The sequence below is a fragment of the Marmota flaviventris genome, chromosome 3, assembly GCF_047511675.1.
Source record: "Marmota flaviventris isolate mMarFla1 chromosome 3, mMarFla1.hap1, whole genome shotgun sequence".
Lineage (NCBI taxonomy): Eukaryota > Metazoa > Chordata > Mammalia > Rodentia > Sciuridae > Marmota > Marmota flaviventris.
The window spans coordinates 78,467,469-78,714,667 of NC_092500.1; the positions used below are offsets into that span (position 1 = coordinate 78,467,469).

The 247,199-nt window shown below is 37.7% G+C and overlaps 1 protein-coding gene and 1 pseudogene across 4 annotated transcripts; one reads left to right on the forward strand and one right to left on the reverse strand.

Annotated features, from left to right (window-relative positions):
* Nucleotides 1-29,370: 29,370 nt before the first annotated feature.
* Nucleotides 29,371-228,869, reverse strand: Fgd4 (FYVE, RhoGEF and PH domain containing 4). Of its 4 annotated transcripts, none has more exons than XM_071609985.1 (17): nt 228,432-228,859; nt 104,115-104,264; nt 91,961-92,144; nt 85,940-86,444; nt 71,047-71,136; nt 68,797-68,942; nt 68,197-68,353; nt 62,121-62,259; nt 59,450-59,508; nt 58,972-59,118; nt 51,439-51,611; nt 47,494-47,524; nt 47,190-47,282; nt 46,739-46,864; nt 39,798-39,938; nt 35,835-35,975; nt 29,371-34,819 (listed from the first exon to the last, which is right to left on the reverse strand). In XM_071609985.1, the coding sequence occupies exons 1-17, from the start codon at nt 228,706-228,708 to the stop codon at nt 34,562-34,564; spliced, it is 2,817 nt and encodes a 938-aa protein (XP_071466086.1). In that variant the 5' UTR covers nt 228,709-228,859; the 3' UTR covers nt 29,371-34,561. The 4 variants fall into 4 exon arrangements, with proteins under 4 accessions (XP_071466086.1, XP_071466087.1, XP_027789950.1 ...); XM_071609986.1 differs by lacking the exon at nt 228,432-228,859 and adding an exon at nt 165,506-165,657; XM_027934149.3 differs by lacking the exon at nt 228,432-228,859 and adding an exon at nt 124,932-125,104.
* On the forward strand, nt 88,310-88,480 carry LOC114091670 (small ribosomal subunit protein uS14-like; annotated as a pseudogene).
* Nucleotides 228,870-247,199: the final 18,330 nt, after the last annotated feature.

The following is a 247,199-nucleotide window of genomic DNA, read 5'->3' on the forward strand; positions in this document are numbered from 1 at the left end:
TTTTAAACTGATCCATCTTTTTACAATTATGTTATACCTTTGTCTGAGACCCAGGAGAATCTATGCTCTGAAGTCAACCCAAAGCTCCTAGAAGCAGCATCCCTGAACTTTTCCCAGAGACTCTGCCTTCTCTCACCCAGGCCATCAGCAACTCAGACTGCCCGAGGCTTACCTCTTTCCTGCTTACTTAACCTACAGTTTCCCTAAAAGACAATTTCCTGCCCTTCCTTGCACCCACCTTGCCATGGATGAATTTCACCTCTCACTCTCCAGCTGTCATTCATTATAAAACATTAGCATGTTGACAGCTCAGTTACCTTTAGATCAGACCTAAATAAATGTATGTCCTCAAGCTAGGAGCTTCTCTGAAAACCCTTTTTAGATTTTCATTTTCACCTCAAAGAAAGGGTGGGAATTAGTTAAACAGTAATAACAAAGGGCATAAAAGGGAAGGGGAAAAAATCACCTCAACTCTGCTAGCGCCTTGTCAAATCCCTTGCTCTGGAGTTAACTACCACTAAGGATTTCATAGGTATGCTTTCAGAAATTTCCATGCATGTGTAAGGTACAGTCATATTTTTAATGATTTTTATTTTTTGATACAGGAGATTGAACCTAAGGGTGTTTTTACCATTGAACTACATCCCCAGTCCTTTTTTTCTTTCTTTTTTTGAGACAGGGTCTTGCTAAGTTGCTTTGGGTCTCACTAAATCTCTGAAGCTGTCCTTAAATTTGTGATCCTCTCACTTCAGGTGCCAGGACTACAAGTGTGCACCACTGCACCCCGCTTTACAGTTTTTTAAATATGCACACTTACTATCCTGTATGCATCTTTCCAAATCAAGGAATCATTATCTCAATCTCTATTAATATCTGTAAATGTATGTGTGTATATGTATATATGTGGAACACAATTTGTTTATGATTTGTTTTTAAATTGCATTGATTCCTCAAAAGTATGGCATACTGGCACACTGATAGAGCTTGAAAATTATTGTTGGAGTGAGTACTAATAAGCATTCCTTACCTAACATAACCCACACATGGTGGGAGGTGTGTGGCCTTGGACAGTCTACTTGCACTATCTGAGCTTCAATTTTTCCATCTGAAAATGGGACTAACATTACTTACCACAGTGGGTGGTGACAGAATTTGATGAGATGATAGATGTGTAAGGGTAAAAGAAATTGAAGTTAAAGTGTAAAAGTTAAAGGGTAAAAGACCGGGCATTTTAAGTTTCTAAGCTGCAAGGCCTGAGTTAAAATGTAAAGGACCAGGCATTGTAAACCTGCTTCTAAACTGCAAAGCCTGGGTTAAATTCCTGAGGCAGTTAAGACAATGCCCTACTGGCTATTTAGTTGATTTATAGCATTCAAGACCCTGTGCAGCTTGTCACGTAGGCATTGCAGGGCCTGGACCAATCAGTTTGAATGTAACCCCCTCCTTAGGAATGACCTATCACTCCAGCCTGACCTGTTCCCGACAATGTATGTACTAATCAAGTCTAAGAATTGTTGTTTGACTTTCCCGCGGTGTATGATGATTTGTTAAAGGAGACTGTGATGTATGTAAAATCCCCGCCCTCCCAAAAAAGGTGTACTTAAGCATTGCACAACCCCTGCTCTGGGCTCTGGGCTGTTCTCCCTTCTTGAGTGGGCACGGAGCCCTAGCATGCTAGATCAATAAATCCCCTTCTGCTAGTTGCATGAGTGGTCACTTGGTGGTCTCTTTCTCCGACGCTTTGCCGGACCCTTACAGATGTAGGGCTATTGACATGATGAAAATGGCTTTAGAGGAGGCAGTGTAGTATATTCTTTAAAGCATAGGTTTTACAGTGAACAGAACTGTGCTGGAATCCAGGTCTATAATATTTACCAGTTCTAACCTGGGATGAGGGATATAAGTTCTCTGAGCCTCAGTTTCCCCATCTATAAGAAATTCACATTAAAAAGGTGGTTGTGAGTTTTAAAACAAAATAATTCATAGAAAGGGATAAACAGGGTATGAACAGGACATTTATAGTAGTCCTCAGTAATAGTCTCTATTCTTATCAAGTGTATGCCTGGAAACGAGATAAATTCGAGCTTAAAACCTATCGCTGCCACTCCCTAGTTATATGTCCCTGAGGAGTTCTCTTAATATTTCTGAACCTTAGCTTCCTTATCCTAACTTATAGGACCATGAGAATGAAGTAGATGCTTAGTACGGTCCCAAAATCATGGAAGACACCTGGTCCCACCACAGCGTGTAGGTCTTCGATGGAAACACACATAGGTCAGTTCCCTTGGTCTTTCCAACTCTTCATTGGACAGATATGGTGCATTCAGACTTTGGTACATATTAAAGATAGGTTTGAAAGTATGAACCCTTGTGCCCTTTTGTCATTATTATATTTTTAAACATATTTTTTTAGTTGTAGATGGACACAATACCTTTATTTTATTTGTTTATTTGTTTTTATGTAGTGCTGGGGATCAAACCAGGCACCTCACGCATGCTAGGCAAGTGCTCTACCACTGAGCCACAACCCTGGCCCATTATTATATCTTTTAGAGTCTTTTCTGTAGACTCAGTCTTATCCAACTGTTCACAAGGAGTGCAATGAAACTTGATGAATAGCAATAAAAACATATTCCAATCAGAATATTAATTATTTAAACAAAAAATCTATAGAGGATTTATTTCTTCAGGGCATATATTTTCTCAGCAAATTAATTTTTAAGTTATCAAATAATAACAAATAATAGTTCTATCTCCCCTTTCAAGTTTAATAGGAACTCTTCATAATGACACAGGGTGGGGAGTGGCTATTGGAGATTCCAAATCATGGCCCAGATGAAGGTCAAAGCACAGGAAATATCCTAAGATATCAAACTAGAGAGAAAGAGAGAGAGAGAGAGAGAGAGAGAGAGAGAGAGGGAGGGAGAGAGGACTCTAAAAGAGAAATATTTAGCAATTGTGGTGCAAGGCCATTTAAGGACAATGATTCTTAAATGCTGTAGGTCTCAGATCAGGTTCCCAGTGCATGGGGATTCAGGCTATTCTTGTTTCTCCTTGAGTTCCCAGATTTCATACGAAAGATAAAGAGTCACTTTGTTCAAGGGACCCGATTGCCAAAGATCCACAGACTGAGAATCTCAGGAAATTACCTCTGGCCCATAAAGCTTCCTAGATAGATGCTATCATCTTTCCATTTAGACCAAAGGAAAGTAGGGCATTGAATGGTGACTGAAGAAAGGAGGAGAGGGTCGCAAAAAAGGTCACAGCTGATAATTTTAGCTCTGCTTTACCCACGATTGAGGAAAGGGGAAGGGATTAGGTGGCCAGAGGTGTAGCAGTTCTGGAGCAAGGCTTCTCAACGGCACTAGAGACATTGTGGGCTGAGTAATTATGTTGTGGGAAGGGCCTGTCCTGTGCATCACAGATTTTAAGCAGCATCTCTGGCCTTTACCACGTACATGCCAAATGTCCGTGGGGAAAAAGAAGAGCAGGTTAAGAACCACTGCTCTGGAGTATGAGGAGGCAAATAATAGGATTACACTCTGGCCACCCCACCATTTCCTTTCTCCTTTATAAACATTTTGCTATTTCCAAAAGGCTTTTTATAGTTCCCTTAATTCCTTTCTCTTTTTCAGCCAGATAGTTATCTTTTTTCTTTCTAGTAACCCCACAACAGACTTACCTGGGAAACATTCATTGAAGCCCTGGGGCAGCTTGGTGGCCAGTGGGAGGGTGTGACATCACAGGTGGAGGAGGGGTGAGCCGACTACAGCATTGGGGTCTCAGCTGGACAGAGTTGTAGGGGTCCGGAATGCAACATTGAGAACTAATTGTCTTCTTTCAACTTTGATTATCACCATCGTTCAGGAAACTTGGGATAAACAGGCGGAAGAAGAAGGGGATGAATTTGAATCATTTGGGAGAAAATTATATATCCTTGCCTATGTGCCAACATGCAGCCCCCAGGCACATCAGGACTGCAGCAGATCATGGAATAGATCTGTATATTTTCAAAACACTTTTCTTAAGATTCTTTAGTTGCTTCCTTCTGCCCATTCCTTGCAGTCGAATCACCTGCTAGAGGGTTTTTTTTTTTTTAATGACACCTAACTTCAATCACAGATGCAAATGTCAATAATAAGTTAAAGATGTTCCTTGAAGCTTTACATAGCATAAGATGTGAAGTAAGCAGATTCCTAAATAAATTGTGGTGGAATAAAAATTAAGTAACTTATATAAAGTTCCTAGAATAGGGTTTAGCACATAGTCTGCCCTCAAATTTTGGCCATTACTCTGAAAACCTGTTTTTGAAGATGGGGAAATGCCGAGGACACAATGTTAAATGAAACCTGCTGGATCTTGGACTCCAAATAGTGGATCTCTATTTTATCAAGAGAGATCTATATTTTGGGGATTTTAGTTCAAGATTGAACTATGACGGTCTATCCCTTGGATTCAGATTTCATGATTTCTGAGGTGGACAAACTTGAAGGAATTTGCTTTGATGCTTTTAAGGGAAGAAAGAAAGAGGAAAATTACAGAGGAAGAAGAAACTGGGAGGAACAGAGAGAAAGTACTTTGTTGATAGAGCTGGATAAAGGTAGGCTGGCAGGCAAGCGGCCCACATCGCCATCGCATGAAACATGCTAAAATACCAGTGAACACCAAGTCATCGATGACACTGTAGAGATACAGAGAAAGTTATATTTACCAGAACTCTCCAGTGGAGTGTGGTTAGTCACTTGATATAGTTTGAGACCCCCAGGGGGCACTCTTGAGCAATAATATATGATCCCTTTCTAGTGAAACTGGGTTCATCTGATTCTTTTTATTTTGTGAATGCTAAGTAATATAACTGTCTCCCAAAAAATGAAGATCCCAGAATACAGAAATTTGCCAACTGTCTCCAAGAAGTCTTATTTCCTTGCTCTTTTTTCTCTGTTCTAAATAAATGTTGAGGAAGCATTTAAATAGTATTCATCTTAAAGGTCACCAAATTATTACTTTATCATGTCTCATCTGGTCCTAATTCCAGGCAGGCCTCAGGGCCCACTTGAGAGACTCATAAACAGTCTGTTGGCAGAAGTTGGCAGACTGTTATGCTTTGATTGTTATGTTGTCCAGGGAACCTGTTGAACACGAAGACTCAAGCATCACGCGGTCTAGTTGGGGCTCAGGTGACAAAAAGAAACACAAGGGGTGAAGCTAGTGATTCATTCTTCTGTGTGGAGTCCTGATTGCTGCTAGTGGGTTGGTATGGTTTTCTTATACAGATGAGGCAGAAATTAGCAGTTCCTTGATAGTGACATGTTTCTCTTACACTTTAAATACATTTTGGGGATTGGGGAAAAACAGAAAAGAAAAATTAAAAACAAACACCCAGGCCCACTGTGTTTTATTTTTAAATTAATGAACTTTGGTATTTACACTAACTGTTTGAGGCAGAGGTAGAGAAGCTTCTCCTAAGCTCGACTTTGAGCTGTAATTACACAAAACTGTGGGTTTTATTGTTTTGGGTTCTGAATCCCGAAATGTATAACTTGTCCTGTTGCACTTTTTTGGTGAAAACCACAAAAGCTCAGATCCTCTGTGGTCCTTTTGTTGTTGTTTATTTGTTTTCTTTTCTTTCTTTTTTTTTTTTGGTGCTGGGGATAGAACCTATGGCCTTGTACATGCTAAGCACATGCCCACTGAAATACACTTCCAGCCCCATAGAATTGATTTTTGTTTTAACAAATGAAAATACATTAATCCATATTACTCACATAGTCCATTAGTCCCTCTATGAGAAGTCACGTGCTTGAAGGAGCTCTGGAACTTGGAAAGGTCGAAAATTTACTCAGCTTGTAATTTTTTTATTCTTTTTTTTTTTTTAATATTTATTTTTAAGTTTCCGGCGGACACAACATCTTTGTTTGTATGTGGTACTGAGGATCGAACCTGGGCCGCATGCATGCCAGGCGAACGCGCTACCGCTTGAGCCACATCCCCAGCCCCAATTATTTTTTATTCTTATGCAATTTTCCTTTTCAATAAACTATAAGTTTCACTTGGATCCCTTAAATAAGTCAATCATTGCTACATATTCAGAGAAACACTTTAAGTCATTGGTCCTAGCTTTTAAAAATCTGTTTGGATCAATGTGTAATTTCTTAACATTCTAGATATTGATTTGTTCTTATTCCTACTGTAAAATCTCTGGTTTAAATAGGATGTTTTTCCTATTTTTATTTCATTTATGTGAATTTTATATTAGATTAAATCACAATTGGTGAGTGTGAGGTCAGAAGTTTTACTTGTAACTACTGACATTTACACATTTTGTGACAGTGTGCTGGTATCTATTTATGACTCAAATACCTTAAAATATCCTGGGTTCTTTGTTAACAAAGAGCATATCTTCTGATTAAAGAAAAGACAAAATAAGATGATAGAGTTATTTGGGTGCTCACAGAAAAAAAAATCTGTCAGTACCAAATATTCAAAGTAATCCTAGATGTAATGTTTCGATACAATAAGCACAGAGTAATTTAATTCAATTATTTGCCTTCTTGTTGATCCAATATGAAGCATTCAATATTTAAATGCCAAATAAATGAATGAATATTCTACTTAAACATGTTGAATAAATGCATTTTAAAACTATATCTTGAAGCCAGGTGCAGTGGTGTACACCTGTAATCCCAGTTATTTGGGAGGCTGAGGCAGAAGGATCCTAAATCTGAGGCTAGCCTGGGCCACTTAGCCAGAACCTGTCTCCAAATAGCTCAGTGGTACAGCACCCTGGGTTCAATTCCCAGTACTGCAAAACAAAACAACAATAACCAAAACTGTTTCTTGAGATTATTATTTTTCCTGTGACAATTTATAATTGTTTTGAAAACTCTTTTATTAGAGCATTATAGTTATACATAATAGTTGGGTTCATTTTGACAAAATCATGCATGATTGGGATTTGACTTACTCTGTCCCTAGTGCCCCCTACTTCATTCTCCTCCTCCCCCTATTTTCCTTCTTCTACTCTACTGCTATTCCTTTCACTTGTTTATGTATTTATTTTTGATTGGTCTCTTATACATATACATAAAGGTGGAATTCACTGTGGTATATTTACATAAAATTTTGTTAAATTCATTGAGAATTTTTTCCCTTGTTCTTTCTTCCTCCCTCCCATTCCATTTTTTTTAAAGAGAGAGAGAGAGAGAATTTTAATATTTATTTTTTAGTTTTCGGCGGACACAACATCTTTGTTTGTATGTGGTGCTGAAAATCGAACCTGGGCCACACACATGCCAGGTGAGCGCGGTACCGCTTGAGCCACATCCCCAGCTCCCCCCCATGCCATTCTTCTACTCCACTGATCTTCCCTATTTCTTTATGACATGCAATCCCCTATCCCTTTTCCCTTATTTTGCTCTAGATTCTGCAAATGAGACAAAATATTTGACCCTTGATTTTCTTTAAAAAAACTTTAAAATATCTACTCTTTTTTTGTGATCTTCTCAAAGCTTTATTTTTTAAAATTGCTTTTATGACAGCGAAATGCATCACAATTCTTATAACACATATAGAACACAATTTTTCAAATCTCTGTATGTAAAGTCGACCCTTGATTTTCTGAGTCTGACTTATTTCACTCAGCATGATGTTCTCCTGTTTCATCTATTTACTGGCAAATGCCATAATTTCATTTGTAATTGCTTTTTCAAGGTATTTTTAAAAATCGTTTCTCACCTGATTGCTGCTTATTCCTCCTAACTATAACTTTATGTAGTTTTTCTTTGAGAAACAACTTTGATTTGTATAGAAATGAAAAACAGGAAAATTGCAATATGTAGGCTCAGGAAAATTAAAAACTAGGTTAAACTCCATCAAAACACTTCTCCTTTTAAACAAACCTTATGTTTTAGAGCACCATTAGGTTCACAGTAAAAGTAGGCAGGAAGTACAGAGTTCCCATATACTCCCTGCGTTCACATGGGCACAGCTTCCCTGTCAACATCCTGCAGCAGAGTGCTGTATTTGTTACGACTAACAAACCTACCTTGACACATCCTCACCCAAGTCCATTGTTTGCATCAGGGTTCACTCTTTTTTTTTTTTTTTTTTTTTTAAATGGTACAGGGATTGAACCCAGATGTACTATATCATCAAGCCACATTCTCAGTCCTATCTAAGTTTTTTTTTTTTTTTTTTTTTTTGAGACAGGGTCTCACTAAACTGCCAAGGCTTTCCTCAAACTTGGGATCCTCCTGCCTCAACCTCCTGAGTCACTGGGAGGTTGCACCACCACATCCCAATTCAGGGTTTGCTCTGGGTTTTGACTAAGGTAAATTTTCATGCATCCATTAATATCAAGTCATACAGAATAATTTTACTGTCAGGAAAATCCTCTCTTGCTCTGCCTATTCGTTCCCTTTCCTCCCTAACCCCTGGCAATCACTGATCTTTTTAATGTCTATGTAGTTTTCCTCTTCCAGAATGTTACATAAATTAGTTAGAATTATACAGTACATAGTCTCTTCCGTAGGTTCTCTCACTTGGTCATATATGCCCCTAATAATCCCCCATTTCTTTTGTGTTTTGGTAGCTTATGTCTTTTTATTGTTTATTATTTTTGTTTTTTGATGCTAAGGACTAAACCAAGGGCCTTGCACACACTAAGCGCAGACTCTACCTCCAAATTATACTCCTAGCCCTTGCTAATGTCTTTTTAGTGATTAATACTTCATTGTCTGCATGTAACTGTTTATCCATTCACCCCCTGATGAACATCTTGGTAGCTTCCAAGTGTTAGCAATTGTGAATAAAGGCACTATTAAAAAACCATTGGAAGGGTTTTGTGTGGATATAGTTGCAAATTCATTTGGGTAAATACCAAAAAGCATGATTAATGAATTACAGGGTAAGAGTATATTTAGTTTTTTAAGAAACTGCCAATCTCTCTCCAAAGTAGTTGTACCATTTTGCATTCCCACCAGCCATGAATGACATATCTTGTTGCTCTACATCCTTGCCAGCATTTGGTGTTGTCAGTGTTTGTGTGGGACTCTCTCTTGTCCAGCAAGGAGGTCCACAGAACAAGGTAGAATAGAGTGTGGCTGCGGAGTCACAAATCAAGACCTCTGGAGACCAAGCTGGAAGCAGGTCTGATTTTATTGCGCAGTTACCACGTATATATACTCAGGTGGCAGCTAGGCAGCCATTAATATAATTTCTTCCCAACTGTCCTTGCAGCAATGGAGGAGTGGGCTGCAGAGCAAGTGCTGGGACTGCAACACACAGTTTGTGGCTCACATGCCTAGCACTAGGGGAGTGGTTTGCCACTCAGGAGCCCTTAATATATGCCACGAATGCAGAACTCCATGCACTTGTCTCCACAAGTGTTCTCAGGTTGACCATGTTAATAGGGCTGTGGTGTATCTCATGTCAATTTTACATTTCCCCCAAATACTTTATATTTTATTTATTTTTATGCAGTGCCAGGTATCAAACCGAAGGATGCATGCATGGTAGGCAAGTTCTAACACAGAGCTACATTCCCAGACCTTCCTCAAAAACACTTTGAATGATTTTTCTGAAATATAATCAGACTTACAGAATAGTTACAAGTCTATTATAAGATCTCTACCCATATCATTTATTAATATCTTTACCACATTATCTTTATATTTTTAATGACTCTATTATTATCTTTCATCTCTGAACTATTGAGAATGAGTTGCAGACACAATTCCTCTTTGTTCTTTTTTTTTTGAATTTTTAAATATTTATTTATTTTTTTAGTTTTCGGTGGACACAGCATCTTTATTTTATTTTTATGTGGTGCTGAGGATCGAACCCAGCGCCCTGCGCATGCTAGGCGAGCACGCTACCGCTTGAGCCACATCCCCAGCCCTCCTCTTTGTTCTTAAATAATTTAGTGTGTATTTTCAAGAACAAAGATATTCTTTTGTACAACCTCAGTGCAATTATCAAACAGGAAAATTGAAGATGCAATATTATTACTAAAGATTTTAGAGTGTTTTATTTATGCCATTGTGTGTGTGCGTGTGTGTGTGTGAAACCCTAAGATGATACAAAAATCAAAACCTCACAAAAAAGTTTATTCAAAAAAGCATCATATTTTTTTAGCAAATAATTTTTCTTTATTCATGGTTCTTCCTCCTACACAATTGTTAAGCCTATATTCTGTGCATGCCTGTTTTTTACACCCCAAGAATGCACACATGCATACATGCTCACACACTCAGATATTGAAAAAAAACACAAGATTACCTATGTTTCTCCCATTTAAAAATATACTATGATTCTACATGGAAACGATATCTTTAAATTAATTTTTTCACAGCATAGTGTTCTGAAACCCAATATTATTGTATTAAAAAGGAGAATTTCCTTTCTCAGACCAAGCAAACCTGGTTTTCTGTTTTTACTTAATGCAGGGCAAAACAACACATGAATCACTTCCTCCACAAGAAGGTGCCTGCAGACTAGGCACTCATTATCTAGACCCTGGGCCAGGGCCATTCTGCCAGCCCCATTTCCTCAGGAAATGTATTTTTCTGTACTTCTGGATTCTTCTTAAAGAGTGACCAGCTGCCTCTTATTTCCTTCATAGTCCAGGTGCTGTGGTCAGGGTGGTGATAGTGAATTTAAACTTTTTTTTTTTTAAAGCAAGAATCTACTGTGCCAAATTGACTAAGATATATATATATATATATATATATATATATATATATATACACACACACACACACACATACATATATATGTGTGTGTGTGTGTATATATATATATATATATATATATATATATATATATATATATATATATATATATACATATATATATTTGTTGTTGTTCCAGTACTGAACATTAAACCCAGGGCCTCACACATGCTAGGCACACACTAGGTAAATGCTATACCACTGAGCTACATCCTATCCCTTTTTATTTTATTTAGAGACAGGGTTACATTAAATTGCCCAGGTTGACTTCAAACTTGGTGTTCTTCTGCCTCTGCCTCTCCAGTAGCTGGGAATGCAGATATGCACACTGTGCCAGGTTCACCATTATATTTTGAAGTACTTTAAATTTTTAATCAGGAATCTAGCTTTGTTATTAACAAAAAAATTTTAGCTTTATCAAATGTTGAAAATTTCCTTTCCTCTCAGTCTCCTATCCCAAGGTACCTACCTTAACCATTTAAAACTTAGGAATAAAAGTTCAGATCATTTTTCTTTATATAAACTTTCATATTCAATAAGTACTTATGGAGTACCTAAATGTACTAGGGCTTAGGGTTTCCCAATCAAAATGAATAAAATATTCTTGGAACTTATGTTCTAGTATTAGACAAACAATAAAAAATAAACATAAAAATTGCTCAATTATTTTGTTCGTTGCAAGATGCTAAGTGCCATCCAAAGAATAAATCAGGTTAAGAGAGAATGGAGTATAATATTGGTAATGGAGGCAGTTGAATTTAAATATATCATAGGGCTAGAGGTGTACCTCAGTGATAGAGCACTTGCCTAGCATTGTGCAGACCCTGAGTTTGATCTCCAACACCTCTCCCGGCCTGCCTCAAAAGACTACCATGTGTCTAGGTCAGCCTTTTAAGAAAGTGAGATTTGAGCAAAGATTTTTTTTTTTTAAAAAGACAAAAAATGCATAATGTTTTTATTTTGAAAAGTCCTATCCCAAATCTTCATGAACAGTATGATTCTGATATTGTGGAAAACAAAACAAAAAAAACCCCAAACCCACAAATATACATATATATCCATTCATTTTCTATTACTTTTGCAAAAATTATTATAAACTTGATTATTTAAAACAATAAAACTACTATCTCCCAGTTCTCAAGCTCAGAAGTTTAAAGTCAGTCTCAGTGGGCTAATATCAAGGTGATGACAGAGCTGAATTCCTTCTAGAGGCTCAAGGGGAAAATCCATTTATTTGCCTTTTCTAGCTTCTTGGATCTGCCTACATTCTTTGGCTTATGGCCCCATAATCCATTTTCTTTTTATCTTTATGACTACCATCATCATTATTTTTTTTTTAATTTTTTATTGTTGGTTGTTCAAAACATTACAAATTTCTTGACATATCATATTCCACACTTTGATTCAAGTGGGTTATGAACTCCCACCTTCACCCCATACAGATTGCAGAATCACACCAGTTACACATCCACTGATTTACATATTGCCATACTAGTGTCTGTTGTGCTCCGCTGCCTTTCCCATCCTCCACCATCCCCCCTCCCCTCCTCTCCCCTCCCCTCCCCTCCTCTCTCTCTACCCCCTCCACTGTATAACCCTGAGGGTCTCCTTCCATTTCCATGCAATTTCCCTTCTCTCTCCCCTTCCCTCCCACCTCTCATCCCTGTTAAATGTTAATCTTCTTCTCATGCTCTTCGTCCCTACTCTGTTCTTAGTTACTCTCCTTATATCAAAGAAGACATTTGGCATTTGTTTTTTAGGGATTGGCTAGCTTCACTTAGCATAATCTGCTCTAATGCCATCCATTTCCCTGCAAATTCTATGATTTTGTCATTTTTTAATGCAGAGTAATACTCCATTGTGTATAAATGCCACATTTTTTTTTTATCCATTCGTCTATTGAAGGGCATCTAGGTTGGTTCCACGAGCAAAGATTTTTTTTAAGTTGGCAAATTGTTAATCATACAGATATCTGGGTAAGGACCACTACAGGAAGAGGGAATAGCCAGTGTATGTTATTAAGATTGGACAGTAGCTGGCTTGTTAGGGAAAAGCAAGGAGACCTATGGTAGAGTGGTAGGGAGACTTATAGGAACACCAAGGGTTTTTTTTTGTTGTTGTTGTTGTTTTTCAATACAGGGATTGAAACCAGGGCTACATACATGCTAGGCAAGCACTAAGCTACATCCCCAGACCCTTATTATTGAACCCAGAAGTGCTTTACTCCTGAGCTATATCCCCGCTTCTTTTAATTTTAAAGTTTGAGACAGATTCTCATTAAGTTAATGCAATTGACCTTGAACTTGCCATTCTCCTATCTCAACCTTCCTAGTCCTTGGAGCCCAGCCCCTGGAGCCCAGCCCCCAGACCTTTTTTAAATTTTTTTATTTTGAGACAGGGTCTCACTAAGTTGCTTTGAACTTGCTTTGACACTCAGACTCTCCAGTAGGTGGGATGACAGGGGCCACCACGATGCCAAGCCTAAGGACTTTTTATTCTGAATGAAATGGGGAACATCTAGAAGGATCTGACTTGTGCTTCAATAGATGCCTTTGGCTTCATCTTTGAGAATTTGAGGGGAGCATGCTCTGATTGAGAATGGGGTGGGTGCTATGGTTTGAGTGTTCCTGCTAAAACTCATTTTGAAATTTGCTATTATAACAGTATTGAGACAGGACCTTTTATTTTCTCACAATATTTATTGGCGCATTATAGTTGAACACAATGATGCGACTTGTTACATGTTCATGCACATACTATAAACAATATAATTTGGCCACTTTCATTCCCCAGCAATTTACCCCTCCCTTTCTACCTCCCACTTCTTGGTCCCTTTCCTCTAACGTTCTCCTTTGATTTTTAGGAGCTCCACCTCCCCCAACTTTTTCTTTTTCTCTCTCTATCTTCTGCATATGAGGGGAAACATACAACACTTGACCTTCTGAGTTTGTCTTATTTCACTTAACATGATAGTCTCTAGTTCTATCCATATTCCTGCAAATGCCATAATTTCATTTTTCTTTATGGCTGAATAAAATTCCTTTGTATATATGTACCACATTTTCTTTATTCATTCATCCATTGATGAACCTCTAGGCTAGTACCATAGTTTGGCTTTGTGAATTGTGCTGCCATAAACATGGGTATGCATGTATCACTATAGTATGATGACTTTAATTCTTCAGGCTAAATACCAAGGAGTGGGATAACTGAGTCAAATGATGGTTTCATGTCTAGTCTTTAGAGGAAACTCCATACTGATTTCCAGAGTGGTTGTACTAATTTACAATCCCACCACCAGTGTAAAAGTGTTCTTTTTTCTCCACATCTTCTCCAGCATTTATTATTCTTTATATTCTTGATGACTGATATTCTAACTGGCGTGAGATGAAGTCTCAGTGTAGTTTTGATTTGCATTTCCCTAACTGCTAATAATGTTTAACATTTTTTTCATGTATTTGTTGGCCATTTGTATTTAATATTTTGAAAATTATCCGTTTTTATTTGCTCATTATATATATATTTATAGATGGACAAAATACCTTTTATTTTTATGTGGTGCCAGAGATTGAACCCAGTGTTTCACGTAAGCGCTCTACCACTGAGCCACAGCCCTGGCCCCTCATTTGCCCATTTATTAATTGGGTATAAATTTTCTTGAGCTCTTTACATATTCTAGATATTAATCCTCTGCCATAAGAGTAGATAGCTAAGATTTTCTCCCATTCTGTGGGTTCTCTGTTCATGTTCCTAATTGTTTCCTTTGTCATGTAGAAGCTTTTAAATTTGATGTCATCCCACTTAACTCTTGGCATTATTTCCTGAGTTTTAATGATCCTATTGAGAAAGTTGTTGTCCTGTGCCTAAACACTGGAGTGTTGATCTTATTTTTTCTTCTAAGAGTTGCATAGTTTCTGGTCTAATTCCAAGGGGTTTTACCTATTTTAAGTTGATTTTTGTGCAGGGTGAGATATAAGGGTCTAGTTTCATTCTTCTACATATGGATAACCAGTTTTCTCAGCACCATTTGTTAAAATGGATGTCTTTTCTCCAATGTATGTTTTTGGCACTTTTGTCAAGGATCAGATGACTGTTGTGTATGTATAGGTTTGTCTCTGTGTCTTCTATTGCTACCATTGTACCATTGGTCTGTGTCTGTTTTTATGCCAGTACTATGCAGTTTTTGTTACTATAGCTCTGTAGTATAATTTAAAGTCAGATATTGTGATTCCTCCTGCATTGCTTTTTTGGCTTAGAATTGTTTTGGCTATTCTGTGTCTTTTATTCTTCCAAATGAATCTTAGGACTACTTTTTCTAGTTTTGTAAGGAATGTCATTGGTATTTTGATGGGGGAGTGCATTGAATCTGTATATTGCTTTTGATAGTATGATCATTTTAACAATATTAATTCTGCCTATCAATGCACATAGGAGGTCTTTCCATATTCTGAGATTCTTTAATTTCTTTCTTCAATGTTCTATAGTTTTCAATGCAGAGGTCTTTCACTTCCTTAGTCAGATTTATTCCTAGGTATTTTATTGTATTTTGAGGCTACTGTGAATGGAATTCAAGATGGTGGGTTAGAGGAAGGCTGCATTATCAATCACTCTGTGACTCGAGATTCAAGTGGAAGGACTACTGCTTCTATGCAAGGTGGATGAAAAAGGGATTTCACTAAAACTCAATATTGGACCGTCAGAGTATCTTACAGACTCAGAAATTGGGGTACAAATTAAACAAAGCAGAAAGATAACATTGGCGCCAACCTGGTTGTGGAAGCAGCAGCAGCGGTAGCAGTGCTGGTTTAGCACAGAGGGAGGGAGAACACAGAAATACAACAGATACATTTAGTATAGAAAAAACCTGAGATCAGAAAAGCAGGCTGCCCTTAGCTGATCCAGAGGCTCCACTGTGCACTGGTGCTTAAAAAGTGCCCCGTGTTTCCCAACTGGCTGAGGGGAACTGAGGCAGGAGCCATCTTGAGACAGCCATGCTGCAGCTGCTGCTGTGGAGCCAGATCATCAGATCAAACACTGCTACTCTGTCTTGGCAAGAACCTACAGTGTGGCCTAGGGTGTACCTAGCAGAACAGGAGTGAAACAGACCCAGAGGATATTTTACCCAGGGGGACTCAAGTCAGAAAAGTAAAGGGGAGCCCAACTTGCTTCTCCTTTGAGCGTGAGTGTTCACATAACCAGCTGAAGCAGGTCGGGAATCTGACCAGGCAGGTCTGAACACACTCAGGGACTAAACCTGAGAAGACAGCAGAAGGGATGAAGGATTGGTGTCCCTGCCCCAGGAGTAGAATTCTTGAGAGGCTGCTGAGATCCAGACTCCCATCAGAGATGAGCAACTCCCGGGCCCTAAGGGTGTATTGATCTAATCTCTCTAGAGAAGACACCACCCAGCAAAACCCCTGAGGCCTAAATAGACCTATGCCCCAGCTGTCTGAACTGCCCTCATAAAATGCTGCAGTAGCCCCACCACTATGCATAGATCTGGTCTGTGCAGACTAAACTCCAATTGACTACACTTCCCATCCTACCTCATACTGGTGAGAAGTTGAGAATTATTTGAACCAGTTACAGTCTTAGACCACTCTTACTGGCAGTTTGGTGAGCAATATGAAAAGAGGAAGGGGTTAACAACCCCCAGCCCTTGCTCTCACTCTCAGTACATAGCTCAAGAAGAAATGGAAAGAAAGACCCTTGGTCATGGACAGTGATCATCTATATTTGTTGAATATTTTGACCATCTCAGTGGAAATGATTCCTCATTTTTCATTAAGAATCTTTATTCAGAGACTGGGGTCAAGATGGCAGAGTGGAGTTTACTTTCTAAAGTGCTCTGTGGCACAGGACCAGGAAAGAGGACAAACAGCTTCTCTTTGAGGTCAGTTAAAAAGAAATCCTATTGGGATTTAATACTGGACTCTCAGAACAGCCTAGGGACACAGAAGTTTTGATAGAATAAAATTATTAAAAATAAGAGAGCGAGCTGGGGATGTGGCTCAGCGGTAGAGCACTCACTTTGCACATATGTGGCCCTGGGTTCGATCCTCAGCACCACATAAAAATAAATAAAATAAAGGTATTGTGTCCAACTACAACTAGAAAAAAAAAGTAAAAAAAAAAATAATAATAATAGGAAAAAACCCTAAGTCTGGCACCATTGGTGCCAATGCAGATCTGCCACAAGCAGGTCAGAGAGAGAGTCTAAGAGAGCCTGAATTTCAGGTGGCACTGACTCTGTCTTTTGAGGACTAGGGTTTTTGATTAGTATTAACTTGGTTTTGTTTAAATTGTTTTTCTGTTTGTTTTATATTTTCTCATGTCTATTTTCCTTGATATTCTTCCTCTCTTTTCATTTGCTAATAGTCAAATTTTATTGTTCTCTCTTTCACTCTTCCTTTAACTCTTTACTCTCTCTCACCCTCCCTCTCAATTATTACATCCTACATATCCTCTGCATTCTTCTTCTTCACTTTTTTTGACATACCAAACACTTTTGTAAACATAATATCTCCACTGTTGGCAATTTACTACCATACCATTTCTGTTTATAGTGCCAATTAACATTGTAGATGCCAACATAGGAAATAAGTATTTAGTTTAATGCTAATATTGATTGCATTGATTGTTATTATCTGTCTCCCTCTAAAATGTGAGGTACTATAAATCTTCAGGAACAGTATAAATTTAGATTCTTACTGCCACCTCAGGTCCTCATAAATAAGTAGAAATAAAAACATGAAAAAAGCAAGAGAACAAACCATCCTAAACAAATCAAAATACCTTAATAAGAGAATCCAATGATATCATAGCAGAGGAAACATCAGAGAAGGAATTTAAAGTTCATAGTTGAACTGATCTGTGAGGAAAAAGATGTTCTGAGAAGTGAAATCAGAAAGAAAATATGAGAAGTGAAAGATCACTTCAATAAGGAGATAGGACTCCTGAAGAAGAATCAATTGGAAATGAAGGAATCAATAAACCAAATTAAAAACTCAATGAAAAGCATCACCAGCAGACTAGACCACTTGGAAAGAGTTTCAGGCAATGAAGACAAAATATATAACCTGGAAAATAAAGTTGACCTTGGAGAAAAGATGTTAACAGAACATGAACAGAACTTCTAAGAAATATGGGATAACATGAAAAGAACAAACTTAAGATTTATCAGAATAGATGAAGGTTTGGAGATACAAACCAAAATAATACACAATCTTTTCAATAAAATAATATCATAAAAATTCCCAATCCCTAAGAATGAAAAAGAAAATTAAACACAGGAGGCTTACAGGACTCCAAATATATAAAATTACAACAGACCTACACCAGGGCATATCATTATGAAAATGCCCAACATATAGACTAAGGATAAAAATTTAAAGGCTACTAGAGAAAATTGACAGGTCACATTTAGAGGGAAACCAATCTGGATGTCTGCTGATTGAACCAACCCAACCCCTAAAAGCAAGTGTACACACACACACACACACACACACACACACACACACACCAATCCCTGAAAGAAAATGGATGCCAACCAATAATACTATAGCTAACAAAATTAAGCTTCAGAATTGATAATGAAATAAAAATCTTCAATAATAAGTAAAAGTTAAAGGAATTCACAACTAGAAAACCTGCACTACAAAACATACTCAATAAAATATTTCATGAAGAAGAAATAAAATATAAAGTTGAAAACCAGCAAAGGGAGGAACTATACTAGAAAAATAGTTAATCAAAGGAAAAACTGATTCAAATTAAAAATCAGAAATAAATCAAAATAATAGGGAATAAAAAATATTTCTCAATAATAACATTGAACATAAATGGCCTAAACCATCAATCAAAAGACACTGACTATCAGATTAGTTTAAAAAACAAGACCCAACAATGTGCTCTCTCCAAGAGATTCACCACATAAGTAAAGACATCCACAGACTGAAGGTAAAAAGATGGGGAAAATCAAATCATTCACATGGATCTTGTAAATGACTAGGAGTTTCTATCTTCATATCAGATAAAGTGGACTTCAAACCAGAGTTAATCAGAAGGGATGAAGAAGGTCATTTCATACTGCTTAAGGAAATTATAAATATTCATGTTCCCAAAAAATGTGGCACCTATGTACATCAAATAAACCCTTCTCAATTTCAAGAATAAACAGACCACAACATAATAATACTGGATGACTTTAACATGCCTTTCTCATTACTGGATAGATGTGTCCAAACAAAACTTAACAAAGAAGCTATAAAACTAAGAAATATAATTAATAACATAGACTGAACAGACATATATAGGATATTCATCAAAAATGAATGAATACGGGCTGGGGTTGTGGCTCAGTGGTAGAGCATTCACCTAGCATGTGCGAGGCCCTGGGTTCGATCCTCAGCACCACATAAAAATAAACAAACAAAAATAAAGGTATTGTGTACAACTAAAAAATAAATATTAAAAAAATGAATGAATATGCTTTCCTCTCAGCAGCACATGGATAATTTTCTAAAATACACCACTTCTTAGGCTACAAAGCAACACTTAGAAAATTCATAAAAATAGAGGTAAGGCCAAGTGCAGTGGTACATGTCTGTAATCCTAGTAGCTGGGGAGGTTGAGGCAGGAGATCATGAGCTCAAAGCCAGCCTCAGCAACTTAGCAAGGCCCTAAGCAATTCAGTTAGACCTGTCTCTAAATAAAATATTAAAAAGAGCTGAGGATGTGGCTCAGTGGTTGCAGTGGTTGAGTGCCCATGAGTACAATACTTGGAACCAAAAAATAAAAAAAAAAAGAAGAAATAATACACTGCATTCTATCAGATCATAATTGAATATTAGAAATCAATGATATAATAAAAAAATAGAAATAAAAAATAGAAACTAACACCTCAAGATTAAATAATTTGCTACTGAATGAACAATAGATAGTAGAAGAAATTAGGGATGGAATTTAAAAAAATACTATGAGGTCAGGCACAGCGGTGCATGCCTGTAATCCCAGCTTTGGAGGCTGAGGCAGGAGGATTGTGAGTTCAAAGCTAGCCCTCAGCGAAAGCAAGGCCCTAAGCAATTCTGTGAGACCCTGTCTCTAAGTAAAATACATAATAGAGCTGGGGATGTGGCTCAGTGGTCTCCTGAATTCAATAACTGGTACTGCCCCCCTCCCCAAAAAAAATACTTTGAGGTAAATGAGAATAATGACCCAACATATCAAAATCTCTGGGACACTATGAAGGTGGTTCTAATAGGAAAGTTTATAGCACTGAGATAATTCATTAAAAGAACAGAAAGTCACCAAATAACTAAGCTAACATTACATCTCAAGTCTTTGGAAAAAGATTATCCAATCAAAACTAAAAGCAGCAGAATGTAGAAAATATGTAAAATCAGAGCCAAAACCAATGGAATTGAAAAAAATTCAAAAATCAACAAAACAAAAATTTCATCTTTTGAAAAAAATAAAACTGATAGACTTTTAGCAATGCTAACCGAGAGAAAAAGGGAAAAAAGTCAAATTTCCAAAATTTGTGATGAAAAAGGAAATATCACCATGAACACCAGTGAAATACAGAGGATAATCAGAAACTATTTTGAAAATTTTTACTTCAACAAAATAGAAAGTCTTGAAGATATCAACAAATTTCTACAGAAATATGACCTACCCAAATTGAACCAGGGGGACACAGAAAATTTAAAAAGATAAATTTCAAGCAATGAAATTAAAGATGACATGAAAAGCCCACCAACAAAGACAAGCCTAGGGTTCTATCAGACCTTCAAAGAAGAACTAGCACCAATCCTCCTCAAACTATTCCATGAAATAGAAAAGGAAGGAACCCTTCAAATTTGTTCTATGAAGCTAGAGTATCACCCAATTCCAAAACTATACAAAGACACATCAACAAAAGAAAACTTCAGGCCAATATCCCTGATGAACACAGATGTAAATATTTTTAATAAAATGCCAGCAAATCACATACAAAAACACATAATAAGATAATGCACCATGATCAAGTGAGTTTTATTCCAGGGATGCAAAGTTGTTTCAATATATGGAAATCAATAAATGTAATTCACCACATCAATAAAGGCAAGAATCACATGAGTATCTCAATAGATGCAGAAAAAGCATTTGACAAAATACAGCATCCATTTATGTTCAAAACACAGGAAAAACTAGGGAATAGTAGGAACATACCTCAACATTGTAAAATCTATCTATGCTAAACCCAAGGCCAACAGCATTCTAAATGCAGAAAAACTGAAAGAATTTCCTCTAAAAACTAGAACAAGACAGGGATATTCTCTTGTACTACCTTCTATTCAACATAATCCATAAAATTCTAGCCAGAGTAATTAGGCCAAAAAAAAAAAAAAAAAGAAATTAAAGGAGATATGAATAGGAAAATAAGAGCTCAAACTATCCCTATTTGCTGATGACATAATTTTATATGTAGAAGACCCAAAAATCTCCATCAGAAAACTTCTAGAGCTCATAAACAAATTCATCAAAGTAACAGGATATAAAATTAACACCCATAAATTAGTTGCATTCCTATATACCAATGGTGAATCAACCAGAAGGAAATTAGGAAAACTATCTTATTCACAATAGCCTTAAAAATCAAACAAACAAACAAACAATAAAACCTTGGAAATCAATCTAACAAAAGAGGTTAAACATCTCTATAATGAAAAGTACAGAACACTGATGAAAGAAATTAAAGAAGACCTTAGAAAGAAAATCTTAGGAAAAAACCTCTTATTCTTGGATAGGCAGAATTAATAATGTCAAAATGGTCATACTACCAAAAGTGTTATACAGATTTAATGCAATTTCTATTAAGGTTCTGATGACATTCTTTATAGAAATAGAAAAGGCAGTCATGAAATTCATTTGGAAAAATAAGAGGCCCAGAAGAGCCAAAGCAATCCTTAGCAAGAAAATATAAGCAAGAGGCATCACAATACCAGAACCTTAAATTATACTACAGAGCTATAGTAACAAAAATAGCATGGTATCGGCATCAAAACAGACATGAAGACCACTGGAACAGAATAGAGACACAGAGACAAATCCACATAAGCACAGTTACCTCATACTAGACAAAGGCACCACAAACATGCATTGGAGGAAAAATAACCTCTTCAACAAATGGTGCTGGGAAAACTGGAAATCCATATGTAACAGAATAAAATTGAACTCAACCTGTACAAAAGTCAACTCAAAGTGGATGGAAGACATTAGACCAGAAACAGTACATCCACTAGAATAAAAGATAGGCTAACACTCCATCGTGTCAGCTTAGGAACTGACTTCCTCAATAAGATCCCTAAAGTTCAATATGTATAATCAAGAATAAATAAATCAGATGGTATCAAACTAAAAAACATCTTCACAGCAAAAATAAAAATCAAGAGCACAAAGAGAGAGCCTACAGAGTGGGAAAAAAATTTTTGCCAGCTGCACCTCACATAGAGCATTAATCTCAGGAAATATAAAGAACTCAAAAAACTTAATGCCAAAACAGACAAACAAATATCACAATTAATAAATGAGCAAAAAAACTGAACAGACACTTCACAGAAAAAGAAATACAATCGCTCAATAAATGTATGAAAAAATGTTCAACATCTCTAGCAATAAAAGAAATGCAAATTAAAACTACACTGAGATTTTATTTTAACTCCAGTCAGAATGACAATTATCAAGAACACAAGTAACAATAAATGTTGATGAAGATGTTGTAAAAAGGGTACACTCATATATTCTTGGTAAGACTGCAAACTGATACAACCACTCTGATAAGCAGTATGGAGATTACTCAAAAAAACTTAGAATGGAACCACCATTTGACCCAGTTATCCCACTCCTTGGACTTAAAAATGGCATACTGTGACACAGCCACATCAATGTTTATAGAAACTCCACTCTTAATAGCTAAGTTATGGAACAAACTTATGCACCACATAACAGATAAATGATAAAGAAAATATTCTATACACAATAGAATATTAGTTAGCTATCAAAAAAGAATGACTTTATGACATTGCAAGAAAATGGATAGATGTATCTCTCTGATACATGGATGCTAACATACAATGAGAGGGGAGGGGAGGAGTAGAAGTTTAGTAGATTAAACAAAGGGGAATGAAGGGAAGGGAGAGGAGAAAAGAATAGGAAAGACAGTGGAATGATTCTGACCTAACTTTTCTATGTACATATATGAATATACCACAATGAATCTCTATATTATGCACAATCACAAGACTGGGATTCTATTTGGAATAAGATGTAGTCCATGTTTGTATAAATAAGTCAAATTAAATATATGAAAAAAGCAGAGCCTGTGTATATTAAAATGGAACACAAAATTAAAATTAAAAAAAAACTTTTTTCTTTTTTGTTTTGTGGTTTTTATTTTTGTGGGTTTTTTTGCTGTGATGATTTGTTCATGAACATATATACATATACATATTTCATTCTTTCTCATTTTTAAAGCAAAGTTATTTTTCCTTGCCTTGTCTAACGGTTTCATTGCTGGTATAATTTTTCCAAGGGCTTCTTGTATGGAGCCATCAAGTGGCTTGGTATTGTGGCATTTTGTATCCTCCCCTTCTGCTTGTAGCAGATTGTTTATGGTGTTTATGTAAAAACCACTATGGTCGTTATTTAAATTAAACAAAAGGGGGAATTGTTAAGAGTCTGTAAACAAGTCAGGATGGCGCCTGGCATTTTGCCAGGGAGAGTGGTTTGTGAGGTGGCACCAGCGAGCCATTAAGTGTGGAGATTTCTTATTGGTTGACTGTTGTATCTAGTTTATGTTAATTAAGATAAGCTGTGTGGAATGTATAAATACCTCTGTTGTCCTACAATAAACAGCTCCCACTCCTGCTGTATCAATGTACACACACACACACACACACACACAAATTGTGCCCTAAAAAAAGCCCACACTAATTGTGGAAGAGAAATCCATTCCAACAGATGCATAAAACCCAACACAGGAAGATAAGAAATGTGAAAGAACAAGTTAACATAGCACCTCCTCAAGGTCATAATTCACCAGCAAATGATGCCAAAAATATTGAAGTGGATGAAATATCAGATAAGGAATTCAAAAGACTCATTATAAAAATTGTCACTGAATTCCAAGAGAACACAGAAAAACAACTGAATTAATTAACAAAGTCAGTACTGAAAATGAATGAGAAATTTAACAAGGAAATAGAAAAATTGAAAAAGAATCAAACAGAAATCTCAGAAATGAAAGACACAATAAATCAAATAAATTGTTCAGGTGAAAGTCACTCTAATAGAGTAGACCATGCTGAAGACGGAATCTCAGAGCTGGAAGAGAAAGTGGCCTTGAACATTCACACAGTATTTAAATAAAGAGAGAGAAGAAAAAGAAAGAAAAGAAAAAGGAACTGTGATCAAAATATACAAGAATTCTGTGATACCATGAAGATGCAAAGTTTAAGAATCATTGTAATTGGTGAACGCTTGAGATGTGGGCTAATAAAATGGAAAAACTTTTTATTGTAATAATAACAGAAAAATTTCCAAACCTTCAGAATGAGATGGACAATCAAATACAGGATGCATTCAGAACCCCAAATAGACAAGATTAAAAAACAGTCTCTCCACAACACATTATAATTAAAATGCCTAGGATAGAATTTTTAAAGCCTCAAGGTACATCAGGTTACATCAGGTCACTTTTAGAGGCAAGCCAATCAGAATAACTTCTGATTTCTTAGCACAAACTCTACAAGCCAGGAGGGTTTAGAACAATGTGTTCCAATCCCTGAAAGAAAATAACTGTTAATCAAGACAGTTATATCCAGCAAAGGTATCATTCAAAATCAAGATGAAATAAACATTCTAAGAAGCCAGACATGGTGGCACACACCTGTAATTCCAGCAGCTTGGGAGGCCGAGGCAGGAGGATCATAAGTTGAAAGTCAGCCTCAGGAACTTAGCAAGACCCTGTCTTAAAATAAAAAAAATAAAAACAAAAAAGGCTCTGGTAGTGGCTCAGTGGTTAAGTGCCCTCCCACAAAAAAAAGAAAGAAAGAAAGAAAAACAAACAAACACCACCTTAAAAGATAAGCAGAAACTAAAAGAATCCATGACTACTAAACTGGTACTATAGAACCTACTCAAAGAAATACTGCATATGGGGCTGGAGTTGTGTCTCAGTGTTAGAGGGCTTGCCTAGCATGTGTGAGGCATCAATTTTAATCCTCAGCACCATATAAAAATAAATAAATAAAATAAAGGTATTGTGTCCATCTATAAGTAAAAAAAAATTAAAAGAAAGAAATACTGCATATGATAGAAATAAAAACAAACCTTGGCACTCACAAATGAACAAATCTCATTTGAAGAGTAGCTAAGCAAATGAGAAACAGGACCAAATTAAATGTGATAAATAAATCAAAGTGGCACGAATTAATAAACCTCTCTCCATAATAATATCAAATGTAAATGGTCTCAACTTTCCAATTAAAAGACATAGCCTGGTAGAATAAATTAAAACAAGACCCAATTTTATGTTGTTTGTAATAGATACACCTTAGAGGCTAAGGCTGCCATAGGCTAAAAGTAAAAGGATAGGGGCTGGGATTGTGGCTCGGTAGTAGAGCGCTCACCTCACATGTGCAAGACCCTGGGTTCGATCCTCAGCACCACATAAAAATAAATAAATAAAATAAAGGTATTGTTTAAAAAAAAAAAAGTGAAAGGATAGATATTAATATGGAGCTTGAAAACAAGCAGGACTGGCTATTCTCATATCCAGCAAAGCAGATTTTCACACCAAAATTAATCAGAAGAGATTAATTTCATATTCATAAAGGGAACAGTTCAACAAGAAGATATAATGATAGTAAATATTTATGCCCCAAATATGGTTGCAATTAAGTACATTAAAAAATAATGCTACTCAAATTAAAAGCCTTAGATAGATTCCAATACAATAATCCTGGGTTATTTCAACATACCTGATAGGTCTTCCAGATATAAACTTGGTAAAAACTCTTTGGTCCTGAAAAATATTATAAATCAAGTGGACCTACATACATCTAAGGAATATTTCATCCAATGACAGCTAAATACAGTTTCTTCTTAGTGGCTCATAGAATCTATTCCAAAATGGACCACATTTTAGGCCACAAAGCAACTCCTAGCATATACAAAAAAATTGATATAATTCCTTGCTTTTTATCAGATCTTAATGAAATTAGAAATCAACGTAACAAAACCCTACAGAAATTATATAAGCACATAGAGATTGAACAATAGCCCCCCTTTAAAATTATTTTTTTGTACCAGGGATTTAACTCAGGGGCACTTGACCACTGACTCACATCCCCAATGAGACCCTGTATTTTATTTAGATACAGGGTCTCATTGAGTTGCTTAGCACCTCGCTTTTGCTGAGGCTAGCTTTGAACCTGTGATCCTCCTGCCTCAGCCTCCTGAGCCACTGGGATTACAGGTGTGCACCATTGCCCCTGGCTGAACAATTACTCTTTTGAACAATGAATGGGTGATAGGAGAAATCAAATATTCTTAGACTCAAATGAGAATAGTGATACAACATACCAGAACCTCTGGGACACTATGGAGGCAAGTTTATAGCTATGAATGCCTACATAAGAAAATCAGAAAGGGGGCTGGGGCTGTAGCTCAGTGGTAGAGCATTTGCCTAGCATGTGTGAGGCCCTGGGTTTGATCCTCAGCAACACATAAAAATAAATAAAAAAAATAAAGGTCTATCTACAACTAAGAAAATATTTTAAAAAAAGAAAATCAGAAAGATCCCAAATAAATAACCTAAACATGATTCCCAAGGTCTTTGAAAAAGAACAAAGCAAGTCCAAAACTAGTAGAAAAAAAGGAAATAATTGGGGCTGGGGTTCCGTTGTAGTGCACTTGCCTGTCATGTGTGAGGCACTGGGTTCGATTCTCAGCACCGCATATAAATAAACAAAGTAAAGGTCTATCGACAACTAAAAAAATTTTTTTTAAATCTTAAAAAAAGTATATAGTTAAGATCAGAGCCAAGATCAATGAATTTGAGAATAAAAAAATAAAAGAATTAATGAAACCAAGAGTTGGTTCTTTAAAAAGATAATCAAAATTTATAAGCCCTTAGCCAAACTAACCAAAAGAAAAAGGGAGAAAAACAAAATTAATAAAATTTAAGATGAAGAAAAAGAAATTACCATCGACATCTCAGAACTTCAGCAGATCATTAGAGATTATTTTAAACTTATATTCCAATAAATTGGGCAATCTAGAAGAAATGGATATATTTTTAGACAAATACTATCTGCCAAAACTGAATCAAGAGGACACAGAAAACCTAAGCAGACCAATAACTTATAATGAGATACAAGCAGTAATAAAAAGCTTTCCTAGTGTGGCTCAGAGGTAGTGCATTCGCATAGTATGTGTGAGGCACTGGGTTCGATCCTCAGCACTACATTTATTTATAAATAAAGGTATTGTGCCCACCTACAACTAAAAATATTTAAAAAATAAAAAATAAAAAGCTTTCCAACAAAGAAAAAAACCAGGACCAGATGGATTCTCACCTGAATCCTACCAAACCTTTAAAGAAGAACTAATCAAATTATTCCATGAAATAGAAAGGGATGGAACACTTCCAAATTCATTCTATGAGACTATTATGACGTTCACACCAAAAACAAAAAAAAAGACACACAGAAGAAAGAAAACTACAAACCAATATCCCTGATGAACTTAGATGCAAAAATACTTAACATTAGCAAATCATGTTCAACAACATATTAAGAAGATTGTACACCATGACCAAGTTGGTTTTATTCCAGAGATGCAAGGATGGTTTAATATAAGCAAATCAATAAATGCAATTCATCATATTAACAGAATTAAGGACAAAAAATCACTTAGTAATCTTAATAGATGCAAAGAAGGTATTCATCAAAATTCAGCACCTGTTCATTATAAAAAAAAAAAAAATCAAAGAAATTAAGGAAAGACGGAACTTACCAGAACATCGTAAAGGCTGTATATGAAAAACCCAAAGCCAACCTCATAGTAAATGGGGAAAACCCAAAAACATTTCCTTTAAAATTTGGGATAAGACAAGGATGTTCACTCTCACCACTCCTATTTAATATAGTGCTAGAAATTCTAGCCAGAGTTATTAGGCAAGAGAAGGAAACAAAAATGATACAAATAGGAAAGGAAGAAGTCAAATCATCACTGTTTGCAGAGGATATGTTCCTATATTTAGAAGATCCAAAAAACTCCACCAGAAGACTGCTGGAGCTAATAAACAAATTTGATAAAGTAGCAGGTTACAAAATTAACACAAAAATCAATAGCTTTCCTGTATACCAACTACAAATCCACTGAGAAAGAAATCAAGAAAGAGGTGGGACCTTTAAGAGATGATTAGGGTGCTGGGGATGTTCAGCAGTAGAAGTAGTGCCTAGCATGCATGAGGCCTCGAGTTCAATCTCAAACACCAAATGCAAAGAAAAGAGATGGTTAGATCACAAGAGCTCCACCATTGGGCAGGGTTGGTGCTTTTATAAAAGGATGCATTCAGCCCTCTCTTGCCCTTATGCCTTTTGTATCGAAGACCAGCTAAATCACAGTCTGAGAACTGAGAAGACTTCCAGGTGATTCCTATATACTTCAGTTTGAGAAGCCTGAAATTGTGTGCTTTCCACATTTCTACCTGGAATACTGTGGACCCAAAGAAGCCATATTGATGATCCAAGGGCAACGTTAAGAAACCCTTTAGGCTGATGCCAATTGTTTTTAAGTGTCAATCAATAAATAGTCAATTCTCTGTGGTCAAAAAAAAAAAGCTAATAACCTTCTAAAAAGGATCTCTGGAAACACTTATGAAATCATAAAGAAAGTCTCTTAGGATTCCTTTTGCTTTAAATACAAAGCCAGAAAAGTAACTGGGGGGTGTAGCTCAGTACTAATGTGAAGTGTGTCAAGAAATAATATTTGTGTAGTGCTTTATAGTCAAATGGTAATTTTTTTTTTGTCTCTTGTAATGATCATAGGAGTTTATTACTGGGATTCAAGGACATATGACCAATAGCAGCAATAAGATTTAAATAGTGGGCTGGGGTTGTGGCTCAGAGGTTGAGAACTTGTCTAGCATGCATGAGGCATTGGATAAAAAAATAATCCTTAGCACCACATAAAAATGAAATAAAGGTATTACAAAAAGATTTAAATATTTCCTTTGCCTTTTATTTATTTGCATGCTTATTTCACTAATATTAAGACAACAGAATGTAGGCAAATACCATAACGTGTGGGGTGGTAAAGTATTACTTTCCAGGTGCAAAGCAGCACTGTTTATCAGTTCCTGGAGACAGACTTGGAGTGATTACAGGGAGAAACCACAGACTATACTTGGGAAATGTTGGCTGAATCACACGTTTTATTCTTGAAAGACTTTCATAGGTTGTTTTGTGGGGTTGTGGTGAGGGCATCTGTACCCTATCGGAGTTACTTTTTTTCCCCCAAGTAGAAAACTAAAATCATTGTGAACTGAATATATATGATTCTAGCTGAAATAACACCATAAGGCTTTAGAACTGATTTAAGGATGTGTTTATTTTACAAGATACAAATGTTTAATATTTAATAGGAATTAAAGTGCTTAATTTTACAGTATTTTCAATTATCTGCCTTTATGACCAAATATACATATGTTACACAATATATACACTTTGCAAATATTTTACATTCATATAGCTAGAAAAGAAAAATTGTATACACTTTTTCACATTAGAGTCAATGGTAAAATTCTGATAACAGATCTTTTCAATCTTTGTCACCAAATCAAAAGAAAAACCCAGATAATATTTTCAAATATCAGTCAACTGACACTCACAAGATGAAATGCTAGTCTGGCTTTTAAAAAGTTTTATATACACACGTGATTGTTTTGCTAATGAAGACTCCCCCAGTGATACATTCCAATATCCATATACTATGTAATATTTAATGCAATTGTTACCCTAATGGTCCCCACAGATTATTGTTTTTTCCCAAACCTATATTTCATTCTATATGTTTAGTATTCACTTATTAAAATATACTAAGAGGTTTTTTTGATTTAATTTTTCACTAAATCTACCACAATGAATTTTAGGAAAAGGGATGACCCTCATATAATCCTCAGTGACTCCAACAAGTAAACTGTCTCGTTGAAGTCATGTGCTATTTCAGCTCAAAACAGAAAAGACTGCATTCTCACAGGTGCTCAGTCCAGAAAGTAAAAGATTATAAATTAATTTAGAGGGATGTTTTGCCTTAGCAAAAGTATAAAAAATATTCTAAGAGAATGAAACTATTTTTAAAAAACCTAAAGGAAAACAATAACAAGAAGATACCATAGTCTATAATTTAGAGGCCAAGGTCAAAGCCTGGGTGCAATGAATCACATCAGCATGCAAAAACATAGATTTGTAATTTATGGTTTATATTCCTTCTGCAGCTTAAGTATTTTTCTCTTAACACACTTTGCTCTGATCTGGAGACTATCTACCTGTGTTCATTCTTATTTTTTTCAATTTCTCATCTTATTCATCTCTACCAAATCTGTAAAGAAAGCAAAGTTACCTTCCCATGACTCAACATGATTCAGGGGCATGTATGAGGATGAATTATATATTCAAAATCCATGTAAACAACTTGTTAAAATATTTCAACTATTAAAATTTCTTTCCTATGGAAAGAGAATTGAAAATCAATAAGTTTTACATATGTACATACAATAGAAATTCACAAAAAGGATTTTTTAAGAAGACCTAGTGGTCTTTCTACTTAATCATATTCTCTAAATCTAGAGAAGCTATAGTAGACAGTAGTATGAAAATAAAAAGTAGCTTGAATCTAATAAAACTGGGTAAGAATGAAGAAGTAACATGATCCACTATAGATGTCAACACAGTCCTAAGAAGAGGAACTGGCTAGCCACATAGTCCTTATATTAATACATTCTTGTAGATTAAAAAATTTACTAATGAAAACATTGATATTCTTGCCTTTGAAATTTTAGCTTATAAATACCATGTGCTTCATCTTAGACCCACTAACATGAACATTATGTGATGCAGGAAATTTTAATTCTCCTCTAATAGAGCACTATAGCAAGGATACTTACCAAAAAAAGACCTTTGTTCCTTAAAATGTACTTATGTATTTGCTCCTGTTGGTGTCTATTCCTCAGAATATATCCATTGCCGAAAGATCCGTTTAGAGAGATATCACAGACAGTATGCTTAAGAATAACTTAAGGCTTTGGATACAAATGAACAAGATCTAATGTTTGAAGGCAGGGAACCCACCTTGTCTCCACAGAGATAAGAAAAAGTAAAATAGAATCATGAACTTCCACATGGATTTTTGAGAAAAGGTTTTTAGAAGGCATCAATGAATCTATAACAACCCTGCAGTACCATGAAGTTTACAGATTTCTTTATATATTTATGACAGAACAAGTGCTCTTTAAAAAAAATACATAGGGTGCATTTAAAAGATGAATTTCTATAAAAAGTTTGGTAATTAAAAAAAATTGGAGTGGGTTGCCCAGTAAAGATAACCTGAATATTGAATTAATGGAAAACAAAATATAGCTTAATAATATAATACATATATGTGCTTTACTTGTTTCACTCTCCACACTCTTTGAAAAAGTAAAAATGATTTTGATAGTATTTGAATCCAAGGAATGATGCCCACCCCTTCCCCACCATTTACCTCCTCAGTACTCAGCAATTACAATTATACTATATAGGAAGTCAGTCTTCTATATGCTTGTGACTAGGGGTCTTCATACTAAACTTTCAATATAAAACCATATCTGGAGAGTTTATTGCTTGCATATAAGCTGGCATTACAGATGCCATTATTATGAAAGTGGCTGGAACTTTTCATTATTGAGCTCCACTTAAAACCTTGATAAAAGTCTCACACTTATCAAATGATAGACTTTCAACAAAAGCAAAATTTAAGTTTTTTAAAAGCTGGAATGTTTTCTAATGAATATAGTTTTATCAAAGAAGTATTTTTAACTTTAGAAGAAGGGCACTTAACAAGATGACTTTGGAAAGCACCAAATTGGACAATGACCATTAAAACCCATATGGAATGTTGATTTTAATAGGAAAGTTTCTTTTCAATTCAGTTTGTCATGACTGCTCACACCAATTGCTCTTTAACAACCTCCTCGAGGTCTCTTAGTTGAATAGCTAAGAGTATTTTACCTTTCTCCAAGTAAATGTGTGATTCTTTAAAGAGACACAAATGAGTGAGGCTGCTACCCTGCATCTCTTCGTGCTTGACTGACTGAAGATTGTGGGATGAAAAGTGAAGATGATGGCTAGGTAACCAGAAATTTTCTTCTAGTTCTGATATTTCTCAGAAGAAAAAAAAGTAAAGAGAATGACTACTAAGAGCACGTTAATAATACTCTTTGTGAGTATTCTTTCCATAACCTAAGTTAGACAACATTGAATGTGTTCATGTTACTTATATTCTAAAAGGACTTACTAGTAGGAAAAAAATTGAGTCGTCTGGCTGCTCAAATAATTTTCAAAAATAATCTGACTCATAAGTTGTCTAGTTGCCATATATATATATATCCAATGATCTATTCACATTTACAAGTCATCCTGCTCTGATAATCATTCTATACTTTTATTGCTTCTCTTTTCTTGAGATTAAGAAACCAAAGTATTATCTATAGCTGTCATTTTCTCAATAACCATCCTGGACCCGTTTTTCTTTCTTTCTTACACACATACCACAGCTGGCAGCTAGGAAAGAGAAGCAATGTACATTTTCTTTCAGTTTGGCCCTGATTTAATAGGGTACAAGAAGCTATCTTTTTCTCTTTGTGGCTCTAAGTATTTGGTTTAATGTTAATGATCATGGCTGGTATTCCTTTCATGGAGGAAAGGAACCTAATTATGTCAGCCATAATTGGTTCATTTACTCCTTTGGAGTGGTGGGGAAAAAAAATCTTAAGACATATTTCTTAAAGCAAAAGGGTCTGAAATAAATAGCAGTTTCAAACTGAGTAAATGTAGATATTTACTCATTGTCTTCATTTAAGATGCAGTCCTTACAGACTGAGGATAGTAAATTTCTAGCAGATTGGTGTATAAAAAGTGATAATGCTTGAGTTATGATAGTGTAAAAGGAAATGAAAAACTGAGGTTGAGAAAAGGATTAAATAAGCAACTCCATGTGAGATTTTAATCACCAGTAAAATAGAAAAGAAGAGCAGCAGACTTCATGAAAAAGAATTGCAATCTATTAAAATTCCACAGAGGATAAAAGGGGGAAAATTTCTCCTTTAATCATTTGTACCTCCTGAAAACCTGCCATTAAAATATTGCTTTTTGAATGTTGTCCTCCCGACCCCCTGCTCATCTCTGGGGAGGTGGTTGTGCATAAACTTCCTTTACTATCTTTCAACCCCTGCCTTCAAACATAGGCTATAGTGTGTGAATTTTGTTTCACATCTGACCAAGGAATAGGCCCACATAGTTATCTTAAGTGTTCATCAGATATAGTCCTTATTCAACCATGCATAACAGTCACATGGAAAAAGGAAACAATGACAATAAATGTAGTTTCCACATGTCCCAGGTTCTCTGTAAGGTCAGGTGTCTTCTATAGTTCAAGTTTTGGTGAAGATTTTTGCACACGCTGATGTTATACTACAACAGTTATATTTTTGTAAAAGGTAAATTAACCCGTATGACTTTGACCACCCCAGTGACCAAAATGCACTTTAATTTCAGAATAATCAAGACTGAAACATTAACTAAACACTCATCTTATATTTAAATAGGTATTAATAGCACCTTCTAAGAGAGGCACTGTTTTAAATAGGCACAGAACAAAAACAAACAAAACAAAACAAAACAAAACTCTAAAAATACTGTTGGAATTCACTAATTTGCCCCATGCCACTTAATGCTTTTTCTTATAAAAATATCAACACCCTTAGATGCCAATCAGTTAAACATAAATCACCAAAAACATTTAAGTTTAGAACACTGCTCAATTCCAAGATAAAACATGCTTTTTATTTTAAAAATAAATTAGAGATGAATGTGAACCTAAAGCTGAAGAGAAAAGCATGTATAGTATATATATTTATATTTAATACTATATACAGATAATTGCTATATACTTTAGATATTCTGAAGAGTATTTCTACAAAAACAGGTATTATCTTTTAAGTCAAAAGGTTGAACACCAATAATTTGTCCTTTTTCTTTTGTTTTAAAAGAACATATATCATTTATGCAGCTTGAGATTTATAAACTAAATAAGTTAATATTAATAGCTAAACTGTCCCTGTATTTATCACCATGGATCTATTTTGGCAACACGGAGGTATATCTTTTAAACTGTTACAGATCCTACATGTGAAAGAGAAGACATTGAGGGATTTCTTAAATGAAAGTGGCCCATTCTAACCTGGTAGTGATACAATCAATTGACACCATTTTCTTCAAGACAAAAAGCACATATTCTAGTTCATAAAAACTCCATTTTTCACATTATTTCAAAACTTTACCGGGAGAATGGCTCTGCACATTAATTTTACTAAGAGTACACAAATGGGAAAACAATCCCCAACAGGTGGCATTGATGAGCCTATAGTTTTCAACGTAAAGTGCTAAGAGGTGAGGAAGGAGAGCTGGGGATATCTGGAGCTGAACGTCTTGCTTGAGACCACACGCTGCAGCTGATCCGAGAGTTCAACATTCTGATTTTTTCTTAGGTTCAGGATGATCGTCCAAAGTGGCTAGGTGCTCATTTGGACCATCTGGTGTCTCACCTGTGACAGCTAAAAGAATGATTTTCAGCCACTTTTGTTTCAGTTCCTCACTGTCTGCAGCAAAGCTGTGCACAGACTTGGACTGAGTCAGTTTGAAACTGTGCGGCAGGTCTGCACTCCTTGGCATTTCATCCACGACATAGCCCAGGAGTGGAATGGTAGCTTGGGCTCTGACATCCTGCGCAAAGAACATTGCATGAGGGAGAGAGCTGTTAGTCTGTTGTGTGTGTGGCCCTTGCTCCTACAAAACCTCTCTTGCTACTATTGCCCAACCCAGATTCACTCCAAGTGCTCCATGGGTAGAGGGGGTGGTTCCAATGCCTGGACATGAGGCCGATGGAGTTGGCTGAGTGAATGCATGAATGAGAGCACCCACTGATGCTATTACCTCCTTTCTGAGGGAGCTCATTCAGCACTCTACTTAGTGGTACTAGGGATTTAACCCAGGGGTGCTTTACCACTGAGCTACATCCCCAGCCCTTTTTATTTTGAGGTAGGGTCTCTTTACATTGCTGAGGGCCTTGCTAAGTTACCGAGGCAGGCCTCAAATTTGTGATCCTCCATTCTCAGCCTCACAAGTCACTAGGATTATAGGTGTAAGCTACCAAGCCCAGCTCAACTTTTCTTAATGTTTCCTATCATTAAAAAGGTGTGCTCTCCCTTTTTACTTTTTCCTCTGCTTCCCTTTCTCCTCCTCATGTTCTTTCCTAACTCAATTCACCTTTTCTCAAACCCACTGAATAGGAAATGAGCAAAGAAAGGGGATAAATGATTCACAGGGTGAAGAAAACAGCAACTATAAAATTTATCATCTTAAACAACAAACTTAAGTTATTCATTCTTTTTCTTTTTGGTAATGGGGATTGAACTCAGGGGCACTCAAACACTGAGCCACATCCCCAGTCTGTTTTTGTATTTTATTTAGAGACAGAGTCTCAGTGAGTTGTTTAGGGCCTTGCCAAGTTGCTGAGGCTGGCTTTGAACTTGCGATCCTCCTGCCTCAGCCTCCTGGGCCACTGCAATTACAGATGTGCACCACCACATCCCACCTATTTTTCTATTTTAATGAGACACAATGACAGCCTGAGCTCTTTCGTTCTAGGGAGGAGCAATGGCAGGATTGAGTTCACTGTCCACATGTCTCCCTCTGTCCCTGGGGGCATCTTGTCTTCAAGCAGATGTGGTTTAGTTACCTGGGGGGCACCGTACATGTACAGCACAAGAGGGTCTTGCTTGGGGATCACACACCAAGCTTTCTGCCAAGGTTTTGTTTTCTCCATGTACTGAAGAAAGCTGCACACCACACTGTTTCCAGATACTTCTGCAGATTCAATCTAGAGCAATTATGATGGGCAGAAAGAATAAACAAAATAAAACCGAAGTGGTTCAACTTAGGGAAAATACTCAAAGAATATGTATTCATATAAAATGTCTTCTAGAATGGTCCAAAAAAGATTAGTTTGCAATTACATTTGAAACTCTGTCACTAACATGGAAAAATACTTAGGTCAACTCTAACTCTTACTAGAAATCTCTTTATTTATCTATCTATTTATTTTTACATGAGCTCTTATTATTATTATTATTATTACTATTAGCATTACAATTTTTATTTTTAATCTTTATTTCCATTACAATTCTTAATACACCTATATACCACAATTTATCATATCTCTGTATACAAAATGACACAGCCACATCAATGTTTATAGCAGCACAATTCACAATAGCTAAACTGTGGAGCCAACCTAGATGTCCTTCAATGGATGAATGGATTAAAAAATGTGGCATTTATACACAATGGAATATTACTCAGCCCTAAAAAATAATAAAACCATGGCATTTGCAGGGAATGGATGGCATTAGAGTAGAACTCAAATTTAAATAAACATGTATTGACTGCTTTTTAAAGGCAGTTTTCTCTGCTTGATACATGTATTTAATTTAATCATCATATCAACATTGAGAAGTTAGTACTTTCATTATCTCTGAAGCTCAGCTTTTTTTTTTTTTTTTTTTTTAACCAGGGATTGAACTCAGGGGCACTCAACTACCAAGCACATCCACATCCCTTTTTTGTATTTTATTTAGAGACAAGGTTTCACTGAGTTGCTTAGGGCCTCACCATTGCTGAGACTGGCTTTGAACTCTCAATCCTCCTGTCTCAGCCTCCTAAGCCTCTGGGATTATAGGTGTGAGCCACAGTGCCCAGCTAGAAGTTCAGCATTTTTAAATAGTTTCCCCAAGAGCACACATTTAGGAATTTATGTGCTAGAATTTTAGCCCAGTACGAATCCAAACCATGAACTTTGAGCCACAATACTCCAACAATGCATAAATGCAATAGCAAAAAGGTAAAAACTGATCAATTGTCCTAGTACCTGAGATAATTTAAAATATTTCATTGTGACAAATTTTTGAAAAGTCGTTTTATAGTTTTCTGCTTTGCTTTTAATATATTAATTACTGTCAAAAAAGGAAATAAAACCATTTACCTAAATTTTTATTTTACACTTTTATTTCATTATTATTATTATTATTATTATTATTATTATTATTATATCGGGAATTGAACTCAGGGATACTCAACCACTGAGCCACATCCCCAGCTCTATTTTGTATTTTATTTAGAGACAGGGTCTCACTGAGTTGCTGAGCACCTCAGTTTTGCTGAGGCTGGTTTAAACTCATGATCCCCTTGCCTCAGCCTCCCAAGCTGCTGGGATTACAGGTGTTTGCCATTGAGCCTGGCTTCTATTTTTATTTCTGAAACGGTATGGTGCTACTCAGTTTTGTCACGGAATGTGAATGTGAGAGATAAGAGAATGCATACATACACTTAAATGTATACCAGAGAATAACTTTGTGTAGTGGTTAACAAACTCTGGCCAAAGGGCCAGAGAGAAAATATTTCATTCTTTCCAAGCCAAGAGGCCATACCAAGTAACATAGATACTTATATGAAGAAAATAAACTTTCACAAATTTTCATTGACAAAATTTAAAATATTTGGTATGTACTTAAATTTTTTTTTTTAAATGTGCGTCTATTAATCAGAATGGAATTCTTCTGGGGAAGATAACATTTTTTTCCCCCAAAGTGCTGATTTGTTACCAGGTGATACACATTTCTGTGTAAGAGTAAACATTAAGAAACTTTCATAGCAATTTGACTTTGTGATGATACCTAAGTGCATGCTTGTGTATTTTTGTTGATCTGTGATGGTTTGGTTATAACTGATGCTTCATCACAGATACATCACAGATAGTTTCTTCTTAAACACAGATAGTTTCACAAGAAACTATCTGTATTGGCAAATGAAAACCTGCAAGTTAACTCCACCTGCTTTTGTATGGCCTACAAGATAACAGTAGTTTTTACAGATGAATATTTACAATCAACTTGATGATAAGAACACTAACTTTAGACTCCAATTAAATGAAATGTCATCTTCCCCCAGAGAATTATATTTTTCTTATTTGCAGACCCATATTACAAAACCTACATATGTAATTTATAATATTTTTGAATTTTTAAATCCAAACAATGGCTCAGCAGTGAAGAGGATAAGCTTGCAAATATAATAAATCAAATACATTGAATTTTGTCAACATAATTTGTGGAAACTTATTTCTTTTTGTTTTAAAAACACTGATTTAATATTCTTGGTTTGGCCTTTTGGTCTGCAAAGAATAAAATATTTTCTCTGACCCTTTTATAGAGAAGTTGACCACTGTTCCACAGCACACAACAGTCTAGCTGGGACAGTGTTAAGTCTCAGATGCATACATATTAAGTGCATGCATGCTTATCTCCTACTTATGGACTGCACATTGTATTTAGTTAAATGAATTAACCAAATAAGTAAATGATTTTCCCTCAGTATAAGGCTTTCTAGAAAACTAGCTACTGATTTTTATTTCACAGAGACACCCTGAAACTCATCATTTAACACATGATCTGACTCATTATACTGTACCAATTTCATGAGCTGCTATTAAGTCTTGGGGCTCAAGCTGTGTTCCTGGGGGTAAATGAAGAGTATCCTCCTCTCATTCTTGCCCAAGAAAGCAACATCTTGGTCTGCCATACAAGTAACACCTACATCCCATTGGGATTCAGAATTATATTTAGAATTTCAGCATATAGGCCTATATTTTAACTTCAAACAGAGAACTTGGAGTTTAAGATCCTTTTTCAGTTAACAGAAATGACCTTTGTATATTTACCTCAATAAGCTCAATTAGCAGTTAATCAGTTATTCTTTAGAAAAATTTTTGTTAGTACCAGGGATTGAACCCAGGGTTGCTTAACAACTGAGCCACATCCTAGCCTTAAAAAACAAACAAACAAAAAAACCCCCTCTTTTTAAAAAATGTTTTTAAATTATATATATATATATATATATATATATATATATATGTGTGTGTGTGTGTGTTGTGTGTGTACACACACATACATAATATATAATTTTATTTATATATAATATATATATATATATATATATATATATATATATATATATATATATATATATATGTTTTATTTTGCTAAGTCCTTAGGGCCTTAAGTTGCTGAGGTTAGTCTGCAACTTGCAATCCTCCTGCCTCAGCCTCCTGAGCCATAAGGATTATAAGTGTGTACTGCCACTTTAAAAATTCTTGTTAAACCAAATCTCTAATTTTTGGATACATAGAATTTTGATCCTATTTCCAGGCTTCCCTGAACTTCCTGCCACAAAGGCCTTATTACATAAAGGCTTATATTATCTTTGACTGTGAACCCATTTCAGATATGTAAGTTCTATTGAACTGGCTATTAAATGACTGTAATGAACTGGCTATTTATTTTAATACAATAAGTTGAAACGCTTTCCTATAAAGAAAAGATTCTATAATTTGAATGTTAGAAGACATGCAAACTAATACTCTAATATTTGATTATAGCTACTATGTGCATGTTGGTTAACACAGCCCCTCTATCTGTCCAACCAAGTAAGTTCCTAAAAGTCAGCAAAAAGTTATCTTGGTTATTGTGACTCCAATTATTAAATACTAAGAGGAACAAAGTATATTACTTGTATTCCTCGTGGTTAAGAGAATTCTATGTTCCTGGCAGAAACACCTAAAAGATGTCCAACATTTAATATTTCATACCTCTAGAATTCCTTTCCTTTTCTTTTCTTCACTGTCTGTGAATCCACTTATTATTTGATAACAATCTTTACAGACTTTGCTCAGTTTCCCACCATCATACTCAAGTTGAGCTTTGTAGTCAGAACACTTCCAGCAGACCACCTTAAATTTTGAAAAAAGGATAATGAAGAGTGAATAGTCGTCTTTAGAAGACAAGAAGGTTTAATCAATAATCAATTATACATAATAATAAATGAGAAAAAAAATCAAACACACAGGGAGGATTTTTGTTAAACAACATCCACATAAACATATGAAGTAAATATCAAGGTGTTGTAATCTGTGATGGGCTCTGCTTATCCTTTTCTTCTTGACTTCCTGGAATAGGAGATCCGATCCCTGAAGGCTTGGTCCAGACCTTTATTTTTATACTTCTGGATAATTCATCCATCTCCTTAAAACTCATGATGTTCCCTACCCTGGGCTCTCTTCATATGGGGACTCCTCCCCTTTCAACCTGTTCTTATAAATCCTATCACAAGAAATGGCCCAGCCACCCAACCAGTCATAAAATAGTAGGAAACATAGGAATCGTTCCCACCATCCTCCTACCTCACTCCATAAATTCACCATTTTAAGTTCTGCCGATTTTACCTCCTAAACATTTCTTCAGTCTTGTCTTTCATATAATCACTCAAGTCTAAACTATCAGCATACTAGTTTGGACTACTTTTATAGCCTCTTGACTAGTCCTCAAAGAATTCTTACTGGCTTTCAGGCCTCTACTCTTAAACCTCCAGGCTATAGATTATGCTAAGTGAAGCTAGCCAATCCCTAAAAAACAAATGCCAAATGTCTTCTTTGATATAAGGAGAGTAACTAAGAACAGAGTAGGGAGGAAGAGCAGGAGAGGAAGATTAACATTAAACAGGGATGAGAGGTGGGAGGGAAAGGGAGAGAGAAGGGAAATTGCATGGAAATGGAAGGAGACCCTCAGGGTTATACAAAATTACATACAAGAGGAAGTGAGGGGAAAGGGAAAAATAATACAAGGGGGAGAAATGAATGACAGTAGAGGGGGCAGAGAGAGAAGAGGGGAGGGGAGGGGAGGGGAGGGGGGATAGTAGAGGATAGGAAAGGCAGCAGAACACAACAGACACTAGTATGGCAATATGTAAATCAATGGATGTGTAACTGATGTGATTCTGCAATCTGTATACGGGGTAAAAATGGGAGTTCATAACCCACTTGAATCAAAGTGTGAAATATGATATATCAAGAACTATGTAATGTTTTGAACAACCAACAATAAAAATTAAAAACAAAACAAAACAAAAAAACCCTCCAGGCTATTTTCCAATCAGCCAGATGCTTTCTTAAATATGCTAACCTGATGTGATCCTCTTCTTTTTAAAACTCTCCAGTGTCTCCTTTGCTCATTGTTAAAGAACAAATTGTGAAGCATGGACTATAAAGTCTTGTGTAACTGGCCCTCTTCCTCCCCTGGCTCTGACTTCTTTTAGCCCCCAAAGTACATGTTCCCTTGCTCTCTCATCTCTGCTTCAGTGAGTTAATTTTGCTAACTCAAATTTCACTTCCTCAAGAAAGATTTCAGGGGTCAGGGTTGTGGCTCAGTGGTACAGCGCTTCCCTAGGATGTGTGAGGCAGTGGGTTCAATTCTCAGCACTGCACATATATAAATAAAATAAAGGTCTGTCAACAACTAAAAACAATTAAAAAAAAAAAAAAAAAAGGAAGAAGAAAGGTTCCAACTTCCAGAATAGAACCTGAGTCCTGTCACTGTGCCACGAAGTTTCCTGTATTTTTTGATTACAGTTTTTAATTACTTACTTGTAAGATTGTTTGTCTCCTTTACTAGGCTATAAACTCCAGGAGAGATTATTCTTGAATAGTTTGTTCACCAGGCATACAATAAACATTACAGAATGTCAGTGAATGAATGACTATAATGCAAACAAATGCATGTTACTTTTTATTTTTATTTTTTATTTTTTTTGCATGTTACTTTTTAGTGAATGGTATTCAAATTTCTAATTACTATAGGATAATTGTTTAAAACTTTTCTAGTTTAAGAAATTACTTTTTTATTATTATTATGGAGGTACATCCCCTCACCAATGTATAGTGAACTGTATCTAAGAAACATATAAATATCAGTCAAAAATTTTTTTCCTGCGCTGGGGACCAAACCCAGGGCTGTCTATGTACCAGGCAAAGGCTCTATCACTGAGCCACATCCCCAACCCCTAGTCAAAATTTTAAACTAGGTTCATAGCATTCAAAATTCATGATAAAAATGGTCAGGGATTGGGTATAGCTTAGTGGCAGAGTGTGTACTTAGCATTGACAAAGATCTGGGTTCAATACCCACCCCTTTAAAAAAAAAATCCTGCCATTTTCTTATAATGAAATTACTTTAGGGGGATTTAGAATTAGACTTGTCTGTATCTGCTAACTCAAATCAACTGTTTTATTTATTTTCAAATCATATAGTATTTTTTTAAATTTTTATTTATTTTTTAGTTGTACACAATGCCTTTATTTTGTTTGTTTATTTTTATGTGGTGTTGAGGATTGAACGCAGGGGCTCGCGCATGCCAGGCGAGCACTCTACAGCTGAGCCACAACCCCAGCCTCATATAGTATTTTGATATTCTACCAGCACACATTATTGTTTGTTGACCAAAGGCAAGCATGTCAATGCCAGAAATGATTTTTGATAAACTCAATGATAGATTTAAAAAGTCTTACTCTAAGATGTTTGTTATTTGTTTAGTTTTGATTACAAAACTAAAAACTGAGTCTTAGAAAAAGAGAAAGAATAAATCCGCAATAAAATGAGAATAAGCTAAAAGAAATATCAACATAAATTGTTGCAGGTAAGCACACAACAAATAAATCATGATGCTGCAATGCTTACAATGAAGTTTACCCATTCTTCTTAACAGAAAGGATCTAGTCTTCAGCTTGGTTCCCCCCCAATCCCCCAAATTGCTGCTACCTCTTTGTAGCTTCATTTCACGCTTTCTCTTCACTCTTTCCAATGACACTCAGCTCAATGGCTGATCAAACTATGTTCAAATTTTATTTATAAGTAGCATCATTACTTTTCTATATAACATTGTAATTATTAATTCATATCATAAACATATTATTAATTAACTTAAACTTTCATAAATAACCAAAAAATACAAAACATGCCAGAAAATGTGTAAGTTTTATAAGTTTATGTAATAATTGAGATATATATATATAGAAAGACTGTGTAAAAAGTCATAATATGAAATATGTAGCCATGATTAAACATATTTTTGACTCTTGATTTTTATCAATATGGCAGAATAGATACATATGAAGAATCCTTTTGCCCTCATACAACTGGCTTCTAGACACAACAAATGTAACTTTAAAACTTGACTTGACTTTAGAGAGAATTCTCCAAGGTATAAAGACTAAAACCCAATGAATAAACAAAAGAAAAGAAAAACAGTGAGCTGAAAGTATAATGATTAATAAACTGTGCAAACTCAAAGTTTATATTTGGAAAAAGTCCTAGGGCCTGAAGGAATGGGGAAGTGAAACCGAGACTCAGTCATTTATACTAAACTTATGAAAGGAGGATCATGAAATATCGACCAAACATGAGCTCACAATCAGACTAGCAAAGTATTTCAGAAAATAAACCATCATGAACCAGAATTAGTAGAAACAACCACCAACAGACTTTGACCACTCAAAATTCTTCAGATATTGGCATTACCAGTCAGAAATCCTGAAGTTATATGAGAAGGGTTTGAAAAAAAATAAAGTGGCAAACAACACAAAAACTATAGAAATGAACAGGCAGATTTAGAAGGAAAAAAACAAACAAACAAACAAAAAAAACTTCCAGAAATAAAAAATAAATGCAGGGCTGGGGATGTGGCTCAAGCGGTAGCGCGCTCGCCTGGCATGCGTGCGGCCCGGGTTCGATCCTCAGCACCACATACAAACAAAGATGTTGTGTCCGCCGAAAACTAAAAAATAAATATTAAAATTCTCTCTCTCTCTCTCTTAAAAAAATAAATGCAAACAAATTAATAAAATAGCAGATAGCTACAACTAAGGAGAATGTCCAAACTAATAGAATTAACAAAATACAGATATGCTACAAAGAGAGGCATGGAGATAGAGACCTGGAGGGTAGAATGGGAAGGTCATGTAACACAAAGACCATATTGTATAACGTTTGAATCTTCCTTATAGAGGAGTTGAGGAAATTATAAGAAATAACATATACACAATAGTTCCAACAATTCTTGGCACCAGTACACCATAAATGGTAGCTACTGTTTTTATCATTACTGCTACTCTCCTCTACAAACTTGCTTCACTTTTCTATATATTTTTATGTCATTTAATGACATTACCATTTATTTACCTAATCTTAATGTGGGGAGTCACTCTTGATTACTCATTTTGCCCAACTTAGAACCATCTCCCTTTCAAACTTGGTCAAATCAAAGCATGGCATGTCTGACTTTCAATGACCTCATCTTTACCTACATTTCTAGTCCCAGCTAGCAACAACCAGTCCCTGTCTTACAGTGTTTAATATCAAGCCAGCCTATATGCCCCGATATATCAATTGTATCCTCAGTTCAAACATGCTGCCCCACTAATTCTCTGGAAGCTGCTCTCCCTTAGGATGCCATGCCACCAAGGGAAACATCTGGGTCTCTGGCAATAGGTCTGGTTGACCACTCTCATCTCAGAGACATGAAGAATTAACTCCATCATACCTCAGTTTCCAGAAGGCCTGGTCTCTCCAGTTGTTTTCCTAGACTCTTCCCATACACACTGCTTTGTATATGATGTAGTCCCCCATCTTCTTTCCACCCCTTTTCATGGCCTTCACTCATGAATTCTCAAGTAGAGGCTGCCAGTTTCTCTCACCTCCCCTTGTGCCATCTCTGAAAACCTCAGGGCTGAAAGCTGGGGTTTGTAGCCTTTGGTTTTCTCCTTGCCCTCAAAACCCCCTGGCTTTAGCCTTTTCCCCTACTGAGCTATTGTCTCCTCATCATCTGCCTCACCACCATTCACTCAGGATTTTATAGTAAAATGGATCTTAGTTCACCAGGGTATCACAATGCCTGGTGACTTCAACATCCACATGACTAACCCACTGAACTGACTTCTTAGGTCCCTATTGCCTGTGCCATTCTTATGAGGTCTGTCTCATGGCTACCCATGAGACTGTATCACCACCAGGGACTGAACCACATTTGACACGACAAGTTCAAACATGACTTGCTTGCTGGCAGCGGTCCACTAAGATGCAGCTTTGAAATTACAGAACCCCTTCTGTCTATTGACCCCACCACTTTCTCAGCAGCCCTCTGCTCTCCCTCTGAGCTTTCCTACCTTCTTTGTTATTAGCTTAGACTCTCCTTATTCATTATGAACTATCTGATGAAGACACCCCTCTCTCTCCTTGTTTTTCTCACTATATTGACTCTGGATAAACTCTGCCATTTGCCTTCTCTGGCCTGAGCTGAATTTTGTTAGAGAAATCATTGCCATTAAGCTGATGACTATCCCTTTAATCTTATGACCACAGACTACTAATGAGCATCTAGTCCGCCTGTGTTTCTCTGGCAGGCTTACCTTTTTCTGCCCAAGGCAAACCGTTTTATACTTAGTCTTCTCTCTTGAATCTTCCCATCTCCCCCTTCCTTCCTCCTTCACTCTCAACTTACAACTACCTCATTCTTCAGTGAAAATACAACATTGAACCTAAACTCCCTCATTTCACACCACAAAGCCATAAACAACAGCAACCTGTCCCCATTTGTACCCATCTTTCCTTCTGTTATAATGTTCCCCTCTGCCCATCAAAAGCCAGAACTTTTACCTGAAGGGTGAGTTCCACTTCTTCTTGTCTTCTCAAAGACACCAAGTCCTCTGGGCATTCTCTCTTACCACCTCTCACGCCACACTGCCCCTTACTCATCATGTTCCAGCCACGTGGCTTTTGGCAATCTTGTGACTAGAGCAACCTCTTTCCTACTGCAGGTCTTTGGCTCAGACTCAACGTCTGCAATACTCCTCCTGTCTCCTCCTTGGGATTAGCTCTTTCTCCCTCTTTAGGTATCAGCTAAGTACCAACCCTTCAGGTAGGTCTTCTTTTTTCTAAATAAAATTGGTTCCAAATCTTCCATTACTCCTACCTTCTCTTTTAACTTCTTGACCATTTTCTAATTCTGTTGACAGTAATTCGAAACTCTTGTCTTTCTCCATTACAATGTAAGCTCTGTGAAGCTGGGATCATTTTGTTTACCAGTTTGGTTTTTTTTTTGCTACTGGGGATTGAACTCGGGGCACTCAACCACTGAGCCATATACCAGCCCTATTTTGTATTTTCTTTTCTTTTCTTTGGTGCTGGGAATTGAACTCAGGGGCACTCAACCACTGAGCCACCTCCCCAGCCCATTTTGGATTTTATTTAAAGACAGGGTCTCACTGAGTTGTTCACCGCCTCACTATTGTTGAGGCTGGCTTTGAATTTGCAATCCTCCTGCCTTATCCTCCCCAAGCCATTGGGATTACAGGTATGTGCCACTGTGCCTGGCTCCTATTTTGTATTTTCTTTAGAGACAGGGTCTCACTGAGTTGCTTAGGGCCTCACTGAGTTGCTCAAGCTGGTTTTGAACTCACGATCCTCCTGCCTCAGACTTCCAAGTTGCTGGAATTATAGGTGGGCACCACCACACCCAGCTTTGTTTCCCATTTTTTTCCTCCAGGGTTCATCACAAAACTGAGTGCTTTGCACAAAATTGGCACCAAAATAGGCTTATTAAGTGATTTTTTTAAACGATCTTTTTAAAAAATATTTTCCCAGATGATAATCTAACCACTTACACCATTACTAGTGACCTTAATGAACCAGAAACCTCACTTACGTGTCCACATGCTCGACAATGGTGCCTTCTCCTTGTCAGTGCATTGAAAGGTTCCTTGCATTTCATACACATTGTCACTTCATTGTCTCGGATCCATCTCGGGGCTCTTTTCCCTAGCTCAGCAGTCTTAAAAAAAAGTAAGAAAAAAAGAGAGATATAATATTAATAGAAAAATTGTAATTTCCCTTTTTATTAAAAAAAAAAAAAACTATTTTAACAATTGTATAAACCATGTTCTGAAACTCAAGACCCAAGAAAAGAAATCAAAGATTCAAAGAAGTTTAAAGAGTGTCACTCACTACTGTATCCATCAAGAATGAATGAGATTCCGTCTGAATAGCCAATTTTGGCATTGTGAAGGGAAAGGGTCAGATCACAAAATGATTAGATAGATCTTCTGCAACTTTAAAGAGATAAAAGAGTTTAAAACTAAGAACTTAATTCAACTTACAGAAACCTCAGAGTGAATGTCATTATCCTTTGCAATCGCATTTCTGAAGGTTTCATGCCTTTGATGAAAGGCATCAATGGTCTCTTGAAGGGCCTAAAATATAAATGAAATTCAAAGCACACATTAAAGTATCACATGACAATCATGAATACACTTTATCAAACAAATATCCATAATAGGAATCATCTTAAAATTAAATAAACTTGTTCTGATGATTATATATTTAAATAACAGAATGATGTGCACAAATTAATGTATGCCTAGGTTGCCATAAAACAAAAATGAAAATAGAAATCAGGCTTACCTTGATCCATTCTTCTTTGTCTTGCTCAGAACTAAAACAAAACAAAATTAAAGTGAATGTGGAGAACATTAACTAATTACACCTGGTGAATAAAACTGCTTTCATGTTGTTCTAACTTCCTGGAAAATTCAAGAATGTCCTGAAAGGCATTACAATAATTACACAATGTTTGGCAACTGAGCAAATAAATTCTTCTGAGATACAGTATCAGACTACCTATTAATTTTGGTGACCATATATTTTGTTGGGGGCGGTTAGGTTAAGCTGCCATGCCATATTGCCCTGACATTGAGTGAAATACCCTCAGCTAGTGGTGTTTATCAAGTGGCCCTATACATCTAACATACTGGACAAAGCAGCTAATCCTCCAATCTCCTAAAATACATGAAGGCCCATCTCAGTAAAAAGATTGCAATTATCCTTGCATCTAAAATTCATTACAGATAAACCAAAACAGATCAGCATTTTCAATGCCTGCAGGAAGGAGGTTTCACAGATTAATGGCGCCAGGGCTTTATAATTCTCTTTATGGAAAAAAATTTCCTCCACTGTAGTCAAGTCCCTGTCATCCCGTTGAGTCAAGTTTTACTTCCTCTCCCCTATAAGAAGCTTATGTAGCTGACTGACTATTGTCACATTAAGTTTGAAAAAACCCTTTCGGGAACTCTGAATGATCTTTAAATTTTGAAGAATATCAAAGAGTGCCTGTTCATTTACCATATTTGGTAGGCTAGAGCCAAGTGTGAGTTCCAACCTAATGTCACCTACCTCATTCCAACAGGTATCCAATATGATTGAGATAACTGGAGGTTTGTTCCTGTGACACCATCCATCTATCCATTATTTATTATCTTTTTTTTTTTTTTGTACATGTGATATTGGGGATCGAGCCCAGGACCGTGCACATGTGAGGCAATCACTTCACCACTGAACTATATTCCCATTTCTTTGTGAGAGAGGATTCTCACTAGATTGCTGAGGTTGACCTTAAACCTGCCAATTCTCCTGTCTCAGTCTCCCGAGTCACTGAGATTACAGGTGTGCACCACCATGCACCATACATGGCTCCAATATTTATTACTGAGTATCATAATGTGCAGGAATGTTGGTAGAATCTGTAAAATGGAAGATTCTGCTTATTGCCCACCTAGAGGCTTAAATCTGTTTCTCAAAAGCAAAAATATAAGCAACTACCTATTGCTTTGCCCTGTCACCACAGCTCTCCTACTCTGGAAGCATAGTTATTAGCTACTTTTAGTCTTCTAAATGCAGACAAAGACACTTAATAAGAATTTAATGTCTTTTTTTCTTACTTTTTTACTCTTGGCCAAGTTTTTCTACTCCTTCAATTAATTTACTTATTACAATATTTTAAATTTCACTTCCAATAGAAAAGTATTGCACAAAAATTAGATAAAACATAATACTTGGGGTGGGGGTGTAGCTAAGTGGCAGATTACTTGCCTAAAGTGTGTAAAACCTTGGAGTGGATCCCTGGGCCCTGCCTCAAACAAAACAGAACCCCCACCGCCACAAAACCCCAGAATACTTTTTATCTTTTTAAATGTGGAAGAGGAAGCATAAATGCAAGGGGTCAGTCCTGCAGTTGACTCATACCTAAGCAAGAAAAGGGGAACTCTTTTTTTTCCCAGCTGGCTTCAGAAGCAAATTCTCTTTAAATGTTTTCAAATATATACCTAATTTTTTGATTTTTATTTTTGTAGTATAGGGGATTGAATCCAGGACCACTCTATCACTGAACCATATTCCCAGTCTTTTTCAGCTTTTATCTTGAGACAGAGTCTTGAGAAGTTGCCTAGACCAGTCTCAAATTTGCAATCCTCCTGCCTCAGCCTCCCAAGAGTTGCTAGTATTACAGGCGTGTGCCACCATGCCTGGCTTACACACCCAATTTTTAAAACTTTTTCTTTCTTTCTTTCTTTCTTTTTTTTTTTTTTGTGTGTGTGGTGCTGGGAATTTAACCCTCAGCCTCATGTAAATGTGTAGAGCTACGGATACTGAGCCACATCCGTAGCTCTACACATTTACATGCAATTTTTAATTGTACATAAATCCCTCTGATTCTCTTTTGAACCCTAATGTTTGTCTCTATTCTTGAGAGCCATTATAGATCAGATGGAAAGTAACCATTTAATCCAGATTTTTTATATTACCACATTATCACAAATATAACTAGGAGAATAAGAAATTCTTAATGAAGAATAACCATGTTTTTGATACTAATTGGAATATTATAAAGTGATGATTGACTGTGCTTAAGAAAATTTCTCCCATCCTAAAAAGCAAATAGCCCAACTTGCTAATGGAGAGCTAATGTCTCCTTGTAGGCATCCAGAAACCTTAGAAAATCTTTGCATTCTCTCCTCTGATGTAACACCTCTTGGGTTTGTAGATTTGGAAGTATGCTGCAATTTTTTTTTTTTTGCAGTCTTTTTTATTTTCTATTTTTTAAAATATGCATCACCTTAATTCTTCTGCAATTAAGACTTCTATGATGATCATAGAATTGACTAGTGCTCCCTATTGCCAGGGCCAATAACTCAGACACTGAGTGAGGCCTCACATCAAAAGCCTACAACATAGCATCATACATTTTCCCATGAGTTTGGGTGGCTGAGGCCCAAATCCTACCATGAGGCAGGATAACCATGACCCTCAAAAGCCAAGCCCTCTACCTTTTAAATTCACTTGAAATGCTACCTGTTAATCTTCACAGTATCCCCCGATTGCTCCCCTAATAATGGGGTTTTCAATACAAATTCTTTGTGGGAAATCAAAGAATTGGCTGTTCCTTCAAACTTTCCCAGTTTGCTACACCTTCCACAGTGGTAATCTCACCAATTCACGAGTTCAAAGCCAGCTTCAACAAAAGTGAGGCTTTAAGCAACTTAGTGAGACCCTGTCTCTAAATAAACTACAAAACAGGGCTGGGATTGTGGTTCAGTGGTCGAGTGCCCCTGAGTTAAATCCCCAGTACCAAAATAAATAAATAAATAAATAAATATTTTTTGTTGAAAGCTTGAATATTAAACTCCTAGACAGTGACTATATGTAAACCAGGGTGAATTCACCTAGGCAACCGGAACCACATGCTGTGTACAGAGGAACAGAAGGGCTCTCTGACTCTACATGGATTATCGGGCACCAACACAGTTAGAACTAGGATTGGTACTTTACACTCAGATCTGTGATCTTATGGAGTGTCCACATTTTCACCTTGCTAGGCCTTTGTAGACTAAATGGAAAACTGTCTTCTAAAGCAGATTTATTTCACATCCTGACAGCACCTTGTCTTTCAGAGGTTCATTCATAAGATAGTCAGCTATGATCTGCTGTGGTTTTCCTAGGAAAAGTTAGTTCAGAACTCCAACCTTTTCTCTCCTACTCAATAAGGTGCATAATTAGAGCCATATTCTCAAAGTTCTGATTGCCAAAGGACTCCTTTCATGTGTCTTACAACTGACTGTGGCAGGGATCATTACTTTGATTACCCTGTCAAACATTTCTTTCCATCAAAGTGCTCCTAGGTTCCAAGAATACAGAGCCCCTAAAGGACTCAGCAGTTTAGTATGGAATAGTCATCAAACAAATATTTGAGAAGCAAGAGGAGGAATAGAAGGCTGATTAGGGGAGAGCAATTTCTTCCAAGTATCAAGACTCTGACAACATGTAGCAAACTCATCTTCCTAATACCTTGTTATTCTGAAGAGATAATCAACTGAGTGAATGCTTACTGACCTAGGCACCATGGGGAGAGGAAGTCATGATGTCTGTCCTTCAAGGGCTCCCAGGTCTCTATTTACATCCAGTCAGATTCCCAGGGGTCTGTAGCATTCACTTGGGAAAAAACCCTCAGCACTACTCTTGAGCTATAATTTACTCTGATGTTTGGGATAAGCATTGGGACAGCAATGATTCTCTTACCTGGCCTGTAGTTCCAGTGTTCTCTCTTTTCCAGACACCTGGAATGTGTATGGATATTCTTCATTATGAGTCTCTACAATTTTCATTCCATCGATGCCAACCCTAGTCCGAACTGTGAATTTTGAGCCTACCAAGCTGAATCTGGGCACGCAGTACAGTAACATGTTGTTGAACTGCAAGAAACAGAATGTATATCAATACACAATAAATAGAGAAAATAAGGAAAACTGACCAATATTAAAAGTAGACCTGGACAGAAATTCCTTGGAATTCCAGGGAATATGGTACTTCCTACTTGAGGAAAATTTACCCCTACATTAAGATTTTTATGCTTACATTTTTTAAAAAAAATCATACAATTTTTGAAATAGTTTCCTTTCATGATTCAAATATTTTACTAATATGTAAGTAAATCAATCACCTTTTTATACCGCTGCTTTAAGAAAATTAGTTCAATAAGTTTGATAAAAATTTATTCAGGACCTTTGATATACTAAGAATTGAAGTTGTTATGTTTTTTTTTTTTTTTTTGTTACCATTTATTTATTTTTGGTACCAGGGATTGAAGCAATGGATGCTTAACCACTTGGACATGTCCCCAATCCTTATTTATTTATTTTGAGACAGGCCTCACTAAGTTGCTGAGGCTGGCTTTGAAATTGCAATCCTCCTGCCTCAGCCTCCCAAATTGCAGAGATTATAAATGTGCACCACTGTGCCTGGCTTTTTTTTTTGTAAATGGTATTGAGGATCTCCAGGGTCTCATGCCAGACAAGCACTCTATCACTGAGCTATATCCCCAATCCTTAACTGAAATTCTTTTTTTTTTACTTTATTTTATTTTTTGAAGTTCTCAACTTTGGAAGTTAAATTCCTGGCCAGGTGCAATAGTACACACTGTAATCCCAGTTACTCAGGAAGCTGAGGCAGGAGGATCAGTGGTTGAGTACCCCTGGGTTCAGTCCCTGGTACTATTAAAAAAAAAAAAAAGAAAGAAAGAAAGAAAAGAAAGAGAGAAAGAAAGAAAGAAAAGAGCTGGGAGAAGAGGTACACACCTGTAACCCCTGCTACTTAGGAGGCTGAGGCAGGAGAATTGCAATTTTGAGGCCAACCTTGCAAGTTAGCAAGACCCTGTCTCAAAATAAAAACTAAAAAGGACTGGGGGAATATAGCTTAGTGGCAAAATGCCCCTGGGTTCAATCCCCAGTATCAGAAAAAAATTTTAAAAAAGAGAGAAAAAAAATCCTGATCACCAGCACAGACCTATGAATCCTTGAATCTTCAAAATTTATCACGTAAATTTACAGAAAACCCATCAGTTAGTATCAAGAGGTTTTTAAAGGTATGACCTTATTCTTGTCTTGATAAGGTGTACTTAAAAGAAAAAAAGAAAAGAAAGGTTTTTATTTTGAAACTGAATCAAAATTATTATGTACATTGCCTCATTTCTGGTCAACAATTAACAGTCCTTGCTAGGACCATGAACAATATAAGACTGACATAACAGAATCTGATTTTTTAATGACTTTGTGAAAGCATTTATTTCACTTTTTTGGTGAGAGGGATACAGAGGATTGAACCCAGGGGTGCTTTACCACTGAGCTAAATTTCAAGCCTTTTTTATTTTGAGACAGGTTCTCACTAAGTTGTTCAGGCTGGCCTTGAATTTGTGATTCTCCTGCCTCAGCCTCCCCAGTTGCTGGGCATGTGCCATCATGCCCAGCTATTTCACTTTTGAATATGTTAAAACATACAGAGAAATAAAACTCTATAAATATTTGGGTTAATTTGTGGGCAGATTTCTAAGAACAGGTCCATACTTCTTACTTCATATTTGTTATTTAAATTGTTTCAAGGGTTACATATATTTTTCTTAGGCAAGAGTTACTAGGAACAAAAAATGATCTTTCGCTTTTCCAACAGCATTTGCCCTAAATTCTAACTTTTTTTTTTTTTTCACATGCTTCATCAAGATTTCTTAATTTGTTCTTTTTCAGATTTTCTCTAAAATTTTACTATAAGCCCTGACTTTACTGCTTAGGAGGTGTGTGAACCCTCATGCTTCGGGGTCGTCATCTGCAAGTCACTGGTTGCTAAAAAGATTAAATGAGGAAACCAAATGGTAAGTATTTAGCACGGTACTTTGCACATACAAGTTACTTAAATTAAACAAGTTGTCGTAGGATTTGATTCTTGAGCTTTCCTCCCAAGCCCTCTGCTTGGCTCCATACTATGTTCTAAGAGGAGACACATCAATGGATATTTAAATCATCAACATGTTTATGCGACACAGTCCATTGTGCTCATTCTGAAAGTATATTTCTCACCAGTTGTTTTTCGTTCATCATTTTGTAACTTCCTATAACCACCGTCATCATAAATTTCAGTTCCACACAGGGGAACATAGTATTAAAAGAGCACTAAATGCATTTGACATATATTCCAGTATCATCTATTTATATTTCTAGTAGAGGACCTAAGCCTTTATCATTAACAGCTCACTAAGTTCTGAGTGTGGCCCTGACAGCCTCATTGTAGTAGATAGAATTTGGAGATTTGAAAAATCTCCCAATGTTCTCATTGCCAATTCTGTATTGTAGCTTGACTAAGCCCATACCTTACTAATTTTCTGGGGAAGGGGTGGCATTGAGGATTGAATCCAGGGTGCTCTACCACTGAGCTATATCCCCAGCCCTTTTTGAGACGGGGCCTCTCTAAATTGCTGAGGCTGGACTGGAATTTGCAGTCCTCCTGCCTCAGCCTCCCAAATTCATGGGACTGCAGGCATGCACAACCACATCTGGCCTGTTTGCTAACTTTTTGAGTTGACATTTCTTTCCCTTTCCCTTCCAACCCCCTAAGGAGGAGATTTGGTTAAGACTATATGTTGGAGGGGCTGCAGAGCCACCACCACAAGGACAGCTCACACTTAACCAAATTGTTTCTGAAAATGGAGTGACAAATGTAGTATTATAGCATAAAAGAGTCAAGTTACCTGATACTTGTGTTCAGGTTCGCTTTATAGTCTTGTTGGTTTATAGACGCATAAATACATGAATATGGAGGATCTTAGCATTTGCCTTTGGTAGTTATTCTCATAAGATGACAGACAGATGTAAATATGTTTCTCTTTCCTTTTCATGCTTTCAGGACTGCCTTCCTGAAACTCTTCCTTGGTAGGACTTCACAGTATAAATTGTAAATAACTACATATTATCCTTAAAGAACTCTGATCACAATCTAATGCTGGTTAATAAATACCTTCTGTATTCACAGAGATGAAAGTGGGAGCTTTTATAGGATATAAAATATTGCCTCACAAAGATTAGGTGCCATATCTGTGAAAAACAAGGTAGCTGGTCCTACTCCCTCTCTGAACCTTGCTCCTGTGGCAAAAGCCCTGTCACCACTACTAAGAGAATCTCTTGTCTCTGGGTTTCCCCTCATACTGAAAGAAGAAGTTGCAGCAGCCATAGCACCAACAATGACTTTTTCTTTCACTGTAGGAGATTCACTTTCTTCTTTCTTCCTATCCATAGTTCAGAAGTGGTAATCAGCAAAGCACTGAGTGATGAGGCCATCTGTAGAAGTCCTAGGTTGTGACAAGACCTAGAAGCAAGTTCTCAATCTTATCTTTTAAAAAAAAGGGGCGCGGGGTTGGGGGCGGAGTGGGCGTGGTGGCTCACGCCTATAATTCCAGTGGCTCAGGTGGCTGAGGCAGGAGGATGGTGAGTTCAAAGCTAGCCTCAGCAAAAGCAAGGTGCTAATTAACTCAGTGAGACCCTGTCTCTAAATTAAACACAAAATAGCGCTGGGGATGTGGCTCAGTAGTTGAGTGCCCCCGAGTTTAATCTCCAGTGCCAAAAATGGGTGGGGTGATCTCTGCAGCTTGATCTCTAGTGTGCAAGTGTTTCTAACCTCTTACAATATGTTCACTGAAATAATCCAATTTCATTGAAGTTTGTTTTAGAAGGTAATAGAAGAGTGTTGGAGGAAATTTACAGTGACTGATCTGTATATTTAAAGTTTAAATAAGGAAAAAAAAATTACCTAGCAAGCTCTAACAAGGAATAGAACAACTACAAAAGGCCAAGAATAAAAACTCTTGGGTCATTTTGTGGAATAATTTAGTGATTTTTATTTTAAAACCTTCAGATCCCAGATAAGTTGATTTGATTGTGTGTTGTATACTTTTTTTTTATTGGTTCTTTTTAGTTATACATGACAGAAGAATTCATTTTTATATAATTGTACAAGCATGGAATATATCTTATTCTACTTAGGACCCCATTTTTGTGGATATACATGATGGTTCAATTCACTATGGTGTATCATGTAAGTACACAGAAAAATTATTTCTGATTCCTTGCACTGTCTTTCCTTTTCTTATCCCCCTCCCCGCTTCCCTTCATGCACTTTTTTCCTAATCTACTGAGTATCTGTTCTTCCCCAGCCCCCTTGTTGAGGATTAGCTTCCACATATCAGTAGTGATCTAGTTAACAGAGTAACCTACATCAACATAAAGAAGTGAAAATGTAGTGTGGAAGCAAGCAAACAGGAACGAGTAAGGAGCATTTGGATATGGAATCAGATTCTAAACATAGTTTGACTTTTAAGCCAAATTTAATATCCTGTAGTAGGGAATCAAAAGCTTGCCTTCATTTTCTCACTAGAGAGAAAAGAAAAGGAAAATGCTACTTTTGAAGTTTCCACTTATAGAAGAACAAGATGTTCCCTAGGAATAAACACGACAAGCACAGTCTCAGAGAGTGGATTCAATGAATGAACCTACACAGTATGTGATTCTAGAATGGTCTTCAAAACACATGGTTTCCTAAAATTCCTGCTATGCCACTCCACCCTCCTGGGAGGTAATGGTGTGGTATATTTGACAGCCGATGGGAACTGGATCAAGATGGGCCTTTTCCTCAGTTGCTAACTGCCATATTCCCCCCATCCCCCATGCCCAAGGCTCCTGCCATCTCTCTTCCAAACAGCAGCTTAATTTGGCTTTGCATCAAGATTCTCGACCTCAAACTATTTCCAGAATAATTTTGAAATGTGAAAATTAAACCAAGACAATTGGTTAGACACAGAACTAAAAAGTTTACCTATAGAGACTGTAACACTAATGAGGAAGAAGAAAAAGGACCTATAATGTAAAGACAGAGCAGACATTGATTCCTGGAGGATTTTACTCAGAAAAGTATATTAAGCTGACTTTTTAATTCTATGTTGTTGATGCCTGGACATCTTCATGCCTTGCTCATACTGAAGGGACTGACCCTCCCAGGTGACCCAGTTCCTAGAGATAGTCTAAGAATCACCTGTGAGCACCCCTTCTGTACGGAAGTAAACACCCTCAAACACCCCCCTTCATCAAGCCGGGCTGCTGATTCCGCTGCCAGAATCACCGCCAAAGTCAGGCAGACAGGAGCTCACTGCAGTTCAAATTTGCCCATCCCAAGCCTTTTACTGCCTTGCCCATTATCTCCTGTGGAAGCCACAAAGGCTCCTGCCTACCACCCCTTCTGCTTGTGCCCTCTGCCTCTTCACTGCTGTCCCCTCCCCATGGTAGGAATAGCCCTCCTGTTGGGATCTGTCTTTTCATCTCTCTACCATTCTTGAATAATAATATTTAGGTCTATTTAGTTCTCTGTATCACCTGGGAAAGGTGGTATACCTTCTCTTTAGCTCAAATAAGGACTTTATAGTTAGATAATATTCATATTTTAAAAACAAATAAAATTAATATACAATACAAATTTATCTTTTTTTAAAAAAAATTGTTTTTAGTATAGTGGTAAACCAACGCTACTAGTTCTGGAACTCTAAAATGAAACCTTATGCCCATTTCTCCTTCCCACCAGCCTTAGGCAACCACTAATTATGTAATCGGTGCATTTGCCTATTCTAGACATTTCCTATAAATGGAATCAGAGTATGTGGCCTTTTGTGACTGACTTCTTTCATTTGACAGTTTTCAAGATGCATCCATGTCATATATTATCAGTACTACAATCCTTTTTATTGACATAAATTCTTTTTATTGACATAAAATAGGATAGGCCATTGTATAGATAAACCACACTTTAACCATCCATCACTGATAAACATTTGGGTTACTCATATTTTTGGGCTAAGATGAATAATGCCATATGGATGTTGACACATAAGTTTTTGTGTGGACATGTGTTTTCAATTTTCTTGAGTTGAACAGACTTGGAGTGGAACAACTGGGTCACATGGTAGGCAAATATTCTTTAAAAAAGAAATGACTGAGAGATACTGAACATTCCTCTTCATGACAGCTTGCATAAGGTTTCTTTTCAAAGAAGGCTGGAAGCAGTAGATAGAAACTTCTCAGGCCTTAAGAACAACTCTGTGAAATGAATGCCTGGCAGCAGAAAAGTCTGCCTAGGCAGCCTCTTCACCAATGAGTCTTTGTTCTTTGCCTTTAATAACAATCATAATAAAGCTAGTTGACTGAGCCACTATTCAATGTGTGCTTGCTCTTTGTCATGCTAGCCATTATGATCCTTATTTTATTAGATACAGAAAAGAATCAGAATTCACTAAGGTAACAAAGAAATACAGGTCACCTGGACAGAAACTTAAAATAATAATAATAATGGCCTGGATGCCCCAGAAAGACTACTACATTTGAGATAAACCCCAGACTAATTGTCATTTCCAGGAAGTGAAGGAAGAGACAAGGACTGGCAATGGTGAAAAGGAACTGTGTAGCAATCACATTTTCCCTATAAATACTTTAGACACAGCCTTACAATCTTGCCCATACAGGTTTTTTTTTTTTGTTTTTTTTTTTTTTTTTTTTTTACTCTAGAATGATTAAAAAAGTGATTACAGATGATTAGGAGAATTGCTGTCAGGAAATGGTATGGCAACAAAATACTCAGGAAATGGTGCCTATTATGTTGAAAATGAAAGAAAACAAGTAGACAAGGAGGATTTCAGAAAGTATACCATACCCTGCATATGCACTATTAGCATTATCATGGAATTCAAGGCTAAATTGTCTTCAATATGCCCTACTGAAGTAAATTATACCCATAAAGTACACCAAAAATAGTTAAATTTTAGTTACTTAGACTATTCCATCCTTCAAACTCCTAACAGTGTTTACTAAATCAAAGCAGATGTAATTAAAAAAATAATATATATATATATACATATTTTAAAAACATTTTATTTTTATGTGGTGCTGAGGATCAAACCCAGGGCCCTGCACGTGCTAGGCGAACACTCTATCACTGAGCCACAACCCCAGCCCTAAAAATATTTTTTATTTTATTTCTTTGTGGTGCTGGGGATTGAACCCAGGGCCTTGTACATGCAAGGCAAGCACTACACCAACTGAGCTATATCCCCAGCCTCAGATGTAATTATTTTGGGGAGCAAGCAAATAAGCATTGTACTTTTCCAAGATGTAAACAACAATTTTTCTTTTTGTAAATTATTCCTTTTTGGTAAATTTTTCTTATGTATCTTGCCAACACTAGAATACTCACTAAGAAAAGATAGCGTTCTTGTGCTGACGTGTTCCGTGCAGCTAGCTTGAGGATCTGTCCTTCTTTTATTAGTTCATTGGAAGGGTTTACAATGTCTTCTTCTTCTCCCAACATTTCATAAATCTCCAAGAGTTTCTTTAGGTTCTCCTGGGAAATTAAAACAAAATACAGCAAGATCAAATACAGGAGGTGTCAATTAAGTGAAATGAATAATAATACCATGACCTTAACTAAAATCTGTATCATTTAGAAGGGATTGGGAGTGAATGTATTTTTTTTTTGTATAAAAATGTATCCGTAAATTGAAACCTGAGAGAATAGGGGAGAGGGTTACTCCAGGAAACATGAGACATTTTGCAAATGTTTTTTCTTGTTTACCTCTATCTGTTCACTTTGGTCCAAACCTACAGATAGTATTAGACTATGTTATGATAATTATCTAACCATAAAGTTCCTGTCTCCTCTAAAAACCACTTACCATTTTTCTTATTGCACTATTAGAATGGCTTGCTGCTGTAGATATAATTTCAAGTGATTCTAAATGGGAAAAAAAGAAAAGTAAATAAATATGTTTTGTCCTTCCTGGGCTACTATATAATTGAATAATTTACATACTTAAATAAGAAATCTGAGACCAAAAACACAATGAAAGTAGCAGCAATTTCCACTTACAAACTGTATACCTTCAAAACCTAATTTGTAAGCAGACTAACTGAACTCAAAGGGTACTTCCTTGTATAAAGCCATGTACGATGATGAGGCTCACAGGTATATTGAATTCATATAGACCATGAAAAGTCAATAAGCATTTACAGCGTACACTAACTAGATTCAAAGTACTTTGTCAGGTGCTTTCATACACAGGTAGTCCTTCTATTTTTTGCTACAGTCTGAAAATATTACATGGAAAATTCCAGAAATCAAACAATAAGTTTTAAATAAGTTTTATTACAGTGTACTATTATAATTGCTATATATTATTATTTTTTAATCTCTTTACTGTACCTAATTTATAAGCTAAATTTAAACATAGGTATGTAGGTATAAGGGGGAAAAACCCAGTACTGAACCCTATGTTTAAGACTGTGGTTTTAGGCCTCTGTGGAACATCTTGGAAGGTATCCCCTGCAGGTAAGAGAGGACTACTGTAATCAATTCTTATGTTATTAAAACAGCCTTGAACAGTAAATATATTTGCTCCATTTGGCAGATAAAAGAAATGAGGAAGAGTTGTGACTTGGCTAAGGTCACACAACTCTGAGGTTGAAGGCCAGATCTGAAACTGGGTCTTCTGACTCAAAGTTCTACAACATTTCGACAGAAAGTATTTTACTAGTTTCGTAAGCAAATGAACCACTAAGCACAATAAAACTTTCTCTGTGAAAATGCACTCAGAATTCTAGTCTAGGTCTGATGAAAGGGAGTCTTCTAGAGTCAGTATTGTTTCTGGGGTGGGTGTTAGTGAGAACTCTCTGATATGGGACATCGTAGGAGCTCTGGGGCTGAGAATGAAGACCTGTGAATGCTGAGGGCTGCTGGATCAACCCCAGACTTTTCAATCCTAAGTCATGTTCTGTTCTCTTCCCTTCTTTTCTATCTTGTGAATGCTGGCCTGCTCTATTCTGTTACCGCAGCAACCCCCTCCCTTCTGGACTACATTTTCCGTCTTCTTTGCTCTGCTGAACAGAATGCACTTTTGTTAATTCCCTTTCTACTTTTAGGTCTAAAAGTCCTTCTTCTGTGATTTCCTTAGAATTTAATTGTAACTATTAATGCAAAGCCAAAACAAGTAATGAAATGCCCTACTATGTCCCACAACTTTCTTGCTTTTGACATGGGTATCTTAGGCAAAGACCATCTTTGAATATAGAAGACACTGCGTTTTATTTACATGTTTGAGAGTTCTTTACAGATTTGGGCAATTCTGTGCACCTGAGATAGGAACCAGGTTAGAGGGAGCCAAAGTAAGATGGAGTGGGGCCACTGCTCAAGATATGAGTTCCAGGAAGAGCAAGTGATTCCACCTCCAATCCACCACTGGCTCTGCCACTGGAACCCAGCACTTGAGCCAGATGGACAAAAAATGGGGGTGAGGCACAGTTCCTGGGGAGTACTGGGCTGGGAGAAGATGGTGAGCCAAAATCAAGCTAAACTACAAAAAGGGTAAATGGAAAGAGAAGTTTCACAGGTCACTTGGATGGTATGAGGAACATATAAGAGGCAGTTTATGTTCAAGAAAAGACTCAGGCTCCAGGGTCAAAGATGTTTTATATTCCTCTTTTTTCATACCGTGGTCCCCTTATAATAGAGGGCAAGAAATTAGAAGAGGAAATTGTGGCAGTTAAGACTGTACATGAGTATCGTCAGTGCTTACTAAATATCAAGCCATTTTGATTCCTTAAATTTTCATCTCTTAACAGTTGAATGATTTTTAAAACTGCGCCAGAGGGCTAGGGATGTGCCTCAGTGATACAGCATGTGCTCAGCATGTGATCTGAAAGGCCTCAAGGTCAATCCCCTGCACAGAGGTACAAAATCACATACAAAGAAACTGTACAAGAAACCTGAAGTATTAGCAGAATTTATGAATCTTAAAAACAAAACAAAAACCTTTCATTTTAATCTAATGAAAGAATCAAAAACAACTAAAAGAACTGGAATAAAGTTTTCTTGAGGAAAAAGTTAATAGACAATAAAAACACCATTTCCCATTGTATCTAGGGTAGGTGAGGCCAACAGTGCTTAGGTTATTTTTACATATTAAATGCCATCTTGGTATTCTTGGTATGCATTGACCTATCTAATTAAACAGCAGCACTTGTAATTTCAAATGGCTGTGTTCTTCCTGTGAGATGGTAATTGTGTATTGCTATTCCGGATGTCTCTAAGACTATAGTTTTATATTTCACAGTTAGTGATTAAAGTGAATCCAGAGTGGTAAGTGTGATTTGCATTGCTTTAAACTTGTGATTTGGGCTCAAAACTGCCTTGCCTAATGGAGGCATTGATAATTTCCAGTGAGACTGTTTTCTGACAGCAATATTTGGCTACAGTAGCTAGCTGTGAGATGCATCTCACTTTGAAACAGGCTGCATGGCCACTTGATTATCTGATAATGGAGAAGAAAAAAAAAATTTTAAAGCATTTACTTTTTGCATCATTCCAGTCCGGGGAATCGGGGGGCAATTTCCTTAGGTAGTCCTTAAGGAGCATCTCATACCGAGGAATCCGCTGAACAGGTTCCAGCATGTGATGCTGCAAAGTTAAGCTCCCACAGATCTTCTGTTTCTGTTTTTAAAGAAACATTTAAAAATTAGGTTAGGCAATCTAAAAACTCACTATAATAACTTCCATCAACTATATTAAATATATTTAGGTTTTATTTTATTTTATTTTATTTGTGTGTGGTGCTGAGAATCAAACCCAGGGCCTTGTACTTGCTGGGCAAGTGTTCTACCAATGAACCACATCCAAAGTAGTCTCCTGGGTTGCTTTTAAAAATGCAGACACACAAACCCCCATCTATGAAATCAAAATTTTAGAGGGAAGAAGCTAGAGAAAATGCATTTTAAAACACTGCATATAAAGTCTAAGGCCCACTAATCTAGTGTAAGAACAGAAAGGGACAATAAAAAATCATGCAGAATTTTTTTTTTTGATGCTGGGGATTGAACCCGAGGCCTTATGACAAAATCATGCAGAATTTTTTTTTTGATGCTGGGGATTGAACCCGAGGCCTTATGCGTGTGAGGCAAGCACTCAATTGACTGAGCTATATCCCCAGCACCCAGTCAAGCAGAATTTTAAGCCAGAAAATTCCAGATAGCTGGCAACCATTTCAATTAGTCACTACCAGGGTTTGTGAAGTCACATTATTAAATCATTCTACAGAGATTTTTCAAAAGATGCACCTGTATAATGAGATTCACTAACCACGAGTACATTAAATGTCTTTGGACTTAGCAGAAACTATTTCATAAATTTCATAATGAGGCTATCATAAATGGCATTTCCTTTGAAGAAAAAAAAAAAAAACCTCTAGGAGAATGACAAGATCTGGCATCTTGCTATCTGTTGGAACATTTTAATTTTTCATTAGGTCAAGGCATTCTTCATCATTAGAAACTAAACTCCATTTCTTAGGGCAAAATTAAGTCTATTTCACTTGCTTGCAATAGGTTGTTAACAAGAGAAGGAAAACATTCCACAAAGAAGAAACCCCCATTAAAAAACTGAACTACTACATGGTCAAGGCACTGCAGGATAAGAAAGCTGTATTAGGCCCTGGTGTTTGCATTCAAAGCAAACAAGTAACTTCAGAGCCTCACAGGGAAGGGAGCATTTAGTGCAGGCTTTGGTGGGGAGGCAAGTGAGGAAGACTAGTCTAGGGAGAAAATGCAAGGCAGCGGTACATGAAACATCTTCCTTCAGTAAAGGAGAGCAGTTGGGATTTTGTGGAAAATAAGCATGGGAAAATAGGGTATGAGGAAGAAAAGGCAATATGAGCTAATACTATCAGAAATTCTAGAGTTTAGATGAGCTTCATCTAATGCAGATTTTTGCACATGGGAGGGATTATCATTAGATCTGATTACCCTTCTTCAGAATGGCTTTACAGGGGTGTGGGGAAACCAGCTTGGAAGTTGATGTTGTAGACAAGGAAGAAAGTTAATCAGGGCCCGAAATTGGCATGAAACCTGGTGGAGTAATAGCTTCCTTGTAAGATATTAATTTTACAAGTTTAATGATCTCATTTGATTTCCCCTAACAGATCTATATATCCATACCTTTATCTCTAGGAAAATATGAATGGTGCCAAAATTTTTACATGAAGAAACTGTAGCTCAGAGAAATTAGGAGAGTGTTCTAAGGTCAAACAGTTAAAAGCAGCAGACTAAACTATAAACGAGGCTTACTGCCAGTCTACTACTCTTTCCATTGTCATGCCATTTCTTCATATTTAGTGAAGACAGACACTGCAAAGGTAGAATTTAAAGTGTGATCAAACAACAGTAACTACCATCCTTAACTGAGTAATTACTATGCAACAAGCACTATGCGAAGCACCTTGAACGTACTATCTCAGAGGCAAATGAACACACATAGAAGGAGGAAAAATGACAGGTCACAGCTGAGGCCAAATTGTCAAGCTCTGGTGAATAAGAGAACAGTTGTGTTGTCAAATCTAATCACCTGTCAGAATTATTATCTATTTTGTGCAAGGCATTAAAAAGTCAGATGGAAAGACATGCTTGGGAGCTAACTATAGAACATGTTGACTTTATTTATTTACTTATTAGTTCTAATAAGTTATACATGACAGTAGAAAGCTCTTCAATTCATTGTACACAAATGGGGCAGAATTTTTCACTCCTCTGGGTGTATGTGAAGCAGAGTCACACCATTCGTGCAATCATCCATGTATCTAGGGTAATGAATGATGTCTGACTCATTCCACTATCTTTCCTACCTCTTTGCCCCCTCCTCACCTCCTCTTTGCCCTATTTAAAGTTTTTGACAGGACCTTCATGTGGAATTGTACAAGCACACAGCACTCGGCCATTAGTAACTAGAGATTGGGGACAGAGGACTAGACTAAGGCATGTGGAAGTATGATGTCACTGAGAGTGTGAAGACAGACTGCAGAAGGCAAACCTTGGGCTCTGCTCACTTTTTAGTACTGCAAGAAGGGCTGGTAAACGATTCAAAGAAGCCAGTGTTCAGAGAGGTACATGAGTATTTAATCTTGAGAAAAGAGATGCTGATAAAGAGAGCAGAGGGGAAGCGGCAGGACTTCAGACTGAGTGAGGAGACTGGCAAAACCTCCCTATAAAAAGCAACTGCTGGGGTTGGGGGCTGTGGCTCAGTGGTAGAGTGCTTGCCTAGCACATGTAAGGCACTGGGTTTGATCCTCAGCACTGCATAAAAATAAATAAATAAAACAAAGGTATTATGCCTATCTACAACTAAAAAGGAAAAAAAAAATTGAAAGAAAAAAAAAAAGCAATTACCAAGCTGCAAAAAAATTGACAAACAACCATTTCAGCATTTTTAGAAGTTGCTCTAAGGCATACAACAATCTGGAAAGCATTTATGCCTTAACAACTGTTGAACTTTGAGAAAGAATAGTGAGAATCTATGGCATTTGAGCCTGGGGCTGCTCCTGTCCTTTCAACTCCATCCTGTGTTGCCAGGGTAGTAAGGCTGTGAGGACCAGCAGCTTCCCTGCTGATGCTTGGAAGTTTCAATATGGAGTGGTGCACAATGCACACGCCCAGCAGCATGCTCAGTAGAAGTGAGGATCTCTAGGGTGGAGGAGTAGAGGGTCCAGTGGCTCTACTAGCCAAAAGTAATAGCTGTGGATGGACTAATCACATTCATGGCTGAGACTGGAGAGAGCCCAAGTCAGGATACTCACCTGACCACCCTGAGGCTTTGTACACATGGATACAAAGTTTTAAAGAGCCCAGTAGACTTGACAACTACCCTATCTTTAAATGGGTCCCCTTATTCACAGCCAGGCCCAAATGTTGAACACAACCTTTCTGGCTCCAGGTAACCAAACACCTCTGTCCAAGAGCTGTTTGTACCCTAACAAATATAGACATACGGGTAATCCCCAGAAAACCAGGCTCACAAATACAGACATGCCAACAAACAGCTTGAAGGCAGACATCAGGGACTGCATAGCAGAGGAGTAACAGGTTTCATCCATTTTGTGTAAGTTAGTTACTAAACAAAGAAGCAAACAAACAAAAAATAATGACAACCACTGTCAGTGGAGAAATCAAAACCCAGAGTTGATATGATTTTGGATTATCCGAAATATCCAATATCCAGAAAAAATATAGATGAAGAAAAAGTAAAGTGTGACCTATAAAAGAGACAAAATGGAAACTAACAAAAATGGTGTGAGTACCTTTAGAAGTTAATGTGGCAGACAGAGTCTTCAATGTATGTTCAAGGAAATGAAATGACGTTTGAAGAATTCAAGGAAAGTATGAAAAAAAATGAATGTACAAATGACAATTTTCAAGGAGGATTCAGACATAATTAAAAAGAGAGAAGAACCGAATGGAAATCCTGGAGTTGAAAAGTACAATAACTAAAAGAGAAATTCACTATAAGCATTGGACAGCAGAATCTGAGATGACAAAACAATTAGGGAACTTGAAGAAAAACTAATAAAAATCATACAATCTGAAGAACAGAGAAGAAAAGATTAAAGATAAGTAAACACTTTCATAAACTTGTGGGATAACATCAAGAATAGCAGCATTTGTGTAACGGGATTAAAACAAAACAAAACAAAACAAAAAAAACTTAAAGAAATAATGGCCAAAAACTCCTAAAAATGATTTTTAAAATATTAATCTAGAAATGAAAGAAGATCAACCAGCTCAATACAAATACAAAAAGATCCCCACATAGATACATCCTATTCCAACTATTGAAAGCCAGCAACAAATAACAAATCTTGAAAGCAGGAAGAGAAAAATGATTAATCACACACAGGAAAGTACTGATAAAATTAATGACTGGTGGAGGAAAGAAAGCAGTGAGAGTGACCATGTTCAAAGTGCAGGGGGGAACCTATCAGTTAAGAATTCCATCACTCCTTGGAATACCCAAAGGACTTAAAATCAGCATACCACAGTGAGGCGGCCACATCAATGTTTAAGCAGTTCAATTCACAATAGCTAAACTATGGAAACAACTTAATGACCTTCAACAGATGAACGGATAAAGAAAATGTGGTATGTATACACAATGGAAATATTACTTAGCTATAAAGAAAAATAAAATTATGGCATTTGCTGATTAATGGATGGAACTAGAGACTATCATGCTAAATGAAATAAGCCAATCCCAAAAGACCAGAGGCTGCTCTGAATGCAGATGCTAATTCACAATAAGGGTGAGGGGATAGAAGTTCACTGGATTAGACAAAGGAGAATGAAGGGAAGGGAGAAGGGATGTGAATAGGAAAGATAGTAGAATGAATCAGACATAACTTTCCTGTGTTCCTATCTGAAAATATGACCAGTGAAACTCCACATCATGTACAACTACAAAAATGGGAAGCTATACTCCACAAATAATATGTCAATATATTCTACTGTAATGTATAACTAACAAGAACAAATTAAAAATTTTTTAAAAGTTCGATTTTACAAAAACAAACAAACAAAAAGAATTTGGTATCTAGTAAAAGTATCATTCAAAAGTGAGGGTGTGGGGGGGGAGAATATTCCTGGATAAAAATAATGACTGACAGATTTCATTGTTAGCTGATCTACCTTAAAGGAAACAATAGTCATTTTTATACTGAAAGAAAATTACTCCAGAAATGGCAAATACATGGTTGAATATAAATGTTTTATAAATATATTTTTATATCCTCCCTTAACTTTTTAATATACATAAAATTTTGTAAAACAATTATAAATTATAAAACATCACTATATTGTCAGATTTAAAACACACAAAAAATGTAATATATATAACACTAACAGCACAGCATGGAGAAAGAGCTGTATTAGAGCAAAGTGTCAGAGAATATAATATGAAGTAGGCTGTGATAAATGCATATTATAATCCCAAGAGCAGTCACTGGAAAGTAACTAAGAGTAGTTTAAAAGTAAGGATTATTAAGATGGTGCCATTATTTATATAATACAACAGAAGGCAAAGAACTATAAAATCCCAATCCCAAGATCGTTATGTGATGGAGAAAATGCCTTTTCAACTTAACAACTCTTTCAAAGAGTAAGTTATTAACAATTTTGACTAGAATATCAAAAGAAAATTACTATGGAATTATTAAAATGTATTATCCAGATTTGGTAGAATAGAAGAAAATCAGTATAAAGTGACCTAAAAATATTATTGTTATTCCAAAAACTCAAGGTTCACAGCAATCATTGTTTATATTTATATTCCATCCAACATGTGAAGCTCTGAAACTCACAAAGGGGAAATTCGCTCTGCAAATTTATGTGAACCCTAATGCAGTCAGTCTCTGGTCTCATAAACAAATGGAGAATTTAGCACTTAGTATGTGGCCTGTGCCCAACAGGTATTTTAACTTCTTAGAGATATCTTCGCATAATTCAGTAGAATGGGTATCTCAGACAAATTTAGATCGGCAATCTTAGATCTAGAAGACCATATAAATTTGATAGAAAAATTAATTCGTAACTTTGAACAAAACTGTCCTGTTACCTGAATTTCTTCAATCACCAATTTGAACTGGGGAACTCGTTCTGTCATGTTTTTGACCAATTCCATTGCATTATCAAATCCCTTCACATATTCTCCATACATCTTAAGGAATGGCGCCAATTTCTGAAGGATGTCTCCAATCCGAGGAGTGGTTTCCCTGGATTGAATAAAGAAATAAATCTTTAAAGTTTTCTGTAGAACAAGCCAATTCACAGACTGCAGATGAAGTCTTCACTTTCTACACACACTCTGTGCTTCCTCAGATCCATCTTGCTGTGAGACGGGTAGAGAATAAAGAAGCTCTTTTTCCAAGGCAGTTGAGGAATGCCATAGTAAAGAGAGATGCTATGGAATCTTTGAAGGTCCAGGTTACCCCTGATATCTTGTCTTTACTAGTCAAAAGACAGTTTGGAGCGCAGAGATAAAATGCTTTTCAGATGTCGCTGAAAACGTACCACAACTTCTTAGTCTTTAATGTAAAAAGTTGGCACAATGTCTAGCTAGAGCTGTGTGTGGCATTTCTATTTGAACTGAAAAGCTGAACAATACAGCATATTATATGACTGCCTTAGACATATCGTTTCTGTCTACTCCTCTTACCATTCTTGCATTCGTTTCTCCAGCTCTGGCAAGAGGAATTTACTATGGAAGGCATTTATTGATGAAATGTTAGAAAAGATTTTATTCACCATCTCTGCTGGAAATGAACCTCGGTTTGCTTCTTCCAATAGTTTGCAATAAAATACCTGAGTAAAAGAATAAAGCAAATATTACTTCACTCTGTGGGTTAACCAACTAGCACTGTGCTAGGCCTGTAGCAGGACCTTTATAGCATTTTATTGAATAAATGGAGAAGTTCATGATTCAAGAAGTCGACTGTTTGAAATGTAGTAAGGATATATACTCTGATTTGGAAGAACCACAAATAAGAATTAGGAAGCTTGATTTTTAACCTGCACGCGGCTCCTATCTGTGGGATGTTAATAATATACCTTTCTGTGCCAGAGAAAATCCAGTTGAGGTTAATAGGATTTACCCTTCCTACCTACAGCCAGAGTTAAGGGATGTGAAAGTACTTTACATGCACACAGTAACTGTGGCGTTTCATTTCCGTTTATGTTTTGAATGACTTCTCCAGCACTTATTACATATTGCCCTTTATTGAAATTGGTTGACTTATATCTTATTTTTCCTTATTAAAATTGATGTATCTTGGAAAGGGAGGATACAGGATTTAGTTCCCACAACAGAAGAGGCCAATGAGTGAACAAAAGTTCATTTCAGTTCTCAAATGTTTATTTGCTTTTTAGTAAACAATAAAACATGAAAACTTAAAACACTGATGGGGTGTGTGTGTGTGTGGGATCTTCTATACAGAGTAACAAGTCCCTTAGAGACAATTAAGAAAAAAATAATAATAAGGAAAAAAGAACCACCTTGAGCCTTAGCTATTCTCCACTAGGTCTACTATACCTCTTCATTGCCATTCTGTTAAATGTAGGCAGAAGGAGATCTGTTCCTTCATAATGTCCAGATGGTTGTTAATGTTCTAAATTCACCTCCACTGCATTTTCTTGGGAGGCAAAAAGAACAAAATTATGTCCTTAGAGATACCAATAGGTAGGATACTATAATAATTAATACTAAGATTCTAAAAGGTCAGCAACTGTAGCTAAGTTAATTTGGCTTAAGATCAAGAAAGAAAAGAAAGAGAAAGAAAAAGAAAGAAAGAAAGAAAATTTGCAAAGAGGAAAAGACATATCTTTACTATGAGCACCTAAATGTTCCAAGGTCTATAATTCCTGCGCAAGGAAAACAAGTTGCTCAAAAGGCCCAAGCTCCTCATAAATTGATTTTGTTTTATGGTGAAATTTCTTAAAAAGTGAGTATTTGAACTATACACTATTTTAAATAGTAGAGTATATTAACCTCACTATTTGAGATAGAGAAGTTCTAGTTGAGGTTTTATTTTATAGTGAGGTCATATAAGCTGGCACCTCAAGGATCACTGCACCAGGTACATAGATCACTCTAGACAACAAGGATAAGGTGTGCCAGGACAGTCTGTTTCCATGAAATTCCAATTTTCCAGTGGCAGAAAGTGGGTTAATTCTTACAACTAACACTCAAACATGGTAGCTTTAACAAGAGGAATTTATTTGCAGACAATCTATTAAATGTCATGTCTTTTATAGCTAAAGTAGGATTATAATGCATTAGTTTCCAACAGTTACCTTATAATGCATTTAAAAACTTCCCCAATAATATATTTGAAATAATACAAGGCTCCCCCCACATGATGAAATACAAAATGTGATTAAGTTGATCCACATATTCAGCAAATATTTGCTGGATGACTTTATGTCAGTTACTACTACAAGTATACAAGGTTGAACAATTAAACTCAAAATCCTATAACTGCACCAACTAAGATCACTCTCAGATTGGTTTCTGCTAAACAAAAACAATTCAAACACAATCACATATATTCATGTTAGCGTTATAACCACCAATATCTTATTTAGATTACAATAGTAATATGGCTCTCCAGTCAGGATCAGAGTAAAGATAAAAAACAAAACAAAAACAGGCTAATGTTTAACACTGTGGGACACAGATAAAGTCATTTTGTGATTTGCACAGAAAGAAACCTCTACTTTTGTGAATTATAAAATATCCATACCCAGTGAATTCACCAATAATGCTGAGAGTGCTAAAGATTTCCTTGAACAAATAGCTTTCACTGGCTAAAAACAAGCCCATTTTGCAGTTTCTATAACACTTTAATTATTAGGTTTAAATGATGTACAATGCTGAGACATAAAATGATTCTGAAAGGGAAAACATTACCTGATCTAAGAGGTCGAGTCGGTTGACGTAAGCTCTCTCTGTAAGCAAAAGTTCATTGGCTATTTTGTGAAGTTTTTGTTCATTAGTTTCCTAAAAATAGAGCAGATAATCACACATCAGGAAATGAGCCCTGGACAATATTTCTCAAGTAATAAACACCTCTCCTCTAATGGTTTGATCAAAGCAGTTTGCTCAAGTTTCTCAGGTCCTCAATTCATGTCAGCCGACAAGACAGAAATGTCTATCTGTTCATCCAGACAGAATTGAACAAAATTAGAACCAAGCAAGCAATTAGGTTGGAACTACAGCTTCTTTAACTTCTGTAGCAGCAGTCAACACTACCATTTGCCTTCTCCTCGAAACATCTTTTCCTTTTCTTAGCACTACACTTAACTCATTTTCACCTACCTCTCAGGCTATTCTTTGGAAATGATTTCATCACTCTCCCTAATGTCTTGTCTAACTATTGACTCTATGCACAAAACATTTTGCCTTTAAAAAATACTTTAGGGGGCTGGGGCTGTAGCTCAGTGGCAGAGCACTTGCCTTGCACGTGTGAGGCACTGGGTTTAATCTTTAGCACCACATAAAAATAAACAAATAAAATAAAGGTATTCTGTCCATCAATTAAAAAAAAATACTTTAGGAAAATTTCAATTATGTCTAGTAGTAAAGACAACAGTAGATGAACTGTATGTGTCCCTTGCTGAGATTTGTAGATATCAACTCATTGTTAATGTCTATGTTTCACCTGTGTCCTCCCTCACCTCATTCTACCCCATTATTATTTCTTTCCTTCCATCTCCCCATTTTTGTGGTATTGGGAATTGAAATCAGGGTCTTAAGCATAATAGGCTAGTACTCTACCAGCTGCAACACCAGACTTTTTTTTTAATTTTAAGACAGGGTCTCCCTAAGTTCCTAAGGCTGGCCTTGAACTTGTGATCCTCCTGTTTCAGCCTCTCAAGTAGCTCAGATTATAGGCATGTGTCACTATATGCAGCTCCACCTACATTGTTTTCAACTAAATTCCACTTTATTATTTCCTCAGTATGTTTGTACTTAACCCTCAGATATATTTGTACAAGCTTGTTTCATAATTATAGGGACATTTTTTCCCAATCAACAATGATGGTATTTTGCCCTAAATTTACTGAGTTCATCAATTGAGGAATTTACTGAGTTGACTAATTGAGGAAATGATGACTATATAGTTCTTATTTCAATTTTTTGAGACCACAGATTATTTACACATTATAAAGACTTCACATAAAAACACCTTATTCCAATGCTTCTGTAATAAGCAACATAATTTTGCACATTGGAATGAATATTACACCGAGAGCATAAAGTACAGGGCCTCCAACATGCTAGGCAAGCATTCTACCACTAAGCTACCTTCTCAGACCTATAGAAATATTTCTATCTGCTCCTGTGTTTACTACAATGCCTCCCTGAAAACACTGACATTCAATAAAATATTGCTGGGTGAGTGAAGGAGTACTAGCCACACATATTAACCACTTTGTCCATCTATTTATTAGTACTTTGATGCCATGTCAAACTCTTTTTTTTTTTTTTTTTGGAGAACCTCTCCCCTCACTACCAAACCCCAAAGTTTCCCATTCTGGTAATGGTACTATCCCTTTTCAGTTATCTGGCTTCGGAAGCTTGAATTACTTTATTTTTGGATCCCTCCCATGGAATTAGACAGCTACCAAGTCCTACTCAGGATATGTCTCCAGCATTTACCCTTTAAGTTTTCATCATTGCCACCCTGTTTTGCACATATCATGTTATGCCCAGACCAATCAAGTTTCCAAATGATCTAATTCCAAAATTTGTTTCCTTACCGGCCCCCACCCTGTATATGGCTATATGAGTAATTGGTCTAAAGCTTTGCTTTGCACACATAATCCTACTTCCCATAGAAACAAAAGCTATCAGTATCCTTCCTCTAACTCAAAAAATAAAATCCACACTTTATGTACCATTTAGGGTAATTTAAACCTCTACTTACTTCCTGAAACTCATTTCTCACTCTATATTTAAAGGCCTTTTTCCCTCCAAACATATCAACTGAAGACATTTCATCATTATTCAAGCATGTCTCTGGCCATCTCTGCACCTTTCTTCTTTCCATCCTCTCTGCCTGGCACACGCTCTTACTGTATGTCTCTACAGTCTAAGACTGACTTTTCCTTTGACAGTCAGCTGCATTTCTATTCCTTCAACTATTCAAAGCCCTCAGTCTTTGTCTTATTACAATGCACTGTATTTTTTTAAATGCAATTTTTTTAGTTGTAGATAAACACAATACCTTTATTTATTTTTGTGGTGCTGAGGATCTAACCCAGTACCACACATGTGCAAGGCAAGCGCTCCACCACTGAGCCACAACCCCAGCCCTGCACTGTATATTTTATACTTGAGTCATATTACATTGAGGAATTTCTACCTAGAACTTTGCTGATATACCATTTTGCTCCAGGAGTATAATAAGGGTTTAGGAAAAAATAGTAGCAAAGTAAACCAAAGTATGTTTTAAGCCAGTAGAGTCTCATTTGCATATAGATGCTACACTTCATTTTATTGTTATTATTATTATTATTATTATTATTTTGAGATGTGTTTTCATCCTGTTGCTCAGACTGTCCTCAAACTCACAATCCTCTTGCCTCACCCTCCTGTGCAGTGGGAGCACTGGCACATGCCACCATGCCTGGCTAGATTCTACATTGTAAACTGTGGATAAAATGCTGTTAAGTTCTATGAATGCTTCTCTGTGCAACACATGAGATCTACTTTATGTTCTATGTGTGATATTAATTATAATGTGAAAAGCTATGTTGCTCATTACAGAAGCATCAGAATGAAGCATTTTTATGTGAAATCTTTATTAAAATGTGTAAATAATCTGTGGACTCAAAAAATTGAAATAAGAACTATGTAGTCATCATCTCCTCAGTTAGTCAAGATTTTAATTTAACTTAACAAATTCAAGGCCAAGTACTAATATTATTAGTTGACTGCCTGGCATCCTCTCCCACCCCCTGCTCCCCAATTTCTAAACGGTATCCAGATTTGGTTAGATAAACCCTACTGCTGTATAGTAATTTCTTTTGAGGAAACAGACCTCATTCTCAGGTCAAAAGGAAGACCTTGAATGATTTTAAAAAATCAGTACAATGAGTAGTTCAGGAGGCAATGAGACAGGATGAAATATATATATATTGAGGACTCTGGCAACAGGAGCTCCCAATTCTTATGGAAAATCAGAGGAAAAGAGATTTCTTTGGAAATCTACCACATGAATAAGGGTTCCTGGAGTTCAATCCATGCACAGCCATCCTATAACCACAGGGACAAAGCCAATGAAGTTTGTCATTGTTCAGACCTGGCTAAATGTTATGTATGATTTAGAAGTATCCCAGCTTATATAGAAAACTTAAATACTATGATATGCGATATATTTAATTGTACACACATACATACATACACTCAGTAGATTCCAGGAAACTGAAAAACTCTCAAGCAACTCCTCTTTCAAGGAGAAAGAAAATAAAATTTAAATACTTAATAAAACTAAGGTGACTTCTGAACCTGTAATAAGTGACACAAATGCAAAATATACATGAGAAATATCAATATTTCTGAGGAAGAAATAGAAAATAACGCAATCCTTTACACAAGAACACTTGCCTGCACTGATATGACCAATCCTTCTGTTTTTTAAAGTCAGATCCACTAAGGCATAATTTACAAATAATAAAATTCACCCTTTGTGGTGTATTTTTCTAGGAGGTTTAGAAAATGCATTAAATCATGTAACCACTACTACAATTAAAATGCAGAACATTTCCATGGTGACCAACCTTCTCTCCATTTCCAGATTCCCATACCAGCTCCTGGTAACCACTGATCTGTTCTTTCCCCAAAAGTCATGTAGATGGAATCACAATAAATGAGCTTTTTGCATCTTGTTTCTCATTTTGTGAGATGCATTTGAGATATCTCCATTTGTTTTTTAATGTCAATAGTTTGATCCCTCATTTTATTCTAATAATGATGATGAGTCTTCCTGACTCACACACAGTCTTTTATATGGTCTACTTCTAGTCTGTCCTTATCTTTTAAAAAAGCAGGCCAGCAGAATTTGTGCCATCATAAAATATTTTTCATAAGACAGAAATTGTGTCATGTGTTACTGCTATGCAATGAAGTCACCCTGGAGGTTTTCCACAGACCTACAGGATCTTAAATACGATGTTTATAAGAAACAATCTTTTGCTGACTTCAAGGCATATGTTAGCTGAACTTGGCAAATTGTGAATATTCTGGTAAAATTTTGCAAAATCCAAGAGGGATGTCAGCAGTTATTAGCAAAAGCTATGCTCCTTCCATACATATGGTCTTCTGTACATCAGTTCCCTGACCTTGCTAAAGCCAACACAAACATAAGCAAAAGTAAGCTTGCTGACATACGGTTTAATCACTCACCTACATATAGGTTTGCAGAAAAGTTATTAGGAATTTTGTGGTGAGAAAATCATGGACTCATGGATGCTTGCTCTAAGTTAATTAAAAAAAAAATATCACCATAATAACAGTTAGCACTTATTCACTGATGGCTTGTTATGTGCCCAACACTGTTGTAAGGATTTCACATCAACTGACTATTCTTTATAACTCTATAAATTAGGTACCCATTTTTTAAAAGTTCTATTTTTCATCAACACACACACACAACAAAATGAAATCCTGATCTGAAGGAAGTCAGGTAATTTACCCAAAGTCACACAGTTACAAAGTGACTGTATTAGATTCCTATCATATTGGAGAGTCCACAACTTTAAGTAACTATTCAGTACACAGTTTGACTCTCATCTTTCTTTGCAACAAAAAATAAGATTGTGGTGTATGCCTGAGAAGACAGACTGACAAAATACAAACTATATGCTTATAAAATCCACCTAAAAATGGAATGTGGTACCTATTATTCATTTTGATTTATATATTATTTTCCAGCACAAATTCTGTTTAAAGCAAACTTTTCATCATTTTAGTAACCAGGTGTGTAAAATTCAGCCACTTTAATGGAAAAAATAATGGCTTCCAACTTTAACAAATTCATTTACTGAAACACATCTGAATACCTTTGTGGGAAAATATAATTTAGCCACATGCATGGGGCTCTGTGACATTATGATACACATTTTTGGTTTGCACCATAGTTCCTGGCTCTGAACTCCTTCCCCAAAGCAGACCACAAATACTAGAATGTTACTTCCCCAATGTGGATCACAGAAAAATCTAATCTTCTTCCACCTTTCTGTCCTGGAGCTGGTCATAAAGAAATTCTGATTTATCAGAGGTCATAAGACCCTCACCTTCTGGAGGGCTCCCATCCCACACCCTGGAGAAAAGAATCCTGTAGAGAGAGACCAAGAAGAATCTGAATAGACAGGCCTTGGTGGGTTTCCCCATCCAGTCTATGAGCAATCATACCTGTGCCATGAAGTCTCCATGGAAAACTACTGAATCACTAAATGCCCAGAGAAGGCATGAAAGCTCCATGCCTCTTCTCCCATACCTTGTCCTATCCATCTCTTCATCTGTATCCTTTGTAATAAACTGATAATCCAAAGTGTTTCCTTAGTCCTGTGAGCTGCTCAAGCAAATTAATTGAACCCAAGGAGGGGGTTGGGGGAACCATGATTTATAGCCTGTCCATCAGAAGCACAGTGACACAACCTGGGGACTCTAAGTGGCATCTGAAGGGTGTGGTGAGTCTTGGGGACGAATCCTCAACCTGTGGGATCTGACAATACCTCTAGGTAGACAGTCTCAGAAAAGGGTTAACTTTGAGGATACCTAGCTGGTGTCCCTGTTGCAGAACTGATTGTTTGCTTTGATAGGAAGAAATCCATGTACATTTTGGGATCACAGAAGTGATCTGTGTATAATGTATAATTGAGTTCAGTTGGTTTTTCATTTTATATCATCAGGCTGTATTAGACTTATGTTTAAATAATAAAATAGTTTTAAAAGTGTTGATACATTAGGGCTCTAGCCTGCAATGTTTTCAAAATAGGAAAGTTAAATAAGTAAATATTGTTACTTAATACTTGCCACTTCAAAATAATATAACCCCTACTTTGTCCTCAGGCACTTTATTAAGAAGTCATTTATTCTGGTGATCCTTTAGGAAACAGTAATGGTTATACAATATTGATTTAATCAACAACTCACTTTCTTCTGTTAAAATCTAAACAACAGCCTTGACATTTCAAAACAATTTAAATAAATGGCATTAGGAAACATCTTGCTTTTAATACCCCTTCTTTAAACTAAAGGGATTTTTTTTTTTTCAAATACATATTATATACTGAAAGCCAATTCCCAGGGTATTGCATCAAAACAAAAATACATTATATCTAAACTGCCAGACTTGAAAAAGACACACTCCTCCTACAATAATAGAATACACAGTTACTTTTCTCTTCCTGCCTGATGCCTCCCCAGGCTGTTTCTGGAGGGGCTGTGCCTCGGGACCCTCTGGGAGAGCCTGCTCCTTTCCTGGGCTAGGATCAGCCTTCACTGTTAGTCACTGTGCTCTCTGACTCATGAATGTACTTCAGTCTCAGTTCTGCCTCCTCATTTGCAGATGTCACCAACTCCTGCAGCTCTTTTCAGACCTTCTGGCATGACTCTCCCATATGGCAGGAGGCAGGACAAAGAACCCCCGCTGCAGCTCTCAGAGTTCATTAACCGGGTAGGCAGAAAATGCTTGTGTAGAGCCAGCAATTCATTCTTCAAAATCTTGGTGCCATCCACCCTGCCACATGCCTCCAACTACCAAGAGGGGGAGTAGACACAACGCCCATATGCAATTCGTTTCCTAATGGATGCTGTAAGGGCAAAATCTTTACTTATTCTAAAGTGAATCGGATATGGACACTATGCTTTACAACTCTTCAAAACATGTCCTTATATGCAATTTCTTTTTTAATTTGTTTTACTTAGTTACACATGACAGTATAATGATCTTGACATATCATACATTTGAATCAGATGGGATATTATTTCTCATTTTTCTGAGTGTACAGGTTGCAGAATTACATTTAAGCAGGAAGAGTAATTTTTTTTCTAAAAACATTTACTCAAAACTTCTACAAGTTCTTGCAGCTTTCCCCATATGCCAAATAAGGGTTAGATTTAAGACATGCATGTAAATGATCTATGTAAATTTTCAGGTTTCAATAAGATCAGATGAAATTTTTCTCAATTCTGTCCAAATCTGCTGCCAGTTAATTATATTCTCTCCTATAAGGAGGTAAGAAAAGTGTGACTTTATACAGATATATGCACTTCGGTATCCCCTGAAGCCCATTCTCACATAAAAATTTGAGATAATTTAGGGACTAAACATTTGTTTTTGTAGCACAATTCATGGATGCATCAAAATTAGATGTGTCATTTTAAATGCCTTCTCAAAGTCTTCAGAGAGGCTCCAGGTGATAATTTAAAATGAGATTGCAATATTTAATGCCTCATAATTGGCCTATCATCTGAAAAAAACATCTTAAAATTTGATTTTTGTTGGGTAACTTCATTCTGTAATATTCCAAAATTCTACAGATTCTTTCTTACTAAACAAAGGACCAGAGAAATCAAGGGGAGCTATCACAAAAGTGAGAAAGTGACAATTGTTTACATAATTGTATACACAATTCTAGGTGCTTCACATGAATTTTTTCATATAACCTTCATAATATTCCCGATTCACAGGACTTATCCCTCTTGTGTCCCACAGAGGGGGTGCCTCAGTTTTGAAAAAGAACAGAGAGGTGCTGAGATATTCAGTACGCAGAATATGTTGAATTCTGGATCTATTCTATGACATCTCTGAGTCCACTCATCTTGACTCATAGGTACAGAAACAGGAATTCATGTGTATTTAACAAATACATAGCTCTTACAAAGCACCAAGGCACTGTTCTAAGGTTTTTACTACTTTTACAAACTCAATGCCTCACAGCTGCACTGGAGCATAGATGTATAATCTCCACTTTATAGATGAGAAAATTGAGACTCAGAGAAGTTTAAATAACCTCTCTCTCATATGGCAGGAGGAAGGACAAAGATCCCAGAGCCAGTATGTAGCTGAGCTGGGATTCAAACCTAGAGTCTGCCACTAGTTCATGGTACAGGATTCCCTTTTCTGTTTGTTCTTAAAGCCACAGACAACTGCTCTGTTTGTAAGATCTTACCTTTCCATTTCTTGCATAACCACACTAAACTGGATCTTTCTGCACATGTCCTCCAAGCACTAGATCTTTCCAAATTCTGCTTCATTTCCACATTCTGTTCAACCCCACATCTCCTGGACCCTGCTTGACTTGCTGATCTTGATTAACTCCTACCCACCCCACCTCACCTCATTTGTTTTTACCTTCTTGAATTTCATGCCACTCAGCAAGGCTGGGGACATTACCAACTGACCCCACTATCTTTGGCCATGGCCCTCAGAGTCACGGTCACAAGTTACCACTAACTAAAAAAGAAGCTAACCACTTTCTCCACTGTGGGACAGCTCCATGCCCTTTCAGAATATCCTGCTGGCCTCTGCAGGGCACTTCCCCACAGGATACATCAAGACCCAAGCTTAGAGTAACCTCTAAGCTGTGGCCCCTTAGAACCTCACCCAGTGAATCCCAGACTCTCCTCAAGACTTTCTTACTAAGAACACTGAGTTCACCTTGAGCCATGCTTCAAACCTTGGCTTTATCTTTGAGTTCTCCCTTTCCACTGACCTTATGATGGAAAAGTTATGCTTGATGGTGGTTAAGTACAGATGAACTTTTTTCTTTGTATTCACGGCAGTGCCTTCCTTGCCCATAGTATATACGCAACATAAATTCACTCAGTTTAATTCAGTTATCCATGTTCACTGAGTTAGTTAGCCATAAAATCCCACTGAAGACCCAGTCTCCAGGTTAACTCCTAATTTCAATTCTAAGTATAGACTATGCTCTTTCCCTTAAAGCTCACCAACACATCTGTACCCCTGACATCCCACAAGCTCTGTGAAACACTGTCATCCCTTTACCTTGTGGACAATCCTCATGTTCTTTTCCTATTGTGCCTGTGCTCTATGCATTTTCTATTCTTGCACGCTTTACTTTAGTACTATTAAGCACACCAATATATACATCATCTTAAATTCTCCTGTTTCTTGGGCTCCATGTGCTTGATTAATATCTCCAGATGAATGTCTTGCAGGTGTCATAAAGCTCCATGGTACAAACCTAACCCAATTAGCAACTGTACTCCATCCTCTCGTCCCCAATGCCATTCATTACTTTCCTTCCTGTTGGCCATCTCAATCACATCATCAACACAATAGAAAATCATGGCCTTGAGAATTATGCTAAAGTGGCAGGTGTGAGGTCAGCTGGTTGGTTAAGTGATGGAGCAGGGATTTGAACTCAGGCTTTTAAATTCCAAAGTCTGCATACTTAAATAATAAAACACATTTCCAGAATATTCTAGCTTCATAGTAGAATCTTCACCTAGACTTCTCAGAAGACCCTCAAATTCACTGTCAAAATCTACATTTTTTTCTCCACAAATGTATGTATCATTCACCTTCTTGTAGCTCAATGAATGGTCTTTGTTTCTAACCCTTGCTTTGTCACCCTCTGCTCTTGCACCTGGACTAGTGCAGTTGCTTCCTAACCATGTACCCTTCTCCATCTGCTTTTCATTTTGTCTGACTCATTTTTCTAAAACCCACAGATGTGTCAGCGTTGTCACTTCCATGCTTTAATTGTCTTTGCAGCCAGATAACATTCAGCTTATGGAAAATTTGAATTAACATGGGAAAATACCTAAGTTTAATCCAACAAAACAGGATACAGAGTGGACATACATTATGCTATTGAATATGTTTTTAAACCATAGCTCAGAAAAATAAGCTGGAATGTTAAAAAGATCCAAGTAGTACTCCCTGGGTAATAGAATCATGGGTGGTTTTTGTATTTAATGTGCTTTGCGCTACATTTTCTTGTTTTCTAGTGAGCACTATCAAGTCTTTAGTAAGGTTTTCAAAAAATCTTTTCAAAAAAAGTTTGTTTTCAAGTGGGGGCGAGGGGGAGCCCTACTTATCAAGCATACTAAGCCTACTGAAATTTGTCCTTTTCTTAAGCCTGGCTCTGTTCAGACATGGGTGCTTGCTTGTAGTCCCAGCTACTTGGGAGGCTGAGGCAGAAGCATTACTTGAGCTCAGGGTTTTGAGACTACCTTGGGCAAAACAGCGAGGCCCCAACTCAAAACAAAGGAAAATAAATAAGCCTAGCTCTCTACTCCACTTTTTCTCTAACCCTTGTGTGGCCTCACTGTGAGGCCAGACATATTTCCTGAAGCATGGCCTCTTGCTCCTGCTCACTGCTCCTACTTCCACTCACCCCAACCCACTTTGTACATGACCACACAGCAATCTCCCACTCCCAACTAGCATTCTTTGAACATAACTGTCTCACTTGTTTCCAAATCAGCAAGTAATTTTAAGAGTTACAATTAAACCTAGTAGAAATGGAAGGAAAAAGAGGAAAAGTAAATTAACTTGGATTATAGCACTGCTTTTTGTTTTATTTTGATACAGGTATCACTAAGTTCTCAGGGCGTTGCTAAGTTGCTGAGCTGGTTTTGAACTTGTTATCCTCCTGCCTCACCCTCTTGACTACCTGGGATTAGAGGCGTGCGGCCTGGCTAATTGCTTTTTCTTTATTCAAAACTTACTATGGAATGTGATCTTGCCATTCCTTTCTCTATTAAATGACTATTTTCTTAATTCTTATTTTAGTATGTTTAATAGGTATAACCTCTCCAGTCATATATAAAAATGTAAAATTGTAAAAGTAAGTAAAATTGTAATTTAAAAATCAGAAATAACAAGAAAGGGAGGCTGGGGTTGTGGCTCAGGGGTAGAGCGCTCGCCTGGCGCATGTGAGGCCCTGGGTTCGATCCTCAGCACCACATAAAAATAAATAAATAAAATAAAGTTACTGTGTCCAACTACCACTTAAAAAAAAAAAAAGAACCAGGAAGTACATTTAAATTTGTTTCCTAAAATAACATTTCAATTAATCTCTACACTATGGATTCTTCCTTTTTCATCTATCAGCCACTTTATTAAACAATTTGTCATTTTGGCCAAATAACCATTTTTTAATCTGCCTGTTATATTCTTGATAAAACTATTGGTTTTTATAATTTATTAATTTGAGCTTATGTTGTCAATAACAGAGATGTATTAAACTTTCATCTTAAAAAGTATAATTCTACACATTTATATCTGTTTATCATATAAAGCTAAGTATGTATCTAGCATATAAAATATTTATATCTATAAATATATATTAAATTCATTTAAAAATGTATTGGAAAATTAACCTGAGTCTTATAATAGTTTACTTAATATAGTTTGAGATATTTATGATAACCCAAATTCATCACGCCAGGCAGGAATTTTCGTATTCCTGTCTCTTGGTGTCCTTGAGGGCACATGCCTGCCTGAGTGGGCACACAGGTGCATGTTCACAGTACAAGATTCCTTTCCCTTCTCATTTCCTGTAACTAATGGGTTTTAATATGTCCTTTTGTAGATTTCAATCTTTCAATCTTTGTAATACATAAACTTAAAGATCCAAGACCTGGTGACTGACAGCTGAAGTTATCACATAGTGCTCACTTTTTTCTTTTAGCTTTAAAAATATACATGCACGCTTGCTTTAAGGTGTCTGGTTATATTCTAGATCACTAGTGCTACAAAAAAGTTTAATCATTGGAAAAGTGTAGGTTTGCTAGAGTATGGAAGACTCCACAGATTCAATGACTTAGCTGTTCTACATGGTAAAAAAAATAAAGGTATTCTATACTCATCCATGAAAGTGATTCTTCATCAAAATAATTCAGATAAATCAATGAAACTGTTTACAAACTGAGACTGTTTTCAAATCAGTTCAATTATTGTTTGTTCTTGATATAATTTAATGTGTATCTGTCTTCCTGAAGTTCCTTTGCAATTCTACCTTCTATTCTTTATCCCCTCATTTTTCCACCCCTGGTGGGCATCTACAAAATGTCTAGTAGCTTAATATCGGTTAAGATGAAATTTATTTGACTATCCTCATGTAGACCTCTATATCCAGTTATTTAAAGACAGAGTAATTTTTCAGTTGTCTGAATCATGATACAATATCTCACTAAGTCTTCAAAGTTCAACTGTTAGACAAAAAGCAGCTGATATTCTGGAGGATTACACTAATAAGGGAATAGATCTACATGTAACAGCATAAAATTATTACAGTATCACTGAAAAGGGCCTTAAAATCATACAATTTACACCCTTTAACTACAAATGAAGAATTTTATTTACTTGTTCAAGGTCATACTGCTTGTTAGGACACAAGCCAGAGGAGCATCCCGATTTCCTGGTCTTAATTGTTTGGTCCATGATATACTACTAAACTCTATTTTTTAAGATTTTCTTTTGTAACTATAGTAAATACACCTAACACAATGTTCCATCTTAACACTATTAACATTTAAGCTTGCCTTTTGGAAGGAGCAAAAGCATCCTAGCAAACTGCAGAACAACAAAGAATGCAAGGTCCTCACATAGAGATTAAATCCTGTTTATAGATGGGAGAGATGTGGTGTTTGGATCAACAGCTCTGAAGAGAAAATTTCCTTTTTCTTCCCACACACAGCATGTGCCATCTACTGCTTAAAAGCCCAATTAGGAGAAAGGCCAGCTGGACCCTAATCCACTCATTTAATAAGAAAATCCTGTTAAATCTCCCTCAAACCAAGTAAGACTCACCGACGAACATGCAAACACAGCAATATACAACATGATATAGAAAAAGTACCACCCCACCAGTGCCAGCATCCCCAATGAAAGTATTTCCCTTAATAAGAACAGCTCTTACTGTTTTATAAACACTTGCTGGGGGCATCATCCCAACTGCAAAAGGTGTTCTTGGTTCTACTCGGCTTCTCCTTTCACCATGGTTCAAGTGCAGAGACACTAAAATCTACCGCGATGCGAGATGTAAAGGATTCACTTCGCAATCAATGTCCTGTTTTCTTTACTGTTTCAGATAATGTTACCAAGCATGAGTCACTTTCTCCCACTCACTTCCTGATTTAAACTTTCACTGCTTGAGAGTCAGTATTTAAAATTAATTCACTAACTGGAAGAAATAAGCCATTTGCTCTTTGTGTATTGGGTCCCCCCTACCCCCAACCCAGGGGCAGTGAAGAGTTTTCATTTGGGTTAAAGTTCTCAATACAACCAACAATCATTTTTAACTCTTATATTTTAGAATGAGTCCTTTTTGAATTTCTGCCTGTGTTCATGTCAGAACACCATAAAAAAGAGAAAACAAAAAACAAAAAACTCCTAAGCCTTGTATTTGCTGTTTATAAATTTTCTGATAACTGCAACTTTTCAATTTTCAACCTCCCTAAATAGTTATTTAGCATAATCAGTGAGAGACTGAGCAATACAAAATTTTTCTTCTTTTCAGAGATGTAAATAGCCTTTAAAAAAAAAAAAAAAGTTTTCTAATCTAGGGAAATTTTGGATGATACTTATATTGTACCTGTGATCTAAGAAGTCCTAAATACTGTATAAAACCCATATTTATTAATATTCCCAAAGAACTAAACTGACATGAATAAAGAATACAATTCAAATGACCTTCTTACTGGAATTATATAACAATCTCTGCAAGTTAGTGGACATGCCAGAAGCAGCAGCAAGATTTCCTGGTTCTAATTGTTTGGTCCATGATATATTAGTAAACTTTGTCCTTTTTAAAGATTTTCCTTTTACTTGTGGCAAAAGAAACTTAACATCATCTATTATGTTAACATTAAGAAATTCAACATTTTAATTTACCTGAATGCAGGTAAATTATGCGTGTATTTCACCAGCAAATCAGGTGTTAGATGAGATTTGTACAGGAGCAGAAACACCATCCTGGTAGTTCATCAAACTACTTCCCTTTTCAGGAAGGACATGAACTTTCAGTTCACCACTCCAGTAAACTATCTGTGGCTGTGGCAGTCACTGTCATTTTCTGCATTTTGCTATTTGGATTTGTAATTTGTTGTACCTGGGACACAGCACTGCTCTGAGTATCACAGCACAAAAGGTCTGGGCCATTTATTAATTACATAAAACAGTAGAACTTGGAAAATCACTTAACCCTTCTAGACTGTTTCTTCTATTAATGAACTGCTTGACTAAAATGATCTCTAAATGGCCTCCTAATTCCAAAACCAAGCCACTTAGTATTATATTGGGTATTGATAAGAAAACTTTAAAAATGAGAAGTCTGAAAAGAGTTATAATCTGTTGAATAATTTAATACTTCCATATTAATGTCCTTCAAAGCATCATCTGCTAGTGGCAAGTTCATCTTCCATGTCTAATATTTTCTTTTACCAGATTAGAGAAGTTGAAAGAAGAGTATAAAATTTCTTCTTGCTTAGCCAGTAACCATTAGGGAGGCAGTACCAACATCTAGAGCAACAAAGAACATTTCCTTCCTACATGAAGACCACATGACTGTGAACTTCCTATATCAAAATTGGCACCAGGTTCTGACCCTTGCAATTGCAATAGAGAGATCAACAGAAACTACACAGAAAGGTGAACTATTCCCTCAGAGATGGCATTAGTGCCCACAGCTTGAAACTGCCTTAACTACTGGATGGGGTGATCTGACTCACTCATTTCATGGGTGCAATGAAATAGTTTTAAACTGCTGTTCGCTGGGCAGCACTTGCCCTGCTGTGAGCTAGCCTTGTGCTCTACCTTTGTCTCCTGGTGCTGGTCCAGCTGTTCCAGTTCCACAGGGCTTTCTCCATTTTCCCTCTCTTGAACCTTGGCTTCTGCTTCCACTTCTTCTTTAAGGGGGAGCACTGCGCCTATACTTGGAGTCCTGCAGCTACCATCAGAAACATCTCCGTCATGGTCACTTGTTGTGGGTGATGCAGAACTGATGGCACTTTCATCTCTTTCTCCGTTCACCAAGTGTGTATCAAGGAAGGGTTCAGCAGTTTGAACAGGAGTAGCTGGGCGACCAGTGGCTGCTTGAGCCTCTTCACATTCCATCTGGTTTTGTGCTGCCATTATACCGTTGGCCACACAAGTCTGTTCACCCTGAGTCTGATCTGTACCATTTCCCTGCCTCTGTGGTGGGTGCTCGGAGAGGAGTTTTTGTGGAGGTGTGGGTGTTACTCCATGCCGTCCTGGGGTCCGAGGAGCATTTAAGTTTACAGCAGAATCTTTCTTCAAATCACCATAATTTGCTAATGCACTAAAAATAAAATACAAAGGAAGAGTGAAAACATTGGCATGGAAGTCTGAGCACATAGACCAATTTATTGTAGTGGAAAAGGGACTTTCCCCGCTATCTCACATGGCTTTGGAAACATGGTACTGGGGATGCTATTCACATTTAAACAAATAGTTAAACAAAGATGATAAGCCTGGGTTTACCTATGTGATCTGGAGCATTTCCTTAAGCAGGTTAATAATATGACTAGTTAGTAAAGATATAGGTGGAAGAATTATTTATATTTAATAAAATCATCAAGATTTTTATTTGCCTTAGAACTTTAAAAACAAGCATAGCAGAGCTAGGTGTGGTGGTACACACCTGTAATCTCAGCGGCTCAAGAGGCTGAGGCAGGAGAATTTTGAGTTCAAAGACAGCCTCAGCAACTTAGCGAGGCCCTAAGCAATTCAGTTAAGACCCTGTTCTCTAAATAAAATACAAAAACGGCTGGGATGTGGTTCAGTGGTTGAGTGCCCTTGGGTTCAATCCCTGCTACCAATAAAATAAAGTAAAATAAAAAATAAAAATAAGCATAGCAGTCCCCAGTTTATGAACTTGTGATAAACCAGAAAGTTATTTTTATTTGCATGGCAGAACACATTCTTAAAAACTTAATTTTCCATGTTGCAATACCCTCTAACTGGTCTCCTCAGTGGTCTGTTTCCACTCTGAATCCCCTCCAATCTAGTTTCTACAAGTCAAATCAAACTCAGAGGGCTTTCTCACACTCTTGAGGGTAAATGATATCCTGATGTTACCTTCAAGACTGTACACCCTGCACCCCCTAGTGACCCCAACTCACACATGCTCCCCTGGCCATGGTCTTGCTTTATGCCTTGCTCTTTCCTATCCCCAGTAAGCAAATGTGTATATCTTAGGTTCACTGTAACTGCTGTTCTTTGCCTAGGACACAGGTGGCTTCTTCTTCCTCCTCATTTAGGTTTCTGCTCAGATTCACCTTTCAAGCGGCTTTTCTGGTTGGATCCATCCAAAACAGCACACCCATCACTATCTCCATATTTTATTCTTCCTCATAGTCCTTATTACCACTTGAATTATATAGTCCTAATAGTTCTAACAAGACAATGGAATCTCACTGCCAGTACAAATCAATGTTCCTATGTAAATACTTGCATGGCATTTTAACCTAGGATTCCAAGATGGAAATGAGAAGAAATAAAAACAAACTAAAACTCTGCAAGGAGGCACATTATGCTATCTTGTTCTCTGCTTTATTCCTAACTCTCTGCATAGTGCTTGATTCATGTGAAGTCCTCAATGAATATTTGATGGACTATGAATAATAATGATGATGACTGTGACAATAATACAATAACACAGACCATCACATGTTTACTAAGTCCCACAAGCTATGCAAAGCTCTTTACAGTGGTCATTGTGTTTCATCCTCATAAAAACTCTGAAAGCAGGGACCAAAGGAAATCTAGGCTTAGAAAATTGCATGCAGTTGGGCACAGTGGTGCGTGCCTGTAACCTTAGCTACTACAGAGGCTGAGGCAGGAGGATTGCAATTTGAGGCCAGTCTCAAGGCCAGAAGCCTAGTGAGATCTTGTCTAAAAATAAAAAGGACTGAGGATGAGGCTCCATGATAGAGCACCTCTAGTTCAATCCCCAGTACCACACACGCACAAAAAAAGCATTTTGTGGTCAATGTCACATCTGACAAGCAGCAAAGCCAGAATTCAAACCCGGAAGTCCAACTCTAAATCTCATGATGATCTTCACCCATGTCATGGTGATGAATGAAATGAAGAGCAGGTGAATAAGCTGCAGACAAAAAGACAAGGAACACTTTTGTTGACTTGTTGCCCCTTAAAAGTAAGATGGGTCACCAACAGCTCTATGGAGACACCTGCAAAACTGTGGCCACGGTTCTCGCTCTTGTCAAGTCTGCTCAAACTGGTACAATGTGATCCAGAAAAATGGCCTCAGCATGTGCTGGCAATTGTTTCCATCAGTATGTGAAGAATACAGGTTTCATTAAGTTGGACTAAGTGATCTTCCTTGAATGGATTGCCCCAAGACAGCTACTTGATGAAAGACAACATGATAGCTCTTTGTACCTGAAATAAAATTCTTAAAAAAAAAAAAAAAAAAAAAAAAATCTCAAGGAAAAAAAAGTGGGAACAAAGTACAGTGCTGGTTATCTTCCCCAGTGCAGGTAGTGGGGGTGGGGAGCAATTCCCATGGACAATGATAAGATGAGAGTTGCCTTCTCTCTTTGCTCCATCACCTCCAGCCACAGCTGCTCTGGACAGGAGAATGGAAACAGAATACACCATAGACAGCAAGAAAGTGAGAAGGAAGGAGGGAGAAGGTAGGGGTCAAGACTAGCACAACAGGAAGAGAAGGAAAATTCAGTAGTGGAAAATGTTATACACACAAAAGTTGTAGGTGGCCAACACCAACACCAATACAAATGGAAAACACCATCCCTGATATTTGCCTTCTAGGAGAGTATATCCTTGGCCTAGATAATTTCTCCTTGGAGATTTAAGTCAAACTGTCTTCCTTATCATGCCCTCTTGGGTGCCTGTAACCTGGCAGATAGATTAACAGATCTGCTGAACCAAACTGAGGCAAGCTCAGGACTTTTTAGAAAGACTGCTTTGGATGACAGTTGGAAATTTCCCATAAGGGACATCAAGGATGTGGACGTGGGGGTAGGTGGGAGGGGTTCGTAGAAACAGTAGTTGAACCAGTACTTAGAAGATTCCTGCTGCTTTGTGGATTCTAAACCATGAGGTGAAACAGCTGGCCTTGCAGTACCCTTGGAAAAATCAGTGTTCACCTCAGCAGAAAACATTATTTATTTCTAAAATCCTGAAATCTTCATAAATTAAAAAGAATATTCTCTCTTACTCTGATAGAGATAGAGGAAAGGAAACCACACACAAACAAAATAAATAAAATCTACTTGTTCCAAGTCACTCTTCCAATAAAACTATGACAGGTGAGGTCTTAACAGCAGTATGATAAGGTGCTCTAGACCATCCTGACCAGACTCTACCCTAACACATACTGGTTCTTACTGTCAATCAATTTCCTACAGTAACTCAGTTGAGTGATCTTCCTTTATCCCACAAAATGCTAGTTTGGGCTGTGATAACTGGGATTAAAAGTGAAAACCACCCGGTAGGTATATGGACATCACTTAACAAAATATAAATACAAATTTCCCACTAAAGAGCTGTAGACCCAGGGCCACTGTTATGGTTTAGATATTAGGTGTCTCCCAAAAGCTCATGCATGAGACAATGCAAGAAAGTTTAAAGGTAAAATGATTGGCTTATCAGAGTTTAACCTAATCAGTACATTTATTAATCCACCGATAGGGATTAACTGTATGGTAACTGAAGGCAGGTAGGGTGTGGCTGGAGGAGGTACATCATTGGGGTATGCCTCTGGGATACATATTTGTCCTGGGTGAAAGGAGAACTCCCTCTTGCTCTCTGCTTCCTGGTGGCCACGTCCTGAGCTGCTTTCCTCTGCGACAATGGTCTGCTATGATGCTCTGCTTCATCTCAGGCCCAGAGCAACAGAATCAGCCATCTATGGAATGAGACCTCTGAAACTATGAGCCTCCAATAAACTCTTCCTCCTCTATGTTGTTCTTTTGAGGACTTTTGGTATTAGCAGAGGAAAAAAAAACTTGAGTAAAACAGCCAGTTTGTGTTGGTAATGCCTCATTGCAAACATATCATTATCTGTTTGCATTGGCAGGACTTTGCCAAATGATAGTTGCCCGTACACGTTACACCCTATTTGCACTCAGAACACACTTGCTTAAAATGTCATAAAATATAGCACCTCTTTATTGAGATCAAACCTTCAAGCTTTGCATCAAGAATGGACTCTGATTGGCTTTGAATTGGTGTAGCTTGAAAGAGTAAAAGAAAACTGATATTATTAAGCAGAAAAACTCTGCACATTTCATGTGTAGAGAAGAATCCAAAAGCAATGCAAGGGGTGGGTTACCAAAATGGGAGGATGAGAGGCCTCAGTCTTTGGAATACTGACCCTCTGCCTTCAGGTCTTCTTAAAGCTATCCCTGAAAACCAGGGATGTGGGCTCTGGCATGCTATAATGACAGGATCTGGGCCCTGGCCCTCCTTCCATTAGGAAGTATCTGAGCATAGCTGCTAAAACCTGCAAACAGGAGGGATCACTTTTCTATTATTATTGAAGCAATTTACCTTGAGAAGCAGGGGGAAATTTTTTTTTAATGGAATTAAACCATTCTTGTAACGACTGCTATCATTTAAGATAGCAAAGGAATTATAAATCCTACTTTAGAGGGGGAGATAAAGTTTAAAGATTTATGACCAAAGTCCGCACAATTGATCAGGAACGAAACCAGGCTTCTAAGTTACTCTTTTCCAGAATGTGTAGCTAACACGGTCCCATTTTAAATGAGGGACATTGCAGTTTGTGCTTGGCCACAACTTTCAGGATATTCTGTAAGTATTTCCAACTCTAATTTCACTACATAAATAACAAGAAATCCCATAAATAAAATGATCACATAATGGGAAACCATTCCCAAATATTGCACAGAAATGAATGAAAACATTCAGCTTCTAGGATGAAAGCAAAGTATATATATGTGTGTATGCTCCATCACCTCCAGCCACAGCTGCTCTGGACAGGAGAATGGAAACAGAATACACAATAGACAGCACAAGCACATACACAGATACATATTCTCTTACCCTTCTGATAAACATTTTAAATAAAATTCTATTTAAGTCAGTGATGAGAATTCTAGCAAAAAAAAAATTCTTTAAAGAAAAAAAGTTGAGGGTCTTATATATAGAAAAGCAACTTATATGGGTTTGTTTTTTTCCTTTAGGTGAGAAATATACAGTATTTCACCTGCCTTCCCAACAGACATTAAAAAGAATATAAATTCTATCTGTAAGTACCAAACTAAAATTTAGCATGAGTTCTGCTTTAAGGAATAATATCTCTTTGAAAAACCTACCACAAGATGGTTATGGGGTACAGGGAAACAGGGACTGATGAATATAGACTCACATTAAATAAAATGGGTCAGAAAAAATAGAGAGCCACGGATGAGGGAAGCCCCCAGGAGTTACATTCCCAAACACACAAAGTGAGAAAAGCAGAGACAACTTTTTATCCTTTCTTAGCCAGATGGCTGGTAATCCACAAAACAGTCAACAAGGAATGACAGAGAGAGAGATGCACAGACACACAGGAAACGAGCGTAAGCACATCTACACAAAGAAAATGATTTTATCCCTGGTGGCCTAGGGTGCTGCATGTAGGAAATGTACAGAAAATGACAATTCACTCTAGGGCAAGACTAAGTTATTTTTAAAATGCACGTGCTAAAGGCCTACCAAAGCTAATGGAATTACATACTATTTTAATTCAGAAAACCTATGGCTTTATTATCTTTTCAAAGATTGATTTCTTCCCTTCTGCCTTCGCCCATTGTTAACTCTTACCTGCCTCCTTCAAAGCGACTGATGAGATCTGAAACCTTACTGGGTTTTTCTTTTGAGACACAAGAAGCAGAGGCAGGTTTAATTTCCTCCATCCTTGGTCTTGCACTAGGTAAAGCTTTATGCCTGGGGGTTTGGTGTATATTGGACGAAGGCGAATTCTGCAGATGTAATGGCTTTGGAGGCACTGTAGAAAAAGAACAGAATTCAATATTTCACCAATACATTGTTCTTTAACAATAAAGAGTCTGGTACCCTGAGTACAAAAATCTTTAGCATTATCATACTGTTTGTAAGGGGTCTTTGCAATCTGAACTGAATCTTAACCAAGCGACCTTTATTTGTCTTGGACATTTGCTTCATGTCCCATGGAAATCCTATTTCCAAATTTAAATAGTTCATTTACTATTAATTCATCTTAGATACAGAAATGTATGTAGGACTACAGCATCCCAGAGACAACATAGCAGTTATTCATTTAAACAGAAAAAAGAAGGTGCTAAGTTTGAAATTAAATCCTAGAGATAAACTATTGGCTACAATACAGATTTTCTAATTGAGTGATAATAGATATACCAGAATCCAGAGCTACTGAGTTAAACAACACAAAAGTCAACAGAACAACAACAAATAGCAGCAATACAAGGTTGCATTCACACAGCATTTCCCATTTATGAAAGCACTTTACCTCATTTGATCTTAGATAGAATTTTACACCTTACAGACCAGAGCCAGAGGTAGGTACTGTTATTCACCTGTCATGTTTATGAACACTTGCAGAAGTGATTGGCTTGGGGTAACAAGTCTAATCTAATTTGATGGCTGGTACCTAGACTCTAGGATTCCCATCATCAGTACTGCTCTTCCTTGTAAACCCAGCAAAAGGGAATGGAGGGACACAGAAGTACTTTTATTACTGTTTGCCACATTATAGAGTAGGCTTGCATTGATATACCACAAATCATGTTTACTAGTAAGTTCTTCATTCAATTCACAGAATAGGAAAAGATTGGTTCCTGAGATACTAAAATCTACAGACATTCCCTAGCAGACTCTGGATATATAATCGGTATATAATCAGTACAGGTATTCCTTCACTTATGGAAAACCAATATAATTTTTCTTTAAGATTAACACTGAGGGTAAAAGTTTATAACATGTATTTTTCTAGGACTGATTTTAACAGATCAAATAGAATCATCTCCTATTTCTTTCTTAAACCATTCCATCTTCTGGAACAAGGGTAAGGAATCATGTCGCCTTCTAATTACATGCCCCACTTTGCCCAGCTGGCTGCCCTGGCTTTCAGTTATCTCATCTCTTATGAACTCAGCTAGCTGACAGTTGCTGGATGCACACTGGCCTAGATTTCATCACTCCTGTGCCAGTTATCAATTTATTACAGGAAAGGAAAAAATATATCACAATGAGCTACAAGTGGAGCAGTTAATTCATTTTATTGTCTTATAATATAAGAAGAAAATCCCTGAATGAAAGAGCAGCTTCTCCTCCTCCTCCTCCTTTTGAAATGAAAATAATAGTGTCTAAGATACAGTCAGGGGAAATGGTTAGTGTAGTATCCATTGGGAAAGAAGGGGTTTACATAATAAGTGTGATGTGTTAATTTTAAGAAAAAAAAATTTCTCACGCAGAAAAAAGTACAAAGTAGTAAAGCAGGACACCATCCCCACACATACACACACCAAAACACACCTTTCAAGCTTTAGGAATAATTTCAACATTTCTAACTAGAATATTGAAAGGAAGTGAATATGTTCTTTATAATTCTTTGTGCTACAATTGTTATAAAAGAAATCATCCATTTACAGTTGACTCACTGAACATTCCTTATAACGTGGGAGACACTGTTAGATACTTGAAAAACTGAAATATAAAGGCTTAGCTAGCTTTTCAGAGATGACTCTACTGACCTTAGCAAACTAATTATGCACCTCACCCACCCATACTGGGGTTGGAACCCAGGGCCTTCTGCATATAAAGCACATGCTCTATCACCCCCTGCCCTACACCCATCTCTTAAACTGTTTCAAAGTACTGTGTACCTTTTCTTCAAAGTGCTTGTAAGTTTTATGCAATCATTAGATAACTAGCGATACATTAGTGAACATACAATAGCAACAAGTAACCAAAAAATTTAGTGTATACTGCTAAAGCAAATACATGATCACAATTATATTTACTGTAACTAGTTGTATACTGTGTTTAGTAAATCTGTGAAACACACTAATCAATGTGTGCCATCCAGGAGCTCATATACTAGTGGGGGAAACAGTTTAACCATGTTGATATAGGTGAGTGCTGGGTATACTGCATTTTAGAAACATAGAGGAAGCATCTAATTCAGTAAGAGAGATAATCCAAAGGCACAGTAAATCAGTAATATACACATTTTAAATAAAGGAACACATATAGTAGATATGATAAATACCTCAAAATAGTTTACAAATGGCCAAAGTGTCATAAACATCGTCTTAGAGGGAAACTGTCCTTTTGTTTGTCATTACTGGTCTATAATAAAACACAATGAATACTTTGCACAAAAGACCTAACCAACGAGTAAAAATTCTTTTACTCTCAAAGTTAAGCAATAATCGAGGAACATGTGCTGCAGATTTCAAAGAAAAATACATCTTGTATGCTATGTATTTTTGATGCTAAAAATTTGATTCAAAATTAAAAACCAAGAACTTGTGTTTAATTTAATACTTTGTATCAAAAGAAAGTAACAATAGCAGGACCAAGGAGGGAAGGAATTGATGCCTCAAATTACTGAAACTAAGTTTCTCTTCATGTTTCTCAGCTTATGGGAAACCAAAGGAGCTATAGTCATCTTCTTTATCTCCAAGGATTCAACTTCTTTCTTTTCTGTTGCCTTGCTGTTCTCTAGGGATTTAAAAATATCCACCCCCTGTAAACTTTAGGCTGTTATCAATGCTTTCAGTGACTGCCTCTAAGATACACTTGCATTTCTCAATGAATCTCCATTCCCTCACCGATCCCTATTTCTGATCTTTTACATGGTGGGGTCAGCATTTCCAAGTGCTTTCTGGGCATCGCCTAGGTGCTCCATCAGCAAATCTAGTTCATTATATCTAAAACTCAATTTATTACCTCTTACAAAAGAGCTTCCCCTCCACCTATATTCTCCATTTTTATAAATATTTAACATCATTCATCACTTGTCTCAGAATCATTCATCAAATGCAATTGATCATTATACCCACAGACTAAATAAACAGTGTTCTGGGCACTGTGCATATGTTCCTTGCCCTCACAGATGTACAAGTCCACCTTCCCTCTAACATTACTTCTCTTTATAAAATCATTTACAAAGTCCAGCTGATTGTATCTCTATACTAGCTAAGGCTCCTCCTTTTCCTTCCACAGTTACTGCACTAAGGCCCTCTTATCTCTCACATATTCCCAGTGCCCACATTTAATTCAAAATAAACAATAAAAATGAAAGGGTCAGCAGTCAGGTGAAATCCTAGCTATTCAGGAGGACTGCAAGTTCAAGGCCAGCCTGGGCAATTTAGCAAGACCCTGCCTCAAAATAAAAAGGGTTAAGGATGCAGCTCAATGGTAGAGTACCCCTGGGTTCAATTCCCATGAATTCACGTTAACACACTCTCATAGTTTGTGCCTAGAAGGTGAATTTTTCATGATCAACTTTTGTTATCAGTCTCAATAACTTTTATAAAAAGATGACAACTCTAATCAATTGCTATTTACTTGAGAATTTGAGACTCCAGACTTAAAAATGATGATGATGATGATGAAGATGATTAGCAATGTCTGCCCTGAGTGCAAAATAGAATATTTGCTATTATTTTAAAATCAATACATTAATAACTGTCTCATATTGTGAGTACCTGATAGCATATGAAATATGACAGAGCATGCCCCCGAATATACTACTTTGGAATAAGGATTATTTTGAGCAAGACTTTAGAAAAACAGCAGGTGTGAGAAGGACATGTTGCCTCTTTTTCTTCCTTAAACCAGAAGGGGTGGGGGAGGCCCTCTAGAAGCTGTCTTCCCTATACCAGAAGGAAAGTAACCTTCGTTTCACCACTGATGAGGAGTTAAGGCTAAGAAAACTGTACACACATAACCTGTTACAGTAACTCCAACTTTCTAGTTGTCCCCTCTATAACTAAGGAAAAGTCCCTTTGTCTTATTTTCATAATTTATTATTCTTTATCTAATTTGGTATATAAGAATTCAGCTTCTTTAGGCCTCCATTTTTCTTATGGAGACTCCATGTACATGTAAAAACTATATGTGCATTGTGTATATACACACATATAAATTTATATATGTTTGTTATATAAATAAATTTTATTATATAAATAAGTATGTATTTATTATACACATTTATATTGTATAATCTGTCTTGTTTCAGTTTAATTCTCAGGTCTAACCATAGACCCTAAAAGCAAAGAGGAGAAATTTTTCTTCCTCTACTCTTAGAGGGTCATGAACCAGAAAGAATAAATCTTCCTTTTTTACATATTAATACAATCCAGATTGTTAGTAATCTATTATAAAACTAAAAAGAAACCTAAAATCTGAAGCTAAAGAAATCACGATTTTAGCCAAGTTCGGTGGTGCATGCCTGTAATCCCAGTGACTCGGGAGGCTGAGACAGGAGGATTGCTAGTTCAAAGCCAGCCTCAGCAAAAGTGAGGCACTAAGCAACTCAGTGAGACCCTGTCTCTAAATAAAATGCAAAATAGAGCTGGGGATGTGGCTCAGTAGTTGAATGTCCCTGAGTTCAATTTCCAGTACCCACTCCCCCCCAAAAAAATAAGAAAGATTTTATAAATAGACAAAGAATATTGTAAAAGACGCCCCCCCCCCCAATTGTACGATAGGGAAAAAAGATCATAAATTGTAGGCAAGATTTTAAGGCCACAGTTTATTATTAATTCCTACTGGTATTTGAGACAATGAGAATGGAAATGCTTAATGTTTCAATTCCTCTTCCTCTTACTATTTCATTCATTCATTCATTTCAGATATTAGTTCTAGAGATATCAGGACAGTAATGTAACATCTAAAACAGGCAAAATCATTCCCACTAACAGTAGTTTAGCATGCAACTACAATCACTCCCTTCTTGTTTTGTACCAAAATAAAAAAAATTTAAAAAAAATAAAATTCTCAGGTAAAGGATGCTCTGAATCCAGAATGTGTACTACAACACTTTTCACTGAATAACAAACACAGGAGCACATCCTAGGAAGGATGTGAACAATGTCAGAATTATGTTAGCAAGAATTTTGTTATGTCTACTTGTAAATGAAGACATCACAGCCGGTTTGTCTTCTTTTGAAGTAGATTTCCTGGGCTTTTTCTTAGTACCCACCTGATCTCTCCCAACCCATCCCATACAGCCGTTTTATTCTGAATTGTAAGCTTGCAATGTTTTCCTCGGGCCTTCAGGTTGTCCCAACACCTGGGAAGTCTCTTGCAATCTTTCCGCTCCACTTGGCAAACTCCCATACTTTCAACAAAGCTCACCTCAGGCATCAACTCCTTTTGAGAAGCCCACCCTGAGTATTCCATCCCTAATTTCCTCCCACCATACCTCAAAAATCTTCACTTGTCTTTCTCAATTAATGTTTGTCATAATGTTTTGTAATATTTTTGAACCATCATTGTCTTCTTGGACCGTGTTTCTTGATGATATCTGAATGAGATCAGCCTAGGTCTTCTGACCCATCTGATTATATGTTAATATTCAACTCCTAAGGAAAATCAACGTATACCAAAATCAATTTATCTTATTCCTTTTATCAAAGATTCAAAAAGTAACATATAGCTACTTTGAGAAATAAACCACTTAGTAAAGGATTTTTTTTGGACATTACCTAGAACTACCCCACTTAAGAAAGCATTTTGTAATTGTTACAACATAAATAAATATGAGATCTAAAATCTACAAGGAATTTTGTTGTAGGATACAAAGTTTCAAAACTTAGTACTGCCCTTAGTCTTCCCCTGCCCCCACATAAGTGTCCCATCCCCTTGTTGCTTCCAAGATGCTCTGTGAGAACCTGGAGTTCTTCAACCCAGAAGACTTTTGTATTATGTATGAATGAGATGGAATAACAACCAGAATAAAGAACTGCAATAGACTATTAACTAAAAGAACCTGTAGCCCAAGAATATAAAGAGGAAAAAAATAGTGTTTACCTGCACTAATAATCAAGGAACTGCAAGCAAATTAAACCCTCCATATGATGATTTTCTATCATCAGATTTACCAAAAAATTCAAATCTCACAATACCAAGGGTAAGTGAGGGTATGGAGCAAAGTGAACTCTCATATGTTTTCAGTGAGAATAGAAATTGATAAAACCACTAAGAATTCAGCCTTTTCAAAATATCTCTTATAGGAATTCTTGTAGACATAAACAGGGTTTTAAAATTTTTACCTTTTCATTGATTCAACAAATACTTAATGAATGACTATGAAGTTCCAGGCACTTCAGCCAATTAGTGAGCCGAATGAAAAGCAATAATAATTTAAAAAAAAAAAAAAACAGTAAGAAAATCATGTATCAGTAGTTGGAACTGATAGGAGAGAACAGGGGAGGAGCTAAAAGAACAAGATCACGGGGAATGTAGGAAGGGCAGATTTCAGCACTAAACAGGATGTCCAAAGTGGGCTTCTGTGGGAAGCAACAATTTGAAAGACTTGAAGAAGTTGAACCAGTTTCTCAGGGAAGAGCATCCCAGCAGAGGGAGAAAAAGCTAGAGACTACTAAAGTCTGGAGCCCAACATAAGTGCAGCAAAATGAGTGAGTGAGCAGAGTAGGTGTTGAGGTCAGAGGGGGCCTGATATTGAAAATTTTATGGACCCTAGAAGTGATTTTGACTTTGCAAGAAATGAGAAGTCACTGCAGAGTTCTGGGCAGAGATGTAGCATTGTGACCTACATTTCAATAGCACCACTCTGGTTGCTGTGCTGAGAATATAGAGAAGAACAAGTCAGGGGTTATTATAGAAATCCAGGCATGGGATAAAGGTGCTTAGGAGGTGATAAGATTTGGTTGGATTCTAGATATAGTTTATAAGTACATTTCCTGCTTGTGAGGTATGAGAAAAACAGGGAGGAGTCAAAGATGAGTCTGAGACCTTTGGCCTGAACACCTGAGGGAGGCATAGTCATCAACTGAAACAGTGAGTTGAGTAATTTTTGGAGAGAAGATTGGTAGATCAGTTTTGCACATGCTAAGTGAGATATCTGAGTGTTAGTAAAATGAACCATTATAGCCACATTTATACACAACACAAATAAAAAGGAAAAAAATCTAATTATTAAAAAATTTCCAAGTATGCACAGTGATCATGAAGAATGAAGAGAAACTAATTACAAGATTGGAGAGCATTAGCAGATTTCAATTACTGTCAATAAAAATAAAAAACAATAATTGGCTATATATAAATGCATTATAAACATATACTTGTTAATGATAGATTATTACACAGGAATGTACTGTTTTACATTAGAGGCAAATAAATTAGTTTGACTATTCCATATAATTTCATAAATTATTCAAATAATAATGTGGCTTTTCCAAATTCATGAAACTTTAAAAATATTTAGATTCAAAGACTGAGGCATTATGTGACAAAAATTGAGTTTAAAAAAAAAAAAAATCATGAACTATGGAGAATGTTGTGGACCAAAGCTCTTGAGAGAAAAAAGATCTATTTGCTTTAAAGAAGCTATTTTGAGTTACTCCAGTATGGCCAGAAATAGGTCAATAATAAAAGTGGTGAACAAGAAGAAAGACTATGTTGGAGGTCGCTCAGTAATGTGTTTGACTAGCGGGACTGGTATAAAAGAGAATCAGCCATGGTTTCTAAGCCTTAGGGTATTTTCTGAGGTGGAATCAAAACAAGCTCTAACATTGAAGAAATCCTTTAAAAATCTACACACTGCCATTTAGATCCAAATGCAACTTTATCAAATCTAAACATTTACCTCTTTTACCTTTTAAAAACTTATACATGATTCTCCAATCAACACAAACATAAACCTGGTTCCAAATGCATGATACACAATAACCACCACTAATATATATGCATACAACAGTAATCTCTCTCCTATGAAAACTACCAAAATAAACTGTAGCTATAATCTCATTAGCATTTCACATAAGGAAAACAAAAAAACATCCAAGATATAATTATGTGCTCTTTTAGGATGTACATCAGTGTTTCTCAAACTCAGCATTATTTATGTTTCAGTTTAGAAGACATTTTGTGGTGAGGGGCTGTCCTGTGTACTGTAGGATATTGAGCATCATCCCTACCCTTTCCTGGCTAGATAACAGTAGCAACTCTTACAAGTAATGTCAAGTAAAAAATTGTCCCCAGACATAAGCAATGTCCCATGGAAGTGGTGGTAAGGGTGTCAAAATTGTCTCTGGGTAAAAACTACTGATATAGAACAAGAGTCATCAATTCAGTTAAAATCACACGATGACTCTTGAGCCTCAGTACCCTCACCATTCACAATTTGTAAGGGATTAACGACAGAGTGGGATTAAATAAAAGTGTCAGTAAGCTATTCCCTTGTTCCATGCAGGAAGTCTTCATTAGCACCCCCATCCTTTCTTTGCTTCAGTCACTCTAATGTTAAGAGCCTGGAGAAATCAGAATTAACGCCTCTCCAGTAAAGGGTAGCTATTAACTATTGTTGGCCAGTTAAGTCATACACAGTACCCAATCTATATGGCAGCTCATCTTAGAATTCTAAGATATAGCCTTATTCAGGGATGTTGGTCTTTGAATGGCATACATCTAAAGTTTTAAATAAAGAACAGCTGAAGCAAAGTGGAAGAAATGTTAAGAAAGAAGGAAGGAAGGAAGGAAGGAAGGAAGGGTGTATTAAAAAAAAAGTGGAAGAAATGTGGCAGATGAGATTATTGTAGACCTGCCCCATGCTATAGGAGGGAATACAAGAGCACAAAACATAGAAAACACCCAAGACAGATGAATAAAACACACAACAGGTCAGATTGTAATGAATAACAAAAAACAAAGAGGCATGGGTGCTATGATCTCAATGTTGTGTACCCAGATTTATGCTGACATCCTTACCCCCAAAATGATGGCATGAGAAGGTAAGGGCCTCTGGGAGACGATTAGGTCAAGATTAAGCCTGCTTCTCATTAATGGGATTCATTCCCTTTAAAACAGGACCTAGAGAGGACTCTTGCCCCTACCACTATGTGAATTTAGTGTCATTCAGAAAATAGGCCAAAGTAAAATAAGGAAAAGAGCTGGGGATGCAGCTCACAAGTGAGCCCTTGACTAGCATGCATGAGGCTCTGTGTTCCATCCCAGCGCTGTTAAGAAACAAACAAGGAAAGAAAAGAAAAACGGGAAGAAAGAAAGGCCCTCACCTGACACCAAATCTATCAGCACCCTAATCTTAGACTTCCCAGCCCCTGGAATTGTGAGAAATAATTTCTGTTGTTTATAAGCTACTTAGTTTATAATATTTTGTTATAGAAGCCCAAGGAGATGAAGTCATTGGGGAATATAAAATGTTAGGGTTAAAATTTTAGCCAGAGGTTCCAGGGAAGAGCCAAATATCAAGAAGGAGTATTTACTCAGTATCTGGAAATATCCTTGGTAGTTGTAGAAAATTGTATATAATCCACATTTAAGATGGGAAGTAAATAAGTATCTAAACAGCAACATGTTGATTTTAATATAACTTTAAAACAGCAAGAATAAAGCTAAGTGTTTATAGTCTCCATAAAGAAGTGGGCTTAGAGCAGAAGTGTCCCTCAGGAAGGACGTTGCTTTGATTTCTTGCAACACACTGACTGTCTAGGGCAGAGGGGTGGGAGGGGAAGGGAGGGGGCATGGGGTTAGAAATGAGGGTGGAATGTGATGGATATCACTATCCAAAGTACATGCATGAAGACACGAATTTGAGTGAACATACTTTATATACAAACAGAGATATGAAAATTGTGCTCTATATGTGTAATAAGAATTGTAATGCATTCTGCTGTCGTTTATTTAAAATAAAAATCAATAAAAAAAATACACTGACTGTGAAAAACAGTGAAGTAATGTAATGTGTCTTCCAAAACAGGCTTTTAAGCAATGAAAATCTCACTTTTGATCTGGCCAGTTACATAAACTAGAGTTGCATTCAGTTTTTATAGTCTTACCTCATATTTTATCTTTTCAACTCTAATGAGCAAGGTGTAATTTGTATTTTACAAATAAAACAGCTTAAACCAAGGTAAAAAGAATGTCTGTGCTTATAGTCACGTCACTATTATAGGGAAAACTGTGGCCCAAAGAGAAGGTCATAAGCTCATGGAGGGGTCTCTTCCTTTAAATCACCAATTATTTGGTTGTGCTTGACAGCCACATGACATTCCACCATGAATATAGCCAGTAGTAAGAACAAAAAGACTAATATCCCATAATCTATTAAGAGTCTATTTCAAATGTTTTTTCAGAAATCCTTAACAAAGACAACTTTAAAAAAACAACATCAGTTCTTTTACAATGCATTCCCTAGTATGCTTTTTTCTTTGTAAGAATAGGAAAGAAACCAAAGTAAACACAAAATAAACAAGATATAAATAGATTTCTCGAGCATGCTACAGGGACACTGCTACATCGATGTTCATAGCAGCACAATTCACAATAGCAAGACTGTGGAACCAACCTAGATGCCCTTCAATAGATGAATGGATTAAAAAAAATGTGGCATTTATACACAATGGAGTATTACTCTGCATTAAAAAATGACAAAATCATAGAATTTACAGGGAAATGGATGGCATTAGAGCAGATTATGCTAAGTGAAGCTAGCCAATCCCTAAAAAACAAATGCCAAATGTCTTCTTTGATATAAGGAGAGTAACTAAGAACAGAGTAGGGTCGAAGAGCATGAGAAGAAGATTAACATTAAACAGGGATGAGAGGTGGGAGGGAAAGGGAGAGAGAAGGGAAATTGCATGGAAATGGAAGGAGACCCTCAGAGTTATACAAAAGTACATACAAGAGGAAGTGAGGGGAAAGGGAAAAATAATACAAGGGGGACAAATGAATGTCAGTAGAGGGGGCAGAGAGAGAAGAGGGGAGGGAAGGGGAGGGGAGGGGGGATAGTAGAGGATAGGAAAGGCAGCAGAACACAACAGACACTATAGTATGGCAATATGTAAATCAATGGATGTGTAACTGATGTGATTCTGCAATCAGTATATGGGGTAAAAATGGGAGCTCATAACCCACTTGAATCAAAGTGTGAAATATGATATATCAAGAACTATGTAATGTTTTGATCAGCCAACAATAAAAAATAAAAAATAAAAAAAAATAAAAAAAAAATAGATTTCTCCAAAGCACAGTGATTCTAAAAATGTTTTTTTGGGTAAATAAATGTTTAGTATTATTAATGAAAATCCATCGAGAAGAAACTATACATTAAACCATCACAAAGCTCAGTTTTTGCACTGCATTCCAAAAGGCCTTGATCTCTACCATCAAAACTATAATTTGTGCTTCTCAAAGTTAATACTCAGTTCACTGGAAATTTCTCTATAAAAGGAAGAGGTCACTGAACAAAATATTCAGAGCTTTCCACTTTATTTTCTTTCTATTGGCTACTCCATCTAAATGGAGGGATTTTACTTTTAGTCTCTGTTCCTAAGAGGCATTCTCTTAGAATGTTCTTAATATCATCTAAACACATTCTTGATAAGTATGTTAAGCACTGTTTTAGAATTATCTGTTTTATAGATCCTCTGACATCCAGCAGGCCAATTCTTCCTGACAGTAGTTCTAAACATGTTTATTATATAGACAGTAAATTAAGCTCTGCACTAGGTTGAGCATAAGGCACGAACAGATCACAGTGCCAGGAAGAAGACATGAAATTTCAGCACTGTGCAAAGAACAATGATAGAGAAATTTATACATTGTTTTAGGAGCAAATACTGGCACTGCCTGAAAAGGTGCTAAAAAATAAAGGTACCCAGTTCCTCTCTTTTTATAGTTAAAAACTCCATGTTCTTCTTTCTTCTAAGTAGACTTTCTCAGTGAACAAAGCACCCGCCCCAACCACAACCCCCCACATGCATACCTTGTGGCTTTGGACTTGCAGCTGAGCGTTTCGCTGGTGTCTTCCCATTTATTCCCTGAGCCTCTTCAGATACATTCTGATCGACCAGTGTGGTTGTGCTGCTCGTTGAACCAGGTGGGACTAGAGTGACCTTTGGACAGGTACTGCTGCCTGTGAGTTCAAAAGGAAAGATAGATAAATACCGAGGCATAGCACAATTCTATCTGGTTCGTCACATTTCTCCTAACCCCATAAAACTAAAGCAGTCATAAGATTAATCGTCCAAATACTATTTCCATGAGTGCTGTCCTTGATAAAGAACTTTCCTGGGAAAGAGCTCATTCCATGTGCTTTCGTAACCCTCTTAGCACACCCAGGAAAACCGGCTACACAGAGACCTCCCTTCCTAGCAGAGTCACAGAAAGGGCTTAGAATGCAGCTGCTCTGGTGTAGGTGGAGGCGAGGACAGGAGGGGCCCAGCTCTAATCTGTTAAAAGCGTTTCTTACCAGTGTCCAGTCAGTCACCAGTCATCAGCCGACTCAAAGAACAAAGCAGGAAAGCCCCAACGTGACAGCTGACCCAAAGACTCCAGAAGAATGGCTTAGACAGAAACAAGCAGATACACACAACCTCTCACCCACTAGCTTACTCGGTGACTCCACATAACACCCACGAGCAGGCAGCAGAGGAGTGACCCAAGCTTCCCAAGGATGGAAAGGCAAGATTACATGGAGAACACCATCAAGTTTATTTAGAACTCAAAACCCAAAATGTTCTTTAAAACAACACTGAGATACATTACAAGACACAGAGAGGAAAAGTTCAGTCTTCTGTTCAGTTTCTGATACAAGATGGTACATCTTAAATTTCAGAGACCTTTGAAAAAGCCACGTCAGTGTCTTCTTTATATACATACATTAAATTTCCCTCTCTCATGGTTGACATGGCGAAATTAACTATAGACTGAATGAACTCTGGTTAAGAGAAAATAATTTCTACCAGGAATTCACTACAACTGAAACAAAATAGGCCATTTGGTTAAGAAACAAAGAGTTTCATTTTTGTAGGATTTAAATATAAATATCAGAGATTTTTAAAACTTTATCATGCAAATCAAGAAAAACTAAGTTTAAAAAAATCAACTATCTACTGAATCAACAAGATCCTTCTTGGGAGCTGGGGCTGGGGCTCAGTGGTGGAGCGCTTGCCTAGCATGTGTGAGGCCCTGGGTTTGATCCTCAGCACCACATAACAATAAATAAAGATCTATTAACAACTAATAAAATATTTTAAAAAAAGATCCTTCTTAGTACAAATTATTAAATAATATTGACTAAAAAGTACACAACTGCTTTATTTTCTGTGTGCCCTTAAAATTTATGTTGGTGAAACAGATTTTAGGAAGTATTAACAGTTCTAAGTACTGTCTGAGAAATTTATTAGAGAAGCAGTGCTAAAACAGAAATTAAATGGGCTTTCAACAAGAGACCCTTCTGCTAAAATGGTAAATCTGTCAGCGGGATTAACTATTTTCAGCAAAAGCAAGAGCTATGGATGACTGACAGAATATTATTAAATTTGTAAATGAAAGAACTAAAAGTTCAAATCTTTAAATGTATGAGCTTATGTCCCTTTCTAGAAAACCTCAAGTAGGCAAAGCATGTCCCTAAAATTCACAGGGACATATATCAAGCAATCACTTAGCCTTTCAGGGGGATTTGGATGTTTTTCCACAGTGATCTCAACATCAAGCAAGTCTCCTAAAGGCCACCTGCTGGGGCCTAGTGAAGGATGGCTTAGGGGCAGAATCTCAGAAAAGCCACAGCTCCACTATAAACCAGAGCAAGAAACTGCAGCATAATCATAAAAGGAGACCTTGCCAAAGCAAGAATGCAGCTTTAGCCAGAGTGATAACAACAGCAGCAATAAAACCATTAATGTATTGAATGGGAAGTTAATGTGCTGAATGACAAAACTGAAAGTCTTTAAAAAAAAAAAAAAAAAAAAGACCTCCACTGTTACATATTAACATATGAAACAAGTTTAAAAATTAGTCTGTTTAGAAGTGAAATGTGTCTTACAAAAGTATTAATTTGAAATTCAAAACTAGGCACATAATTTCTGGAGAGCAAGCTTCCTGGGTGTGATAGGTTTTATAAGTGTCACATTTATAGAGATTATCTCCCAGGAATGTGACAAGATGCTTGCAATAAGAGATCAACTACACATTCATTTCCCCATAAATTCATTAAAAATTCATGACCACAGATCTTTTGCCAGGGATAATAAAGCCACAGTCAGAAACTTCACCTCACACTATTGTTTAAAACAAGTCTCCAAACATCCACCAGTTTCGTGAAACAGGAACACATGAAGGACACAGAGAACACATACGTTTTTGAAAGGTTATTTAAAGAAAAGAAGACCATATGTGGCTGTAAGCATACCTCTTTCTGTCCTCCAATTTACTATCTGGCCTTTTAAGGGAAAAGTTACTGACCACTGAGATAGGTCACACATATCTTGGTAAAGAAAGTTTGCCTCATACCAAAATCATTTCATTAATCATTTCATCTTGGTTAACAGCAATAAAAAGTACAACTTTGCTTCTTTATGACTTGGGGAGAGTTCTCATTTGGGTGCCAGTTGCACAACAAGAAATTGAAACCAAATTATAACCAGATAGTCTACCCATTAACTACATTAACTACAGGGGCTCTTAGAGTCCCCATTATCAAAAAGAACCAGTAGGAGTGATTTACAAGTAAGTGGGTACCTAGGGCAGAGAAATAGTTCTGTGTGGACACAGGTCAATTCAACATTATCAAGATTTGTAACAGATACGGATGATCTCCAAGACAAAATTAGATAAAAGAAAATTGTATAGTATAGAATGTATAATGTGATCTCATTTAAAAAAAAAAAAGCTGTATACAAATGTATGTAAATTGAGTGTGCCTTATCCAAAAATCCTTCAGATTTTGGAGTTATCTGGGTTTTGGAATATTAGCATAGACTTTATCAACTGAATATCCCTAATCCAAAAATATGAAATCCAAAGTGCCCCAGAATCCAAAACTGAATAAAGCAAAAGATATTTAAAAAAAAAAAAAAAGTTTTTAAAAATCCTGTCAACACCTCCAAGGAGTTTCAGATTTTCAAATTAGGGATGCTTCACCTATAAACATATTAAAAAGGATGGAAGGTAATATGGAAACCTTAATTTTGGGAATTAGGTATGGTGGTGAAATGAGATAATGAATAAAAACTGTCATGTTTTGCTATTTATATAGCTATTAATATTTTATGTACAGCTTTAAATCTTTTATAAATAAAATGTGTTTATTACTTATATAAAAAAGAAAAAACATGAAAATCAACTAGTACATGTATTACAAGACTTTAAAAAACACATACCCCCTATATTTATACATCCATGTTCATGACATCATTCACAATAGCCAACAGATGGAAGCAGCCCAACTCCAGCAGGGGATGAATGAGTATATAAAGTGTGGTATGTACAGACTATGGATATTATTTAGCCTTTGGAAGGAAGGAAAACACTGACATGCCACTACACGGATGATTCTGAAAGATATTATACAAAGTGAAATAAACCAGTTTTCAAAAGACAAATACTGTGTGATTCCAGGTACATTAAGAACCTAAAATAGTAAAATTCATAAAAACAGAAGCAGAAAGGATGTTGCCAGAAGCTGGGAGGAAGAAGTATTGGGGAGTTATTGCTTAATGAGCACAGAATTTCCGTTTTGCAAGATGAAGAGCTCTGTGTAGATGGATCAAGGCAATAACATAACAGTACGAATGGATTGTGATGCCACTGTACTGTACACTTAAAAATGGTTAAGATGGTAAATTTTGTGTTATATATATTTTTTCAAAATTAAAATTATATCTATTGCTTAAATAAGAAAAACTCACGAAATTCTAAATTTTCCTTATCTCCAGTATAGCAAGAAATCATATTAGAACCTCTTCGAAGTTTTGGTGCTACTGAGTGCTATGCTTGGTTCTTTCCCCGCCTGTGCTTGCTCACTTCCTTGATGATCTCAGCCAGTCCCAGGCATTCTACATGCTGAGACTGGTACATTTACTTTCACTCCAGACCTTTCACCCAAACTCCAGAGTTATTCATTCAACTGCCTGTTTGCATCCCCACTAGTATGATGAAGAGCTTTGTCACAATCAATATTCCTAAATCTGAACCTTGTATTTATTTCCAACTTTCTCCCTAAACCACTTCCCTTACAGTTTTCTCCATTTTGCTAATGGCACTCACCTAGGCTTAGGCAAAAATCCTTGGAAGCATCTGAAACTGCTTTCTTCTCACATTCTGTACCTCCTTTTCATCAGGAATTCCTGTTGGCTCGCTCACCACCTCCATTGCTACTATTCTGGCCCAACCTATCATAATCTCTAACTAGATAACAGCAAGACCCTCCACAGAGTCTCCCTGCTCTTTCCCTTATCCCCATTATAGTTGGTATTATCCAACAAGGCCCAGAGAGATCTTTTTAAAATCCAAATCAGTTCTTGTCCTTCCACAATTCACTCAGCATAAAATATCGAGTCTTCACAGTGGTTTGCAGACACTACAAGATCTGGCCTTGGTTCCATTAGCACTGTACTTTATCACCTGCTACTGCTGCTGTCCACTCTACCCCTATCATGCTGGTTCTCTAATGTCCTCACACAGGCCAGGCACACTCAAAGCCTTCCATCCAGCCATTCTCTGCTGAGATGTGTCTCCTCCCAAATAATGACCATCTGAAAAATCTTCAAATCTTGGCTCAAATTACATCTTGTTAACTTGGACCACCCTGATCATCTAGTTATTATAACTGCAATTTCTACCCTACCCTGCTGAACTGTTCATTTTTTTCTCATAGCACTTGTCATCTTCTAACACATGTTATTTATTTTATTTATTGCATTAGAACGTAAGCTCTGGCAAAAGAGTAATCTTCTTTTTGATATATCCCAGGAACACCACCAGTCATGTAGTAAATGCCTGATAAATATCCTGAATGAATAAATTCCAAAGGCCTTAGGTAAGTTGTTCTTTATTTGCCTACAATTTTGTTTCTATTTCATGAGAGCTATTTTATAAATTCTGACAGTAAAGAAATATGTAGTTGTATTAGGGCTCACTCTATGTGAAATTTCAGACCTTTCCATTTTTGTCTAAAATCTAAAATACTCAAAGTTATTTCTACACAAGTCTTAAATACTTGGAAGAAAAAAATAAAAATAAAAAAAAAAAGCTACACCCAAATAATTTTCTTCACATCCCAGAAGCAGATTTATAAACATCTGGAGTTGTGAAACTATCCAGATGTTTGTCTTATAAAAGTAGCTGTGGGGGTTGGGGGGAGTGGAGAATCCCAGCAACTGACTGAATATTTCAGATTATAACCTGTAATTTTATTTATGTTCACTAGGATCACTAACTAAAATGCACTATGCGATGCCAATATTTCAGAATCATCACTCAATACAACCTAATATTAAAGAATATTATACTGGCTTGTTATACTGTTATACTGGCTAGATATCCTTAGAGTTAAAAGGCAATATGAGGGGCTGGGGTTGTAGCTTAGTGGAAGAGCACTTGCCTAGCATGTGTGAGGTACTGGGTTTGATCTTCAGCACCACGTAAAAATAAATAACTAAAATAAAACGTATTGTTATCCATCTACACATACAACACACACACACACACAAAAAGGCAATATGAACTCAAAATAAACTCTGAAAACCAGTAACTGCAGATATTTAGTATTTTTAAAGGCCCCATAGGTGGAAAGCCCAAAATAAATATAAGAGGCAATCTTTACTATGATATCTTAAGCATATACAATAATGTGTGCATGCAATTGAAATAAAAAAAAATGTTCAGCCTCTAAAAACAAATTATTTTTATAAACTATGATCAAGTGTACACACTGGAATAGGCCTATAGTACCAGCTACTTGAAGTTGAGGCAGGAGGATCACTGGAGCCCAGGACTTGGAGAGCAACCTGAGCAACATAGCAAGCAAGACAGTCTCCCTCTCTCCTCTCTCTTCCTCTCTCTCTCTCTCTCTCTTTCTCTCTCTCTCTCTCACACACACACACAGGGAAAAAAAAAGAAATAAAGAAATAAAATTCTGTTAGGTGGTCTGAAACACAGTCCCAATCCCTGTTCCTCCACTCGCTGGGTGACCAGTTGTTAGATGCTGTGTTAGCCTGCACAGCAGTGTTGAAAGTGAGCTCTCCATGACGACACCTGCACTGGGGCTGGGATTGACTCAGTACATCTTATTCTACCTTGGCATAATGTTTTCTTTTAGAGAAATAATTTCCTACATCAGAGAGGGCATTTGAGGCCACTTTCCCATCCCTAACCATGCACTGATGAAAGTTCCAAAAGTTCCCCTTTGTCTATGACCAACTAAGAATGTTGGTCAACATTATGGAAAGCTCTCCCTATTCAAAGTACACCAGTCACTCTGCATCTGCAGCCATGACTGCAGTGGGAGGCAGGAGAAACCAACATGGATCAATTTCTCTTTCTTCTTGCAAAGAGCCATTCTAGTTGACACTCTTGAGTCGGAAGAGGTTCAAAGGCTGCTGTGCTCTACCTGACAATTGTTTCCAAATCATCATAACCCCTGTTTCTTGGTCCCTTCTTTTACTATTAAGCATAACCATGTAGAAGTGACTGGGCCATAGGTTTATCAAAACATCCTGCATTATTACTGCACTGATAATGAGAAACAGGCCCCAAAATTGCTCAATCATATGATCAGACAAATGCTGAGTTTTCAAACAGTCACACTTTTTGACAGAGCCTAAAATTCATAACAGTTTATAATAGCAACTGTTATCAACAAGACTTCTAAGCTGCGCATGGTGGTGCGTACCTGTAATCCCAGCAAATGGGGCAGTTTAGCGAACTATTTTTCCCAAAATAAAAAAATAAAATAAAAAGCTGGGATGTAGTTCAGTGGAAAAGCACCCCTGGATTCAATACTCAGTACCACCAAAGGAAAAAAAAGAAAGAAAGAAAGAAAAAAGATCTCTAAGACCTCTAAGCATATTACCATACAGAGGTGCCTGATACTGATAATTGATATTCAATTTCACTATATGATTATCTACATCAAAAAGGCAACTCAGATGCTATGAACGCACACACCCAGGCAACATTCCTTGATTCCCAGAAACATGGGGATGTTTGGATGCCAGCTATACAAGTTACTGTGTATTAGGTACCCAGTGTACTTCTACAGCAATTTAATCATTCCTGTAAAATAACTATCATTTTTCTGAGTTTAAATCCAGCCTTTACTATTTACTAGTGATCAGTTGGGCCAATGACTTACTTTCTCTACCGTTCAATTTCTTCATCTGTAAATGAGAATTCATAAGATTCATAGTAATACCTACATTAAAAGATTGTTGTGGAGATAAGAGTAGCTGGCACACAATAAATGTTACATTAATTGTTTGCTACTATTTTCACTTGTATGATACCCAGTGATGCATGGTGCCAGGGTAGTGACTGGGGATCTAATCATTCTTTTCCCAACTTCCTCAGGCCCTGATCTCTTGCTTCCTTCTTTTCTGTCTCTGTCTTCTTTCATCTGGTCTTGCTTCTGCCTGAATTTATTTTCTTACTATCCAACACTGGCTCATACTGCTTTATATCTCAGCACTTGCCATTTGTTATCATGCTATCCACTCTGTTACCAATACACAACTCTTTTGCACCTCAATAATGACTTATTTACAAGTGAACAGACCTCATACAAACATGAGTCCCTATTTCATAAAGACAACATTATTAGTAATGATAAAATGTCTGGCAATTGAAAAGAAGTAGAATTTATTATAGAAAACAGGAATCCCAAATCATTATTCTTTACATTATCTTTGCCATATTGCATTATTATAAATGCTTATCCTAAATTCAAACTTCTAAAAATTTTCTGTCTGCATTTCTTCATTTATTAGTATCTCATTTGCTAGTTTTTGCTAATGATTCACTTTCTAAAAAAGTATGTTTAAATGCCTATTTCTACTTTTTAAACACTCAATATTATTCTAATAGATCTCATCTTAGTATCCAAATTACAAGTTGTTCTCTAAGTATTGAGATATCCAATGATCAACTGCAAAAAGAATAACAAAACTGGTCAAGTTTCTATTTTATTCTCTTTTCCCTAGTTAAATGCACAGAGTGATAACTCCTTAATTAAAAGTGCTGGTACTCAGGTAATTCCTGAGAACAAAAAGACAAGTAAGGGGCTGGGGCTGGGGCCTAGTGGTAGAGCGCTCGCCTAGCATGTGTGAGCCTGGGTTCGATCCTAAGCACCACACAAAGATAAATGAAGGTATTGTGTCCATCTATGAATAAAAAGTATTAAAAAAAAAAAGACAAGTAAGACATTATCTTTATCCTCAAGTAATTCATGGTTAAGGAGGAAACAGTTGGTACAGTTAAGAGGCAACTGCACCAACCCAGACAGAATGACAGGAACCTGAGGGGCAGAGGAAAAAGAAGAGACGGAGGACTGTGAGATGCACTAAGAAACTAAAGAGAGACTGGCTGCAGACAGCAGAGACAGAAAGAGAAGGCATTGCTTACTTGGGCTTCTCACTAGTGAGACAGGTAAATGGTTCCTTTCATTTTTTTTTTTTTCATATTTACTTTTAGTTGTAGTTGGACACAATACCTTTTATTTTGTTTATTTATTTTTATGTGGTGCTGAGGATCGAACCCAGGTCCTCGCATATGCTAGGTGAGTGCTCTACGGCTGAGCCCCAGCCCCAGCCCTGGTTCCTTTCATTTTAACAACAATTCTAGAATGCAGTTTGATATGTGATTTCAGGAGCCTACAAGACAGCTTGGAAAACAGTCTGCTCTGAAATTCATTAGGTTCCGCCAGCCCTGCACACTCCATTAGCCCTCGTTTTTTAATCTTATTGTTAAAGTTTTAGATACATTCCCTTTGGACTTCCTTTAAAACTTCATGTGCATTTTAAGTGGGGGAGCCTATTTGTGCGATCAAGGGCCAACTACACTCAGGCTCTGAACCCATTTGTTTTTGTTTTTCCCTTTTCTTAACCTTTGGTCTCAGTAATTATAGATTGAATCATTTGTTCTTCCTCTAAGAAGGACTAGTTTCCTTAATTGTGTTAACAACAGCAACGAAAATCAGCCAAGTAATTACACTGGAGGAAGGAAAAAATGTACCCAAGGAGAGCCCAGAAAACTCTCTGGACATCGCTTTGGAACTAACTCCACAGGGTTAAAGAACAATCCATTAAAGAGCCCAGTGAAAAAGTCAGCAATATTCACAGCATGTGCCATGTGCCCTAGGACTTTTCCAAAGATGTGTGTGGTGAAACACTGCTCTGATGAGAGGATCCCTCATCCCCACTCTTCCATCTCTGGCCAAGTCTCCAAATTCTATGTGACATATTTGTGATGACCAAACTTGAAAAATTCATCTTATGTATTCATAATGCCAGTGGGTATACTAGAAGCTCTGGAAAGGTCCACAGAAGAAAACCCCGTTCAACTTTGAACCCAGCATTTGTTCAGGAAATTTCCCATAATGTAGCATAAGTCAACATCCCACGGCGCTAGTGTGTCTCGGAACACATTTGGGAAAAGCTACCCTAGGGACTCTCCCGATTCCTGGCAGCCACCGCCTTGGCCATTTTCCACACTTTCCCACCTCCATTATTGGCCCGAACTCCTGATTTCCCAGTAATCATCTTGGCTGCCCTCATGACCCTCGACTATAAACTGAAACTCCAACCTGCTCCTGCCTCTTGGACCTGACCCTGTACCCTCCAGCTCTGAGGTTGCTCAGACCATAAAAGCAGCATTAGGGGCAGGACCCAGGACACCGAGTTCTGTGCACACAGTCTGAAACTGGAGCAGCCACCAGCCTAAAAAATCAGATGAAACCATGTTTTGTTATTCTGCTGGTCCACACTCTCTCCATTCTCTACATCTTACTCCTGTTTTTCACCTGCAATTCCCACAACCTAACAGAACATGGAAACAGGCAAGTCAGTAATCACAGAAAAGCTCCAAAGGAATTTTTTCTTTCCTTCAAGGAAAATTTGCACTTTTCTTTAAGCACAGGTTATAAAGTATTATTAACAATAATACAGAGAATAGTAATATACAGTTTTATTTCATCTACATAAGTATCATAATACCTCTAAAATTAAACCAAATCAATGACCTTTAATTCTGAGTAGTGAACAGATACACTGTTCCTTTGCTCTATTTTCCTCCCTCTGGGGGTAGACCCAAGATCAGGCAAAACATTGATAAGCTGGATTCTTACTAAGGACTTATAACCCATACATATATCAATAAGGTACTGGAATTGGTTATGTTCCCTGTTTAAAAAAAAATTATTTCAAAAGGAATTTTTTTCAACTGATTTGTTCTCTAGACACTAGGAGGAACTCATATGAATACTTTCAACAAGAATAACTGGTGCCAAGAGAAATGTCCGTTAGTAGCATACCCTCAAAAAAACTTATCCTGAATGTCACAAAAATATCAACAACCATAACTTGGAGTTTCAAAGTGTTTTAAAAACTTACAGAGTCTACGACAAACTTGTTTTCAATACTACTACTATTCTTACTACAAGTAGTAATAAAGGGGCTGGGGATGTGGTTCAAGCGGTAGTGCGCTCGCCTGGCATGCGTGCGGCCCGGGTTCTATCCTCAGCACCACATACAAACAAAGATGTTGTGTCCGCCGAAAACTAAAAAAATAAATATTAAAAAAATTCTCTCTCTCTCTCTCTCTAAAAACAAACAAACAAACAAAAAAAAAAAAAAAAAAACAAAAACAAGTAGTAATAAAGTTTCAAGTGTCTAACAACACTGGGCACTGGGTGTTTATTCTGAGCCAAACATGCACTGTGCAAAGCACACTATATGCATTATTTCATTTGTTCCTCTCAAGAATCCTATGAGGTCATGTAAGATAGGCATTGTACTATCCATCATAACAATGATTAAACTGAGTGGTCAGGCTGGTATCCAATGTCATACCTACATTTGGTTCATAGGCACCTTCTGGACAGGGACTCCAGCTTATAATTCTTAGGCTTTTGCTCAGCAGGTAAATGAGTGCTTACATCTGCTATATTAGAGGTGCCTACTATGACCCGAGCTTCCATTTCAGCCAACACTATGCAGCCAGGAGCTTTCAAAAGACCCAGAGTACTAAACCAGGGTACTAAACAATCCAAGGCAAGAGAATGGGAGGTCTTGATTTGGGACAACTATAGACAGAGACAATTCCAGATTACCTTATCCATTCCCAGCTTTGAACCTCTTTCTCGTCTGCTTTTTAGCTTCTCAGACACCTGACATCCTTCTTCTTGTTCTGCTTTCCATTTCTGGCATACACTGTTTCTCCACTCTGAGGCTCAGGAGGCCACCCTTACACTGACTCTTAGACGCTTACTGGGAGCCAGTGGGCACACCTGCCGAGTAACCTCCACACTAGTCCAGTCTCAGTTAGCTCTGGTGACATGGCTGTGTTTTCTGCTAAGCCTGACCCACCCCTCCTGGGAGAGGTGAGGAAAGAGCTCCCAGGGTACACATGTCATACTTCCCTTCAGCCTCTCTAAAAGGTTCATAAAGTCAGGGATCTACACACTATACTATTGTTGAAGAAAGTAAGGTTGATTAAAGTGGCAAAGGCAGGAATCACATCAGGACTTTTGATTCCCAGGTCCTTTCTCGGTCCACTATAACCAACAGCCTTATTTTCAGGTCAGTGTGTTTGTCATTAGGAACAGGTTCATAATTTAAAACTATATTTCCTGTATTCAGGGAGCTGCAGGAATCCATCACTGTTCAGTTTTGCCACACATCGCTCACCATGTATAAATACCAGTGATCTTCAATCCAAATGGGTTGAAATAAACATTGTATTGAGAAACTCATAACATTCACAAAATTATTAGGCACCCTATTGTATCACAAAACCAAATTAAAGAAATACTTTGAGGTTTTAAAAAGTCTTAGAATCTAAGATTTTAAGATAAGAATGTCCACAGAGTGAGGTTAGATCTCTAATTCACTTCAAGGATTCTACCAAAACATAGTGATTACATCCTGCCACAGACCATAAAGCATTCTCTCTCCACAGCTGAAATATGAGGCAACTTTTCCCCGCAACAGAAGGATTGGAAGTAGCAGGAGAAAGGTTAGGAGTTACAGATCTGCATTCATTCAACAAGCTTTGGTTTAACACTTGCAGTGAAGGCACTGTAACAGGACTGGTTTGCAGCAGGCATCAGGTGGGATAGGTAAGATCCTCACTCTGCTCTCAAGGAGACCTCCCTCTAAAAAAAGGATAAAGTGTCCCTGGGTCACAGTCTGCAATCTTCAGGTCACAGGCCAACTTCAGCCAGCCACCTGTTTTGTCAGTAAAGCTTGTCTGCAGCAGAGCTACACTCATTCAGTGAGTGATGCTTTCTACTCGTTAAGTTGAGCAACAGAAACCATGAGGCCTGCAGAGCCTAAAGTATTTACAATCAGGTCCTTTACAGAAAAAATTTTAAAAACCCTGGACGAAATAATGAAGGCATCAAAGTGTAAATTTATGCAATAATTTTCTAATCTTAATTCTGTCCCCAACTAGCAATGTGATCTTGGGGCAAGTGAACTGTTGGTTGCAGGAAACTTATTAGCACCACTGTAACTCAATGGATCGTGGTATATAATACACTCTGGGGTGTATTTAGTGAATTAACAGTGGTATAGGCTATAATTTTAGTTTCTTATTGTTTTAAACCCTGCATGCCTGGTGTGCTCTTGTGTCGGTTTACCTTCTGAATATGTTTAGCCAAGATAATCTTCCTGGGACATGTTTTGTATGTAAACCATTAATCGGAGGGGGTAAAGTCATTTCTCTAAAATCATAATTCTTGGTTGGTGGTTCGCAACCATGAACCATTAGAATCACCTGTGGAAATTAAAATCACCTGGAAATTTTAAAAGAAATTGCAATTCCCAGTTAGCTTAAATCAGAATCTCTGGCAAATTGGACCCAGGTGTCAGTTTAAAGTTTTCCAGCCAATTCAACATTCAGCCAAGGGTGAGAAGCAGCATTCTTGGTGTTATCATAGGCTTGGATCAAAACATCATCTACAGAGGAAGCTGTATGAAATGAATACTATAATTTTTTGGTTAAGCTAAAATTCCAACAAAATTTAAAAAGGGCACATCATGAAGGCTTACTGACATATTTTAATAGAAAGTATTTAGGTTCACAGTACCATGTGACTCTGAAGTCTTAGCCAATATTTATTTATATGCTAAGTATAAAGCCCTCTTCACAGGTAGACAAAAAAGATCAGCTGACTTGTGACATTGTAAGAAATAAATGGTATTTGATCTTTGTTCCTGGTTTCTGACAAAAGGTAGCTCCTAAAACCCTTGGAACTTCCTGAGTGTTAAGGACACTAGGAGGATCACGTGTTCCTAACAGAGGTCTTGAAACTCTTGAAATTTCCTGGATAATGGGAGCCTCTTTTGTTCTAATGAGGTGAATCTTGGTGAGATCCTAGTTAGCTTCAGGATAGGGTCCACTGCCAAAAAGTCCAACTCTTGATTAAAAGCCCAGAACTTCTAGCCCCATTCCCTGCAATTTCTGGGGAGAAAGAAGGGCTGGATATTGGGTTAATAAAGGCACACACCTATGTGGTGAAAGCGCTCAATGTCAAGTTCCAGAGAGCTTTCAGGTCGGTGAATGCAACCATGTGCTAGGAGAATAGAACATGAGGCAGAGCTCCTATGCTCAGGAAACTTCTGGACTTCACTCTCCCCTAATGTAAGTCAAATGCTTCCCTGAGTTCCATGAGCCTGACTGAGAGGGTCATAGAAACCTCTGATGTATAACCAGTTGGTAAATACTATGGCATGTCTGGAACTTGCAACTAGCATCCAACATGGAAACAGTCTTATGGGACTGTCCATTTGTGAGGGCTAAGGCTAGCTCCAGGTAGTTAGTGTCAGAATTGAATTGTAGCACACCTGGTTGGTGTTCAGGGAATTGGAGAATTGGTATGAGGGGGGAAAGAGCCCACAAATTTGATGTCAGGAGAGCTCTGTGGATAGAAAAAGATCATAGCACCACTTCTGGAAAAAAACATTAAGATATCCCCCAGTTTATTAAAAAAAGCCACCCATTAGGAACCTTAATAATTCAAAAGGAGGAGATTATTTATGGTGGACAGAGAACATGGAAGGCTCTTCTGCATAACAAGAGACTTCTACAATAATGAAATTAAAATTTGTTTTGACTTTATAAATGTGAATGAAATAAAAACAGATGTAAGAAAACGACTTGAAGGGCAAAAGCTACAGCCAACTCATTTACTCAAGATGTCTGGTTTATAAACTAACTGGAATTTTGGCTTTTCCTTTTCCTTCTTCCTACTGCCAAACTATTTTCCATTTATTCATAACAAAGCCAGAAATAAGAAAATCCAACTGGCCAGTGTTTCATAAGTCTTGACAAAGATACTATTAAAACCAATTATAATTGTTTTTCATTACTTCAGTCACAAGTAACCAAGAATGTACTACTGCTTTTCTTCACAAAAGGGAAAACATCTTTTTCATGAGCAAATCCTTCCTGATTTTGTTGATTTTCATTACTTTTGTACTTGCTATCTGGTTAATTTTTCTGAACTTGATTCCTTTTCAATTTTGAGTCCTTGTGGCTAAAACATCTTAGCCTAACACCTATTTTTGTAAACTAATTTCTGTGAGCTTCCAGCTGACTTCTACTTCTCAGCCCACCATCCTGAACACTTGGTTTTACAGTTTCTGACACTATTCATTCACTTTTCAAACCTAAGTGGAACCTCGTGGCAACAATGGATAAAACCAACCCCACCAAAAAGGAAAAAGCTCCTTGAGACCCAGTTCTTCACCAACAGCCACTGTTCTATAAATGCATGGGTCACCATAGCCTCAGCCTCAGCCTCAGGATCAGCCAGACCTGCTACGAAGAACAAGGTTGTTTATCTGGAAAGTGCTTTTTTAATTCCTCCCCAGGAGAAAATAGGGTGGATTAGTAAAATTAGAGGCTCAAAGCTCAAATTTTTGGCATGATTTATCTCATGTCTGTGGGAAAGTTACTTAACTTCCTTAAAAACTAAAGAAATATTTTTACTGCTCTAAGTGACATTGCTTAGGCAAGGTCACAGGTAGACAGACCTAGACCTCAAAGTTCTTCAATTTGACTCTTGGCAAATTTTAAAAGTGCATCTGACAAATTAGCTCACTTTAAAGGCTTGGTAATACATTCTACCCCACCCCAACTCTCTGATGCTCTTTCATTTAAGACAAATGTCAGTATAAATTCCATTTTACTATACATTTAATATTTAACAGCTGACAAAGTTAGGAATTTGCTTTCCTTATTCTCTGTTGTAGAGTCAACCCAGCAGGCCTTACGACGCTTTCCCCCAGCTAGATTCTAGGCCAGAAACACAATAGCATCTTGTGTTAAGCTTCAAACAGTGCAGAGGATTGTTCCAGTCATGCAAAACTTAAAAAGCAAATGCTGCATCTAGCTTATCTATTATTTCCTATATTTTTTCTGGCTGACAGAAGAAGGAAGTTTGGAAGAAAAAAATGAGCCAATTCATCAAAGATAACCACTTTTCCAATTCTGAATTTTAAAACAGCCTTACTGCAGTCATGTTTGGCCAGGTCTAATGATATTGCTCCCACAAATGGTGAACTATTGTATTTATCCAATGAGTGAAACCAATCTTATTACTCCTTTGCTTAAAATTCCTTAATGAGACTGCAAGAGCCATAGGAAAAACATTCCAGTTTGTATAAAGGATTCCTCACCAGACATTGCTCTACCGAAGGGCTTCTTATCTACTCACAGCTGTATTCCTATGTTCTCTGCTCCTGGAATACCTCATACTCTTTTCATACACCTCTCTTTCTATATATGTTGGTTTCCTTAGTGTGATGGTCCTTCTTGTGACAAAAACATAATAATCTTTTTGTGTGTGTGCATATGTGGTACTGAGGATGGAACCCAGGGTTGCTCTTCTATTAAACTTCATCCCCAGGGCTGTGATAGAGCACTCACCTAGCACATGTGAGGCACAGGTTCAATCCTCAGCACCACATTAAAATAAACAAAAATAATAGCAGATGAAGTTAAAAAAAATTAAATAAAAAAATACATCCTCAGTCCTTTTTATTATTATTTTTTAAAATTTGTTTTGATCAGTTATACATGACAGTAGAATGCATCTATGCACTTTGATATATCATACATAAGGAGGGTATAATTTTCCATTTTTTTGATTGTACATGTTGTAGAATCACATCAGTTATGCATTCATATATGTACATAAGGTAATAATGTCTGTTTCATTCTACTACCCCTTCCTATGTTATTTCGTGGGGGAGGGGAGTTACCAGGGTTGAACTCAGGGGCACTCCACCACTGAGCCACATCTCCAGCCCTATTTTGTATTTTTTTTAGAGACAGGGTCTCACTGAGGTGCTCAGTGCCTCTGTTTTGCTGAGGCTGGCTTTGAACCCATGATCCTCCTGCCTCAGTCTCCAGAGCCACATGACAGCCATGTGCCACCACACCTGGCTTTATTTTTTATTCTGAGATAGGGTATTGATAAGTTGCCCAGGCTGACCTTGAACTTGTGATCCCCTTGCTTCAGCCTCCTGAATAGCTGAGATTACAGGCTTGAGCCATTGTGCCTAGCCCAGTGTCACCTTTTTTGAGGAAATTTTCCTTAATAAATTTGACAGTGGATTGCTCCTTCTTTCTTACTCTCCAAACCTATTCTTTGTACCTCTACTATGTCAAGTGTCACTCACAGTCACTGGTTTTAGATGTCTGTGGGGAAGGTAGACTTATATGTCATTGAAGGCACGGGTATTAAATTATTAATAGTCTAGTGAATATATTTCCTGTTTTGTTACCATTTTGTATTAAAATAATTTACCAATTTTAAAACTTAAGAGGCACTGAAAGTATCTTTTAACTGGGTGTCATGCATCTGTCCCAGCTACATGGGAGGCTGAGGCAGGAGGATTGCCTGAGCCCAGGAATCTGAGTCAGAGGAGCACAGAAAGTTCATTTAAAGGCAAAAAACAAAACAAAACAAAAAAAAAAGTATTGGCAATGTAAGAGGAGAAAAGCATGACATCATATACAAATTGGTAATTGTACCAGTCTAACAATCACTAGGGGGGCTTACATTTACAATACCACAAAGATAATCATTTTTAAGCTTTATATATTTTCTTTCACTATAGTCAAATTAGATTTTATCTTACGATTTTATCTTACTATAAAGTCTAATAATGTGTCAATATTCAGATAAAGTATATTACCATATAGCAAATAACAGTTCATAGATTTTGACTGTTAGTTTTAGATTTTTACATTTTTGACAATTTCTAATTATCCAAATTTGGAAGGAAACTGCATGCAACATAAACACATAAATAATTTCACACTTTAATTTTCTACCCCTTCAAATCAAGCTTTAAAAAAACTTATTAGGAAGAAATGTTTCTAGGATGATATTTTTTATTCAGTCCTCTTTCTTTGCCTATCTCCCTCCAACAGAAGTAGAACACAGGAAGAAAAAAAACATGAAAAATTAAAAGGAGGAAGTAGACTCTTAATACACAGCAAAATATCACAAAATTTCTTTTTATCACGTCATAATTTTCTCCACACTGACAAAAATGCTTCCCAAATTTATTAATTTCACATCCTAAAGTTTCTCCTCATCTCTTTCATCTCTCCCAACCCAGCTCATTAATTGATCATTCAAAAACTATTTACTGAACTCATCTGTAGACTCCGATCTCAGTACTCCCCCAACTTCCTTCTGTCTCAGTCTTTATCTTTACAGATCTTTAGATCAAGTTGGCTTCTAAGACTTGTGTGGGAAGAAGCCCATCACTCAGACTTTGCTCCACAAGGGAGACCAGAAGGTGGCAAGCAAGTCTGTTTACTCCTAAAAAGGGGATCAAGGAAAAGAAATGGAGAACTCTACAAAGACTTATAAATTATTAACTTGTCTTCTATTCCTGCTGCTCATTTTGCTTTAAGTTTCCTAACAGAAAAAGGCACAGGACTATCAGAAATGTATTCATTCAACAAATATTGATGAACCACTCTGTATTTATCAGTTCTGTTTCTAAACCCTAGAGATAAGGCAGTAAATATAACAACCAAAAAGCCATTATATACTAAGTGAAAAAATGTGTTGCTGGCAAATCTGGGTAAAGGAGTGAGTGCTATTTGGTGAGGGCAGCTATTGTATTTACACACACAGGCGTGCGCGCACACACACAATGAATGAAGGCTGCATAGATAAGGTGAGCTGAGCAGACCCAAAGGGAGTGAGGTACACAAATATTGGGGGGATTAGAATCTCAGGCAAATTAAAACTGCACAAATCCTAACGTAAGGATGTGTTTGCATAGTTGATGTATTTACCAAGAAACAAGGGAGACGCCATGGGTAGACCAGACAGAGAACAAGCTTGCTGCTGAAGTCAGAGCAAGAATGGGGTCAGGGCTAAGGCTAGAACAGGAGGGCCTTGCACACACTGAAGGGGCAGAGACTTTTCCTCAAAAGAGCTGAGGATCCAGGGAAGGAATCTTGAGAAGAGGAAAATGATGTGTTTTCCATTTTTAAAGGGATACTCGGGCTGCTAGGCAGAGAACAGATTGAAGCCAATAAAAATTAGCTCCCTATTTTAGGAAGAAGAAAGAGCATCCAGAGTAAAGATGATTATCAGAATGTGAGTCAGAAATGTGGCAGGAATGGATAGGTCTACACAGCAGCTAAGAAAAGACCTTTCATTCCCCAAGTTGAGTTAATTCATTCCCCAAATAAAAGGTCAACTCAACTTTTTCCTGGATTATTGTAGTAGCTTCCCATCTACCCTTGACCTCCTGAAGTCTATTTGGTATGTAAGGGGACTTAGTTAAGTTTAAATCTGAATTCTGCGCAATTTAAGCCACATGTAGGTTTGGATGTATATTAAACAAAGACCAAATGACTATCCCTCAAAAGAAGTGCACAGTGCTTCCTATGGAATCTTCCATCACACTCTAGCTTACTTCATTTTTATGTGAGAAGGGTTTGCCTACAAGTATAAGTTTTAAAAAGGGGGAAAAAATCCCAGTCATTAAATGTACAAATAATATGTACATTAAATTTGCATAAATTTTTCTTGCCTAACTTAAAAGCAATAAAATGATCCGGGACAGTAGGCAGGAAGTGGCTACATTACTGCTTTTTCAGTTTAGACCTTTTTAAAGGAACTCATAAAGCCCACATTGTTGTAGTGGCCATGCTCTCCGGGGTGTTGTCCCCTTAAGCAGAAAGGAGGCAAGAGCGTCCCTCTGTGGACCCACACTGCCCTCTGAAGCCTTGCCATCATCCTCCAGCCTCACTGCAGTCCTCCCTCCAGCTGAGAGCTGACTCTCTCCCATCATCCCTAACCGAAGATGGAATGAGAAGGGAGAGAAGCCATTTCAGGAAAAAGAGAACTTCACTGATGGAGAAAAGACTTCCCTTTTACTGCATTTCTGCTGCTTCTCCTTTTTGCAAATTTCACATTTAGATATGGTGGTAAACCGTGGAGAGATCACAGGAACCCCGAACTTCACACAAGTTCAGTGAACCCCTGCAGAGGAATTCATGCTTCTGGCTGGGTAGTGGAAGGAGCAGGAGCAGGCACGGAATCGGCTGCTCAAACCTTCAGCAACTACTAGAACCTGGGAACATAGCCAGCCAGAGCCATGCAGCTGCAGGAGGGGGTTTAGCTCAGCTCTTCTGCTGCAGGACTATGACCAACCAACCTCGCCCCAGGGCTTCACGCACCCCAGAAGTCAAAGGCAGGAAGGAGAGACACCACAAGTAAGAGACTCTTGCTAACTACCAGGATTGCTCGTTCTATGTTTCAGTTCATACCAGTTAGCAGTGTAGACATTCTTCAGGGAAGTCTATATATCCATGCAGAAACAAGGGGAAATAGCTAAACAAAATGAATCCATTTCAGCTTTTAAAAATATTTTTAGTGGGTACTTCCGGTTCACATATTTTTACCACACAGTGGAATTTGCATTTCTATATGAAAGACTCAATTTCTCATTAATTAGCTCTCTTGAAAAATCAAGGACACCACTGTGGATTAATACTGCTGCTAACAATTTTTAAAAACAATCCATGCTTATCTGAACAATGTTATTGTATATGGAAAAATAAGGAAAATTTACTCCCTGGAACTTCTTTGCTGAAACAAGGCTGGGGTGGTGGAAATATTTGTTTTAACAGAACAACGCTCTACGCTCTGCACCAGAGGAGTGTAACTGATTAATATGTCTTAACTGTGTTCACACCAGAAATGCAGGGAAAAAAGGAACTTTTGCCTTCTTTCTCTGCATTCCTTCCCTCACTGGCTGAATTTTTAAACTTTACAAATATTAGTTATATTTCTCTGGCCCATTGTTACCACCAAACCAATTTGTATCGTTTTAGCCCAGAGGAAGCTGCCTGGGAAAGCCAAAAACTGTCAATAGTACATATTTTTATCTCAAAGCTATAAAACAAGGTGAGGCTTCTTCTTAACTTTAAAAGGACACTGAACTCTGCCACTTTTATGTCCCTCAGCAAGCAGCATTATTCAGTGACCCACACACTCTGAAAACAGTATGAGAAAGATATTCTAGAAAATGAAACCACTTACCTTGATCAGTGGACATGACTTCACATATACTGATAATTAGTCCATTCTGACTTAGTAAGGAAACATTTGCCTTTACTCTCTTAAAGTTCATGTGATAAAATCTCACTCCTGACTTTACAGCTTCGGGGTGATCACCCGGGATCAGCCAGGAGCTCTGGCCAGTACACTGTGGACTTCAGTACATTCTTAGATCTTACTGCCCAAGGACAAGCCCATGCATAATATGCCACACCTCCCCAGAGGATGGGCTGCTGCTGTGTTTTGCAAGAGATGCAGTACATGAGGATGGAGAGATTTCTATTTATTACAGTGAAATAAACAAGGGAGGCACATGGAACCTTCAATTGCACTAGAAATACAGTTGGGAATAGGATGGTTTATAAACTGACTAATGCCTGAACTATTAGTAATCCTTCTTGAAAAAAAACTAACATGAAAACAGTTTGTTTCCCTTTTAACTGGGTCCATGCCCTGGACCAAACGTCACAGATTCACAATTCATAAGCTTTAAGATATTAGGATCTCAGCTTAAATGATGTCAAATGCTATTTTGCCAAGTATGACTTTTCTTTTTAGCATAGCTCACTGATTTTTGTGAATAAACTGCAGAATGAATAAATACATCAAGGTCCCAAGGAAACCACGTTTTATGTTATTTCAGAAATTTGTTTAACTGGTAAAATATTGTTGCTCAATTTTTATGTAATTCACAAAATTTGATCATTAAAGATTTATCAGAACCCTGAAGAATTAGGAAACGTCAGAATGAAAATATTTACAAAAATCACAATGAGGTAATAGGCTATCAACTCCTCCCTCACAGGAGACGGCAACCTCTCCAATCCATTCCTCCAAGTGTCCAGATATGGTGGACCTCACAGTCTAGTGCCTACAGATACACCTGGGTGACTGTTCACACATATTGCTCGCTGGGTCCTATTTCCAAGGTCTGATTCAGCTGGTGTGCTGTGGGGCCACAGAATTTGTAATTCTAACCAGTTCCCACATGACTCATAATGCTAGCCTGGGCTGACACTTCAGGAATCACACTTTGAGAACCACTGAGCAGGTTGCTTCATCTCACCAAGGACTGAGAGCACATGCTCAATTGCATACCCACCAGGACCAATTAATGTCCAAGTTCCAAGACTCTGTTTCCTTTCTTCAACACAGCCTTTATATGGGACTCTTAGTAACTCACACTGAATGTGGGCCAATCATTTTAATACAAATTATAATTTCTAATAAATTTGCTCCCTGTGGTTGGGGATACGGCTCAGTATTGAGAGCACTTACCCAGCATGCATAAGCATGAACTTGGAACTCAGAGCACAGGAAAAACAAACACAAAAACACAAAAGAAAATTGTCTCCATAAAAAGCATGAAGTTTTGAAACTAATCTAATAAAAGAATACAGAATTAGAATGTAGAAGAAAGAACTCAAAAGAGAAAAAACCTGAATTGTCTTTTAGTTCTTTCACAAACTCTACTAGTATGTGTTTAAATTTCACTGTGGAAGAGAAACTGTTTAGATTTTATTCCAAGACCATGCAGTCTTGGCACATCTCAGTAATGTAAAAACCAGAATGTGTCTCTGTCACAAAAATGCCCCAATGTCTGCTTCCTAAGCCTTGATAGTAACATTTAAATTATAGTCTCAGGTTTGGTTTTTAAACAAATTCCTTTTTTTATAGCTAACATTTACTTGGTGCCAGGCGCATGTTAAGAACTTTCCAAGCAGCATTTCAGTAAATTCTACTGTCAGGTAATAATTTATCACCATTTTAAAGAAGAGAAAAAAACAGACTTAAGAGGTAAAAAACCTTGGCCATTCACACTAATAAAATGACAACCTCTAGGAAATTACATCCATTCACTTTTGTGCAACAAATTAAGATACAATGGTATTCATCTTCTCTTTATAGATGAAAGCCAGAAAACCAAAACATGGTTTGCAACTCGTAAGTAATAATTAAAATAAAATACATCCAGGACTAGAAGTGTAGTTTAGCAATAGAATGTGTGTGTAGTATGCCCAAGATCCTCAGCTCAATCCCTGGCATCAAAATAATTAAAATGTAACTATTGTGATTGATACTCTATTGACCTCAAGTCGATAATCTGCAATTATATGAAGCAGCTACCAAACATGGAAGTAAATTCTAAACCACTCAATGTAGCCATGGCAGTTCTCACATAATTAAGATAAACTTGGTAAGGCTCAAGCCTAAAATCCCAGAAGTTTAGGAGGCTGAGGCAGGAGGATCACAAGTTCAAAGCTAGCCTCAGCAACTTAGCAAGGCCCTAAGAAATTTAACAAGACCCTGTCTCAAAATAAAATATAAAAAGGGCTGGGGATGTGGCTTGATGGTTAAGTGTCCCTAGTTCAATCCCCAGTACAAAAAAAAAAACAGGACGCACTTGATCATATCACATGACCCAGCAATTCCAACTCCTCACTCAAAAAACTTGTACATGGATGTTTACAGAGGTATTATTTGTAATCATCCAAAACTGAAGACACTTACTTGTCCTTCAACTAGTGAACTGGTACATCCCTACAATGGCACACCACTCAGCAATAGCAAGAAATGAAGTCAGGACACTCACACATGCACTAGAAAGAAGCCAACGTAAAAGGCTACCCAGATATAATTCTGTGGCACATTCTGGAAAAGGCAGATTCACAGATGCATGGTGGCCAGAAGCTGGTGGTATGCATGATAACTGATCACTAAAGGACATGACAAAATTTTGGATGACAGAAGAACAGTTGTGTATTTTCACTTTGGTGGTAGCTGTATGACTGCATCCATCTGTCAACACTCAGGAAGGCACTATAGCAAGGGTAATATTACTGTTTGTGAATTCTTAGTTGTTTTTTTTTTAAATCTAAGGACTACAAACAATTTATTCTTTCTAAAAAGCAAGAGATAGGAAACAGGTGGTTTATCTTTCATAGTATGAACTCAAAGCTACATGAGGTACAGTACATCTATTGCCCTTCTCATCTTCACAAATAGAGATCATCATTATTATTTTGTTGGTTTTCTGTGATTTTAAAAAACTTGACAAGTACAAAAAAGTGAATTTAGTAGCTTCCTGCACAAAGTCCAATTGTGAAGGTTGACATTTATAATAGCACCTTGAAAAGGTCCTTTCAAATATTATGTTTAGACATCTCCTTAACATTATTTGTTATAGGTGTCAGCCCTGGAAAATACCTAAAATCCCTGCTAACCAACTTGAAGCTCTTCACAGAACACCTGTGCTCTAAAGTCTTAGCAGGCGTTCACGCTACCCTTTCATCTTTCCTCATTGTAGAGATGTTTATTTCTGTATAAATTCCACTGAATAAGGAACTAAAGAAACTTCTGCCACATATTCACATGATATTTCATAGTAATTTTTTCATTATGTTGAACTTAAATTTCTTTTTAGGGAGGACTGCCTATGTTATTTTTAGTAGTTCTATTTATAATGGAAATGTTCTGAAAATCAAGAGTTCTGTATGCAACCCATATTTTCTGCATCTGAACCTATAAATGTACAATTTTTGTTTTTCATATACCATGGAATGAACCCAGGAACACTTAACCACTCACTGAGCAACATCCCAAGCTCTTTTTTATTTTCAGACAAATTCTCACTAAATTGCTTAGGGCCTCACTAAGTTACTGAGACTGGCCTTGAACTTGTACTCCTCCTGCCTCAACCTTCTGAGTTGCGGGGAGTATAGGTGTGTACCCCACACCTGGTTTATAAATCTATAATTTTTAAAATAGATGGGTGACTACATTGTCTGCCTTAGCATATTTACTTAAAGCTAACTAGAACATCATCTGTCATATAATTGAAAACTTCCATCTATTAAAATGGCAAACCTCGCTTTAATAAATTATCTACTAGCATAAATTTCACAATAAAAACCATAACCAACTGGAGCATAATTTTCATGTCGTATGTCTGAGCCCTCATGAACCAAGGTTTACAAATTCTTGAATGTATGCCAGGGAAATCCTGTTGCTTGAATATTTTTGTACTAAACTTTTTTTTACAGATCTCCAAAGCAACCTTATTATCTTTGAGCCTCTTCTTTTGTTAAAAAGTTACTAAAAATGTTTTCTATTACCCTCTTTAGTTTCATGTTCAGTTAAAACTGCAATCACACAGTACTGCTGAAACAGTGCCAACCTCTACCTCCAAATCAGGGTTTCTGGATGGATGGGACCACAATCTGACATTGAATGGCTGACCGTTCGTTCCATTACTCTTTCACTTTGGAAGTCCTGACAAGGCTACACCTTTCTAATGGCATGTGAATAGGAGGTACAGTGTACACTGTCATGAGATACATGACATTTTGGTCAATGACTATCTGCTCATACAACAGTAGTCTCATAAGATTATAATGGAGCTGAAAAGTTCCGATCACCTGGTGACACTAGCTGTTTTAACACTTTAGCACAATACATGACACACCCGTTGGTGGTAACACTGGCATAGACAAACCTTCTGCACTGACACTGTAAAAAACTACAGCACATAGAATTACATAATACTTGATAATAGATTACTGTGTGACTGGTTTATGTATTTTCTATACTACATCGTTATTTTAGAGTATAGTCCTCCTTCCACTTAATAAAAAAGTTTACCATAAAAGCGTATGCCACATCACGCTGTCAGTGGCCTCATGCACTCACCATTCTCCATTGCATCAGAGGCCCTGTTGAAAGCCAGATGTGGTGGTGCACGCCTGTAATCCCAACTACATGGGAGGATAAGGCAGAAGGATTGCAAGTTCAAGGCCAGCCTGGGTAATTTAGCAAGACCCTGTCTCAAAATAAAAGAGGGCTGGTGGTGTAGCTCAGTGGTAGCGTACTGCGAGGTACTGTCAAGGGATTGAACTATACCACATAGGTTTATGTATGTTCTATGATGTTCATACAACGAAACCGCCCAATGATGCATTTCTCAGAATGTGTCCCTGTCATTAGTAATGCATGACCACATTTTAGATAAATTGTTCAGAAAAAAAACCTTTTACCTGTAATGACATCTGACCTTAATAAGTCCATTCTAATAAAAAAAAAAAAATACATGATAGCAAGGCCCCAAGCAACACAGCAAGACCCTGTCTCAAAATAAAAAATAAAAAGGGCTAGAAATGTGGCTCAATGGTTAAGCACCCCTGGGTTCAATCCCTGGTACCAAAAAAAAAAAAAAAACCTCATTTGATCCTGCCAGATGTGTCCATCAGTCCCAACTACTTGGGAGGATAAGACAAAGGGTCCCCTGAGCCCAGGAGCTTGAGGCCAGCCTGGGCAACATTGTGAAGCTGCATCTCACTAAAAGAACAAATTTTCAAAAAGATCTATATGGATGTAAAATCCCAGAGAACAAAACTGTGCCCTGGCCTCAATTAGGAAATTGATCTTCCCACTCCAATTTACAGTCGGTCTGATCTTATCGATAAGCATTTCCTGCACCACATCACTCAATTCATATGATCACATACTTTAAGTCGGATGTCATTTCCTCTTTTGCAGCATTTTCCCATCATGGACTACGCACCTCTGATATGTGTGCTGCCCCTGGCCAAGAGGTAGCAGGACTCAAAGGGGGCCCACAGCTCTGGGCCCCTGCTGCTGGTCAGAGCTCCAGGAATAACACTTCTCTGCCCCTGTATAGTTCAGTTTGATGGTTAATACTGCATAACGCTGCCTAACTCATGTACCAAATGTGATTTCTACTCTTCATTTTTTTAAAAAAAGAGGTCATTCTGGTAAATATTTTCCTGTATTTGTACAAGTAATTCTGTGGCGAGATGACTACAAGTGGACTTCACAGCTCAACGGTCCCTAAATTTTATATTTTGATAACTTATTAAAAACTTCACCTCCCAGAAATGATACCAAATTCTTTCTTCCCTTCATTCTTTTTATTTTTTCATTTTTAAAAATTTGTTCTAATTAATTATACATGATAGTAGAATGCACTTTGATACATCATACATAAATGGAACATAACTTCTCACTCGTCTGTTTGCACCTGATGTAGAATCACATTGGTCATGTAAATCATAATTGTAAACAGGGTAATAATGTCTGATTCATTCTAGTATCCTTTGTACCCCCCTACTCCCTTCCCCTCCATTCACTCCCATCTGCCTAATGATTAGAATTATGAATTAGCATCCACACATCAGAGAAAACATTTAGCCTTTGGTTATTTGAGACTGGCTTATTTCACTTAGTATGACATTTTCCAGCTCTATTCATTTACTAGTAAATGCCATAATTTCATTCTTCTTTATGGCTAAGTAATATTCCATGTGTATATATATACCATAGTTTCTTTATCCATTCATCTATTGAAGGGCACCTAGGTTGGTTCCATAGTTTGGCTATTGCGAATTGAGCTGCTATAAACATTAATGTGGCTGCATCACTGTACTATGCTGATTTTAAATCCTTTGGGTATAAACCAAGGAGTGGGATAGCTGGGTCACATGGTGGTTCCATTCCAAGTTTCCTGAGGAATCTCCATACTGCTTTCCATAATGGTTGCACCAATTTGCAGTCCCACCAGCAATGTGCAAGTGTACTTTTTCTCCTGCACATCCTCACCAACATTTATTGTTGCTAGTATTTTTTTTTAGTTGTAGATGAACACAATGCCTTTATTTTTATTTATTTATTTTTATGTAGTGCTGAGGATCAAACCCAGTGCCTCATACATACTAGGCACATGTTCTACTACTGAACTATAACCCCAGCCCCAACTGTTGCTAGTATTCTTGATAATTGCCATTCTGACTGGAGTGAGATGAAATCTTAAGAGTAGTTTTGATTTGCTTTTATCTAAATTGCTAGAGATGTTGAACATTTTTTCATATACTTGTTGATTGATCGTATTTCTTCTGTAAAGTGTTTGTTCAGTTCCTTAGCCCACTAATTGATTGGGGTTTTTTTTGTTTATTTGTTTGTTTGGTGTTGAGTTCTTTATATATCCTGGAGATTAGTGCTCTGAGTGGTAAAGATTTTTCTCCCATTCTGTAGGCTCTCTCTTCACATTATTGATTGTTTCCTTTGCTGTGAAAGAAGATATTTAGTTTGAATCCATCCTGTTTATTGATTCATTTTAAAAAGTGTTTGCCAATTTCATATGTGACCAAAGAATGCATAAATCTGTAGCCTATTCATGTGATAATAGTGTGAGTGAAATACTGAAGAGAATTATACCTCAACAGGGGCCAGCTTACAATGTGGAATGAAGAGTCATGGAACAGAGTATGATTCTGGTTATATAAAATTTAAAAGCATTCCAAATGATGTTTTTAATGGAAATGTATCCATATGTAAAATTGAAGGGACAAGAAAGGGTGCGATAAACACAAACTTCAGGACAGCTGATACCTCTGCTGGGGAGGCTTGGAGAGTAGAAAAAGAAAGGCACACAGAGGGGCTTCAAACTGGTCACACCCTCCTCTTTAAGCATGACGTTGTTTTATTCTTGTTCCTTAAATAATTCTTAAAAACTTTGTTTACGCACATACACACACAAATATATATTCACACAGTTTAGTATTTTATATTTAAAAGCATTTTAAATTTGTATTTTCCTAACCAATAAATTTTTATGTTTATAAATGTTTATTAACCAATTTTCTTAAACTTCTATGAACTCTGCTCATAATTTTTTCCCACTCCTTTTTTTAAAATTTTAAAATGTTTTAAAAATAAATTTTTAAAATTTATATGACAACTTAATGCAATATAATTCTTATTACACATATAGAGCAAAATTTTTCATATCTCTGGTGGTACACAAAGTAGACTCACATCATTCGTGCCTTCGTACATGTACTTGGGGAAATGGTGTCCACCTCATTCCACTGTCTTTCTTACCCCCATGCCCCCTCCCTGCCCCTCCCTCCCTTTGCCCTATCTGGAGTTCGTCTAATCCTACTCATTTCTTATTAAGTTGTAGGAGTCTTTGAAGGATTTCTATCATATCATAGTTATTTTTTCTCCAAGTCTGGCAGCATATCACTTATCAAATTTTGCTTTTATATTAATCCTAAAGGATTTATGTTATCTTAATTCTGAGCAGAAACAAAATTGTCTGATAAATAATGGCATTTCTTTAATTATGACCATTATTATTTTTATACAAAATTCTTTGGATCCCACTTAATCCAAACTGGAAAGCCCCCTGGTTGCGGGATATAAATCACAGTCACTTCTGTGGCTTACTCCACCCCTTCCCATGAGTGCCTCTGCTTCACCCACCTGCCCACAGACGATCACTCTGCGAGCACTTTCTACTGCACCGTGGAGTCCTTGATCCCCATCTTTTCATCCATCCCTACATCATAATGCTGCTATGTGTTGCTAGCAAAAAACAAACAAACAACAACAAACTGCATCTATTTAATGAATACAGAGTTTCAGCTGGGGAAACTGAAGTTCTGAGTAGCTGCTGAAGATGGTCTGAATGTACTTAATGCTGTGGAATTCTACTTGACAATGTTAAAAAGTAAAATTTTAACATTTATTGTATTTCATCACAATAAGAATTTATTGTAATAGAACATTTCCCACCATATATCCCAATGCTTCCCAGTCTTTGCCAGCCTCTCCTGCCTTGTTTGTGCTGGGTCAACTCCTGATCATAGACCTTCCACGGCCTGCACTATTCCTTTGCATTCTTTCTTCACTATCCCTGAACAACTGACCCCTGGGGGGCTGTAGCTACTCCACTATGCAGAAAACTCCAAAATGTTCATTGCCAAATACAACCTCCCTTTCAGGCTTCATCTCAATCTTGACGTCTGGACAAAAAAGGGAGGGTGTTGAGGTTCACCTTGAAGGATAAGTGGGATTTTGTTTAGCAATAAATGAAGGGAAAGAATATTATTTCAAGCTTTGTAGTGAGGGGACCTGTGGCAGCAGATTTGCAAATTCACTGTGGCTTACAGAGGTCTCCATCAGTCCCCAGCTGACGGCCTCAGGGGCTGCTTTACTGAGCTGAGGATGAAATCAAAACTCCACATGAGGCCTGCTGACTCTGCCCGCTCACCTATCCACTCTATGCTTTGCAAATAGATTCCCAAGCCATTTTCCCTCTATCAGTCAGCCGAGGTTCTGAGAAAGAGGTAAAAAAAAAATGTTTTCTTTTCATAAATTTCCACAGGAACCCACCTATTATTTTTTCCAACTTTCAACTAACCATGCAGCTTCCAGAAAAGGCTCCTCTGAGGCTTTAAGAAAATAAAATGTAAGCTCTGCCCTTGGCAGGTCAGACGAAGGACAAAGGACAGCCAGTTACCACTTGCTACTAACTTGGGATGTAAAAGGGAGAGTTTTCATTGCCCTATTTTTTTGATCAGTTGCCTGATCCTAATTTGTTCTAATTATTGTCTCCCTTTTCCCAAGAGACTAATGGAGTTTGTTGGCGTAACAGCAGCTACTCAGACCTCTTGTATCGGCCCCAGTATTCCCAAAGGCTAAAATCAAAGTGGGGAAAAGACACCTGAACCATAACCAATACGTTCCTTATTTTCTTATTCCCCCCCCCCCACCAGATGATACTTTTAAATGTTCAACTTCTTTGATACGATCTCAGAAGTGCATTAAATAATGATGACAATTAACCTTTTGGATAACATCTCCCAAGTTACCATTTTTGTGGTTGGAAATAAGGTCAAGGTTAAAAAAACAAAAATGGGGGGTGGGCAGGAAGCCAACTCATATCATCTGGGCCTTAACTGACAAATGGATATTAAATAAAATATCAATTTCTTTACCTGAAATTTTCTAATTATTATACTGCCAACCTACATATTATGAACTTTAGCAATAATGCTAAAACTTGAAAAAGGTTTTCAGTACTAGGCTAAGGATTAAAAAATATTCCTATAGTCTTAAGACACAACACTTAGGTTTGCACATTAATCACTAGTGGAACTTGAGAAAAATAATCTCATATTAGTAAGCAGTCACGGCTCATGGAATATGGCTTATCTTCATCATCTACATGGGACAGCAAGGACAAATGCAGTCACCAATTAGGCAAGTGAAAAAACAGAGGAGACTCAGATTTAAAAGTAGGAATTAGAGTTACCTATATATGGACAAGCTGGAAAATTATTTTTATTATGTTAAAACTCAAAAAAAAAAGAAATCCCTTCTAAAATAGTTGTATTAATTCATTTACATGGAACTCAAAATAGTATATGTGAACATCACTTGGCACTTGGAAATCCATTCTGCTCATTATTTTCCTCAATTCCCATTTCCCTCAGGCACAATGTCCTCCTCAGTTCCTAGGGCTTTAAGGTCTTCATGTATGACTAGGTCTCACTACCCTTTATGGGTTTCTTTTAAATTGTAATTAAATAATCTTACAATGTCCTTTGTTAGCATTTGTTTTCCCCACTGTATCCCACGCTTCTGGAGAACTTGGATCCTGTCTGTCCTTTTCATCAAGGCTTTGTGTCAAACACCATATACAATCTCATCAAATGGTCCTTTCTCCAGGAGCCAAATGGAGTACAGGTGGGTAAAATGGTGATTGACAAGCTTGGCTAGGGTCTTGTCACTGCTATAGATGCACAGAAGAAAGTTGGGGAAGGGTTTCTAGAACAATGATCTCCAATTTTTTTTTTATTTGTTCTAATTAGTTATACAGGACAGAATGCATTTTGACACATCATACATAAATGGAGTATAACTTCTTATTCATCTGGTTGTACATGCTATAGAATTACACAGGTCATGTAATCATATACGCACATAGGGTAATAATGTCCAATTCATTTTACCATCATTTCTATCCCCATATTCCCTTCCCCTCCCTTTACTCCCCTCTGTCTAGTTCAAAATACTTCTCCCCCATACCCATTGTAAATTACCATCCATATACCAGAGAAAACATTTGGGCTTTGGTTCTTTGATATTAGCTTATTTCACTTAGCATGTTATTTTCCAGCTCTAATCATTTATTGGCAAATGCCATAATTTCATTCTTATTTATGGCTCAGTAATATTCCATTTGTGTATATATAACCAAGTTTCTTTATCCATTCATCTATTGAAGGGTACCTAGGTTGGTTCCATAGTTTAGCTATTATGAATTGAACATTATAAACATTGATATGGCTGCATCACTGTACTATGCTGATTTTAAGTCCTTTGGGTATAAACCTAGAGTGGGATGACTGATTCAAATGGTGGTTTCATTACAAGTTTTCTGAGGAAACTTCATATTGCTTTCCACAGTGGTTGCATCAATTTACAGTCCTTCCAGCAAGTATGAGCATACCAAATTTTTTGAAGGCACATACCTTTAAATATGAAATCTGAGCGAGCACTCCTAGCAATTGTGCTCCACATTTGAGTGTATACATGAGTTAAATACAAGTATTATTGCACTAGTATACATACTATAAAACAAAAACATATAAAACTTAAACTTGGATGATATAAAGACAAAATACAACTTTTTTGAGAAGGCATAATTAAATCTGATTCTTTTTAAAATTTTTGTTTAAATATTTCATTATATAGCAGTCTGAAAGATTGGGTCTAGTCAGTTTACTTCCATAGTTGATATTAATGAGGCCCTAATTGAGAAGGATTAATCGCTGCAAGGAAAGAAGTACATCATTGGCTGTGCTTAGTAAATCACAATGTACATTTTAATAGCCCATCTACCAACTATACAAAGGGTTTCTCTGAAATTCTTCTAACAAATTTCCATCTGCCCTGATATTTTGGAAAGTAGTAGGTTTTCTTTTTTTTTTTGGTGGGGGGGGAGGTTGTTTTTGGTTTTTTAAAGTTTAGTCTAAAGACTTGCTAAAACTATTTCAAAGATTTAAAACAAGGTTTAAAAAATTCTTGAGTTTATGTTCAGAAATTAAAAAAATAAAACAAAAAAAGATATGCATGACTCACTGTTAGTGATAAGATTACACAATAATAAAAACATTTCCAAACAATCATTTTAAAAATGCCTTATCTGTGGTGCACTTTCCCTCTGCTCCAGATTGCAGGTACTGTCTCATTTAAATTTCACTTTTACCTGAAAGGACAGACTGTGTTCATTTTTTCAAACATATCTGCTAGGTAAGAACCTACTAAATAGCTATGGACAGATATCTGTCTTCACATGAAAGGTTAGCAAATGAAGACCATTTGTCTTCTGCAAAATAAAAAAAATGCAGTTTCTTTAGTCTGACTTTAAGTACCACACCATCATGGAACCCATGATGCTTAAGGTCAGCCTGTTACCAAGAACTGCCGAAATCCCACTGTCTAAGATAATATAATCTCAGTCCACATAACCAGCCTTGCCTAAAATGCCACAGACAGAAAGGTCACAAGAGACTGTACTGTCCACAAAAACAAAACAACAACAACAAAAAAAAAACAGAAGTCCTCATCAGTACCAGATATACTGTATGCATTTCAGATGCATTTGACAAGTGGACAAAATGAAGATGCTAATATAAGTCCATAAACATTAGGAATGCTAAGATTTTTCTGGGTTTTGTTTTTGTTTTTAACTCTTTGGGCAAAATAGGTAAACTTTACTAAACATCTATGAGCTTTTTGGGTACTCACTAAAAGCACATCAGACATGAATTTGCCCAACTGAAATAATTACCATTTCCAAATCTACTACAGTATTATGCAATAATATTTCCAGTATTATGTCATAGATAAGCATTAGACAAAATTAGCATCTAAAAGCACTAAGTTTCCTACTCCTTTCTTCATTTGAGTAATAAATTATACTTTTGGCACTTTCATAGGTCAGAGGCATTTTACTAGAAAACAATTTTTGCTCTCATCATTTACATGTAAACCACCTAATAGGTACCCTGGAGTTTGAAATAAAGCTTTTATTTTAGCAAACCTTATTCTAATTTAAATGTAAAAGTTTATGCTAAAAGACCACTTTATAATTCACAGTTCATCATATGCATCAGTGTAGGCATGTATTTTCAGAATTGATAACCTGTGTCCATTTCATTGTTATTTCTATTAACCAAGATGGTATTTAAAGAATCAGAACTCACTGCAAAGAGGAAATGCTGATCATATCAATCACAAATTTGAAAGTGGAAAATTAGTTCCTTTGCTGTGTAATTCTACCCTATAACTTCTCAAAAGGTTTTTAATTTTTTACTGCTTGCTACTGTTATTTTTCTACTGGTTTCTGAGAATACTTTTAGTTCTGCTTTTGGCAATTTTAGTTATTACCTCATGCCCTAATTTTGGATGAACAGTCAGTTATTTGCTAAAATCAAGTTACTGGGCTGGGGATGTAGCTCAGTGGTAGAGTACTTGCCTATCGTGTAGGAAAAGTCAATGGTTCAACCCCCAGAACTGCAAAAAAATAAATAAATAAAAATGAAAACAATAAAATCTAGTTACTGGTTGAAGACCAGGCTAACTCATTTCTTCAACATGATTATCTCATATTAAGAGTTCACCTGTCTGCTTTTTTAAAGAGGGTATTTCATTCAAAACCAGTTTTCAATTCACCTGATCTTCTTCTATGGGATTTTGACCATTAGCCATCCCTGATCATTTTTTATATTTAAAAGACAGAAGTATTCGCATATATCTTAAAAAGTTAAGCTTCTGGAGCTGGGGGTGTGGCTCAGTGGTAGAGCATTTGCCTGGCACAAGTGAGGCCCTGGGTTCAATTCTCAGCACCACATACAAATAAATAAATAAAGGTCCATCAATGAATGACTAAATATATATGTAGAGAGAGGAGTTAGTTTTTGTCTTTCTGTGTCTCTCTTACCCCTTCTCTGTTAAAAGGAGGTGAGAAGTTAATCATTACTAAACTTAGGAGAGAAGAAAATAAAGTTATCTGAAGTGCGCCACATTGGAATGCTGTCTCAAAAGACCAGTAGGGACAGGTAGAAAAAACAAATGACTGTGGATTTTAAAAGACTTGGTTTCATTCCAAAAGATCATTTGTTGCTAACTCCTCAGACCTACTGTCAATGATATCCTCCAAATTCCTTAGTGATTCTCAAATACTTTGAAGAGGTCTGGGACAGACACATTTTCCTTATTTCTTCATTAGGTGCTTTACCTAGCAACTTATATTTGCTGGGCTCTATGCAAGCACCTAGAAGTACAAAGATAATAAAGAAAAAAAAAAAAAAAGAAAACCGTGACCTCCAACAGTACCCAAACCAACCAGGAAGAGCTGGGCAAGAAGAGCCAAGACCCGCCCAGGCATGGTAGGGCACACCTATAATCCCAGTAGCTGGGGAGGCTGAGGCAGAAGGATTACAAGTTCAAAACCAGCCTCTGCAACTTAGTGAGGCCCTAAGCAACTTAGTGAGACCCTATTTCAAAATAACAAATAAAAAGGGTTGGGGATGTGGCTCAGTGGGTAAGCACACCTGGATTCAATCCCCAGCCAAAAACAAAAAACAAAAAAACAGTAGAACTGTGTTGGTGGAGGACCCGTCCCAAAACAGGCATTGGGGCCAGCTGGTAATCACTGGTGCTTTACCTAGTCCCATGGTGTGATACCTTCTCCTCATCCCCAACTGGCAGTACCACTTTTTCTTTAGCCTTAGTTCAATTCACCAACCTAAGTGTTCGTATAGTTAGTATGGATTCCACGCAACGCCAGAAGCTGGGACGTAAGAGGATATAAGTAAGAAAGTTCCTTGCCTCAGAAGATCAATCTAGCAAGGGAAAGAGACAAAGTAATAGCCAATTTCAAATACAGGTGACCCTTGAATGAAGCCCTCCATACATCAGAAAATCCACACACAACTTTTGATCCCCCCAAAACTTAACTACTAATAACCTGCTGCTGATCAGAAAGAAGCCTTACCAATAAGCAGCTAACATTTTGTGTATGTACTATATATGGTGAAAAATGCATAAGAACCATGAGCAATCACTTTTTTGCTACAATACACAGTTTACTGGAGAGACAAACTGCTCACGTGGAGATGATTAGCGTCACTCAAGTTTCAAGCAGATACTTGCAACACTTGAACTTGCTGCAAAAGCAACAGGATGTGGCTATGAAATTATTACAATATTACAATGTGTGCCACAGTTTATTTTATGCAGCTATGATTTAATAGTGCATCTTTACCTTTGTTTATATTTCTCTTGAGTAACAATGGTACCAAGCATGGCTTGTGTTTGGGTGAACAAATTGTGCTACATTCAAACTTTTTAGGTTAGACTTGTATATAATTTATGGTAGTAAATTATAAAACAGACTGTTGCCTACATATATCTTTATGCATTGGTGATATACCGAGTTTTTTCTTAATTCTTTCAACATATCTAGGCTATGTGGTTTGTCTACATGTTTTTTCAAATTATTGCAAATCTTTAAAAAATCTGCATATAGGTGAACCTGCGCAGTTCAAACCTGTGTTGTTCAAGAGTTACCTGTATGTTTAGAACAGAGAAAATCCATCAGAGGCGTTTCAGGAATTCAGAGAAGAGAAACACAGCCAGGGGAAAGCAGCAGCCAAGGAGTGTCTTCAAGGAGCCTAACTAAATACTAATATTTTCTCATTTCACTTAAAAGACCAAACATCTTACAGCCATTTCTTGCCTCAACATTCACAATGCTTCAGTATCCTATAGCTGAAATATATATATATATAACAAATCTATTAACTCACCAGGCAAGAGTTTAGACTATTTTCATGGAAAAAAAAGTACACACACACACACACACACTTGCTTTCCCAAGTTATACTGTGAATTCTGATAAACCCTGTTTTATTTTCTGCTTTCATTTCACAGCAAGGGTTTAGCCACCTGTTGATAGGAAACTATTTTAAATGGTAGCGAAGGCAAGAATTTAAAGTATGATGCAGGAAGAAAAAGTAGGAGTTTATTTATTTATTTATTTATTTTTGCAAAAGGGATGCAAACATAATTTGTCATAATAAGAATACTGTACTGGACTTGATGTGGTGTTTGCTTTCAAAACATAAAAAAAAAAAAAAATACAAATTTCAAACATAAATCTAAACCAGTTAGATATGTGACAAGAAATTAAATGCAGTTTCTGAGTCAACCAAGGGACACGGTCTGCCTCTCCCACGGTGGGGTGCCCCTGTATTAGCTAATGATGCATCATCCAGCCGCCTATCCAAGCTGGAACTTGAGAGCTGTTTGACACTTCCCACTCTCCCACCCCCATTCGCACATCCAATTAATCACTAAGTCTAATGAGTCCGCTCCTAGCAATTTCTCAGTGCCTTCTTTCTTCTCCGTCCTTGAGCCACAGCCTTAACTAGGAGGACTCATCATCTCTCTTCTGTACCATTGGCTCCTCATGGAACTGCTGAAGCTCCTGCACCTTGCAACCTCAGCTCCTCCTCTACGTACTGTCACAGTCATCTCTCCAGAATGCCTAAAAGACCAGGTGGCTTGGCAGCTTAAAGCTCTCAACCAACTCTCTCCACTCCTGCAGTGGAGTCCTGCTTCCAAGGCAAGGCTTGGACTAACCCACTCCTACACCCAATCCCAACTTTCTTGTATTCCAAACACACGTTATTCTTTGGTAGTTTTTACAGTTTAATGCAGGTTGTTCCCTTCATATGAAAATGCTCTTCACCACCTGGCAGATGTCACCTTATCCTTAAGATGCTGTGCTGAGTTATTTCCATGACAATATTTTTCTGGTTCTCCGGCCTGGGCTTGAGTCCTTCCTTCTCTCTGTGCGATCACAATCCACCTTTGTACAGTTATGTGACCTTGCATTATACTTTGTTGCTAATAAGTGAGGATGCCGAGAGCAAGACTGTATCTTTACCGCCCTAGCACAGCGCTGGGCATGGGAAAACACTCAAATGTTTATGAAATGAGTGTCCAGGTTGCCTGGACAAGGAAATTAAAAAAAAAAAAATCCATCTAACTTTGGTGTAGGGAGATTCTATTTGATTTTTTTTCTCCAGTAGAATTTTTATGCAAATGTGATGCCCTTCTTTTTTCTGCCAGTGTTCACATATAAGAGAATAACCTTTCTGGGAAGGTCCTGTACCTCTGGGCAATTAAGAGAAACAGCTCTGGATGGTGGAGGATGCCAGAAAAATAGATGGCTGCTATGTATGCTTCAAAGCATCTGACTTCTACTCCATCCCCTTTTCACTTCCATCTGGTCAAAAAATGACTCATTTTTTTTCTAATGTTAAAAACTATGCACCCCCGGAGAGGTGAAGAGCTGGACCCTGGATCAGCCTTTATCAGAGTAACTGCATTTTAAGCAGACAAACTGATGGAATGGCTCACTGCTGGTTTACCTGGTCCAGACCTGGTCCTTCTGAGAAAAGACACTCCACCCAAACAATATTCTAGAATGAGGCAGCAGGACAGATCCTAGTAGAGGGAAGGTACTAATCTGGAGAGTCCCAGCTGTTGTAGTACCAACCCACAGCTAAGTCTGAAGCCAACTAAACTCAAGGTTATGAACACTCCACTCCTTAGAACACTCGAATCAACCACAACTTCAAGTTTAGGATACACACTTCAGAATTAGTCTACAAGTTGTGAACTATCACAGAACAGACTCAATACACGCCATAATCAGAAAGTAGAAAAGTAGGGCCGGGGTTGTGGCTCAGTGGTAGAGTGCTTGCCTAGCATGCGTGAGGCCCTGGGTTGGATCCTTAGCACCACATAAAAATAAACAAATAAAATAAAGGGATTGTGTCCATCCAAAAAATTAAAAAAAAAAAAAAAAAAAGGAAGAAAGAAAGAAAGCAGAAAAGTAATTCGAGGAAAAGGAATAGCCTATTCACCACTTTTATAATAATGATTTTGTCCATTCCATTTTTTAAAGGGGAAAATTAATTTTATTGAAAATTATAAATTAAGTTCTAATCCTGGGATCAGCTTATTTATGGAATAATGAACAGAAATACATCTTAAACTTCACCTGAGCAAAACAACGATGAACTCACTTGGGCCCAGATTAAACAAAGTTCACTGGTTTCTGCATAACACAGAGAAATTTTAATCCTGACAGTGAAACAAGTAGTTGATTTCACAGTACAGCTGCTAATGTAGCACTGCCATAGTTTGACATCATCACCAAAAAAAAAAAAAAAAAGAATTCATGGCTGATTATCCTGATGTTTTCTTCCCAAAATATAGTGAAGACCACAAACAAGCACACTTATAATACTGGCTTCTCTTTGCTCTTGGGCTCAATGGAGGTTTTAACCACTTCACTAGAGAATGAACCAGGAAAATGCCTCTTCTAGCTGGCAAGCCTTGTGGCTACTGCTATTGAAGATTTGGTCCTCAGCCTGTGGCACTTTGGGGAGGTGGTGCTGAGTTGGAATTTTTCCAGTCATATGGGGGTGAGCCCTTGAAGGGAATATTGAACCCTGTCCCCACCCCTCTGCCTCCTGGCTGCCATGAGGTTAGATTCTTCCTCCACCTCAAGCTCCCTACATCCTTCCTTACCACAGGCGCCAAAGAAAACCACCAAGAGCAACCAACCATGAGCCAAAAAAAAAAACAACAAAAAACACCACTTTCCCTCTTTATGAATTGAATTATTTCAGGCATTTGTTAAAGTAATGAATTGGCTAAATCCTAACTGTATCTCAGTAACAATCATTAACAAGATCTTAAAATTATTTCCCTCACATAATCCAATCGCTGCCTTCGAGATATGACTCAAATTCATTGCCTCCTGCTTAATCCCACAGACTGCAGACTTCTGCATAATTTCACATCTTATTCTCAAAAGGCATGTGGGTTGTATTACAGGATCTTCCTCTAATATTTAATTAAGAATCTTTAAAGAAATATTTCCAGAGTAAATTGTTTTCCTAACAGATCAGTAGGATTGAAAAGGACTTTGGAAGTCATGTAGTTCTATATACTTATCTTCTCCATATCACCTCTTAGAAGTGTTAATCTAATTTTTACTTGAATACCACCAGAGATAAAACAGCCCAATTATTAGAAAACCCATCCTATGTTTTCACTACATAATCTATAACACAAATATATACTAGCCTAAATTGGTTACTATTACTTGGTACAGGTTTATCTCTTCCTTATCACATATTTAAAAAAATTTTTTTAATTGTAGATGGACATAATACCTTTATTTTATTTTTATGTGGTGCTGAGGATTGAACCCAGTGCCTCACAAATGCTAGGCAGGCACTCTACCACTGAATCACAACACTAACCCCCTTCCCTATCAGATTTTAATTTGCCTTTTGAATCTTATAGTAATTTACTTTTGCCATAAAATTCATATAATGCCACTGCTAATCAATCATTTAAAATCTATACAAAAACTATAAAGAAGAAAAGAAATGTCAAGCTATTGATCGGTAGCAGGTGTGTGCTTGTATCGGTTGCTACAGGTGAAGTCACCTCTGTCTCTCACGGCCACAGTTGACAGAACTTAGCTGACCAAAGCTCAGCCCATTAGTCTCTCCAGGATATCAGAAGTGAGAACTGCATGTATCCACTGGGCTCTGGAACTGGGAAGTGCTACGTAACCCGATTGGAGTGGCCATGTTTTCTGCCATCTATAGACAGATGTGTAAGAGGTCCGTGTGAAGAGCAGAAAGCATACAGCAGGGCAGAGGGGATGAGAGATCCAATACCCACAGGAATAGAAAGTATAACTGTCTTGGTTCCAGGCTCTTGTGAGGCCTGGACGAATTTACACTCCTGGTTTCTGTGAGATACCTTTACCTGTTTCTATGCATTCCTCTTTTCTCTTAAGTTACAGTACAATACTATTCCTTTGCAATATGTACCTAAATTTTTTAAAAAATTAGTAAGTTATTTTCCCCAAATTTCTATCATTGTACATTCATCTGAAGAATACAGTGATACTAATCCAGAACATAAGCAGTCAGTAAATTTTTGCCAATATACTATTGTGTATTTCTTTGATAGCTTGTTATATAAAACTTTTTTCCCATATTAGTCAATCATGTTTGTAAACTCTTGTCTCTATGAAAAGTTTCTTCTTCTGATGAGGATGATGTTACCTAGGTTAATATAATGGCTTTATAACTAAAGAAAATAGAATAGAAAAGCTAAGAACACAGATTGAACCAAAACAGTTTTTATTCTAGTTCACCATTTAACAGTTGGTAAACTTGGATTATTATGTATCTCCTAGCAGGTTTTATTTGTTCAATGAGCACAAATCCCTTATATTCAACAAGTCTAGCTGCGATGACGAACGGGCTCTGCAGTGTCTGGCATGTTACTGCATCAATTGCAATTACATTAGTTGCATTATAAATACATTTAAGGCTGCTCCGATTGAATGATACATGCTTTGCAGATAAAGAAAACAGCAGTGTGTGAGTGAGTGTGTGCGTGCACAAACACAGATACAATCATTTCAGTTGCTCAGCTAACTCTGACCCCAGGTTCACCGTACCCTGTGGTGAGGGTGAGGAAGAAATCATAAACCAGCTGATGCCCCAATTCCTGTTGGTTCACTTGGGACTTCCCAAGTGTAAGCCCTCATCACAATGGGCCTCATTCTAGGCCTACACTTCCTACATAGCCATACATAGCATAGCCCCTTAATATGAGCAAAGTGATTATTTTATCTCATGCCCAACTGAAGAAGATCCAATCCTTCCCAACCATGGGGGGGAAAAAAGCACCTACTGCGTGGAATCCATGAGAGCTGATCGGCCAGGCTGGGCATCCCTGAGGGAGTTTTCAAGAATTTTTTTGACTATGCAAGTTTTGCTTTATGTGCTGACTTCAGAATGTAAATACCAAGAATAAGATGTGACTTAACCACTGTGGTGGTGACAACAGAAGAAAACCTTTGCTGAGAGTGAAGATGATGAAGATTCCCAGCTGCCTTGAGAAGTATTCCCTCCAATGTTCCCATCGTTAAACTGCCAATTCTCTTCCCAGACTATGCAAAGATCTATTCCCCTATGTTTAGAAACATTCAAAGGTCCCTCATTCTTTAGGGGACCCTGTAAACACTTTTGAGCAAGGCAACATCTCTACCCTCACATCCTGTCCTGCCTTGTCTCAGGCTCTGCCCTCTGTGACAGGCACTTCTGGGTCAGGACTTCACCTGCTCCAACCTCCCCAGACCAGAAGTCCCAACCCCACCTCGCCTGACCCACCCATTGCCCGTCTCCTCACCTTTCTCCACTATGTTAGCAACCACCCTGAGGGCAGCACAGTGTGAGCACAGATCCTAGCCCTGCTCTTCACCTCGAATCTAAAAGGCAGAGTGGACACTCAAACAGGGCTTGCTGAATAAGTGAAGGTAAGTGCAAACAGTCCTCTCTGGCTATCCCTGCCAAGAGTAGCAAAAATCTTAACATTCAGGGAATTATTACCCAGTCCCTTTAGAGAACATCACAATCATCACCATCACTTTCAGTAGTAATTGATGTTTTTTAACATACCTGTCCTCATACTCACAATAACCCCATGGGTTCTGATAACCGGGAAACTGAGGTTTCCAGAGGTTAAGTAACTGGCTTAAAGACAACCAGGCAGCCAGTATGTGAGAGGGGCCTGAACCCAGGTCAGCTGGACTTAAAAAGGCTGCTCTTAACCACTGTCTTGAAATGCTTTCCCATGCTTATCTGTTAAATTCTGCCTTTGAAAAAGAGCACATTTTAAGTCCTGGGGATGGGTATGTGCCTGTTGGGGGAGCGGGTAATGTAGTGTAGCTTTACAGTTATTTAAACATGATTTTGGAATGATCCTGATTATTCATGCTCCTTAATTTCCACCTCCATAAAGTGATGAAGACAACCCCCTTCCTGAACTGGATCACACATGGCTGACTCCAGATCAGTTTTGTCTAGGTATACATTTCCTGACTACCCAGTATAAAGCTTGCTACCCTAAACCCTCCTTACCATTTCATGTTCATCTTCACTAAGTTGCCACTACTTGAAAGTATGCTGTTCACTTATTTCTTCACTTTTGCCTTATGTCCCCCGAGCCTCATGTAAATTTCACTAAAGTCCTTGCCACTATGCTCAGCATCAAATTCTCCATACCTGCCCAGTAACAGCACAGAGGAAATTTGTTCAATCGTATTTGATGATGGGCTGGAAATGATGGCACATGCCTGTAATCCCAATGACTTGGAAGACTGAGGCAAAAGGATTGCAAGTTTGAGGCCAGCCTCAGCAACTCAGTGAGGCCCTAAGCAATGTAGCAAGACTCTGTTTCAAAATTGGGGAAGTAGCTCAGTGGTTAAGCACCCGAGTTCAATCCTCAGTAGCAAAAAAAAAAAAAAAAAAAAGTATTTGATGAATGAACGAAAAGTTAACACTGACAACAGTAATATCTGATAGGCTGTCTGAATAGCGGGTAAGATGGTCTAGGGCCAGGGGGAGCATGTGGTTGATGAGGGGAGTAGAGGAAAGGGAAACTGGGTAGTGTATCTGCTGTGTCCACAGAAGAGGGACACCAACACATCACAGGCGTGTATGATCTGAGTGACAGGTGTGCCCTGCAGTAGAACTACAGTCATCTGCCCTTCAGGCTGTCCTTCCTTAGTGCTCTACCTGCCACCTGCTCTAGGCTCCACAACTGCCAAGCAACATTCTCATCATCATTTTACATCTCATATACACATGGCTTTAGGAAAGAGCATACAAACCAACACACAAATATCTAAGTTGGTTTGCCAGCTATGCTTTCTAAAAGGCTAGGTGTTTATTATGAGAAATCCATTTCTTATGACTTGTATTATTGAATAAACCATCTTTCAAACCTGCACTCCCTGGAGATGCACTGAGTTCCATCAGCACCCCCACACTCTGCTCCTTGTAAGGGCAATGACATAGAAAACCAGGTGACCTGAATGAGTCTGTTTAATGCCTGGTCTCAGATTCTGCCCACTACGACTAGCACTTCTGGGTCAAGATGTCACCTACTCCAGCGTCCCCAGGCTATAAGTCCCAGCCCCACCTCACCTGCCCCACCTGAGACAAGTTGCTTCATCTTTATGGATCTTAGATTCTTCTCTAAAATGAGGATAAAAGGGGAGATGATTCTGTTTAGCTTGGGATCTTTATATAAATGTGAAAACAAACATCCAGTGATATATTAGGGATCAAAAAGAATGCAATAGATTCAATCTGCCTGCCTCATGTGAATATACCGTGTCTCATGATTTCATTAATATGAGTTCAGGACCAGGAAATTGGGGAAAAAAAATAAAGAAAGAACACAGGTTTTAGGCAGACTAGGAGGAAGGAAGGAACTACTTATAGGAGGAAGTCCAACATTCAAAATATTTGTTAAAAAAAAAAAAAGCAATTAGCCCTCAGAGTGGTGTTATTTGTGAAAATACAGAACTTTTCTAAGAATAAGGTGCTGCTAGACATGCATGTGTAACTCCATCAAACTATTCCTGGGGTTAGAATGATGGCAACTGAAAAGGGATAAGTGCCATCCATCCCCACAGCCGTTCCAAGGCTCCTCTGCAGCCTACGTAGACCTACTCCTTGCCAATTTATGGAAAGTTTGTCTTGTGTTAAGACAAGCACAGGAGCAGTTATAAAAACAGAAGAGCTGAGGACAACTCAAAAGAAACAGCAGCCAATATGCAAATCTATGCCATACACAGCAAGAAAAGCCCGCCAAATGCAACAAGCTTTGAGCCATGGCTTTTGTGCAACTTTACATGATTCCCATGCATGCTCTATAGGCTAACTATCCTGTAGTTCTATGTCTAACACAGCAATGCAAAATTGCTGATGCACCCAATTAACTCATTCCAAGCATATTCTGCAGCCATGGCAAAATGGAATTGTGGGAGAGGGCAAAAGAGACCACTTTTCAGTACATCTACTTTTAAGTCATGGAAAAACGCTAGCAGATTCAGCCCCAACCTATGAACATAACAACACTAGTAACAATAGCATTCACAGATTCTCCACTCCAAATTCCTACTATTCTATCATCTCAGACAACTCAAGGATCCAGTGGCCCAAAATAGTAAACTTCAAAATATGGATTATAAATATGTACTCAAAAAAGTAATGAGAAACACAGACTCAACTTAGGAGTTGGGCAGAGTAAGTCAACAAAACACAGGAAGAAAAATGTATGAAATTCGCCACTGTTTGTTTATTAGCTCTGTGGTCCCCTTGTCTGAATAAGTTAGGTAAGGCAGTTTTCCAGCATCATGTGTCAAACAAAATAGCAGAAAGAGGAGACCGCTGAACTTGTAGTGGGTTAATTTGCTGTCTGCACAGACTGCTAAAGACCAGAATCACTCTAAGCACTTTAGTTCACATTTGTGTTCCACATGCTACTTGTACAAGTATCAGTACAGAGAATTCAGTATGTTCTAAGTTCTTCACCACCAGGCATCATGCACGTAATGATAGGTTTCCTTGCTGACATGCTGTGAATGGAAATGGACATCTCACCAAGCCCCCAAACCATATCCTCTTGAGTAAAGGACGGTCATATGACTGTGTACTCTAGTCCCTGGGGTGCTCTGGTTGGGATCACAGGTGCTCCAGGGACTATTCCTGTTGTCCACTCTCTTCACCAATTTCAGTAAAGGGCTCTCCTCAAGAACCACCAAGTATCTTGTCAGAGATTGAAGGAACAAAGCTTTTAAAACACATTTTGGAGAACCGTTTGGTTTTATTACTTGCTACTCTGGAAACTAAACAAGGAGCACATTGACAAATATGCTTTCAAGTGAAAGTAAGTGACCAAATACCTGCAAATGCCCATAAAGTGTTGGGATTGTGTTCTAGCATAAGCATTCAATTAAAAACCGCATGCCAGGTATAGATGTGAACACCAGTAATCCCAGCAGCTTGGGAGGCTGGGACAGGAGGATCATGAGTTCAAAGCCAGCCTCAACAAAAGTGAGGTGCTAAGCAACTCAGTGAGACCCTGTCTCTAAATAAAATACAAAAATAGGGCTGGGGATGTGGTTTAGTGGTGGAGTGCCCCTGAGTTCAATACCCAGCACCCTCCCACACACAGACCACCCCCCACAATCTTGGAACTATAACTCAGTAACAGTAAAAATAGTAAGCTTACTCACAAACACTAAAGAACTCAAGAAGTGTACTGATTTACCTAGCCCACCACAGTGACCTAAGTAACCACATCCCAGGCACACAGAAGCCACACACTTCACACCCACTTGCTCCAAGACTGTTTCAGGTTTCTAAGACACATGTCATTAAAGCAGCATGAACACTCTAAATGTACATGGTGCTTCTAAATCAGCTCATTTCCTCCCAACCCTTGTACTGCTTATGAATGACTCTTTTTTATGGGTGAAAATTTTATCCCAAATAAGTTAAGATTAGCTTAAAAAATTGTACAGGTGATGTTAAGGAAATTTTAGACAAATATGTTATTATTGGAAAAAGAGTCTTCTTAGAGGTAGAATGTATCTAATTTTATATATTAAAAAACAATAAAAATGTTTATAGCCCAATAAGGGCAAAAGATCAAAAGAAATTTAATTTAGAATTCTTAATTAAATGAATGATTAAGAATCAAAATTCTTAATACCAAGAAGCCACAAATAACAATCAGGCCTGAAAACCTATTCTTGAAGTAAGAACATGAGCCCTTCACTAATATGAGGTTATCTAATTTTATACCATCATTTTTAAAAAAGAAAATCAAGTAGACTCTATTAGCAATGACCTTTTCTCGGTCTCTGGGCAGCCACTGGCCCACTGACACCAATGTCCAAGACGACAGCAGAACAGCACAATTAGAAAGACTAAAACTGCACAGGCGAAGCCTCGCCCTGCAACCCTTCCTAGAGCAGATAAAAATGGCAGACCCAGTTAGACTCACAGCACTGGCGCTATGGTTTAAATGACAGAAAAAAAAAAGAAGGAAAAAAACTTAACAAAAAAGAAGTCTCCAGAGTATACACAGCACTCTTTTTGTTTTTTCACTTTTATATTTTAGGGCACAGTTTTGGGGAAGGGGATATACAATGCTGCTTTACAAGGGACATAGAAGTCCCTTGTCTGAGCTACCAACCTCTTAGCCACACAGAAAAATGTCAGTCATCCATTTGTTAGCACCAAAATCTCCTTCTACTGCTCACAATATGCAACACATATTTTAAGGGGCTGTTGAAAGAAAAAATACAAAGGAAGCCCTTGAAATAGAAGGGACCTTCCTAGTTTTGCCCCTGTCTTTATCACTCTGCCTGCACGCCTGCCGGTAGAGCACTGTCACATTGTTTCCACATGCTCAGGCCCTTCAAACTTGTGCAAAAAGCATTGCAAAATAAAACTACATGAACATCACATTTCAAAACATGACCTGGTAATAGTAAACCAGTCATGTGGGCCAGAATAAGCATTGATTAAATTATACCCTACAAACACCCCTGACCCGAGACGTTTTGAACACGTTGTGGCCATGGGCGTATTTCAGCAAGAATACCCGTGTAATTCATTCTGAGGAACCATTAAAAATGACTGTCTTTTTGCCACTTTCAGAGGTCATAAAACAATTTCACAAGCAGACATCATTTTTAAAGATGAAAGGACAATTCTTTCATTTCCCCAACATCAACATATCATTAAAGTGCCTATAAGACAAGTGTGTAAGCTGGACATTTCTTCCAGAAGCGCTCAGAGCTCCCTTCTTCTGGACCACATGGAGATAATGCCCCACACCAAATGTAGTACAAACGGGATAACAGTGCCAGGGTGACTTACCCTAGAAAAGCTGAATTTATTCCTGGTGGCTAGAAGTCACGAATGGGTGAAGTACGACTCCCTTCATTTGTTCTTCCAGTGAGCCAAATCAAGCCTCCCATTAACCCAGTCCATTGCAGATAATCTCCCACCACACAGGCTCCCCTGCTTACCCCAGTTCCCAGCCCAGCAAGGATAATCACATTCCAGCGGCGGGGAGTGAACAGATGGTGGATTCCATGGTAACCAGCCCTCCTAAGGCGATTGGTAGAAGTGTGTGACTACTGCTTATTGGGTAACAATCGCTGTCTTTGTGCTCCAGCCCTGCAAATCCTAAAGGAAGGAACGTACATAGCCACTCACATGCGCAGGGCTTGCCTAGCAGGTGTTGGGCTATTTAAACAAGGCAAGACAGCCCAACTAAAAGCTTTCTGCAAATTTACCCTTGGTGGTACAAAGTCCTAATGTTTCAGATCGTCAACACAGCTCATTCAGGGAGCAAGGTCACACCGCTTAACTTGGAAAAAAAAAAAACTTGAAAGTTAACTTGCAAAGTCAAGATAAAGCATTCTGGAAATCTAAGCAGCATCAGTGAGTCATTTTCTGACTTGCAATCCACCTCAGAACTGAAAACTCAGCTTTTTAAGGAATTTTTTAGCAAATATAAATTTATAAAAAGTTTGGAAATAAAGTCCAATTTCAAAATCAGTTCTGTTAGAAGAAAACTTGTATAAATAAATTCATTTTTATTTTACTGTTTATTGAATGGGGAGGAAGAAGGCTAAAATTTTATATTTGAATACAGAATTTTACATTTTCATCTAGAGCCTTACACAATTACAGCCTTGAAATCTCTTGATTTTATACCATCTATTGGGTTTAATTTGTATCTGCACCCATGAAGATTAAATATTGATTCAGCAGGAAAACAGTGTTTCCCTCAATACCTAATTTTCACTAAGGAATCAGAGAAGAAGTCCTGAGAAGATCAGAATGGCTGAAAATGAAACATACCACACCAAAAAACAGCTGTCGGAGGTGAATATAAACTATAGGCACTCAAAATATCCATCATAAGTAAAAGGACAAGGAAGATTGATAATTAGGATCAGCCTTAAAAAAAAAAAAGTGACTGTGACAAGGTTTTTAGGTATTGTTTCCTTACTTCATAACCATTCTCTATCTTCAATGAGAACTCTTTTCTTGACATGAATAAGAAATGTGTTCCAAATATTTAAACAGACACAATTATTATTTGCACATAATGATTAAATTCCTATCCCCCAATAAAGAATCAAGTAGTATGTTATTTATAGTACCAGAAATTCAGTGAAATAACCCAATATATCAATATAATTTCTTTAGAAGACCAAGAGTTGTCACCCTATTATTAAGACTGGGTGTACTAACTAACAATGGCAACCAACCCAAAGTGAAGAACACTGTAAATAATATTATCAATAAATGTATGTGAAACATTCATGAAAGAACCATGAACTCTTACTGGGAGAAACAAAGAAAAACTAAAAGGATAAAGAGATCCACTAGATAGATACCAAACCTTCTCAATTTACCAAATAATCCTGTAGTAAAATTTCTAATATGCTTATAAAACAATTTAACAAAGTGAAGTTTGTTTGGATTTTTAATAAAAGAAACACCAAAACCTATTCTATATGATACAGTAAAAGTAGTAACTTTTAGTAACTAACAGTTCCAAATTTTTCAAATATGTCATAAACACCACAAATATACTCACAACCCCCAAACTCAGGAGTCCTAGACAAATCTCTCTCCTATGAATTCCAGACTCCTGCATCCAACTACCTATCCTCCATCCTCTGCCTACATATTCAATAAGCACCTCAAGTATAACATTCCAAAATTCAACTCCTGATTATCACCTCAAATATAACCTAAGTCCTCTTTCTTGCATCACTCATTGGTTTTTGAAATGGCAACTCCATCCTTCCACTCAGGCTGAACCCCAGGGAGCCTGTCCTTTCTCCTCCCTGACATCACTTACAACCCATCTGCTCACCTGGTGGACTGGTTTTCTAAATCTGGCCACTTCTTACCATCTCAACCACTCCCAAATCATCTCTCACCTGGATTCCTTAAAAAATTCCCAACTAGACTCTGCTTTCATCTTATCTCCTACAGATCATAAACCTAAGCAAAAAATGCCCATTCTCTTCAAATAAGCTTTTCCATTGCACTGAGAATACAAGTCCCAATTGGTACAACGAATTAAAAAGCTCTTAATATTATGTCCTCCACCTCCATTAACTCAATCATCTTCTACAACCCTCTCCTACCTTCCCTGGGCTCTCCAGAAACTGACATTTTGTCCTCTCCTCTGCATTTCTCAATACTTGAACCATGATGTATACCAGAGCCAAAGGCTATGCCACGCTTTGTTCCCAATGCCCAGTGAAGGTCCTTGTACTTGGTGAGCACTAAGTAGATATGATGGATGAATAAAAGATTGTGCTACACAACTTTTTATTCTAGGAAAAGTCTACAGGTAACCTAAGAATCTAATATTAGATGAATAGTTATGCAAATAATAATGTACATAACTTGATAAGACTAACATGCAGTCATTAAAATATGGCCACAAAGACTTAAATGTCAAAGGGAAAACGTCTATGGAATATTACTAATAACAATGTACTATCTACTGAGTTCCTAGTGTGTGCTAGGCACTATAATAAGCACTTAACAAGTATTTTATTTAAACCTCCATGGGACTATGAGATATATGTTATCATCATCATCTTTTAGATATAGAAACTGAGACCCAGAATTTAAGCTTTAGTCCTGGGTCTCTCTCAACACTGAGACTAGAATATCTTATTCATCTGAGACCAAAGCTTAGGTCTAAGTTAGTGCTATACCACCTCCTAGATGTGGAGGAAAACTGAATACAAAACTGAATGCTAACTATAAACATACGCAACACCTTGACAATGACATCCAAAAAAAGAGATTCTTAGGAACAAAGCCGATATATATACCAGGCTTCAAAATGTAAAGGGTTTCTGGAGAAAGAAATATTAAGTGATTTCCTGTTTTCCAAAAATTTTAATGTCACAATTATGATTTTCTAAAAAATATTTATTCCTCCTATTTTTTTATGTGCACTCCATAAGGTTCTTGGGTGTATCTATTATCTAGTAAGATGATTAAAAAATAAAAAGAACTTGGCTCATAGTTTCTAGAAAATTATTTCCATGGAAATCACTCAGAAGGGAAAGAGTGGCAGATCTAAGAATGGCAAGTTAGGAGCAGTGTGTCCTCTCCAGCTCCAAGTTCACCCTGGGTGTCCTGACATTGTCTTCATGACGGTGCCTCAAAACTCACTGCTCCCAGAATCTAATAATAGGGCACCAAAGGTAAGTGATAGGGCATGTGACAAAGAGCCAACAATTACCACAAAGGTTCTCAAGACTTAAAAAAAAAAAAAGGCCTTGGCAGCAGAGAAGTCCAATAATTTATCTTCTTTAAATATTGGGTGGCGGCAGCACTGCCTGGAATATCTGCTGTAGCAGCCCCTGTGCCAGCCACAGGGCCATCAAATAATCTTGGGAATGTTGCCCTCACTCCCTTCCCTGCTAAGGATGCCAGTTTCACTCACCTCTTCCTTCTTTTCCTTGGCTAGAGGGTTTATCCAAGAAGACATTAGTTGGAGGTTCCAGAACTTTTTCAAATCCCAGGGCCCTTAGCATTTCAGTAACTTTTTCATGGCACACAGGGCCAAGAGAAATTCCTGGGAGAGCTCCATATGTTTAGTAGTTGGGGACAAATGATCTGAACTCTTTTTGACCTAGCAACTTGGCACCCTTTGAAAACATAATACAAAATAATTGCAAGAAAAATCATTATTTTTCTTCACTGGTGTTACTTCCTAATGGAATGAGGGTGCCTGTGGGGTCCTGTTCAACCACTCCCACCACAGATGGTATTAGACATCACAACCTCACTTCCTGCCCCACACTGATTTTCACCAGCTTGTTATCACAGTACTCACCAAACGCCCAGGTTTGCAAAAACAATGACATCATTGAAAGAAAGAGCACATTCTAAAACTAAAACTGGCAACAACCCGGAGGCAGGAGTTTGTACAGTGTTTAATAGATGTTGCTGTGTTTCCCCCTGAAATTTTAAGATATCCTAGAGGCAGCAGCACCCCCAACAAGTTGGCAGAGGTGCTCCAAAGCACCTAGCACCTATTTGGGGAATGATGTTTTTAAGCCCTGAGTTTTTGAAAGCCCAACGACAGAAAGAATCCCTGATTAGAAATTCAGACACCTGGACTCTCATCTCTGCCAGTCTGTCCCCATTTGGGTCCTATGCTCTTTAGTCACTAAAAGGGGGAGCAAGATTAGGCCAGCCCCAAGTCTCTTTAGCTCTGAAACAACAGAGTGGATGATAGGGGAAAGAAGGTTCTTCCTCATTCTTACTGAGTTGGGAAGATTAGCAAAAGAAGCTGGAGTCACAAAGACAAGAAGAAAGATCTATTTTCCAGGAGGAAATGACACATTCAAGTTTTCAGCAGTATATACCTGGGTACTTCCTACTCCAGGTGTGGGATGACTGAAAGGCTGGAGCAGGAGATGCGACTCTAGCATCAGGGAGACGGGCAACTAACAAAGATGCCTTGCATAGGGCACACCTGGAACAGCTGTCTACTGGATATCAGAAAACAAAGACAACATATATAAAGAGATGACATTTTGCGGGGTGTGGTGGGTGTTAGGTGTGACTGCAGGTATACCTGCAATCCCAGAGACTCAGGAAGCGGAGGCAGAAGAATCACAAGTTCCAGATAAGACTCAGCAACTTTAATAAGACTTTGTCTTAAAATAAAAGTGCTGGGGATGTACCTCAGTGGTAAAGTGCTTGCCTAGTGTGCATGAGCCCCTGAGTTCAACACCAGCAACACCAAAAAAAAAAAAAAGCTGGGGAAGAGGGAGACATATCCTTAGATCTTTTCAGTGAGCTTCCAAGAATTCTGTGGTTTTGGTTAATATTCTATGAAAGTTTATTGATGGCAGCGTGTGGTGGCTCACACCTATAATCCCATCAACTCAGGAGGCTGGGATAAGCGGATTGCAAGTTTAAGGCCAGCCTCGGTAACTTAGTGAGACCCTGTCTCAAAAAGTAAAAAAAGCTGGGGATGTGGTTCAGCGATCCCGCTCCCCCCACCTACAGAAAAAAGAAGGAAAAAAAGGGGGGGTAGATTTTACTACTTTTCTTCTATAATCAGTATTATAAAAGTGATTTAGAACAAAAATAGATTTGTGAGTTACAGAGTACCTTATAAGCCAAAGAAAATACACAGAAATAAATTAAACTTTCCTGCCTCGTTTGGCAGGAGATAAGATGAAGAGTTTGATTTGATGGAAGCATTTTTTTTTTAATTGTTCATCTTCCCTCTGATGTGGTTAGCATCTCAGAGAAGTATTTGTTGTCCCAGAACCTGCCCGGCCTCCACAGTGCAAAGAAAACAACACTAATGGGGGAGAATAAAGAACCATCAGGAGTCTTGCTACTCTTCCTTTTCCACCCAAGTCCAACCATCAGGTCTTCACCACAGGGGCACCACTGCCCAGGGGACTTTTTACTAAAATTGGGATGATGATCTGTCTAGTCAAAGGCAAATAATGGAATTGGATTCCTCACAGCAACAGATTATGTTACAGTCTTCACAAGAGCTAATATTCCCTGTCCTTCCAAATCCTTAATACCAGTTCTAACACAGGCGTGGGAGGAAACCATCAAGCATTTGTTTGGGTCCCAGTCTCTTCTCCTTCCACACTTTATTGTCATCTCTACTTTCTCAAGAAGTGACTTCACCAAAGAAGTTGGAATCTAGATATTTTCTTTTTTTTTTCTAAGAAAATTTCTGAAATACCAGTCTATAGAAAGTGCACATATATAACAATATATTTACGTTAATGTACTAAATTAACAAAGATGTAAGATATTTGTAAGGTGTAATAAGTAGAAAAGAGCTAAGAATAAAGAATGTTCTATAAATAAGATCTGTTGAGTGGTAACTATGCCAAGTTGCACCCTGAGCACAACAGACCAGAGGAACAGCTGGCCCCTCTCTTAATACCTTTGAGAAAGACTTTTACTTCTTGTTGTAGAGGGCGGATGGAGCCAACAACTAAGACAGCAAGAGAAGAACAGCACCAGGTGAGCCTCAAAGATAAACCACACAGACGAAAACCACCACACTCTCAGCCTGTGAGCCTTTCTCCCTCTCTCATATCGTAAGACAAGCCAGAATGAAAATTATGACAAGTCAGATTTTACCCTCATAAAACCCAATGCTGAAGAGCTAATCCCTGCAGCTCAAAAAATATTCTCAATGGAGCTGGATGCTTTGGAACATGCCTGTAGTGTCAGCTACTCGGGAGGCTGAGGCAGAAGGATCCCTGGAGCCCAGGAGTTATCAGCCAGCCTGGGCAACACTCTGAGACCCTGACTTGGAGGCGGGGGGGGGGGGGGGAGCTTGGGGGAGACAACAAACTAAGGGGCCAATACATGTGAGCTTTTGATCAAATTTACACAAAATCTCTCAAGTTCTAGAGGGTTTCATTTGTAAGGAGAAAAGGCAAATTTTAGCAAAAATTTAATGATCAGCCAAACCCTTATTGTTGATACAAAGGGATTTATTTATGGCCTCTCATCTGATCTTATAAAGTCTAAACCTCAGAAAGAGAAAAGTATTAAAAAGAGAAAGAAGTCAAGTTATGTAAGCAAGGGTCCCTTGAGACTAGGACTAAGCTGGGTTTGTGAACATTTGAAGTATAAGAGTTTGAGGTCATGTGTGCTGCAGAGGGGTGTAGGGGGGTGTGCAATGGTGGGTGAGATGAGTGTGTGTGCAGGAGATGCTGGGTGCACAAGAGGCAAATCATGGTTAACTAATGCTGCACACAACTCAGCTGGACAAGGTGTGGTAATAGGAATTCTTGCCCCACAACTTATTTTGCTGGGTGACTTCCAAACTATAACCTCTGAGATTTGAGGCCTTCATCTAAGAATCAGGTATAACATAACCCATCTTGTAACATCAGCCAGATCATAGAGATGAAACCTCTCTGATTGCCAGATGGCAGGACAGTAACTGTCAAGTGACTCTGCCACCAGATTTCCATGTTTCCTGGCTATGACCCAGAGTGTACTTCAAGCCCTAACCCTGGCAATCAGCTAAATCCCAACTCTATTCCAATAAGCTCATACCATGGGTTCTCCTCTTGAAAACTGAAATAGAGTCAGCAGACCTGGGTGCCCACAATAGCTGGCCAGTTCATAAGCATCCGGCTTCATGCTCTATGTGTCTGGCCCTGAATAGCAGAGCTGCCTGTGCTTGGGGGCAGCACCAGCTTGTCATCTTTGCTATAACTAGAAGAAATGCTGACTCTCTTGCCTTCTGTAATTGCTTTAAAAAAAAAAAAAAAACTTTAAGGAGCTGAAGGTATAGCTCAGTGGTAAAGTGCTTGCTCAGCATGCATGAGGGCTTGATCCCCAGCGAGGCAAAATAAATAAATAAATAGATAAATAACTTTATGAATAGGAATTCGTGTTTATTGAGAAAATAAAAACTAAAAAAGAAATAGCAAAAAATATCAGTATGTAGCTTCTTCCCCTTACCTAGCAATAACCTCTATTAATATCTTGGAGTACTAGTTCCAGACTCTAGTATATATTTATACTCACATACATGTATAGTTCACAAATATTTTACTTTACAAGAATAGCATATTATACATGCTACTGTGTTACATAAAATTGGGATTTTTCTGAACACCATGCTCAGTAAGAAATTTATGAAATCATTTTGACAGAGTCGTTTTTCATTTTTTCTCAATCATGTCAAGTAGTCAGTTGAAAAGGAAACCTTGATGTATAATTAAGCTACTTAACTAATTTTTATTTTATAGAAAGAGAAATTATGTTCCTGAGCAGTGCCACTAACAGTCCAATAAATGTCAGTACATTAATTTTAAGGTTTTTTTTTTTAAATAAACAAACTCTGCCTGAGAAGACTTACCACATGACTCAAAGGGGACCTCTTTATTCTCAGCTAATAACACAGTTTTCTGCTGCAGCTTAAGCTAATTCATTATTCAGAGTCACTACCCGACTTTCTAAAAATGTTTCTAATAATCTCTTAAGTGTTGTTCACTTTACAGGATTTCTAACCATCAGCTGAATAGTGATTGTTGACAGATGAAGGTTATGAATTGTAACAAGCAATTGGGATGTTATAATTTGGTCCTTTTCTTTAAAAATGAACAATACAGTGTTTGAAAGAATGGTAATGCCAGGGGAAAGTACTTACTCATGTGCTAACATGGGCGTACACACACATACTCTCCCTCTCTCCCCCCCCCATTCACTCCCCCCTCACTTCCTGCCTGAGCACCACCACCCCAAAAAATGCCATTGCTAGAAAGAGGATCAATGTTACTTTTGGTTTAATTTTTAAAAGACTAAAGGATTTTATATAGATTAAAACGCTGTATCTGAGACAATATGGCCCACAGTCACACTCAATGTGATTGATATGGTCACCAAGGAGACCCTGAGGCATTCCAGTTTATATAGAGGTTCATGACACAGGAGACTGAGGCTTTCGTACCAGTAGAGACAGACATTTGCTGTGAGCTGGAGAGAAGATCGAACATTCCTAACCACAGAAAGGAGGTTAAAAATTGTTAACTTTTTTCCAAGGGAAGGGAACCTCTCTTACTTGTACCATGTCATTCAATCATTTTATTTGACAAACATTTACCAAGAATGTTATGCCACTTGTAGATAATCAAAAGAGTCTTGAAAAGTATTCCTTGTCCTCATGCCCCTTACAGTCTAGGATAGTAATTCTGAAAATGTGGTTTCTGGAGGCAGCAGTAGCAGTATGGCACTATTTGTTGGAAGATTTTAAGGTACAAATTCAATTTGTTTAGCAGACATGGGCCTATTTGAGTTTTTCATCTTTTCTTTTGTACAGTTTTGCTAAGTGTGTCATTCAAAGTGACTTGTCTATTTCATATAAGTTGCAGAACATATTGGCATCAAATCATCCCTAACATCCCTTGCTAATGATCCTGTATGCTGAATACTGACACTGGGATTATCTTTTCTCATGATCAATTTCAATCAGGATTTATCAATTTTATTAAACTTTTCAAAAAACAAACTCTTTCTTTTATTTTCTCTATATTTTTTTACTTTTATGATCATGATTACTTTCTCTCTACTTACTTTGAGTTTAATTTGCTCTGTCTGTAAATTCACAAGGTGGACACCTAGACCAATAGTGTTAGAACTTCTTTTTACTATACGTATATAAGTTTACATGCTTGCAAACCACCACAGTACATGCCAGGTTAACAGTTTTTATGGCAAAGTGGCTTTTCCAGCCTCCAATTACCCCCATCATAGTCAGAATCAAGACTTTCATGGAATTGTTTGTCTTAGTGTTTACTTAAAACTCAAATTGGGGGCTGGGGATGTGGCTTAGTGGTAGAATGCTTGCCTACCATGCCCAAGGCCCTGGATTCAATCCCCAGCACCCCACCACACCCCCCCCCACACATACACACACCTCAAATTGGGTTATTGAGGAAAACTAATAAAACTTAACAAAGGTAGGGGGAAGGTCCCCACCATATGAACTACATGTAGGTGTACTAGCCAGACAGCCTAGAGCACTTACAGAACAAATCAGATAGTGTGGCAAGAACTGTTTTAAATGTATGATTCCTGATACTCACTTTCAATCCAGTGAGAGGGCTATAATCCAAACCTCCCTAAACCTTCAACGAAAAGACATTTAGAGGAAAAGTGCATCTGGGAAGACTTTGCCTGGAAATAACACTCAAACTGCTTCCATCTGGCAACATAAAGTTATTTCTTCTATCTTTCTCATGCAGAAATGTATAACCCAACTACGCCATCTGATGAGTGACAACCTTTTCATGACAGACAAATTCTTTCCTTCCTGCAATGTATTCAGAGCACTCTCCTAGGTGATGTGGTATGAAACAGAAAACATGGTCTGTGCTGGAGATCATTTAATAAAACTATAAGAAGCATTTGGGCTAATTTAGATTCTGAAAATGTCAAATTTCAGAATTCTCAGAACAGCAGAAGTCACAAAGTTGCCACTGAAATCTAGTGAGCAAGGTCCATGTTTTCAATAAAGGGTACGCAATCAACCCGGTATTCACATCACACAGAAAAACGAATCTCACATCATTTATGCAAATCAACTCCAGGTGGATCACAGACCTAAATGTGAAAGGTGAAACCTTAATAAAGCTTCTAGAAGTGTTACAGGACAACATCTTTAAGACCTTCAGGTATGCAAATACTTTTAAATAGGACACAAAGCCCTAAATTGTAAGGAAAAGACTCAAATTGGACATCATTGCTCAAAAGACACCACAAAGAGCAAAAAAGAGAACTTTAAAAGGAAAACAAAAAAGAGGGGCTGGATTGTGGCTCAGTGGTGTGAGGCACTGGGTTCATTTCTTAGCACCACATTCATTCATTCATTCATTAAAGGTATTGTGTCCATCCACAACTAAAAAAATATTTTTTAAAAAAGGAAAGAAAAACACAAAATTGAAAAAAGAAAGCCTTAGAGGGAGGAAAATGTGTAATTCATGATTCTAACAATGGACTGCTATACAGTATAGAGCAAAAAACTTAGGAAAAAAATAAAATTAAGAAGATAATTTAAAAAAAATTTTTTACAGGCCAGAGTTGTAAATGGGTACTTCACAAAAGAGGATCTCCAACAAACATAAAAACCATTAATTATAAGGAATAAGCAAATTAAAATCAAAATGATACCACTAGACACCTATCACATGGCTAAATGTTTAAAAACCAATACACGGTATTGACAAGTATGTGAAACAGAATATTCATACACCGGGAACACTACAGACTTTTAGACAATATTGCTGAAAGCTGAACAAATGCATGTGCCATGACCCAATATTTCCACCAAAAGACAAGTGACAACAATAATAGCACCTTTCATCATAAGAACTAAGGTCCATCACCAGCAGAATGGAAATGAAATACTATTCACAATGCAAAAGAACAAACGAGTGCAATAGTACGCAATGAATAGGCCACAAACTTTGGAAATAGATGATCTTGGGCTTGAATTCCAGTGCTGGTACTTACCATGTAATACTAACTATGTAGGCATGGGTATAATCTCATTGAGCCTGCTTTCTCCATCTGAAAAACAGGGTCACATCACCTATCTGATAAGGTTATTCTACGGACAGAAAGATTGTACGTATAACACAAAGCACTAATAGGACCTAATAAATAATAGCAATTATCAACCCCTTATATATATAAACTCTTTTTTATATATAAACTGCTTCTAGTAAAATAATAGTCAGCCTGATCTGCAAAATAAATCTGTAACATTTCCACTATAGAAAAGCAAAGGAGGTATGACTATTCTACTGATTATGCCATGTGGACTTTTGAGGGGAAAAAAGAAAAAGTACATGGATTGATTGTTCCCACTCCATTACGGAGAGACTTACCAACTCAGTGATCAGTGAAACTATGTAAGAACCAGGTCATGACATTTTATTATTTGGTTACTTTAAGAACTCTATATGCAATTGCAGCTGTTAGCTCTAATGCCAGAGGATCAAGTGAGTGGGAAAGATTAAACAAATGGGCAGGAGAAATGCCAAGACTGTATAAACTGCTGGACAGGAGTCCAGCTGGTTCAGTTAAAAGCTGAATCTTAGAAAACTATGAGCAGAGTGTGCTGTCTCTGAAGAGAGGCATATGATAGGTTGAGATGCAGAGAAAAACAAAAGAAAGAAAACGGGGACAAATCAAAGTGGGGAACCTAGTATTAGTGTGGTAGTCAGACTCAATGAGTCTACTTTAAGTCTTACAGCTAAGCGTTCATTATTTGTCAGAGATTGACATATAGATCGTATAATAAATCCTACTTTGTTTAAAATTTTACATATATAATATTTTAATGCTTATGATGCCTATATATACATAAAATCTTAAACTTAGCAGCAAAAAATAAAATGAAAAATTACTATTACTATGGATAGCACATAGTCAATAAAATTTTACTCATTTGTATAGAAAAGTCAGGTTCTCATTTTATGTTAACATCTAAACTAGCATAAATACTCTTTGATCTTTAAGTCAAGTTTAAAAATACTCAAATTTTCTGATCCAAAATTACACAGAGACTCCACATTTTTACATTTTGATTCTATAATCATATTATCCTCGCCATTTTTATTCTATCAAAATCTATCTTTGTGCCTTGAAGTTGTAAATAGAAGAAGCACTTAAAAATTTATGAGTAACTGAGTGCTCTAAACTTCATTCCATTCATTCCACAAGAAAGGTCAGCACAGCATCTTGGTGCAAGTCTGTGACACAGAGCTCTTCACAACAGGAATAAAGGAGGAAAGCTTCTCTCTTTTGTGGCTGAATTATTGCAAGAAGCTCAGGCCCTTTCTAATCTCATTTAAAAAAAAAAAAAAATAGTGACCAAGGTCTTGTAAGTTTGTATCTTCCTAGGCACCAGTATTTTCATAACTCATTCTTAATTCACACTATGTGCAAGAGACGGTCTGTTTTCCATTCACAGGAGGCTTGGCACATAAAAGAACCTGCCTTAGGTATAATCCTCCTTCCATTTCCCTTCTGGTGGAGCTATTTGCAAAAAGATCTATAGATTCCATTCTATTTTGTCCCGATGAACAAAGCATAAGCTGGATGACACAAAGAAGTTTAAAAAGATGCAAGATCCTTAACTTTTAAACAAACATGTGCATAATTCAATATTTGTCCTTAAAGACCTAAGGTCAGGCTATTATTAATATCTTAAAATATTAAGTTCTGAGTTTTCAATTCTACATAGGATGATGGGACACGATGGGTTAAGAATATAAACACAATAGAACCCCGCCCCAGCACCTTGCAAGATTGTCTTAAAAATTGATGTTCTTACAGTTATTCACAAATCAAAATCTTTAAAAATCTGTAAATATCTAACAATAGTGGACGAGTTAACTGAATTAATTAATTAATTAGCCTGTAAGAGAATATCATACAGCTACTAAAAGATAATTCTTGAAAATTTTTAGTAACCTGAAATAATATAAAGTGGCAGGTAAAGGCATATCATAAAACCCACTATGGCCTCGGCTTTGCAAGACAATAGAAACTAACAGGGAAAGCACCTCAACGTGGCATCACAGATTATACCTACCTGGATGTTTTTCTTTTTTCCCTTTCTTATGTACCAAAAATATGTTTTAAAAAAATGGGTTTCTGAACAAAGACATTCCTCTAAAGTGGTTTGGGTTAAATATAAAATACTATGAGACCAATAAAGCCACAGTTGTTAGAAGGATCTGGTTAAGTCAACTAGACTTCAGATTCTGATAAATCATGCGAATTGATTTCAAGAAATCCTTAAAGGAAGAGAGTATGATATAGAAGACTCAGGGAGAAGGGGCCACATGGATTGCATTCGAACACAGCTCGATTCTACTCAGGAAAATGGCCGAGCTATGAACCCATAAAGAGAAATGCCATTCCCTCAAGTAACTGCTCCTGGAACCTGAAAACATCAAATAGCACATCTTTACGAAAATCACAGCATGAAATGTTTCTAAACAAGATTCACAATAATTTTTCAATCATGGCACAAATACCAGCAATTTCATCTACTCAGATACTTGGTATACTCAGAAAACCCAAATGCTTTCTCCCTGAGTTCAGAAAAGGCAATCACAAAACAGCAGTACTCACAGCACCCCATAAAGGATTCCTTCCAAATAATGCCCAGCGGCACCTTTCACTTTTCTGATCAATTTATTTCCTGCTTCTGGAAGAAGGACTTGAATTGGTGGGATGTTGGTAAAATCTATAAGCATCCTGTATTTGGACAGCCGAAAAGCACGCATCTTGTGTTCAACATGTTAAAAAATTAAATAATGGGAAGTGCAGAGTTATGTTTCTTCACTGCTAGCTGTGATGCAGCCTCAAAGAACTACGCAAGTAATACATTTCGACATTCCACGAAGGTATTTCAAAATGTACTCAGAGGACTCGAGAATACTGTGGGTGGAATGGGAAGGATGGGGCCAACTACATGTGATTTAACCGTAGTTACAGTCTTCTGTTTTATAACTAAACCATGTTTTAAAAATAGCTTTTAGCCAGACACCAACTCGCCTGTAATGCCAGCTACTCATGAAGCTGAGGCAGGAAGATTGTAAATTTGAGGACTGCCTGGGCAACTTGGTGAGACCTGACCTCAAAATAAATAATAAAAAGGGCTGAGCAGGTAACTCAGTGGTACAGCACCCTAGGGCTCAGTCCCCAATACTGCCGCCCCTACCACCTCCCCTCAAAAAAACCAAAGAGGTAGGCCTTGAAGGATCTTTAGGATTTTTTTCATAGCCATTAGAAAATTTAAATAGTGAAGTTGTATATAAATTCTCCGCATCCCAAAAAAGCCATGGAAAGGTATACAGGTCAAACAGCAATTCCACTTCTTCATAAAAATATCTGGATTGGGGCTGGGGTTGTGACTCAATGGTAGAGCACTTGCCTGACACATTTGAAGCACCGGGTTTGATCCTCAGCACCACATAAAAATAAATAAATAAAATAAAGGTATTGTGTTCATCTACAACTAAAAAAATATTTAAAAAAAAAAAATCAGAGTTTTAATGTAGTAAAAGCATCAATAAGCAAATTTCTCATCCTTGTGTGTATAAATTACTTATTAGGAAGAATATTTTAGTTAATAGATCTCATAACATAGGCATTTCAAAACACCTAAAGGTTTATCACCATGTAGACTCAACATTTACATAATAATCCAAATTCTAATTTCCCTTTCCATGGGATAGTTAGATGATGTAGTTGGAATCAAACTATAATACCTAAATTTAGTTCCAGTTTATAACACCACTTCTTCAAATATCAACTGAAAGTACCTGACAGTACTCTGAGAACACTTGAGAAAATGTTGATGTACAGGGTAAAAATCATTTAATACACTTATGAACCAACAAGCAGAATCGTGGAAGAAACTGCTCAGAGAAGTATACATTAAAAATGTCAGTCTTAAAAGAAAAATTAGGTAAAAAAAATTAGGCCAAGAGTGTTAAGGCAGGCCCGGCACGGTGGCATACACCTGTAATCCCAGAGGCTAGAGAGGCTGAGGCAAGAGGATCATGAGTTCAAAGCCAGCCTCAGCAAAAGCGAGGCCCTAAGCAACTCAGTGAGATCCTGTCTCTAAAGAAAATACAAAATAGGGCTGGGGATGTGGCTCACTGACTCAGTGCCCCTGAGTTCAACCCTGCAAAAAAAAAAAAAAAAGTGTGTTAAGGCAGGCTGGATATTGCTATACTGACACTAGGGAGACAAGTTATATATACTTCAGAGCTTCTAACAGACTCTTTTGGTGCAATTTCCAAGACAATATACATCTAACTGATTAGCTCTTTCTTAAACACCCCATCATCCAGTATAATGCCTCCATGAGTGGGGATTTGGAGAGGTAGTAACCCATCTGCAACAATCAGTTGTTGTCAATGACACTGTCATTATTATAAGTTTTAGGAGCCAATCTCTATAAAGTGAAAGGTGTCATAGTGAGACGTGGAAGATTCACATAGATTAGTGGCATCTAACTGATGCCTAATGGTTTCCAAACCTCAGCAAGTCAAGCCACCATCTTCACCCAGGTTGGCTGAAAGTTGAAGGTGAGCTCAGCAGATGGAGGCTAAGTTTTGAACAGGAAGTACTAATGTTATGCTCAGGCATGAGTGACACAAATGAGGATGTAAGCATTTGGGTTTCTGTCTTTAGTCAGAGAAGTATGGCAGGAAACTTCAACCTACCCAGACATGCCAGTGACCTGTGGGCAAAAATTGGAACTTCCCTGCATGGCTACTTGGTACTACAGTGGCAAGGAGCCTAATGTGTATTTTTGGCCCTTGTTCTTGACATCTTTTTCAATGTTTTAGCACTTTGAGCAGCAAAAGAAAAAAGAAAATTTATGTGGAATGTCTCCTGAAGATTGAGTTTGATTGTACCTCGTAAATTTTTATGTATCTTTAGAATTGACTAGACCTTCTCACTGTTCAGATATTATGTGGATACAGCTGTAGAAAAATGTTGCAGGGAGTGCACTGAAATAAAATGTCTCATAAATGTGTGCTATTTTTCTGAGTTCGCTGCTCATATGTTGGTTTGCTAGACTCTACAGAAACAGATTTCTCTCTCTCGATTTCACATCAAGTGATTTTGACCAATTTAATCATACAAACACTTAAATTTCAGAAGGCTTTAGGAAACACAATTTGTTAGAAAGCTAAATGTTTAAAGCCCTCCTAAATTATTACATGGCTAAATAGGAAGTTTCATAAAAGGAAAATAAGCAAAGCTACTTATCTGCTCCTAACACCACCATCATTATATTCCATGTCTTTATAAAATCAACCTTATCATCAGTAATTGTCACCGACTTACTATGTGCTTGCCTCATTAGCAATCATAACAAAAAGATACTATGGGGCCCACTTTATAGATGGTAAAACTAAGACCATCCACAGATCATTTAAACTAAAAACTTCTGCCCTATGTCATTATTTCCTTGTGTTTTCCCTCTTAAAGGAACCTAAAACTTTCTATGCTGGTAAACTTTCTCTAACTCCTGGTCATTTTCATAGCTAAATTCCTCAAAAGTTTGTATTGCATCTACTTTTAGGCAAATACTTTTACACATAACCCAGTACATGGGATCGTTTTAGAGTAACATATCTTGCAGCCCTGCAGTTCACCCAGCAATAGTCACTTTTATCTTAATTTGCTGACTGGCTATGAGAAAAAACAAGAAGAGTAAATTTGTCACTTCCTTAAGGTCACTTTGAGCCAGAAATAGCTTTCTGATTTAAGGTCGGCTTGCACTTCCTCTACAGTGGTAAGCTACCAGTGGTAAGCTGGTTACCAAGAAACAGAAAAAAACAAGACCTATGGGATATTAAAAATACTTTCCAAGTCTTTTCAAGTTGATTTCTTTCTCCACCACCACCATCCCCTCTATTTTGCCCATCTCCTATGCATGTTTTGTTGTGATGGGGGAGGGGATGGGAGAAGCAACTGTTTTGGCAGATAAAGGGGAAAAAACCTTATTCCTATTTCAAACATGAAACAAATGTTTCACTTCCTTATTAAAAATATAAGGATACAACTGTAGCTACTTGAGAGACTGAGACAGAAAGATCATAACTTTGAGGTCAGCCTGGGCAACTTAGTGAGACCCTATCTCAAAATATAGAAAAGGAGAGGGATGCAGCTTAGAGTGAGGTAGAGCACTTGCCTAGCATAGACAGGCCCTGGGTTCATTCCCCAGTACTGCATAAAAAGAAAGAAAATTACAATATTTTTTTTAAAAAAAACGTGTTAAATGCATTTCTTCTCTTTAATTTTACTAGTACAGACCACTGCTTTTTGACTTATAAATTCAAGACAGTTCACTGAGAAATGTGTAGGTACCAATGCATGTGGCAACTCATACTGCGGAAGGGTTTGTCTAATGTACACTGCCAAGCAGCACTTTTCGTGGTGACAAAAATGTTCTACATCTCTGACACATAATAAGGTAGCCATAACTGCTGGAAAGGATGTAGAGAGAAAGGAACATTTTTACACTGTTGGTGGGACTGTATATTAGTACAACCACTACAGAAATCAGTATGGAGGTTCCTCAAAAAGGCTAGGCATGAAATCGCCCTATGACCCAGCTATACCACTCCTCCGTGTTCATCCTCAAGAATTAAAATCATCACGCTATAGCTATACATGAATGCCCATTTTATAGCAGCACAACTGACAACAGCCAAACTATGGAACCAGCCTAGGTGTCAATCAACAGATGACTGGACAAAGAAAATGTGGTGTATATACACAACAGAGTTTTATTCAAACATAGAGAGATGAAATTATGTCATTTGCAGGAAAATGGACAAAACTTGAAACTCTCAAGTAAAATAAGCCAAACTCAGAAGGTCAAGGGGCATATGTTTGTTCTCTTATATGTGGAAGCTAGAGAATTAAAGAAAGAAAGGTAGGTATGGGAGTCGGGGGGGGGGGGGGGGGGCAGTGAGCTAGGCGTGAGGGGGTGACTGCAGAAAAACAAAGGAAGATGAGTAGAATAGAGGAAAGGGACCAGGGGGTAGAAGGAAGGGAGGGATCAGGGAAGTCCCAGGGAGGAATATTGGCCAAATTGTATTAGTAAAATGTGTGCATATACTAATATGTAACAACAAATCTCACCATATGTACAACTATAATGCACTAATTTAAAAATGTGGAGAAAAAAAATAAGATAACCACATGAACACTTGAAACATGGCTCATGTGACCAAGGAATTAAAATCAATTTTATTTGAGTTAATTTAATTTTAAAAGGAAGCTTTGAGGGCTGGGGCTATAGCTCAGTGGTAGAGTGCCTACACATGTGAGGCACTAGGTTCTATCTTCAGCACCACATAAAAGTAAATAAAGATATTGTGTCCACCTATAACTAAAAATATACTTCAAAAAAAAAGGAACCTTTAAACTGTGAATAGCACAGTCTAGTCTCTGGGTATATCTTCCTGGTTTTTTGTTTTGTTTTTTAACTTTTTACTTTGCAATAATTATAGACTCAAATGAAACTGCAAAAATAGTAGAGAGGTTGAGTATTCCCTTTACCCAGTTTCCTTTAATGACTCCATCTTATAGCCAGGCCACTGACATTGGTACAAGGCATTTAGTTCTATACCATTCCATCACTTGTAGGGACTCATGTCAACAACCACCACCGTTATCCACATGCAGACCATTCCATTCCCAAAGAGCTCCCTTGTGCTACTCCTTTAGTCAACCCAACACCCTTTTCTCTGTCCTCCCTAACCCCTGGCCACCCTGAGTGCATTCTTCACACTATCATTTTATTATTTAAAGAACATTATATAAGAGTAATCATACAGTAGTGACTTCTTGAAATTATTATTTTTTAACTTAGCCTAATGCCCTTGATACTCATTCAATGTCTTGCAAATACCAATATATTCTTGTGCACAAAATTCCATGTGTAGACGTACCATAGTTGGTTAAGTCATTCTTATTTTGAAGAACATTTGATTGTTTACAGGCTTTGGTCATTACAAATAAAACTGGTCTAACCATTCATGTACAGGTTTTAATACAGATCCAACTTTTCACTTCTCTATAAGATAAATGTCCAGAAGTACAAATACTAGATTCAATGGTAAGTATCCACATGTGCATGTTTTCATTTGTCATCTGCATTTTCTTTTTGGTTAATTGTGTTAAATACTTTGCCCATTTTCTAATTAATCATTCAAATATGTTTTTTCCATTGAGTTTTGAGATTTTAGTATGTATTCTAGGCAGAGTTCTATGCCAAATGATTCCCCTGAAACCAATTTACATCTTGCCTTTTTTTCTAGGGTTGGGGTGGTACTGGGGATTAAACCTGTGGTCTCACACATGAAAACCACAGATTCTAACACTGAGTCACACCCCAGTCCTAACCCTATTGACAGTCTAATGCAGAACAAAACTTTTTTATGTTAATGAAATTAGGTTTTTTTTTCTTTTATGGATTATGCTTTTGGTGCTATGGCTTAAAACTTTTTGCCAAACTATAGACACTGAAGATTTCCCCCCCCCCATATCTTCTTTTAAAAGTTCATAGTTTTATATTTAAATTAAATTAATGATCTACTTGAGCTAATTTTGTATAAAGGTCTGAGGTTTAGACAGTTTTTGTTTGTTTGTTTGGGTTTGGGCATCCATTGGATAACCATTTACTGAAAAGACCATCCTTCTTGACTGTAATACTTTTGCACAGTTTTTTAAAGATCAATTGGCCATAGTAGTATGTGGCTATTCCTGGATTCTATATTTCCTGTGTTTGTCTTTCTCTCTTTCAATACCACAGTCTTGATAACTATATGATGAATCTTAATATTGGGTAGATTGATTCTTCTCACATTATTCTTTTTCAAAATTGTTAACCTAGTTACTTTGTCTTTCCATGCAAACTTTAGAATAATCTTTTTCTAGAGCTTAAAAACCTTCCTAGAATTTTTGTAGGAATTGGGTTAAATTTATATATCAATTTGAGAGAAGTTAAATTTTTGCTATGTTGAGTCTTCCAACCAATTAAGATAACATATTTCTCCATTTATTAACTAACTCTTTGATTTCTTTAATCAACACCTTGTAGTTTTTATGGGTATATCATTTTTGAAACTAGAAATGGTTTGTAAATGTTAAAAAAAAAAACAAAACAGGAAGTCCAAATTTTGAAAGTCAAAATGATCTTGGTTAACAAAAATTTAAAAATCAAGAAAAAACACTTAAAGCAAATAAGCAAAATATGCCAAAAGATAAATTTACACAATTTATGAAGAAATGAATAGGACATGATAATAAATTTTTATTAAAACAGCCTACTGGGCAGATGAAACATGAAGAGAGTCACAGTAGCACCATTTCCCATTTTTCTGGGTTATGTAGTCTATAATACGCATCAAGCCTGAACATCAACACATGCAATATCTGCAAGAGGACTCTAAATTCCACAATTTCAAGGACCCATTACAACTCTGACATTATTTCATGAATTATGTATTAGAAGAGGTAGGGGAAGAATATAATGCTTTATGAATTTTGCTGCTTATATATCTATAGAGAGAAGATCAAGTAGAAATTTAATAATTCTGCTAAATATTAAATGTATGTAACTACGTGGCTAATTTATTAGAGCTATGAGGAAAGGTAGAACATATAAGAAAAATTGTAGACAACTAAGATTATTTAGCCCATATATGTGAATTCAGCAAGAAATACCTGGAAGGTAATCAGGAGGTTATGTACCTATACTCAGTTGAAATAAAGAACAATTTTTGCATTTTGTATGAGAATATATTCTCACCAGGAGGAGGATAAAATAGAATGCAGAGGATTTTACAAACCCTGAAATAAGGTCCTATTAAGTAAGACTGAAGTGGTTGTGAAGGCAAGAGGTGTGATTGTTGTGATTGTGCTCAAATCACATCAATCACTCGGAGGCAATGAACAATATGTAAGCGTGTAATCCAGAACTTCAGACAACTACCTCCAGTTTTCAAGTCTGGCTGTGAAAGACCATGAATATTAGAGAAGAAGCAAAGGACAGTGGTTACAACTCCCTGTCCACACCATCTCTCCCAGAATGCGTTACCAGTCCTTGCTCAGCAACCTCTCAATGAATTGAGTGCCTAGCACCTCCCACAGAAAACGGAATTACAATTTCTGGTAACAAAGAAGAAGATTATGTCTGAAACAAGTGTGGAAATTATTTTTGAAATTGTGGGTAGTGATATCATGCCAGAGAACTTGACAAAGGGATGGAGTATCAAAGCTTCTAGAAGAACTCCTCATACAGCATTACATATGGTATCACAATCAACATGCCTCCTGCCCAGCACCCAGAATCTTATTCCTAAATACTTCACCGGACTTGGTAGGGTATGAGGAAGACAGACATGAAAAACACAAAGAGAAGAACCAAGGGCTAGGGACACAGCTCAGTGGTACAGAGCTTGCCTAGCACGTGTGAGGCACTGGGTTCAATCCCCAGCACAAGGGGTGTGGGGGAGGGGCGAGGAGCGAAAAATAAGAAACACTATCAGTCATATTTGACAATTATTCAGTAAAACCAAAATCAAGTAAAGGAAACTAGTATTGCCCCAAACATTTTTACAAATGATCAAAGTGAAGAAAAATATTCAAGTTATTTCCACACTTAAAAACAACTAATTGGTGCTCTCAAGTAAATGTATAACCAAAACCAAAATCATTAGATCGAAAGTCCAACAACCGAGCAGGGCACACATACCTGTAATCCCAGCTACTTGGGAGGCTGAAGCAGGAGAATCACAAGATTGAGGCGGCCCCAGCAACTTAGTGAGACCTTGTCCCAAAAAAGAAGAAAAAAAAGAGGGGAGTTGGAAGTAAGGTGAGAGGTAGAGCAGCCCTGAGTTCAATACCCAATACTGAAGAAAAAAAAAAAAAAAAAGAAAGCAAGCCAAAAGTAGAAAATAAATGGATCTAATACTAAATTCTATGAATTTTAAAGCTACAGGATGGATATAAACCCTGTTGAATCACTTCTGCAGTAGAGAAGTAATTTGATTTTTTTAAAAATAGAACTCCAAATTGAATAGGGAGAAATTTACTTAAACCTAAGTGCTTAGAAAATTCAGGAAGCCATTTACTGTCCTGTATGAGCAAACCCAATACATGGTTCCAGTTAATGAGCGAAAGCAGAAGCAACTCCTGCTTCCATCTGTTCTGTCCTCCCCTACAAATCTAGACACAGTTGCACACTGAAGGCCCGAGCGGTGGAAAGCCCTGAGATCCTTTCTCCCCATCACTCACCCTTGTGCTTCCCCACCACCATTTCTACAGCCCTCTCCGATTCTGCCCTTCATTGTTCACAGCAGCACCCGATCATTATCTTGAGAAGGGAAGTCTGTGGAAGCGAACTATTTCTCCACCAATAAGGCAGCCTGTCTTTATTAAAAAAAAAATCCAGTACCACAAGCAAATAAGATATATAAATGAATGCACACTTCCTTATCACTTGACAACCAACTAGTGACACACCAGAGTATTATTCTGTTAATGAGAAATGTTTTAATTCTTAATAAAAATAAAACTCAGTCCATCTATGAATTGTTAACACTTAAAATGTCTAAAACAGTAAGAGAGGTGCTTTATATGTAAAAGATTTTAACTTAATCTCTTTCCAGATCTTGAAACCCTTCTTTGAGTGACAAGTACTTTTTACCAACTCATAACCTTAAGCCAAGAGTGTATTTTCAGTGCTGCTGAAAAGCAGCCATCAGAATATATTGGATTGATGATAGCCACAGATTCTTTGTCACTACCTCCACCAAGAGGAGGTCTATTCTCTACTCCTTGACTCCGGGCTGGGCCTAGGACTGCTTAGTCCAGCAGAAAAGATGAGAAATCTCATTGTTCCAATTCTGAGCTTAATTGTGTGTGTGTGTGTGTGTGTGTGTGTGTGTGTGTGTGTGCGCGCGCGCGCCCTCTTCTGTCTGTGATGCTGGGGATTGAACCCAGGACCTTGTGCATGCGAGGCAAGCACTCTACCAACTGAGATATATCTCTAGCCCTCGAGCTTCATTTTTAAGAGGCCTGGCAACTTCTTTCTTCCTACTTTCTGGAGTCCAGCTGCCATGTTGTGAGAAGATACACACACACACTCAAGCCAACTTGGAGAAGAATCAAGACCCAAGCTGAAAATCTCAACTAAGATCCCAGCTGACAGCACCTACTTGTCAGTCATGTAAGTGGGGCATTGTGGAAATAAATCCATACACATAATCAAGATACCCATGCTGACAGTACAGATGAGAGATTAGCTATCCTTACCAAACTCCAAATTGCAAAATAGTGAGCAAGAGAATAATTGTCATTTTAAGGTACTAAATTTGAGGATGATTTGTGTTATGCAGTAAGAGATAACTGAAACAAAAAGTATTACCAGAAGTAGGGATTCTGATGTAACAAAAAAAAAAAAAAATGTACTGGTTTTGTGTCCATTTGGTAGACAAAAGCTGGATGCTATTAGGAAAGATTTAAAAACAGAAAGAAATATTAATGGTAGCTGAAGAAATGAGGAACTAAGAATAATTAGTAAAGTTATTTAATGCAGTAATGTGGAAAATTAAAAGAGTACCTAATCAATTCATGGATCTAAGAAGAATTCCAAGAAGAATGCTGAAAGTGTCAAGTGGCTTATTTAGCAGCCTGTGATAAAATGCAGGAATAGTGAACCAAAAAAGAAACTGGTTCTTTTCTAAGAATTAAGAGGAAATATAAAAGCTTGGACGTGGGTTTAGAAATCAAACTATTCCTCATTTCTGCATCTTAGCAAAAGACACTCAAAATAAAAAAAGGCCTCAGGGTGAAGATCACAGCCAGTGCTGCCAGTTCCACAAAGCCACAGGATGTGGTTTTAAGGTCCTCTGATGAGATCTCATGAAGATTTTTAGGTGGTCGCTTATACTTTCAGTTAGACCAGAGAATCTAAAACTGTGTACATCAGACTCAGCTGAGAGGCTTATTAAAACCCAGTTTGCTAGGCTTGACCCTCCTACTTTCTAATTCAGCAGGTCTGGGGTGGGACCTGACCACTGTAATAAGTTCCTAGGTGAAGCAAGTACTGCTGGTTTTCAAAAACCAGGCTTTCTAAATCTTAGAGCTGGACCAAAGGCTTTGAAGAATTTTAAGGGTGTGTGTCTTGAGAACCATCTGAAAGACAGAGAGCTTCTATAACAAGAAAGTTATTTTCACACCACATTGTCTTAAAGGTGATCCCAGGTAAAGAGAATCCTGTTTTAAAGAGATTTGTAGGCGTGTTTTTTAACCTAATGTTGTCAACCCCAAGGAGATCCACACAAACCACCCCCTTTTAAGAGAAACATAACAGTGGAAGCTCCAACAGCCCTAAGAGAATAGATGGTTCAAAATGAAACCAGTGGGGCCAAGAGGACAGAGATGAGACCCACAGAGCCACCCAAGTAGTAAACTGGTCCCTAAATGAAGACATTCACCTAGCTGGAGGTTAGAACTGCTATAGACCACTGAGAGTTCTGTGACTCCTGTTTCTTTCTCCTGCCTCTATAAAACAATAATGTAATGAGATAATTTACATCTGATACAATTCGCTCATTTAAAATTTATAGTTCAAAAGTTTTTACTATACTCAGATGCACACAACAATTTTAGATGGCTCCATCTCATCAAAAAGAAATCTATATACCTTATAGCAATCACCGCCCCCTGCAGCCTCCCCTGCCCGAAGCAAACACTAGGCTACTATCTCTATAGATCTGCCTATTTGAGACATTTCACATAAATGAAATTTTACAGTATGTGGTCTTCTGTGGCTGGCTGCTTTCACTGAGCATATTTTCAAGGTTCATCCATATTGTAACAGGTACCAGTGCTTCGTTTCTTTAATGGCTGAAAAATGTTCCATTCTATGGACGCAGACCATTTTACCTATCCATTTATCAGTTGATGGACATTTGGATCGTTACCACATTCTTTCTGGCTGTTATGCTGCTGCCACAAACTCGCATGTATAGTCTTTCGTGTGGACTTGCTTTCATTTCTTTGGGGCATATGCCTAGGTATAGAATAGTTGAGTCTTATGACAACTCTAGGTTGAAGTTTGGGGAGAACCATCCAGACTGTTTTCCAAAGCAAATGCACCATCATTTTATAATCCTTCCAGCAGTGTGTGAGGGTTCAAATTTCCCTGCAGCCCTTAATTCCTTTTTGAAAGGGAGTATCTGTTATAAAATTTCTGTGCCTGCCTCACCCTTGTGGGTTGGGTGGCAAGGGGGAAGGGTGAATAACTCATCCCTTTTGGAACTCAGACAAGATGGCATATGTTGACACACGGTGACCTATGGACTTCTGGGTCCCAACTGAGCTCCCATTCAAACCTCAGGACACCAAAGCCGTTCTAGCACCCAGCCTGGTATGGCATGAAATAGAACTTTGGTTGGTTCACTTACTAAATCATGGAAGAAAATAAAATGCTGTTTTAAGCTACTAAATGCTGGTGTGGTTTATTATACTGCATGCAGTCAATAACCAGAACAAAGCCTCCCTTTGGTGATATTTTAAACTTGGTTCTCTTTGGTCTATAAAAAAAAATGCAATATAGAATAAACCTTCATTTCCTTCTGAAAATGTAATGCATTATACCTAGGATCAATTTAACAACATTTATACAGATGAATCATACTTTCTAGTCTCAGGAGAGTTTCCTTAAGACCAAGCAATTGGTAATGGCAAAAATCTAGAGTTTCACCCTGTGCAAAAGGTTCACACCTATAGTCCTAACTACTTACCAGGCTGAGGCAAGAAAATTGCTTAAGCCCAAGATCTCAGGGCTAGCTGGGCAAATAGTAAGATCTTGTCTCTTACAAAAAAGAAAAAAAAAAAATAAGAGTTTACATGTTCAGCAGAAAACAATGAGCAGCTAGCTTACATGGGCCATCAAGATGATCGGGTCATGGCCAAGGATAAGCAATCTCAGCATCAGCTGACATCCCTCAGTGCCTGGTAAGGCACACTAGGGCTACACACAATTCTGAGGAAAGGCCCTGTGTATTAAGTAAATTCTCAACAGAATTAAGAAGTCAGCAAGAGATGCACAGATGCCAAACTATATATGATAATAACCAAGGGGACAGAAATCCTCAAGGTTCTCAGAAGGAAGGTCTTTACTTGTCAATATGACAACCAGCAAGGAAATTTAACATGCCTAACTTCAATAAGAACTTGTAAACTCTTCTTTCTCTTGCAAGAAGGCAGCTGCTGCTCTGTGCGCATCTTTGGATTTAGGGGTCCTCACATGTCTGATCTATTCACCCCTGTCTTTCGGGCCATCCTATGATGGCCCAAACAGCATAAGAGAGCTTAGAGGCTTTTTGAATCCCTAGAACAGGAATGATGATAGTAACTCCCTCATAAGACTACAGATCTATGCTTATAATTTTTGCAAGATAGTTCTTAGAAAAGTACCAGACACGTATAAATGCTCCGTATTCCACTGTGAACAAAATATGTGATAAATCTGTTCAATAAGAAGTGTATCTGCTCTAAAACAATGATTTTTCAAGGAAAAAACTGATTTTTAAATAAAAGGCTACCAACTCATGCATCTATTAAGGAACTGGTTTAAACAAACTGTAGTATAGCAATAGAGTAAAATATTATGCTATCTTTAAAAATACACAGTACATAAAGAAAGTAAATTTTGCAAAATTCATGTGGAAATTTCCCAAAATATATAAATAAGTGAACAACCAAATTGAAAAAATAGACAATTCTATTTTTAAATAAGTATATACTGTATACACACTCAGAAAAAACCCTGGTAGGGCTGAGGATGTGACTCAGGCGTAGAGTACTTGCTTAGCATAAGTGAGGCCCTGAGTTTAATTCCCAGCACTGCAAAAACAAAGAAGAAAATCTTGTAGAAACCACCAGGCTAAATTGACACCACAATGTGGGTGAGAATTTCACTTTCTACAAAACATATGAAGCACATGTGACTTTCACAGCCAGGGAAACATTCATGGAAAGGCACACAGATCCTCCTAAAACACAGCATGCTGTTTTACCTGTGCTGGCTCACACAGTTGCAATGTCCACTCTTCTCTCAGTATCAAGCAGCTCGGGTCTGTTTTTAGAACAGGGTCAGAGGCTGCTCGCTACATGAGCTGTTTCCTGGAAAAGGGCAGCTATTTTAATTAATGAACATTCTGCTGTAAGAGATCATAGAGAAAGAAACACACCACCTCTTTGGCAAGTTAAAGAAGGAGAAATAAAATAAGGTGAAAATCTAGAAGTACTTTAAAAGGCATCCAATGGTATTGTGTACTAAGCATTTTATGTCCATTCTAATGCTATGATAAGTTAACCTCAGTTAAAAACTCCTCAAGGAACAGATCTAAATCAATTTCCTTAATTTCTCTTAAATTAAGATAAGAGAGCATTTTATTATTCTATCTTCTTATAATAAGCAAACACTGGTCGAGGGTGGGGGGAATCAGAGGAGAGACAAAAATACAGAAATAGAACAAGGTTTCTTTTTATTTTATTTATGTTTTGTTGAGGGTGGGGCCAGGGATTTAAACCCAGGGCCTCACCCACACTAGGCAAACACTCTTTGAACTACACCCCAATTTCATTAAATTTCTCTTCAGTCAAATATTTAATGAGCGCCTACATGCAAAACACTACACTAAATCCTACACTTACTAGAAGACTTAAAATTGTGGTTGCTGTAAGCATGAATAACAACATAAGCACCTCTCCAATTCATTAGATTCTCCCAAGGTGTATATGAGATGATATGGTTCAAATGATAGCTGCTATGGAAACTTCAATTACGTGTTTTAGCTTTCCAATTCTCCAACTCTGAAGAGCCAGCAGCAGGGGAAGGTGGTGAGAATTCTCCAAGGACTGGGAGATTTCCCAAATCCCCATACTCTTCTCCACCAGAAAGCAGGTAGGTTTTCCCCAAAGATCAAAGAGGAGGCTCTAGGAAGACCCCACTGCACTGTGTTTAGTAAGTACATTCCAGGCACAAAAAGAAGAAAGGGGTTATTGTCCTCTTGCCAAACCATAATCCTCACGACAGGTGACAGTCACAATTATACTGAACTCCACCCACATCTTCTTCACTCAATACTCCCCTAAATTCCTTGCATTTGTGTCTGCTTCAGAACCCCTAAAGTGCTTTTTTATTTATTAGTTTAGTGAGTCAAGTAGCTTTTAAGATTTCTACCTAATAAAGCATATTTAGTTGAGATGCTGAGCTCTGAGAGAAGTTCTGGGTTTCGAATGATGTCCTCTACAGAGCCCTTGCCTGCAACACATCTTGTAGGGAGGGCTGATGGTTAATTTTATGTGTCAACTTGGACAGTACTTGGATGAATTAACATCAGCTGAAGGCCTAAACAAAACAGAAAGACCAGCCTTCAGAAGAGGAAGGAATTCTCCAGCAGATGCCTCTGGCCTCAGTCCACACCACTGGGTCTCCTGGGTCTTGAGTCTACTAGCCCACACTGCAGACTTGCCAGCCTCCATAATCCTAGGAACCATTTCCTTATATAAAACACACACACACACACACCATCATTTCTGTTTCTATGGAGAATTTTGACTAATACAGTGGGTGTCCCTTGGAATGTCACAACCTGGCTACTGGCAGTTTAACTTCTATATAGCAGGAGTTACTCAATGAGGGACAAATGGCCTCTCCAGACTAGGGTGGCCTGACCTTTCTTCCTGTCAAGGTGATCTCAAGCAAACCATGCTGTTTGGGGGTGCAGGACTATCCCTGAAATGGCCACAGCGAGGAACTTCTTAATATCCCTACCAATGGGATTCTAAGAGCAATGAGTTTTGGAAGCAGTTCATAGTCTCCTCTTTAAAACTCAAAAAACACACAATTAGACCTCAGCAATGACCTGCTGAGGTCACTGTGGAAAGGAGAGGAAAGAGGGGAAGTAAGGACAACAGGCAGTGGTAGAGAGTACAATGACCTCTGATTCAGTGTGTGATGCAATCGTCTTCCACTGTGAATGGTGAGTTATTTGTGCTTTCCCCCAAATGCCTCAGTATTACTAATGACCAACCCAAACAGTCCTGGAGCTCCTCTATCCAATTATCATCCCTTAAGCAAACCTCTGCTTGGCTAAGTTGGCTCACCTTCCCATGGGTGCCTGGAGCCAGTGACATCTCTCTCACCAACCTTTAGAAGAATTCCTTGCACATACACATCTAAAAATCTGCTTTCTTAAAGCTAGGGCTGTACCTCAGGGGCAGAACGCTTACCTACCATTTGTGAGGCACTGGGTTCAATCCTCAGCACCACATAAAAAATAAATAAAATAAAGGCATGATGTCCATCTAAAACTACAATCAATCAATCAATCAATCAATCAATCACAAATCTACTTTCTCTTGTTTGTATCATCTCTCACTTTCCTCTCATTTCCACCATGTATACCCACTCTATCACCACTACTCTTCTCTGACATTAATCCTTATCTCAAATTGGAGTTGTAGGTAGAACCTAAATAATCATTCTACTTAGAGAAGAAGAAACAGGCAAAAAGAGACGAAGTGACCTGTACTACTTCAGACTGTAAATTAGTGTTAAGACCCATTTCCTAGAAACTCTTACTTTAACATCTTTTGCATAGGGAGGCAGTAGATAGTTACTGAAAGCCAAGGATGTCAAGTCACGTTGTATTTATTCTACCACTTAGGAAACCATGACCCTTAGTATTAAGTTAAACTCTTTGTGCCTTGGTTTCCTCACAAATAAAACTTAGAATAATAATAGTATCTACTTTCACTGGGGTTTTGACCACACTTTGAGACAAAATGGGTAAAACATTTTGAACACTATCTGTCATACAGGAATACTATCTGTCATACAGGAAGTTCTCAATAAACTTTATCCATTCTTATGTTTTTATTATTGTTTAATCAGCCTTTAAAAGATCATCAAGAATAAACACCCTACTTGCATTTTCTTCTTTAATCTCTTGTAGGATCATGAATTTCAGCTGGATGAGGCCAAATACATTGAAAAAAAGATGATTAATCCAGTGTTCAAATACATAGCATGCTTCATTGGGTCACATGCAAATAAGAGCTTAGGAAAAACTAAAAGAGGGCTGGGGTTGTGGCTCAGTGGTAGAGCACTTGCCTAGTATGTGAGAGGCACTGGGTTCAATTCACAGGACCACATATAAATAAATGAATAAAATAAAGGTTCATCAATATCAAAAAAATAATTTAAAAAAACCTAAAAGAAACTTGGAATCAAAAGGAAATCAAACCTCAAAGAACATTTCTACCTGTTGAAATGGCTACTCAATGGCTATGTGAATCAAGTATCTTAAAAGGACAGATTCCTTCTGGGATCACCCTATAGAACACCAACAAAATGGTCTTCACATGGCTACATGGTAAAACCTGAGTAACAAAGACACTGTGTGGTCCCTTCCTCTGCATTTTTGACCTCAGGTCTATACTCCCCACACTCCATTACTCTGCCAGGGCGCCACTGCTCTGTGGGGAAGTGGGCAGGTGGTCAGAAGCCTGAGTTCCCATTCCAGTTCTCACACAACCCCTTTCAAACCTCAGTGCTACCAATGACACCACCTGCCCCACCTACTTCACAAGTTTTCAGAACAAAAACAGTAAGACAGGTGGTAAGACAGAGATGCTTCCAGGTTTGCTGCACTGAGAAAAGAAATACCATACCCATGCTCCTCCTCAGTGCCTGCCTGAGGTAACTGCCATGCAGAGTTGAACAGAATGGGTTACTGATGTTTAAATGATGACACTCGAATGATATATTCCTGGGCTGCATACTCTTTAAACTAACTTGTTGCCCAAAGAGTGTTTTAATCCACAACAATGTTTACTCTTGACACTGACATTCTTAATTACATCGTGAAGGGCATTTTGTTTCAAGATTTTAGAAGAAGGCAGCTCTTTCTTTCAAGCTATGTGACTTAGAATAAGCCACCTGAACTTTAGGGTTTCGTGAGCTTGTCCATGGTCACTGTTTTGAAGGAATAAGACATTTCTATCCTTTCTCTTCCAGGCTAGTCTCTAAGGAGCCAATGAGATCAAACACACCAAGCTATGAACTAGAAAGTAGCACATGGACGGCCCTATTCAGTTGGCATCTGAGAAAGCAGTCGCATTTCCATCCAAGAGCTCACACTTGAATTTCTAAAGTTGTCTCAAGCGTATTCTCTAAGTGATGTGAGTTAACACAAGCCCACTGATCCAGGAATTGTAAGAAATTAGGTTAAAATCTCCCCACAAAAGCAATACAGGGTGAGTAAAAGACTCAGCAAAAAAAAAAAAAAAAAACACATTAGCTGTGATTCACAGCACTTGTGCTGCATTTTCTTCCTGCTCTCACTGCCTTGTATTGTAGCTGTGGCCCAAGTTAACACAGAGTGAGCAGATGGAAATTACAGTGCCCTTAGAGCATCGCCTGAAGCATCAACCATACATATTTCAAGAGGCATGACCTTCTCGTATTGAATTTGGCCCTTGGATGTTGCCAACCTGGAAGATCTTCAGTTAAGACACAAAACTAAAAGGAAGGAATGTCTTCTTCTCTTTTTCTCTAAGGCAAGAGGTTTTTCAAATTGTGGTTTTGTTCCATTAGTGGACTGATAATAAAACATCAGTGTATAAGCACTCAGAGAGTAAGTTGTGGTTCAGACACACATGGACTCACTTGCACGCACACAGCCTTGGACAAGGCTATACATAAAGCTGGAAAGCCAAGGTTCTAAAGGACAGTCACTGACGGTTGGCCTGGAACCAAGTGGCAAACTTTAACATTCAGTTTCTCCAGTAACACTTCTTTGCAAAAGTTCATCACCATGACAAAGAAAAGAAGACAGTTTAAAAGGTTGGACTATGGAGAGGAAAGTTTTTCTTCCCACTTCAGCACATTGGTTGCAACTGGTTACTAATAAACCCAGATTGCTAATACATTTTCAGAACAAGAGACAAATAGGAAAAGAATCAGTAGGGAGAGGGTTCCAGGTATAGCTCTAGGTAAGATTTTGCTCATTACTCTAAATAATCCCATATGATAGCTGCTGTGACTTTATAATTTTGCATTCTGAGTGATGAAGGTTGCTTTCTTATTGACATAGGACTGCTAAGTATGGTCACTAGCACCTACTGACCAGCAGCAGTATCTGGTTTGAGGTGTATAAGGGTCTACATTTAGAATTACAGGTAACCAGAAGGTAGAACCAGAACATCTTCCAGTCTCTTTTCCCATAAAAAGATTACACCTAAAGCAACATCTCAGTTGCCACAGAACTGCATGTAACTCAAGGAACAAGACTGACCAGTAATTAGTTGTCAGATCTTGGGAAAGACAAGTTCTATGCCCCCCTATTTGTGCATCTACAAAATAAGAATAACAATGCCTTACCTCCTTTAGATTCACAAATTTTCCAACAACTAGAATTTTATAATTTATGCCCTTAAGGTGATATATCCTTGCTGGGTTCGGTGGGGCACACCTGTAATCCCAACAACCTGGGTGGCTGAGGCAGGAAGATCACCAAGTTTGAGGCCAGCCTCAACTACTCAGTGAAATCCTCAGCAACTTAGTGAGACCCCCCCCCTCAAAAAAAAAAAAAAAAAAAAAAAAAAACTGAGGCTATAGATCCAGCTAAATTGTAAAGCTCCCTTCGATTCAATTCCCAGTACCAAAAAAAAGATACATCCTAGAAAATAATTCTGTCACCAGAGGTAAAACAAAAATATGTGGCACAGAAATAAAGTCTAGGGCATACATTCTTTTCCTGGGGCACCCTGACTGACTACGGTCTATCTTCCACCTCTGAAGGTTTGGCTGACCAGACTCCTTAATCTTACCAGTCGGCCTAGAATTCTTCCCTCTCTGTTGCCACCTAGTGGCAGCAGGATTCACAGGCCTGCAGATCAAATATTGCCTCCTAGGGTTCCAGAGACTGCCTTTCATCCCCTGAGCAACCAACTGCTTTCCTCAGCTACCAGGCAGGAGGGAGCCAAGAGAGCACTGCTTGGTTTTCATTCTCCCTCCCAAAGCTGGTCTTCATGAAGACAAACGTCATTGCCAAAGAAGCCAGCACATCAGAAGCCCCTACATTGGCTAATTTTTTTTTAAGAGAGGGGGGGGGAGGGGGAGAGAGAGAGAGAGAATTTTTTAATATTTATTTTTCAGTTCTTGGTGGACACAACATCTTTATTTTTATGTGGTGCTGAGGATCGAACCCAGTGCCCCGAGCATGCCAGGCAAGTGCGTTACCGCTTGAGCCACATCCCCAGCCCAAGGCTAAAATTTTTTAAATGGTAAAATATAGATGAGATATTTATTTATTTATTTAGTTAGTTAGTTAGTTTTGTAGTGCTGGGGATTGAACCCAGGGCCTTGCACATGTTAGGCAAGTACTCTAACACTGAGCTACACCCAAGCTGTTTTTCTGTTTGAGTTTTTTTTTTTTTTGTCTTGTGGCCTACGCTGTTTTTAATTTTACTTTTGAGACAAAGTCTCACTAAATTGTCGAGGCTGGCCTTGAACTTGCATCCTCTTGCCTCAACCTCCCAATTAGCTGGAATTACAGGCATCTGCCACTGCACCCACCTTTAATTAATCTTAAAGACCAATGCAAGTAGAAAATGCTTTCATCTCTTACTTTATCCATGTTAGATTCAAGGCCACTGTGCTGTACAACTTTGGAACAAAACAGGGGCATTCCTCAGCTACCTAACAAGTGACACAATATACTAAACCTGGAACCCAGACTTGCTCAGGGTCCCTGAGGACATTCATCACTACTGCATATAACTCTTAAGTTTTCTGTTCAAACTTTGTCAGAGCTCTTCCTTCTTGTTTTCTTGACAACAGAGACTCCATGGCCTTATGCAAAACTAAGCACCAGAAACATTTACTATTAAAATTAGATCCATGGTACATAATGACAAAGTGGGAATTCTACAGTGACCATGGTATGGAATTTCTATTCTATCAGCTATTAGTGCTATAACTTTGAAAAGCCTATTACTTAAATTCTCTGAAGCCCAGTTTCCTTCAATATGAATTGAGGATAAAACATCTCATAATGTTCACTATACAGCCAAGCACTGTGTCTGGCAAATGTTAGTGGTGTTCCCTCCCCAACTCCCTATCCTCCTCCTACTTTCTCCCAACAATTGGTGAGGAGAGGGGAGCAGCCAAGTGGGATTTCATAAACTGCCTCTAAGAATAATAATCTTCTTCTTCTTCTTCTTGGCTATTTTTAGAAATATTTGCAAATCTACTTACACAAAAATAAGTTTAATTCTAAAAAAAAAAAAAAAGGTTATACGATTTCCTCATAGATGAAAAAGAAATAAGAGAAGGCAAAAGTCAGTGCACAGATGTAAAAGGTCAGAAAACCCTGGAGAGAATGATAGTGAAAGTTAATTGCCTAGAACAAAAAAAAAAAAAAAAAAAAAAAAAGAGAGAGAGAGAGAGAGAGAGATAGGAGGAGATAATGGAATAATAGTAATTAGTTACTGAGACTTCACCTGTGCACTGGACATGGGGTTAGAAGCTTTGCATACATCATTGTATTTGACACCCACCAGAAAAGGCAAAAGTTGGGATGAGCTGGGGAGGCGTGTGAAAGTCTCTCCACCAACTTGACTGTTACACAAGGGCAGTGTTTCCTTGCTATAAGCCACCTGATAGGCAGACACCAAACTAAATCCATAAATAAAAAAGTCACTGTATAAACCTTTACAAAGATAAAAAGAAAGGATATTCACAAGACATAAACTGTGCAACACAGAGGCCCAGCTCAGACTTCCATTTTAAAAAATGCACGACATTCTTGAAATTCTTCCAGGAGGGTTTCTGTTGCTTTATGGCATTTCTCAGCACTCTGTGAAAATATGTGGACTCAAATTCCACTTCTGCTAAATTGCACAGAAGATAAATAAACTACCTGGCAAAAAGATGTCAAAAGAAGTAGAGAAACAGACGAATAAATGAAAATATTACTATTAAATTGTGGCATTTTCTTTAGTTGGTGAGCTTCTAAGACTGAAGAAATCATTCGAAAACTTTTGTTACTAGACTGGAGAAACCAAGAATCATAAAGGACCACAAAAACCTTTGTCCAATATTGGGGGGAAAAGGGGGACTGGGTTCATAAAAGTTTGTATTTATACCAGTTTTAATTGCTTGATTAATTATGGCTTTTTCTATATGATCCAAAATATGATACTTTCCCAAAAGAAAAATATTCATCTCCTAACTGAATATTCTTTTATCAAACACAAATTTAGAAGACTCAGTACTAACTTTGAACATGAAGAATAAGTTATGGATCCCAGACATAGAAAAAAAATCACACACATCAATGTATATATCAAAGGCCTTAGATAGGATTAATATAATCTTATTAAAATGTAAACCAGTAATCTACTGGAGAAAATCAGTTCCTTGTGTTCTTTATCTTAGCTAATGGCATTTTCAAATGCCTGGTTATTTCAATAGAAACATTGTGTAGAAAAAGCTTAGTACTCTGTAGGCTGAAATACCGAATAATTGGGATCTGGTCTGGAGTTGTGGCTCAGCAGTAGAGCACTCGCCTAGTACGTGTGAGGCCCTGGGTTCGATCCTCAGCATCACATAAAAAATAAATAAATAAAATAAAGCTATTGTGCCCAACTACAACTAAAAAATAAATTTAAAAAAATAATTGTAATCTTGGGCAGGTTATTACACTTACTCAAGCCTCAGTTTTGCTGATTATAAAATGCCACTTTTGATTTATAAGATTCATGTTAATACATCACATAACGTATGCAAAGAAAACCACAAAGGCACTCCCCTCTGCCCCCCAAAAGTGGGGACTAAACCCAGGGTTGCTCTACCACTAAGCTACATCCATCCCATTTTATTTTTTATTTTCAGAAAGTATCTGGCTAAGTTGCCAAGGCTGGCCTGGAACTTGTGAACCTCCTGCCTCAGCCTCCCAAGTTGCTAGGATTGTAAGCATTCATCACCACACCTGGCTACACAGTCACTTTTATCTACTGAATGCTTGAATAGATCCTCAAATGACCATCCCCTCTTTGCTTTATCAGAGTCTTTGTCTCGATCAATCATCTCAAAATTTTTATTATGCAACCCACTGACACTTTTTTCTCTGCATTGTCTCCATTTATTAACGCTATACACGTACTAGTTGTCTAATATTCGTCACACAAGATAAAATGGAAATCAGTTTTAAATACTGAATTCATAATATTAGCTAACATCACAGGCATTATAAAACTAGAGTTGAAGGTCATACTGAACAATGGTGGATGTAAATTCAGACTTCAAAAGAACTTTGTGATAACTCTGATGTGATCTGATTTAGGTCATTTTATTGTCCTGCCTGGTCAGTTGCTGCTTTTGCATCATCATGACTCAAAGATAGGAGTAGAAGCCCTACTATTTACTTGTTCTTTACTTGTATTGTTAGCCTTGGCTTCAAAACTGATTTCAGAGAATACTTTTACACTCATAGCATTTCGAGTTTAAAGCTAGACAAGCTGTTTCATAAATCCACTAAACTAAGCACATCTGAACTGCAGTGTTTGGCAAAATGCTAAAAGCAAAGCACCAAGAAGTATTACCACCCCTGAGTCGTGGGATCCTTACTCTTTCAGGAAACTCTACCTACTCCCTGGATGTGACAATAAGACATTCAGATCAGGAAGTATGTGTGTCAAAAAGGCAATTTTTCAACACATATGTTATTATGGCTCATTGAATTTTTAAGTTCATTTTTCTCCAATGTCTGGGATTGTGTGAGGGTACATGCTCTTAGACTTGGAACAGCCTCCTAGCTAATGTTAGCCTCTTCCCCTCTGCAGTCTGTCTTCCATACTGCTTACAACTGTTAGCTTTCTGAATTATAGATCTGATCATTTTACCCTCTTCTCCCCTCCGAAATCCTTAAGGGTACTACACTCTAAGCAGGGTAAACACAAACTCTTTATCATGGCATAAAAACCAATAAAAGTAAAGTTAGCAGCCACATCACCCAACCTGACCCTACCATTATCTGTTAGGTGACTATAAAAGGCCTGTGACATAGGTAAAGTCTCGCTCCAAACTCACCTGCTCCCAGCTCAAATGCCTACTCGGTGCCTTCTTCCAGAGCCCTACCAAATTGCTAGATGCTTTCTGAACATGGTCCTTCACAAACTTCATTCATTCCACAAGCTTTAAAGGCTCCTATAATAGACAAAACCTTGGGGGAAAGAAATAAGTCCTGGCCCTGGCCCTCAAAGGCTTGGTCTCCTAAGCCTTCACAACTATCACTGAGTAAATAAAATTCCAGCATAATGTGGAGCACACTGTAATGGAGATTTACACCAAGGACTGTGAAAGCCTGAGGTCCAGGAAAGTTTGAGCACTTCATGCATGGGAGTGTCAGTCCCTACCCACAATTTGCTCACCCCCCTGTATCCCAGGCTTTCTTACTAGTCCTTCAGAAACACAGCCCAAGCATCACCATTTCCACTCCACAAACTGCCCTGGAAAGACTCAAGCTGCTTCTCTCCAGAGGCCTCTAGATTATCTTATCCATATCCTTATAACATTTGCAGCTTTGTCATGAAGACATTTTCAATACAAATTTTAATCACTAACGGGCTCTTTATTTGTATTTTTCCACACTTTAGTGCAGGGCTGGGGATACAGCTCAGTTGCTAGAGTACTTGCCTTGCAGGCACAAGGCCCTGGGTTTGATCCCCAGCGTGAGCGCGCGCGCACACACACACAATATATATATATATATATGTATGATAAGGAAAAGTGCACACACTTTACTCAATCAATTTTCACACGCAACCTACTATTGTGACCAGACCCATTTAAGGACTCTAAGTCCCAGAAACTACCTGGATACTTGTAGCCAGACACTATGGGGGTGATAATCATAGAAGCTTCTTTAGAAAATGAGAACTCTTTCTTTAAAATAATACCAAAATGAGAATGCAAAGAACAGAAAAGTTATAGCAGGAAAACAGCTTGTGAATAATTTAGCTACATAATCAATGTTTTCCTCATAATGATCTAAGCTAGTCTGATTTATTTCAAAATAAATATCTATTTTTGAAACACTTTGAGACTTTTTGGGGAGTGCTGGGGACTGAACACAGGTCTTGTGCAAGAGACACACACACTCGAACACTGAGCCATATCCCCATTCCCCAAACACTTAGATTTCACAATGCAGCAGCTCAGGAGGCTGAGGTAGTAAGACTGCAAATTCAAAGCCAGTCTCAGCAACCTAGTGAGGCCCTGTCTCTAAGTAAAAAATAAAAAGGTATTTACTTTTTCTTTCAAATCTTTATTTTTGAAGGAGATAAATCCAGCTACAGAAGCATTTTAAATGGCTTAAGTTTCATTTTATTAACCTATAAACAGCTATATTCAAATATTCCTCCCAAACCACGATTTACCAACAAATCAATACTTTTCCAAGTAAGTATCTGCTGCTCCAACTCTTCCCATTTTCTAAATTCTCAATAAATTTTGTCTCATGAGATTATACCTCTCACTACAAGAGATCTGTGAAGATCACTACACCCTTTGACAATTTCTCTTCTACTCAGAGCCAATAACATGAAGAATAATAATTCCAGTATAAGACCTTGGTGATTGTCTTCCCAGTAGATAAACTTGAGGCAAATAACTTAAACTCCACAAACTGTTCTCTCATCTGCAAAAATGAGGATAATACTGCTGGACAATGGATGCTCCAGTTTGGATCTGGGTGTCCCCCCAAGTCTCATGTGTTGAAAGCTTGGTTGCCAGCCTATGGTAATGTAGGGACAAGGTGGAAACTTCAGGAGGTGGGGCCTAGTGGAAGGAAGTTAGGTCACGCAGACATGCCCCTGAAGGGGACACTGGGACCCTGTCCCCTTCCTCTCTTTGTTTCCTGACTACCATGAGGTAAGTAGCTTTACCGCAAACTTCCTGCCATGATGTTCTAACCTCAGAACAATGGAGCCCTCAAAACAATGAAGCCAACAACTATGGACTGAAACCCCAAAACTGTGAGCCAGAATAAATCTTTCCCCCTTATAAATTGATTATCTCAAGTATTTTGGTCACAGTGATAGAAAGCTAACAAAATGGATAAGTACTTCCCAAACAAAAATGCTCTCTCTTGCTGGGTGCAGTGGTGCACACTTGTAACCCCAGCAGCCCCTGAGGCTGAGGCAGGAGGATCACAAGTTCAAAGCCAGCCTCAGCAATTTAGCTAGGCCCTAAGCAACTTACCGAGACCCTGTCTCAAAAAATTTTAAAAAGGGATGGGGATGTGCCTTGCTGGTTAAGCATCCTGGGTTCAATTCCCAGTACCAGAAACAAACAAAAAGCTCTCTCCAAACTCAGTTATATCTGTGAAGTATTAAGTATTACTCTTAACTCTACAACAATGAAAGTAAAGTTAAAAGCCATATAATACTACCCTGACCCTATCATTAATTTGTGAGGTGACCTTAAAAACATCATTGAACCACTCTGGGTCTTATTGGTTAGTGAGAATACTGGACAAATCATTAGTTCCAATAACTGTTTGGGTGATAGAGCACTTAAAATTCACAATGCTCTTTGCAGAACATGTTCTGTTGGGAAACATATCAATCTACTGAGTAAGTTCAGTCCTATCACACACAGGGATATCTTACAAGCAGAAAATATAAATACACACACACACACACACACACAGATAGATTGAATATATAAATACACACACACACAATCACTGGTACCACCCCCCAAAAATTTAAATGAGGAAGTTCTAGTCACTATCCAATTGACAGAAAGGAAAATAAACTTCTTATTATTTCATTGCTAATCATTATTATTTAATTTCAGTAGCAGAACTCCTCACTCAGCTCCTGGGAGCAGAGCTGGAAGACCAAGGCATTAGAGGGTCTCTAAAGTCCCTTTCAGCCCTACAATGCTATGTCTGGTTTCTCCAGCAACTTACATTCTATGTGTACATGCCACATGATGTTCTGGGCATAATTAACAATAATAGTTTTAATAGTGCCTGTCATGGTGACCATTTTAATAAAGAGTCCAGCAAACAGATCCATACATACTCACACATTAAAAATATACCTTACAAAACACAACCCATGTGTGCTAGGCCCACTGAAGATGTTCTGAAGTCCACTAAATACTATAACAACATATTATTCTTCATGATATGGACAAACCAAGCACAGATTATCTTTTACAGAAGACCCTAGTGATTAGATATTAAAAAACTTCCCCTATGCTCTACAAACACTATGGTGTGCTTATGAGAAATACTTGTGGAACACACATTGGACAGACTATTTCCAAAATGAGGACAGTTTTAAGCAGTATGACCTAGTTAACAGTTCCCCACCTTAAAGAGGATCAAAACAAACCCAGCATGGTGCTGCACACCTATAATTCCAGTGACTCAGGAGGGGGATCTCAAGTTCAAGACCAGACTCAGCAACTTAGCAAGACCCTGTCTCAAAAACTAGAAAGGGCTGGGGATGGAGCTCAGTGGCAGAACACACCCGAGTTCAATTCCAGTACTGGGGGGATCATAACAGCACTGGCACTATTATTTCAGGTGTATCAATCCTGATATAAATTGACAAATAAGACTAGGCATACTTTGGGGCTTGGGGATATAGCTCAGTTGGTAGAGTGCTTGCCTCACATGCTCAAGGCCGTGGATTCAATCCCCAGTAACACACAAAAAAAGAAAAAAAAAAAAAAAAAAAAAAAAAAAGACTAAGCATAGTCTAGCTAAAATATATGTCCCAAAATGATCTTCATGTAATTGATTTCTAGTTTAAAACAAAACAAAAATAACCACACTATAACAATGTTAAAATAGTATAATTAAAACTATAGCTTTTGGTTTTTTTGTTTTGTTTTTAATCAGGTACAATGGCACAAGCCTGTAATCCCTGCTACTCAGAACACTGAAGCAGGAGGATCAAAAGTTCCTGGCCACCCTGAGCAATTTAGCAAGATCCTGTCTCAACAAACAACTAAAAAGGGCTGGGGATGAAGCTCAGTGGTAAAGAGCTTGCCTGGCCTGCATGAGGTCCTGGTTTCAATCCCCAGTACAAAAAAAAAATTATACCATTTCTCTTTAGCAGAAAGTATGTATTTCCTTGAAATAACTTTTCTTTTTTTTTTTTTCTTTTTTTGTTTTTTTGAGGGGGAGGTACAGGGGATTAAACCCAGGGGTGCTTAATCACTAAGCCCCATCCCCAACCCTTTTTATTTTTTTATTTTGATACAGGGTCTCACTAAATTGTTTAGGGCCTTCATAGGTTGCTGAGGCTGGCCTCAAACTTGTGATCCTCCTGTCTCAACCTCACCAGTCACTGGATTATAGGCATGTGCGCCACACCCAGCCTCTTTTAATCAGCTTTTTAATAATAATGTAGAAATACATGGGAAACAAAGGAGAGAAGCGTTACTTTAATTTTTAAAATCTGAAGGTTTCCAAATAATTTACTTCCTTCATTAGTTCACTTCTGCTCATTACACAGGACACTGAGGCGGGAGGATCAGTTATACCAGTTTGTATTGTCCCATTTTCGTTTTGTCCCAAACATCACCCTGTCAGGGACTGAGTTCGTGGCTCAGTGGTAGAGGCACTGGGTTCCATCCTCAGCACCACATAAAAATAAAATAAAGATATTGTGTCCGCCCAAATATCACCCTGTCAATGCAGAAACAGTGCACATTCAAATAAACATTTATTTTAAAAAATGCAAAAGAAGTCCAACTCATTAGCTGGCTGGAGACCTTTGTGTCTCAAATACAAAAGAGGTAACGGAAGTCTCATCAGACCATTCCAACAAGAAAACACCGGATTATTTCTTCCCACAGACTTCCATTTTAAAGGACTGCACCCTTTGTGGGAAAGGATCTACTGACTTACTGAGAACACAGAGCAGTTCTGAGTTTTCTGAATGTTCATCAGCTCTTTCAGTATAGCACTTGATCACTTTGATCAATTCTTTCTAGATTGAGAACATTCAAAGCTGTAACAATGACCTAAACTTGATGAAGTTTTGTTTGAAATAGATCCAGAATGTTCTCTCTGATCAGTGGATGCTGATCCAAAATGGGGAGCAGGGTGGCATGGGAAACATGGAGGAACTTTGATTGGGCAAAGGGGAAGGAGGGTGGAGAGAGTGCATAGGGCCAGGAAAGATGGTAGAACGAGATGGACATCATTACCCTAGGTAATGATGAAAAGAATGCATATAAGGTGTGACACTACATCATGCACAATCAGAGTAATAAAAAGTTGTGCTGCAATTGTGTACAATGAATCAAAATGCATTCTGCTGTCATATATACTAATTAAAATAAATAAATTTTTTTAAAGACTATAAAAAGAACCCTCCCACCAGTTCCTTTGCCTTCTGAATCTACCTTTGAGAATTGAGGAGAAAAAAAATTCTTCCAAAACTGCCAGTTCCAGGAAAACCAGGGGACAGTGTCCTTTTACTGATACTCCAATGCGAGTTACTAAGTAGCTATTATTCGGCATCGTGAAAACAGGAAGAAGGAAGGAAAATAGATAAACCAAAAAGGACAGCTGTCCACCTGTGGCGGTCTCCTTATGAAACGGACTCCCACTGAAATTAAGGGCCTCTTCCTGAAAGCTTATTTTTCTGCATCCTGTATTTCCTTCAAACAGAAAGCAGAGGCTGAAGGGTTGTCCCCAGGTGCCTGACAGATGCCAAGGAAATTAAAACTGTTCTGATGGACACAGCCTAACTAAATCTACATATGTGTATTATCTGACATTTGTTTAAATTTCAACTGCTTTGGTAGGACCTGTAGAGCAGCAATCTAACTGATTGATTCTCCCCAGTTTGATCAAATTGCATAAAGTTACTTTTTCCTTTTTCTATCATTTGTCTATTTCTTATACAGATAAGTTTTGCCAGCCTGAGATTCATGACTGGCATCTTTGTTACATCAATATTCACATGGGTTCATTCTGATCACATAGGACCAGAATACAATTACAAGGAAAATAATTAACATCTTCTGAATTTCAACCAATTTAGATAGCTTTTAATGATAGCTAAGGTGAGCTATTGTCTTTGCTAAGATTTTTTTCATTTGCTAAAATTTTATTCAGATTAGAAACACATAACACTATTTTAGCAAAAGCGTAAGTAAACATAGAAAGCCCCAAATTATCAATAACATGAATTTGGTAATGCTTGTTGAGCATTTACACAAGAACTCAGATGGCCCAGTGAAGAAGGAGGTCTGAAAACTGGAAAAACACCCATTCACGGAGATTAACTCCTTTGCTTTTCTATTGTCAGGCAACTGCCAGGGTAATCACAATACTAAATCCTTTTCCTTTTTAAGTACTCACAAAGAGAGTAACACAATCACAAAATATCCTTCTCAAGGACTTTGTGACTATCAGCAGTTATTTTATCCATCCCCAGAGTTATGGTTAGACTCAGTGGGCAAATATTTTCATATGAAAAGTTCTAAAATGACAAAGACTAAGTTTCCTTCTTTAGAATCCAGATTTTTATACTAGACCTTGCTGCCTCCTAGAGGCCAAAGGTATATAAAAACAACACAACATTCACAAAAAGTCTCATTTTAATAAATACCACCTATCTTCAAATTCAAGTCTTGATAATCACCATAGAGAATATGCCACAATTATTTTTATTTTTGGTACTGGGGACTAAACTCAGAGGCTCCGTGGAGATCAGGCTGTCCTGCTCTGAGTTACTCGGTGACACAGAACAGCAGTTTTCAGGCTGTGCCCAACCCCAAGGTAGAATGACTCTACACTTTGTTTGTACAAGTAAACAACCCCTACACCTTGCCTGGCACAATCATTAGGCACAAATTGATTTATTAAAATAAAATAACTTTTGGTGCAAATTTACCAAATTAAATCAAGAGTACCTGGACATGTGGACACCCCAGCATAGCAGGAAACCCAGGTTCATTAGCTTATCTAACACACCAGACAACGAAATGAAGCAAACCCCTCACCCAAGACCCACAAAAGGAGAAGCACCCTAGGACCAGTCATAGCAGCCCACTAACCCATCATCTGGTCACTCATCACAAGCCTAGTCCAGGAAAATCATCATTGTGACAACCACGCACAGTCCACTCCAACCTGATACTCTGAAACCATAAATTCTGCGCCCTGACGGCTCTGCTTCCAGAACAAATTCTTGGTAATCTCACTGACCATATACAGTGACTCCCTGCAATCCTATCTGCATCTGTTCTCTGCCTTTGCTCTCAGTCCAGCCTTCTGAGACCCTGTGGTCACCTTTCTTAGCTTTTTTTTTTTTTTGGTACCGGGGATTGAACTCATGGGCACTCAACTTCTGAGCCCCATCTCCAGCCCTCTTTTGTATTTTGTTTAGAGATAGGGTCTCACTGAGTTGCTTAGTGCCTTACCATTGCTGAGGCTGGCTTTGAACTCGTTATCCTCTTGCCTCAGCCTCCCAAGTCACTGGGATTACAGGCGTGCGTCACCGTGCCGGGCCCTTTCTTAGCCTTTTTGTAACCTATAAATACATAACTGTATAAAGTGTGCTGTGTGACTTCAGTATTATAGGTATTAGTAGTTAAGATTGGAGTAAAAGAGCCTGTGATTGTCCAGCTTGTGACTTTATTAGGTGACCCACAAGTATTTGGTGAATTGTAACCACTGAAAGTCTGTGACTTTATTGTTATTTAATGAATTCTGACACTGTGGAAAGACACAAATGTGTTTGGTCTATATTAATGGCAATGGCTCATTCATGACAGATGCTCTACCACATGGCAGGCCTTTTTATTTTTTATTTTTTTATTTAATATTTATTTTTTAGTTGTAGTTGGACACTATACTTTTATTTGTTAATGTGGTGCTAAGGATTGAACCCAGGGCCTCGCATGTGCTAGGCAAGGGCTCTATCACTAAGCCACAACCTTATTTTTTGAGAAACTTTCATTTCAAGTTACCCAGGCTGTCCTTGAACTTGATCCAGCTTATTTTATTATTTTAACTGACTTCTTCTATGGAGATATCAACTGCATTAAAATACTGAAATATCAGGTCTGGGAATGTAGCTCTGTGGTACAGCATTATCTAGCAGAATGAGGCCCTGAGTTTGATCCCCATTACTAAGGAAAAAATAGCTACAATACATACATTAAAATACTGAAACACCAGCTGGGCATGGTGGCCCATGACTCCCAGGAACTCTGGAGGCTGAGACAGGAGGATCACAAGTTCAAGACCAGCCTGGACAACTTAGTGAGACCTTGTTTCAAAATAAAAAAATAAATAAAAAGGACTGAGGATATAGCTCAGTTACAGAATGCCCCCTGGTTCAATCCCCAGTTCCCAAATAAATAAATAAATAAAGCCACTAAAATACCAATTAAATACCATTAAAATATCAATACCCAGCATCACTAAAATGATTAGGGAAAATTTCTACAGATGTTCCATTCATCCCTAAATAGATAGAAAAAAATGGCATAGATATTCTGATATTCTGTTGTCAGCCACAAAAATGGAACATTAAGAAGTACCAATATTTTTAAATGTATACTTTAAGCTTTACTATAACTATGGTGGTAGTTTATCTTCAAATATCTAAAAGGACTCTGTTGCTATACTTCATGTGAGAGCCATTTGCCTAAGTCAGCATTAAACATAAAGAAAACAATGTGTGAGCAGAATGACCTATTTAACAAAACACAAAAGTGTTTCTTGACACAACACTCTGCTCAGTATTGAGAATGAGCACACATGCAATCAACTTGTTGCTAAGTCCTTGTTCACAATCTTATTGCTAAAGAATCTGTAGAAAACTTTTCAGATGAATAAAACTTGTTAATTCAAGGAAGTCAAATACAATGCAATCTTCCTTGCTTCTTTTTGGCGGCCTGCTGCTTCATTGTGTTGCTGTAATAAAAGATCCCGGCAAGTGGCTGAGTTTTTAGTGCATTCACATGGGGCAGTTCTGCAGCAGAGTTACCTTGGGGATAAACATGTTCCCTCACACAAAGACTCATTCTAAGTAGGTCAAAGCTCTCCAATCAGTATTTAGATCACCAGAACCTTAAAAAAAAAAAAAGACTTTAGAACTCTGTCACTTCACCCAGAAAGGAAGAAAAAGAATCACAAGATACTTTGTCAGGAACAAGAACATTGAGGATAAAAAGAGCAACTATTTAAAAGAGAATTTCCGGGGCTAGGGATATAGCTCAGTGGTAGAATACGTGCTTAGCATGCTCCAGAGCCTGGGTTCAATTCTCAAAGGTTTTTCTGAAATTCTAAATTAGAGTCCACAGAATTTAAGATACACATTAACCAAAAATCATGCTGTATGATCCTGTTGAATAAATTTTTAACAAGCAAAACAAAACTACCAGATTAGAGACATAGAAAAATAAGAATCAAAACTTGTTTAAAATGAGCACAATGGCACATCCCAGCAGTTTGAGAGGCTGAGGCAGGAGGATCACAAGTTTGAGGCCAGTCTGGGTAAATTAATAAGACCCTGTCTCAAAATAAAAAATAAAAAAGGCTGGGGATGTTGAGCAGTGGTAATGCATCCTGAGGTGCAATCCCCAGTACTGAAAAAAAAAAATTTTTATTAACTTATTTAAACCAATCATTTGCTATAAAGGAATCAGAGGCTGAGATCTATCACACTGAAAGTACAGTATTTCGACAATTGGAAGAGGGCACCTTGTGGAGAATGCTGGAAAAGCATATAGCACACATACAAACCCAGGGTTTCTCTGGACTCAGACCAACACTGAGAGGTGCTTGCCACTGTTTTCCTCATTCCTCAACCATTTCTCGATGCCCAAGCACTGTAGATGTCCAAAAGGAACTTATTTTATTGAATTTTTTTTCTTTTTTTGATACTGGGGATAGAACTCAGTGCTTTACCACTGAGCTACCAGCCTTTTATTATTTTAAGACAGGGTCTTGCTAAATTGCTGGCCCTGAACTTCCTCCTGCTTCAGCCTCCCAAGTTACTGGGATGACAAGAGTGTACCACTGCACCCGGCTCTTTTGTCTATTCTTAGATATGTTAGCTAGCATGATTATTTACTAAAATAAATGCTATGGTTTGGTAAGTGACCCCCCCACCACCACCAAAGGCCCATGTTTTAAAGACTTAGTACTCAGCCCATAGTACTATTGGGAGGTAGTAGAATTTTTAAGATGTCGGCCTAGTTGCAAGTCTTCAGGTCATACGAAGGTAAGCCCTTGAAGGGGATACTGGAATGCTGGGCTCTCCTCTTTCTCTCTTTGCTTCCCAGCCACCAGCCACCATGAGGTGAAAATCTTGCTTCACTGTAATGTGCCACCTCACCATAGGCCAAGGCAATGGGGCCCAGCAACCAGGAATTAAAACTCTGAAACCCATAAGCCAAAATCAAACATTCCTCTTTTTTAAGTTGATCATCTCAAGTATTTTGTTACAATACAGAAAGCTGACTAACACAACAAGCAATTAAAAAAAAAAAATGTAGGACTGCTCTCCCCCTTTTTAAATTTTTTCTTTTTGTTACAAGTACCCAAGAACATTTAGGGTTAGCTTAAAAAGAGGTGAGTTTAAAAGGCGGGGGAGGTGAATTTATTATAAAAGAATGGTTCCTTGCAAAATTCAAATGTGGAGTAAACTTAAATCTCAGGAAGGACTAGAACCAGAAATTGGAAGACCACCAAAAATCAAAGGCGTGTCTATTTCTTACCTTTATGTCTCGTTTCAGGGCTACTTGAATTCTCTGCTCACAATTTTCTCTGGTATTTAGTCTCCATGGCCTGCCACAGGTAGGCCCCAACTTTATATATTAATATGACTGGTAATCCAAACTCCATGTTCCTGGAGGGAGATTCTGACTGGCCTGCCTGAAGTCTGCTGAAGTTAGATTGATTGATTGATTGATTTAGCAAATAGAATACAATTAACCTGTTTTAATGTCTTGCTCAGTAATTCTAATATCTATGTCAGTCCTGGGAAAGTCACAAGTGATTATTATCTTTCTTATGAGTTGTGTTCCCCTGTTTTCTTGTATGCCTGGTAATCTTTGGATGCTAAGAATTTTTAATTTTACTTTGTTGGATTTTTTTTTTTTTATTCCTATGAATATTCCTGAGTTTTGCTCTGGGTTACAATTAGAAGTTACTTGGAAACAGTTCGTGCCTTTGGGGTCTTGCTTTTATGATTTATTAGGTAGGTCCAGCGCCTTAATCAGTAAGACTAATTACTCCTCAGTATGGAGGCAAAATCATCCTGAGTCTTCTACCCAACACTCCATGGCTGAAAACAAGTACCAAATTCCCTGAGAGCACTGGGCATTGTTTCTCATATCTACACTGAGTAGTTTATCCCCAGTCTTGGGAAGCTTCCACATAGGCACATAATTATTCCTTCCACTTGGAAGAGAGGTAGAGAAGAAGGAATGAAGAATCCCCCTTCAGATCTCTGGGGATCTTTGTTTTAATAGCTCTCTTTTTCGATATTCTATTCTGCAAATTCTAGCCACCATGGTCTCCTGAATTCTCAACTCTGAGTACTCTGGGTTTCCCCTGGGATCACCCTCTCTGAGCTGTGTCCTGGAAGCACTCCCAGGTAATCATCAAGAGAGGCCTTGGGACTTATCTCCTTTATTTACCAGGACCATGAGTCTCCGTACTATTTCCCAGAGCCACAGTTCTTTGTTACTTTATATCTTGTATTTAATTTGATCTTTTTTGTTACTGCTTTTGGTTTTCATATGAGAAGATAAATTTTGTTGCTTGATCTTAGGGAGAAGTTCAGGCCCATTCTTTTGGTAGGAAAGGGAAGGAAGGAGGAATTAAGAGATTGGCTATCTGACTAGTAGCTACCCCAAAACATACCTAATGTGGATTCTTTCCCTTGCAGTACTGGGATGGAACCCAGGGTCTTGCCCATGCTTGACAAGCATTCTACCACGGAGCTACATCCCCAGCCTGAACATGTGGATTCTATAATAAATATTCAAGAGAAATATGGAATTTATTAGATCACACTGGTCATACTTGACATATACTGATTTAATGAAACATATATATTGGGTGTCTAAGTATGTCCATGCCCTCAGAATCCACAAGTGAGAAAAACAGATAATAGTAGAGAAGTGATAGGGGATGGAGGAGTGAAAGATGACCCTATATTTCAGGGTCCTGAAATGAACAAAATTTTGGGAACTAAGAAAGAAGTCACAAATGTAGGGTCCTTTGGAAAAAAGCTAGGGAAGAAATCTTGTTCAGACACAGTAAAAAATGCAAAGCCTGGATTTATAAACATCCTCTTCTTAATTTAAACTTTACTGGCACACCAATAAATGGTTCACTGTACCATTTAGCAAACTGATAGAAGAATTTTCAATGAACATAATTTTTCATATTGCTATTTTTAAGTATCTGACATGTTTTCCCCTTTTCACATTTAAATAGGTTACAATGTCCAACAAATCTTTAAATTATTAGTTTGCTTAATATGTCCCTTTTTTTAAGCATGAGGGGTAAAGGCAAAATTCAGCCCAACAACTTAATTGCAAATTAATTTTACATGCTTACTAAAGAAAGGACACTATTCTCTAAATGACTAGTATTATATAGAAAATGGGGACAGTAACACCTACCTTGGAAGGTTACTGTTGGATTGAAAACAACACTCTTAAGGACCCACTGGAAAGCTTGTCACATTAAGAAGACTTCAACTTTTATTATGTTGGATACAATTATACATTTGCCAGAGATTTGGAATAGATCCTTCCCAACTCCCATCCCACCTTCCCCAATCTAAAGTGTAAAAATTGTTCAAAATTAATCATATATATCATTGTGAGGTATTCATCTCATGAAGTCTGTGACTACTCAAAGCTAATGGCCACTTAGCAAAAGAGTAATCTGATCTAAAAGATCAGACTCCAGAATGAGCTGATCAAAGGAGGAGGAAGAGAAGCAGATTTTGAAACAGATCAAGTGAAAATTAGTACTTCATCTGTGTTCACTCTGGTGGCAAGACCTGGAGCTCTCCAGAGAGTTCCTGTGTTGAACTGGCAAGGACCTGCTGGGGAAGATCTCAAAACCAGAGGTGAAGGAATCTTCTGCAAAAGACCTCCTTGAACTCCTTTAACTCATTCACAGGACCACCAACCATCAGTGCAAAAGGCCCTTCGTTTGATTTACTTACTGCTGATTAGGCCCTAAGGACAAGTTTTCTCTCCAGAGAAGAATCCCAATAATTTCACAAAACAAAGGGGGAACGGAAATAAAGGGTACCTGAAGCAAAGAGGAAATGGACTCCAAGGGAAATTCCTCCTTAACCATAAAGTTACACACAGACGTGGTGCATTTATAGAACTTCCTATAAAGTACACAATTGTTTTAAAGTTTTATGAGAATATTGTAGACTGGAAATTTTAAGTCCCATTTCATTAAAGTTATTCTTTTGTTTTAGGCTTCATAACTCAAAATTATGGACTATGTGACGACAATGATCAAAGCTGGCAGGTGGGCAATGGTGTCACTTGTCTTTTCCACTTGGCCTAAGTTTGAAAAGTTCCATATTAAAAAGTTAAACAGGGCTGGAACGGTCAGAGGCACAGTGCTTGTCTGGCATGTAGGAGGCACTGGGTTCAATCCCTAGCACCACAAAATAAATTTTTTAAAAGTTAAATAAAATTGGGAATCTACTGCATTCTTTACCATAAGGTGCTTAGACACTTTTGGCTATTGAGTCATATGATTTATGAGGCAATAGTAATCTATAGTCCAAAGAAAGGAGGAGGCCCAAATCACTCACTCACCCACTAAGTGTTCACTGAAGCTCTATTTTTTGTTTTAGGATCCCAATCTAACCAACAGCCAGTTGTATTACTTATAGCACAACTGTCCTTCACAAACTGACATATCTACACCTGCACTTGTACTGATAATTTCTTTATCAGCTTCCTGTTTGTCTCAACATTTCATTCTTAGACAAATGAATGGGTTAAACCTGCTTTTAGATGGACAGTTATCTGCCCACTGCTGGCTGCAATGGTGATCTCTAGATTCACGGTGCAGAAAGGATGATACCTGAATTGTGTCTGGTGCATTCTAGAACTGAGAATTCTGAAAGGCCCATACGTCATGCAGAGATATAAAGCCTTTCCTATAAAACTGCTCCACAAATAACTGAAAAATAATAGCAAAATAGGATGGCTTCCCAGAAGGGTTATTTCACTAGGAGAGACTTAACAATAGGAAATACGAAGAAGAAAATGAGCTTTAAAGTCAGCCTGCTTTTTTAATCAGTCATAACCTTGGAGATAAGCCAATAATTGTTCACAGTGTCTCCACATTTACAGAGCTTCCTATAAAGTACATCAGGTACACACATGAAAAAAAAAAAAAAAACATTCAGGAAGTTCTATTTCCCAACAAATTCACTTGTTTGTGAAGGAGGATCTGCAATGGAATAGTTTAGGAAGGTAAGGAACCCAGTGTTATCAGCTTGATCTTATGTAGTAATTTTCCCCCTGTACATTTTTGAAAGAAAAAGACACCTTTCTAAGGAATCACACAAACACAACAGATCTACTACACTATTGGTGATGCTTTTAGAATTAGAATATAATCTTAAAATCAGAGAATCATAAACTTATGCAATATTCTAGTTTACACAGGGGATGCTGATATGATTACACAGGTTGAATTCCATCCATGAAGATGAGGATTACAGGTAGAAATGGGATTTTTAAGCCAATGTTAACATTTTTGTATTTTATGTTGATATATAAACATATGAATTTATTATATATAAAAATATATCTTCATAAATAACATTTAAGTAACATGTTATCAGCTGCCCACGAATGATGTGCATAAGCATTGATACAAGAATCATCACATCTGAAGACAAATGTATCCACCACTTTAGTGGATAAGGACAAAACAGCACTCCCCCGCATTACTCCCCACCCCTGGGGGGGGGGGGGGGAAGCCTAATTAGATGAAAAAACAGACCAAAAAAATGCAATTAAAGATTAAAGAAGCCAGGCACGATGACGCACGCCAGTAATCCAAGCAGCTTGGGAGGCTGAGACAGGAGGCTCTGAGTTCAAAGCAAAAGCTAGGTGCTAAGCAACTCAGGGAGACCCTGTCTCTAAATAAAATACAAAACAGAGCTGGGGATACGGCTCAGTGGCCAAGTGCCCCCGAGTTCAATACCAGGTACCAAAAGAAAAAAAAAAAATCAAGAAATACAGGCAAGATTATATTTACCTTTTCACAAAGCTTTACCAAAAGTACTATAAATAAATCTAGTCCTTTTGGATTTGCCACACTTAAAACCAGAACCAAGCAAGGCACTACGATGCACACCTAAGATTCCAGCTATGCAGGAGGCTGAGGCAAGAGAATCCAAGTTCAAGGCCAGTCTTAGCAACTGAGACCCTGTCTTAAAACATAAAAAGGATAGGCTGACAATCCCAAAGAACCAAAGGCCAAATGTTTTCTCTAATTCACAAAAATGGGGGAGGAGGAGAATAAAAGTATTTACCACTAGACAGAGGGATGTGAAGGGAAGGGAGGGGGCTTGGGAGTAGAAATGATAACAGAATGAATTGGACATTATTGCCCTATTTGCATATATGATTACATGACCTGTGTAACTCTACATCATGTACAACCAGAAGAATGAGAAGTTATGCTCCATTTACATGTGATGTGTCAAAAATGCCTTCTGTCCTGTATAAAAATAATTAAATAATAATAATTTTTAAAAAGGACAGGCTGAATCTCAGTGGTAAAGGATCTCTGAATCCCCAGTACCAAACAAAACCCCAAGAGAACCAAGCACAAGCCAGATGAGGTGTCCAAATGTGGAGGTCAAGGTGGCACAAGGTGCCAGGTCCCAAGTAATACAGGACATCTGCACAGAAGAGGGAGGTGGGGGTATAATGGGAGTCTGGTTACATATGGTGGGATTGATGAAATAGGTAAATATATTAAAGATAATGGGAACCAGACTTCCCATTTTAAAGAAAGGAAGTTATGAATATGACAAAAGAGAAACCTGGAACTGATCCTGTGGAGTCAGATTAGAATCTGATGTATCCATTTGAACAGCTTGTGATTTTTAGATAGCATGTAAATGTGTATATGTGCAGGTACCTATATTCCAGCTCTGTCCTCTGGGAAGGACTAGACGCAGTAACACCCCCAATAGCCTTGATCATACTTAGCTGCCACATACCATCTTCACCAAAAAGAACCAGGGATCCCTGGAGAATTGGCTGATTCTAGTAGTGGGGTAGGAAGAATGAGACATGCCTCAATAGCTTGTGTCAGCCTGAAGTGCTCCAAGAATTATGGGAACTTGTCAAGAGAATAGATGGAAGGCAGCCTCAACGCAGAGTAACAGATCAGAACTCCTTAAGAAATGATGAGTATGCATGATATAAATGAATAGACTTCAAGTGCAATGAGAAACCAGATATTAACAGTTTCAAAATGCTCTCTGCAAAATGCTCTTTAATTACAATAAAGAAATTCTACAGTGGGTAAGTCAGATCGACTCCACCTTCTAATAGCATCAATAGTGAGACAAATAGAAATCATGGGCTGCTTGAGAAGATGCGATTAAATGAACACAGCATCAGTTCAATGATATTCCCCAAAGATGCCAAGCCTGAATGTATCTAATCATAGGAAACCTAAGATAAACCCAAGGTGAAGGACATTCTACCATAGTCATAGCTAGACTTTTCAGAACATCAAGGTCATGAAAGTCATGAAAAGACTAAGGATCTGTCCCAGACTGTAGGAATTTAAATAGACAGAACAAATAAATGCAATGGTTTAATTTTGAACCAGATTGTTTTGCCACAAAGAGCAAAATTGGAGCAAATGGAAAATGTTAAATGGGGCCTCAGGATTTGATGGTAATAATGGATCAATGTTAATTTTCTGATTTTGATGGCTGATTTTCATAGCTGTCATTATAGCTATGTTGGCAAATGAACTTGTTTGTATAAAAAAGAATGCACTAACTACTCAGAGCTGCTGGGGCTTCAGGTGAGCAACTTACTATTCAATAACCAGGAATAAAGTTCTATGTCCTATAGCTGCAAACTTTCTGAATATTTGAGATGGTTTTTAAAATTTAAAAAATCAATATTAAGGCCACACCTGGTGTAATTACCCTAAGCAAATGTCTTGACTTTAATTTCTCTACCTCAGCTTCTCCATCTACAAATAACCCTCTGAAAATATTATGAAGGCAGTTTTATTTAAAACAAGCATATTCATTTATAACCATGCTGTAGAAATACTCCATTGTGGGGCTGGGGATTTGGCTCAAGCAGTAGCGCGCTCGCCTGGCATGCGTGCGGCTCGGGTTCGATCCTTAGCACCACATACAAACAAAGATGTTGTGTCTGCCAAAAACTGAAAAATAAATACTGAAATTCTCTCTCTCTCTCTCTCTCTCTCTCTCTCTCTCTCCTTTTAAAAAAAAAAGAAAGAAAAGAAATACTCCATTGTGTCTTACGGTTTCACGTTTTACCTAGCAGCCCTCCCATCCCTCCTCTTCCACAGTTCGGCCTGTAGGAAGTGACCAGCTGCTCCTGAGTGGCCAGGCTCTTCCCTTCCATTGCCTTCCCTTCCCTTCCCCCTGCTCATGCACAGTTGATTCCAAGACTAAGCTCCAGCACCCCTTTTTCTCTGAGCTCATGTGATTCTGCTCCAACTGCTTGGAGCTGCATTATCTGTCATCATACCTCTAATACCATGCAGCACCGTGACCTCTTCTATTCATTTCCCTCTTAAGATGAGGGCCAGTTTGATGACATGGACCCAAATTCATTCCATGCTCAGACCAGGGCACTGAGTTCTTAAGGAATGGATCCACCAAAGTGAGGGCTGGGGTCACAGTCTACAGCATCTGAAGATCTGGGACAAATCAGGGATTCTCAGCTAATGTTTGATCAACAGTTCTTTGCCTTGTATCAATGATTTTTTCCTCTGTAATGAGTAAAAATCTGGGGTACCCACACACAAGAACACAAAAGCAAAACCATGGAAATATATGCCTCTGTCTCTAACACCACCACAGAAAAAACAGGTTTCTCTTCTGCATTAATTTTAACCAACAACCATTTGAGTGGCTACTATTCCTGAGGCACTGTACTCAGTGCTGAGGACCCCAAGGTGAATAAATCAGACACAGTGTCCTATGGAAGGGCAGTGTTTTGGCTTGTGCGCACCAGCCCTTCCCCTATCAAGTATTTAACCAGATTATATTGTCTACTTAACAGGTGAAAAAGTGAGTCATTCGAGGTTAAGTGGTTTGTTCTGTGTCACTGAATAAGTTAATGGATGATCCAGGACAAGAATGCTAAACCTTCCTCATAGTTAAAAGCCTAATTCTTAGGTGAATCAGACTATCTCCCTTGTTTCAGGTGGACAGTCTCATTTAACACAACACACGTAAATATCATGGTGCCATTTTAAATCATGGATCAAATGTTCAAAGGGAAGGACAACAAATTTTAATTCTGGGCAAGTAAAAGAATAACTTTAATAGCCTCTATTTGAGTCATACAACCACACCCAGAAAACCACTCAATAAGAAATATAAAAGTGATTCTAAAGCAGGAAAGATCTAGTGAGAAACAAAGAAGAAATTTAAGGGACCAGAGAATTAAACAATTATTTCAGTCTGGACCAATACCCTCCTTAATTTAAAGTAAGATGTACGAGGCTTCGTCTTCAGCCCAGTGATCTCACTGATGAAATGACGAGTGTCAACAGAGCATTGGTGATGACGCTGTGTAGAAAGTTCTTAAGAGCCACTGGTCTGGTTGGACTGGGGGACTTGTTTTAAGGCTACTTTTTCATAGCTTCAAATTTCCCTGTTCTCTTTTAACCTACACCAGGGAAGAGGGATGTCAGGATTTTTGAAGACACAGGGACACAGAAAAAAATCCAACACCCAGGGCTTGCTAACTTCCTCCCACTGTGTTTGTAGATCATACTGTCTTTTTTTCCCAATTTCGCTTCTGTATGACTATTCACTCTCCATTAAGCCCATGCATAAAAGTATACATATTTTCCCATTTCTTTGGGCCTTCATTTCTAATAGCTCCTGCATCATGTAAAACTTATATCAAATGAATGTGTATGCCTTTCTGTTGCTCATCTCTTTTTTATTTATTTATTTATTTTTATGTGGTGCTGAGGTCTGAACCCAGTGCCTCACACCAGCTAGGCAAGCACTCTCCACTTAACCCCCAGCCCTGATCTCTCTTTTATTACAGATGTCTGTTTTACTCCATTCAAGCTGCTAAAACAAAACAGTTTGAACTGGATAATCTATAAACAACAGAAATTTACTATTCATGATTTTGGAGGCTAAAAGTCCAAGTTCAATGCACCTGAAGATTTGCAAATGTCACCTCTCAGTGGTGTCCTCACAGAGCCACAGATGGGAAAGGCAAACAAGCTCACAGGGGCCTCTTTTTGATTTTTTGGTGCTGGCATTTGAACCAAGGACCTCAGCAGGCTAAGCACATGTTCTGCCATTAAGTTAAACTGCCCTCCCCCACCCCTCACCTCCTCTTTTATATGAACCCTAATAATGCTTTTGAGGCCCCTCCCTTCGATACTACTACACTGGGGACTAGGTTTCAACTTATGAATTTGGGGGTTGGGGACACTGATTTGCAGACCATAGCTGTGCCTCACCCATGAAACCTACAATGATAACGGAAACCTTTTTTTTTTCTCCCAGACACTGTCTAGGGCCAGAGAAGGCTTCATGTGCCCAGCCCATAGGCATGTCTCATTGGCCCATGAAACAACATAACATTTTTGTTATTTTTTCAAAATAACATTTTTTAATTAGCTTCAAACACTGAGAAATACATAAAACTCCAGGCTTGAGGCCTCTCTTGAAAAATCAACATAGAACTCCAGACTTGAAAAATCAAAAGTCCCACAGGCAGGAGGAGGCTCTTACAGAAGCTACTTGAATCTGTTTTTAATAAAGAAAATTTAGACCCTGGGGAACAGTACGCATGTTATTTACAATTCACAGTGAAGCGCGATCTCAGTCCCAGATCATGCAACATTTCCAAAACGACCATATGAAATGTGCCAACTTCAAAACTAGTCAACGCACAGAGGCTGCTATGGCTTGGATGTAGTTTGTCCCTGAGAGGTTCACATGTTGGAAGCTTGACCCCTGCAGGGAGGTGCTGGGAACTTTAAAAGATGGAGGCGAGGGGCTGGGGATGTGGCTCAAGCGGTAGCGCACTCGCCTGGCATGCGTGCGGCCTGGGTTCGATCCTCAGCACCACATACAAAACAAAAGATGTTGTGTCCGCCGAAAACTAAAATAAATAAATATTAAAAAAAAAAAAAAAAGATGCAGGCGAGTAGAATATAATTATGCCATGTGGGCTCCGCCCTCAAGAATTGATTAATTCCTCTCCAAGACAGTGAGTGGGTCAAGTCTTGTAGGAGTAGATTAATCCTCACAGGAGCAATCTGTAATGAAAAGAACAAACCTGGCCCCACCCATTTTCATGCCATGTGACACGTCTCCTTCCCTCTTTCCCTCTAGGTGCTCCTATATGAGGGCCTCACAAGAAGTGGATGCCAGTGACTTGGATCTCCCAAACTATGAACTAAATCAACCTCTTTTATTTATACATTATCCAGCATCTGGTGTTTTATCCTATCAACAGAAAATAAGCTAAAACAGAGACCTGGTGATGAACTGTAATAAAGAAGTTTTCCAACTGCTATTTTCACAGAAACAAGAGATTTTATTCAATAATCTGAGTCCTTACCCAAATAAAAAGCCATTGTTCCAGAAAACACTCCCTCTTTTGCAATGTAATCATTCCTAAGCAATAGTCAAAGGGTAAAATTTATACAAGTCAAAGTCAAATTTCCTCAAAACCTACTTCATAGCACAGAAATAGCAAAATAAAAGAAGAAAACCATAATACAGGCTTTTACAAATATGAAACAGCTTGTTTTCAAAGAGCCATATTGTAAATACTATATTCCTCTGAGAAGAGTTTTTCTTCTTGTAAGGATTGGACAGACTGAGACTTCACTAAATACATTATTAGGCACCTACTGCTTTTCTAACAAATCTTGTTCTGGCAAGTGCAGGTTCTCCTGTCCCTTTAAGGACCTCTGGTCTATCTTCACACTTCATTCAAGGCTACTTCAGGAACACACCCGACTTGTCTTCCGGTGGCCAATGTTAGAGGAAGGTCATATTTGCATGGGAACTTATTCATCAATTCCTTGCTCCTGTTTCAACTTGAACCATATTCCAGTAACTCAGCCAAATATATTTATAGTACCAATCATTGTTTCAAATATATTCCTCATACAATTTAACAGAAAACATTTAAATTGCTACAAATTTGCAATACACTAGTTTTTAGTTAGTTTTTTAGTTCCAGGGATTGAACTCAGGAGCTCTCTATACCACTGAGCCACATCTCCTGTTCTTTTTACAAATTTTTTATTTACTTATTCATATTTATTTAATTACTTTGTGGTGGTGGGAATTGAACTTAGGAGGGCCTTACCACTAAACTATATCCCAATATTTTTTATTTTTTTTATTTTGAGACAGGGTCTTGCTATGTCACTAAGACTGGCCTCAAACTTAGAATCTTCCTGCCTCAGCCTCCTGAGTCACTAGGATTACTGGCATGCACTACCGTTCTGGGCCCAATCAACAGTCTTCTTAGAAGCTGGCAAAATTTTCTGCTGACTTCCAAAGAAATGCCCCCTTTAATTTCTTTGTGCTTCACCTCAATTCTTAGACTGCCACGAATAAGCACTCTCAGAGAAAGAAAAATTCTTGTCATAAATCACTGCTTAGTTCACAGTTTTGGGGAACTACATCAAAACAAGCCAAAGTTTTTTGCTAAAAGTCAGCCTATCCATTAAATGTGGGTAAGTTATATGGAGTGTGAACTATAGCTCAATACAGCTATTTTTTAAAAAGGCCTTGTAACTTAATAAAAAATACAAATTAGTACGTTAGTTTGCTTTTTCAAAATTGTCATCAGAATTAAGTACAAGAAAAATAAACTTGGGCTGGGGATGGTGACATATGCCTGTAATCCCAGCTACTCTGGAGGGTAAGGTAGGAGAACTGCAAATTTAAGTCTAGCCTAGGAAATTTAATGAGGTCCTTTCTCAAAATAAAAAAAAATACTAAAGGCTGGGGGATGTAGCTCAGTAGTAGAGCACCCCTGGGTTCAATCTCCAGTATCACAAAAAATGATAATAAAGTGCACAGGGTGGTACACGCCTATAATCCCAGCAGCTTGGGAGGCTCAAACAAGAGGATTACGGAGTTCAAAGCCAGCCTCAGCAAAAGTGAGGCACTAAGCAACTCAGTGAGATCCTGTCTCTAAATAAAACACAAAACAGGGCTGAGGATGTGGCTCAGTGGTCGAGTGCCCCCGAGTTCGATCCCTGGTACCAAAAAAAAAATGATAATAAGTACACAAAAACAAATGAGTATAGTAGAACATGACTCAGCAAATTGGTGAGAGGTTGAAATGAAACCTTGAATATAAAGATCTTTGCTTATCACCTGGCATGTAGAAGGTTCTCAAACATCACCAACAACACACTTACTCCACAGCAACATCTACAGTTCCCTCTACACCTCTCACAGACTTTTCATTACACCATGCACTTGTTCCTGGGCCCCTTTAATACTCAGTCAAAGCATTCCTAACAGCCCTGACCCCTCTAATTCTTCTGACCATTCCATCTTCCAGTTCATGCCTTGCAAAAATGTGGAAATGCAGATTTCTCACCCGAATGTACCTAAAGAGGAACTAAGGAAAATCAATACCGGCAGCACCTTCTCTGGCCAGGAGGAAAGACTGGCAACCTCACATCCCAGGTAGGTTGTTCTCTGGCACTCTGCCCACAGATCAACAGAGTGCAGAAGAGCCACAGACACTGGCTTCAAGAGCACCAGCTATTTGGGGACATCAGGTCAAATTAGGAAATTCCTTCTCTTCTACCAGTGCTTGATACTTTGCAAAACATATATGGCGCACCCAAAAGTCTAGAATCTTCTGAAATGTGAAGCTCAAACAATGATGAATCCATCCCTGAGTGAGTCACAGAAATATTTTTTGGTGCAACTCCTCAGTATCTGCTGGGGATTGGTTCCAGGTCTGCTGCAATGCTCAAGCACCTTATACAAAAAGGCACAGCATTGACACATAACCCATGCAATCCTCCTGTATACTTTAAATCATCTCTAGATTACTTATAATACCTAATATAAATGCTATGTAAACACTCGCTACACTGTATTAGTCTTTTATTTGTATTTTCTATTGTTGCATTGTTATTTTTATTGGATCTTAAAAAATATTTTCAACCATCAGTTGGTTGGATCTGAAGATGCGGAGCCCAAAATACATAAGGCGAACTGTATACACGAATGTATACACATACATACATATTCCATAAGCACATCTTTATAAAAATTGTAACTAGCATTTACTGAGTACTGACTATGACAATATGTCACATTTTGTATGCATTACTCTATTTAAAACTTCATTGCCTTAAGAAATACATTACCCCATTTTACAAATAAACAACTACTCCAAATAAATAACTTCAGAGAATGAATTGACTCACCCAAATCTGTGAGGGGGCAGAGGCAAGATCTGAACCCAGACCTTTCTAATTATTTAAGCCAGGCCTCTCAACCAGCTTCAACCCACTTTCTCTTGAAGTTACTCTTCTCAACACAGGTATTTCTATCATTTGCCATTGATTTTTTTTGTTTTGTTTTGTTCACTAAACTCTGATTCTTACACTGTACACTGACAAAATTCAGTCAAAACACCATATGGTGTCACACTGTAGATTTTTGCACTTGAATGAATTTAAACCTTGTTCACAAGTTAATCCTACTCTAAATGTCAATAGCCACAAAAATTTAAAGTACATTCCCATTTTCCTAGCATGAAGCACTGGGAAGGCAATTAAGTTAATTATACCCATAAAGAAACTGGAGTGGGCCCAAATGCATGAAATCCTACTTACATGAAGCGAATGACCTTCCTGAAGAAGACAGTGTAATTAAAGCCTTCCTGTTTGAAAAGGCCAGGCTGTTTCTAAGGAGCTAAGAAATGAATTTAGCCTACACATTTAAAATTATTTTCATGTGCATGAAGTTGACCATTTGGAAGAGGGGAAAGGAACTATTTCAAATATTCCTGCTGTATAAAAGCTATTGGTACTTATGGTTTTGATTTTGAAATGGCAGGGGTTGAGGGGCCCCCTCAATGTGTTGCCCAAGTCGGACTTGGACTTGTGAACCTCCTGCCTCAGCCTCCCAAATAGCTGGGATTACAAACCTGCTGCTTTCAGCAAAAACTGTTCATATTTAAAACGTTACTGTTCACCCAAGCCTCCTTGTTTGAGCTACAGAACAATCAACTTTTCTTGGATTAGAAGCATGTAGCACAAGCTAAGATAGAGCAAATTACCATTAAGATTCTCCTCCATTTTCTAAGTGTAAACCAAGTTTTAGGATGTCATATTAACTGAAATTGTTGCAAAGGTATGACACGTGTGAGGAACTTTGAAAACCAAGGGAAAGCGCCTGCTTGTTGTGTAATTTGGTTTAAATACATTATCAGTTACTTAGGAGGCTGAGGGCAGGAGGAAAGTAAGTTTTAAGGCCCTGGGCAACTTAAGTGAAATCTTGTCTCAAACTGAAACAGAAAGGGCTGGGGGCATAGCCCAGTGGTAGAGTACTTACCTAAAATGTGCAAGCCCCTCCCTGAGTTCAATCACAAATACAATCAATCAGATAGCCTGAGCAAAATTCTTTGCAGCCCGCCCCCAGCCACAATAGAAAATCTCAAAAATGTAACTTTGTCTCAAAGAATCACTAAACAGTGATGTTACTAACTTTAATAGCTATAGTTAGAGAATATTTTGTTATGTAATACAGGTGTACTTTTGAGAGTTGCAGTTAATCATCATCATTAATAATAATAATAATAATAATAATAATAATAATACTGGGGATCAAACCCAGGGCCTGACACATGCTAGACAAGTCTAGACAGCACTCTACCACTGAGCTGTGATGTATAGCCCTAGTCCTATCACAGCCTTATTCTTTTTTGTTTGTTTTTGTTTTTGTACAAGGGATTGAACCCAGGGTACTCCACCACTGAACCACATTCCCAGCCCTTCTTATATTTTATTTTGAGAAAGGATTTTGCTAAGTTGCTGAGGCTGGCTTTAAACCTGGGATCCTCCTGCCTCAGCCTTCTAAGCGTGCACCACTGTGCCCAGTCCTCCATTTTATTCTTAAATCACCTTGATTCCTTGCTCTCCCTCTACCTGCTCCTGTCAAAACAGCGGCCCACAGTGACTCAGCTGCTGTAGCTGCTTGGTGCTCTGGTGCAGAGTTCCAGGCCGAGCATCCTACCTGTAACATCTAACGCTTACCTTCACCACCCACCTAAATACATGACCTGCCACCTTTGCTGTCTCACAGAAGCTGAGAGGAATCCATACTGGGAATCCTGACCGTTCTCTCTTTGAAAAAGAGTTCAACAGATAAAAAAAATCCTGCTCCCATGGAGTGGAGTATTGTGTATTAGGTCAGGGAAGGGACATAGAACAGAAAATATACAACATAAATAAAATACAAAGTTAGTGATGAATATTGCAGTGAAAATATGGCAAGGAAAGGAAAATAGGGTTTCCAATTTCAAATAAGGGGACTGCAGAAAGTGGGAAAATGTCTTATAAGTTACAAGCACAAAGGAGAGAAACTCAATAAATACTTCTTTAAAATTAGAAGTTTTCTAAGTACCTGAAATTTCAAATTAGACAGCCTTTGTAGTCTATAATAAAAGGCTGTGTCATTTCTGGGTGTAGTGGCACACACCTGTAATTGTAGCAACGTGGGAGGCTGAGGCAGTAGATTCAAGTTTGAGGCCAGCCTCAGAAACAGCAAGACCCTGTCTCAAAATATGAAAAGGGCTGGGAGTATACCTCAGTGGTGCCCCTCGGTTCAATCCCCAGTAAGTACCACAGCGTGGGGAAAGTTTTGCCAATTAGCACATAAGCAGAGAAAATATTGGAAGAAAAAAAGGGGAATTATTATTCTATTTTTGGAGGGGGGTCCTGTTGAATAAAGGAAAATAAGCCAACATAAACTCTTAAACTTTTCCAAAAGTCCATGCAAAGTCTATTTTCTGAATGAACCACTGTAGCTCAGAAAATGATTGTGAGAAACTGGCTTTGAGACTCAAAACAAAGAAAATAAAGTCCTTTTCCAGATGAAAAAGTATAAACTGCAGTGGGACTCAGGATTTGTGCCAACAATGGTCAAATGACAAAAGAACTGAAGGAATGAATACTCCAAAATCAGTGTTTTAATACAGCAGTGATGGGCTGGGGTTGTAGCTCAATGTAAGCATGCTTGCCCAGCTTGTGTGAAGCACGGGTTTGATCCTCAGCACCACATAAAAATAAACAATAAAGGTACTATGTCCAACTTTAAAAAAAAAGCAGTGATGCATGCAATTGCCAGTATAATTTTCCTTAAGTTTACAGAAACAACCCCCATCAACAATACCATAATGTACAGTACTGCATACCTGCAATTCTAGCTACTAGAGACTGAGGGAGGAGGATCTCAAGTTCAAAGCCTCCCTAGTCAGTTCACAGTCCTGCAACTAGTTCTTCCACTCTGTAGACCATCTTGACTGTGAACACTCTATGGGCAACATAGTAAGACCCTGTCTCAAAGTAAAAATTAAAAAGAGCTGGGGATGTTGCTCAGTAGCAAAGCACCCTGGGTTCAATTTCCAGCACTGTGCAGGATGGGAGAGCGGAAAAGACCATGAGGCAGAGAAACCCTTAATGCTCCTTGTGCCAGCTCATCAGAGCTTTCATGACATTATGTGATGACAGCTGCCACTGAAGGTGGGGGGTAAGTGACTGTCTCAATTTTCTACTCCTTTTTTCTGCCTTCCCATTGCCCACTCCGTAGCTGAAGCAAATCTCCCAGGTTAACAAAAGCATGCAAGTTGGTACCTCTGTTCCAAAACTTGGAAAAGGGCATTAGCTCTCGGTGAAAATGAGTTTATACTGGGCACCACGCTGACTTCAAAACAATGGCTGCCATCATTGGCAGTTTCCTCCTGACTTCCTACAGAACACTTCTCTTCCCTTCTTTTCACTGTTTTCAGAGGCAGTGGCCTGGGTTTACCACGTTCCACAAAAGACTACAGAAGGGCTTTAATTAACATCCTGGTCAGTTCCCAGTCCTGCAACCAGTTCTTCTAGCACTTGGGGACAGCATCTTGGTGTGAATACTCTCACCCAATTCTTTATTACACTAAGATGTTAAAGGAGGTGGGGGCTGCACATAATTCTTTTAGAAAAATTAAAGTAATTTAACAACAGCAGAAGGACATTGATGTATTTCTTTTGGATACACAATTACATATCCATTCATTATTATAATTATTTCTCTAATGTGATAAATGGAAGAATGAAGTTTTACCTGTTTTTGCAGAATACCTAAAATTTCTTGAAAATAAATGCTATTTGCATACGTCAAAATTCGGTAGGCTACCATCCCCTGCTCATGATATAATTTAGTCAGACAAGTCCCTAGAAAGTAGTGAGGTGCTTGAGCAGTTAGGTGAGTATGCCCAAAAGTTTAGAGGAACAGCAAAAGTGAAGAAGATACTTTTTAAAAAAATTGTTGTTTTAGTTATAGATGGACACAGTACCTTTATTTTGTCTATTTAGTTTTTTTTTTTTTTTTTTTTTTTTTAGCTGATGCTGGGGAACAAACCCAGTGCCTCAGGCATGCTAGGCAAGCGCTCTACCACTGAGCCACTACCCCAGCCCAAGAAGATATTTCTGACTGCAGTATATATTGCAGTATATATATGTATATAAATATATAAATATAAATACATACACACATATACTATACATATACACAAATATACACATATATTATACATGCATATGCAATTTTTTTTTTTTTGGTACCAGGGATTGAACCCAAGGGCACTAGACCACTAAGCCACATCCCCAGCTTCTGCTGAGGCTGGTTTTGAACTCAAGATCCTCCTGCCTCAGCCTCCCAAGCTGCTGGGATTACAGGCATGCGCCACCATACCTGGCTATAAACTTTTTAATGGGAAATAGAAAAGTACAGGGACAGCCACACACAATGGCCCATGCCTATAATCCCAGTGACTGGGGAGACTGAGGCAGGAGGATTGCATGACTAAGGTCAGCCTCAGCAATGTCCTAAGCAACTTAATGAGATCCTGCCTCAAAATAAGAAATAAAAAGGGCTGGGGATGTGGTTCAGTGGTTAAGTGTCCCTGGGTTCGGTCCCTAGTACCCTCTCCAAAAAAGAGAAAAGTACAGGAGTTAGAAGCATGGATTTAAATCTTGACTCCCCCATGGACTAGCCATGTGAACTTGGATAAATTATTTCAACTGTCTGAACTTCTAGTTCATTTTCTGTTTTGTGGGGATAATGGTTCGAACTTGTGGCAATTAAGCAAGTTTATACAGGTAAAGCACTCAGAATGCATCTGCCTTAAAGTGCTCTGCAAGTGATAGCTGCTATTATTATGACTGTTAAGATTATAATTAAGAAGGCTATAGAAGTAGCAAGAGATGTGGAAACAATATTCACATACAGTATGTTTTGGGTTTAGAGAAGGGGGGTAGAGGAATTGTAGCCAGTTTCTCCATTATATAATCTGGGACCATGTTGAATAATCTATATTTTTCAGATGCAGTAAATATTATGCAAGTTTAAAGTATGGGTCAATCTACATTTTCATACCACATGACTTTAAAAATACCATCAATTACAAGAGGTATCCCAATTTCAGAAACTTAAAATGTGAAAAAATAACATTTTAGATTTGATGACATTCATTAAAAGATGGGAAATAATACAGTGCTATTATAATCTCATCTTTTTCTATGAGAACTGTAAACTAACATTATTACCCTATATATGATTGTATGAGCGGTGTGACTCTGCACCATGTACAGCCAGAGGAATGAGAAGTCGTGCTCCATTTGTGTACAGTGTGTCAAAAGGCATTCTGATGTCACGTGTAACTAATTAGAACAAATTAAAAATAAAAAATAAAATTGGTGCATATTATCAAAGATGGGAATTTATTAAAAGGTTGCATGATAGCAATGTCACATTATAACATATTATGTCTAAATAATTCTAATTAAAATTAAAAACAAAAATGTACAGAAGATAAAAATAAAGGACTATGGACTCAAAACCAGCTTCTGATCTTATCTCTGCTTGTTTAAGCACGCCCATTAGAAATGCATGCAACTTGCTGGTCAACAAGCAGAAACAATACTAGGAGTCTGGATCTTAAAAGCCAAGTCCTAATAAAAAAATTAAAATTAAAATTAAAAAAAAAAAAACAAGAAGCAAAGAAAAAGGATATGAAAGGAAAGAAGACAGGACAAAAAGAATGGGAAATGAAAAGTAAAGCTGTAAGATGATGACACTGAAACTCCTGATAACATACCATGCATTGGCATTTTGTAGTCTTTCAGTGGAGAAGCAACCAGGCCCTTCATTTCTCAATATGCTCCTGAAGCCAAGACCTATCACAGCATCAGAAAGGATTCAGAGAAGATCAGGAAGGGAAAGTCAAGGAAAGCTAGGGGAGGGCGGAACTCAGCTCCTGACCTGGAGATAAGATATGCAAATCACAGAAGATGTGAGTCACTAGGGAATCTGTGTTTGGGAACAGAGACAGAGGTGGGTTGTGTAGAAATTCAAGTTTTAGGGGAGTTTCTTGACATAAAACTTGGGCTCAAGAAAGTACAGAAGGAAAAACTGAGAGGAATCAGCAGCAAAAGGCAGCCTGGCTGGGACTGAGGGGAAGAGAGGGCTAAAGCAGAAGGGGAAGAAGGGAGGAAAAGACCCCTGACTGGAAAGACCTTGCCCCTGGGGCGGAAACCTGCACAGTAGGTTCCAGATAGCTTATAAACAACCGATCACAATCAAGAGGCAAACATTAAAGAGACACAAAAAAGGCCACAAGGAACCCAGACCATGAGGGCAGTGCTTGTGTTATTCCTAACAATACTGAAAAATAGTTATTATTTTAACATTTTCAAGTCCTTTAAAAATATGAATCTAACAACTCCACAGTATAATATTGACATTTCCATTTCATAGATGAGAAACTGAGTCAAAAACAGCTTTCCAATCACTGAGCTAATCAGCAACAGAGAAGAAATAGATTCAGGGAGTCTAAGCCCTGCACCACACTCTAAGCTACTACAGAATATTTCTCTCTCCTTAACTGCTAGGCCCTCATAATGCAGGTCTATAGTAGATGTTCAAATATTTGTTGAAGTAATGAAGGATTTCTTGCTTAGTGGGAGCAGAAAGAAACATCACAGGAGGCAAATTTTGTAGTGAAAGATATAGGGCTTTAAAAAGAACACAGAGATACTGATGAAATTAATGGGATCAGAGCTCTAAAATAAACTTGGAGGTAAAAAAAAAAAAAAAAAAAAAAATCCAACCTGGTATAGGTTTCCAGATTGTGTCAGCAGGATGCTACTCCAATCAGATGCATAAGCCAGCAAACTCAGACTCATGGATGACCTTGACCTTGAAAGCTCAAGTCAGAGGTTCAGTCTTCCTCAAGGTAGGATGCAGCACCGTACAAAGTGTGCCTTTCTCTTAACTGCAGCCACCTGCTTATTTCTCTTACAAACAATATTAGTTTTTTTTATTATTATGTTGCTCCTTCTAGGGTGGAAATTACTCAAGGTGTAGGCATTTGACTTATTCACCTTTGGATTCCCAATGCTATTTACTATATTGGTAAGTCATCAAAGAGCATTGACAGAGCATGTTTCAGGAAAAAGTTGCATGGTAGTCAACTTTCTGCAGAAGAAATAAAGATCATTCTTCAGAAGGCTTTTCATAATCATTTTTAATTAAATTTGGCTATAAGTTAGTAACTTTCTATAGACCGCCCTGCCTTGCATTTGAAATTATAAGCAATGACCTCCTCGGTTTTCCTCAGTTAGGATATCTTATAATTTATGTGGTTCTTCTATATGCTGACTTTTCACCTTCTAAGCACATATTTTTAAAATACAAATAAACTTATTGCAATGTGATTAACACATTTTAAAGCTATTTTTAACCTACAGCCAAACACAAAATCCTGTCAGGAACTCCAGCCTTGCAGAGTAGGCTAGACATTTGTCTGCAGCAGCCGCACAGCAGCTCATGCAGTTCCCAGATCAGGAGCAGCTCCCTATTGTCCAGCAGCTCCCCAGTGTCTGCACGCATCACATTTGCTCAAGTTGACAATTCAATTCCGGAGAATGGATATGCATGTTGAGGCGGCATGGCACCTGGGTTTTCACGGGATTCCTGCATAAGTAAAGCAATGATACAAAGTGGCCCACAGAACACAGTCAATGGCAAACCCAGAATGACTAATTCAAGACAATGTTCTGCAAAATAATACCAAATTCACTCCTGAAAACACACACACCCTACTCCTAAAGTAATCAATGCACAACTAGTCCAGCTTTAATAGTCTAAAAAAAGTCTAAATATCTGTCTGAACTTTAAAAGGGCATTTCTATATCAAGCAGTTACCCTTAGTGAAGATTTAACCAGCAAACATGAAGGTGATCATTTTTTGATATAAACATCCCATTAAAGGCATCAATAGGGGGCATCTGGGGAGCCATGAAACATTTTCTGACCATGGGAAGGATATGATCCATATTCAGATTTAAGAAAAGTAATGTAGGATAACAACACTACTGTTGAGAGATGTGGGCCTGAAAAACCAGCCTCTACCTCAGAGCAAAGCCTGTCCAATGAAGAGACATGACCTTTGCCCTTGGAAAGACCCACAAAGAACTCCTAGGCACATTCCCACCCTGATAAGTTGTTTATCTACAAATAACAGGAGAGATCTGCTGCACCGGGTGTCCCTGACTTAGTCAGGCTAGGTGGGGACCCATAGCAATCCCCTAGCAGCCACCAATCAGCATGAGACAGGGAAATACCTGGGATGCCAGATGACCCTCCCAGTAATTTATGGTGTTGGGAAACCATGTAGTTCAACACGAACACCCCTCTTGGCTTAAACCAATCAGTTCAAATGGATCCCCCTCTTGTAGTAACCAATCACCCCTACCCAACTGTTCCCGCCAGTGAATGTGCTAATCATGTTTTAGAGTTGTTGTTTGATTTTCCCGCGGTGTATGATGATTTGCTAAGAGATACTATGATGTATGTGAAGTCCCTGTCTTCTCCAAAGAGTGTATAAAACTGCTGCAAACCCTGGGCTCAGGGCCTCTCAGCGTCACCAGTTGCTGTGTGTGCGCGCAGAGGACCAAGCTAGCTCGCAATAAATACCTCTTTGCTGCTTACATCGATCTTGGTCTCTGGTGGTCTTTTGGGGGTCCTGAATTCGAGCATAACAGGCCAGAAATAAGGCAAAATCTGACATGGTGAAATAACAGAAATAATGATAAGAACCAGTGTGGCCAACTGGGTGACAAGTAGATAAAAGATTCCAGCAAATTTAAAACCAGAATTGAAGCCAAACAAAAACAAAACAGCAAGGTTGGTGAAATCAGTAGAAAGGGCTGAACTGCAGCCAATAAAAGGAGTTTTGGGGCTGGGATTGTGGCTCAGAGGTAGAGCCTTGCTCACCTAGCACGCATGAGGCACTGGGGTTGATCCTCAGCACCATATAAAAATAAAAAAATAAAGGTATTGTGTCCACCTACAAGTAAAAAATAAATATTAAGAAATTTAGAGGCTGGGGTTGTGGCTCAGTGATAGAGCGCTTACCTAACATGTATGAGGCCCTGGGTTCGATCCTTAGCACCACATATAAATAAACAAAGTTAAAAATCCATTGGCAACTAAAAAAATATTAAAAAAAAAAAAAAAAAAAAAAAGAAGTGCTCTTGGGAAATTTACATTCCTTAAGCAGATCCTTGAAAATGTAAAGAAGATATAGATAAGGTAAATAATTATGCCTTTTGAAGAGACCACTAAAGACCAGGGAAGGAGGTCTTTAGTGGTCTCTTCAAAAGGCATTGCTCTGACTCCAAAATATCCAGAAATAAAGCAAAGAGAAAAAAGGAGGGATGATGGAGGGGAAAAAGGAGAGGAAGAGGAGATGGGGGTTGGGGAGAGAAAATAAAGAATTGGTGGAAAGAAATTTGGGAATTCACTGACTTTACAGTTGCTAATCCAGTGTTAGGAACAAAGACCAGACTAGAGAAGAAAAGGAAGAATGAGGAGGACACCCTGAGGGGATAAAGAAATCAATGCAGGTGGGAAGGAAGCTCCTGTTGGAGCCTGAGGAACAAAGTCACTGGGCAGAAGCTCAGGAGAATATCAAGGTTTAAAGTCTAGGAAAAACGCCTGGGGGAGGAAGGAGTAAAAGAAGCCTGTGAGAGAGAAAGTAAAAGATGTACATCAAGATTTCATTATAAATCTTTAGGTAAACTGCTTGTGTAGAACAAGTTTTGCAGCTATTCCAATAATATTCAAGATAGGTTCATTTTAAAAATACACACTTCTTAATGTTACAAATAAGAGCCCCAACATACGTGAACACATATCACCAACTGTTAGTACTTTCTTTCAGCTTGGCCATTTGAAGCCCTGGGAAACCTTAAGAACTGGTGTTACAAACAGGCACTGAAGCCAGAGATGAGTTCAGGTCCTGTCGCTGAAACTTACAAGCTGTAGGGCATCAAATTAAGACTTCTTGAAATTGTTTTTTCTTCTTTAAAATGGTAATAATGCCACCAATGCTGCAGGGCTGGCCAAAGAAGAATTGGAAGTAGCACACAAAGTCCTGGTTCAGACCCAGAATTCAATAAACAGGACTTATTCTCATTGCTCTGACTCCAAAATATCCAACCCTTTTCCTCCAACAATGGTGAAATTAAAAAAAAAAAAAAAAAAAAAAAAAGTGCTAAGGACCACTAAAAGTGCTCAGGACATTGGAGTATGTATTGAAAATTTGAATATTCCAGCCATGGTGAGAAGTAGAAAAGGAGGCAGATGCGGAGGTGAACACCTGTAATCCTACTGGCTGGGGAGGCTGAAGCAGTAGGATCATGAGTTCAAAGCCAGCCTCAGTAAAAGTGAGGTGCTAAGCAACTCAGTGAAACCCTGTCTCTAATAAAATACAAAATAGGGCTGGGGATGTGGTTCAGTGGTCGAGTGTCCGGTTCAGTGGTCGAGTGTCCGGTTCAGTGGTTGAATGTCCCCGAGTTCAATCTCTGGTACTCCCACCACCACCCCACCAAAAACAAAGAACTAGAAAAGGAACTGTACTTGCATATAAACCTGTGAAGTCCATAACATGCAAATTCCCTCACCACAAAACAGCCCAATGCTGAATGGATTACAACAAATACAGTTTTAAATGCATTTTAAATATTACAGAGCCCATAAGAAAATAAAGACAATGCCCAAGGACAAGAAAAAGAACTATAAACCTAAATCTATAACTCATCAAATCATGCTTCCCTGGGAGTAATGGCATTTCCAGAAATCCTAAAGTCCAGGGAAGGCAGCTCCACTTTCCAAAAGGGTGGCCTGGGGAAAATCCACCTTCTACAAAAGCAAACTGATGAGAAAATTTATAGACCTATACTAAGCTTAGGCAGAAAAATAATGATAGCAATAATTTCCCCAGAGCAAGCCTGAGTTGAAATTTACACTACTTTGAAATTAGGGGTATGCCTGGTGAATACATTAAAGCTGTCCAGGACTGAGCAGGAACAAATAAATGTTTTCTTATACAAAACATCACCATAAAATTAAGGAGTAATGAAAGAAATAAGCAGCCTTGTATAAGAGTCAGCAGAAGCAACTCTGAATAGACAAGACTCTCCTCCAAGGGCTTCAGATATTCAACTATAGAAAAGAAAAAAGGGGAAGGCCTAGAAAAAGCTAGACCAAAGAAAGCACAAAATAAGACAGAAAGAAATCCAAGCATATCATCATTATAAATGGACTAGAGTCACCCATTAATTTATATTAGCATATTTAATAAATTTTAAATCCCCACCTTGTGTATATTTTGAATGTATAAATTTTCACAATGAAAAAGACTATTTTGAGAGAGGATAACCAAAAAAACTTCTGAATCTTTAAACTTCAATATACAGGGCTACAATATACTTTAATATATAGTCACAACATTCCCCTTCCAAGTCTAACAACCATTGGAGTCCAGGACCTTCTTTACTATCAAATCGCTTCTCACAGCTTGCTGGGAAGAGCTGCCTGGGAGACCAGACACACAGGTGTGAATCCTGGCAAACCAATTACCAGTTAATGATTCCAAGTAGTAACTCTCTGTACCTCAATTAATTCAGTTATAAAGTGGTCATAATACTACTTACCAGGATTGTAAAATGTATATACGTGTATATTTGTGTGTATCACACAGTTCTTAATATAGAAAACACATTCAATAAATAGTAGCTATTATGAATGTTATAGTTAGATAGGTGGGGTCTCAGGGAGAAAGAGATCCTTACTAGATGGAGATCTGGATCTATAAGCTTGACCAGCCATGCTTGTCTCCTTAGTGAGATGAATAAAATCTCCAGTGTATGCTTGTACTAGATCAACCGGAACAAAAACATAATCAATTTGAATGTCACTAGATTCACAAAGACCTATACAATGGTCCCACAACTGATTTATAGCTAGCTGCTTAATCAAGAAGAAATATTCTAAACCCCAAATATCAAATGATTGACATGGGTTTGATTTTTTTTTTTTCACAAAAGCTTACCTGAGAATCTGCACTTTTCTTCCCAACCCTGAGAGCTTCACTTCTCTGAGTGTCTGCACCCTGCCTTTGGGGTGTGTATATCCTGCCTTTGCTGTCCTTTAATGAAACTTCGCTTGTGCCTTACTTTTCACACGTCTTGAAATTCTTTTCAGCGGTTAAGAACCCATGCAACCTGCCCCAGATATGTTGAAGGCCCACTGCCCCCTTGGAGGGAACTCTTCAAAACCTGTCTGGTGACAATATGAGAACATTAATTCATTAACTTGACAAGTATCACAGAATGTCTCCCACATATTGGTCCCAGTGCCAGATTTTTAGCAACACAGAGATAAATAAATGACTTTTTTTTTTTTTTTTTTTTTTGGTACTGGGGATTAAACTCAGGGGCACTCGACCACTGAGCCATATCCCCCACCCTATTTTGTATTTTATTTAGAGACAGGGTCTCACTGAGTTGCTTGATGCCTCACTGTTGCTGAAGGAGGCTCTGAACTTGCAATCCTCCTACCTCAACCTTCAGAGTCACTGGGATTACAGGTGCGCACCACTGCGCTCTGCTAAATAACTCCTTTTTATGACATTATCTAGCGAGTTTATTTTGTGCCAGGCATCTACCTATTGAGATTATTCTCAATCCTCCTGTGGTATCATAAACGAGTACTGTTCCCTCCATTGTCCAGGTGAAGAAACTCAGAAATTGAGAGACTTGGTTCAATTCCCAGTAAGTGATGGAAAAGGGACTACTATTTGGGTGCTATATGATCCAAAGCCTATGTCACCTCTCTGCTTCACTCAGATGAGGAGCTTCAATTTCAGGCATATACAAAGGATAATGTCAGTAGACTTTATTTTCATTATTTTTGGCCAAAACCCAGATAACTCTAAAAATAGTGGGTTTCATAACCAGAGAATACAGCACTGTTGAACTAAATTCTCTGCCAAGTTCTTGACCTCTCTGTTTTTGTTCCTTCTTTAAGAGGGAAAGTAACTTTTCAACTGAGTAATGTTCATTTTAAAGTACCTAAATTCTATTTTTCACACACAAATATTTTTCTGGGTGCTAAAGAATGACCAGGCATTTCTCAGAATTTTTTATTTATTTTTTGATGGGGGGATGTACTTATATAATGACGGATGGTACAATGATATTTAATAGGGAAGCGGACTTGATTTAAAAAGGGAAGCACTTTCCGAAATGTTTTTACCCTTCCCAAATTGAACAGGGTGTGGTCACCCAGTGGTTTGTAAAATGTATATACGTGTATATTTGTGTGTACCACGCAGTTCTTAATATAGAAAATACACTCAATAAATAGTAGCTATTATGAATGTTATAGTTAGATAGGTGGGGTCTCAGGGAGAAAGAGATCCTTACTAGATGGAGATCTGGATCTATAAGCTTGACTAGCCATGCTTGTCTCCTTAGTGAGATGAATAAAATCTCCAGTGTATGCTTGTACTGGATCAACTGGAACAAAAATATAATCAATTTGAATGTCACTAGATTATGACATTAAGGTACTGTATCCTGGTCTGGGGTTGTGGCTCAGTGGTAGAGTGCTTGCCTATATGTGTGAGGCACTGGGTTCTATCCTCAGCACCACATTAAAAAAAAAAATTATATATATGTATAAAATAAAGATTTTGATAGATCAATAGATACTATATCCTTCTACAGATGCTACAAATTATATGATAGGAAGGGGAACAGTTGTACCTATTAAGAGACAATCATTATTTCTCAAGACTGAAAATAATTCCAAGATTTTACTTTCAGGGAGTGAACAATATTGAGTCAATGTAACAAATCTTGAAAGGTTATGGCTAGGTTCTCTATTTCTTTTAAAAGTACTCTGGATTCCCTTTGAATTAAAAAAAAAAAAAAAAAATCGCCAGGGGTTGGAGGGGATGTGACTCAGTGGCAGAGCACTTGCCTAGCATTCAGGAGACCCTTGGGTTCATTCCCCAATACTGTAAAAATAAATAAATAAATAATAAATAAGGAATCTTTCTTTTATAAGCACAGCTGCCTAAACAATGTTGTACAGACTGCAACAACACCATTCACCCTTAGTTATAACAAGATTTTCTTGGCCTCTACAGTTCAAAATTAAGTCAGGTGGTCTTAGTAAAACGTTAACAACTGGGAACCCATTATCCTCAAATTAAAAAGAACTGATTAACAAATTGTGTGGGTTAAATAACTTGAAAAATATATAAGTACCTTTAAAAAGCAAAGCATTTTCACTTGATAAGAAAGAAAACACTCTTCCACTCATTTTTTAGAATGAATCACACCTGAAACTGGAAGAGAGCTCAGAAATTACCTCACCAGTTTCCTATTTTTGCAGGAACTAAATGGAGACTGAAATCACTGTAATTCAACTTGTTTATATATTTTCTTACATCACCATCTTTGTTGTTACCTAATGTGGTTTTATACATTTTGAATTCATCACTCATCATCTTTTTCTGCTGTATACTGATCACAACTTCAGGACAAGAACTAAAAGGGAACATTTTAAATCTCCAATATGAAATCATATGCAAATCAACAAAATAATTTTATTTAATATCAGAAAATGTGTGAAAGTAATTTATTTGTATTTTTGCTGGTTAAATAAGAGTTTTGTTTCACAAGCTGGTCTACGTTCCATATTTCTCTGGTTATCACATAAACTGGTGATAGGAAATTTTAAGTTTTGCAAATGGGGTGGGGGAATTCCTAATGTGTTCTGGTTTCAAGCTTCCCTGGGGAGAACTGAACGCATTTACAAAACAGAGGAGGTGATGTGACCTTAAATAGATTATCCTGAGAATTTCTCCAATACTAAGAATTGATACGAATTTCAAAATCAAAAGACTGCATTGCTGAGCCCTAAATTTATCAACATGAAAACAGCAAAATTCCGTTTCCTGGTATTAGGCATGTTTCCTTAATAACAGACTTGCCGCTTTCCCTTCAGGGTGGAAGTTAAGCGTCCTCTGAAAAGGGAAAACCAGGGCACTAAGGATAGGCAGCCCTGGTCACACCCAACAGCGAGGCTGCTGGACCAGGATGAACATCAGCCTCCGCATTCACAGTAGTAGGTCTGCCAAGAGCAGGAAATAAGCGAAAAGATTAGACTTATAAACTTCAGGATCAGAAAACAAGATTTGCTGATACCTAACAAAACTTTCTTTAAAAAGAGTTACACCTTTACTTCCGGAATTCTTTGAGAAGTGACCTACAGAGCAACCTCAGAGCTAGGTGGATTTCTGCCCAAGGTCTTTCGGGGGAAGGGACAAAATAAGTAAAAGGGTGTGTGGCCGCGAGCATGGTCTAGTATTAGAGTTTTCCTTTTGCAGCTGGAGGAAAGGGTACACCACCTGCAGGGCACTGGGCGCGCCCCTCACCTGCAAACGCGCGCCTTTCCAACCCTTCCCTTCCCCCGGCGCACAGGCGCTTACCTGTGGCGTTTGCGGATGCGTGGCGCCTGAAGATGCCCATCTGAGCCGGTCCCAAGTGCGACGGAGGCCTAGTCCAGGGCCGGGGGGTCCCGGGCGGCAGGTAGGAGAAGTTGGACTTTCTTCGGATCGCCACCCGCCTGAAGTTGTAGCCGCCGTCCACGCTCATGGTGAGGGGCTCGTTGGCGGCTCCGCCCTCTTTCCTGCCGGGTTCCAGCCGCAAGAGCCCACTCTGGCGGCTTCTCGCGGAAGATCGGGCCCCAGGGGGCGTCGCTTGCATGGCCAGGTTCGGAGCGGTTCCCGAAGGATCCGATCAGCAAGTGCCTTGCGGTCTCTTCCTGGGACGCTCCGGGCCTCGAGGGGAGTTTGGCTCTGACTGCTTCTGCGGCAGCCCCACCGCCTCGCTCTCTGCGGCTCTCGCAATCACCTGATGCTCCTACCGCAGCTGCCCGGTCGAGGCTGCCTCCACCCCCTCCTCTCCCGAGCCTATCGCCCGCAGGCCCCCCAGGGAGACTATCCCGGAGGCGGGGAGTCCAGGCTGTTTGCGCCGCGGCGGCCGCCTCCTCCGGCCGGGGAAGCAGCCAAGGACGCACTGTGCTGAGCGCAGCGCCCAGGGCGCGGCCCGGGAGCCGGCTGGCTGTGGCCGCCCCGCCCCGCCGCGGACTCGACCATTGGCCCCCGGGAGCCGCGCCGGCGCACACCTGATGCCGCACACCTGATGCCGCACACCTGGCGTGCTGGTAAGGTCGCTGCGCTCACCTGCGCACAGCGCACTAGGTTGGGAAGAAAATAAGTCCAGCTACTCTTGAACTCTGTTCAGGGTGCCTGCCATTCTCACAAACCCACGCTGAGGGTCACATACGTTTTTCAAGATGTTGTGCAGAGCTCTTGATACTCATTTTGAGTATTTCAGACAAGAAAACCAAAGTGTGGAGCCTACCGTGGATCACCGAGCATTAAGAACCTAGAATCCCTGAGTGTCTGCATCACAATCTGCCACGCGCAGTGGGCCCCAGAACGAAGAAAGGAAGAGAAGAGGTGGAGCTAACAATGCATAGGTCTCCAGAAAAGTAGACCCTCGGTCATCATGATCATTTTCAGGACTTCATTAGTATTGCACTTTAGAGTTCTTTTAAAATTGTCAATTTTTAACACAAACTATAGACAAATTAAAGAAAATGAATTTTTAACGGGTGCAGTGGCGCGAGCCTGTAGTACCAGCTACTGGGGAGGTTGAGGCAGGAGGATAGCTTGAGCCCAAAAGTGGAGTCCATCGAACCAGTTTCTAAAAATAATAAACAAACAAATAAATAAATCACTGCTGTTTCTAATAACCAAGAAGCCATGTTTCCAAACCAGAGAGATAGAAAGGGAAGATCCCCAGCTCAAGCAGAGTTCCCCAGTCATTCCCTCCATCTTGGAGGTCACCCCATGTGGCATAGTCTTTCAACTAGCTCCCTGAAATGTAGCTTATATCCCAACCTTTGTGGAATTCAATTGAGCTCTTTCAGTCTCCTGAGCTGCTACTCAGAAAACATACAAACAAACCCTTAAAGGAAGGAACTACTCCTCTCTTGTTTTGTGTGGTACCAGGGATTGAACCCAGGGACTCTGCATGCAGAGCAAGCACTCTACCACAGAGCTATGTCCCCAGCCCCTATTCCCCTAATTCTTTAATGTATCTATTTTAGATCTTGTTAAAGGAACTTTTTGCTCCTTTAGGAGTTATTGTCCCTTTATCACTGTGTTACACCTAGTCATTATTTCTCTTTCTATTTAAATGCAGAGTTGCCTACTGTGCCAAAATATTTACTATCAGCTTGGATATATAGTATTAATATTTTATTTGTTAATACAGCTAATAAGAAGTTTGCTGTTTATTCATCAACACATATTGAACAAGAAATGTATTGGGCCCCAGAATACAGTACTGAATACCATAGAAGAGTACTTACACTCCATGTTTCTGTGGCTGGGACAATGCTGAATGCTGACCAAACTGTCTATCTTGGGCAAACAAGGAGAGTGCACTTAAACTTTTCAAGAGAAAAATTATGAATGATTTAATTAAGAAAAATCTAACTTTTGCAGCAGATTTGCTCTTATTTTAATCTTACTCCAGAGTTGGAGGGCACCTCAGTAGTAGATCATTTGCTTTATACACAAAAATGCATTAGTTCTATCCCCAACACCACAAAAAGAATGATAAAACTTCTCTCACTTGGATAATAAATTGTGTTATTTTCTCAGTAAAATGAGTTTTAAACTTATTAGTTATTAACTTTGATGCTGTCACTAGGTAGGAGTTTATATAAATGTCATTAAAGTAATAAAGGTCACTAAAGGGTATGAGTCATGCTGACTTTGTGTAGTAGCATTACGAGGTTGACATAAGATAATTTCATAAGGACCTAATTGAAGAAGATGATACAAATATATAACAGAATAATATAATAATTAGTAAACAGTATAATTTGTGTATGTGATGTGGTACTGGGGATTGAACCCCATGGTCCTCTACCATTGATCTATACCCCCAGCCCTTTTTATTTTGAGACAGGTTCTTACTAAATTGTCCATGTTGGCCTTGAACTTGGGATCCTCCTTCCTCAGTCTGTTGAACAGCTGAGATTACAGGTATTTGCTTCCATGGAGCCCGGCTAACAGTAATGATACTTTGAGTTGGTACAAATTAAGATTTCAATAAAACTTTATGTATGTGTATAGTATATACTTTATATATGATTAAGTAATTTCTAACATGTTAATTTTATTTCTGTCTATATTTGAATACACACACACACACACACACATACACATACCTCTTAAAAGTTTTATACAAATTTGATGTGCTACTGAAACTGCCCTAGTACAAGTTTGGCCTTGTACCTCCTAAAAAGGAAATAATCAGTCAATATCGTTTATTCATTTGGAAACTGGAATGGAAGCACTTGCTTTGTAAAATATGTAGTCCCTGGCATCATGGTGCTTATAGCTCATGAGATTAGGAGAGGGGCACCCAACCTGAACTTGGTCTATCAGTAGACCATTCCTAAAGGAAGTCAACATTAAAGGGAGACCCAAAGGATAAGGAGTCAGCCTGGTCTAGGGGGGAAGGGGGTATAGAGTCACCCTAGTGGAAGGAAGACAAGATAGGCAAGAAGATAGAAAAAGAGAAATGAAGCTGGAGAGAAACTAGGGTTAGATCATTAAGGACTGTGGAAGTCATAGTAACAAGGGAATAATTTTTAAGAGTTTTAAGCAAGAAGAAATGACAGGTTTGCATATTAACAATCATGTTAGACTGTCCACATCCCTTATTTTTAAGGGAATTACACCAAAAATAGTGCTTACTCCTGGATTTTTTTGGTGGGGGGGGGTACTAGGGATTGAACTCAGTAGCATTCTACCACTGAGCCACACACCCAGCCCTATTTTGTATTTTATTTAGAGACAGGGTCTCACTGAATTGCTTAGCGCCTTGCTTTTTGCTGAGGCTGGCTTTGAACTCGAGTACCTCCTGTCTCAGCCTCCTGAGTTGCTGGCATTACAGGTGTGCACCACTGTGCCCGACAATCCTGGATTTTTTTTTTCTTTTTTGCACAAGGCCTTGTGCATGCTAGGCAAGCACTTTACCACGGAGCTACACCCAAGTCCCAATCTTGGATAGTTTCATCTCAGAGGATTTATACCTCCGTGAATAAGTGAATAAATGAAACGCTGGGGAAATTTATTTAGATTATACATGAATAGAGGATTTTAGGAAACTTTCTTTACCTTTGTAGACTATATCTTACACCTTGCTGTTACCTACATCATATTTTTTAGTTTCGTTTTTATTTTGGTAATGTTATGATAATTTGTTTTGTTAAGTATCTCCTGTATAAACACTGCTGAACTATCACACCAACGCCAAGTAGCCAGGATAATTAGGGCACAGAGTGATGGGATGCAATCCTGCATTCCCACTCCTCTCTTTCTTGACCAGGAAACACAAAACTAAGTCACTGAATATTTAAGCTTTCCGCATGTTATTGAGTATTCTGGTTATTTAATTAGCAGTACATATTGATTTACTAAGACCTCCACCAACACATGCTTTCTTTCAGTGGGCTATTTCTGTGCTAAAAAACTAACCTGTGAATGAACAGGTCCAGAACATAAAGGTAAGTTTGTTCATTCCAGGGACTGCACTTTTTGATTCTCTGAATTCTCAAGCCACACTCTATTCCATTAGCTCTAAGATGCCATAATTGGGAGAGGCACTAAGGAGGAACAGGACTGGAAACCATGATGAAATGTTTTCATGGTTCTTCAGTGACTCTTTTACTAGAAAATATCTTTGATGTGTTTGTTTTGTTTTGTGTGGGGGTTTTGGTTTGGAGGGATATGGATGTAGATCCTGAGCTACTATAGCCAACTTGTGACCAGGGGGGAGACTCTGAAGATGGCAGAATAGGACAATGGCCATACTGTTAAAAATTAGTTCACTCAAATTTTAAGTAAAGGAAATCTTTGAAATCTTTGTAATCTTGAAATTACAAAGCCTTGTACTTAACGTCTTATTACTGCTTAGTAAGGTTTCTTTTAGCATGTATACATGTAACTTCTTGCTTTTTAATGAGATGATTTAGATAGCTGGTCAAGTTATGATATGTGGGCCAATTCAAGCCCACCATTTGTTATTTTTGTAGAGCTTATAAATTAAGCAAGACTTTTAATTTTCTAAATAATAAATTTTTAAAATATACTTTTTTTTTCTCTTTTGATGTTGGGTATTGAACCCAGAGCCTCATTTTTGCTAACTAAGCCTATTCTCCATCACTGAGCTATACCCCAGGTCCTGAAAGAAAGTCAGAAGTATATTTTATAACATATGAAATTATGTAAAATACAAACTTGTGTCTGTAAACAAAACTTTTATTGAACTCAGCCAGTTTATGGCTGCTACAGAAACAGAGTTGAATAGCTGTGACAGAGACCAGATGACAAGCAAATCTGAAAATATTTACTGTCTGGTCCTTTACAGAGAAATTATACTGACCTCGATCTTGATACACAAGAGAAATTTTAAAGGGCTCATTTGATTTTGAAAATGAATTAAGGCATTTTCAAAAACTATAATTCAAGTTCTGCTATGTTATGCCTTTGTAAATGCCATAATAATGTCAACAGAAGGTGACAAGCTGAGGCAATCAGACTATAGTGTCTATCTCTACTTGTAAATTTACATCCTTCTTCAATAACACCATGGCTTCATGACAAGGCTTATGCATCTATAGGCACCTGTAGTAGCCCACATAGCTCTGCATAATTAGAATTCAAAAGAACTACATTCATCATACCACGAAATTTTCTGTGAAAGAGGCAATATAAATCTGAAATCAGTGATGTATATGCAGTACCTCTAATACGATTGTTTTTTTTTCAAAGACATAAATAGACATCTGATACACATTTTAATGAGAATAATGCCAATTAAAAATATTTTAAAGTAGGGTTTAAACATTTTCATGCTAATAATACTCAATGTTTCATGAGAAAACAGTTTCCTGGGCTGGGGTTGTGGCTCAGTAGCAGAGTTCTTGGCTAGCATGTGTGAGGCACTGGGTTCGATTCTCAGCACTGCATATAGATAAATGAAATAAAGATCCATCAACAACTAAAAATGAAAGAAAACAGTTTCCAAATTTTTGGATCTCCAAAGTCCTAATCAAAAACTGCATTCATCATCCAGAGGCTTGAGAAGCTGAGGCAGGAGGATCATGAGTTCAAAGCCAGCCTCAGCAACTTAGCAAGACCCTGTCTGTAAATAAAATATTTTAAAAAGGGCTGGGGATGTGGATCAGTGGTTAAGCCACCTGGGTTCAATTCCCAGTACCAAAAAAGCAAGCAAAAAACTGTGCTCATGAAATGCATCATCTTTTATTGTACATTATAGCATAGATACTTTTGTCTGATTTTCCTTTCTAGATTTTAAGCTCCTTGATGGCCCAGTCCATTCAATTCATGTTTATATTCTCTGTTGCATCATGTACAGTAGCTTCTTTATAGTTAAATTACTCAATGAAATTTACTGAACAAAAGAGACCAAAAGGAAGAATATTCATGAACATTAACAGCAATTCTTCTTTCTTCTTTGAGTAATAATTCACCTAACAGAAACTTGGTGTTTTGTTTTTTTGTTTTTGTACTGGGGAGAGGACCCAGGGACTAAGCATTCAGGTGAAAATTTTTGCCTAAAAATCTTTTTTTTTTTTTTTTAAATATTTTTTAATCATTGATAGACCTTTATTTAATTTATTTATTTGTATGTGGTGCTGAGAATTGAACCCAGGGCCTCACATGTGCCAGGCAAGCACTCTACCTCTGAGCCACCACTCCAGCCCCTAAAAATCTTATTTTTATTTTTTGCAGTCCTAGGGATTGAACCCAGGGTTTTGTGCATATTAGGCAAGGACTCTACTACTGAGCTATATATCCAAGCCCTATATAAAGATTAAGTTATTTCTTTTTTCTTTTCTTTTATTTTTTATTCTGAGACAAGTTCTTGCTAAGTTTCCCAGACTGACCTTGAACTTGTGATCTTCTTGCCTTTACTTCCCTTGTAGCTGGGATTACAGGTGTGCATCACTGTGCTGGGAGGATTCATTTTTTATAATAGTAACCCTGTCTGCGGTCAATTTGTCGGAAAATAACCTGATTTATTCCAGGTGAAATTAACGTTTTTATCCTGAACTGAGCAGGTCTCACCACTGTCCAAGGGAGAAGTTCTGCCAGGGACAAGTGTACTGAGCAGGGCTCAGCTGTTAATAGGTTTCTCAACTTAATAGAGCTGACACTGCCTCTGCAGCCTTGCTGGTGTGATTGTCACTTAGACAGCCAATTAGCACCCCATGTCTTTGCTGATTTAGAGGATATTTAGGAACACAATCAGTTCTTGAATAATTTGTTCAATACCTTAAGCACAGGTTTTCCATCTGAAAATAGGCACAGCCATAGGCTATCTGTGTCTCTTTTTAAACTTTATCAATGTAGCCTGGAACTTATCTTAACTATGTTACCCTTAATTTGCATTTCCTAAATGATGTAACTGTTTAGAAGCATCAGTTTTTAATTTTTTTTTTTTTTTAGATTTTGATGGATCTTTATTCATTTATTTATACGTGGTGCTGAGAATCAAACCCAGTGCCTTGCACATGCTTGGCAAGCACTCTACCACTAAGCCTCAACCCCAACCCCTGAAAGCATCAGTTTTGTTCAGGATAGTGCTGCAAATGCTAAGAGAATGCAGCTAATTCCATATATATTTTGGCTTTCCATGTTTGGTAGTTGGTGCAAGTGTGCTCAACTGGTTGATCATAAAGGAATCTCTAAGATTCTATTGATGCATACAGCCTATGGTTAATAAATATTCATCTACTGACTTTCATAAGAAGTAATAGTAGTAATGAGATGGCTTGTAATAGAAAACTCCAGTTCCATCATGTGCAACAATATGGAGAGAATGCAAGAGAACTGATGCCTACACTTTGAACTCATCATAACTCATTTAGTTTTCAACAATACAAGAATTATAAAGTTATTCCATTGCCCTAATCTGGCCTCACTTCATAGCAGTAATGAAGTACACAGAATAAGAAAACATGCTTTAAATGTAAGGTATATATCTTTTTAGAAATATAGAAACCAGCTGTTGGGTGTGGTTTCATGCCTGTAATTCCAGTGGCTCAGGAGGCTGAGGCGGGAGGATTGCAAATTCAAAGTTAGCCTCAGCAACTTAGCGAGGCCCTAAGCTATTCAGTGAGACCGTGGTTCTAAATTAAATATAAAAAAGGGCTGGGAATGTGGCTCAATTATTTAGCATCCCTGGGTTCAATCCCTGGTACCAAAAAAAAAAAAAAAAAATAGAAACCTGGGGGTATAGTTCAGTGGCAGAAGTGTGAGTGACACCCTGGGTTTGATTCCCCAGCACTACATAAGCAAACAAACTACATCAGAATGTGTACAATATGGGCAAATATGGACTTCAGAATATTCAACATCCAACAAATATGTTTCTGAGGAGCATCTCAGAACATTTTTTCTGCCCTTCAATATCAATTGATATTACAGACAATGGTAGGCCGCCACTGTCTAAGGCAAACAATAGTCATTTCCCAGATAAAGCACATTTTCAAAGGGCAGCCTTTTATTGGTCTGATATGCATAGTTGAAAGCACATTATCATAATTATATCTTAATTCAACACAGCTTTATTTATTTATGTCTTATTTGTACTGGAGATTGAACTCAGAGGCACTCGGCCACTGAGCCACATCCCCGGCCCTATTTTGCATTTTGTTTAGAGACAGGACCTCCCTGAGTTGCTTAAGCACCTCGCTTTTGCTGAGGCTGGCTTTGAACTCCCAGTCCTCATGCCTCAGCCTCCCAGCTGCTGGGATAACAGGCATGCGCTGCTACACCCAGCTGAGCTTTATTTTTGTACTTGCTGAACATTAAACAACAACAAAATCTCTTCACAGAAAATAAGTAGACTTCATTATTCGGATTTTATTTTCATCTTTGATACTTATTGAGTACATATAGTACTTACCTAGGAATGTGATGTGATGAACCTTTTTTGCATTATTTAAGTATATTTAGTAACATGGTCTTTATTTTCTAATAAAATAAATAACCCAGAATTAGAACAAAAATTGATGTGAATGAAGCAAAGGTTGACTTTTAAATATATTCTAATTGCTATTAATTTTCTTGAAATAGCCAAGCTTGAAGTATGAATCCATGTAAATCTAAGAAAAAAGGTGAACACTTGATAGGAAGCAAATGCAAAGTCTAACAATGTGATGATAGCTTTCTTACAAGAATATTTGAAAAGATACCTTTAATTTCATAGAAAATCTAGATGAAAGGGTCATTCAAGGAGAGAGAATTAAGGACTAGAAGAAAGAAAAGTTTAGCCTCTGTTTATATATTAAAAAACAATATTATGGGTTATTAAAGAGTATTAATAGGGCTGGATGTGGTGGTACATGCCTATAGTCCCAGCAACTAGGGAGGCTGAGGCAGGAGGATCACGAGTTCAGAGCCAGCCTCACCAATTTAGTGGGGCCCTAAGCAACTCAGCCAGATCCTGTCTCCAAATAAAATACAAAAAAGGGGTGAGGATGTGGCTCAGTGGTTGAGTGCCCCTGGATTCAATCCCAGTACTGAAAAAGAAAACCACTAAAGAGTATTAATAGGGTTAATTACAAAGGCATTAGAATTAATAGTTATCAATAATCCTGTTGAATAAATCCATTTGATACAAATATTTATAGAGAAAGCCTAAATGTAAATGTCCTAAATCTCCAAGAGCACACTATCTCTTTATAAAATGACTACTGGAATTTCAAAGCAAGATTTTCATGAAATATAATATACGCATATTTTATTATGGTTATTCCAAATTATTAGTCTATTTTAAAAGACTTAAGTTCAAAATGTTCAGGCGCAGTGGTGTACACCTGTAATTCCAGGAGCTCCAAAGGCTGAGGCAGGATGAAGGAGAGTTCAAAGCCAGCCTCAGCAATTGAATGAGGCCCTAAGCAACTCAGTGAGGCGCTATCTCTAAATAAAACATAAAAGGTGACTGGGGATGTAGCTAGGTAGTTAAGTAATCCTGGGTTCAATTCCCTGTACCACAAAAAAACAGAAAAGAAAAAAAATGTTCTTGCTTAATGTTAAGTATTGATTATATTTTTAGACAGACAATAACTTCTAAATTTTTTTGAAAAAAAATAAATGTGTAATTTAATATTTTAAGAACTGATAACATGATGTGAAAAGAATATTTTTTTCTTGTTTCATCTGTTTAATGAGGCCCAACCTGATCACTCCACTTAAAATTGCCATGTTTTACTTTCTCCCCACTCTAATCTGACATGTTTTTCCCCCTATTTCTACTTTTTTCTTTTTCCATACAATTTCGCTCTCTTAACATACTTTGATATTTACATACTTATTATATCTACAGGGTTTTTTTTTATGTCTCCCCATCTATGCTAGATATATGATACAAACTTCAAAAAGCTGATTGATATATCTGAATCTTAGAGCAGTATCTGGCTCAAAAAAAAAAATAGGCTCTCAAAAAAATATTTGCTGAATTAATCCATGTCAGTGTGGAGGACTCCAGAGTCTAGGCGGTGTATTATTAAAAACAATATTAGCTATCAAGCATGAAACACTGTAAGAGAGAATGTGTGTGTTATTTCATTTAATCTTTAAAATAACCTTGCAAGATAGGGGATTTCTATCCTCATTTCAAAACTGAGACAATTGACGCTTGTGTTTCAGTACCTTTTTCAAAGTCACAGAGCTATTCAGTGCAATGCCAGGGCTAGAATTTGGAAAAAAAAAAAAAAATTCATGTTTTTAAAAGTACTTCTGCCAACATAGCTTGCTTTGGGACAAATATTTCTCTAGAATTGTGTGTTTTTTAAATTTTTTTTTTTTTAGTTGTAGTTGGACACAATACCTTTATTTTATTTATTTATTTTTATGTGGTGCTGAGGACTGAACCCAGTGTCTTGCATGTGGTGGGCGAGCACTCTACTGCTGGGCCACAACCCCAGCCCCTCGTGCTTTTTTTCCCCCCTAGTTCCATTGTGAAATTTTTGAGAGCCCATATTTTCTTTATTTTTTTCCATTTTTTGAATAGATAGAATATTTGCATGGTTGAAAAATAGCAAAACAACATGAAAAGGTCACCTACTGCAGAGTCTGACTCCCCTCTGGTCCCCTTCATCCAATCTTTCACTCTTTCATAGGCAAACATTTCTATATCCACTGTTACTTTATAAAAACAAGACTAAGATTTTTATTTTCTTCCTTTTATATATATCGAGTAGCTTACTATATGTGGGAGCTCACACTTTTAAAGTCAGATTTCAGTGAAGTAAATAATTATTTACTTCCTTTGAAAATTTGTGCTCCTTTAAATGAGGTAAAATCTGCCTGTGACATTTGACTGACATTATTAATAATTTACAACTTCAAAGGAAGTCAAATTATGAAGAGATCAGTAGGTTTTCCTAAATTCGTTTTATATTAATCTACACTAATTAAAATGTCTACTGCTGCTATTTTGAAGATTTCTCTTAAAGAGTTTTATAATCTTAGTACAAGGTGGTACATGAGTCAGAGTTAGAAATTTTGAGTTGACATATTATGGCTACATGGAGGATAGGAGTACTGAAAGTTTCAACTTTAAAATCCTTTAGCAAGGCAGGGTGGTACACACTGGTAATCCCAGTGACTCAGGAGGCTGGCTGAATTGCCAGCCCGGTCAATTTAGCAAGATCATGTCTCAAAATAAAAAATCAAAAGGGCAGGGGATGTAGCTCAGTGGTAGAGCACCCCTGGGTTCAAACTCCAATACTGGGGAAGATTAAAAAGAAAGGGGTGACCTTATGTTTGGTTTAATGCTCTATGGTCACTATCTTAAAATTCTTAAACATTTTGAACAAAGAGTCTTACATATTCATTTTGAACAGGGTCTCACAAATTATGTTCACAGTCCTATTGTGGGATGTGAAAACAGACATCTGACTGAATATTTATAGTTTCTCCCACCTGATTTTAGTAGTAACAGAAGTTAACTTACTGAATTATCCTTCTCTTATCCCCTGACATAGATAATAAAGAAAACTAGGTATTCCTACTATCATATTTCTTTACTACAACAATGTGTCATTATAGTTATCATTATATTTATGTTGCTTTCCACATTTGAATTATATTATCCATTATGTTTATTTAATATTACTGCTAATATTTTTTCCTGGCAAGATTTATCTTCTTTGACAATTATGTTGTGAGTTTAGCATACTGAAGTTCTGATAACCACTCACCATTTCCTCCAGTTGGTGGTGAGAGCCTGCTGAAATTATAGTAGGTGACATTAGGTTCTATAAACTCAGTTCCAGATGTCTTATGAACAAAGTTAGATGTTAAGGAGCCAAGAAACCCATTTTTCAGGTACTTGCTACTCTTATTCAAATTTATCAATTCCTACCAATAAATATGTGTCTATCCAAAAATTCCCACCAATTTTGGCCATTTTCTTAAATATAGTGGAGATGTGGGAATCCTCCAAGTTGCCTTCATAATGTAGTACCATCTAAGTTGTCTGCAAAATGAAAGAGATGAGAAGACTTGTTCCTTTCTTCTCCTTCTCCTCCTCCTCCTCCTCCTCCTTCTTCTTTTTTTTTTTGAGATATGTTAGAAACTCCTGGGCTCAAGCCTCCTGCCTCAACCTCTCTCCCAGTAGCTGGGGGCTATAGGTGTGTACTACCTCCTCTATCTTGAGAAGAAACTTCCTTGGTGCTTCTCAGGTTGATGTAGTTGTTTTTTTTTTGTTGTTGTTTGTTTGTGTGTATGTGTGTGTGTATGTGTGTAGAGACAGGGTCTTGCTAAGTTGCTTAGGGCCTGGCTAAGTTGCTAAGGTTGGCTTTGAACTTGCAATTCTCCTGCCTCAGTCTCAAGAGTTGCTGGGACTATAGGTGTGCCCTACCATGCCCAGCTGTTTTAGTTTTTTGAAGGTGACAAAAGTGGTATTATCAAATAAACCTAAAGAAAAGAAAATCAAAACAAACAACAACAAACCCAGGGGGATGTGGAAGAAATAATAAAAAGATTTTTAGGAAAGTTTATTGCTAGTATTGTCCTCGTGAAACAGGTGAGCAGGCAGCTTTAGCTGGATTGTTGTGGCCCACGGTGGGTGAGTTTGATGAGTTATGGGAGTTGTATTAGAGGTTTAGAACCTCACATATATCTACATTCTGTCTGGTTCTCCCTCTCAATCCAATCCAATCAAAGCAACTAATTTACTACCAGACATATTTGCAGGAGGAGCCAGTAAATTAACCTCCCTCAACAATTTGGGTCTCTGCTTTTCTTTCATGTAGGAGGACAAATAATTATCTCCAAAAAGAAAGAATGTAAGTTTCGTTTTTGCTGGGTGCAGTGGTACATGCCTGTAATCCCAGCAACTTGGGAGGCGGAGGCAGTCGGGGCAACTTAGCAACACCTGGTCTCAAAATAACATAAAATGAAAAGGTCTGGGGATGTGGTAGAGTATCCTGGGTTCAATCCCCAGTATCATTATATATATATATATATATATATATATATATATATATATATATATATATATATAATTTATATTTTAAAAACAATATATATATAAATAAGCAACCTCCTCCCCCCAAAAAACCCAAACCTTCATTCTTCTGTCAAAATAATGTTTCTTTTTTCTTTTCTTTCTTTTTTTTTTTTTTTAAGAACAGGCATCCTCTTAGTGTTGGTACATTTCTAGCTGAATTTAGCTAAGTGTATTTTCCCGCCAAAATACCCTTTTAGGAACAACTACAAGTCGGAGAGATGGTAAATACAGAGGATGGGCAAAGTTATACACGTTATTTAACAGGAATGTGCAGAAATGTTAAAGCAAGCCATTCAGTTTTTAGTTTAAATAAGTTCTTTGAATAAATATATAGATCATATACAAATTCCTATAATTTTTGTAATTATATATCAAAATGATATACAGAAAAAAATGCTAGACTGATTAAAAAGAGAGTACTGATGAAATGAACAAAAGGTAACCAGTTTATTTACTGGAAAAAATTATGCATTACACAATATTCAGTCGTTAACATAAACCAAGGTATAAGAATCGATATATCGGCTTCTGGTTATTTTCTTAGCATCGGAGTGCCTTTCCCAACCATTGAGTGTGTGATCAATTACACGAAAACAAGCACAGGGTGTAGGAATTCTCCCATGAGACATTCACTTAAGATTGTCTACAATAAAAAAATAAAAAGGACGAGCAATAATAAATACATAAGGATTTTTTTTCGAATTAAGAACAAATGCATGTGTCTGAGAATGTTTCCTTTGAAATTTGAATTTTTAAAAATAATTAGTAAACAGAAGTTCCTTAGATCAGTCGTTTAGTCATGTTTCCATATGGTGTTATTAGGTGGAACACTTCACATCATTTAACCCCAAAAGGCATAATAAGAAACTTTAATTAAATGTAGGAGAAAGCTAAATCGCTATAACAATAATCAGACAGTGTACAAATCAGGGTTGGCCACACATGACACAAATGTAAATACTGGAAAGAAATACAATGTAGGAATCATGTTTGGTTCACGGTATATACGTAATCATGCAAATAAAAACACTGAGTAGATTACAAAAATGTCATAAAAGATTTCCAAAGAATTGTTGACTCTAACAGTCAAACCATTGAGCTTAAAAATTCTGTGGTGACAATGTTAAAACGATGCATTTCCTCTATGACTTGCTATGCAACCATATCTATGAATCCAACATTCACTCTGTGTCTTCATTGTCACCAAATAATGATTTTTCAACATAGTGATGATATATCCTTATACTTTATAGGTCTCTGATCTTTGTTTTAAAGTGATTTTTTTAAAATACCAATGGCATTCTTTTTTTTTAATATTTATTTTTTAATGGTAGTCAGACACAATATCTTTATTTATTTATTTTTATGTGGTGTTGGGGATTGAACCCAGGGCCTCACCCGTGCTAGGAGAGTGCTCTACTGCTGAGCCACAACCCCAGTCAACCAAATTGATTTTTTTTTTTTAAAAAAAGTCAACACACAAGTTTACTTCTCAGTGTTTTGATTAGAGTCATGATTACCAGAGAATAATTCTGAAAGGAAGAAAAGTTAAAATAAAAATAAATTCTCAACACATGTTGTACAGCAATTAAAAGCCAATCTCAGAATTAATCTAGATCTGCAGTTTATCCAGGCTTCAGATTAAATAGGGCAAAATTTAAATAACTCCAGAGGAAAGGGATAAAACTACATTAAAGAGTAGAGCCATGCATTTCAATATGGAAAGGAGACCAGGTACAGGTGGCAATCTCTTTACATTCCTAATGGGGAAATCACAGGAGAAATAAGACTTCTAGAGTGTTCATATCATGGATATGGGAAGGCTTACACGGTGTGAACTATCTCATGCAAACATCTTACACTGTGTACCTCTGTGCACCCTTGCCTTACACTAGCAGCAGTTTATTTCTTCTCTTTTTTTTTAAACAGAACACCATTTGTAGAAAATTTTCAGCTGGGGAACATACCTTAACACTAACTATCTCTTTCAAGTACACTTTGAGTAATAGGATGAAAGAGATGTCTAGATGAAGTCTTTCAGGTGTTAACAGAGCTAGGCTACAAATGCAATACATCAGGGACTATGGTAGTAATGTTGGCATCAAAATAAAGATGAAATTGGACTGGGAATATAGCTTAGTTGGTAGAGTGTTTGCCTTGCATGCATGAGGCCCTGGGTTCAATCTCCAGCACCACACATCATCATCATCATCATCATCATAATAACAATAATTTCAGACACAATCATCTGGGAGCATTATTACAGAGGATGGAAGAAGTCACTCGGGAGTAAGCTTGTTCTCATATGTCAACACAAATTGATTTTAAGGTAAAAAATGATTTTTCAGTAGCAGCACTGATCATGCTATCTATCATGACTCCAGTTTGATGGCTTTCTGGAAAATTATGTTCCCTTTATTTGAAAACATATTACTGTAAAGTTTTTGTGATCTTAAATACATAATTATTTTAAATCACTCTGATTTATAAACAACAACAACAACAAACAACCAGAGAGTGAACTTTTAAAAATGGAAACTTCACCCCAAGAGTTTCTTTCAAATCTAGGTCTAGCTACAATATCAATGTATTTGTGGCATCCCTGGGTTGAACCAGTACTGTTCCTTCCTGAAAACCTATTAGCTTCTTCTGATTACTTTTTCAGAGATGCAATTATATCTTTTGGCTGACTGGAGCATGACAATGAAATGTGACATTCTTATTTCAGTAGAAAATATATTTTATTCCTTCATATTCTTGTTTTGTGATCTCCACTTAAGAACTGGAGAGGATTTTATTTAATTCATTTTTTTTTAATCAGGAAATTCCCACATCTTGGCTATTTGCTGGACCACTGTTTCAGGCTTTTCAAAATAGCAGGATTTATCTGTTGTATTTCCATAGGATAAGAAAAGCTTGAAGATCCTTTTAAGTAAAGATAAAATTCAAGAGGTACTTGTTTCCCCTGAGGGATCACATACCTTTTCTTTCGGAAGTATTCCTGAGGACAGTTGTTTTTTAGATTCCAAAAATTGAGGCTTTTTGTAGCAAAACTGCTACATTCTAGATAACTTTAAAGATATTATGAAATATAGCTGGGAGGAAAATTAATACCAACAAAAAATTTTTAAGCCAAATATCTTGGAGAAAGTAAGATTACTATCTTATTTCAAGGGATTAAATACTTTATGACTATCAGTAAAACTTTAATGTGTTTTAAAAAAATAAAAGAATCATGGGATTATTGTAAGATATTTTAAGATATTTTGCCACTTAACGCTCTCTAGATCTCCAACAATATTAACTTCAAAAAAACATATCTTTTTTATAATTATCAATTCCAGTGATGAATTTTCCATTGTAAAATCCTTCTTCCTAGAATTAATATAAATCTTTCACACTGAAGAATTTCTTATTCTAGCCTTAGTGATATCTATCACAGGTGTCTATTACTTGCTAAAATTTTTCTTTTCTTGAAGATCACTGTTGTACATGCTCTCCTTCAGCTACATAAATTATATCCAAGTCTTTTCTTAACTGTTTAAGAATTTTCTGTTTTTGCAAAGTTCCCCAAACTCCCTTTTTTGGAATCCAGAACTGTATACATGAAAGGAATCTGATAAAATGTGAGTTGATGGGAAAGTATCCAAGGTTTTTATGCCCCTGAGCACTTAGGCCAAAGGCAATTTATTGCTCCTTTTAATTTTACTGATATTTTTTAACTAAGAAAAAATCTCTAGTAAGAAAGCATTTCTGCATACTCACACTATTCTTTTCAGCATTGTAATTGTGCTTCCTTTTTGAAAAAATTACTTGGGCCAGGAGAGGCAGCACTCAAGAGGCTGAGGTGGGAGGGTCACTGGAGTCCAGGAGTTCAAGACCAGCTGAAGAGCAGAGACCCCATCTCATCAAAGCCAAAAACCAAATCGAAACAAAACTTCTACTTGGTTATTCTACTAAACACTCCTGCTAGATTTCTTTCATTTTTGCTCATCATGTTTACAACACTTAGCTTTAGTGTATTTTTTCAATTTAGTTTTCCTCCCCAAACATGTCTTCAATTAGTAAGGCTCATCCTTTTGGGTTTTCACTAGTTCTTCACTTTTTCGGTTTCCTTTTGGATCCTTGTATTATCTTTACAAGTATTGATTCTTACCAACACTACACATATTTATTCATTTAAAATGCCTATAAATAAATATAAATATGGCTCAATTTAAACTATACCAAATAATGCCACATTGTAAATACATGGTATTCTCTCTTACTGCCACTTAATTTTGTGCTGAAAGTGAGAAATTTATTTCCAAGTTTCCAAATCTTCTTGACAAAGTTGCACTAAAATTAGTATTTTGTAGTTAAGACTTCAAAACAAGCATTTTCCACTCTATTTGGATAAAGAACTGAAATAAAACTAGTTTATGATAGGTTTCATATTTGAAGAAATAAATGTTCTGTATATGACTCACTTTTCCCTGGGACCTAAATCTAGAATAAGGGAATAAAAATGAATGCAGCCCTGGTAACAGGACAGTTGTGTGGTTTCACAGAACCAAGATCGACTGCTGAGTTCCCATCTCACCAGACAAAATCCATGAGACAAACAGAAAGACGTTGTTCTGAGGTACTCGTTAAAAAAGGCATGTTTTCTCTTGAACAAAGTCAACTTAGCAGCTATGCCACTTTTCAGGTCCAAACACATGATGCTTGAAAAAGGAAAAGTGTGTGTGGAGGCGGGGCAAGCATTCTTGAATCACTCTAATAAAATCCACACTGTCTCACTAATCCTGGTAGCAGGCAGATGAAACAGCAAGGGAACACTGGTAGGATGGAGCATGTTAGGTTACTGTGACTAGGGCTTTCATGAAGATCTGTTTTGTTTGTTTCTGTACTTGAACCTGAATCTCTCTTTTGGTGAAGATTTCGACTATTTACCCCAAGTTGCATAAGAAATGACTGTTGAAAATAGCACTTAGAGAAGGAACACAAAACCTCCTGGTTGCTTTGGTAATAATGACCACCACTTATCAGGCAAATGACTGACAGAGGCTCCTGCAATGTGCTTAATGACTGACAGGTGGGCCTTGGATGGCCCCCTCTATGAATGTACCACCCACTTCCACTCGATAAGCTCCTAAACCTCCACTGCTAGTGTCCTGCACCGTTATCTGTCCTTCACGTTAACAGCCGGACTGTGTCCGTTCTGAAGAGAAGTTACATGAAAAGGTGAAACCCTTATGGTTGTAAATTAGTTAAGGCTACCTGACAAAGACAAGGAATCAGGGCTAGGAGCAGTTGTGTGGGCAGCACTTGAGAGTTAAGGAGCCCTAGTGTTAGACCTTTCAGCTCAATTAGCTGTTTCCTTGTTTGTCAGATTATGTGCAAAATAAATTTTGCTATGAAAATCCACTGCCTTAAATCAGGTCATAAAAGTTACCTAGCAGAATCTGTAAATGAACTAGGAACATGTCTTATCTCAATATAATATAATGATTGTAGGCACCTGAGTGTTTGTCAAAAGTAGACAATGAGCTAAGGTTTATTATCTATTTGTTTTTTTG

Coding starts and splice junctions, on each gene's coding strand:
- Fgd4 (XM_071609985.1), bottom strand. CDS start 228,708: ATGCAAGCGACGCCCCCTGGGGCCCGATCTTCCGCGAGAAGCCGCCAG. Junction 71,137..85,939: donor ACCAGCACCAGGAGACAAAG/GTAGAGCACAAG, acceptor CTCTATTTTTAG/GAAACTAATGAACAAAAACT. Junction 46,865..47,189: donor ACATTCACTCTGAGGTTTCT/GTAAGTTGAATT, acceptor CTTTTTTTTAAG/ACTGCTGAGCTAGGGAAAAG.